The following is a 288,358-nucleotide window of genomic DNA, read 5'->3' on the forward strand; positions in this document are numbered from 1 at the left end:
AGCAAGACATAGTGGACTATGTACTTGGCCTCAGATCAAGGATGGCTGAGTACATGAAAAAGGCCAGTAAAAACCTTCAGGCCAGCCAAGAGCTCCAAAAGCAATGGCATGACCAGAAGGCTGTTTTGGTTCAGTACCAACCAGGGCAGAAAGTGTGGGTCTTGGAGCCTGTGGCCCCAAGAGCACTCCAAGATAAATGGAGTGGACCCCACACAATTGTTGAGAAAAAGGGGGAAGTCACCTACTTAGTTGACTTAGGCACTGCCAGGAGTCCCCTTAGGGTGCTCCATGTCAATCGCCTGAAACCCTACTATGACAGGGCTGATCTCACCCTGCTCATGGCAACAGATGAGGGACAGGAAGAAGAGAGTGACCCTCTCCCTGATCTCTTCTCTTCCACAGAACAAGATGCTCTGGTGGAAGGGGTTGTACTGGCAGATTGTCTTACTGCTGAGCAGAAAGACCACTGCATAAATCTCCTGGGTCAGTTTTCTGAACTCTTTTCTACTGTGCCAGGCACCACCTCTTGGTGTGAGCACACTATAGATACTGGAGACAGCTTGCCTGTCAAAAGTAAGATCTATAGGCAGCCTGACCATGTCAGAGACTGCATAAAACAAGAGGTGCAGAAAATGTTAGAGCTGGGAGTGGTTGAGCACTCTGAAAGTCCATGGGCCTCTCCTGTGGTACTTGTACCAAAACCTCATTCCAAAGATGGAAAGAAGGAAATGCGGTTTTGTGTAGACTATAGAGGTCTCAACCAAGTAACTAAAACTGATGCTCACCCTATACCCAGGGCAGATGAGCTCATAGATACACTGGCATCTGCCAAGTATCTAAGCACTTTTGACTTGACTGCAGGGTATTGGCAGATCAAATTATCAGAAGATACAAAAGCAAAAACTGCATTTTCAACCATTGGAGGCCATTACCAATTCACAGTAATGCCTTTTGGATTGAAAAATGCACCTGCCACTTTTCAAAGGTTGGTGAATACAGTCCTGCAAAGGCTGGAGGCTTTTAGTGCAGCATATCTGGACGATATAGCTGTCTTTAGCTCCAGTTGGGATGATCACCTGGTCCACCTATGGAAAGTTTTAGAGGCCCTGCAAAAGGCAGGCCTCACTATCAAGGCTTCAAGGTGCCAGATAGGGCAGGGGAAGGTGGTTTATCTGGGACACCTAGTAGGTGGAGAACAGATTGCATCACTTCAGGGGAAAATCCAAACTATTATAGATTGGGTTCCCCCTACTACTCAGACCCAGGTGAGAGCCTTCTTAGGCCTCACTGGGTATTACAGGAGGTTCATTAAGAACTATGGCTCCATTGCAGCCCCTCTTAATGACCTCACATCCAAGAAAATGCCTAAAAAGGTATTATGGACAGCTAGCTGTCAGAAAGCTTTTGAGGAGCTGAAGCAGGCCATGTGCTCTGCACCTGTCCTGAAAAGCCCCTGTTACTCCAAGAAATTCATTGTCCAAACTGATGCATCTGAATTAGGGGTAGGGGCAGTCCTTTCACAACTTAATTCTGAGGGCCAGGATCAACCTGTTGCTTTTATGAGCAGGAGGTTGACCCCTAGAGAAAAGCGTTGGTCTGCCATAGAGAGGGAGGCCTTTGCTGTGGTCTGGGCACTGAAGAAGTTGAGGCCATACCTGTTTGGCACTCACTTCATTGTTCAGACAGACCACAAACCTCTACTTTGGCTAAAACAAATGAAAGGTGAAAATCCTAAATTGTTGAGGTGGTCTATATCCCTACAGGGAATGGACTATACAGTGGAACATAGACCTGGGAGTACCCACTCCAATGCAGATGGACTCTCCAGATATTTCCACTTAGACAATGAAGACTCATCAGGTCATGGCTAGTCTTATTGTCCTTCGTTTGGGGGGGTTGTGTAGGAAAGTACCATCTTGCCTGGCATGTTACCCCCATATTTCACTGTATATATGTTGTTTTAGTTGTATGTGTCACTGGGACCCTGCCAGCCAGGGCCCCAGTGCTCATAAGTGTGCCCTATATGTGTTACCTGTGTTATGACTAACTGTCTCACTGAGGCTCTGCTAATCAGAACCTCAGTGGTTATGCTCTCTCATTTCTTTCAAATTGTCACTAACAGGCTAGTGACCAATTTTACCAATTTACATTGGCATACTGGAACACCCTTATAATTCCCTAGTATATGGTACTGAGGTACCCAGGGTATTGGGGTTCCAGGAGATCCCTATGGGCTGCAGCATTTATTTTGCCACCCATAGGGAGCTCTGACAATTCTTACACAGGCCTGCCACTGCAGCCTGAGTGAAATAACGTCCACGTTATTTCACAGCCATTTTACACTGCACTTAAGTAACTTATAAGTCACCTATATGTCTAACCTTTACCTGGTAAAGGTTGGGTGCTAAGTTACTTAGTGTGTGGGCACCCTGGCACTAGCCAAGGTGCCCCCACATTGTTCAGGGCCAATTCCCCAGACTTTGTGAGTGCGGGGACACCATTACACGCGTGCACTACATATAGGTCACTACCTATATGTAGCTTCACAATGGTAACTCCGAATATGGCCATGTAACATGTCTATGATCATGGAATTGCCCCCTCTATACCATCCTGGCATAGTTGGCACAATCCCATGATCCCACGGGTCTCTAGCACAGACCCTGGTACTGCCAAACTGCCTTTCCCGGGGTTTCACTGCAGCTGCTGCTGCTGCCAACCCCTCAGACAGGTTTCTGCTCTCCTGGGGTCCAGCCAGGCTTGGCCCAGGAAGGCAGAACAAAGGACTTCCTCAGAGAGAGGGTGTTACACCCTCTCCCTTTGGAAAATGGTGTTAGGGCTGGGGAGGAGTAGCCTCCCCCAGCCTCTGGAAATGCTTTCAAGGGCACACATGGTGCCCATTTCTGTATAAGCCAGTCTACACCGGTTCAGGGACCCCTCAGCCCTGCTCTGGCGCGAAACTGGACAAAGGAAAGGGGAATGACCACTCCCCTGACCTGCACCTCCCCTGGGAGGTGCCCAGAGCTCCTCCAGTGTGCTCCAGACCTCTGCCATCTTGGTAACAGAGGTGCTGCTGGCACACTGGACTGCTCTGAGTGGCCAGTGCCAGCAGGTGACGTCAGAGACTCCTTCTGATAGGCTCCTTCAGGTGTTGCTAGCCTATCCTCTCTCCTAGGTAGCCAAACCCTCTCTTCTGGCTTTTTAGGGTCTCTGCTTTGGGGAATTCCTTAGATAACGAATGCAAGAGCTCATCAGAGTTCCTCTGCATCTCTCTCTTCACCTTCTGCCAAGGAATCGACTGCTGACCGCGCTGGAAGCCTGCAAAACTGCAACAAAGTAGCGAAGACGACTACTGCAACTCTGTAACGCTGATCCTGCCGCCTTCTCAACTGTTTTCCTGGTGGTGCATGCTGTGGGGGTAGTCTGCCTCCTCTCTGCATTAGAAGCTCCGAAGAAATCTCCCGTGGGCCGACAGAATCGTCCCCCTGCAACCGCAGGCAGCAAAGAACTGCATCACCGGTACCCTGGGTCTCCTCTCAGCACGACGAGCGAGGTCCCTTGAATCCAGCAACTCTGTCCAAGTGACTCCCACAGTCCAGTGACTCTTCAGTCCAAGTTTGGTGGAGGTAAATCCTTGCCTCCCCACGCCAGACTGCATTGCTGGGAACCGCGACTTTTGCAGCTACTCCGGCCTCTGTGCACTTCCGGCGGAAATCCTTCGTGCACAGCCAAGCCTGGGTCCACGGCACTCTAACCTGCATTGCACGACTTTCTAAGTTGTCCTCCAGCGACGTGGGACTCCTTTGTGCGACTTCGGGTGAGCACCGTTTCACTCCTCTTCGTAGTGCCTGTTCCGGCACTTCTGCGGGTGCTGCCTGCTTCTGAGAGGGCTCCTTGTCTTGCTGGGCGCCCCCTCTGTCCCCTGGCACAATTGGCGACATCCTGGTCCCTCCTGGGCCACAGCAGCATCCAAAAACCCTAACCGCACGACTTGCAGCTAGCAAAGCTTGTTTGCGGTCTTTCTTCAGGAAAACACTTCTGCACGACTCTCCGCGGCGTGGGGCATCCATCCTCCAAAGGGGAAGTCTCTAGCCCTTGTCGTTCCCGCAGAATCTTCAGCTTCTACTGTCCAGTAGCAGCTTCTTTGCACCCACAGCTGGCATTTCCTGGGCATCTGCCCATCTCCGACTTGCTTGTGACTTTTGGACTTGGTCCCCTTGTTCCACAGGTACCCTCGTTTGGAAATCCATAGTTGTTTCATTGCTGATTTGTGTCTTTCCTGCAGAATTCCCCTATCACGACTTCTGTGCTCTTTGGGGAACTTTAGTGCACTTTGCACTCACTTTTCAGGGTCTTGGGGTGGGCTATTTTTCTAACCCTAACTGTTTTCTTACAGTCCCAGCGACCCTCTACAAGGTCACATAGGTTTGGGGTCCATTCGTGGTTCGCATTCCACTTTTGGAGTATATGGTTTGTGTTGCCCCTATCCCTATGTGTCCCCATTGCATCCTATTGTAACTATACATTGTTTGCACTGTTTTCTAATACTATACTGCATATTTTTGGTATTGTGTACATATATCTTGTGTATATTTGCTATCCTCATACTGAGGGTACTCACTGAGATACTTTTGGCATATTGTCATAAAAATAAAGTACCTTTATTTTTAGTATATCTGTGTATTGTGTTTTCTTATGATATGGTGCATATGACACTAGTGGTACTGTAGGAGCTTCACTTGTCTCCTAGTTCAGCCTAAGCTGCTCTGCTAAGCTACCATTATCTATCAGCCTAAGCTGCTAGACACCCTATACACTAATAAGGGATAACTGGGCCTGGTGCAAGGTGTAAGTACCCCTTGGTACTCACTACAAGCCAGTCCAGCCTCCTACAGTGGTGTTAACTGTGAAGACCTGAACCAACCTCCTGTTGACTGAGGGTATGAAGGCTTTCAATGCAAAGCAAATACCCTGCAATTCCAGTAGGTTGATGTGGAGGCAGGAATCTGCGAGAGACGAGAGCCCTCTAATATCCACCTTTCCAAAATTACCTTCAAACCGAGATGTGATGAATCTGTCAGTTCTGGGTAGGATGATAGGAGAGAAGTCTGCCACTGGTCCAATTATGGATGATCAGCCATCACTGCAGATATTTTTCAATCGCCTCTGCAATCCTGGACGGAACCCAGCAGATTCCTTGGTGTTGGGTCCACTGAGACTACTGATCTCACTGCAGAGCACGCATGTACCATCTGGCATGGTTGACAAGAGCATGCATGAGGCCCATAGACCAATAACACTCAGAGCCACCCTTATTGACACCCAGGAATGAAGATGAAACATCAGGGCTATATCCCTAGTATCCTCAACTTGCTGATCCAGAGGGAAGGCCTGTAGGGCATTGTATCCAAGATAGCTCCAATGAAAGGAAACCTGTACGAAGGAGTGTGGTTTGACTTTGGCATGTTGATCGTGAAGCCCAGTGATGCAAGGAGGACCACTGTCATCTATAGGTGATCCACAGCTAATTGTGGCAAGGCTCCATTCAACAGCCAGTCATCGAGGTATGCTATGACCACTGCCTTCACCTTTGTAAAAACTCAAGGGGCACTGGTGAGGTAGAAAGGGAGCCCAGCAAACTGAAAATGCTTGTGATCCACTTTGAACTGCAGGTAGCTCATATGGGCTTGCATGGCAGGAATATGGAAATGAGCACCCTGCATGCCTAACCTTACCATCCAGTCTCCTAGATTCAGGGCAGACAGAACTTAGGCCAGGACGAGCATATTAAATTTGTCCTTCTGCAGGAAGAAATTGAGAGGGTGAAGACCTTGTATTAGACAAAAGTCTCCGGCCTTCTTCGGCACTAGGAAGTAAAGGGAGTAACACCCAGTTCCGTTCTCCAAGACTGGGACTCTCTATTGCTCCTTTCTCCAAAAGAGAGTGAACTTCCTCCATCAAAAGCTACTCTAAGGTGGCTGAAAGAAGTGGTGGGGTGGAAAGGAACAACAGTGCATAGCCTTGTTGGACTACCTTCAGAACTCAACTGTCAGATGTTATGGTTTGCCACCTGTGGAAAAATTCTGATTCTGCTTTCCAAAGGGTGGTCATATGCTGCTAAGGACAAATAAACCTGGCTGGGAAGCTGATACTGGCGAGGTGGGGGACGGGGAGGTTTGCTGTCCCTGCGGTCTTAGATGCTGTCTACTGGATCCCCTAACCCCACCCCGAAAGGACTGGGGGGCCCGGTTTTGAGGTGGTGGGCATTAGCGAAACCCCTACCGATGCCTTGGAAGGGGCAGAATAATTGGAGATATTTGAGGGTGTGGAGACTACAGGAGAACACAGTGGATATATTTTCTCTGAAGAGCTGGTGGGAGAGTCAGCCTTTTTGCCGGAAAGATGAGACCTGTCAAAAGGCATAACCATGAGCAACACTTGAATGTCAGCTGAACAACCCCTTGATCTCATCCAGGCATGCTACCAGACAACCACACTAGTCCCCATGTGCCTAAACAGCCAGTCGTGTCTCTGCAACTCTTTCGCATAACGCATGGGAGTACCTACCTAGCAAACAACTGCCAATGACTGACATAAGGACGAGGCTAGCTGATGAAAATGACCTCTTTCCAAATGACTAATTTTTTTTGACTCTCTATCTTGGGGTGGGGGTGTAGGAAAAGACTGGAGTTAAATCTCTCAGTAAATGCCCCTCAACCAGGCTCTCGGAAGTGGGGTCTGCGTCAGGAAGGCATAGTCACCAACAGAAGGTCTGTGGTGCCATCTGTCTATTTACAGGCGGAAAGGAGCAGGGTTTAGCCCAAGTGCCCATGAGGGTGTCTTTCAGGGTTTCATTTAATGGCAGCAGAGGTTCAGAGGATGTCTGTCTGTATTGTATAACTTCTACAAGGACGTCAGTTTGGTTTTCACCTCAACAGAAGGCAACTGAAAATCTAGCTGCTGCTTGTCTGATGACTACAGTGAATAATTTGGATAATCCTATAAAAGGGGCAGCAGAGAACCCAGCCCCATATCATGAGGAAGTGCCCAAATCACAGGCCTCTTGTAGATACAAATAAACAATTTTAATCATCATACTGAGGTGAAAAATTAATCCTCGCTATCAAAATCATCAGCAAAAGCTTGTTGACTCTGGTCAAATTATGATCTGAAAAGTTGTTGGACCACTAGAAATTGGCTTTATTGGCAAAGGTATTAACTTGTCAGACTAAATATGTACTGGGAATGGGCACAATGGAACTCTGCAGAGGTGTGACTTTGGCTGTGGTCGAGACTGATTTGGTTCTAGTCAGACAGAACAATGGGATCAAAGTCCTCCGCCAGTGTTGGCAGGGCTGGAATAGACGAGGCAGGAAACTCATGAATCATGACTGCCAGGTATGAAGTCAGCTCCGGAGTCTGAGCTGAACCCAAATCAGATTCGGGAAGCACAGACAGCACTGTGGGTAGACCTACCGGCAATACCCACTTCTAGAAGGCTCCATTGAACCCTGGGGGCTGAAATATCCACCAGCAGCTTGCATGTCTGAAGAGAAGCTCCTTAGAAAAGAATGTAGACTTTGGAGCTTGCGAGATGTGGATCTACACAGTAAAAAACAAATTGGTCAGGTGGTACAAGACGTTGCATCAATGTGAGTAAGGGACTGGCAATCACCTTTGCTAGGATTTTCTTACTGGTATTAACAAGAGACAAAGACGTCTAAGAACAGCATTTTGAAGACTTATCTGGTTTACACACGACTACTAAAAGGGCTTTGCAGACAGTTGGAGGAAGCACACCCAATGTTATCATTCCCTCATACATTCCTAAGAGAAAAGGAACAAGTAAACCAGAAAACGTTGAATAGACGACAGATGTGGCCATCTGTGAATCACTTCTCTGATTTCAGCAACTGTACTTGGAGTTGAAAGCGATCTCTGGGTGGCATCTCCAGCTAAGTGATCCTCAGATTGTCAAGACAGACTGTATATTGGTCAAAGTGTCAAACTGCTGTGAGTTTGTTATAGCGATGGAAGAAAGTCCTGAAGATGTCACTGTGTTGAGGTGGTTTGTGCTACACTCAGCAGTAATACCAATGGATCCACCCTTCAACTCATGGGGGACACAGCTTTTGAGGACGGTTCTGCCAGGGCACTCTCCCTTTGTATTTCCTGTATATAATGAGGAAATCAAGCTGACAGGTTGCCATATCTCTAAACATTTGTCTCAATGATTTCCATGAGACTGCTCACGTGACTCGACTGTGAAGATGGTGCTTCTGTGATGAAGAGGTGCGATGCAAGCCAATCAATCCGACCACAGGTAGACCGGAGTATACCTGAATAATTAGCAATGCATATAGAATGGATGTATACTTTGAATGCCTCCTATAAGGCAATCATATTCAGGTCTGAACCAACATAAAGGTCATGGCTGAAGAAAAGAATAGTGCAATAAACAGCTTGGAAAAAATTTCATTATAGTCATACAAATGACTGCACCACTAGACATCATTCAGAGATGTTCCTGGCACATGGAGTCAAGGATTGCCACACTGAATGGGAATGAGTGTATCGCACAATGGCAAAGCCACTATATATTCACAAGGTATCCTGTGTGGGGACATTGCTGATCGTTAAGAAACAGGTATCAAGGTACCCATGGATAAAAATGGCAACTCCTCTCAAATGAGTTGTGTAAGAAGCAAAGTATTTGTGAGTGTCCCAGTTGTGTGCAAGAGGCATGTTGGAAGTAATGGATAAACACATTAGCGGTTCAAATGAGCCATAATCTCCTGGGCTTCATAAGTATTATTAAAACCACGCACTTTGCATGATACAGCAAATGTGTCCTCAGGGGACTTATCAGTCATTTCAAACTACATCAACAAATAAAAATTAAGATACTGAATATCAGTCACACACTGTGAACCGAAAAAAAACAATCATCTTCAACTGAGATGCGTACATGGTTCAAGAACTGTCCTTAAACCATGGAAACACCTACCTGTACTGAAATCCAAACTATAAGTGAATATCCCATACAAAACACAAACAATAACAGAACTCTGGTTCAGTGAGATATACAGAAGGGTCTGGAGGATAACCAGATTATATATTAGACAATGTGCGAGAATGGCCTTTCAGGTTTGTGCAAGTCAGGCTGAAAACCATGCAGATAGCACAGCTGTACACGGTCAAAGAAGGATGGGAGTCAAAATGGAAGAGCCAGATCCAAATCAAGATAGAACAACAATCATTGTTATCCAGTGCATCAGAGGGCAAGCAAAATGGTGTTCCTTGTCCATCTCTCCTAATTGTATTACGTTTCTAGAGAAAAGAGTACCACCGGTCAGTCAGAACATACATTTTTTCCTATTAGCCTCAACAAGAAATCAGACAAGGCAATGCATCAAATATTCAGTCTCAAATTGTAATTGTTTTCAAACAGATCTGATTGAGAAGCAGGTCTCCTAGACCACCTCAGTGAAATCTGGGCCTAAATGCAAAGCCAAACCCAAGTACTGAAGATCTGTTCCTGCTTCACTGATGCTGACAACGCTGGTGCCGGGTGGCTCGCAGCTTCACGGCGAGTAGAGGCGAGGCAAGTAGAGGCGAGGCAAGTAGAGGCGAGGCAAGTAGAGGCGAGGCGAGGCAAGTAGAGGCGAGGCGAGGCAAGTAGAGGCGAGGCGAGGCAAGTAGAGGCGAGGCGAGGCAAGTAGAGGCGAGGCGAGGCAAGTAGAGGCGAGGCGAGGCAAGTAGAGGCGAGGCGAGGCAAGTAGAGGCTAGGCGAGGCGAGTAGAGGCGAGGCGAGGCGAGGCAAGTAGAGGCGAGGCGAGGCAAGTAGAGGCAAGGCGAGGCAAGTAGAGGCGAGGCAAGTAGAGGCGGATCACGCGCGGATTCTGCCACTGATTGTGCCGCTTTTCCACTGGCAGTGTTGCTGGCATTTTTTGTTGGCCAGGACAGGTCGATCCCGTTGTTGGCCCCTGTGCTGGTCCCTGCTTTGTTGGCGGTACTAGCCTGGGACGGTGGGGCTCGACCACTCCTCAATGCCCCTTTGTTACTGGTCTAGCAGCAGTTTTCGTTCCGGCTGTCTGCTGCTGCCTGCTGTTACCGCCTGTAGGCAGCCTGACTGCCCGATTGCCATCTGGCCTGTGTGGTCCACGAGCCTTGTGTGGCGTAAGGCACTTCAGGGACATCTCCAGGGTACCCAGAGGAGGAGAGGAGACGCCAGACGGCAGGCAGTAGACGCAAGTGGGGTAAAGTAAACGCAAGTAAGCAACTTAATAAATTAACTATAGACATTTGAGTTGTGGAGACAGCGGCAGCGACAGCTGAGGGGAGAAAGACAGGAGATAGAAAAGGAGTGGGGAGGCGTTGACGCTAATGACGCCAAAGGAATAGTTATATCTCTGCATATCTCCGTAAAAACAAAACTGTTGAAACTGTTCTATACGGCAAGAGCCCAACAAAAAGTCATTTTCAAAGATCTTGCAAGGAACTAAGATGAAGTTACGTACTCCCAAGATGTTCGGAACGAGGGGAAAAACAAAGAGGGCTAAGGAGGCATTAGCCCGGCCCAACGAAATTCCAATGTTCAAAGCAGGATCCCGACTGTGCGCAAGATCACAGGCTAGATCAGGATCCCGGAACTACACAGCCAACCCAAGGGAAACAAGGAGAGGTCGCAGCTGGGGGTTTTCAATCCAGAAGCCTTGGCGATGAAAGTGAATCAGTAGAGAAGAAGGGTGGGGTGTACAACTTGGTACCTTTGCTGCCTGTCTGTGCTGGCCCCGATGATACGGAGGACAAGAGACCCAAGTGGGGGGGGCATGGGTGGACCTTGACCTGCAATACTGGGTGTGCAATATCGAACGTAGGAGAAACTGAGGGGGGCCCTGCAAGTCCCCCAAGTAGGAAACAACAGAACACATTGATGCATTTGGAATCAGCTGGGAATAAGGGGACAAGATAAGCTAAATCAAAAGCAAACACTATAACCAACTATTATAACTATCTTAACTCAAGCACTGACTGGCTGCAGATGCAAAGCTCCATGACTAGAGATCCCACAGTACAGTTACTGGGGGAAAAAGGTGACGCTAATGCGATGGGGGCTGAACTGGAGCAATCGGAGGCTTGGCAGCCAGACATACTTCTATCTCCGCTGCAATCATTCAGACCAATGAATGACTCCCCAAAGGGAGGTGAAGTGGAAATAAACAAGCCATCAAAGAGAGATCATTCCTCAGGGGGGCAAAGAACAAGTCATGAATTACATAGGAATTATTCCTGAGCCCTATTAGGATTACAAAACCTCGGGAATTCCTCACAAACAACCCCCGTAGAAAGCGTCCAAGTAGAGTCAATAGTGCATCAAAACATAAAGGGGCCTGAAACGGAACAACCATCAACAAAGCAGCCCCGTAAGCTCTCAGCGCCACAGTCCTATTTTGGAAGCCAAGTAGGAAAAACAATTCAACACTACGCAGATATGAAATTAGCTCCTTTAGTTTAGAGCTCTCCTCATCTGATAACTCTGTAATCGGTAACACAGAGCCCGAATTAGACAGCGTAACATCGGAGGACCTACATTTTCTGGATGGCAATCTAATAAAAGGCCTCAGGGGCAAGGATGACAAGATCTTGGAAGGCCAAACAATTAACAAGCAAAATGAGCAAAATTTGGAAAAGAGAGATGACTTTTCATTTGATCAACCAATTCTTAGCATCATGAAAATGATATGCACAACATTGGACTCAATTGCAACTACGATCATGGCCCAGTCCCTTAAAATTGATAATCAACTTGAGCTGACCAAACAATTTACAGCCTCAATAAAGACCATAGATTATAGGATGGCTCTGGAAGAGGGCGCCGTAAGGGAAAATCTGCGGCAACAGGCTGTGGCTGATAAGGTGGATAGGCAAGTCTGTGGACCACTGCTAGAAAAACTACTGGAAGTCCCAAAGGTAATTAAAAATATAATTGAAGATTATATGTGTGCAACAGTGAGCCCAGAGAAATAGAGTCAAGAACACCAGGAATGCCCACAGACAGAGTAGGCTCGCTAAGCTCAGGTCGAGAAGGCTGCCTTGACGTGAACATTTGCATAGATGAGATAGAGGGAAAGAACGGAAGCTTTGCACCAGGAACTGAAGCTTCAAGTATAGCAGGAAAGAGGACTCCGAACAAAAGGCTTCAACAAATAGGGAAATGGAAAAGCAAGTGGAAAAAAGTTAGAGGGACTAAAAAAGCTACAGTAAAAAAGGCACAAAATACAATGCGGCAGTCAAGCCCAGCGGGGCAAATTGAAAAAATTGTTGACAAGCCCACCCAACAGCAGTATATAGACCAAAATATCAAAACCGAGAGCCCTTGAAAAGTAATGGATAAAGATAGCAACTTCACAAATAAAAACTGAGGTTTGTTGTGTGACAAAAGCTGCACCTACCATTCCCACATAAATCGCATACCCACTGGACTTAGGGGAAGCCAAGCACTTAGCCATGGTACAGGGAACAAAAAGAGGTTGAAAACAGATCCAGCAGTAAATCCAGGGTTAAGTGAGGCAAGTGATGTCCTAGTCAATGGAACATACAAATGGAGCCCAGAGACATTAAAATTAAAGTTAAGCTCCAGTAAAGACAAGCATCCCGTAGTTACAAAAATAGAACATCTAGCCCAAGTACATCACCTGAACGTAGTGGGGAATCATAATGGAAATTGTCAGCAACTGTTAAACACCACCATCGAGGGGGCACCACAAGCAAATAGTAAAAGTGAAATCAGGAGGGTGAAGAGTTCTGAAAGTATAAGAATAACCACACGTATGGAAACTAATGACAATTCAATAGTTCCGGCTCCTGCACTTCTGACAAAAATAAAACATCGTTCTCAGGCCAGGCAAGAAAATTACAGTAGCCAGCTGGGGTGTGGCAACGCCTTGCCTGCTCTATCGCGGCCAGCACTTGACTGGGAAAATAAAGTAAAAATGGAATTCTGGCCCACAAAAAGTCAAATACATGAAGGATGCAGGAACACAGAGACACATTACAGAAGGATAAAAGATCAGGAAGAGCCAGCATCCACAGGACCTGTAGCTATAACCAATAGTAATGAAAAAGAAGAAAATCAATCCCAAGGACAATGGTCGCAGGAAGGCAGTGAGCATATTGAGATCCATACTGAAAGAAGCAAAGAGCATGAAGATACGATCATGTTTACCCCTGAGTATTCCTCAAAAGGGAGCCAAGATATTGTAAACCAGTGTAATATTTATATCTGGTTAACTCCCTGCCAGGCCTGCAGAACGTAACGACTAAAGATTGCTCTCAGTAAGAATCATACAAAGAAAAGGGTTAGAAAGTGGGGAATCATCAGAAACAGTCTAGGCTTCGCCATGGATAGTAAAACAGATCCTAAAATGGTCCAGTCTGATGAAGACAAGGAGAATATCCACTGTCATTCCGCAAAAGGATCTGTATCCACCAATATTTCTCAAAAAGGTCAAAAACAAAATGCGCCAAGCAGGTACGAGCCAAAAGAAAACTTTGGCTCAATACTGCAGGGAGCAATAAGCTCCAAACAACAATTACCTGAACTAACAAACGTGAGCAAACATGAGGTTCCGCTTGCTAGTCAATTCCCCAAGAAACATCATGGGTAACTCATCACTGCCACAGATATATGACGATCAGTCATACAGAAGCTTGTAGCAAAAAATGGACTGCCCGAGCAGAAAAGATAGAACTAGATCATCAATAAAAATCCTACGCTGGAATATCGCGGGCCTAAAAGCTAAAATCGAGAATAAGGACTGGGTAGAATTTATTAAGCAACAAGATATCAGGTGCTTCCAGGAAACTTGGTCTATCAATGCCATCGATCTAGATGGGTTTTCCACTTTCCATCTACCCACAACTAAACACAAAAAAGGAAGACCAACAGGAGGCTTGACCATCTGGGTTAGAACTTCACTGCTGGAAAATTCTGTAGTAACCCACGTTGTATTAATCCAGGATATTCATACCCTAGTAGTAAAACATGAGGTGTGGTCACTCGAAATAGTGAATCTGTACTTCCCACCTATTAGTTGGGTTCAAGTCAAGCCAGGTGTGCGGTTGCTCAAGGAACACATCTTAAAAAAAAGATCTAGAGGCTTGTGGAATCCTGTGATTGGTTATATGAACGACCGCCCCCCTCAGTTCTGTAAAAGCTTCTTACTAATATGTGGCGATTTTAACACCAAACCCCATTCTATCCTCAGGGACGAACAAGTAGTAGAGGAAGACCATGCATGGAATATTCCGATCCCCCCTACTGAACGTTGCCAAGACTCCAAGAAGGGAGAATTAATTTTTTAAGCTCTAATAGAAGGAGGGATTTGTATACTAAACGGAAGAACAAACTCAGATAGAGCTTTCAAATCCACCTTTCGAATTGGGAAAAGGCAAAGTATCATTGACTATATGGCAATAAACAGCGAAGCCTGGCACTACATTATAGACATGTAAATAAGGGACAGGATAGAGAGTGACCACGACCCGCTGCTAATAGAGTTGGCCCACCCAGACATGAGTTCTGGGAAATCTGTTCCCCTATATAAAGGAAATAGCCTAACAATAGCTCTGAGACCAAATAGGAAAAACAATGCGAGGACAGATGTGGTTGAACTTTTTATGGGTGCACCTAGTGAGACCTGGTTGTCATCACTCTCCATGTTCCTTAACCTACCAGGTAACGAGGCCTCTTCTTTTGAATAATTTTAATAATTTGCTATCACAAACATCAAAGGAAAGAATTAGGCATTTTAAAACCAACCCAAAAGTGACTGAAAGTTGGTTGATGGAGAGTGTTTAAAATTAAAAAAGGCGCTATCATTAGCATTAAAGAATCGGCATCTGAATAACTCTAATGGGCAACATTTTTTTCGAGTGCAGGCAACAATATAAGAAATTACTGCGATACAAGAAGAAGACTTTTCCACACAAGCTTTGGAAAGACCTCTTGCATGCAATCTCGGTTGGAAACTCTAAAAGGTTTTGGGAGATAATTAGGCGGGGATGCGAAGGCCCTCCAAAAACCCTAGAGCTGAACATCAACCCAAAACTCTGGGTAAAGCACTTCACTGCCCTGTATCAAGAAGAGGATAAGACAGTACCTGGGAGTATCAATAACTCAAAAAGCCTCAGTCAAGGGTCCGATGGCAGCAACCACAAATCAAGCAAGGCATTATCATTCCGAGAGACTTACATGGGAGCAACAAAGTGGCCCATTGTGTCAGAACACGAAACACAGGACGAATCAGTTCTCAACAACCCTCCCTGTGTAAACTCTATGCAAATAATCTATACTGTTCCGCGTGCCTTGGAGCTAGCGCTTGAATTCAGTGAGAAAGAAATTAAACAAGCTATCCTTCTCCAAAAGCCTTACAAGGCTGCAGGCCCAGATGGTATTTCCTCAGACGTCTATTGTAACCAATTATCTTTATGGCTACTAGCTCTAACTCGCCTATATAACAGTGTTTGGCATTTCGAGGTAATTCCGACTTCATGGAGAAAATCAATAATTGTTCCAATACACAAAAAGGGGCCACAGGATATGGTGTGTAATTACAGGCCAATCTCATTGCTCTACAGTGTTGGAAAATATTTCGCCAAACTGATCCAGTCGCGCCTAGACCAGTGGCTAGAGGATGGAGATCTGCTATTATTTTTACATCAAGCTGGTTTCAGGAGGGGTCAAAGTACAACAGATTAACTCTTTAACTGAACATGATTTGCGCTCAATATGTTTCCTTAAAGGACTCCCCACTATACCTGGTATTTGTGGATCTTCAAACAGCATTTGACAGCGTGAAACGCCAAATATTATGGCAGCTACTGTCGGAAATTGGAATACCAGGAACGATCTTAAGCCTGTTAATCTTACTACATACAGGAAGTAATGCTAGGGTCAGATACAGCATGAGAAATTACTATACAGCAGAGATTAAAATCCTGTGAGGTGTCAAACAAGGTTGTGTCTTGGCCCCAACTCTATTTAACTGTTATATAAAGGAAGTAGGCCAAAATCTGAGGAATTTAAATTTGGATGTGCCGAAATTAGCTAAGGAAAGCATACCTATTTTGCTCTTTGCAGATGACGCTGTACTATTGGCAAGAACGGAGATATCAATGCATCGTCTATTAAAGAGTTTTGAATCATTTTGTGCCTTGAGGAAGATGGCGATTAATGAGGGTAAATCAACGTTCATGATTCTCAATCAAAAACAGAAGATTCGGGTGACTTTTAAGGTAAATAAAAAGTCTCTGGACCAAGTGGCGACCTAGGACTACCTGGGCTGTAGGCTGGATGATAAACTGACATGGAATCCGCAAGTTTATAAAAGTAACATCTCCCTGGCCCAACAAGCTGGAGCTGTACTCAGATTTGCAAAAGCCACAGGCAATCACTCTGAGTTTTGCACTGCTTGCTTACAAAATGAAAGCAAGGGCTGCAGCACTATACGGTGTAGAGATCTGGGGATTCAAAAAGACTTTACCAATACAAGTAACTGAAAACAAATTCATACGCCGATTACTTTGTCTAGGCAATGGCACACCGATGAATGCGATAAGAATAGACTTAAAAATGAGGAAAATTGAGGACTATATTGCATTGGCTCCAATAAGATACTGGATTCGCATTTGGACAAAAGAGGAACTTAAAGCATATAAAGATGTAATGATTGACATCATGAATTTACAAAATCATCGGAAACTGCCTTGGTTTAAACATATCTCAACCACCCTGGCTGCAATAGGTTTGGAAGAACTCTGGCTTCATCCAGAAAAAAATCAGAGAGCCTAGTTTACCTTCCTTAAAAAAGGCATATTGGGACCATAAGACAAGAAACGTGTGTGAGACACTTAGGGGGTCATTCTGACCGCGGGGGTCGGCGGTCGCCGCCCGCCAAGCGGTTCCCGCCGAAAGACCGCTCCGCGGTCAAAAGACCGCGGCGGCCATTCCGGCTTTCCCGCTGGGCCGGCGGGCGACCGCCAGAAGACCGCCGGCCGGCCCAGCGGGAAAGCCCCTTCAACAATGAAGCCGGCTCGGAATGGAGCCGGCGGAGTTGCAGGGGTGCGACGGGTGCAGAGGCACCCGTCGCGATTTTCACTGTCTGCAAAGCAGACAGTGAAAATCTTTGTGGGGCCCTGTTAGGGGGCCCCTGCACTGCCCATGCCAGTGGCATGGGCAGTGCAGGGGCTCCCAGGGGCCCGACGGCACCCGTTCCCGCCATCCTGGTTCTGGCGGTGGACACCAATATTTATAAGGGGATTCCCTGAACATAATGCACGTAGCTCAGACAGGGAAATAACCAAAGTAGGTAAAAACTACTACAAAAGCTACTAAGATAGCCATGAAGATACCATCATCTTCACGTACCAATACTATGGTCTGAGATGATACTAACTATATGTGACTGACCAGTAGAGTATTTTTAATAGGCTACTCAGTTTAGGTACTCAAATAACAGAATCCTATTACATAATTGATACAAGCTTATTTTACAAATATAGATATTTTATTATTCCATAATGATACAATCATAAAAAGTATATACATTAAATCAAAAAAATAGAAAAAAATACATACAAAGCACCTAAGTCAAACATACCACATAGACATTAAATAATTCAAATAAGAAAACGTGTCTTATTTACAAGTGAACCAACATATTAAGGAACCAATGATACCATAGGGCCCACAGAAAAATGAAGTCAAATCTGAAATCTTAGGTTACTTTGACCTTAGTGGGCAGTCCTTGGGGTCCGCCTGTCGGCTGTGGGAGGTGCTTAAGATTGTAATTCTCAGGGCATATATGCCCACCGAATTCGACTGTTGTGCACACTGCAGGTGCAACTTAGTATCCTAGAAAATTAGCTCTGAACACGTGTTTTGCCTTAGAAGAAGAATGGATCTTGACGCAACTTAAACATAAACTGGCAGACTATAATGAGTCTGCCACTTCGGAAACCCACTTTCTCCATAGAGACTCCCTTGCTCATGGCTGACAGGACAGCAATTGCTAATATGGTGGTCCTGACCAAATTACTCCAGCTGTTTGTAAATATCCCGATCCCATTGACAACAACCTTTTTTACATGATTGAACCCCACATGATTGGCTTGGCCTGGGCGGGAAAGCAACCAACTTAGATATAATGGGAGGTGCTAACCCTGCCGTAGGATTTTGGAGGTCTGAGCGGCCAGACTTCATACTCTGCTTATTGAGCACAGGCCCAGTTCACGCCTCAATGGTTTCATCCAACGCCATACCAACCCCTTGTTGACGTCAAAGCAGACAACGCCTCCCCAGGGATGAGACGGATACTGTGGACTACAAGGGTTGGCCCATCAGTCAAAACTCGACGGTTTAGGACCTGAAGATGCCTTTCACAACCGATATGCAAATGCATCTTCAGATGACCCACATAAACTGGACTGTAGTGGGAGATTTTTATCCTGAGATGGCTTTACCACCCTTCAGGCAATATAAGACACTACTGAGTACACGACGCTCGAAGTGCTCCTTTATTATCGGCTATGTGCCACGTGCAGAAAGCTGCACAGCACGTTCCCGCAGCTGCCACCCCAACTGCATGCTCTAGATGTATTTTTATCATGTGATTCTTCCAGGAGACTGATCAACCGCCGTTAAACCACCATGCAAGATAAGGCAACAACCGTCAACTTGAGGGGAAAACTTCAATGTCAACAGCAGTCTACCATTTAATTCTCACACGAACAATCCCATTTTTGCTGCGCTCCGACAGCGGCCTTACGGCTAAACTGTAGGCTAAGTCTAATACATGTCAAATATCTTGCCAACATATAAAACCACTCCTGTAAAAATAACTTAATGAAACGGGATTGCAAAATAGCTCACGGTACTCACGCTGGGGACGAACTATGCAGACTTTTTGCATTTGGCCTGGTGATGGTCAGAGGTGGCCTAATTCTGTTCTGTGGTATATGATACTATTGCCAAAACAATGGGCAACATAGCCCAGCCCTGCCCCTTAGTGCCACTGCTAGGATAAGTTCAGGAAATCCCACCTGGGGTAGCAAAACTCACACATATGATCCGTCTTCAGAGCACTAGGGTCGTGGAACATTCCCAAATGTGAAGAGTTGGGTAAAAGATGCTGCATACTGACAGGAACAGCCTGATGAACACTGGTCTCTGGTGCCGATCAAATCTCGTCCAAGAGACATTTGGGAACCATTTACTTATATCTGGCTCAGCGTGCTGAGAGAGCTCAAGAGCGGGGTAGAGAGGAGAGAGATGAGACAGCCGACCCAGGTGCATCTTGATAACCCATGACACCAGATGACAACGGTAGAACGCACTATGCCCGGCCAAGTGAGACATTTAAACACCCACGAGCCATTGACGCCTGAACGTGGTGCGATGGAGGTCGGCTTTATGGCGCGGGGGAGAAGCTACTACCTCATTGTTGTAAACTGCTGAGAATATACCATTGGTCTTTGCAATGAATCTTTAGCTTACTATGTTTTTTTGTAGTATAGCTTTGTGGGCTTTACTTTCGATGTTGTGGTTGCTAAAAAGCTAAATAAACAAAAAAAAAAAACAGTAAAAAACAAAAACAAACCCGTGATCTGGGACCTTAGGCCGAAGGCAATAACACAAAGAAAATATTACTAGAGTGCAAAGGTCTGTAATTGGGATCCGCCTTTTGAACGTGGTGTAGCAGCAACTCACCGGAAGGAAAGTGCAGATGCACATCTTTCCAATTGAATTTTCGAGCTTCACTGGACAGGTGGTGTAGCTATCTTTTTACATTTCAATATGAATGCGTCAGTCACACCAAGACTAACAGAATGCGATTCCACTGGCAGCAAACATCTAAGAGGCCGACTCTGGCTTCCAGGGATAATCTTGCTTGAATTCCCGTGTCTCGCCTCAGAGTTGGCATTGTTCATCATTTCGGCTCCACTTGTTTCACCACCGGCAGCAATCGGGGGCTTGCCATTTCTGTGAATGCCAGAAACGTGCAGTCCCGCCTGCTTATAGAGTTCTTGACTGAGCAGTAAAACGAGGATTCCACCGAAACGAAGGATTCTGTAGAACACAAAAGCATATACGTTTTCAATCAGTCTCCCATGTGATCATAGAAAAGGAATTAAAGAGGTGGCCTCCGTAAAGACACATCAGTAACAATTGTTAAATCCAATCAAAACACTGTTGCTTACTTTTCTTAACCACTTGCGTTTCATTGCATTGTAAAATAGATGTATACTTAGGTATTTTCAGCGCAGGACTGGGCTAAACTAAAATTCCTAATCTTCCTGGCACGCAAACTTTGTGAACTTTCTTTTAATTATGTACTAAATGCATTTGTCCACGAACACAAATTAAAGGTGACGCATAATCTGAAACTGACACAAGAAATTGATTTAGAGGTGCACAATACTGATGAAATAAAAGGTGTTCGTCTTCAACATTAATGTTTTCCTTTATTAAAATGGAACCGATAAAAATAAATGGAAGTACAGAAGGTAAAAAGAATGTACAGAATTAAAGGTCCTTTGGGTAGTTATGATTTGTTAAACCCATGCAGTACACTTTTTTTCTCCATGACAATTCAGGGTTCTAGTTGTTGGCATAGGGGTGCTTTGCCCTCCCACCCTTCGCCCTTTTGGTTATATTCCACCAAGGGAATTCAGACAATTCAGTTTAAAGTGGCCAATGTACTCAGAGACTAATGACTACGAAACAGTGAAGTGTCAATTAGAATATCAAAGGAATACACAACACCAGAAGTACCACATCACTAGAGCTTTAGCTATATCGCTCATCATCTCTAAAAAGTCAAGTCTAAATAAAAACCAAGGCATTGCCAGAATCATCAGCTATTTAATAAACAGAAGGGGAGGGGTGGGTTGAAGCGCATCATCAGCCTAAATACGTCCATCACCAGTGAAACCATGGATTGCATTACCTTCTTTGACAGACATCAAATCGGGATACATCCAGTACCTGCGGTGTTTATGGTATTGAAATGTTCTAAACACAGTTGCTGCATTTTTTTAAACCAGAGCATCTGGTAATTTGACAAACCTTGCTGGTAGATTAAGGGGCTCACATACAGAGGCCCACAACCACTGCCAAGTCATCAGAGGCTAAGGTCTTCACTCCCCTGTGGGAGGATCACATGCCATATTTAGAGCTCACTATCAGGCAGACTGGGGCCCATTTTGAGTTTTCAATACCCTATCCCAGAACTACATACCTCGCATAGCGGGCCTATAAAGGGAAAACGAGGGGTAGATGCACCATCCTACATCCTAATAGGGTATGGCAATCACCAATGTGTGGGGTCGTAAAATTGACCTTTTCATATTGAAAATCCACTGTTTCCCTTATGAAATCTGATTTTTTCGCACACTACCTCTTACTTTCTCAGGTTTTGAGGATGATATGGCTGATCTTGACAACCTGTTCCAGCTAAAACATATTGGTCACGTAACAAAAAAAAACGTGCAGACATGTTTTTCTAAACCCTTGACGTTACTCAAATGCACTTCCACAGGGCCAGTAATGGGTCCCTCAAAACGAAGGGTGACGGTCTCTGAACAGGAAACCGCACAGAATCCGTGCTTGGGATGGTGCCCAGTTTCTGAGGCCCCGTACTCACTTTGACTCTTCCTAATTCTGAAATCCAGTATCTGTCACAGGTAAGAACTGCCTTTAGTCTATAAACACACTAGGATAGACGCTTAGCCCAAGACCTTACAGCAATAGCTTTAAAAGGAGCACAGGAATGCAGCGGATTAATTTTCCCCAAACAGGACATACTACAGTTTTACGGGTCAGCTTCTGCAAATGGGTGCCGCCTTGTTACTGCTAGGTAAAAGAAAGTTGTGAGGTATAAGGTATCCAAGTTAAACGAAGGAAAAATCAGTGAGCAAACAGCAACAATCTAAATTGCAGAGAAGAAAAACTCGGCTCAGCCTGCCGGCTTGGACGTTGTCCTTCCCCCGAATATATGTGGCAGACAGGGATAGATGATGAGACTCTGCTCACCTTACCACCTGAAAGGCAGGGAGGCCAGAGACTGAGACATTGTATCGGACTGCTTTTTGATGTAGGACTTGGATACAGTAGTCCTTCCTTATCAGAAATACCTGACAGGAGACCAAAGGAGAAAAATGGAGCAAAGCTAAAGAAATCGACTTCAACTCCCTCCAGTTCGAAGAGAGCTTGCTTTCCTGAGGAGACCACCGCCTCTGAATTGAGAGATCTTCCAAAGTTGCCCTCCCACCCCAACCTATTGGCGTTACCTCTCTAGGATGCTAAGCACAAGAGAAGCATGCTCTGATCAACATCCAATGATGGGAAAAACAAAAGACCTCAAATGTGGCACACCTGTATTGTGCACGGGGTGGAGGGGGTGCATCGGAGTAAGACTTGCACAAGTGTGTGGTATGGAGCACACTAAGTACCGCTGAAGAGCTATGGCAGCAGTTTCTGGGCCCAACACTAGGTAGTGCCAGTAACCATGGGATGAGAATCGGAAAGCCAGGACGAAAGAATAAATGCCAATACTAAAGCTTTCATTTTATGAGATTACATTTTTTATAACAAGAACAGTATACTTTGCATATCATGAAGAGTTATTGCAATCCAAGTGCACACTGAAAGAGTCTCGGGATTGAAAGAACTTATTCAGTTACTTACCGGTAATCATTACTCCGAATACCCTATTTATCAAACCAATACTTACTTGCATGAGGTGTTCCACCTCTACCCAGATGCCCTGGCCAGAACCAATCAAAAAGACTCAATGCTAAAACGCCCCCCACACCACTTCCTAATCTCCAATCACCTTCCGCCGACCTGGTGATAAAAAGGAATAGAGCCCAGAAAACCTCCTGTACGTCCCCTAGCTGAAGAACGAGAGGGGCAGGTTGTGATTCGAGAAGGAACTGGGAGGGCGGGTAGTAAGTATTGGTAAGAGAAATAGGATATTCAGAGTAATGAAGATTACCAGTAAGAAACGGAATCACTACCTCCTCAACCCCATTTCTCGTCCTAATACTTACCTACATGAGGATGTACCAAAGCAAAAACATAACAGCCAGAATCCCCCAAAGATAAATGCCACAAGCTCCTGGCCACTGCAGAAACAACTTCATTGCAAACCAGAAAGGGCATCAAACAGGAAACCAAGTCACTCATTCAGAAATAGCAGACAAGACACTAGACCCGAAGGCAAAGGAATCACTCACATGTATGCAGAACCTGTAAAGCACAAGTGCCGCCCAAGTGGCCGCCCGACAAGTGTCCAAAATGGAAACACCCTCAGCCTCTGCCCAGGAAGCTGCCATGCACTTGGTGGACCGCCCTGTCAGATATGCATGTTGTGATTCATAGGTTAGGATAATAAAGGATCAGATCCACCGACGCAAAGTGGATGTAGAAGCCTTGAACCCATGACGAAAAGCACAAAAGTTCCCCAACAAAATTTCACACTGACAAAAGTCCATGGTGCAAGACAAATATATCTTCACAGCCCGTAACACATCCAAACTGTGTAAGGCGTCTCCCTCAGGAGTAGAAGGCTCTAGAAAGAAAGAGGGCAAAGTTATCTCCTGATGCCGGTGAAAAGAGGAAACCACTTTGGGAAGAAGCCCAGGCCCCAACCGGAGGACAAGCCTGTCAGAGAACACCTGTAAATAAGGAGGGCTAATAGTCAGACCCCAGAAGGGATAGCAATCAGGAAAAACACCTTCAAGGAAAGGAACTTAAAACTCACACTTTCCAGGTGTTCAAAAGGAGGAGACTGTAAGGACCTAAGCACCAACACCAGATCCCAAGTAGGCACCTCTGACCTAGCATGAGGCTTGAGCAAAGAAAACCCCTTAGGAAGGTGTGAACCCAAGAAAGCAATTCAAGTACACGAAAAGAAGAGCAAATTGCCCTAATAGCAGCTGCACCCTCTAAGTAGAAACTGTCAATCCTTTCTAGAAGCCCTCCTGCAAAAACTGAAGGACCCTGGATAATGGACAAGTGGCCAGATCCAGAGACCTGTCCTTTCATCACCTGACAAAGGAGGACCAATGATAACCATAAGCTTTCCAAGTAGATTGTCAAGACCCAGTTCCTCGGGATCTGCGCGTTGCTAATCAAGGGGCCCTCCTCCAGGCAGCACCAACTCAGTTGCCACAATGGCGCTGAAGGTTGGAGAGGCCAGGCGGTGGGAAGGGAAGGAAGGGAACAGCCAGGAGGGAGATCTGAAAAAAATAGTTAAGCACAAAATATCACTACATTATCATATGCTCAAAAGTAATGACATATGAAAACAGAAAACAGAGGTCAGAAAGGAGATTTAAGGGTCTAATGATGGCACTCAGGCCAAAACCACAAGACTAAGCATGATCATCACACAATGATAAGAAATGTCTCTCTCAATGCACGATCAGCAATAATACTGCTTCTTAATAAACACGCAAACATTAGGAAAACAACGTAACAGTAACTCGCACGTATGATTATTATTATTCACATAGAGATAATATTAATCTGAAATGTGCCAAAAGGTAATTGTCTCTTCCCCCGAGCAAAATACGTTACCAAGGGAAAAATGCAGACTGAAAGAATCCAGTTGCTATGACAACCAGAGCTCCGCTAGTCTCCGAGAATCCAGGAGAAGCGTATACAAAGTACCAAGATTTCACAAAGCCGGCAGAGGAAGCCCCCCTCGGAACACTCTTACCAGTGCGAGTCCGTCCACCCGCTGAAAGAGAATCCTTTCTCCGGATGACAGGAGGGAGAGATGGAAAGCTCTTACCCAATGAGGTTCCAGAATAGCAAGCACTGGGACAGGGGTGGGGCTGGCTTATATAAGCCTGACCACACCCAAACCACACCCAAAGATGATTGCAATGTGGGACTGCTGGAAGTTGTAGTCCTAGGCTGGGGGGCAATGCAACCACCACTTAATATGGCCTCCAGGCAGATGGAACTTGCCACAAAGAGTGCGAACGGCGCGATCTGCAGCATAGAAGAGCTGGGCAGACGCGCCTCGCATCAGGGAGATCGTGGCAACCTTTAAGGGGTTTGTTGCTGAGACCGCGCAATTGTGCGAGAGCGCGCTGAACCCAAGTCCTGACAGGACAGAATAAAGACGTATGGAATACGGGGTGTATTTTCAATGTGGGAGGCAATTTCAGTTTATATGTCACTGGATTAACTTGGCAGAGGACTTCGTAAGGTCCAATGAACTTAGGGAAAAACATGTTTTTATCTTTGAACGTGAAGTGCTTTGTAGATAACCAGACCCAGTCCTTTTCTTTATATGAGGGGCCAGGTTGATGTCTTATCGTACTGCAGTTTGTACTTGGTCTTTGCCTGCCGCAGATTTTTTTTGCAACTGAGAGTGTATTTTGTGCATATGGGATAGTACATCTTGGACTGCAGGCATGGCTTGGTTTGCGATTGGTAAAGTAACCGGCAAGACATGTGGATGTCGACAGTACAAGCCATAAAAAAGAAGTTTGCTTTGTTGATGAGTGATAGGAATTACTGTATGCCAGTTCAGCGAGCCAGAGAAGATCAGACCATGTTGTTGGGGTGTCGGAGGCGTAACACCGTAGGTATTGCTTTAGTGTCTGGTTTAGTCTTTCGGTTTGACCGTCTGTTTGTGGGTGGTAACTGGTGGATAAGCCAGAGTCTATGTGTAGAGCTCGACACCATGTTTGCCAGAAGTGAGCAGAAAACTGTGTTCCTCTATCAGATAAAATGGTTCTCGGGAGTTCATGAAGACGGACGATATTATGAAGGATTAGAGTGGCCAAAGTACTAGATGTTGGGAGTCCTTTACAGGCTATGAAGTGAGCGTACTTTGTGAGGCTGTCTATAACTACCAGGATAGCATTCAAGCAATTTACTTCAGGGAGTCCGGTAATGAAATCCATAGTAATGTGTTCCCAAGGACTGGTGGGCGTTGGTAGAGGAATTAATAGCCCCTTTGGTTTGTTATGTTAACTTTTGCATCGAGCACAGGTTTCACATGATTGTACTAATCGTTTAATGTCCTTGGAGAAAGTGGGCCACCAGAAATACCTCTTCATTAGTTCTATGGTCTTTTGGGGACCTGGATGTCCTGCCATGGGGTGTGCGTGCAACCAATTAATGGCAGTTTGTCTTAGGTCTGTAGTTGGTAGATAGACTCGAGATTCGTAGAATGGTAAACCTTGCTGGATAGAATGTTTGGTGTCTTGTTTTAACCAGTTCTGCCATTCGGTGATGTGAAAGTGAGTACGGATGAGGTCAAGAAAATCGTCGGCTGCTATAAGACATAAGACCTTGGAGGGATCTATAATTGTCTGTGGTTTTATTTCTTCGTGTGAGAGGGAAGCATCTTGCCTAGTTAAAGCATCAGCTTAACTGCTTTCTGTGCAGGGGCTGAAAGTTACAACAAAGTCAAATTCAGCAAAGAAGAACATCCCCTTAGTTGTCTAGGAGTCAATACCCTAGCTGAACTCATTAACTGTAGGTTTCGGTGATCGGAATACACAGTGATCTTTTGCTCTGTTCCAGACAGGTAGTGCCTCCACTCCTTGAAAGCATCTCGAATAGCCAAAAGTTCTTTCTCTGCAATGGTGTAATTTTGTTCTGCAGCATTTAACTTTCTTGACGTATAGGCGACCGGATGTAGTTGTCCAGTATGAGGGTGACGTTGAGACAATATGGCTCCTAATGCTACATCCGATGCATCGGCTTCCACTATGAAAGGTTCTGTGACTCTTGGATGGGCTAAAACGGGTGCAGAAGTGGAAGCCTTTTTTAGCGAGGTGAAAGCCTTGTCAGCTTCTGCCCACCAACAGAAGGCAGTGTTCTTGCGCAATAGTCGGGTGATGGGTGCTACTTTCTGAGAAAACTGTTCGAAAAATCGGCGGTAGATATTCACGAAGCTAAAGAAACATTGTACATCACAAACAGATTTAGGTGTGGGCAACTCTATCACTGCTTGTATTTTTCGTTGGGTCATCTGCATTCCTTTCGGAGTCAAAGTGACACCTAGAAATTCCACTGTTCTAATGTGGAATTCTCATTTGCTCAGTTTACAGTATAAGTGATGTGTTCACAAAGTATGTAGTACTCTACCTACATGTTCTTCATGGAGTTCCTCTGAATTAGAGTAAATTAGAATATCATCGATGTAAACGATTACAAAGATGTCAAGATATTCCCTTAACACATCGTTGAGAAAATACTGGAAGGCCGCAGGGGCGTTGCATAGTCCAAAAGGCATTACCTGGTATTCATATAGCCCATAACGGGTCTTAAATGCTGTCTTCCATTCGTCCCCTTCACGGATACGTACCAAGTGATAGGCTCCACGCAGATCAAGTTTAGTATATATAACAGCATTTTTTACTTGGTCTAACAGTACTGGGATTAAGGGCAATGGGTACTTATTCTTCACCGTAATTTTGTTCATTGCTCTGTAGTCTATGCAAGGTCTTAACTCTCTGTTTGCTTTAGGTACGAAGAACAATGAAGAAGCAGCAGGAGAACGTGAGGGACGAATCAGATCGTTTGCTAGACATTGGTCAAGATACTTCCGTAAATGTAGATTCTCTTTTTCGGAGAGGGCATAAATTCTGCAGTTTGGTATGATGGCCCCTGGTAGCAGGTCTATCTGACAATCGTATGGTCTATGGGGGGATAAGGTACTTGCTGCTTGTTCACTAAGGACGTCAGCGTACTTTGCATACCTGTCCAGCAAGATAGCCGCTTTTTCTACTGCAGTAGCGATATGTTGACAAGGTTTTTACTTACCAAATTTCAAACAGTTCTCTTGACAAAATACAGAGGAGAAACATAGCGTTTGTTTTTGCCAGTCGATATGGGGATAATGCAGCATTAACCAGGGCATGCCGGGGGCCTGGCCAACATGGCGACCGGAGCGGCAGCATAAACTGCAGCTCCGATCCCTGGCCCTATAAACATCCTGTTTGCGGCGCCATCACCTCTTCCGAGGGTGTCGGACGTCGCACATCCAACTGCCTGGGACCCGCTCTGGCGGCCGCGCCCACACATCGGAGCTCGCGGCCGCCGTTTAAGTGTTGAGCGGCCCGCCGTGCTGCTGGCCCCTCGGCCGCGTCTGTGGCCCACGCGCTTGCCGCTCTGAGCGGTGAGAAGCCTCCGGGGGCTTGACGCCGGAGGACGGACCCGCACCTTAGCCGGAGGCCATGAAGCAGGGGCTCCGGCCCTACGCGCGGCGCTGGTGACGGGCGCTGTGCCCTTGGTTGCTCTGCGGGGGGGGGGGGGGGGGCACTGCTGCGGAGCGGACACGCCGCGGCGCTGCACCCCGCCCGTGGATGCCTGCTGGAGCAGGCTACATTCTTTAAAGATCCTTGCGCGAGGCGGGGGCTGCAGGACTTCGCACCCCGGCTCCCCTGCAGGAAGCTGTACATGATTGATCTTGCTGGGTCTGAGGATAACCGGCGCATTGGAAACCAGGGTATCCGTCTCAAGGAGAGTGGTGCTATTAACTCCTCTCTCTTTGTTCTCAGTAAAGTTGTTGATGCCCTAAATCAGAGGTTACCCAGGATTCCTTACAGGGACAGCAAGCTAACCAGACTTCTGCAGGACTCTCTTGGAGGCTCTGCCTACAGTGTTCACTGGGAGAGGGCGCGCTGGATGCCCTGCTGTGCCCCGAGGATTGGGGAAGTTGCTACCGGCCTGGCGGAGGCCCACCAGTGTAAAGGCCTCGGAGCAGCTGTGAAGCGGGCCCGCAGCCCAGCACCTGGGCCTAAATCTTCACCAAAGACTCTGCAAACTCGAAGTCCCACCTGGTACCAGCCTGTGCCTCACCACAAGAGTGGTGTAGCGACAGAAATGTCGACTGAAGACAGGGACGCGGAAGGGCGTTAAAGTGAAGGGAAATATGAGATGAGCCTTTCGTCGACACTTACCGAGTCGCAGTGTGCAAACACGTTGTACACCTCCCCCGCACCACATCATATGGAGTAGCTGCGAGGCCCTAACGAAGCACATGAGGCACCATCCCTGTCCCTTCAGGCCCTACACACAACCCTCCATCAGTGGAACTACCTCCAAACCGTGCAAGCAACGGCTAACATACTTGTCCATTACCTATCATCCATCATTGACTCTTCTTGCTCCTCTACTGCTCCGTCACCCCAGCGTGGATACGGGGCCTTGCCGCCGGTTTATGTGGTGATAAGTATACTACACACTTGACCCCTTCATTGTTTGGAACAGAGTGGCGCGGTAGGCATACGTCGAAGCGCTAAAGTATTCTACTAACCACTGGGTACTAGCCCGGTCGCAGTACAATTGTCCTGGTATTAGGGGTGACGTCTCCTAAACTCCGCTAAGTACTTCGCCGACTCTGGTATATTGATTCTGGTCTTCAACAGTTATCCACAACCCTCTGGAACTGAATTTGCACCACGTCGCGGCTTGCTTCTCTGCTCCCCCCGCCTGCACCGCATCCAACCGATCCTGCTCCGTCAGTGTCCACTTGGAACTTCACTTGTCAAATGGTCAAACCAAAAACCCCACGCGCTCCTCTGGGCAAAATGGATCCCGCCACCCCCCCCCCCTCCTCGGAGGCCCATGTTACCATGCAACTGGCTTTGTAGAAAATGGAACTTACCTTACAATCACACACGTCACAATTTGAAAAGATATTGCAAGCCATTCTCGACACCAAGTCCACCCTGGAATCCAAAATAGACTCGGTGACAGAAGACCTCAACATACTCCGCACGGATCAACACGCATTGGCCGACAGGGTGTTTGAACTAGAAAAAGACTCTGCAACCCTCCCTCGGACCGTGAAAGAAATTCAATCACAGTTGTCTCACTTAACAACTGAAGTGGATCTCTTAAAACGTAGAGCTGAAGATGCAGAGGGCAGATCTCGGCGTAACAACATTTGCTTGGTGGGGTTCCCTGAACGTGTCGAAGGCCCCAGCACAGAATTATTCATAGAACAATGGCTCACTGACACAATTCTTAAAGACAATATCCCAAAGTTCTTGTCTGTCGAACGTGCCCACAGGGTCCCTGGTAGACCCCCTCCACCTGGTGCACAGCCTCATCCAGTGATAGCAAGACTCCTTAACAACCGTGACAAAGACCTCATCCTACAGTTATTTCGCAAGTCTGGTCCGATAGGCTTAGAAAACGCAGTGATTACAGCTTATCCAGACTTTACAGCAGAAGTTCAGAAGAAGCGGAGTTCTTTATATCGCGTCAAAGAATGGCTTCGCAAACACAACATCAAGTACGCGCTGATGTTCCCAGCCAGACTCCGGGTGCAGGATGACGCACGGGTACTTTTCTTCACTACACCAGAAGACACCGGGACCTGGCTACATGCCAAAGGCCTCGCCGATCCGCTGGACACAGGCACTCCGGGTGAAAATTGGTCCTCTCCTAAGACAAGGCGAAGGCAACGCAAAAAACAAGGCACTAAACCCTCACCTGAACAGTCACAAACGGAACGCTCTCTTCTCCTGCAGGCCACATCTAGATTCGTCAACATGTCGCCAACAGCCCTGTCTACTCAAACTGACGTGGAACTAGACCACGACATAAACTCCGACTCGGCGGAGTCTACACGCGGACCTACCCTCACGCCGCGCACAGCAGACGATATCTGCTAGGACAATCAAGCACCACCTATTTCTGTTCCTTCTACACAATAATATGGCCTCCCCCCCCAAGCTGCTCAGAAATGGCCCGGCGACAGCACTGATCCTTTGCTGCAGCGAGCTGCCCGCCTGTGGTCTCGGGCGGTGAACCCCGTACCTTGAGTAATTAGGGCAGGCCAATTCCATTACTTTGATCTAATGTCCTTCGGCACCCCCCTGCTCCATAAGGATTGTTCTCCCATGCCGGCTATCGCTGGAATTTTTTTCGATTTTTCAATATTCCAGTTGATGTTATATGTTGTTTTTGGGTGTTTTTTTCTTTGCTGTTGGTTTTGTCACATGCTAATTAATCGTAAACACAGTGACAGATGTGCAGATCACATCTACCTTATCAATAGGCTTGCACTTAGCAACACTAAGGTTATTTACTGGCTAGCCTTGGAGGGTAACCGACACAATATTTCCGCAATGGGGATGGAGGGCACTCATCTCTCCGGTCTTGTTAAACCAAAATTATCTCATGGCCTCCCAAACACAACAAAGTATCTTGAAATATAAGATACTCACATGGAATATCAAAGGTATAGCAACACCTCGCAAGCGGCAAAAGGTTCATGCATTCCTTAAAAGACATCAGGTACACATAGCCCTACAACAAGAGACACACCTCTCTAAATCCACGCTGGAAAGCACACACTCAAAATGGAAAGGACAATTGCACGGTACCACTTCCTCGTCCTTTGCTCGAGGGGTGGCGATCTGGATTGCTCCCGGGGTCCCATTTAACACATCTTGTACACAATGCGACCCAAACGGTAGATATGTAATACTAGAAGGTGTCCTTGATGGGTCCCCCTTAGCGCTAGTAGCACTATACTCCCCAAATTCAAATCAACACGACTTCCTGAGTACGCTTAACACTGGTATCCTTAGTGACCCCACGTTAGAGTGCATATGGGGTGGCGACTTTAACAGCGTTCTAGATACTCACATAGACCGTTCATTTCCCCCACTTGCAGCGGCTTCATCCAATCGTGCCTCACAAGCACTAGCAAACTGGGCCTCCAATAACGGTCTGAGGGACATCTGGAGGGTCGGTCACCCCTCCCACCGCGAATATTCTTATTACTCCTCTGTGCATAAGTTACATACCAGAATAGACATGATTTTTGCATCCGCAGCCATAATCCAGAAAGTGTGCACAACCGAATACCTAGCACGCACCATATCAGATCATAACCCGCTCTGCACAATTATTACCTGGGGCCACATCCACACTCGCATACCAACATGGCGACTAAAGACGGAAGCTCTTTTAGACCCCCCCTTTCACGCAGAAATGTCTAAGCGTTTGGCTGATTACTTCTCACTAAATAAAAATACAACATCTCGCGCTATAGAGTGGGATGCCCACAAAGTGGTAATACGCAGACACTGCCTCGCGGCCACAGTCGGGGTAAGAATGACACTCGCCAAAGAACTACAAGCCCTTGAGGTTGAACTCCGTAAAACAGAGGTTGAGGTCTCCAGAAACGAGTCCACAATAGCAGCACTGAATTCGCTCAGAGCTGCCCATAAAGAAGTAGACACCAGACTATGTAAGCATGACTACAGACACTACATGACACGACAACACGCTGAGAGGGACAGATCGGGGAGACTGCTAGCATGGCTGACCCGCCAACCCTCGCAATCATCACCTATAGGCGCGATACGCTTGAACTCCGACGTCATACCCAACACCCAAGTAGGAATTAATGATGCCTTTTCTACATACTACCGTACCCTATATACGCCCCCTCCCCCCCCACCAGAGCAGCAATTAGCTGACATATTATCACTAGTCTCCCAAAACCATCATATTATCGACAATGCCACCGCTTTAGAGGGTCTTATTACTATAGAAGAATTGCGCTCAGCTCTGGCACAAATGACACGTAGCAAAACCCCTGGCTCAGATGGCCTTCCGGTAGAGTATTTGAACTCCCATGCTACCCACCTCCTACAACCACTCAGAGGTATTCAACGAAGCGTGCAATAAATTGCAATTATCGGATTCCATGCGTGAAGCCCTAATAGTTGTCCTTTCAAAAGCTGGCTGGGACCCTCTTGACGTCAAATCATACAGACCGCTTTCTCTCCTCAACACAGACTGCAAATTATTGGGGAAAATACTGGCAAACAGACTACTCCCTTACTTATCAAGCTTAATACACTCTGATCAATCTGGCTTTATTCCAGGGAGAAGCACCTTTTTAAATATTAGAAGATTGATCCACATAATAAACAACAACACAGAATCAGAAGCGGTAGCCCTCTCCCTAGACATTGAAAAAGCGTTCGATACGTTGAGCTGGGACTATCTTCTACGTACACTCAAAGCGTTTGGATTCGGCCCTGGGTTCATTAGTTGGATCAAAACGCTCTACTCCAAACCCACAGCTCGAGTTAAAAATGGTCGGGCTATCTCAGAAGCATTCCCTATAGGCAGAGGCACCAGACAGGGTTGTCCATTATCCCCTTTACTATTCCCTATAGCCATGGAACCATTAGCAATTCAGCTGCGTAGCTATGCACACATATGGGGCATCTCCGAATCTAGCACACATCATATTATATCCTTATACGCAGAGGATGCCCTGATATACCTGTGTAATCACTCCACCTCTATGGCAGGGGTGTTATTAATGCTTGACTCCTTTGCCCCTGCCTCTGGTCTACGTGTCAACTGGTCCAAGTCAAGTATTTTCCCCCTTAGCCCCATACCAACCGTCCTTCATACGGTATTACCGCAATATCAGCTGCCATGGTCACACACCACCTTTAAATATCTCAGGATACAAATTGATCACTCCATTGCCGATCTGAAAGAGGGCAATATCGACAGGGCACTTAGCACTACCTGCAACTCATTGTCGTTCTGGAGTTCACTTCCCCTATCCCCCATGGGTCGAGTAGCAATAGCCAAAATGATTATCCTCCCCAGATTCTTATATTATTTCACTACCCTTCCACTATGTTTACCACGTCCGTTCTTTCGTAAATTGCACTCCTTGTTAACTGACCTGCTCTGTGGCAAAGCCAGGCGTAGAGTGGCGTTAGTTATAACACAATACCCGCAAGAAGCGGGAGGACTGGGCATGCCTAACTTTGAATTATACTATGCACCTGCCCAGTTGCTGTGGTTAACCACATGGCTCAGGTAAACCCCTCCTCCTGAATGCATAATGCTGCAAGCATATATAGCCCTGCAAACTATATTATCCTCACTTTTATCCGGCTCTAACAGCCTATCGCCAAAACCCATATTGTTGGATGCAGTTCGTTTCTTCTGGCGTAGATACGTTCAAAGCAAGTCTCTTTCACCACCTTACTCTCCTCTGCTACCACTACTTCAATTGCCGGGCACCCAAATACTCTCATCACACCATGATACACGTGACATAGGCACACTGAATGTGGGCGATTGCTACTCTAGCTCCGCTGTGCGCACCTTTGTGGAACTAGTGGCCGCTGGGGTTATGCACACTGGAGCCTTTTTGACATATAGCGCCATTAAACGGCTACTTAGTAGCCTCTGGGGCTTTGGCAACAACGTACCACCGAGTCCCAATTACTTACCAATATCCATACTATAGGTAACACAAAAGGCATCATAACTAAACTATATAAAGTACTGTTAGATGGAATCTGCTCCCTCTTGCCACTTGCTAAAGCACGCTGGGACTCCGTCCTCCCTTCACCATTATCACCAAAAACTTGGATCGCGGCTCTCACAATGATTAAGTCAATATCCCGTAATCCCAGACTGCGTTATACCCAATTCAACTATATCTACCATTCATATCTATCCCCGGCCCGCATCCAAAGAATATACCCGAGCACAAACCCGACATGTCCCAGATGCGCCACTCCGGCAGCAGACTTTTACCACATGGTCTGGAGCTGCCACTCAATAAACTCGGCTTGGCACCGCGTCACGGACGTCACAGCAGATATTTCGTCCCATGCTCTGTTGCCCACTCCAGACTCTTGTTTACTTGGCATACGTCACCGAACCAAAAGCGATAAACATACACATAGATTCATTGATCTAGCATTCGTCGTCTTTAAACGCCTAATAGCTACGCACTGGAAGGCCCCACAAGTTCCATCCCATTCTGCTTGGCTTCGCGACTTACATAGTCGCTCACAAGCCGAAGATTAGACACTATGCTTACTACAACATAGAGGCCTTCTCCAAGACGGACCCGAAGTCTGGGATACTTTTGTGGTAGCCATGGAAGCTAGAGATGACACATACCCCCCCTTAACTAGCAACGGTATATGTATTACTGATTTTTTTTTTTCTCTCTCAATATTTATATCACGTTACTCCCAGTTGCCCCCCCATCACTCATTCTTGGTATTAACTTCCTCAGCCCTCTCATTAATGCAACAACGTAATATTTCAGGGTGCTTCTCCTACGAATATGCTCTTCTGTAATCCACGTCTAGCCTTGCTCATTATTCGAATGACTCCACGCCTCTCTCTGCCCCACAACTCATACCTCAATTATGACCCCATGGCCCCCCACACACAGTAGTTGTATCACCCTCTCTCCTCCCTGCCCTCTAACCGGTGTAGCCAGTACCAGCCGCGATACTAGTGTTGATTAGCTGTAACTTTTATTATTTGTCGCTCAGTTTCAAGTTGTATTTTTTACACTTCACTGCGCTATTGCGCTGTACAAGCTTATACATGTGTGTAAACAGATTGCAAAATTATCAATAGCAAAATGTTATGTGTGCAGAATAATTAATAAACAGATTTAAAAAAAACAAAAAAAACAGGGCATGCCTAATATGAAACCATACTGGGGTGCCTGGATGATATCAAAGGATAGTCTCGCCCGATGTTCAAAACCACCAACGTCTTGACACTTGATTTGTGTTTGAGAGGTACACGTGGTGACTGGGCCTCCTGATTACTCGCTACCATCCACTGCTTGAACAATTTCTGGTGACTTCTTTTTAATCCACGAGAGTTGTAAATGTTTGGCAGTTGGTGAATCTACAAAATTTCCAGTTGCACCTGAATCTATTAAAGCCTGAATCTTCTGCCATTTTCCAAAGACCTTCAGTTGCATTGGATGTCGAAGGTGCCTGCAGTGTGGACTTGGATTTAGATGTACTGAAGGGATCATTAAAGAACCCAAGAAATTCCCTTCCTTCATTCTTGGGCTGACTAGTTTTCCTCCGGGATCTCAAGCATAGCTACCTGTTTCTTAGAGGTGACAGTTGGTTCCGTTTTGTTTCTTGGTTTAGCTAAGCACTCCCTCACGAAATGTCCTTTCTTTCTGCAATATAAACATTGACCTTTACAACGTTGTAAATCCTTTTCCTCTTTGGTCACGGGTTGACCAAGAGTTCCTATTTCCATAGGCTCAGCCACGGTGTCTGAAGAAACAGAAGGAAGAGGATTGCAGTATCTATCTAGTCGCCAATTAGTGCGGTCTGGGCGTTTCCTGTCTCCTTTTCTTTCAGTGAGCCTATGGTCTAATCGCAGTGTGAGATTTATCAGATCTGTACAGGTTCTTGGTTGGGGGTCAATTTGCGCTAGAACGTCTTTTAGTTCTTCTTTGAGCCCCTGATAAAAGAGTGCAGATCTTTTTTCCTCTGGCCAAGATGTTTCTACAATCAATCGGTTAAAATGAGACAGATAGAAGATGAGGTCCTTATTGCCTTGCCTTAGCTCCAAGAGTTCTTTGTCTGAGGACATAGTGACAGCCTGTCGATCGAAGACTTTTTCGAACTCTTCAACGAGACGCCAGTTATACAACAACTGACTGTCCTGTCGCACCAGAGGGACTGCCCATGTAGCAGCATCACCAGACAGATATGAAATAAGGAAAGCAATCCGGGATTGTGGATCCGGAAAAGCAGCTGTACGACATGTGAAATACAATTCTATCTGAGTAAGGAAGATTTGCACCTTAGAGGGTTCTCCTGAAAACCTCTCCGGAGCTGCAAGAGGAATTTGAGTAGGTACCTGCACAGAAATGTTACTAGGAAGAGAGGGTAAACGAGGTGGTGAAGGAGTGGTGTCTATACCGTCTAGTTTTGCCTGTAGTTGTGTAACTTTAGTGACCAAAGCTGCCGTCGCATTTTTTGATTCCAACAATTCTTTTTGTAACTGCGTAAGAACTTGCATCACTGAGTCCAAGGTGGCCATCTTGACCAGCCCGCGCACAGACAGAGAGGAATATCATCTCGTGGGCTTGCTAATCTGTCAAGACCCAGTTCCTCTGGATCTGCGCGTTGCTAATCAAGGGGCCCTCCTCCAGGCAGCACCAACTCAGTTTCCACAATGGCGCTGAGAGTTGGAGAGGCCAGGCGGGGGGAAGGGAACAGCCAGGAGGGAGATCTGAAAGAGAAATTGTTAAGCACAAAATATCACTACATTATCATATGCTCAAAAGTAATGCCATATGAAAACAGAAAACAGAGGTCCGAAAGGAGATTCAAAGGTCTAATGATGGCACTCAGGCCAAAACCACAAAACTAAGCTACAATCACCAAAAGCCTATCAAGAGCATATGTCAGAAGCTCAAAAGGAACACTGCTAACTAAATAAGAAGTAAAAGCAGTTTTTTCAATCAGCAATTTCGATAAGCATGATCATCACACGATGATAAGAAATGTCTCTCTCAATGCACGATCAGCAATAATACTGCTTCTTAATAAACACGCAAACATTAGGAAAACAACATCACAGTAACTTGCATGTAAGATTATTATTATTCACATAGAGACAATATTCATCTGAACTGTGCCAAAAGGTAATTGTCTCTTCCCCTGAGCAAAACACGTTACCAAGGGAAATATGCTGACTGAAAGAATCCAGTCGCTATGACAACCAGAGCTCCGCTAGTCTGAGAATCCAGGAGAAGCGGGTACAAAGTAGCAAGATTTCACAAAGCCGGCAGGGGAAGCCCCCGTCGGAACACTCTTACCAGTGGGAGTCCGTCCACTCGATGAAAGAGAATCCTTTCTCTGGATGACAGGAGGGAGAGATGGAAAGCTCTTAACCAAGGAGGTTCCAGAATAGCAAGCACTGGAACAGGGGTGGGGCTGGCTTAAATAGCCTGACCACACCCAAACCACACCCAAAGATGATTGCAATGTGGGACTGCTGGGAATTGTAGTCCTAGGCTGGGGGGCAATGCAACCACCACTTAATATGGAATCCAGGCAGATGGAACTTGCCACAAAGAGAGTGCGAACAGCACGATCTACAGCATAGAAGAGCTGGGCAGACGCGCATCGCATCAGGGAGATCGTGGCAACCTTTAAGGGGTTCGTTGCTGAGACCGCGCCATGGTGCGAGAGCGTACTGAACCCAAGTCCTGACAAGATCCCCTCGAGTGTTGGATAGATATAGCCACTGGGGAGGACCGACCCTGCAACATCAAACCCCTCCTTTCAAGAGCCATACCGTCAGACACATCCACTGGCAAGTGACCGGAGGAAGAATGGGAGTCCAAAGGGAACAAGGGCTGAACGGGAGGATCCATTCTGGTGCTGCCGCCAACAGCCTGAAGACAGGAAACCAACCCATCTTGAGCCAAAAGGGGGTGATTAGAATGAGACACACCTCCTCCCCTCCTCCTGCCAAAGACCGGCCAAAAGTTTAGTAATAAGAGGAAACAGAGGAAAGGCATTCAGAAGAAAAGGGTGGGGGGGAGAGAAGGGCCAAGTTAGAGCATCAACCCCCCAACAACTTGGTTCTGGGGACCTGGGAAAAAAACCTGGGAAGCAGGGAATTCTCTGCTGAGGCAAACAGTTCGACCTGTGGAGTGCCAAAACGCTTGCACAGCTGGGAAAAAATACAAGGAGCCAAACAGAATTTCAGGGAAGGAAGAAAAACTCGGCTAAGCCTATCAGCTTGGACGTTGCCCTTCCCCCGAATATATGTGGCAGACAGGGATAGATGATGAGACTCTGCTCACCTTACCACCTGAAAGGCCAGGGAGGCCAGAGACTGAGACATTGTATCTGACTGCTTTTTGATGTAGGACTTGGATACAGTAGTCCTTCCTTATCAGAAATACCTGACAGGAGATCAAAGGAGAAAAATGGAGCAGAGCTAAAGAAATCAACTTCAACTCCCTCCAGTTTGAAGAGAGCCTGCTCTCCTGAGGAGACCACTGCCTCTGAATTGAGAGATCTTCCAAAGTTGCCCCCCACCCCAACCTGTTGGCATTAGTGGCTATAACCTGGGGGAGGTGGGAGGGCAAGAGGGACCACTTGGGCCAAATTCTCAAGACCTGCATCAAATGCCAGATGTTTGGAGAAATTGGAACCAGGAGTTCCAGCAGATGAATGCCCAGGTTCCAATGCTAAGGTAGATAGGTCCCAGATGAAGCCGCACCCAAGGACGACAAACATGCAGGCTGCCTGAAAGAAAAAAGGAAGATAAATAAGTGGCAACACCAGAAAGTAGCAAGAATCAGCAAAGAGCAATCCTAAATACATACCATGTGACCCTGAAGCCGCAACCCGTCCCAAGCGGTTGCCACATTACCTTGGCCCAGGGACAGCAAAAGATCCCACAACACCTGCGCCCTATCTGGAGGAAGACTGATTAACCCCATAGCCATCTGGAAACGTGTCCCGATGTACTGCAGAACCTGGGCGCGGGTAAGATTAGACTTCTCACAATTCACAAAAAGGCCAAAATCTTCCAGGGTCTGACACACAAGCACAATCTGGGACTGCAGAACAGACAACACCAAATTATGTAGAAGCCAGTCATCCAAGTAGGGATGAATCATCACCCCCAGACCATGAAGATAAGTCACCAGTGGAGCCATGACCTTGGTAAACACCCTGGGAGAGGATGCAAGACTGAAGGGAAGGGCCCTGAAGTGCCAGTGGATGCAACCCTCACAAATGCGAAGCAACCATTGATGATACTGATAAATGGGAATGTGTAGATAGGCATCCCTCAAGTCAGAGGAGGATAGCCATTCACCTGAGTGGATGAGAGAGATGATACATTCTAGAGTGTCCATCTTCAAATATGGCTTCTTCAGAAGACATTCAGACGCTTCAGATTGAAAATGAGTGAACTTCCCTGCAGGCTTCGGGCCCAGGAAGACTGGAGAGTAGAAACCCTTCTCGTTCCCTGCAGATGTGGTGGAACTGGCACATTACATCACATTTTTGGACGAGGGCTGCAATCTTCTGAGAAAGAACTGGAAGGTCTGAGGACGTCAAGAGAGACTCCACTGGGCCTGACTGGGGAGGATATCTGTAGAAATCAGGGGCGTAACCTTCCAATATGATCTGCAACAGCTAGGAATTTGAAACATGTTTTTGCAAAGTTGGAAGGAAAAAGGAAAGATTACCTCCCACCGGGAGGCCAGAATAGTCAAGAACGCTTCCCTCCTTTGGGTGCACTTGAAGGCTGAGGTTTAGAGAACAGGCGAACAGGAAGGAGGAAGACTGCTTGCCCTGAAAAACGTCGTGTAACATCCCAAGAGCGCCTTTTATGTGGGACTTTCCAGGAGGAGTGAGCTATTTAATGAAAACTAAAAAGCTGGGCATACTTCTGATTCTTGAATTTATCTTGTGGACCATAGCCTCTACATCATCCCCAAACAAGACACTCCCATAAAGGGCAAGAATGAATCTGATGAAAAAGACCTGAACTAGGACCTGCAACGTCATCCTCCAGAGGGATATTAAGATTGTCACCCAGATACCTGGAAAGGGCCAAACAACCTGGCTTCTGAAGGAATTAAGACCTGGGCATAGCCTCAGCAACACAAAAGGATGATGGACAAAGTGCTGAAACATTTCAAACACTCACCCCCCAGTCACAGATCCATCGATCTTTTGCTCAACATGCCACCTCATTTTGGACCCAGCCACATGCAAATCAGTCTTGACCCAGGTCCCCATGGGAACAGTCGAGCCCGAACTTTCAGGCCAGGCCGTCCCAGGCACGGAAACAAGCATCCTGGGACCTGTTTCAGGGTATCACCCTGGCTGAAATAACAGATGCCTCCACAGCATTAGAAAACCCTGAAACAGGCACATACATTTACAATTTGTATAAAAATGTCAATTTCCTTTTGGGTGTTGTGGGTTTTTTATTTAATAATTTTTGTTTAATGTAATACAAAGGAAAACAACAAGAACTCATGGGGGTGTTGTCCAACACCAAACCAATATGGAAAAAAAAAATCAGGACACGAGCCCACCACCACCCCCAGTGCAGCAGGAAAGGCTAAAACCAAAGTAGACCTTCTGCCACAAGGTGGTGCCAAAAAGTATGAAGCCCCAGCAGAGCAGGTGCAGCAACAGGAAGTGCCAATCCTCAGGAGCAGATAACCAAGCCATCAGGCACCGCACACATGAACCGACAAAAGCACAGTGTAAAAAAAAAAAATAACTAAAAACTAAATTCGGAGGAAAACAGAGCCCTAGGGCACCACACGCACACCCAGTGTCAAAAAGCTCAACCTGCCAAAAGTGGCCACCAGATCGAAAATAGAGGGCAATAGTGTCTAGGCAAAGCAGACATGCTGGGAAACGCACCACAAGTTTGATACCAGATGAACAGATAAGCCCAACCTGGGACTGCCGCACAGGATGGCATGTATCGAATGTAAATCATTCCCAATGCGCACAGCATTGTTGCCTAAAAAAATCTAGTAACTAGGGGGGCCCAGCCAACCCATATACTGGGGGAGACAAGTACGAACAGATCCCCAACCCCAGGCACAGGGCTCGGCACAGGGCTCAGCACAGCACCTATGACCAGGGAGACAACAAAAAAAGGGGGAACCAAGAACCCATCTGGTCAGTGTTTGCAGCTGCCTCCCTCATAGCTCCACCTGCTGTGACTGAGCCTCTCAAGAGCGTGCCGGCTCAGAGATCGAGGCCGGCCTCCACCTGCAGGAACCCGCCTGCCCCTCATCTGCTTCGGTTTGCTTTCTGTCTTACAGATTTATCTGTTTTTCCTCTCTTTTCTTTTTTTATTTTCTGCTTTCAGCTTTCTCTGGTTTTCTCTCTTTCTTTGTAGTTTTTCTACTGCTTTTCGCACCTCTCCCCTTTCCGCGCTACCCTCCCAGCCGTTGCTGCCCCATCCCAGCCACAAAGCGCTTTTCCCACCCTCCAGCTTCCCAGCTGTCCAGAGCATCCCACCTACCTCCCCTTCATAAGGGTGGCCGCTGCGATGCGAGGGGCGACTCCACTGACCTTTCTGGTCAGCGTTTGCCGCTCCCTCCCTCATAACTCCACCTGCTGTGACCAAGCCTCTCAAGAGCCTGCCGGCTCTGAAATTGAGGCCTGCCTCCACCTGAAGGCACCCACCTGCACCTCATCCCTGGTGGCCTAGTGGCCATCTGCATCGGTCTGCTTTCTTAGTTTTTCTCTCTTTTCTTTTTCTATTTTCTGCCTTCAGCTTTCTCTGGTTTTCTCTCATTGTTTGAGGTTTTTGTACCGCTTTTCACTTTTTTGCACCTCTCCCCTTCTCACGCTACCCTCCCCGCCTCTGCTACCCCTGTGGCCCTAGCCCCGCCTGCAATGCGTTTTTCCCGCCCTCCCTCCTGTCAGCTGTCCAGACCCTCCCACCTGCCTCCCCCTTCTTAAGGGTGGCAGCTGCCCGGCTGCGCGCAGCGAGCACATCAAAGGCGACCCATCCGCGCCTGGACCACACCCGGCACCATGGGCCCTTGTTTTCACTCAATCCGCCGGTTCAACTCCAACACATTATGCACCATCAACCCGGGAAGATCCTCAGCATGTCACCTAGCCGACCCGAGGAATACTCATGGACATTACTTGTGCAGTGCATGCGCCCGCATCCTCCACAACCACTACACAATCCCGAACCAAGCACGGACAACCACCTCAAGTGCATACTCCTCAACACACGCTCCCTCGTCAAGCATGCAGTAGAAGTCTGGGACCTCCTTGACTCGACCGCCCCAGACGTCGCCTTCCTCATGGAGACGTGGATCACCTACAAAATCATCCACATGGACAGAGCCAACCATCCAGGAAGAGGCATCAGCATAGTCTACAAGTGCACCCTCCGCCTGGCAACCACTAAAGAGTCACAGATCCAGCCAACCTATGAACACCTACACTTCCAGATCCAGCAAACACAGCAAACGCTAATTAATCTGCATGTAATCCACACCACTGGTTATCGGAATGCAATAAGAAGGACTCTTATTACTCTGAATCAACATTCAAAGCCTTGGAAAAGGTCTTGCCATTGTATACAGGACTACAGTACCTGGCAGTCCTGATGATACTAGCTAGTAGAGTGCTGCAATTCTGGATGCCGATTGAGACTGTCTATAATGAAGGTTACTTATGGGTGGAAGTAACTATAGGAGACGAAGTGAAGATTCTATGTGGGATGAAGTAAGGGTTCTGCTTTCGCAGATATCCAAACATCTTCATAATTATTTGAAATACATAAGTGTGTTTGGTACACAGCTGACCAAAGACGGATATGGAGGTATAACATGGGAATGCAGAGGGCCTTTCGGTGTAGACCAATTATATTTCTTTTGCTCCAAATGACTTTACATGACATAACTTTCTGGTAGGGACTGTCTGGAACTTGGCTAGCATGAGTGAATGATATAAAGCACCAACATACCTACAACAATGAGCAATCTCTTCTTCAATAGACTCATTTATAACGCTCACACAGCCCAGAGTGTTCTCAAAATGGTGATTGTGGGTGCCATATTTATGCCGGGCAACAACTACTGGATGGGGGTGACTCCAGGCTCCTCCCTAACCAATGGGGTAAAATCTCCCAGGGTCAACCAACTCTACCCATTTTGCATCTGTTTGGCCTTTGACAAACAATCCCACAGTGTACATTATTCCTAAAATCCAAGACGGGGAAGTCCATCTCCTTTTGTGCAGAGTTTGTGTGCCCACCCAGAGGTGTAGCCAGGGTAATGAACTGTCTCATCCTCTTTGGTTACTCAAAACTAGTTCTGAGTACAGCGTTCCCCACCTCCATTGGGTTGGCGCCAGCCTAAACATGGTTACAAGGGCTGGGACTTTCGAGGTGTCACCTGACATTTGCTGGGGATAGGGCAGGTCCCTTTGAAGTTAATTAAGTTTCTGGACCTACCCCAACTGGTCATCCTGCCAGGAGAAGACTCCCCACTTCCAGGCCATTGTCAAAGCCTTTGTCTTAGCTCTGGGAGAACTTTTCATACCTCATTAATGTTCAAGTACTTGTCTGACAGCTGTTGGAGAGCTGATGCAAAATAGCCTGCAGGTAGTTCACGTTGGGAAAAGGTAACTTTGTAAAAGCTACTTTTCTAGATATCCATTAAAAATCCAACTTCATCATTGAAACTATTTTTGCTTCTGGTCCCAAATGCAATAAGCAGAATTCATGTTTTAATTTGCACTCCTTTTTTCTCTATAAGACAGGCAAAGAATTCTGCATTGAAAATAGCTTTTGTAGGCTTGTTACTCCGGGGACATGTTAGCATCACATTTCTACATGCCCCATTTCTAAATATTACGCACCCTACACTGTGGGCAGCAGGGCCGATATAAAGGGGTGATGTAATATTAAGAAAAAAAGTTTATGCCCTGTCAAAATAGTTATTCAACAGATCCGGCTGCAGGTTTAAACTGCAGGAGTCAGGATATGCTGATAGGCCTGAAGCGATGTTTTCATGTCACACTAGTGGATGGTACAATAAAAGCTGCGTCCACTGGTGACACTTAACCTTCTATGTCAAAGGTGTATTTTCTGGACCATTTAGTATGACCTCATAAAACAATTAAATATGTCACTTTGGAGTTAGCCAATGTAACCATATTTTAGTGGTCAGACCACATGCACTGTGGCCTGGACAGCACTGTCCTAGTGCACAGAGACAAAACCCTAGCAGTATTACTGTAAATAAAATGAGGCTCACCATGCAAAGAGGGGCACCTTCTCACATGCAGGGCTCCCTGATTTTTGACACCACCAATTTTGATCGATATATTTCCCATTTTAGGCATTTGCACATGGTGATAAAAATGGGCTTTTGCATACAACAGCTGCATCTTTTTGATTTTCAGATTACTGCAAAACTTATGGTCTGGCATTTTGGGAAATTAGTCATCTGTAAATGTATTCCTATGCAGTTAAATCTGGGCTAAGGAATCCTGGAACGTTTTCATTCTCCATGCAAATGAGAGTACCACAAATATATTTGTAATGGCTTTTGAGTGTTCCCTTAGTTTCTGTTTCGCTGTCAAGGATGTATTTACTGAGTAAGGATTGGCTTTCACAAGAAAGATCTAGGGCCTGGGATCAAAGAAGCCAGACCGGTTAGGGCCAAAACAGTTTCAAATGACCTGTGCGAGAGGGCCCCCTGTGATATTAGTAAAGATAACTATTGGCTAACCTTAATTTGTTATTTACAGGCTGTATCTGTAGTTACAGAAATCTACTAACCTAAAGAAACTATTATTTGGTGCAGGGGGGAGCTAAGAGTTACTTTTTCAGTTAGGCTTGTTTGCACACATAATTGGATTATTTACTAACTCAACATTAAGTCACACTGTTAGACTCTAATGAAACAGAGCCATTACATTTTCTGAAGTGTGTCATTTGCTAAATGAATACATTGGCTTTATTCCAAAAGACCATTAAATCTGCCTCGAAATTCAGTTCAGAGTAGGCACTGTTTGGCGCATGGACTGTTTGAAGCATTCCACAATAAACTATAGATCCAGGAGATAATAGTGCTCAAGAATGGCCCCATCACTTTTTCACATGAACCAACCAGAACTAATTCACTCCGTTTAATGGCTGCAAAACAGTTACGTACTGCATTTAAACCTTCAGTATCTAAGTGTTGATTCCCATGTACAGGGAGTGCAGAATTATTAGGCAAGTTGTATTTTTGAGGATTAATTTTATTATTGAACAACAACCATGTTCTCAATGAACCCAAAAAACTCATTAATATCAAAGCTGAATATTTTTGGAAGTAGTTTTTAGTTTGTTTTTAGTTTTAGCTATGTTAGGGGGATATCTGTGTGTGCAGGTGACTATTACTGTGCATCATTATTAGGCAACTTAACAAAAAAAAATATATACCCATTTCAATTATTTATTATTACCAGTGAAACCAATATAACATCTCAACATTCACAAATATACATTTCTGACATTCAAAAACAAAACAAAAACAAATCAGTGACCAATATAGCCACCTTTCTTTGCAAGGACACTCAAAAGCCTGCCATCCATGGATTCTGTCAGTGTTTTGATCTGTTCACCATCAACATTGCGTGCAGCAGCAACCACAGCCTCCCAGACACTGTTCAGAGAGGTGTACTGTTTTCCCTCCTTGTAAATCTCACATTTGATGATGGACCACAGGTTCTCAATGGGGTTCAGATCAGGTGAACAAGGAGGCCATGTCATTAGATTTCCTTCTTTTATACCCTTTCTTGCCAGCCACGCTGTGGAGTACTTGGACGCGTGTGATGGAGCATTGTCCTGCATGAAAATCATGTTTTTCTTGAAGGATGCAGACTTCTTCCTGTACCACTGCTTGAAGAAGGTGTCTTCCAGGAACTGGCAGTAGGACTGGGAGTTGAGCTTGACTCCATCCTCAACCCGAAAAGGCCCCACAAGCTCATCTTTGATGATACCAGCCCAAACCAGTACTCCACCTCCACCTTGCTGGCGTCTGAGTCCGACTGGAGCTCTCTGCCCTTTACCAATCCAGCCACGGGCCCATCCATCTGGCCCATCAAGACTCACTCTCATTTCATCAGTCCATAAAACCTTAGAAAAATCAGTCTTGAGATATTTCTTGGCCCAGTCTTGACGTTTCAGCTTCTGTGTCTTGTTCAGTGGTGGTCGTCTTTCAGCCTTTCTTACCTTGGCCATGTCTCTGAGTATTGCACACCTTGTGCTTTTGGGCACTCCAGTGATGTTGCAGCTCTGAAATATGGCCAAACTGGTGGCAAGTGGCATCGTGGCAGCTGCACGCTTGACTTTTCTCAGTTCATGGGCAGCTTGGAGTAAGACAACATGCATAAAGAGGATGATGTGGTCAAAATACTCATTTGCCTAATAATTCTGCACTCCCTGTATGTCTGCATGTCAACAAAAGCACTAATTGTGCATGTCTTGCCACAAATTCCTTTAGGGACTGGAGACTGTTATCATCTATCATAAATTGTTTGCCCTCTAATCCAATGAACTAGGTTATTCTACTCGGGAAAGAGCCAAGCATCATAAGAAACTTTATAAAGAAAAAATAACACATGCAAACCTTTTTACTGTGTTTTGAAATGTTGCAAATTCAAAAAAGTAATGTATAATTTCTGACGCTTAGATTGTAGCATTATTGTTCTAATTTCTGAATAACAAGTTTAGTTTGTTTCAAAAATGATTCTTTAAAATTGAAAAATGCAAGACATTAGTTTTGATTTTCCAGCTTATTAGTAATAATGCAATCCTTCCATTTACGCTTCCACAGACTAAGAATACGTTTGAAGTGATGGTTTGCTAGGTTGAAAAATCCAACCAGTTTTTATTTTGAACCTTGACTAGAAAAATAACGTGAGCTTGGATGTACACTGGGAAAATCAGACATTTTTCATAAGATTTTTTAACATGGAATGTAACAGAATGGTTTCCTGTTTTTGCCTATAGATAAGACATTGATGTAGCTTTTATATGGATGGTATATGTCTAGCAAATATGTGAACATCCTGGACACCAGTTTGATTGTCTTGTTACCAAATGTCATTTTCATACTTGATTTAACCCCTTTGCTGCCAGGCCTTTTCCTCTCAGTTGCGGAGCCTTTTTTTTGGGCTATTTGGGGCAGTTCGCTCTTAGGCCCTCATAACTTTTTGTCCACATAAGCTACCCACGCCAAATTTGTGTCCTTTTTTTCCAACATCCTAGGGGTTCTAGAGATACCCAGAGTGTGTGGGTTCCCCTGGAGGAGTTCAAGAAATTAGCCAAAATACAGCTATTTTCTTGTTTTTTTTTTTTTTTTTTTTTTAAATGGGAAAAAAGGGCTGCAGAAGACAGCTTGTATTTTTCCCCCCTGAAAATGGCATCAACAAAGGGTTTGCGGTGCTAAAATTACCATCTTCCCAGCTTTCAGGAACAGGCAGACTTGAATCACAAAACCACTTTTTTCAACACAATTTTGGCATCTTACTGGGACATACCACATTTTTACTATTTTTTGTGATTTTAGCCTCCTTCCAGTTAGGGACAGAAATGGGTGTGAAACCAATGCTGGATCCCGGACAGCTAAACATTTCTGAAAAGTAGACATAATTCTGAATTCAGCAAGGGGTCATTTGTGTAGATCCTTCAAGGTTTTCCTACAGAAAGTAACAGCTAAAATAAAAACAAATATTGAAATTGAGGTGGAAAAAGAGCCAATTCTGTCTACCTTTTCTTCTATAACTTTTTCCAGCTATGGCAGATGTTTGAAAGCAATATACCGTAACGTCTGATGGACTCTTCTGGTTGCGGGATATATAGGGCTTGTAGGTTCATCAAGAACCCTAGGTACCCAGAGGCTGTATAGGAGCTGCACCTTGCAATGGGTTTTAATTGTATATCGGGTGTACAGCAATTCATTTGGTGAAATATAAAGAGTGAAAAATAGGTATGTTGGAAAATGGGTTATTGTAAGGGCAAGTAAGTACCTACACTTAGCAATAGGCCACTAACCTCCACTTAGGTCCAGTTAGGTCTCAATAAATTAAACCCAGCTCAACCCTTGAAAGCCTGGCAACGAGCAACAAGGCTTAACTTAGGAGACAATTGTGTAAAGCATTTACAAATCACAAAACAGTGAATATGTAAAACACAAAACAAATCCAACACCAATTTATAGAAATAGATTATATTTTCATCTTTAAAATGACACCAAAACAATTGAACTCGGATAAGGGGAACCGGTGATATGAATTTTTAAAGAATTAATGCTTTTTAGCGCTTAGAAACGAATAGCGCCAATCTGGTCATCTGGTCAAACCTCGACCGGGCAAAATCAAAGTTTGAGGCTGACCGCGATGGAGCCCTGCTCGGCTACAGCTCGCGGGAGGCCTCGGTCAAAAGTTTACCTTCGGGCTTAGTCGTTTTCTTGAAGATTTTCTTCAGCGGGACCAAATCGCCAGTCCAATCCGACCACCTGGAACTCTTCCTCGGATACGCGCCGGGGGAGCCCTCGGTGGAGATTTTTACCTTTTTGACCAAAGTCATTTTTTTTAGATGAAAATCCTTTGACCGGGTTAAATCTAAATCTTGATCAGATGTCCTTGGAGCCCTCTTCGGATAAACTGCCTGGGAGGTCCTGGTCAACTTTCTACGTACAGACTTAGTCACTTTTTCAGAGATTTTCTACACCAGGATGAACCTGCAAGTCAAGCCGGGTCACGGTTGAGGCAAGCCGGCTAGAGTTGCCGCGGTGGGTCGGTCCCTTTATCGAGCTTTTTTCCAAAAGTTCTCCAAACTTCTGGATCTTCTTCCAGATGTTCTCTTGAGATTCTTTTGAGGTCCACAGCTGACCCGAAGGTTCCAGAAGCTCTGAGATGTTCCTTGAGGGTGTGGACTACAACTCCCAGAATGCACCTAGCGCAAATTCTAAAACGGCCGCTGGACAGTGGTTAGCTGGTCAGTTTCTTCAGGAGTTGGTGCAGGGGACTCTGGTTAGCAATTTTTCACCTGGTTAGCAAACAGGGAGTCCCTCCTTGAACCAGTTGAAGCCAGGAAAAGTCCTTTGTGTGGTGGAACACAAGTGTGCAGCTGGTGCAGTGTCCAGGAGCAGGTCAGAAGTACAGCAGGGCAGTCCTTGTTATGTAGTTCTTCCTTGTTAGAATCTGGTAGGGATCTGAGGTGTAGGTGCAGGTCAGCCACTGTTATCCTTGCTCCTGGGTGAAAAACAGGGGGTCCTGGTTCTCCAATCGGGTGCACGGTCCTTCCCCCTGTGATGACCACTTCCTGGGAAGTGTGGCAAAAATCAATCCCAGGGAGCAACATTCCTCAAAAATCCATCATGGCTGAAAGTGATTTTTGGAGGTTACATCTGGCTGAGCCCACCCACTGGTGTGACTAAAAATCTTAAACACACCCTTCTCCGGCCCTCTCCTAATCTAATCAGGGGGGTACCTAATTGTCTGGGTTTGCAGAATGGGAGGGAGGTGCCGGGTTGCTCCAAATGTCCTTTCCTGCCTTCGAAGACCACTTTGGCAGCCCTCGCCCTTCCTGCCTTTCCATCTGCTGAGGGAAGATCTCCTCCGCCTGGCACATTTCTTTGTGTTTAGCCCAGGCTATTTCATGCCTCATCAAGGAAGCCTGGCCAGGCTGCCAGATGCTGGCCAATCAGAGCAAAGCACTACAGGGCTGAAGTTGGCAACTTTTTAGGTACAGTTTAAAACTCTTTACCTGAACAAGTTATACTAAACCCAACAATTGTAAATTGTGGGATTTATTATAACAACTAATTTGATACCAAACTTGAGGTATCTGCCACTTAAGGGGACCCTATGAATTAAAATAAAGTCCCCCAATTCTAGCCCATGGAGGCCATTCACTACAATGAGGGAAAACGGATTTGGCTGTTTTACCTCAGCAGGCCTTATAAAACTATTTTTATAAGGTCCCTCCTTATAGTTATATAGCATCCAGCCCTAGGGGCACATAGGGCACACCCTAGGGGTGAGTTATATGTAAAAATAAGGTAGTTTAAGACTTTGGAAATACTGTTAGTTCCAAAGTCGAATTTGCATGTAACTTTATTTTAAAAGCAGCCAGCCTTTAAAATGACACTAGCCACCTCAGCAGTGCACCTATGCTGGGGTCCCTAAACCTATATGCCCTACTATATACTAGGGACATATAGGTAGGTTAATAGTGCCTAATTTGCATACTGATTTTACACTGGGCACCATCAGAGTCAGGAAAACACCAGCAAAAAGTGAAAAATGGAGACAAAAAGTCAGGGGACCTCTGCAATCAGCCCTGTTTTCTCACAAGGCATCAAGGAAACCTTTGCATTTCCAGAATGGGCACAAGATAAGGTGTTGAGAAGCAGTGGTTATTTGCACATCTCTGAATTCTGGGGTCCCCATACTAGCATGTGAATTACAAGACATTTCTCAAATAGAGGTCTTTTTTACACAATGTCTTACGTTTGGAAGGAAAAAATGTACAGAAAGACAAGGGGCATTAACACTTTTATTCTGTGTTCCCTCAAGTTTCCCAATAAAAATGGTACCTCACTTGTGTGGGTAGGCTTATCGCCCGCGACAGGAAATGCAACATAGACACATCACATTTTTACATTGAAATCTGACATGATTTTTAGAAAGTGCCTTGCTGTGGATTTTGGCCTCTAGCTCAGCCAGCACCTAGGGAAACCTACTAAACCTGTGCATTTTTTAAAACTAGACACCTAGGGGAACCCAGGATGGGATAACTTGTGGCGCTCTCACCAGGTTCTGTTACCCAGAATCCTTTGCAAACCTCAAAATTTGGCCACAAAAAAACATGTTTTCCTAACATTTTGGTGATAGAAAGTTCTTGAATCTGAGAGAAGCCACAAGTTTCCTTCCACCCAGCATTCCCCCAAAGTCTCCCGATAAAAATGGTACCTCACTTGTGCTGGTAGGGCTACTGCCCGTGACAGGAAATGCCCCACAATGCAATATGGACACATCATACTTTTACATTGACAACTAATGTGTTTTTTGGAAAGTGCCTAGGTGTGGGATTTTGGTCTCTAGCTCAGCCAGCACCTAGGAAAACCTACCAAACCTGTGCATTTTTTAAAACTAGACACCTAGCGGAACTCAGGATGGGATAACTTGTGGCGCCCTCACCAGATTCTGTTACCCAGAATCCTTTGCGGACCTCAAAATTTGTCAAAAAACACTTTTTCCTCACATTTCGGTGATAGAAAGTTCTATAATTTGAGAGGAGCCACAAATTTCCTTCCACTCAGCATTCCCTCAAGTCTCCCGATAAAAATGGTACGTCACATGTGTGGGTAGGCCTAGTGCCCACGACAGGAAATGCCCCAAATGCCCAAAAACATAACATAGACATCATATTTTCCCAAAGAAAACTGACCTGTTTTTTTCAAAGTGCCTAGCTGTGGATTTTGGCCTCTAGCTCAGCCGGCACCTACGAAAACCTAGCAAACCTATACATTTTTAAAAATAGACACCTAGGGAAATTCAGAATTGGGTGACTTGTGTGGCTCTCACCAGGTTCTGCTACCGGGAATCCTTAGCACACCTCAAAATTTGGCAAAAAAACCCACTTTTTCCTCACATTTCAGTGCTGCAAAGTTCTGGAATATGAGGGGAGCCACAAACTTCCTTCTATCCAGCATTTCCCTACATCTCCCGATAAAAAATGGTGCCTCACTTGTGTGGGTAGGCCTAGTGCCCGCAACAGGAAATGCCCCAAAACAATACGTGGACACATCAAAATTATCAAATACAAAACTACCTGTTTTTGCGAGGGGGGTGGTGCGGGGCACCTGCGTTTTTGGTCCTGGGCTCATCAGCCATTTAGGGAAACCTAACAAACCCAGACATTTCTGAAAACTAGACACCCGAGGAAGTCCCAGGAGGTGTGACTTGCATGGATCCCCCAGTGGTTTCTTACCCAGAATCCTCAGCAAACCTCAAATTTAGCTAAAAAAAAAAAAAAAAACATTTTCCCCACATTTTTGTGTGGGATCACAACACAGGCACATTCTTCCTACCACCCAACGTTCCCCCCACTCTCCCAATAAAAATGATTCCTCATTTGTGTAGGTGGGCCAAGTGCCTGTGACTGTGCCAAACCCATGTCGAAATTGAGGAGGAACCAAAGCAGGCAGTTTGAAAACAAAAAAAATTTTAGGCTGACAAGTGGGGCAGAATTTTTATCGGTATAGATGCAACAATGCTGGGTGGTAGGAATTTTGTGGATTCCTGCAGATTGCATCACAAAAATGAGGGAAAAATGTGTGATTTCAGGCAAAGTTGGAGGTTTGCAGGGCATTGTGGGTAAGAAAATGGTGCGGGTGCATATGAAGCACACCACCCTGGACTCACCAAGATGTTTAGTTTTCAGATGTTTCTAGGTCTCATATATTTTTCTACATGGCAGTGTCCCAAAGTCCAAAAAGTGTAGCCCTCACCATGCCAAGAGGGACGATTTTGAGAGTTAGACAAGCTCTCATGGTCCAAATGTAAAGCCAAATAGTCAAATGTCTTCTTGCTTGCCATTAGGACAAGATATTTTGGTGTGCAGGGGGAGAGCTGAAAGACTGTTACCCCCTTCAGTTGGGGTGGGGGCATAACCATGCCCATACTGGTTGGTAGCCAACACCCCACTTTTTTTTTTAATTCCCTGGCATCTAGTAGGCTTTCTGCCCCTTTGGGGAGTGGACTGGGGGTAATTGCCCTATCTGCCCACCAGTGGGCAGAGCAACTTTGTCCCCATTTATTTGGGGTGGTGGTATGGCCATACCCCCACCATCTTTTTTTTTTTTTTTAAATCAATTCTTCCCTGTTGTCTGGTGGGCTTTCTGCCCCCCCTTGGGGGCAGATGGCCGTGGAAAAATAGGCCGATCTGCCCCCAAGGGGGGCAGAAATGGCCAACAGTAATGTGCCCCCAGAGGAAGCGATCCTTGCCCAAGAGGCTGCCCCCCCCCCATCAAAACACACACACAAATCCCTGGTGCCTAAGTAATTTCTGCCCCCTGGGGGCCATAAATTGCCTAAAATTAATTTTCCTACCCAGGGGAGTGACTCTTGCCTAAGGGGTCGCTACCCATCTGTAAAAAAAAAATAAACAAAAAAAAAATCCCTGGTGCCTGGTGGTTTCTGCCCCCCATGGGGGCAGATCAGCCTAATTGAAAGAGGGGGGGTGCAGAAAAGGACTAATAAAAAAAAATGTTCCCCAGAGGAGCGACCCTTACCCAAGGGGTCACTCCCCTACATTGTTAGTAAAAACAAACAAAAATTAAAAAACTTCCTGGTGTCTAGTGGGCATTTCTGTAGCCAGATCGCTTTACGATCGGGCTGCAGAAATGTGCATAAAGACATGAAAGGAAAGGAAAAGCCTTTCCTTTTCCTGTCTCTCTGCCCGCCCCCAAACCCTGTTCGGAAGAGAAATGCAGACATTTCTCTTCCGATCGTGCTGGAAGATGGGGGTGACCTCTGATGAGGTCAGCGCGCAGACATCACTGGGGGGTGGGGGGAAATCAGAGGTGGAAGGGGAAGCAATTTCCCTTCATCTCAGCCAAGAGGTGGGTGGCACGCCCACGGGGGAAGCGATTCCCCTTCATTCCTGCCCAGGGTCGGGGGTGGGCAGGGTACAGGATGAGCTGGTCTTGTCCTTGGCACACGGCAACCGTGGCTGATGGCGAGACCAGCTTGTTCAGGACACCCAAGCGGTTATGAGTCACATCAATAAAATTACTTCTGGCTAAACGATGGACTGTCGTTAAAACGCAAGCACACATACCTTTTCCAATAGATTGGCTTTGGCCAACATTTCAGAGAGGATATAATTATTGTTCTCTTTCAATTAAAGTCTCTCAAAACTACATGCCAGTCCATTTTGGAGATCTGTTTATCAGCATTCATCCCATTTACCTACGATTTTTTCCCTAGCATCCATTCTCACTGTGGTTATCCCCTTATATGTATTTAGAGGGCGGTAACTCTTGTGAGCAACAGTAACCGATCTCTTGTCTTTTATGCCTCATTCGCTATCCACTGCTCAGCTGCCTTTCGGCTGAGTTATAGCTGCATAAATACCACATTTATACATAAATACAGGGAGAGCAATCAGTAGACCAATAATCATATAGTATTGATTACGTCTGAAGCCAAGTTTCACCAGTCTGGAATGCCAGAAGGGAACACATCTTGCTAACGTGAGTCAGCTGAAAATGAGAAGACAGAGAAAAAGTATAAACGACCAGCAAGAATGAGAGACTGAGTCAAAGAACTCAGAATAAGACTAGAAACGGGGAAGAAATATAGGAATGCAAGATAGAAAAAAGATAAAGCAGGGAGGAATAATGGAAGAATGGAAAGAAGAAAATAATTTCAGCTTATGGTGGATGATGTCACTCGTAAGAGGATAATCAGGAGTGAAAGGCTGAAAAAGAGGTGGAAGTGAGTGGTAAGTAAATATCACGATTCACATGAATGTTGATGTTGTTTTATTTCTTCATAAGAACAAGTTCAATGCTACCTCAGAGATCTCAGACTAATACACGCCCAGCCAGCTCTCCAAATAATGAACATTTCACCAACATTCTAATGCATGCCTAGCAACAAAACTGTAAAATAGTAACATTCTGTAAAAGAACTTCTAATTCCTGGCCAAGACGTGCCATCATGACTTTTATGTTTAAGTACTATATTGAGTTTTCTTTTTTTTTCCAAACAAAAACAAACAACAGAGGTAAACCTTTTGATAACACTTTAAATACATCTAAAACACGACCTATCTATTCAATAAATTTCTACCTGGAGAATATTAAAATTTACTAGCATAAATAAATCACGTTCCAAAATCAATTGGTGTGACACACGAAAATGTAACCATAGGATATTTTTCACTAAATCTCTGCGGTACTTTACGTATTCTATTGCTCTTAACTATTGGCGTTTCCCGATGACTTGTTTCACTATGATCTGCAATTGCTTTCTTTCCTGAATCACAACCCCATGCTTGCTCTCTGTCCTGTTGCACTTTGGGTTCCAATTTAAGTTTTGCCACCTTGAACTTGTTCAACCACTTATTTCCATCTACCCTTATGACATTACCACATACCAATTCTACCTTAACATGATTTGAAATTTTTGGCTTCCTTTCTTAACAAACATTGGCAACTTGATAGATACCCAATGATATAGAGGACTCTTTTGCCCACCTCTTTTTGTCAAAATAAGCTTTTTGTTTAATCTGCTTTTTCTTTACATTAATCCTGACAGTGTAGGAATAATCTTTCCCATGTGGTTGTTTCAAAAGTTTAGACATTCACCCCGTCTAAACTGTGTACTTGTTTACCTCTCTTTAAGTGCCCTAAACTGGGACACAAGTGGTGTAATGAGGTGTGGTCGGTAGAACTGCAAAATAGTTTGAACCAACACACTCACCTCACATCTGTTTTTAATGTTCATCTTATGCATTCTCCCTACACTTGATTAAAACGTTCCACTTATCCATTCGTTTGAGGCTGATAAAGGGAACACTGTGTTTTATAAAACTTTCTTTCAGAAATAATTCAAATTCCTCAGAGACAAAATATACCCCGTTATCAGAGATAATCTCTTCTAGAAAACCCTTATTTATAAATCTATATCTTAGAAATGTTAAAACTGATTTTGAATTTGGTTCTTGTACAAATTTCACATAAGGCCATTTTGAGTAATAATCAATCAGAAGATATGCATAACTTAGATTGAAATTGAGAGAACGAAATGGCTCAACGAGATTAACACCTAATTTCCTCCATGGACCCGATGGACATTCTATAGGGTCAAGAGGTGGTGTCACTGTTTTAAGAGACTTGTCACAATTAGAGCAAATAGTACAGCTTACTACCTTGTCCATACGTGGCCACCAAAAACAATCTTGTATTCTTCTTTTGGTTAACGCGGCACCCAAATGACCCTCATGAGCTTTCTTTAGAATGGTATCCTTCAGTTCATCTGGTCGAGCAAGTTTATAATTTCTAAAGAGCACACTGTCCTCAATGGTAAGTTCATCTGAAATTTTGCAAAATGTCTGAAGATTGTCTACCACTGCCTTCTCATGAGGCCACCCCTTCTGACAAATTCTATGATTTCACATAAATCTTTGTAATTCTCCAATTTTACCTTCCATTCTCTTTCTGAACATACACACACCTGTTCCAACTCAACAGCAGCAATCAAGCAACTCTCATCGTCATAACCTTCATCATTACTGTTACTTGTCATATTCAGGAATCTGGATAAGTAGTCAGCTCTGTCATTTTTGCCTCCCAAAATGGGTATAGCGTCAAAATCGTATTGCATTAGTCTAGCCACAAACCTAGCAATTCTGGGAGTCCAAGTTTTGTTGTTGGTCCCACTAAGAATTGAGACCAGTGGCTTATAATCAGTCTTCAATATAAAATGTCTGCCCCACAAATAGCTTCTAAATTTTTCTATCGCCTACAAATAGGCCAGAAGCTCTTTCTCTATCACTTAGTAGTAAGTTTCAGGTTCTCTTAATGCTCTGGAGACAAAGCCAATGGTGTTTTCTAGACCACTTTTAGTTTGTATAAGTACCAACCCCACTATTTTACTGGCATTTACCCTTCAGACAGCACTGGAGAGGTTGATCATAAGGTTTTAATACTCTTACCTTAAACAGTTGTAGCTTAATTTCTTCAAACACACTTGCACACACTGAATCCCATTTGAAACAAGTTTTATCTTTCAACAGATTTGAAATTGGCATAACACTTGCTGCAAAGTCTGGAATGAATTGTGAATAAAATTCACACATTCATAAAAATGATTTGACTCCAGCTTTGTCTTTGGGTGCGGGTGCCTCTTTGATGGTATCAATTAATCACGGTTTCGGGTGAATTTCATCAGCAGAAATTACGTGACCTAAGTACTCTACAGAGGACTTCAGAAACTGGCACTTTTGGAATACTGAAGCCGCAGATGCCATTCCAAACAGCATACAACAATATTAGAACGTTCCCAATGGCAATACAAACGGTGTCAAATATCTGGATTCTGGTGCCAATTCCATCTGATGGTATGCAGTTGCCAAGTTCAATTTGGTGAAAATCTTGGCATCTTTTATGGTAGACAATATTTCACTTATCTTTGGCAAAGGATGTGATTCTACCCAAATCTCTCTATTCAGTGTCCTTAGAACTACACACACTCGCAGCTCACCTTTGTTTTCTTCGCCACAACCAAAGTTGTGAGCCATATCAAAGACTCTATAGGCTCAATGACACCTTTGATACCCAAATTCTCAAGTTCCTTCTCCAAATCATCCCTAAAACTAAATGGAACTCCTCTTAGTGTATACTTTTTCTTTGATTTTATGTATGAACCCCTGTATTTTGCCTCGTTCACCAGAGAACACTTTAGGGAACGTGTTTAACAGTTCTTCAATTTCACCAGTCTCTAATCATAGCTACTTGATCACTAGTGCCTGGCTGTAAAATCATCCTGAAGAAACCTTGGTGAAGAAAACCTAAAATGTTTAGGCCTTTTACCGCTTCATAGAATTTTCCATATATGCGTCTCCCACAGAATTTCAAAATCTCTTCGAAAAATCCTTGAAGTTCACTCCTTCTCCCTTCATAGAAGAAAGGAGCTCTGCCAGGTGGAGGAAGAGTATGTCTATCCCAATTTCGATGAAATAACGTTTGTTTGATCAAAGTGATCCTAGCACGCAAGTCCACTAACAGGCGTAATAGTTTGTCACCCACTTGTACAAATACATAAGGATCCACACAAATGTTCAGGATCCCCACTTTTTACTGTGCCTTCATCAACCACCAGCACCATGTCTTGCACCTCATCAATCAGACTCTCGACCAAGCCATCACTCTCTTCAACCACCGATGTTACATTATTGCTCATGGGTTTCCCACTTTGGCACACTTAGGCAAAGTGACTGCATTTGCTGCAACTTCTACATTGAACATTTAAGGCTGGGCAAGATTTCACCCCTTTTTGATGTAAAATATTACCACACCTAAAACACACATTCTTTTGTTTAAAGAATGCACTTGGGTTACAATACTTATTGTTCATAGAACTCTGTGAGAGATTTTGTACAGATATCTTGTTCGTTTTTCTTTTCCCATCTTTGCCACTAACTACACTGACTACTCTCTACTGTCTTTTCAAGGTCATTTGTCGATTTTATGGAGGATTCAATGCTTTTTGCAATCCTAACAGTCTCTGTCAATGTTGGATTGTCTAATTAGCGTCTGTTTGACAGATTTATCTTGACATTGACAAATAAACTGGTCTCGAATCAGTTGATCACCCAAAGTTCCGAACTGACACTCAGCCGCCAATATTCTGGGAGTAGAAATGTAAGTATCCACATCTTCACCAGTTCTCTGATCTCTTTAAAAAAAAAAAAAAACTTGTGCCTAGCAACAACTAAGCTGGGTGGAGCATCAAAGCTATTGCTCACGTTCTTTACAGCCAGTTCAGATTCGTCCAGTTCTTCTTCTTCCAAATTTTGAATATCAGGTAGATCTTTAAATATACTCTTCCTTCAAACCCAATAGAATTAAGGAGAAGATATTTTTTTTCGTTTGGATCTAAATCATGCTGCCAAATTGCTCCCAAACAAGTTTTGAAAGCATCATACCATACCACTGTCTCAAAGGAAAGTGTGGTTCCCCAGGGCTTTCCATAAATGGTGGTGGTGAACTGATAGACTGCATATTTCAATTTACTTGGTGGATTACTCACTTGTCCATATAGTTTTTTTAATTGTTTGCAATCTCGTCCTGTGACAAGGAGCAGTGTGATATTCTAACTAAAGCAAATAAATGTTTTTCTTTGTTCCTCTTTAATTTAAACCATTGTGCCTGTATATATTTTTCTCACCATTCCTTCCTTCTCTGTATGTCCATAGTTACATTTTGATCCAGTGTGCAGTTTTGTTTGTTTTAAAAGTTTCTACAAATGCCTGTCAGCACCACTTTCTAAAATTAAACATGCTTCTAATTGTCAATGTACGAGTACCAACTCTTGCCTGCCAATGTGTTTATGGTTGATTGCTCTTGTTTTAGTTTTTGTAGTCATGAGTACAAGATGGCCTCTTTTTATGTTTATTTTCTACAGTGAGTAGAGGGTGTGCAGTTTGTGCGTGCTGATACTCACCGGTTGTCGGTGCCCTGTTATTGTGCATACGCAGATCACCAAACGCACTTTGTGTCTAGCAACAAAACTACTAACATTCTGTAACATAACTCCTAATCCCTGGCCAGGATGTGCTAAGCTAAACTAAGGAGCAATGCACAAACAATGCAGTCATTACTCTTATTCTTAAGCACTACAAAGTGGTATTATGTAGACTGGGGTGAAAAATAAAAATAAAAACTGAAAAGGTGAGAATCTTCAAGTGGCAAGTTACTGCCCATAATGGTATTTTCTAATTTTCAATGTTCACTATTAAGAATAGAGACAGTGTTTGTGATGTTAAACACTTTTTATGGAGACATGCTTTTTTATACATAAGTACATAATGAAAGATGAAAAACCACAACCATTTTGAAAGTCAGATATAATTCAACCCTGGCCAATATCGTATTTACCAGAGTTCTACCATCTGCCGTAAATTTCTACGTCTTTGCCATAGTGTCCTTGAGGCAATTGTGTTTGCCACTCTACATGCTACAGTTTTGCATATCAAATCAGATTCATAACAAACATCAAAAAATCATGAAATGTGAAACTTCAGAGACCTACCTTTCCATTTCGAGTAAAATGCCTGGAAAATCATCTTTTATGCTTATGAACTTTTTACCAAAAGGCATGTCAGAAATAATGATGTCCACACTTTCTGAAAGCAGTGGCAAATCTGAAAAAATAATAAAAAGCACTCTAAATGTTTTGCAGGAAAATAACTTTTACTAAAAAGCATGATAGGTTGTTGAGTAATCAAAGCAAGGTGTGCACAGTAAGGTTTCTTGAGACTAGCACCAAAAATAGATACTAATTGCAAGTGACCGGGGCCAAAAATGAATAGGGCTTGAGCAACAATTTATAAAACAAAAGGACATGTCGTTCTTAGGTTAAAACTAATGGAGTTTCGAATATGTCTTTAGTTAATCCTAATCAGAAATGCACACCTTGCACCATTTCCATAACACTCCTTCAGATATTCCATTCTATTTGAACTTGTTCCGCAATAAGCCTGACATACTTTGTCCTGAAGGTATCTACTTTTTCTTTTGAATAATGAATGGCTTACTTACCTTTGGTAACTCCTTCTCTGGTAGACACGATCAAACCGCAGATTCCTCAACTTGTGTATATCCCCAGACTGGATTCTGAAGGACTTTTCAATAATAATTCTCTAGTGCATCAGTAGGAGGTGTTGTGTGGCTCTGCATCGGATCAATCCCTCCTGAGATGAGATGTCAAGGCCACGATATTTGCACAACCTTTTTGCGCTGACGTCAGTTTCGTTCTGATCTCTGCCCATGCCGTTTGACGAAGATTCTTGAGAAATCAGAATTTGCCGTTTGTGAATCCCTAGAGTGGTATCTTATAAATGACTGTATATGTCCATTCCACTGAACATGGGGAGGGTGGGTCAGTGAGGAATCTGTGGTTAGACAATCTACCAGAAAAGGAGTTACTGAAAGCAAGTAATCTGTTGTTCTGATAGAAAGTTCTAACAGCAGATTCCTCACCTTGTGAATAGATACCTGAGCAGTACCTTCCCAGGTTGTTTGTCTGTGGAACGGCTGAGCCCAGGTACGCCTACAGGACAGATTGGGCAAAGAACCCACTATGCCGGACTGGGGAATGCAGGCAGTAGGGCTTCGTGTGGAGATATGCCCATGTCGCAGCTGTCCAGATCTGGCACAAATTATGCCAGCGCAGTTTTAGCAGCCTTTGCTCTGGTAAAATGAACCTGCAAGCCTTTGGGAGGCTGTTTTGGGGTAGCCCATAACATATCTTAAAGTATAAAATAATCCATTTGGAAAGGTTCTCGTTTGCACTACGTTCCTTTTTTTTTTGCTCCGGAAAATCCCACCAAAACATAATAGGTGAATTACTTTTAAATGAAGGACCACTGCAGCATAACAAAAGGTATTGAGGGGAACATTTGGAACAGCCCCGTAAAGAAATGCATCACAACTAGTGGTTTGAACAGGGATGGGTGATCTGGAAAACTTAAGAAGGATGAAATGACCGAAAGATAACATTTACCCGTTACTACAGGAAAATCTTGCTGGGCTACAGAAAGATTAAAAAAATTAGGCTATTGGATAGCTCGGCTTGTAAGGGTTGTTGGTCACAAGAGGAACACAACACAATAAACTTCTACACGTGCCCCACACATAGTTTAGGTGGGAGGAAGCCTGTCTTCCAGGATGACACCAACCACTTGAGGAGGAAGATCGAAAACAATTAACTGTTGGTGTTCAATCTCCACACGTGAAAGTGTAGGCCGTGCAGGCTTGGGTGCAAAACTTGTTCCTACTGTTGAGGCAGATATTACTCCCAAAGGGGCAGCCAAATTGAAAGACGTGCTCATGGGCAGAAGTTCCGGGTACCTCCCGATCCTCACCCAGTCTAGGGTCACGAGGATGACTTGGGCCCGGTCATTCTGGATTTATTTTTTAAGTACTCTGAGTCAGTAGAGGGAAGGTGTACAGCAGTTCCAAACCCCAATGCAAGCAGTGGGAGAACTTGCTTGGGAACTCCAACCCGCTAAAGCTTGGACACTCTGAGCTCTCTGTGGTGGTGAATAAATTGAGTCAGCTTTCTTCCCATTGCTGAAAGATGCCCTGTTTCTCCCCTGAGTGTATTTGTCATTCAAAATCTGCTAGGAAAGGCAGCTGAGTTTGCCCGCCATTGTGTAGGCACAAATTCAGTTGTATTCTCGCTTGGAGGACTGGAGCATCCAGAGTGTGCCCCATCGGCATGTACTGGAGCAGCAGCAGCTGGTTCGGGTGAGTTCATTGTATGTGGCCCTGTGGGCTGCTTTCGACAATCCCAGAGGTCCTCACATACGGTTTTACACCCGCAGCGACCATAGGCTCCTTGCAGCCCCTTCTTTCAGGTTTTCTTTGGTCTGTCCAACTGTGTGTGTATGTGGGATGGGGGAAACTGCGAAGTTATGCATGCGTTCCAGTGCAGGTGTGCAGGCTTTCTTCACTCCTCTGGCAACATTCCAGGTCAGGTCACACTTCTTGATGGCCCTGGTGACCCCCTCTGGTATAAAGGATCACTGTATCTCCACTGTGCATGAGCACCGACCCATAAGCACAACAGATGATTGAAAGGAAGCCCGTCCTGGCATATGGGGTTGCAGGCTTCCACTGTGCAAGGACTACGGCCCACTCCACACAGTAATCTGTCCACGGTGGTCCCTGCTGGCATACAGGGGTCATCGATACTTCATTGTAGAAGGCTCTGTCCCAATCAACACAGTGGTATCCATGGCTCATTTCAAGGTGGCCCTCACCTGACATACAGGCTTTCTGACTTTGCCCTGGAAACGGGAAATTACCAGAGTGATGCAGCAGGCGTGTCCTCACATCTCACTCTGATATTACACTTGCTAGGTTTCTCAACTGGACCTCGGTCCCTTCAATGCTCTACTCTTCTTCAAAGGACACGCTGGGCTTGGAAGCAGGCATGCGCTCCAGGCAGGTAGTCTTCGAGTCCCTGGGTGATGTCCCCCTAACTAGAAGGGAGACTAGCAGGCCTTGGCCCCCAGTCCTGATTACAGTCAGAAGTCTTGCAGAGCGTCCCCTCCTCGCACAGCCCAACTGGTTGCTTGACATTTGACAATTTTTGGGGTCTTCTTATAGTCCATTTCCAGACACCAAATGTGAATAAGGGCCAGAGACTTTGAAGTTTATGTTGGGGTCTGTTTCTTTTGAAGTGCCCACTCCTCTGCCCTCTCTTCCTCTTGAAAGTAGACTGTCACAACATGAGAGACTCCAAAGATGGTATAAAAGATTTTATAAGCAATAAGAAGTCAAAACAATTTCAGTCAACCACAAACAAGCCTTCGCAAAGCCAATGAACTGGTCACAAACTTTTTCAAGGAAAACTTACTTAAGGTTGGTTGGTGGGGTGACCAGCAAGGTCCTCAAGAACAGCTACCACCACGGAAGTAGTTCCACGCCCTTTATACACATTGCAATGGATTCCTATGGAGTGGATCTGATGCAGGATGCTGAGGATGCTCAAAGGGTGTTGTGGATGCGACACAGTTAACTGAGGTCTTCCGCAATTGATGTTTCTTGGTCCACAATGATGATGAGGGGTCCTGGTTTCAGAGTCGACATCTTGCAAAGTCCTCTCCAGTCTTGCTGGAGTCCAGTCACCACTGGCCTACCAGCCACCTGCTGTTGCAGTCACAGCTCAATCCTTCCTGGGTGGACAGCGTGCCTTCCGAGGCTCCCATTAACTCTCTGACAGCATTTCCAATCTCAGTGAACTCTGGTGCAATTCTGTGCATAGGGTCTTCGTCTTCAGAGCGGCCTAGGAGTGGTGGTAGCAACTTTAAGACTTTGGGCTACCAATTAGCCAAAGTAGGCTTCTTCAGCTGTTGTGTACCAGTGGCATAAACAGGAGGCCAGTCAGACAGTTCTTGGAGTTCTCTTGACTTGATTGGGCTCTGGAGATAACTTCTCCTTGAGCAGGACACAGCAGGCACAGACCCTCTCTTCGCTACCCGCCAAGTGCTGCATGTGCACTCTGCGATGGTGTGGTCTCTTGTTGCTGGACTCTCGGTGCAGCAAAGCAGTCCTTCGGTCCTTCTCCGCAGTTGAGATCTGAGGTCTGGGTGCCAGGGGTGCCCACTTTATGCTCAGAAAATGCCCTCATGTTAGACATGGTCGGTAGCCAATGGCCTACCAGGTCCCCTCCACCTGGTGACCACTTCATGTGGAATGTGGCATCTGGCTATCCCAGGATGCACCATTCTGTCCAATCCCAAGATGGCAAGACCCCTCTCTGTGTTCGGACCTCACTAGCCCACCCCGGGTGTGGCCACATCAGGGCAACAAGCCCCTGGGTGAAACCTGTTTGTAAACCGGTTTCCCCTCTCTGATCCCTGTGCCAGCCTGTCTACCTACACAATGGGGTGACCCTCCCATCTGGTGCTACACATCTGCCCTTCAAAGGCGATGACTCCTTTGACGTCTATCTTTTTGGGGCTAACACCCAAATTGCTCCCTGCAAAAGTGAGGTGGGCATCTCCCTGGCCTGCAATCCCTTATTGTTCTCCTTCCTGAGAGTCATTGGCACGTCTCTTCAGGAGGGCAGAAAGCTGTCTTGTGGAACAAGCTCCATGTTTGCTCGGGAAGGCACCAGTTTTAAAGGTAATAAAGTAGCAGCTTTGATGAAGCCGCACATTGCAACAAGATACATTAATTTCAACATGAGATACGAGTTGGGATAATGTAACTAGTTATTGAAATATGACTCAGTGCTTCAAACTTGGCGACCAGTACAAAATGCCCTACACATAACATGACTCAATTGTTCATGTTTCAATGTAATAACACAAATATCCTAGATTCAATTTCTGTTCACATTTTTATGTAACTTCTCACAGAATTATTTTGATTATATTCATAGCTAACGCATTGCGTCACCCTTGGAACTTCTTCAGGGCTACAAGAATATATGTAAAAATTATTTACAGTTTGTTCACATACATTTTAAAACACTATATACAATATTAAAAGAAAAAAATAACAATGACAGTTATAGCAACAACTGCTAAAATCTAATCCAATCCAATGGCGCTGCAAGGAATAATGTTCACAAAAAATGGAAAATCCCAATATATTCATGAATGAAGACTTGCTCCTGTACAAATTTCATATAATACATAAGCACTATTGTAAACGTTTTCTCCTAAGTTATACATATTGCATGTTGAACCGACACCAAAACAACCCAATTTTGTCACTCTGATATTCAATATTCTATTTAATTTGTATTGTGTGTATTGCACACAGAATTCATGTCATTTAACATTCAAATCACTAATATCAGTAAGAAACAAATTCACATCCTGCCAACTTTTACAATGTGTCCATAAGTCGCTGTCATGTGGGATGAAATCAGTGTTATTATTTTCATAGCCTTACATAACTGGTAGAAAATGAAAATCAAATTTGTTGATGTCAAAACAATAGTTCTTATCCTCCAGTGAGGTAAAGTAAAGGTCGGGTATGGTCCTAAAGGTATAACAAAACAAAAACTATGGGACACCTTATTGCATACAATGTCTGAAGCACTAAGGGCAAGATGTAGCAAGCAGTTTTGCCCATTCTGTGTCTATGGGAAAATGTGTTCGTACATATGGCCCTAAATGTCTTACGACAGGAAAAAAACTTAAATTACTCCAAAGAGCATCATAACACTCTTTGTGCCAGACGAGAACCAACCTATTACATTTTCCAAATACTTCAGCATGGCATCAATTATAATCACCATGGTATAAGAAAAAGAACTTGTAGGTAAAAGAGCATTACCCTACAATCCATGACATGAAATGCCACATTTCTAACTGCCAATAATATACAAATATATTATTGCCCCGAGGGGGTGTGGCCCGACCACAGAAGATAGTGGTCACTTTCTGAGGCGCGCCAGCTGCTCAACACCAAATCAGACATTATCTAGGGGAAACACGCTGCTGTGGTTGTGCGGCGGGCTACCCGTCACTGCCCACGACACAGCTTCTGCCCAATTTTAAGTCAAGCTGGGCCTGCGGCACTGCGGCAGAGAAGGCGGCCTTTGCATCTTGTGAGCACTCTTGTAGTCAGTCCAATTGCTGCAGGGCCACAGTCGGCTGCAGAGGCCTCTGGTCTAGGGTAGCAGGGTAGCGGGGCAGCTACCCTCGTGAGCGGCACATCGGAGTGGTTCTCCCCCTTCCACAGGATTTCTGCCGCCAGCGCTGTGATGTCACCTAGATTAGGGGCGGCCTAGCGGCATACATTTGCTGCAGGGCCCTATAGCTATGCGGGGTCTCCGCCAGAAGCTCAGTGGTCACACTGGGCCATGTTGGAGGTGAGGAGGCGTAGTTATCCGCAGCCGGATTGGGCCGCAAAAGTGAGCCCTCCTCCTCCACCGTGGATACAGCAAGTTGGCCAAGGCGACTCCCTGACGCTGCAGAACCTGCTGAGAACCTCCCACCCCTTTCTCCGAGCAGATCCTCATCTTCTTGGCCGGAGGACAAGCGGCTTGAACAGGCTGTGGGTCGCTCACCTGCTGGGAGAATGGCACTGTTGTGACCCAGCCCCATTCGATGGTCGGTGGTCAAGTCGGACTACGGGGTGGGTGCAGGATCAGCCGTGGATCACCAGCCTTGCCTTAGAAGCAGACAGTGACAGCCCCCGCCCCCAAAGTTATGGGAGAGTACTGTGAACCCCCCCTTGATTCCAACCATTTGGCACCCTGGTGGGTCTCAATGCAGTGGCATTACTCAGTGGCTGTTTCGGGACGTGATGCCTGGGTCAGTTTTCACTGATGTCACGCTTTGGACGTTATGATTGTTTGCGATGTCCAGGGGTCACCGGGTGCTTGCCTTGTGCTGCTGTATGGTATCTGAGACTTCCACAGCCTTGCTCCCCGTGACTGGAGTGGTATAGCAAGTGACGACATGCTGGAGATGTGCTGCACTGGGCCTTCTTGATCAGCGAGGTGTGTTCCATCAGGCCCTGTGACTGTCTCTTGCCACCTCCGGATGTGAGGTTGCCCTCCTGCAGGCTGGACCACAAGGCGAAAGGATAAGTTGCCCCGCCGTACAATCCAGGGGAGGGTAGACAGATACACCCAACCCCCCTTTTCCTGTGCGGAGCTCCCACCTGGACCTGTAGGGGCGCAGGAGACTGTTCCTCTGGCGACTCCCCCATCCTGCAAGATATCCGTGACCTGCGAGTGTTCGTTGAGGGTAAGATTGGGAAGCCGCGTAGTGACCTTTCACTCATCTGTTTTATCTGCGCAACAGTCGATAAAGTCGCAGATCACGAGACCAGAGTGTCTGGTGCGGAAGGCTCACTGAAAATCTGCCTGTCTGAGGTGACAACCCTGTGAGGCACTGTAGCCAGGCTGGTGGCTCAGGGGTCGCTCCTGAAGCAATAACATCTGCATGGTCGGCATACCAGAGGGAGAAGAAGGCTCAGATGCAACTGCCTTAATCACTACCTGGTTGGGTCCTGACTACCGCCTGCCTCTACACCCCTGTGCTTCAAAGTGGAGTGAGCTCATAGATCCTTGCTGCTAGACCCCTGCTAGGGGCTCCAAGAAGGCCCATTATCACACGCCTGCTACACTATGTTGACTGAGACACCATCTTGCAAGTCATTTGCGACCGAGACTGGTTACACTGCGATTCTGCCAAAGTAATGTTTTTTCCGGGTTACGCTCTCCGCATTCAACAGCAGCACTGTTCCTTCAAGGAGGTCAAACAGAAACTCAGAGCCCCGTACTGAGGCAGCATAGGAGTGGGCAGAAGAGAGACCTCGCATGGGCGGCGGGGCAGGGCCAAAAGCCTTGAACCCGGGAGCCTTGTTGGAGAAATGTCAGCTGGGGCCCTGCCACCAGAACATTTGATACTGAGGTGGCTCCTGACAATTTGAGACAGTAAAGGACCACGGCTGGCGGACAACTGTTGGGGGTGTGGACCCCTCCTGCCCGTTGCAGTCATGGACCCTACTCTGACCTCTCCTGTTACAGAAGCGATCTCTCCAGATAACATGTTCCTTTGATGATACGTTTCAGATACCCTGCTGACATTTTGCCTTGTACCGATGCTGTTGACCACTGCCTGTGCAATGTTTTCCTCTTTGATCTGTTTGTTGTGCGTGTCTGTGTGGGGGATTTGCACCGGGCCACCAATGGGCTGCCTGCCTCTGCTCCCCAGTTCATGGGTGGGGATCCTGTGAGGTGAGTTTTTTTGTGATAGTCAGGAAAAGATTCTCCTTCGGATACGCCCGATTGGCAGTACCATGATGTTCACACCACAATAAGTAATTCATATTCCCGAAGTATAGGAAGGGGGTTTGGGGTAGGCGAGTTTTAGTTAAGTCCTTGTTGGTTTTTATTTGCACCACACTGCAAACATATACAGGACACTATTTGCTCCGCTGCTCTGCTATCTTCCTGTGCACACATCGGCTTGGTCATTCTCCTATATGACAATTCTCTGGGGTGCATAAGTCCTTCTCCCATCTTGATTATTTCCTCTATCCTAAAGCCCAGGGTTCCGCGATTGTACAGACACTCACCAGGCGTGCAGACTGTCAGAATCACGCCAGTTGAGTTGACAATAACCTTGGAGGAAAGGGAGGGTCCACCTCGACAGCGATCGAGTAACTGGACCCTTGTAGACAATTAGTTTAAACTGCCACTGCATTAACCCACTCACGATTACCTTTACCATAATGTGGGCTCAGTTACCTCCCCGGAGCTATTATTCGAAGTTTGGAAGGCTAAGATGCAGGGCTTCATTAATAGTTACTGTGCAGCCAACCAAGGCCACACTAATGCTGAGGTGGAGGAGTTGGAGACAAGCCTTCTAGAACTAGAGGTGCAATATCTGTCTTCTCCGTACCCGGTGATCCTTAGGAACTCGCTACATACTGAAACTGTTTTACACCAAACCCTGATGGATGAGGCACACTTAGCCTGGACGACAACTCAAAGTTGTATTTACTAGTGGAGAGGCAAATCCAGTAAAACCCTCCATTGGCTTTGTACTGCCACATGCTCGCGAGACCCCCAACCCCTACGTTTTCAATGCCCAAGGGAAGCGTATGGCTGGTGAGAGGCTGACTGGAAGGTCCTTTGCAGACTTCTATTGTGAGGCGATCATTATGTGGAGAACCCCTCAAACGTAGATTTGTTTGTCTGTGACCTCCCTACTCAAGCCCTTTTGAGACAAGATAGGGAATCCATGGAACTGGGCTGGCCTTGATGCAGTACAAACCGGGAAAGCCACCAGAGCTGGACGGTCTATTGGCAGAATTTTACAAAGCCACTTGGGCACTGATGGGCCCCCACTTGCTGGGAATATTCCAGGAGGCCCTGGAGGGCGAACTGCTACACTTGTCTCTTAGGACTGCCAAAATCATAGCATTCCAAAGCCATCCCAGCCACTGGAACAATGTAGGTCTTACCACCCTATTTTGCTTTTAAATGTGTGGGCCAAAGCTCTGGCCAATAGGCTGATTAAGGTTATCCCTACTTTGGTTCACCGAGATCAGGTAGGCTTTATGCATGGCTGGTCTACAAAGCACAACATATGGCGTGTGTGAAACGCTATTGCTGTTTCGGAGAGTCAACGCGTTGAGGGCGTGCTCCTGCAGGTAGACTTCTGTAAAGCCTCAACTTGGTCATCTGGCCCTTTCTGTTTTCCCTGTTGACCGAATTAAACTTTGGGCCTCGATTTATCACTTATGTGAGTTTCCTTTGTATAGAGCTTTTCCCTTGGGTATGGGTGGGTGCTGCTACTTCTTCCCCCTTCCGGTGGAGAGGGATACATAGCAGGAATGCCCCTCTCCCCGCTCATATGTGCTTTGACTATTGAATTGCTGGTGTATTGGGCCCGTATTTATGCACTGCTGTGGGGATTCGAACCAGGACCCGGGGCGGAGGAGAGGATTGCCATATATGCCAATGACGTTCTCATCTTCTTGATGGATCTCCAGAACTTGGGACCTCGGTCCTTCAGAAACTCAACATCTTCGGGACCTTTTCGGGCTCCGCATTCATCCCAGCAAGTCTTCTGTGTATCTGGTGAATTGCAACCCCATAGGACTGTTTTGGGCATTGGGCCTCCGGATCGTTGAGCAAGGGTTGCAGTACCTGGGAGTATACATTACTGCAGATGAGGCACGTGCATGGGCCCAGAATATACAGCTGCAGTTAGACAAACTGATGGCAGAGCTCAAGCACTGGGAAGCACTGCCCCTTTCACTCCTTGGCAAGTTGCCCATCTTTAAGATAGTGGCCCTTCCCCGGCTTTGGAATCAGCTCCAAAACTTTCCCTACCTCCTTCCAGCATCATTCTTCTTGCGTGTAGACTCACTTTTATGGGGGTTCTTTTGGAATCATGGTCTCCCTAGAATTGCCTTTGCCAAATGCTACAAATCCACATACGATGGTGTAAACCTATTATAAAGCTACACAGTTGGCCGACCTGAATGACTGGTGGTTCGGGGGCTTCAATGACCCCACCTATATGACCGACGTTTAAGCAATGGGTTCCCTGACCTTTTCACACTTATTATGTGAAGGCATCATTCCTTGAGGCCTTCCCCCGGTGATTAGGGTGGTCCTTATGACCTGGAGGTTGACTGAAAAATCCATGGGGTGGGACGTGTAATTACTCAGGAGACTCCATTGTGGGAGGGCACAGTTTTGCACCAGGGGTTTGAATGTTGGGATTTAATTGCAATCCCCAGTTTGGAGGGTATCCTCACTGGCAATGTGATCAGACCCTTTACCCCTCTTCAAGACGAGTTCCAACTCCATCAGACCCAATTTCAAAGGCATCAGCAACGCGCCATGTGATCAATCCACCTGTCACCACTTGGACATTCTCCATGAAGTTAGCCTTTTGGGGGCCAAAATACTACTGACTAACATTCCACACCATAAGATTTCAGTCATATACTGCAATGCCCCGGATACATTCATGGCCCTTTGGGAGGCTTGGAACCATGATCTGGGCCCCTTGGAGATGACTTTAGAGAGACATTGGCCTCTCCTAAGGAAGCAGACAGATCTTCCCAGTGCTGCCATATCCAGGTGGGCCATTTTCACAGAACTTACTACACTACAGAGTGACTGTGGAAAAGGGGACTTATAGGCTCTGCCAGTTGTCTGCATTGTCACACTGAGATAGGAGACTGTTGAATACAGTTTGGAGATGTGTAGCTGTAGCCCCCTTCTGGAGTGGGGCCTATGACTGTCTAGAGAAGTGTTGGACCTGACCCTGCAGCGTACTCTTTGATGTGCATTATTGTACATTTTGGATGGAGTTGATGGTAATAGATACTGGCGGGCCCTACTGTGTTGTTGGGCCTCACTATAATTAAGCAAGACATTAGAGGGCATGGAAGGCTGCCTAGGTTCCTTCATTAGAGGCCTGGAAGGAGGGGTTTGGACCGCTGTCTAGACCTGGAATGGCCTATCTATGTTTCTAGGGGTTGCCCTTAGAAATACTACACAATTTGGAAGTACTGGGCAAACTACTGTGGGGTATGGTTGGGATCATGCCCTATGCAAAGGGAGTCCTTGGAGGCTAAAGTCAGAGCGTTTGTGCACTAGTGGCTGTTCAGAGGAGAGGGGGAGTACAAGGGGTGGTTTGGGTTGTGCGGGGCAGTTTGCTTCCTTTTTTCTTCTTCTTTGTCTGTGATTTCATATTGAAAGCAACACCACCTATGGATGTCTTGCAGATGTTACTGTTCTGGTGCATTTTGTTTTTCTTTTATGTTTAAATACAGGCAGACAATACTGGACACGATGCTCATCAGGTAGGCCTTACTGTTATGGTCATTTTACTATTATATACATGGCTGCTGTACATTTCTTGTTCCTTTTCCACCCTTGGTTGTGAAAACTCAATAAAAAGTATTGATTAAAAAAATATGTATATTCTTACCCTGAATGTGGTCCATTTACAAATGGAATCCTATGCCACATGTGCATAGCATATAGCCAAAATACCCTATTGATGCCTGTTTGTCACCATGGTGATAACTAATGTCTTGCGTAAATCTTTGGAAAATGTAATAATAGGTTGATTCTCTTCTGACACAAAAAGTGTTAAATCGTTCATGGTGCAATTTAAGTTTTTTTTTCTATCATATGATATTTAGTGTTTGACATTTTGTGCAATACGAGGTTTCATAATTTATGATTTGTTATACCTTTAGGACCGTACCTGACCATTGTTTTACCTAACTGGAGGATAAGAACTATAGATTTCACATCAACAAGTGTAACTGGAAGGAGGTACAAGTTTCATTTTTTGCCAGTTATGTAAGTAATAATAACGGATTTCATGCCACAAGACAGCGACTTATAGACACATTGTAAACGTTGGTAGTATATGTTGACCCATCACCAAAATAACCCACTTTTATCACTAAGGAGAAAACATTTGCAATAAAGCTTAGGAGCTTTAAGAAATTTTGCAAATGCGCAAGTCTAGATCTATATATATAATAGTATATATATATATCTATCTATATATATATATATATATATATATATCTATCTATATATATATATATATATATATATATCTATCTATCTATCTATCTATCTATCTATCTATATATATATATATATATATATATATATATATATATATATATATGAGAGACTGACTGTGTTTCCTCAACATTATTCCATGTGGTGCCATTAGAAATGGATTCGATTTTGGCAATGGTTGCCAGAATTGTGAATTTGTTTTTTTTAATATTGTACTAAGGGTTTTTAAATATATATGAACAAATTATAAATAATTTTTACATATATTTTTGTAGCCCTCAAGAAGTCCCAAGGGAGATGTGTTGGCTATGGCTACAATGAAAATAATTCTATGAGAAGACATTAAATAAAGTATCTAACAGAAATTAAATCCAGGATATTGTGTTATTACATAGAAACGTGGACATTTTGCACTGCTGACTGGGTTTGGAGTGCTAAGTAATAATTCAATAATTTTAGAAGCAAGGTGATTGCCTAACAAAGAGTTGATGATAGCTGGTCCCTCAATCGTGCACCCGATTTTTCTTTGCTTTTCTTTGTAGAATTAAATAAGATAAGAAATGGTGCTAGGCGACACGCAGGAGCTCTATGCATGTGATGAGCACAATTCCTTTGTAAAGAGACCAAAGATACATAGAGAACAAAATCATCCAATATTCACTATTCATGGTATGCGGCTTTAGTAGGGTACATGCAGTATAGATGTGCACAACACAGGATAGTTAAAGGTGGTGTGACACCAAGACTTCATTGGGCATCAATTCTTTAGAGTGCACAGGCTGAACAGGAATAGTTCTTAGTGGTTCTAGGCTACAAATCATTCACCAAGCATAATTCTTGGAGATAAAGGGACACCAATCACCAATGGATCACTGATTCCTTATGTGAGTAAGTTTTGCAAACATTCACTAGGCACATTTTTAAGCGGTGAGGGATACAAAACATACAGAGGACAACTCTTAGCATTGCTTACACCACAGGTTCGGTTGGAGTGGTGGAGTGTTCACGACCAGAGACAAAACTATAGTATGACTGACTAGTAGCCACCAAGATGAGAGAATGTGCCAGAGCTGGGAGCACTGGGCTGGCGAAGACTGTAGTGTGAAGTGCCAAGGCTACATCAGGAAGGGCTTGAGCTACATTGGCAAGATTTCTAGGTTTTTCTTGCTCGGAAGGCGTGGTGTGAAGAAAATAGTCTCACAGTGAAGATCTCCTGCCTTAGGGAGCCCTGTCTGACCATAGCAATTAGCCTTGCTCAGCTGTAACATTTGGAGAACCAAATAAGTGACTAAACTTGAAGGGAAATTTTGGAACAGGGGTGAGATGGCACATTACCCCAAAAACAAAGTAACCTTAACTGCTAGGAAATACAGCCTTGTCCTAACAGAGTTTTGAGTGCTAAAACTGAAGGCTTCAGCAGGAGCTCAGGCGCATCATTTCAAATTTCAAGGGACTCTAACCAGCTTTGGAATCCTAGCTGGTCTCCTTGGACGACAGGGAGAAGCTAAAATAAAATGTCAAACTCCCAAAGTGAAGTATTAAACTAGCAAGCCTACATATCATAGCCTATCATACATCCTTGGGGAAATCTACTGATTGTACCATGGCTGCCAGGACTTGAGAAGAGTTTTCTTAGTTAACTGTATTCTAACCAAACAAGAACTTAGTTTTTCCAAGGTGGTTAAGAACGCTACCTCCCTAAGTTAATAAACCACCTTCTCGTACATTGCATTAACAAATGGGCAAATGTATATTTTATTAGAAAACGTTTTTAAAAATAATGTTTTATTTGGGTCAAACATTTATTTTCACTGGATTGCTGTGTGTATGTATGTATGTATATATATATATATATATATATATATAATATATTGCAATAGCTATACATATATAAAGATAGACAGATTGAGACCATCAGATCCATCTCTTTGCCCCTGTTACTTGAACAACCCCATAGGTGCGACTGTGTATGAAGCTCTGGCTTTACACTTATAGTAGATTCATGTTATGGCCAAAAATAACTTTACAGATTTTGCGATCATTTAAGGCTTTGCCAGTTCATAAACCTACCTAGAGCTCTTAACCGATGAAGACCAGAAATACAGTGATATTTAGAGGTGCTGCAAACTGGAAGCCTAACCAATGAAGACTAGAAATGTTGTGATATTTAGAGAGAGGGCAACATGGAGGCCTAAAATAGTACTGGGTAGAAGTCAAGGGGAGATAGACGAGGCCCTGGACCTCTTTATACGTAAAACGTAAAACGCTGCCCTGCGCAAATTAAAAACCTGTGTGCACACAGCTTAAATTAAGAGGATAGCCTCTTATAAAACTTTATGAAATAGGCAAATTAAAATACACTACCTCTATCGCCATTTAGTTTATTCTGTATTATTACTGGAAAGTGGAGCCATCAATACTTTCTATTTACATGCCAACAACTCGCAACTGCTAAAGGGCAATGACTGCAAAAAACGAGTAGTGGTCGGTCTGTGGGGACTCCAACCTATTTGTATTTTTCACAGATTTTTTTTAACTAAACACTAGTTGACTGGCTCCAGTCCTTTAGCACAGACACTGAAGTACAGTCTTACAAAGCAGTTAAGACTAGAATGCTAAAAAATGAAACAGCCCCTCGCCATTATTGTAGTAGCAGTAAGATGTTAGGTCAGGTTGACGTCTAATAAGAAACCATTCAAAAAGAGGTTAGAACTGTACAGTAAAAACAGATCATATACTTAATGCACTGAACGAAAGTAATTGATAAAAATAACTTTGAATCAGAATTACTGTAACAAAGGCCTTGAAACATTACCAAATTATAAACAGTGATTTAGTCTACAGTTCCTGCACAAATTACAAGCAACCTTATTTTGATTCTCATTTAGAGGCCTCAGAGAAAGGGAAATATTTGAGATTTAGATTAGTATTGTTTCCAACCTGGAATAGGCACTGTTGAGCAGTGCTTCCACTTACGCCTCCTGGCAGGGAAATACGCTATGGTCAGGAAAGGGGCACTGCACTTAACCTTCATGGATCTCTATAATGTGTATGTGATTTGGTAGATCGTTCTACACTTTGGGCACTAATGAAGAACATGGGAGTTACAATTACTTTCCTTAATAAGACACATGCACTAGGGAACCACTGTAAAGGTTAGGTACGGATCCGGGTTGCATCTTGGCTCCCTTCTTGTTCTCGTTATATACAAATGGTGTGAACCGATATTAATCATCTAAGGGTAAAGGATATATCCAAGATGGGAAATCGTTCTATCGCAATTCTGTTGTACACAAACGATTCTTTACTCCTTGCAAGAACAGCAAATGGGTTACAAACTCTCCTTCACTCAGTTTTAACTTTTAAGGAGGTTTTTGCCCTACGGATACATTTCTCAAAGTATTTTGCCATGACCTATGGCTTTTCTAACACTATGTCGAAGTCCTACTGTTTTGGGGTTTTTTGGCGGAAAGGGGGGAGTCCAAATTGAGAAGGTTAAGACCTTCAATTATCTGGGAATACATTTAATTCGGTATTAAAATGGTCTCCCCTCTTAACTTTAAGATCACAACAGTGTATTAGTGTTAATGAAACATTTATTTGACTTGCACATAGGCTTTGCAAAAAACTGGTAAGAAAAATTATAACAATCAATAAGTGTAAGTGCATTCCAGTAGGAACTTATGTGGCAGAAGTGTGGGTGTGCCGTAATGTGGATAATCTTCAGCGTGACGAAATAGGTTCATTTTTAGATTACTGTCAGTCTCCCCAAACACAGCAAGCTTAATTTGCCATGCTAAACTGGCTTTAGGCTATTTAGAAGATGCTATTGATTTAGCACTCCTGTTTCTATAGATAAATAGCTGGAGTATAATGGAGGCAGGTCTGGTCAAGATCTTTCTCAGAGATTGCCTCGCTATGGAGAGGCTTGCCTGGCTCACATATGTGAGGAACACCTTCCAGCTAATGAGTATCCCAGATCTATTTTCGAATTCCCCAATGTATAGTTCCTAGCTGTAAAATAATTGTTTAAACAATCATACTTTCAAATGAGGTAAAGCAAGAAAAGTTTTAATCTACGGAATCAGTCGTCAAGTATCTTGACGTATCTACTACATTGGGGATAGAACCATACTTAGTTTTAATTGCTAACTGTAATCAACGATTTTACTTGACTGTTTACGACTGACCACTCTGAATACTCCGGGTGCGTGATTCTCGGACTTGCCGAAATGTCCATAAGATAACGTTTCCGCCTAGTGCACGACTCACTTCATGCTGTTTGCACGTTACATTCTGCTCCGAGGGCCGCTTATTTGTCCCCAATTTTACGAGTAGCTAATGTCAAGACATTTTGAATCTGGGTTATTCTTTTTAGAACAACTAGGGTAGTTAGATACTTGCAAAGCAATTAATAATTTTATGACATGGGTAATTTACATCAGAAGGCGCTATGAAGAACAATTTAATTATTATATGACGATTTTTGGGCAGGATATTTTAAATTACATTTTAACTTTATGAATATTTGTTTCTAAAACTAGCTCGGAGTTGTTGAAGGATTAATTCTCATCAGGAGTATTTGTATTTAGATTTATAAAATGTATTTATAGGACATAGTATGTCGTGTGGCTATTGTATTACAAATGTGGTTATTGTTTTAAAAATGTGGTATATCATTGTGAACATTTATGGCTTTTTAGCTGAATAAAGATAATTATTAAAGAAATATATAGATTACATTCCTCTGGCTCAGTTTGAATCCTCCTAACGACGGGTCGTAGTGCATATGTAACTATAAACTTGAAACTATACAACATATTATCTATCTCTGTCCTAGATTGTTAAACCTGCGGGAACGATATCTTCGGAAATATTTTAACGAGTCAAATATGAGATTCACCAAAGAAGCAAATTAATTCCGTTTTACTAATCAAACGTATTTTAGTACCTCGTTAATATGATTTTTAGATTTCGCTTACAGCCTTTGAAGGATCGAAATAGCCAATGCTTTTTTAACCCGTTTAATTGTTGGTTGCTTGTGTAGTGTTTTACTTCATTGTTTTCTGCTTAGTATTTTTACACTATATTTATTGTAATTATTTTATTATTAATATAATTAATCTGACTTCTACCACTACTCACTGCACTGATGAATACTCCACCTGTAGCCAGTGACCAGTGCATGAATCGTTAGTTGAATGTGTTGCTAATACAGATTCTAGGTCATACATAAAAATCTCAAACATAAATCAGTAGCCGTGTCAACCCTAATTAAAGTACACTCCTATACGCGGCTACATTTTTGCCCATTGATATGACATTATATAATGTGTTGAATACCGCAAATAAACTAATAAACAAGGTTAAAAAAAAGTACACAGCTATATGCCAGACAGACTAACCGACTGACTGCCTCTAAGCCCCACACACAGCACCCAGCCACTCACTCACTACCTGTACACTGATGATTTCCCACCGTACCTAAACCTATAACGAGTATTTTCCACATCTAGCACTTTTGTAAACACTTTAGCACAACAAACTGCCACTTTCACACCCAGCATTGCACTTTCCAATTTACAGCCAATTTAATCGAGCACACAGTTATTTTAATACCTACCAGGTATGTGCAAGTCAAATAAATGTTTCATTGACTATAATACACTGTTGTGATCTTAAGGTTAAGAGGGGAGACCGTTTTAATACCGAATGAAATGTATTCCCAGATAATTGAAGGTCTTAACCTTCTCAATTTGGACTCCCCCTTTCCGCCAAAAAAACCAAAACAGTAGGACTTCCACGTAGTAGGGTTTGTAGGAGTGAGCCAAAACTGCTCTGGAGATCAAAGTAGAGGAGTATGATGCAACAATCGTATGCCCATCCGCAGGTTTGAAAAATTCTTTAAACCAACTTTGTTTTCCAAATGTATTTGAGGTACGTCACAGATTTCTACTTAGCCTAGGTTACAAACATCTCTGGGAAACAAGGTATCTTTTACTCCTTGAGCTTGTGTGTCTGCATACAGCTTGATAGACTAACACTGAACTTTACATTATAAAGCTGGAGATTTGTAATAGCAGATTTATGTAATACACTTACTTTTTGCAGACGCATGGAGTAGCCCGATATGATCCTCTAGGCCTGCAGTTCTCACATTATCATATGCGGCTCGCAGCGGAGACTCGTTTATGTCAACACCGAAGTAATAAGCCTTCTGTCGAAAATAAGTTCAAACTTTAGAACACAGAACGTGTGAGACTAAAAGACCACTTGAGGAAAGGATTGTGCGGTGATGTACAGGCTAATGACACATTTACACACGCTTAATTTAGTTCAAGGTCTGGCTTCCTGCCCAAGTGAAGTCCCTGAAGTGGTGGAATAAAAGTGACTGTAGCGCAATTTAGCCAACGAAAAGGGATAAATGCCAGGAGCTTGTGGTGACCAGAAGAGTACACTCTAAGCCTTCAGTGAAGCCAGTGAAGTACTCCCTTTACAAAACTGCCCAGGACTTTATTTCATGAATGCAGGATAGAGTACAACATATTACGTGACATAAAAAGGAATGCCACAGGTAACTATGGAAACTGCAAAGGACCCTCTTTCATAGGGATCTGCATTATAGACTCCTATATTAGTTTCTAATCCAAAGTATAAGGTCCTTCAAAATCCTGTTTAGAATACATTCCCTCCAATTAGGCCCAATCTCGGCATCTCCCTAGTGTAAAAAAAACACAACAAAAAAACCTTGACTCATTCTGAAAAATTGCTTTAGAATTTCGAGACAAACTGCATTTTCTCCCATCCTATAACTTTGTAATAAAATGATACTGCAGCTGAAAAATATGTCCTACCCTACAATCACTAATAAATGTTACCTTTCTCTGAGCTCTGATTTTGTTCATCTAAGTTTGCTTGTCCAGTCATTGATGATAATTTTGCTATTTGTGAATTCAATATAATCGGTTTTCATCCCAAAATGATTTAACCAACAAGAGATAATATCACTATTTTCATGGTTCTTATCCTCCCAGTCTCCATCTTTCCTGTCTTCTATCTTGGAAGAGCAGAACACAGGCTAAATACCAGTAGAGGCCTTACTAATGAAGCAAATGATACTTACAGGCCACTCCTTTGCAGCTTCCAGGAGTATTGTTCCAAACCCACACATGGGGTCTACAACGTGCGCCCCCACCTACAAGCAAAATAAGATTGCAGCTTCTTAAAAACATGAAGGCGTTTAAACGAAATTACAGATAACTCATGCTACGTTTATTGCAACAATGAAAGTACTATTTTTTAAGCAGGGTATGGTAAAGTAGGCTAGGGTTAACGATTGCCTGTTTGCGAGTACCATAATTCACAGTGGCTGCAACTATCCTTTCCATTGACATCCACATGATCGTAATCTTGACCACTTGTTGGAGATGCCGGAAACATACCAAAGGTTAGAAAACTTTATTCTTCGGTTAGGTTTCAGTAATTACAGGCAGCTGTCAGCAGCCACCAACGGCTCCGTAGCGCTCCAACTGTCATCGGCCGTTACCCCCGCGGCCTTCATGGAACTCTGACATCAAAATTCCATGAAGGCACTGATGCCACGAGCTAATACAATACAGAACTGTCATGAGCCTGCGCGGCCTAGCATGTTAGGATATAACACACCTCCCCCTTTTCCACCCCAACATAACAAATACCATAAACATATGAGTAAACTAAAAATATACATAAAAAAGCAAAATAAAACATAACATTTTAGGAAATAGGTAATAACGACGAAAGGCCCTAGAAGGATTGATATTGTATGCAATAAAGATAATGAAAAAGTTTCACATACGACCTTGAAAAGAAAAACAGTCCAAGTTCGAGAGAGAGAATGAAATCTTTGAATAGTTCATTATTTTTCAAATACTTCTTCCTGAGGAAACAAATTAATTTGCTTGCTCATGTGATCCTCGTGAGGCTCAGCGTGTGCATTTTCAGGCCCTCTCACTTTCACCAACTGTGCACCATTCCACCATTGCTCATTCCACAATTTCACTGCACACCCATCTCTGCCCACTTCCTCCACCTGACAAAGTGAGGCAAACCTTACTCTTCCTTTTGCACACCTTGATCCAGGTAGTTTTACACGCACATAATCACCTTTTTCAATAGATACACATTTGGTTCCTTTAATGACGACATATCTCTCTCTTGTTTTTCCTCTGACTTTTCCAAATTTTGTTTCCGATTTCTCCAATGTCATGATTTAATCCACCACTAGACTTGACCTATGATAGATTGTTTAACCACGCTGGTCTCACTAGATCCTGTATGAGCCACCCCTCAAAGACACAAATGGAGGAATTCCCATCACACTGTGAGGCATGTTGGGATATGACCATAACATAGCACACACAACACCCACCACATCAACACCACCAATGACTGTCACTCTGACACAATCACTGAGCATTCTGTTAGGCTTCTCAATCTGACCACTGCCATGGCCATGAAATAGACTACACCGCTGGTGTTTGATACCCGCTCCGTTCAAGAACTTGCCCATCTCTGATGAAACAAATTGCACACCTTTATCGGACAGTAACTTAGAAGGAAAGCCTTCTCTAGCAAACCCATTCGTCAGGAATGTGATCACAGTTCCGCTGTTCAGCTCCCAAATTAATTTGACCTCAAGCCACTTTGACAAATAATCAATTACAATAACGCAAAACGTTGAGTATAAGGTAAAACATAAAAAGGTCCCAGGAAATCTATACTGACCTTTTTCCCCATACTCTCTGTGGATACTCAAGGATGACCACAGACGGGTTTGCATATTTCAACCCTTTGTCACTGCTCCCAAAATTCACACACTTACCAACCCAATCCTCTACATCCCTGTCCATACCTGGCCACCAGAACATTTCTCTTAATCTTTTTTTGTGATGGTCATGCCTAAATGACCATCATGACTTATATTCAGAAATCTGCCTCTAATTTTTTCTTGGAGACCAAAATGTCATCCTGAAAGACACACACACCCCTTCAGTCCTTTCACTATCTCGCACAACACCCGTTGAAACACCGCAGCAGCAAATGCAAGTCCAAATGGCATCCTACAAAATTGGTAATTACCACGTGATGTGACGAAAGCAGTGAGGTGTCTCAATCCTTTCGCCACCCTCACTTGATGATACGCAGAGCAAAAGTCAAGTTTTGAAAATACATTCACTCCTGCCAGCGTACATATAATCTCTTCAAATTTAGGTAGAGGATACCCATCCACCCAAATGGCTTGATTACTTCTGAGGTCGATGCACATCCTAAGCTCATTGTTCTTTTTGCAGGCCACAACAATTGATGACAACCACATGGAGGATTCCATAGGTGTCGATCACCCCATCTTTGCATAAATTATTCAAAAATTCATCCAGACCTTGTTTCACACTTAACAGCGCCCCTCCTTTACTTGTGCTTCACAGGAATGCTCCCTTCCTTCAATTTGATAACATATTAAAAAAAAATGAATATTCCTAATTTATCTAAAAAAAAACTCTGTTTTTTGCCAAACAAAACTGTATATTATCGCATCTCACTTCAGATTAACAATCTGCTACAGGTAAAACTTCACATATGCGCCTTGGCTTAATCATAATTCCTAAATTCCATTCTAATTTAGAATTTTCCTACAGGATCATCAGATTTGGGTAACATGTTCAAACATTGGATGTTTCTGGTCACACCCATCACACTTGAATTCTTCCACACAAGTTTTGGATTTGGACATATTCTTTTGTATTGGGACTTATAACAGTAGACTGTTCAGCTCATCAGTTAATCTCTGGTCACTTTCCTTACTCACCAGATTCACACTGCCTTTCTTAGCATGCATACGGCAGACCCTGCAAAATTACCGCACACTTATTACTTTCTTTGCCAACTGCAGGACATTGTTTGGAAGAAGGTATGTGAAACGTTGATCCACATCAATAGCAATTTTTGCCAGAGTGGAAGGTTCTTCTTCTATCTCCTGGTTTGTTCCAACTGGTTTTTTTCCCTTAACAAACAAAACTGCATCATCCATCCTGTTAGGTTCTCTGGCAGATTCTTTTGAATCCTGAATACTGTTAGCCATTCCTAGTGCTTCATCCAGTGCTGGGTTGTTTTTGCAAGTAAGAAGTCCTTCTTGTACCTTCTTATTGTGACACTGAGTTTCTACTTGGTCTCTTATTAACTGATCTTTAAAGTTTCCAAATTAACATTTGGCTGCAAGAACACGCAATGATACTACACACATGTCGACTGACTGAAGTCAACTGTTCCCTTCAAAAACAAAACTATGCCTCCTCGCAACCAAATTTAGAGGCTTCGAAAAAATGATTTTCCAACCTTTTACCCCCCTCCTCCTACTCATCCAGTTCATCATCTTCCTTCGGTGCATACACAGGAAGATAAGCTAAAATGTCCTGACCTTCAAGACCCAGGGAGTGTTCAAGTAACCATTTTTTCCTATCAGGTTTGAATTTGAACCAGTCAATGGCTCCAAGGAAAGCATTAAAAGTTGTAAACCATTTTTTCCAGACAATAGTTGGCTCCCCAGGAGACTGTAAAAAATGGTAGAGGAGGGTTAATAGCTTGCATGTTAACCGTTTAGGCCAACACAATAAAGACACAAAGTGCAGTAAGAGCCGATAGTCACTTCTTCCAAAAGCCAATATGAATACATATATATCTAACTCATCTAGCTTTAAAAGACAGAGAAAAAACATTTTTTTTTTAAATAAAAATTTGTCTAAGGACACATCAGGCAATGTAAGATGGCCACCACTCTTTGATCATTAAATGTTGACCTTATTTGGGACACAGCAGGCAAGGTAAGATGACCACTGTTATTCAATCAACAAATGCCTGAGCTTGTTTTGGGACAAATCAGGCAATGTAAGATGGCTGCCGTTATTCAATCAACAAAATCCTTATCCTGTTTTGGGGCATGAAAGCAATGTAATTTGGCCGCCATATGCAAACACAGAATGCCTGACCTCGTTTCTGATGATATGGCTGCTGTACTCCAATCGGGAAGAGTTCTTGCGGACCTGCGCACCAGATGCACCACACTCAGATCAGTCAACACAGCGCTCACAGCCACCGTAGCACACTGCCATAACACATCTGTCACCAGCAGACACCGCACCTACAGCTGCCTGCAACTAAATGGAAACTGCGACCTGAAAAGGTCCCGCACCGCAACTTGACCGGCACAGTCAAGAGGACTCTTTAAAGGTTAAATAGCTTCTCCGCCTTGCTAGTGTTACATTGAGATGCCAGAAACATAGCAAAGGTTATAAAATATTATTCTTCGGTTAAGTCGCAGTAATTGCAGGCAACTGTCAGCAGACACCAATGACCAGTACAGCTCATACCGCCATCTGCCCTTTAACCTTTTGTCTTCATGGAACATTGACATCAACATTCCATGAATGCACTGATGCCACGAGCCAACAATACAGAGCCATCACAACCCTGCTCAGTCTAACATGTTAGGATACAACAGACAGTCACAACAGCTAGTGAGTGTTGATCTGTCTAATTCTAACAAACAACTAAATGAAAAGGAAACAGGGTCACTGTAATAGTACAACCAGGTAAAAAAAAAATCCAGTGATTTGAGATAATTATGCTCGGTAACTTTTTTCCCTTGCTATCTGGCAAGTCTTAAAGGGTGATGAGATTGTCAGATAACTAAGATTAGACTTGCAAACTATAAAAAAAAATGCCACCCTCCCTTGCCGCCAACACCAATTTCTAAATAAATTTTGACCACAAAAAATCCATGAAACTTCAAATCCACAAATGAGACTGTGCACACCCATTACAACGTTCTTCAGCATCAATTTAAAAGCCATCCTAACCTATTCTGATGTCTCGTGTGGTTATTGTATCAGCACGTCTCATTTTCAGGCCCTTGATCATTTTCAACAGAATGCTTCAAACAATACAACACAATGTGACCAGATCGATGTTGGGCTACAAGCTATGTCAAATCTTCTTTTAAACGCCTGCACTAGCTCCCTATTAATGCAAAAAACAATTTAAAATGCTTGTCTTGTTCACCATCATAACCAGAGATCATCCAATTTCCCCATAATGGCTGTGCAGGACTCATGTTCAACAACTTGAGGATCAATGCGTCAAAGGTCATCCCGAACCAGCCACTTTAAGCAACTTCTAGCAGACCGTGAAGAAAGGAAGAAATCTACAGAAGTTTTGCCTATAAACAAAAGACCGCTGTCCCCATACTCAACCACTGCTTGGTGCATGTCTTGCCTTCTTCACTTGCTCTCTCCCACCTCACTTTTCAATTAGGCTACTGCCTTTGTGCCTTTCCACGCTTTGAATCTGGGGTCTGGCGGTATGGTATGTAGCCTATAGCCCCAGTAATGTTTCTTTTGAATATTTCGGGGTTGAGGTTAATCGGCTTAACTTCAAGGATGAACCTAGCAATGAGATCACAATACCTCTTTGTCATACATACAGCATTGAAAGAGATGAAGTGGTCTTCAGCATCGTAAGTACATGCTGCTGGGCTGTGTCCTTCTAACTACCCAACTGATTATTTCTTCACACTCCACCAGCAGATCACAAATTGCTCAAATCTAAAAAAAAGCACTAACCAAAATATTACATACATTTGCATAAATTGCTAATATTTATGGATTCTACAATGGCCTACTTAATACACATCTGTTGATCTCTGTGGAAAAGTATGATGAAGCTAACTAGAACCAGGAGAAATCTTAGAAAGGAGTAACAAATACGTTAGTGCCTGAAATAGTTATGCATTGCCTTATCTATGGAGCTAAAATTACTGAGCAAATTAACACTCTTCCAAGCTACATCAAGATTTGCAACCATAGTTTAGTCACCAATACTGAACCATCCGAAAGCCTAAAAAAAAAGTGGGTCAAACCAGCGGCGTATAGCTAAATGCATAAAGATCTAGACAGATTTAACTCCACCTGCACTTCAATGTCACAATAATACAAGAATTTCACTCAAAGACCCCGCTCTATACTTTTCAATGATTAAATACGCCAGGGCGGAACGTCTTGCACTAGAAATGCTTCATCTTATATCAATCATGTGCATGCATTGTTTTCAAGGGAGGGATGGAGGGGCGGAACCAAGGCAAGGAGGACAAAGGATGGTTTACTGTACTGAATGTCAGTGTTTCATGTCAAGAAGTCTACATACCTTTGATCGGAAACTATATTGGTTTGTTGCAAATAGTGCAAGTTAGACAATATGGTTTCTTCTGTACTTTAACTTTATCACCATCCTTTCCTTGTAGTCAATGAGCTTTGTCACCCTTGAGGAAATGGAATGAACACCCCCTAAAGCACCATAAACAAGCAAGGAACCCCTAGAGGCTACGTGGGTTCTCTCTCTCCTATGCCCTGTCCTGCTTTTCCACGCTCAGGTAATTTGGAATGGTGAGAGAGGAACATGAAGAAAAAGAGGTCAGCAAATGGATGAAAAGTGCAGAAATTACTATGTAAGTTACTTGCACTTACGCATACATCTGCATCCCACTACCAGCCAAATCTGTGAAAAGGTAATAGCATGATTAAATTCAGTGAGGTGACAGAAGCCTTCGCTTGTAATAGTCTAGTGTAAAGTGTTTATAAGCAAGGTTTGGTCGAAGAGATCAATGACGTTTTGATGGCATCCAACACTTAGGCACAGTTTACAAGTGGCACAGTAGATTCCAATTCCTTTTTGTGCAGAGATCCCAATTTCTAGTGATGCACACCCCCAAATTGTTCCACAGGCAATCAATATTTGCTGCAGAAACCACACATTCCCAATGTAATTTCTCATTTCTGAGGAAAACTTGAAATAGTAGGTATTTACACCACTGAGCAAATAGTGCACCCACAGTGTCAGTATTACTATAAATAAATACCTCACCATTTGGCAGCCCACTTATAATACGGGCCATAGCGTTAACAGGAACGATGTAGAATAGCCCACATATGTTCCATACACAAAACCTGCAGTAATTTACACACGTAAATGCTTGTACTGCGAGTGGAAGATGGAAGTCTAAGAAGACACTTGCCTAAGGTTAAGCTGACTATGGATAACAAACCATCTATTCAAAAAGCAAAGTCAATTTGTACACATCATTTGAAATTTGATGCCAAGCCAAATTGCTAAGCATCCTATGAAGCTCCCAAAAAGATCAGGAGAGACATCTTGATATACATATTAGTTATAACAAGTGTTCTAACACGTGTAAAATCCCAGGTTTTGTTTCCATATAGACCACTGTTTTTGGACCTCTGCTGTGAGTAGATTTCCTTAAGGGAGCGTCCCTCACTGTAAGCCCTAAGTGGTAATGGACGTTAGCTTTAGCTTCCTATTTCCACCTTTTAAAATAAGGTCGACTGCTGTGCAGCTCAGGGTAAAGGCTCTGTGCTGGTTACAACTGAACACGCAGTTCACACAGATCTGCACAAATGAGCAAGATGAACTAGAAAGACCCAGCCTGGCATCTGCAGACACGTAGCTCTGTGACTCGCTGAAGGCCTTGGTGGTTGGGGTGGGCAGACAGAGTTGTCTACTACCTCCAAAAAGTAACCAGGTAAATAGACAATTATGGTCTTACAGGAGAGGAGGTTTAGGGTGCATATAGCAAAAAGGAAAACGCAGTAGTGCCAGAGGCTGTGAAAATGGAGCCACTACATGCCAAGGAAAGTGTAGGAGGTCACGGGAATCCTTGAAATCACGCCACTAGGAGCCCAACGACCCAGCTAACATTATTCGATCCAATAGTACGGGAGATATACTAGAAAATATCCACTTCTCATGTGCAGTTATTTCAGCAGTGCAATCAGGAACACTAGTCACTTTCAACAAATCCCAAACCAGGATTATTGCTTTTCATTGGGCAGCCCACTCAGTTCACCACTACTGCTCACTCAGTAAACAGTGAACCACAGGGAAGCGATAGATATTGTACCTTCCCTGTCCAGCTACCAGCATCAGATTGATCTTCCTTTACTGTGCACCACATGTAGTTTGTGAGGCTCATTCAGGGATGTTCCAGTTGGTTCTTCCACATGACATTTTGTGCACATATGTAATTTTGTGCACAGTTTGTTTTTGCACAACAAGTACTATTCCATTTTAGTGGAATAAACACTGATTTGACATCGATTTACTAAGTGTTATATTACAAGTTATCGCGTCCTGAGTCTCTAGGGCACTACACATCACTAAGTCAGTCAAGCACTGCTCTGCTTCATTACTCTAAGAGCCAAAAGCTGAAAGTGGTACTTGGTCCATGTGAGGGCCCACAATGCATTTGCACCAGAACACCAGACGCATAAGACTACAATTGATTCAATTTGAACCCAGTAACGTTTGTTTGACTTGATACCTACCAACCCAATGGAGATCTCCATGGACAGCTTCTCTGACAATTGTGGACCAACTTTGTTGTGGTGTCTCTTGGAAAATTATGTTGCATCCTGAATCCATAATAAGATTTTTTCAAGGTACGAAGACTAAGAATAAGCCAAGTTAAATCATAAAGAGCATACATGAAGGTGCTGGTCCACTGTAGGTGCTTGAAGCTGGCCTTAGTTGCAAATCACTCGTCATCATTACTTGAGATAAAACTAACACTACCTAAGCCTCTTTTTCCTCTTCTATTGAAACTTTTTCTTTATCCTATGTCTTGGATTTCCTTCCCTCTAAACGAAGGGACTGGGAGCGAAAATAAATAGTTTGTGTTCTCCAATCCAAACAAAGACTCTGCTCCATTTCACCGTATAGAGATTCTCTCATAAGAACCGCTTTGCAATTACAAAGATAACTAAAGTAAAGTAGGTATGCGTGTGAAAGAGGTCAGAATCTGGAAGTGAAGTGGTAAAATGCTTGTAGCAAGACCAAGTCTGTATCAACATAGAAAGAGAGAGCAGGGCCCATGCAGAGTTACCGGCGTTGATTAAGCATGTATCTGTCTAGGGATGCGGGTTGTTCTAGTTCAGACAACATTTTTCTGCTCACATGCTACAAAAGTAAGATAGTAGTTTGTCTGAAGTTCGATCTTACTGAATTAGGAACTTGTGTAAGGCCAAAAGCTCACCCAACGCCGACTTTACAATAAGATGATTTTGAATGTTATTAAGCAGCAACCTAGGTTGGCCCTGGCCTACTGACACAAGTGATTTGCGCTGATATAGGACTTTACAACAAATATTATTCCAAGATGGCTGCCCATGTGTCAGCACACAATAAAATTATAATACAAACCCTGAGAAGATGGTCATCCACGTGTCCACAGACTTGCTCATGGGAGGCCACCTTTAAATGTTTTTTGAGTTACTTTAATGAGAAACATGCAAAGCATGCAAGCATTGTCAAAGTCATAGAGCAGCAGCCAAGACAGGTCAGCTTGCTTTGCCAATGCTTGTTGCTTTTATGTAAATAGTAGTTGAGATTGTCTTCTTGCTGTGATGTAATACTGCTACAAGGAGCTTTTACTCACACTGATTTCCGCCAGAGAAGCCATCGCCCAGGCTACAGTAGAACGCAATCCTGAATTCCTTATATACACTCTGTTTGCCAAGGGGACTCTGAAAAATAGAGGATGCAAGAGATAAAGCCTAGAGATTACTTTTCGTGTTACGCCTCAATTTTTCACAAGAATACCATAAGAATTGTTGCAACAGAACATGATTGTGTTATACCCATTACTTCTAAGTGGGACGAACTTCAAACTGCAAGGGTGAGGAAGGACACAGGCAAAAACGAACACATTAAAACATTTTAGATTAAACTGACGTATATTTGAAATAAATAGCCTCAAAATGCATAGCTAGGCAAATGAGTTGAGGAAAGAGTCACAAAAAATATGGATTTAAATGCACTAGTTGCGATGTAATGCACGTGCGTTTCTGAAATAATCATAAGCTGAAAATTACTCTTCCAAGTAAGGTTTATCTTATCAAAAACTCTATGAAAGCCACCATTTTGCTGTTTCTGATGCGCCAGCTGCAGGGGAAGCCCTTCTCAAATGGAGACAGGCACGAGACAGAACGATAACGTTCAACTTCACCAGCTTTGTGAAGTTATTTTATAAGATATAGTTTAAACAATTTAGTGAAAAATCATGCAAACCCTAAGTTTTCTGGAAAAGTCTCCTGCAGAGACTGTTTATTTTTGGAAGTTTTGTGAAAGGAGACATGCAGTTTTCACCTTTGTGCAAAAAACTGTGCCTGTGGGATTTGAATGTTTGAAACATTTTCTTGAAATAGCCTCTCAAAAGGATTTCTTTAATTTCAGAACAAATGTATTACATTTTCACGAGAGAATACAACAAAAATAATTGTCTGGTGTAGCGGGGTTAGATCTCAAAGTCGAGGTGTACACATGGGTAGTACATGTATAGGCAAGACCACAGGTGATAAAAATACGGAATACAATGTTGAAGACCCACAGTAATATGGCTTACATCCATAACGAAAAAGGATGAGCATAAAATTAAAAAATGCAAAAGAGGGGCATAGAGAGAAGAGAACAGGGACGGCGACTCGGTGGAAGGTAAACGACAGAAAAATGGGGAGAGGAAAATAAGGGTGATGAGGTCAAGGGGGGGAAGAGGAAAGGGGTGGAACTCTAGAGAAGATAAGTGCATAACTTCGTAGATCATGTTATTGGAAGGATGTGTAGACAGGGATAGAAATTAAGAAATAAATAGGGCTGAACAAAAACGTCAAAAGAAGCATACACCACAGCGTCGTCCTGAAAGACAGGCAATTCCTTTACCTCTTTGATCAAATAGAACAAAGTACGCTAATGTCAACCCAAATGCCATGCAAGAGTAATGAAAAGTATCAATGGGTAACATAAAGGCAGTAACATGGTAACATGACTGAATCCCAGACCCAGGTCTATCTGGTGCTGTGCTGCAGCTAAACCAATTATTCTGAAACTACTCTGCCCACTTGACTGGCCCTAAAAGCTTATTTTAAACAGAGGATTAGAATCAATCCAAAGTTCCCCATTCTGACTTTTATTCAGTGTTTAGATTCTTTAACCTAGCTGAATAGAAAAAATGAAGATATGCCCTACAAAGTCATCTACCAGACATTAAGGGGGTCATTATGACCCTGGCGGAAGGCGGAGAAGCGGCGGTAAGACCGCCAACAGGCTGGCGGTCTTTTCTTTAGGAATTATGACCATGGCGGTTACCGCCATGGTCATCTGCCGGTTCTCCGTTCCGCCCGCCGGGCTGGAGACCTGGGTCTCCAGCCCGGCGGCCTCACTATACCACCGGCGGTATTTGGACCCGGCTGACCGCCATGAAATCCATGGCAGTAAGCACTATCAGTGCCAGGGAATTCCTTCCCTGGCACTGATAGGGGTCTCCCCCACCCCGACTCCCTCCCCTACACCCCCACCACCCCTGCCACTCCCCAAAGGTGGCAGGGCCCCTCTCCCCACTCCGACCCCCAACATCACATTACTCACTCACACACGACACGCACGCAGGCACCAGCAACACACATACACGCACACACACCGACATACATGCCAACATCCACACACACAGTCAGACACACAGACCCACATTCAAACATACACGCACACATCCATCCAGACATACCCACAGACATACACACACTCATTCCCAAACATACAACACCCCCGCAAGCATACACGCACTCACACACACCCTCTACATACGCACACGCTCGCCCCCACGCACACAACACCCCCCTCCCCTAACGGACGATCGACTTACCTGGTCCGTCGATCCTCCTGGAGGGGACGGGAGCCATGGGGGCTGCATCGCTGACACCACACCGTCAACAGAACACCGCCACACCGAATCACAGGATGTGATTCGGTGGGCGGTGTTCAGTTGACGTGGCGGTGGAGGTGGAGCAACCTCCACTTCCCCGCCGTCCACCAGTATGGCTGTTGGCGGCTCTCCGTCCGAAAAAGGACGGAGAACTGCCAACAGTCATAATACGCCGAGCGGAAAACCGCCACCACTGACGGTCTTCTGCACGGCAGTCCCTCAGCGGTCTTTAAAAAAGACCGCCGAGGTCAAAATGACCCCCTAAGTCCTTAGCAAGAAGGCATGCCCCTCGACTCCAGACATAAGCCCCATATAATACAAGCCTTGGTAAAGCACCCTAGAATGTTATCTCCTTTCTTTGCAACATAAACCTTGCCCTGAATGCTTCTCCCTTTGAATTATAGGATCTCTTTCCAGGACTTCTATCCTACATATAAAATAGATGTACGGTCAGGGGGTTGTAACTCCCACCCACACCATGCTCTTTCAATTATTTTTTCAGTAAATATGGCGCACCAAAATCGACTAAAAGATTTAAGAACTTGCCCCCTACCATTTCATTGATATATGGATCAACACACCGAGATCCCCTCTTCGACATAATTGTCTAGAACAACTAACACCAATTCTTGTAAGACAATCCATAATGTAGCTCTTGGAGCTTCCATTTCTTCTTCTTGAATACCTGCGAATACTTTGTGACTACTGGTGCTTTGATCAACTTTACCTATGTAAACCATCTTTGATTACAGACACTCAATTATTTTAACAGAGCACTGGCTTTCTCCATTTTAGATGTGCAGGGAAGACTGCGTTTAAAAAATAAAAAAAAAACTGCTTCTCATTTAATTTGGCCTCTTTGTGTTGCCTGTCATTTCCACTTTGCACAACATACACCCCATCTGTGAGATGATCATTTAGCAGCTTCAAGGATGAATATTCTTATCCAAATAACGACTAATGAACTGATCAATTCACAAATAACTGGTATATAAAGTTTTTGAAAGGACACTAAGCAAACAATTGCCTCAAGGCTGTCATGTGTCCACGTTTTCTCCCCATCACTGGCTTCTCTTGAAAAACGTGTGCCTCAACACCATTATGGGGGTTATTACGACCGTGGCAGGCAGTGCTTTAGTGGAGGTATTACCACCAACAGGCTGGTGGTACCTACCTCCACTATTATGATATTGGCATTTTGGCCAAAGCCAAACCGCCAAGTTAACACACCGACTGCCACGGTGGTAACGACTGCCGGGCTGGAGACTTCTGTTTCCAGCCCAGCAGCCGTCACTAGGCCGCCCATGGTATTTTGACCCCGCCCACCGCCATGGTTTCCGTGGTTTCTGTACTGCCACGGAAACCATGGTGGTAGGCACTATGGGTGCCAGGGAATTCTTTCCCTGGCACCGATAGGGGTCTCCCTCGCTCCCCACCCTCTCCCACAAGCACTCCCCTACCCTCCCCTTCCTCCCCCCCACATATACATGCACATACATACACACCCATACACACACGCATACACACGTCACTGTCGGGCAATTTTTGAAGTAAGTGGCCCTTAAAGACAATTGGAGAAGTGTGGGGTGACCTGAGAAAGGAACCTGACACTGAGAGGGAGTTCTAGAAAGCACAGGATTACTAATATCTATAGGGCATCGGGACAGAGTCCACGGTGGCCCGGCCTGAGACATAGTTGGGGTCAGGACTTACATTCTGTCCTCAAAGATACAAACTGGTGTCAGGTTCTATGCTGCATTTGACAGATTGAGTAATGTGAAACTGAAACTATTACAGTTTAAATATGTTCACAGTACATATCCGACACCATTGCCTCTGCACAGAATATTCAGCAATGTACCACATAAATGGCACCACTGTGGTTCAGACCATGCAGACTTTTACCACATGCCATGGCAGTGCACAGCCCTACACCCTGTCTGAACTGACATCTGCAACTACATTACATAAGCAAAGGATAAACACCACTTCAATACCCCAAAAACGTGCTTGCTAGGCCTAATGCCCCGTCCTACAACAGACAAGACTAGGAATACATTTATAGACTTGCCACTTGCTCTTGCATGATGAGCAATGTCAATAAACTGGAAATCGGCCTGGCGTCAGCCTGGAAGCTTGAGCTTCACGGCTTGGCACGACTAAGGACCAAGTCACGTAGCTGCTCGTAACTGGGCCAGACATGGTATACAGATCATAGGCTGGGATGTCATACTGCAAGCACAGGAGCCTTCCTCACACCTGTGACCGCTGTGACTGGCAGTTGCTTAATCTTGCACCTTAGACCCCCCCCCCCCCCCCCTCCCCAAGGTGGACCAAGCATATCGGTGCCAGCTGAGAGAGGCTGGAAGGTTCAACACTGCTGACACTTCTCTGGCTGGGAACAGCACTGGCCTACCCTAACCTCCCTTAAATTCCAATACGTGCAGCACCCACCACAAACTCACAACAAAATAAAACAACTGGTGGTGGTCGCCTTACCCTTTTCCAGGGAGTTGTTACACATACGTTCACTGGATTATAAACCAGTTACACCCTGCATAATATATTGTGTTCTTGCTGTAATACTCTATAAAACGTTATCTTTTCCTCCTAGCACGTACATGCCTACTGTGTCTTGGTATGCAAAAACTTCAACAACGAGCAAAAAAAAAAACGGACTTCTTTCAAAATGCCCGGCAATCATAAGCACTTTAACATCCTACCTCAAAAGAGAGAATCCAACCACAGATTGATCATCATTCAGATGTACAAATATCTAAAAGAAAAGAAGTACAAAAAAAGTATACAAAACGTTTTTGTCTTATTAGGGCTACATAGTTTACAAATCAACAAGAGACAAAAGTCTAAATGAGTTGATATGAGCGTTAGATAACAAAAAAAACACAATACTGGCAAAAAAACTTTGGCGATCATTCTAGTCTTACTGTAGATGAAAACTACATTGTTTATGGTAAGCATGTGAAAATGCCAATTTTAGTAAATGATCGTAAAATACTCATTTTGAGGTTTCTTGTTGCTTTTCAGGTATGTTCCTTCAGGTCAGGTAGTGGTTTGTGATCGACTGAATATTAATTGTCCATGTGGGTTTTGACAAGGAGTTGTAGTTCAGAAAGCCAGCCAGTAGTTGGCAGGACTTTCTACTGTGGAATTTACACTTTTAGTTTAACTGGCAAAGCCAGTGGCACTGGATTTACTACGGTAATTAGTGCAAATGCACCACTATTTGCAAAGGTTAGCAAACCAAAATCAGACTGTATTTGTTGTTTCTCTAAAGTACTATGTTTCTAAAGAACCAAAAGGGCAGAAGAAGGACTACAGTGGTGGGCATGCAATGGCATTCGTGGATGGACCTAAAGCATGGATACAATAGCATATAAGGATGACAAAGGAATAGTGAACCGGTGACACAGGAGCACAGTGGCACGCACAAGCAACACTGAAAGAGGACCACAATGGCACATATAATCACAACTACGTACACGCTGGATAATATTTGTCAGGTGGTAAATTTAAATAAGACAATCTTTTGTTAAGTAGCATTTTCTCCCAGAACAAAAAAAACGATTTTCTTTTTCAAAATAACAACTCATAATACAGAGAATTTACATAGTTATTTATTAGAACATACTTCGAGTCATTGTCTACTTATCATGCAGAACACGCTGCTTCTAAAGGGGAAATCTTTCTTTTTATGATAGCTTATGATTTCATTAGCTCATCCATGGCATATGCTGACAATAATGCAACTCGAGCACTGGAGTAGAGCTACTCACTAGGAGGTGGAATGATATGCCAAACAAGCATTAACATGGGGTGGGAGATTGTTACTCCTCAGAAGCCCACAGTACGTATAAGTTTCAGAACAATAGTGACAAAAGTTCAGGCAGACATCCATTCAGAGAAGAAAGAGTTCGGATTACCTCAACCTCTGCCATGCTATATAGGGCAAGAAGGAGCTTTAACTTGTGAAAAAAAATCACTGTTGCCTAGATCTGTGATGCATCTCTGTGGTGTCAGGGCAACTGTAACAAACAAGGTGTAGAAACTACAAATTTACAAAGCCAGAAACCTGAGGAGTGATTTGAGAAGAGCCCAGCCAAATGGTTATGTAGCTGAAGATGCCGGCTTCTCATCTTTTGTGAGTTTTTTTCTTGAACTACAACGATTACACAAACGAAGAATAGTAGGAACTAGCTTAGAGACTGTTAAGTGTGGTTATATGGGGTAGATATATTGTTCTTATGATTAGTTCCTTTCCCTTCCTCCTTATATGTCTCTTATTATCCGAAGGGACTGAGACCTATATCTGTATAAACCTTATATTGAGAAGTTGGATTTCCTTTTACAAACTCTGATTTTTTTCTGCAGAGCAATGATTCTATGAACTGTGCAAATGTAATAAAAATGTTTTTAAAACTGCAGCTGGAGATATATTAAACAATAAAACAAACAGTTTCTACATTTAATATAATCTTCACAACTACTACTAAACACAAAAAGCAATATTGTAATAAAAATGCCTAGTTATAAAAATGTCAGTAAGGCAGTGGAAAAAAGCAATCTCACATTATTGTTGATCTCAGCAGCAATAGAAAGATTATGAAAAAACCAGCACATTACCATGACACTACATGTACAAAACACAAGTTTGGGATTCACATCTCACGCGTCATGTCGATTTTTGTCAAGGGCAAGAAAGCTTAATATCTAATTTGCCTGATGTAAAACTAGACCTTTAAGTATTGAAAACAGGGTAAGTGTGACATTCTACAGCTCATAGCCAGTCACAAACGCTGAAAGAAATTCTATTAACTTGTTCTCTTAAGTCTGGAGGACCCTGATAGGCTAGAAGCTTATAACTGGACTCTAGTCTGTGACTGGCTGAGAGAATCTTGAGCCCATCCTCAAGAAAAATATTTCTTCCCCCAGAAGCCAAAAATCTGGAGTATGGCTCTCTAGGGCTTTTGGCTGCTGGAGGCAGTGTTCAGCCTGTGTTTTCCTTCCCACAAGGCAGACACAAACTGGACTCAAAGCAACCCACAGGACTAAGTTGGAAGAAAGAGAGGACTAGCCAGTCTGTACAGCAAAACAACCAAATGCTCTGGTAAGATCCTGGAGGGCGGGGACTGAAGAGGGCTCTCCCATTTCATCTCCTCATGCCAATGGCCTCAGCTCCCTAGACCTTATACTTCTGTTGCTCTTTGCTCCACCTTTTGCTGGCTTTACCACCCATGATGCCCCGCTCTAAGGTGTTTTCTCTGCAAGGGCCTTGCATGCCTTTTCCTTGTGCCTCTGACTTTTGTCCTTGGTACTTCAATGTACCCAAACTGACCCTTGTGCCTATGACCAGCTCAGAGGTATTCGATTGTCAAGGCCTTTACATTTGTATGCCCCCTCATCCCTTCATCTGGGAGATTTTAAATAATCCGAGCCTTGAGTGTACCCAATCATTTATTTAAATTGGTGTACTACAGTGAACTGCCTGGAATGGTCTCACTGTGGCCTCAGTATGTTTATATTGTCATTGAGGGGGAGTAGTTGCAGCTTAGAAAAATCAACAGAACTTAATGTGTTCTTTGCCCTTGAGAATTAACAAGAAGGAAGGGAAATACTTCAAAAAAGGAAAGATTGCAAAACAGCGCAAGACCAGACCAAAGTCTTTAAGGTAGCTTGCTGGGTTAATGCCCAGTCTGTCCCTGAGCAAAACAAAGCGGGGAAATGTACTGCTTAAACTGTGCCCCAATAAAACTGTGCCCTCTGCTCTTTGGCTCCGTCACTTCACCTGTGTAAACTGATGCTCCAAATAGTTTACTGCATTTGTCACTGCTAATGTGAAAAAGAGGCTGTGCAGAATGGATTGCTGGGGTCTGGAAGATACCATTCAGAAACAGCTCAGAGCTGAACAGAAGCAGGACTCAACACTACGGAGAACGTCCTGGACTCCACCTGTCTCATACAGATTTGCAGAATTACAAAACTCACATCTTCGACTATCTCAACTGGCTACGGCTTTCAAGCATGGTATGCAAATAAATGCTTACACCGTGATGGCTGAAAAAGCTTGTTGGTCTCCAGTGGAGTATTTCCCTGAACCAGATAGATACAGTCTGGTGAGGCATTAACGACCATACAATGCAGATGCCTGGAAAAAAAGGTCTGTACCAAAGGCGCTATAGAGGGCGCTGGAGTGCTATCTGCTTGGGCCAGACTACGCTAGCCTCGCCCACCATTGACAGCAGTGATCAATGACTCTTACTTGTCAGTAAGAAAATGATATCTACCTTGAAACTGAAGTCAATATAAACACCTTTAAGCAGCTCAGAGAGAGGTGTTGTCCCTGGGATAACTACGTACCACACTTTCACTGAAATAACACAACACTTAAATGGACATTGGAATTAATCACAGTGCAACCCACATAGTCAGTGGCTATACAGAATGAATGGTATGGATCTGGCCTTCCTAGATCTACGAAGAGCACCTTGGTCCATAGTGCCAAGAAAATCTTTAGAAACCTCCTTCTGCAAGCTGTTTATTAGACAAATTTCTTGTCTTATATTTGAGGGGGGTGTAGGAAGCTGGCTCTTTAAAAAGTGGACAAAAATGAGGTACACTGTGCAAAGAGTAAGAGCAAACCCCAGAAGTATTAGAGAGGCACAAATGACATCCCAAATTCACTCTTTCTGGCTAGTGTGGTCGAGCAGTTAGGCATATCAGAGGATAGTGCTAATAATGTAAGGCACACACTCCCACTGTAAGTGAGACACACACTCAAAGAAATACAATGGGCCCTGGGGTAGCAGGGCTGGAATCTTCCTCTGAGGAAGGCCAAATCTGCATACGAAAGGCAGTGGACTTCTTTGAAGCTCTTTGCCTTGAAATGCAGGTCATCCTGTGGTAAGGGGTGTTCCACACCCCAGCCCGGACAGGCTTTTGTCTCTGACTTCAGATAGTGAAGGCTCTCACCCAGGAGCATCAGATTCTCGTATGTTGGTGGAGGCGTGGCCAGAACTTGTCAGTGAGCTTACCAGCGGTTGATATGTTTTCCGGGGCCACCTCTAAGGTGCTCTCTGGGTGCATGTATTAATAAATCCATCACTGGAATCAGTGATGGGTTTATTAATACAAAATGGTTGATCCCAAACATCCCTAGTTTCAGTGAAGACATCATGTAGATGGGGAACTCACGTTGACCAGTGTCGAGCACAGGTATTTAAAATGGCTTCACTGCACACTTACTATGTCTAAGAATCGACAAAGACATAGCAGGGACATATCTGCTCTTGCAGATATGCCTACACATGTAACATATTGCACCCTGCCTTGCGGCTGTAAGTCCTTCTGCAAGGGTGACTTACAATTATTACACGCAGTGTTTTAGGGGACATGGCACACATAGTGTGTGCCATGTTGTGTTTTTTTTATTTTTTGAGAGCGTCTTGTCACGCAGCCCCCAGTCTCTATAAGGTTGGTGCTGGGTGGCACAAGTTGTGCTGCAGTTCTTAGGGGCCCTCTTCAGTATCCATGCCCTAATGTACCATTTACTAGGGACTTACAGAGGTGCTAAAAGGCCTGGTTACATGTGGATCAAGTGACCAGGTGTCTTGCGTTGGGAAAGAAACACTGGCACTGGGGACCTGGTTAGCAGGAACCCAGTGCACTTCAGTCAAAGCTGCATCAAAAAAGCAGGCAAAAAGTGGAGGAGGGTACTGCAACTAGAACCCAGCTCCCTACAGGTGGTTCCTGTGAAAACAGCTTCCATGCCTTTTTGCCTCTGACGTTCGCATAACTATGTCTGACACAGGAGTTACTGATGTAGTCAGTACAAGTTAGGCTCTGCATGATGTATGACTGGCATACCCTATGCTGTGGATGATGGGCCTATGCTTGTCTGATCAGTCTCACAATGTTTCAGCTAAGCCATCCTTGACGGCTCCCGATTAGGACAGCTTGAGCAACTGAACAGGAGAGGGCTGTCATAGCTCTAGTGGCCATGGTGAGATTTTTCTCCACAACACTGCTCCATAAACAAGAGATGTGCAGAAGTGCCCATGTCTGAGAACATAATTTGTTTACATGAATAATTGAAGGGAGTAGCTGCAGCAGTGGTGTACTAGACAACACCACTTTAAAAAAGGCTTTCACCTTTAAACATGCTTATTATCAGAAATGTAAACAGCAGCAGTGTAGCAACCCATCACGAACAGAAGGCAAGTGTTCACCCAGCAGGGGCTTGCTCCAAAGACTTAAATGCAGCTGGGTGTATCCAGTCAGTCACACCTAGCAGACAGGGACTGGGAGAAAAGAGAGGGACTGGGTGGAAGAAAGACTAGGTGTGACCCATACCCTCTTTCCCTTATCTTCATCCATACTCACTCAGTCCAGTCCACGGTCATATTAGCAGTTCACGCATCTGCGTCCTGTCATTCCATGATCAAGGCAATAGCCTCTAACATTAGGTAGCACCATTCCTGGAAGGATGCGGCACTGAGCATAAAACGGAATGCTAAACATACTGATAAAACACTGGCATGCATCCTGCACTATCTGAGGAACACTCAAACAGGGGTGACGAATTCCTATAGCTGGATGCCCAGGACGTATTGTTTGGGATCAAGGACAAGGTTTGATGTTTATTTTGTCCCTGAGACAAGTAGGCCCAACCCCTTGCAGCATAAACCCTTTGGCGGCCAGTTTAAAGGGAAGAGAACTGCCTGCAGTTGAAGTACTATTTGTGTCCATATGTTAATGTTGTTTGAACTTGTATTTATGGTCATTAATGAAAAGACTTTGTTATAAGTGTGAACGCTCTAAATAAACATTGTAAGGTCACACTGCAAGACTGACAGTGGTTAAAGTAAAAAAAAAAAAGTGTACATACATATTTGAAAAGTTTAATAATATGAGGCTATGTATAATGCTCTCTGATTAGATGAAAATGTTTTCAGAAGCTTGTAAGATTGAGGATTCTTTGCTTTCAAAATAAAATATTCAGAAAGAAAATGCTAAATTACTGTGAAATTTTAGGTACCATTTCTTTGAAGCATCATTTAGCAAAATGCGTTGATACATGGTGGTATTTCCAAAACATATTCAAAATGGAAAATCAGTGTAACTATTTTCAACAAGATTGTGGGCATCATGAATATAAACAAGCACTGGCAAAGCCAAACGATCTATCATTGTTTGTCCGATTTTTGGTTTTTTCAATGCGTGTCTTGTTTTGACATGGCTCTTGTAACCATTTCTTATTGTGGGAGCTGCCAGGCCCTTATCATTGTTAAAAAATAAAATACCTTTTTTTTGTTTTTTAAAAACATTGGCAAAAAGCACAAAAAGTTTTTGGGTCCCAAAAAAGCACACAATGCCACCGTAGTTCCTGGCACTGAACAAACTACTTTGTGTGTCAATATGCTTGCTAAGGAAGAGCAGAATACTATCACTCAGAGCCAGCCTATAGAGAAGTAGATTTTAATAAAAACAAAATGTCTTAGTTAACACCAGACCTAATTAGAGGCCCACTTTTTAAAGTCACAATTGGGCACCTATGGTATATGTCTTTGAATTAGTGGCTTTCATGAATTCTCAAGAAGTTACAGAAGTAGCCCAGGAACTCGTAATCCTAGAAAATATTTGGGACCTGTATTTTGGCACAAGCAAATATGCACATGTAGATTTGCTCATGCGAAAATCTATTGAGAGTTTACAAGTTCACTTTCCCTCCAACCACATTTTTACCAAACCTGGAACAAATTTCTAATTCTGCCATTGTCAGGGGTAAATTTCCAACCTTTCTCAGTATGGGAAAAGATTAGAGAAGAGGTAGTGAAAATCCCTAAAACATGCAAGTTAGTAGGTTTGCAGAGACTCAAAGGCATTCCAATACTGGAACTATTGCTTACTGCTTCCCCCAACCCCAGTATATAGCTCTGCTTAAAGGTGGCAAAATAAGAAAAATGCTATAGCAGGGCTTGAAATTGTTAGTATTTAAGCCCTAATATAGCATTAGCGCTGGCATAATTAGGGACGCTTTTATCAGAGCTCTTACATAATAACATTGCTGCACTACATGGCACCAAAGGGACAAGTAGTTTATTTTTACTAGACAAGTATTTTTAAGAAGCAACTTGTCCCATTGACAAGTAGATATTTTATTAATTTCCATACCCCTGTTCAAATATACCTGAAGCATATGGTAATATGCACCACAGCTCTTAAATTACATAGAACTTATATATGTATATATATTTTTTACCCTGATATGGATGGTAGATTTGAATGCCTTTTTGTACTCTTTTAGTATTCCCAAGCCAGAGTCCTTGATTTTAGTGTTACTGTTTTTTTTAATTCCAAGTCTAGCGTTCAGCCTGTCCATCAACAGACTTCACTGCGTGCACAACATAGCATTAAGCAGACTCACTCTAGAACAATGGTTTTCAAATTGTAGGGTGGGGCGCCACCCCACTCCACCCCACCCCAAAAGGTGTTGTGACTTGATCTCCATGAGGGCGCCATCCCATCAGACATTTGTGGATCACTCTGCTGTGGGTGGGGGCAGTGTATTCAAACAGCTTGAGCGCACAAACGTCTTTTGTGCATATACATGTTGTCTTTATGCAAAAAGGCAATGGAGAGGACTAGAGGAAAGGTGCTGGGGAAAGCCTACTATCAGATAGGCAACAGAGCTCATATATAGAGCCACCCAGTACACTAATTCCAGGGGGCCTCGGAGTCCAAAGCCCACGGAAAAGAAGTAAGATGCAGGGTCTAATTCTTTACTTAAAGCCTCAGCGGGGACAGAAAGATGGTGGCCTTTGAGCTAACGCCTATGGGAGGGAGGTGAGATTCAGGGTTCAGACACATGCAGCAGCAGCCATACTTTCCCATCTCCATGCATGAGTAATTCATCCAGTCCATTTTTTTTTAATACAAACAACTCTTATTGGTTTTATATAAAGAAAGGGAATTAAAAGAGAGAGAGATAGAAATGCACAGGTAGGTTCTGGCGTTGCCAGCATAAAATCAACATCATAAAGACAGCATAAATTGACAGTATGACGTCTCAACATTACCATTGTACAGTGTAGAGCACACAACCTTAAGTGTTCATGGGAGAAGACCCAGCCATTTCCCCCATACCTTTATGTGTTTATGGGGACAACCCAGCGCCTCATAGATTGATTTTTCTTGGCTTGCATACCAATCAACTCTGTGCCTCCATTTCCGTGAGGACGGGCCAGTGGTGGAGTTCCAAGTGGTTGCAATATCTCTTTTTGCCACCAATAGGGTGGTTCCCACGAACGTGCAGTCTGCCCTCAAGCCCTCCAGGTCCTCCATTGCACCCAACAGAACCAGTTTTGGGGACATCTGTTGCTCCTTCCCCATTACTGCGTTCAGTTCACGAAATATCTTACCCAGGTATACCTCTATGTGTGGGCATTTCCAGACCATATGAAAGAAGTCCACCGCTTCTTCTGAGCACAGACGACAGTGAGCAGAGGGACGGAGGCCAATTCGGTGCAGCCGCTCGGGAGAAAGGTATGACCCGTACAAAAAAAACATTTGCACCAACAGCAACCTTGCTGACACTGCCATTAGTCTAGGTGCCATCAGCGCATCCATCCAGTCTGCCTCCTCAATAGGTCCCAGCCATCCCTCCCATTTATCTCTGAGATGGTTTACATTGCCCGGGGCATGGTTAATTAACATCTTGTAAATTTGGGACACCCCTTTTTTCCCCAGTGCCCCCATTAGTAATTGGCCTCCAGTGGACTATATTCAGGTAGTGTGTCAGTGTGAAATAAATGCATGCTCAGGGCATGGTGGAGCTGTAGGTACCTAAAGAACTATGTGCAGGAGAGTTTAACGTCGGTTTGCAAATCCTTAAAGGGTCGTATTGAGTCCCCCCTCCACACATCGCCCAGCTGTGAAATGCTCACCAAGTCCCATCTCTCAAACCCACTCAGTGCAGCCGATTTGTTTAGTCATTTACCGTGCCACAAGGGGGTCTGCTGGGTAATGACATTAATCAGTCTAGTGGGACGCAGGGACGCACGCCATGCAAGAAATACTGCTCTAGTCACTGGGTCCATCTTGCGGGAAGTGGTGATCCATTGAGGAGATCTAGAATATGCGGAAGGCTAAGTGTAGCTAATTTCAGCTGATAAGCTGGATCGGCCCACCCCCATTAAACCAGTTATGCACAACCAGGAGCTGCATCGCTAGGTAGTACAAATGAAGGTTAGCCATGCCCATCCCCCCATCGTATACCCTCCTCTGGCAGTGCTGCAGGGCAATCCGGTGTCTCGAGCCATACCAGAGGAAAGAAGTTGCAGTTATATCTAATGTATGGAACCAGGAGCGTGGAATCGGGAACGGGACGTTCTGGAGCACATATAAAATATGCAGTAATATCATTATCTTATAAAAGGCCACATGGCCCAGAACGTTTAATGGCAGCATTTGCAATCTCTGCAGGTCTCCCTTGGTTCGAGACAGCAACGGTGCCAGGTTTGAGGATCATGTTAGCTCTGGGAAGAGGCCACCCATATGCCTAAATATTTGAAGCTCAACCAGCGAATAGGCACTACCCCCTGCCAATCGTAGCAGTCCCGCGATGATACCAGGGGCGCCAGCACCTATTTGACATGGTTCATTTTGAGCCCCGATGCCTCCTCATAACAGTGCAGAAGGTGAAAGCTCCTTGGGCCAGACTCACTGGATTCTATCATGCATGCAAAGATATCATCGGCAAACAGAGCCACAAGATCTTCAGATGCGTTTCCCGAGTTCCAACCGTGATACAGCGGGTCAATTCTAAGCAGTTGTGCTAAAGGCTCAATGGCCAGGGCAAAAAGAAGAGGGGACAGGGGACAGCCCTGACGCGTTCCCCGGCAGATAATGAAAGTGGAGGATAGGATACCATTGACCTGCACTTGGGCCATGGGGTTTGCGTATAAGGGTAGGACCAGTCGACAGAATCTAGGCCCCAAGCCAGCACGCCGCAACACTAGGAAGAGAAACCCCCAGTCCACGGAATCGAAGGCCTTCTCGAAATGAACAAATAAAAGGGCCAGGTCCTGGGGTAACTGGTGGCACCCTGCTAAGGCCATGTGTAGACGATGTACACAATTTCGTATGCTTCGATTAGCCATGAATCCACATTGGTTCAAGTGAATCAGCAATGGCAGGGCCCTCTTAAGTCGTGAGGCAAGAATCATGGCAGAAATCTTCACCTCACTGTTAATAAGGGAGATTGTCTGTAGTCAGCACACAGCTGTGACGGTGGCTGAGTTTTGGGATCACCACAATAGTGCCCATGTCTAATCCCTACAGATAGGATTGTAGGTCAACCTCCTCATGAGGCTTTAAGATGTGGCGTTAGGTCATCTCAAAACACTTTATAGTATTCCAATGGAAACCCATCAGGTCCGGGAGTCTTTCCCGCTCCCAGTGAGGAGACTGCATCATTGATTTCCTCATTCGTTATGGGGTCATACAGGATTGATGCTTCCATAGGGGGCAATTCATGAAGGGGAATGTCTGTTAAGAATTGGCAAGTATGATCCGAGTCAATCGCTGAAGAGGCCCTGTACAGTACCTCATAATAGGAGGTGAATGTATCTGCCACTTCTTGTAGCTTAGTGACAGGTTCTCCGTGCGTGTTAAAAATTTCAGGGATAATTTTAGATGACTGATGGTGTGAAGCCAACCAGTAGAGCAGCTTCAAATTTTTGTTCCCCAATCCATATACTCTGGCATTAACCGCATGCCAAAGGTGCTCAGCCACCTCTGGAGAGTGAACACGGATCTCTTCCCGTATCAGCAGGAGTTGCCTGGCCACCCCTTCATGGACTTCCACTTTCCTGGTCTGGACCACAAATCATCCTTGTGGATCTCTCTGCACCTGGGTAATTAACATAGTGGAGCAGTATTGCTACCACCCTCGATCCACAAACCCGCATGTACACCCTGTCAAAGCCTTTACAGGCTAAGAACGGACAGCAGTGCAATTCTGATGCCCAGACTAACAATGTGGACACCTGAGATTTAAGGGCAGTCATTTCGTCTTCCACCGTGGATATTCTAGATTCCTCCTCTGTGATCCTTGGAGTTGCGTTGCAGAGATCTTGGCGCACTAGTGCTACATCAACCTTGACCTTCCCAATTTTCATCTCCACTGCTGTTTGGGAGGTCTGGATAGCTTGAAGAATGGTCGCTAGGTCTCCGGCGGGCAACAATTTCCCACCAGGGCCTCCCGATGCCAGGTCTCCGGTGTGAGTCGAGTCTGGGCCTGTGGTAAATTCACCCATGCGTGTTTGCGCTGAGGAAGACCAAGCCGGTTTGTCCTTGCCCATTGTAGCTCTCCCAGTGTGCATTCACCTAAGTAGCAGGTGTGAACTCGCTTGGATCCTTGGAGCGTCCTCCGCTAGTTGCAATGGTCGTGTTGCGCAAGAACGCAGACATCCCCGCCTAAGGTGTAGGCTGATTACATTTGCTACAGCGTCATCTGGATTGTGGCAACCTGTTAGCGGGGTATGTCTACAGCCCACGTGGCCACGCCCCCACGACAATATAGGCAACGCACAGCCCGGGAGAGAGCAATCAAGGAAGGCTACTGAGGCAGCTGCAGATCCGGCCCAGGTTAAAGATGCCTTCTCAGGAGACACGGTTTACTGGCCTAGGCCCATGCCGGGACACACATCCCTCTTATTAGAGTCAATTGGGTTCCTCTACTATGGGACCCTAGGTCTCACGGGACACCCAGGATGTGGTCAAAGTCCCACTCCACAACACAGCCTTTGGCAAAGTGTGTACTGACTACTAAGTCCCAGTGCCAGATGGGTCTTCTCGCTTTGAGGTAGTGGCACACAAAACAAGAGTGGAGCGCACACACCTTACGTATACCTCTGTCCGGCTTGAGGTGGTCACCCTGGTGCAGTGTTGTCATCAAATCAACACCACTCCAGTCTCCGGCGTCTGAGAACAGCGTTTTTCCCAGGACACGCACCTCAGTACTCCAATGGGCATGCTCACCCAACTCTTCCAGCAGAACCCATAGGGACCCCAGCCTTCTCACTGGTCGGCTGCGCCCGGATGCACCTGGCCGCCATGTTGTGGCATGACCCGCTCCACAACACCAGCCAGTTCTCCTTTCAGCCTCCACGCAGACCCTCAGTATGTCTGCGCCTCAGACGTCCGCCAGCAAGGGGCAGGGGCACCAACCCAGAGCAAAATTCGACCCTAGCCCCGGGGGCCTATGCAGGACACACCTCCCGGACACGTACCTTCTCAGGCCTGTGTCATGGTGCAGCCTCGTCACCTTGCTGTGCCTGCAGCAGTCGGCCGTGGAGGCCCCTATACCGGCCCAGCCTCACGCCACTGGGTACCTGCGCCGCCGCCCCAGTGGCACTCCTCCTCAGCCCGGTCCTCTCCTCTGCCGAGCCGCCCTGGCACAGTCCCGGAGACAAGCAGGCAGGCCCCCTGTCTCACATCATTGATGGGACCCTCCGTGGCCCTAGTGCAGCTACCAGCCGAGTGCTTCTTCGACGGCACCCGGCCACTATTTTAGGGCATGAACCACCTCACGTCACCTGGCGCCCCACAAGCTTCCCAAGGCACCGCTAACCTGGGTCAGATGCTGCCCCGGCTGCCAAGGTGTCCCCTGCACCCCACGGATGACGGAGGGGTCCGGAGCACTACTAAAGTGCGACCGCCATCTTGATGCCTCAGCCATACACCCCCATCAATGTTTTTATTTTCTACAGTCAAGCATGTTTTGTCCTGTTTATTACATTGTAAAGTCACAACTACATGTCCCAGAATGCAAAGAGAAATACCTCTACTAGATGAGCTGCTCAGGTATGTGACTGGGGCACTCGAGAGCTCTCTTGGGGCATCAGGGTCATAGCTCAGGGGAAAGAATAAAGGCTTGGTACTTGAATTTTTTTTCAATTTAAAGTCCCAGAGGGCTGATTTCTGTGGGCAGATGTGCTACAGCCCAGAGGAGGGGGCAAGGTGCTTGGCTAATTGTTCTCTAGTTAAAGCCCTGGAAGGCGAAGACTGCTGGGGCTGCACCATCATGTCTCCAAGGTCCATGTGATTATAGCTTATCGAGTCCAGATTTGTTTTCCTCTTTCTTTGTCAAACTTGATTTCCTGTTTAGTGCATTAATAAATCAGGGCTAAAAGCCCTACAATCCAACAAAAAAAACAAAAAAAACACCTGGACTGGATGCATGCATCTGTGAATCTGTATGCATGTATCTAAGAAACTTGAAAGCTCTTTAGATGGCCCAGGAACTCTCCAGCCTAGGAGACGGTACCGCAGGGCTCATTCTTTTAACTTTAAGGCCTGGTGGGGCAGACTGTGAGGTAGCACTTTCAAGTTTCCTAGGTCCAGTTTATTTTTTCTTTACATTCTGCAAATTACAGTTATGTTTATTACATTATCAAATCATGACTACAAGTCCCCAGAACACAAAGAAAGAAGCAAGGAGTAGGTGAGCTACTCATACGTGTACATGGAAAACGTGAACATGCTTTTGGCAGCCTCACAGCCATATTCCGGGTATTTTAACACAAATACTGCTTATTTAACAAATTCCACTTACTCTTGCCACTAAGTTACTCCCTCTTCAAGACCCTAAACTATTTGAGGGAGGCCCTAATTTAAATTATTTTGCTCAAGGAGGGTTTACCATAAAAATGTATGAAGACCTCCGCTCTATACCATTTTATCACCTGAGTCATCTATTTAAGCCAGCTGCCTCGCTACCTCGTTTTGCAACAGTTTGGAAAGCAGGACTGCATAAAGCTTGTAGTGCAGTTCAATACTTCACCTTAAATCTTATCTATCTGTAGTCTCTTCTGTAAAAAGATTGTTAGCATAAATAGCTAAAGATGTCTCAGCAGTGTACACAGAACTGAGATGAGCATTCTTTTAGTGTCAGATTGGATTGTGTTTTTCCTGTTCATAGGCAAATAAGCCTCAGCAAAATATTTTCAAATGTACCAGCCTACATACTTCTAACATAACCAAGGACCAGAAATATAATGTTGAAAATTAGTCTTTCAGTTTCATTGAATAGAATCCTGGCCATGGCTAGCCCTAAAGGAAAGCCAGGAAGGGAACGTGTAGGAGGCTGGCCTGGCTTGTAGTGGGTACCAGAGGTACTTACACCTTGTGCCAGGTCCAGTTATCCCTTATTAATGTAGAAGAGGTGTTTTTAGCAGCTTAGACTGATAGAAGGTAGCTATGGCAAAGCAGCTTAGGCTGAACTAGGAGACATGCAAAGCTCCTACTATACCACTTATATCATATAGCACTATATCATAAGAAAACACAATACAGAGAGTTACTAAAAATAAAGGTACTTTATTTTTATGACAACATGCCAAAAGTATCTCAGTGAGTATCCTCAGTAAGAAGATAAGTTATATACACAAGTTATATGTACACCAACCAAAATTAGGTAAGTAAGAGAAAGAAAAGTAATGCAAACAGTGTAGAATTACAATAGGTTGCAATAGGAGCACATAGGTATGGGGCAACACAAACCATATACTCCAGAAGTGGAATGCGAACCACGAATGGACCCCAGACCTATGTGAGCTTGTAGAGGGTCGCTGGGACTGTAAGAAAACAGTGAGGGTTAGAAAAATACCCCACCCCAAGACCCTGAAAAGTAGGAGTAAAGTACACCTACTACCCACAGAGAGCACAGACGTCGTGATAGGGGGATTCTGCAGGAAGAACAAACACCAGCAATGCACTGACAATGGATTTCCGGACCTGAGCACCTGTAAGACAAGGGGACCAAGTCCAATAGTCGCGACAATGTCGAGAGGGGGCAGGAGCCCAGGAAATGCCAGCTGAAGGTGCAAGGAAGCTGCCACCGGTTGGAAGAAGCTTGGAGTTCTGCAAGAAAGAAAAGGATTAGGAACTTCTCCTTTAGAAGACGGATGTCCCACGTCGCGATGAAGCTTGCAGAGGTGTTCCCATGCAGAAAGACTGTAAACAAGCCTTGCTAGCTGTAAGGGTCGCGGTAGAGGTTTTTGGGTGTTGCTGTGGCCCAGGAGGGACCAGGATGCCACCTTTTGGAGGAGGAGACAGAGGGGGCGCTCAGCAACTCAGAGAGCCCTCACAGAAGCAGGCAGCACCCGCAGAAGTATCCAACAGGCACTGAGAAGAAAAAGTGAAACGGAGTCCACGCAAAGTCACAAAAGGGAGTCCCACGACGCCGGAGGACAACTCAGAAGGTTGTGCACTGCACGTCGGAGTGCTGGGGACCCAGGCTTGGCTGTGCACGAAGGAAATCCTGGAAGAGTGCACAGGACCCAGAGCAGCTGCAAATCACGAGATACACAGCTTTGCAGTCTAGCGTGGGGAGGCAAGGACTTACCTCCACCAAACTTGGACTGAAGAGTCACTGGACTGTGGGAGTCACTTGGACAGAGTTGCTGTGTTCCAAGGACCACGCTCGTCAGGATGAGAGGGGACCCAGAGGACCAGTGTTGCAGTCTTTTGGTGCCTGCGTTAGCAGGGGGCAGATTCCGTCGACCCACTGGAGATTTCTTCGGAGCTTCTGGTGCAGGGTGAAGGCAGGCTACCCCCAGAGCATGCACCACCTGGAAACAGTCGAGAAAGCCGGCAGGATTAGGCGCTACAATGTTGCTGGGAGTCGTCTTGCTACTTTGTTGCGGTTTTGCAGGCGTCCTGGAGCAGTCAGCGGTCGATCCTTTGGTAGAAGGTGAAGAGGGACATGCCGAGGAACTCTGGTGAGCTCTTGCATTCGTTATCTGAAGAATTCCCCAAAGCAGAGACCCTAAATAGCCAGAATGGAGGTTTGGCTACAAGGTTAAGAGGATTGGCTACCAAGAGAGGTAAGAGCCTATCAGAAGGAGCCTCTGACGTCACCTGCTGGCACTGGCCACTCAGAGCAGTCCAGTGTACCCCCAACACCTCTGTTTCCAAGATGGCAGAGGTCTGGGACACACTGGAGGAGCTCTGGGCACCTCCCCTGGGAGGTACTGGTCAGGGGAGTGGTCACTCCCCTTTCCTATGTCCAGTTTCGCGCCTGAGCAGGGCTGGGGGATCCCTGAACCGGTGTAGACTGGCTTATGCAGAGATGGGCACCATCTGTGCCCATCAAAGCATTTCCAGAGGCTGGCGGAGGCTACTCCTCCTCAGCCCTTCACACCTATTTCCAAAGGGAGAGGGTGTAACACCCTCTCTCAGAGGAAATCCTTTGTTCTGCCTTCCTGGGCCAGGGCTGCCTGGACCCTAGGAGGGCAGAAACCTGTCTGAGAGGTTGGCAGCAGCTGCAGTGGAGACCCCGGAAAGGCAGTCTGGCAATACCCGGGTTCTGTGCTAGAGACCCGGGGGATCATGGAATTGTCCCCCCAATACCAGAATGGTATTGGGGTGACAATTCTACGATCTTAGACATGTTACATGGCCATGTTCGGGGTTACCATTATGATGCTATACATAGGTAGTGACCTATGTATAGTGCACGTGTGTAATGGTGTCCCCGCACTCAAAGTCCGGGGAATTTGCCCTGAACAATGTGGGGACACCTTGGCTAGTGCCACGGTGCCCACAGACTAAGTAACTTGGCACCCAACCTTTACCAGGTGGAGGTTAGACATATAGGTGACTTATAAGTTACTTATGTGCAGTGGTAAATGGCTGTGAAATAACGTCGACGTTATTTCACGCAGGCTGCAGTGGCAGGCCTGTGTAAGAATTGTCAGAGCTCCCTATGGGTGGCAAAAGAAATGCTGCAGCCCATAGGGATCTCCTGGAACCCCAATACCCTGGGTACCTCAGTACCATATACAAGGGAATTATATGGGTGTACAAGTATGCCAATGTAAATTGGTAAATTTAGTCACTAGCCTGTTAGTGACAAATTTGGAAAGCAGAGAGAGCATAACCACTGAGGTTCTGGTTAGCAGAGCCTCAGTGAGACAGTTAGGCATCACACAGGGAACACATACAGGGCACATACGTATGAGCACTGGGGCCCTGCCTGGCAGGGTCCCAGTGACACACAGACTAAAACAACATATATACAGTGAAATATGGGGGTAACATGCCAGGCAAGATGGTACTTTCCTACAGAAAGGATCAAAGAAGTAAAGCATTATTTGCTACAAATATCCTACTGTAGCAGACAGCCATTTAGATGCAGGTAGTAATCAATGCATCGTAAAATGGATGTGAAGTGCTGCACACTGAACCAATCCAGAACATATAAAAACTAGTAAAGCATATATGACAGTAGTTACATTGCACCACCAGGGAATCTGTAAAAAAAAGAAGAAGAAAACAACAACAAAAATGCACACCTTGCAATCTCTGATTCTTGTAGCAAATACCTCAAATTCACCTCCGCCTACAGAGCCCTACAAAGGGATGTAGAGCTGGCAGGAGTGCATATAAGAGAAAATTATACAGAGTGCAAATAGTATGAGAGCACAAAAGATGTGAGGCAGATATATTTCTGCAGGACACCAAGAAACTAGTTTCAAATTCTTCCTTTGTCTGCATGGTCGCTCACACAAGCATAGATTGTGCTGTATTTGAACAGGAAATTTTGTGAGTAAGAGTAATGCAAAGAGGGAAACTACACAGTATATGCCCATCTTGTTCTGCTCAAACATGCATAAGCTGGAGGCGCCCTGGAGGGTATAGTAAAAGGATTCAAATAATTATCTATCTTTGGATTTAGTAGGTTTAAAGTCTGCAGAGCAATCAGGTTCAACACTAAAAATTGTAAATTTTGATTGAGCTACTGTTAAGGAGGGGTTTGGGGCAGGAGTTGCAGCATTTCCAAAAGAAGTCATTCTATTTATTTTGCCATTCCCCTCTGAAGTTCGCAAACTTCAGTTAGGGATTCTAGAAGCTGCTAAATCTTCTCCCTCAATTAGTCAGATTAAAGAAAATTTTACATATTTCAATTTTTTTATGGTATAGTCCTAAAAGAAGACACACCAAAGAAATATCGTAAACAGATAAAAGCTCTGCCCATTTTAGTGATATTAAAGAGGTTACTTGGGTATGAGGCAATTACCAAGGCACTGTCTGGCATCTATGCAACAAAACATGCTGACAGTGGTTCTGTACCTGGGACAGGGTGCAGCTGGAAATGACGATTCTGCAGCTAAGACAAACAAAGAGAAACACGTACCCTTCTACAATAACTAGCTTTAAATCTATAAAAAGCCTTTACAGCTCGAGAGTTGTTTTGAAACCAGTGCCTCGTGTTTCCATATTCTTTCAGTTTGATGAGCTGCTATTGCTGTGTATTCAGTCAGCTGTCAGAGGTGTGCACCAACACTAGTAGGCCTTAAAGGCAAGGTGGGTGTCCAGATGCAGCTGTGAAAAAAAGGGCATCATCGAAACGAACAAGCACATTTGGAAACATTTCTACTGATGGTTGGAAGATAAAGTTATTAGGAACCTGCCCACAAAGAACAACACAGAGTGAAATAGGAGTAATTGACGTGATTAGGTTGACTGATGATAAATTTGCTAATTTTAATTTAATGCCAGTTCAAAGATTTTAGGCATCTGATTACGCATTGTGGCCAGAAAGTAAATCAGAATTCTATAAACAGGCTTTCTGACATTAAGGAAATTGTATGACATTTTGAGGTACCTTTCACCACAGAAAAGCCTGGCAACTTTAATGGAGGTTTGTGGAACACAAATCCATGTGAAAAGCTTTCAGACCAAAAGCATTCCGGTACAGCCTGCATCCGCCTAGCAATAAATCCTCTCACGTTGACTAATATCTTTAAAGCTCCTGAAGATGATGTTCACATTCACTGTATCTACTGCAGTAGTCAAATGTGTGGTTTCTGCAATTAATTGTATCATAGGGCCTGCTAAGAATCCTGTTAATTTAAGGGCTTCTCCAAGACCTAAAGGTGTGTAAATCCCTCCAATGATACTGATATGACCTTCTTGTCAAGAACACTCACAGCTGGATGCCATTGACTGGGAGGTCATATGAGAGCATTTGGTGCTGGAGCAGCAGCTGTTGTGCTCTGCTCTGTATCCCTCAATAACATTCTCCTGGGTCAGAGGGGGACACTCTCCTGCTCCAGTCAAGGGGGTGTGATGGCCTACAACTGACGTGTCACAAATGGATGACATCAATTGCAGTACCGACTTGCAGGAAATGGTTTCCTGGCGAGCGCAGGGAGAAGGGATGATTTAACACTCATAAACAGCTGTGGCAAAAGTGACGTATTGCTCAAAAAGTGAGACACAGCTTTCCGGCGATACCTTTCCTAGCCTACAACGCACCAGATGATTGCAATGGAAATGACAAATGAGGCTTAACTTTGCACCCACCAATAACAAAATTAAACACAGTTGAAGTCACACCTTTCATCCAGAAATCAAAAGAATGCATTGCCTTCTTTGAGTTTCTCAAAGAGAAGTTGGTATCTTTTCACCTGTCTGCAAAATGCAGTTTCAGGCAGTGTTACAGTGGCCCTCATTACGACCCTGGCAGTCGGTGATAAAGTGGCGGTAATACCGCCAACAGGCCGGCGGTAACTACCACCAAATTATGACCAGGGGGGAAAGATCTCCGAAAGACAGCCAATGGACCACAACGACCGCGAGGGCGGAAACAACACGCACCACAGCGCCTACAGCCAGGCGGAAGGCAAAGTTCCGCCCACCATATTATGACCAGACAATCCGCCATCTTTTCCAGGGTGGTACCAACAACATCAAAAGCCTTGCGGAAACACTGCACAGAAGTGAGAGGACTCACCATTGGAGATACAGGTAAGAACCAGGCTGCCAAGAAACCAGAACTGCAAGTATTTCCAATGATATTCTACGTTCGGCTCCACCACGAACAACAAAGCCGACGAAGACGACGACGACGACGGTGAGTACAGCCAACTAGCACACAAGGGAGGGAGGGGAGGAAAACAAGTATGACACACACACATGCACGACACACACAACACACACACACCATACACACAACCAGATGAACAAGAAAACAATTTAACCCAATTATATCAGCTGAATAATGCAAGAACAACCGGAATGTACCAAAGGGATTGTAATAAGATCAACACAGTATACATAATAATCTAGCCAATGCTACATATATTGCCAAATGTACAGAAAAAGGGACACTGCCCAGTCCTCAGTTTGCATGGCCACATGGCCACAGGGCAAAGTCCAAGGCCCCACTTGTCACCTACATCAATACGGAGAGAACACTGCAGGGGCATTAGCTGGCAAATAGGCAGGCACCTCAGGGGGAGGACTGGGCACCTCAGCTAAAAGCGGAAACAAGACCACTGGTTCCGGAGGGGGGGGCAACGTGCCCTGTGCTTGGTCCTGAGGAGTGAAAGGCCACAGTTTCTTGAGTGGGTGTCTTCCCCACTGGTTCTGGAGGGGACAGGCCGCACAGCAGCCCCTGGAGGTTGGATCACATTGCGTCCGTCGGCGGTGACGGCTGCACTGTGGTGGCGCTGGTGGTGATGGTGGAAAGGCTCCTGCACAGCCCCTGCACCCTCGGATGGCTGCACTGTGGTGGTGCTGGTGGACAGCCCCTGAACCCTCGGATGGCTGTACTGTGGTGGTGCTGACGGTGGTGGTGAGAGGCTCCTGCACAGCCCATGCACCCTGCAATGGCTTTACAACCACGGTTAGTGGTGGGGGTTCCATGACAGCTGCCGGTGCAGGCTCCTTCACCTTCTTGCCTGCTATTGCAGGCTCCAAAAATTGTTCAATTTAGATTTTTTCTCCCTCTAGCCATTTTAACAGCTTTTTTCACCAATCCCCACATTATTGCATTCACCCACCGGCAAACATCTAGGGGCCCGTTGTGCATTGCAGTGCCGGCCCGATGAGGAGCAATGCCCGATGATAAAGCATGTCACCAGTTGGTGAGTGAGGGCTCTTGTTCCAAAATATTGGATATTTTCAGGGACCTGTCTTTCTTTTTCTTCTTGCTGTCCCCAAATTGGGTCGAGTGTATTCCAACTCTTTTGTTTGGAACTGTGCATCTTGATGTTTTGTGACGCATATGGGAGTACTATGCACGGGACCATTCTTTGTTGTTCTTTATAAATCTTCCACTTTTCTAGCCCTCTTTTTTTGTTGATTTTGTACAGCAGTTTTGCTGTAGGGCTTATTTTTGAAATTACACAGGACTATTACTACCTGTGACAATTATGTCAGACCTACAAGGTTTAAGTTTGGATGAGAACACTGTCCAAGCAATATTACAGACCCTGTCCATTTTGGGAGAGGATAACAACGGTCCATCAGGATGTTCAAAGGAAGATTGAGACCAATTATCATCTTTGAAAAAAGAATTAAAGCTGTTCTACATGGCACAATTATGACAGAATATTTGAGGGCCAACATTTCTCCCAAAGGTTTAATTGTTACTAATGTACCCCGTATTTTTTTGCAAGGCTTACAATTTCGCAATGAGTGGGCACAGATATCTTGGAAATGTACTTGAGATTGGTTGGTTCTGATCATCAATACATCACAACGATTGGCAGACCCCATCACTATTCAAATCTCTATAATGGAAACGTCTATTAAGACTACTATACAACTGACCCAGTTCAAGTCTCGATTAGAGGAGGTGAACTCAGAACTTAATGAGATTAAAGAACATCTCACCTGCCAGAAGATCAAGTCAAGAAACTGCAAAAAGTTATTAAGAAATTCAGTAGAGAGAAGATTTATCCTTATACTAAAGAGGATTATCACTAAGAGGGCGGTTCAGAATCTTCAGACGATACCAACAACGTTCCACGAAAACCTTGAGCTCACTACTACAGCTCCAGCTCTGATGGTTGGAGTAGTGAAGAGGAATGGAAAAAAGATCAAGGTCGCCAGTTCTCACAAATGAATATGGCCCCTCCATTTCCTTATTCACAATTTTCTATGTGGCAACAACCTCTATATCCCTTTTTTCAACCACGATTACAATCACCCTACAATTCTTTTTTAGGAAGAGGCAGGGTCAGAGGCAGAGGCAGAAACAGAGGAAGAGGAAAGAGGAAAGAGGAAAGAATGTCCAATGGGCACAAGAAGAACCTCAAATGCTAACTGTTGGACTTTTGCTTATGCAGGGTCATCCCCAGACTTTTTTGCCTCCTGCCTCCTATTTTTTTCTGACATGTTGCTGTTGGCTTTTCAACTCTGAGCACTTTACCACTGCTAACCAGTGCTAAAGTGCATATGCTCTCCTGTTTAAATTGTATGTAAGTGGTTTATCCATGATTGGCATATTTGAATTACTAGTAAGTCCCTAGTAAAGTGCACTAGAGGTGCCAGGGCCTGTAAATCAAATGCTACTAGTGGGCCTGCAGCACTGGTTGTGCCACCCACATAAGTAGCTCTGTAATCATGTCTCAGACCTGCCACTGCAGTGTCTGTGTGTGTATTTTTACACTGTAAATTCGACTTGGCAAGTGTACCCACTTGCCAGGCCTAAACCTTCCCTTTCCTTACATGTAAGGCACCCCTAAGGTAGGCCCTAGGTAGCCCCAAGGGCAGGGTGCAGTGTATGGATAAGGTAGGACATATAGTAATGTGGTTTATATGTCCTAACAGTGAAATACTACCAATTTCGTTTTCACTGTTGCAAGGTCTGTCTCTCTCATAGGATAATATGGGGGCTACCTTTAAATATGATTAAAGTGTAGATTCCCCTAGAGAGTAGATGGACAGGTGGAGTTTGGGATCCCTGAACTCACAATTTAAAAATGCATCTTTTAGTAAAGTTGATTTTGAGATTGTGCGTTTGAAAATGCCACTTTTAGAAAGTGAGCATTTTCTTGCTTAAACCATTCTGTGACTCTGCCTTGTTTGTGGATTCCCTGTCTGGGTCAGTTTGACAGTTGGGTTGTTTTTCACCTCACACCAGACAGTGACACAAAGGGAGCTGGGGTGTAATCTGCATTCCTGATTAGCCATCTCTGCTAGGAGGGAGGGGTGGAGTGGTCACTCTCATCTGAAAGGACTGTGCCTGCCTCTGACAATGCTGTCTCCAACCCCCTGGTGTGTGTCTGAAGCCTTGCCTGGGCAAGGCAGGATTTCACAAGAAGGTGTGAGTCCCCTTTGAAGGAAGGTGACTTCAAAGACTAAAATGGGTATAAGAAGGGCACCCAAACTTACAAACTTTAGAAACACTTCTGGAATCAAGGGGAACCTCTGCCTGGAGAAGAGCTGATCGCTGAGGAACAAGTGCTGCCCTGCCTGTGACTGTGCTTTGTGGAGCTTTCCTGCAGTGCTGCTTCTGCCAGAGTAAGAGGGCAAAGACTGGACTTTGTGTGCCTTCCATCTTGAAGAAGAAATCTCCAAGGGCTTGATGTAGAGCTTGCCTCCTGTTATTGAAGTCTCAGGGATAGCAAAGACTTCTTCCTGCCAGCACCTGGAGTCTCTGGAGAGACCCCTACTCTGCTCTGTGGTGCCCTTCCAGTTCCTGGGACCCTGAAAGGAGAGGCTGGCAGCCTAAGGACAAAAATACACGCACCGAGCGCCGTGCGGAGAAAAGATCGACGCGAATCCGATCGCGGCTGAGAAAACGACGCGACGCCGGCTCCGCAGCTGAGAAACGACGCCGCAGGAAACGCGACCGGAGAATCGACGCCCGGAGCAGGAGAAACGACGCGCAGCATCGCTGACGAAGGCTGAGAGATCGCAACCTGCGCCGCGGGACTTTCGGACCGTCGCGTGGCTGGCTGTTTCGACGCGCATCGCCGTGCCGAGTTGTTTTCGACGCATATAACCGTGCAGGGTTATTTTCGACGCGCACAGCCCGTGCGGGGTTATTTTTGACGCAAACCAGGTACATTTACACGCTAGCAGCGCTAGTGTGTTGTTACAACTACCTAAAGACTCTTTTTATTTTAAACCTTTAAAAAATCATAACTTGACTTGTGTATGTTGGATTTTTGTCGTTTTGGTCTTGTTTTGTCTAGATAAATATTTCCTATTTTTCTAAACTGGTGTTGTGTCATTTTGTAGTGTTTTCATTAAGTTACTGTGTGTGTTGGTACAAATACTTTGCGCCCAGCACTCTGAGGTTAAGCCTACTGCTCTGCCAAGCTACCAAGGGGGTAAGCAGGGGTTAGCTGAGGGTGATTCTCTTTTATCCTAACTAGAGTGAGGGTCCTTGCTTGAACAGGGGGTAACCTGACTGTCAACCAAAGACCCCATTTCTAACACTAACCAGGAGCCGCAGCGGTGCATTGACCAAGAAGCCTTAGTTGTCAATCTTCGGGCAAGTTACTAACTCCTACTGAATTAGCAGTTTTGAACAAAGGTTTGGGTTTTGTTCCCACACCCAAAGAGGACTCTTTTTGTCTTAACTGTGAAATGACTGCTTTATTTCAAAAGATTCGCCTACATTTCTTTTTCAAAGAACGTCCAGCAATGACCTTGCTAGTAGATACCAATTTGAGGAATCCATCTTCTTTTATGCCTCCTATCACTGCGGTACCCATTGAGGTCCTCACCTTTGAAAAAGCAGTACGACATGAGATTGAACAATTGCAGCCTTCATCAGTCTTCCAGAATTTATCTAAACTTGAACGAGCAGCTATTCGCTCCCTGTCCCAGAATCCAGACATTACTATAAAACCCGCAGATAAGGGGGGAGCCTTAGTAATTCTAGACACTATATCTTATAGACAAGAATGCCTAAGATTACTCAGTGACACAACATATTATGATTGCATCTCTACTGACCCTACCCAATGTTTACAACATACCATCCGAGGGATGATAATGGAAGCTGAGAGTGCAGGCTGGCTTTATCATCAAGAAGCAGACTTTCCTGACACTTAAAACCCGAGAACCCAATATTTTTATTGCCTTCCAAAGATACATAATGGTACCCCTCCTTCAGGTCGCCCAATCGTCTCAGGGATAGGGTCTGTCTTAGAACCTCTGTCCAAATTCTGTGACTTCTTTCTACAACCCTTAGTTCAACAGACCCGACCTTTTAAAGGACACTAAAGACACTCTGGTCTTATTAGACCATATTAATGCCAGTAGCACTACGGATATGTTGAGCTGCTTAGATGTGGAGGCTCTATATACCAATATACCCCAGGATGCCACTTTAGAGGCAGTTGAGGAATTTCTCGTCTCAATGACTTGGACTCATAAGACTCCAATAAGTTTTGTTTTACAATGTGCCAGTCTGGCTTTAAAAGAAAACTTCTTTCAGTTTGAAGATCACCTCTTTCACCAGATACAGGGGACGTCAATGGGAATTATATTTGCTCCTAGTCTTGCCTGTCTCTATATGTACACTTTTGAGAAACACCATATTCTGACACCTTCACAACCTTTCTTTCCTAATATACAATTGTGGCGTCGGTATATAGACAACATACTGGTAATTTGGAAAGGGGATTCAGTCCAAGCTAATAGTTTCATTAATTGGATCAATACTTTGGACCAACATTTACATTTCAGTACTACCATTTCCAATAAGGAAGTGTTTTAGATTTACGGATCGTATTGATAGATGGGTTTTTACATTCTTCCATCTTCCACAAGGAGACCGATAGGAACAGTTTACTACAATTTGATAGCCACCATCCGAGGTCTTTAAGGACCAATTTACCTTTTGGTCAATTCTTAAGACTGAGACGCAACTGTACTGATAGTGCTGACTTCTATGCACAGGCGGGCATTCTAAGCCAAAAATTGAGTAACCGCCAATATCCCAAGCGGATTATTGCTCAGGCAATGAAGAGAGCCCGCAATCTACCTATATCTATTGACTGACTCTAGATGTAATCCACAAACCCGACTAACATGTGTCACCACCATTACACCTTTAAGTAATAGGGTCAAAAAGATCATCAATAGATGTTGGCCCATACTTAATAGCGCTGGCGAATCTCTGGAACGCCCTCTTTTTGCATTTAAGAGGACACAGAATATTAGAGACCTTCTAGTACATACTAGACCCAGACGATCAAAGATTGTTCCTTTAAAACCCTGGCTTGGGGTTACGGGTCATCAACCTTGTGGGGGATGCAATATTTGTCCATTATTTATGAACACCTCAGAGATTGATTTGGGTGAGACTAGAAAATGGTAATTAATGAAACACACCAAATGTCGTACAAAAAAATGCATTTACATGATTATATGTCCCTGTGACTTGCGTTACATTGGCATGACTACGAGAATGGTCAAAACACGGATTAATGAGCACCGTAGCACCATTAGATGTCGAAGATCCTCCACAAAATTGACAAATCATTTTATTGAGTTACATCACACCCCTGATGATATGAAATTGATCATTTTGGAATGTGTTATGGAGAATAGGGAGTGCATCAAGAGATTATTTGAGAAAGAACAACGTTGGGTGTATAGATTAGGCACACATTTGAAGGGACTAAATGAAGACATCCCCTGGACGGAATTTATATAATATGCATACTGTTGAGGAATTAGTTCTCACCGCGCTGTTGGGATTCCCCTAGTTCTTAACTTTACATTGATACAATTTAGCCATATTGTAGGGCATTCTCTAGGCCTTTGGTCAAGGTGTTTTTCTTTTTCTCTTTCTTTTTCATTTTCTTTAACTTCAAAATTCACATGGCAGTGAAAATAATTCCTTTTGTCCAGGATTTTAACGTTTTTTCTGGGTAGTGATATCTATCATAAGTAGATTTTGCCATTCTAAGATGGCTGCCACCGTTTATTTATACTTTATATTTCATTGTAGTCCTTCCTTTGTGTTTGAGATTTATTGCTTAAAACCCAGCCCGCCCTTGGAGTTCCTTGTTTCAGGGTATGCGGAGACTGGGTGGGTGTATAACACTGTTTCTTCAACAAAGAAGTAAGTGCCTTTCCATTTTCTACATACTGTTTTTGTGGCATTTCACCGGCAAATGTTTATTGACGGTTACTGCAGAATGTCATGCCTTTGGCTACAGTCATTATTACGGGGCTTCGTTCTTGATTAAGACGCTATCGGAACGTTTCCTCCGTATTCTGTGTGTCTCAGCGTCCACTCTTACATCTTGGTGGGAGCTGTCATTTTACTTTGGAGGCATTGACCTCCTGTTTTTCGATATATTTTCATCTTTCTTAACATCTTATCTATGAAATTAAAGCGTGTTACGAGCTGGCCTGATATTATTCATTTAATGATTGTTCTGTCATCCTTGGTGGGAGGTGTCATATTTTTCGAATACCAACATATGTTTGATTAGTGTGACGATATTCACCTTTTTGGGATATATTATGTCCATACGACCGCATTGTATGGTGGTCGCTATTTCCCTAAAATAACAAAGGCACTCTCCCCGTGTATAAGATTGACGATTTATTTATAAGATTATGAGATATGTCAATGTGCTGCGAGACATACACATTAGGAAATAGCTTTGTGTGTTGTATGGTCTTTAATCTTTACTTATGACATGTATTTTATTGGTTTATCAGTGCCTATACACTGTGATTATTCATCATAAAACTCCTTTTATCTCTTCCATGACATCCATATCCATACAGGATGGCCGTTAATGACGGGTCTTTTTGAAGTCCTGCGATATCCCTATGGGGCCCATCCTTCATTGTGAGGAAATTAAGGGTGTGTGTGTTTTTTCATCTATTATGAGATGTGAACAGTTGTTTTCACAAGGTGTTGATCACCACACCAGGGGTCGTTTCACCAATGTGTTCTGTCTATTTTGTGTTCACTAGTGCACGTGGCTTTAGTTTTTAGACTTTGTTTCATGTCTTTCCTTATTTCTTTACAGGTTCCTGTTCACATAATTAATTTATTCTATCAGAGGAGAGAGGATTAGGGAGGTGATTTGAGGTCCTGACGAATCTCACTAGACCTTTCATGACTACTTGAGCGAGAAACATGTTGACCTATTTCAGGGCTGTATGGGGTCGACCGATTCTGCCCCACCACATTCTCTGAAAACAGGGTTTTGTAGGTACTTGATATTACATTTAATAGGGTGGAGTGGACATTATTGTATTTTCCCCTAAATCATTGTTTTTAATCATGACAGAGGGTTTTGTTTTTTGCTAATAAATGTCGATTTTTTCTCCCTCTAGCCATTTTTAAACAGCTTTTTTCACCAATCCCCACATTATTGCATTCACCCACCGGCAAACATCTTTAACAAAAGATCTCCAGCAAAGAGACCCCTTGAGGGGCCCGTCGGGCATTGCAGCGCTGGCCCGACGAGGAGCAAAGCCCAATGATGGAGCTTGTCAGCAGATGGTGTGTGAGGGCTTTTGTTCCAAAATATTGGATATTTTCAGGGACCTGTCTTTCTTTTTCTTTTTGCTGTCCCCAAATTGGGCCGAGTGTATTCCAATTCTTTTGTTTGGAACTGTGCATCTTGATGTTTTGTGTCCTTCCCCTTCTTGCCTGCTGTTGCAGGCTCCTTGCCCTTCTTGCCTGCTGGTGCAGGCTCCTTCTCCTTTCGGGTGGCAGGTGCAGGCTCCTTCCCCTTTCGGCTGGCTAGTGCAGGATCCTTCCCCTTCAGTATATGTGGCCTGGAATCCATTCCACGAGTAGGTGCGGATGAAACTGGGCCCGTGGACTGTGTGGCTGAGGTGCGTGGCTGGGTTCATGATAACCTGGCCATATGTGGATGATGGGGGAGGGGAGGTGGAGGGAAGAGGTCAATGGTGGAAATGAACATTGGGGTGGGAAGAGGGAGAAGTAATTGGAGTAGAGGATGAGGGAGTGATTGTTGGAGGTATCTTCATCGATTTGGGTGCAGGTGCACGGGCTGTATGCTGTTGTGAGGTGGATGGCTGTTGGGTGTCTGAGAGCCTGCATTTGTGTACTTTAGGATGGGGGGACAGACCCAGTGGGAGAGGACACAGGGGACGTGTGCATAGCTGTTGTGGAGGTGTCTGCCAGTGAGGTGTGTGTTCTGCTTGGTGTTGTGATGATGCAGGTAGTGGATGATGATGTAGTGCATGCAGGTGTGAGTGTAGATGTAACTGGGTGGGAGGTGGAGGTGAAGGAGGAGGAGGAGGGGGAGACAATGGAAAAAGTGCATGTTGTTGTGTCTGCAACTGGATGGTGTATGTGAGTGCCTGTGGGATGAAGTGTGGTGCTTGTGTTTCTCTGTGACACTCTTGAGTGTTGTACTGTGTGCATGCTCGTATGGCTTTGTGCTTGGGATGGGTTGGGGTTGAGGGGAACGGGACTGAGAAGTGGTAGTTGGGGGGGGGGGGGGGAATGGTAGAAACAGGGAGAATGGCTGCCATCAGAGATGAGGCCAGGGCCTGGATCGATCTCTGTTGGGCGCCAATCCAGTGTGAATGCCCTCCAGGAATGCATTGGATTGTTGCATCTGGGCTGACAGCCCCTGGATGGCATTCACAATGGTTGACTGCCCTACAGAGATGGATCTCAGGAGGTCAATAGCCTACTCACTCAGGGCAGCAGGGGTCACTGGGCAGGGCCTGAGGTGACTGGGGCGAAGGAGATGTCCACCCTCCTGGGTGAGCGGGCACAGGCAACTCGCTGAGGGGCTGCTGGGAGGGCAGTGGTGGTACGGGGGTGGCGGCTGTACCTGTAGCTGGGGTGGTCACAGAAGTGTCTGCCACCACCAGGGAGCTTCCATCGGAGGAGGTAGGAACTCGGGAGGAAAGTTTATTTTGGAACTTTTTTTAAAGTCCTTTGCTATTGCATTGCAACTGGTCGTTTCTTTTTTGTAGGTTGTGTTGTTTTTTGAATAGGTGAAACTGTTTGGTTTTGATACATTTTACTTGGTTTTATTGCTTCTTTTATTTTGCATCATGGACTAAAACAGATACATGGGTGTGGCTGACCAGCACAGCCGGATTCTTCAGCCCTACAATTCTGCACATAACTTTAGTGTGGTGTTAATCCTCTGCTAGCCCTATTGGGATATGTCAAACCCCTTCAACACTGTTCCCAGCACTTCACTGCCACTGTGCTGCTGTTGGCTAAATGCCAAATATCTCCTTATAGGGGTAGCAGCCACTGCACCACTAAAGAAGAAAGGCTTGAGGACATGATATACTGTGACACCACCAGAAAATTGAATTCTACGCTCCAGCTTCCCACATCCAGATGCAAGGACATTTGGCAACTACTGTGCGATTATTTATTAACACCAGACACAGATACCTCAAATGGCAACACCTGATGAGGCCCACATCTATAATTCATGGCCGTAAATCTAAAGGACTAAATTTGACCAGCAGTGACTAGACATCCCACACCACCCCTCCCACGCCTCTCCACATTCATCCTATGATATACCCTCATCCCTCTCCACGTACTCATTATGTTACTGCTGTGTTTTCCTATTACATATGCCTCATAAATGCTATTTCTAGTCTCAGTTGATAAAAAAAATTACAAACGTATCGTTGATTTATTCTGTTTGTTATTTTGAAAAGCGAAAAATAAAGTATTAAAAGAAATTACCTTGGTTAGAGAGAAAGGGAGAAGTTGGAGAGAAAACAGAGCAAAATTCCAAGTTACCGGTGCAATACTTTTTACTTTTCTTTTGTTGACTAATATCGTTGCCACTGTATTGTTTATATTTATAGTACCCACTATACACATTTGGTGTACTAGGACAGATTTCTGACTTTAATAAAATCACAAAAGTAAAAAAAATAAAAAATAAAGACTTTAGTCTGGTGTAAGAAGCTGGCTGTGCAGCTAATGTAAATACCAATGCTCAATGCATAAGTTATGTATTGCTATTCAGCTCCTGGCCACAAGATATGCTTTCTTGACTTTGAAAAGGATGTTACTTTCAAACTTGTTTCAGCTCAAGCTTGATATCTTCCAACTGAGCTAAAGTGGATTTCAAGGTTGGCGGGCTGATACTTTCCCACATTTATTCGTTCAAAGGAGGGGAAACATTACCCTCACTGGAGATGTCACATTTGTGGCACAAAGGGCATCAAATGAGAGACCAGAAACTACTGTCTCCAGGGTCCCCACATATCCTGCCTATGCCACCCCAAATGTTTTATTTTGTATCTCACAAAGAAGAAGATTTGGGGGACTCCTTGAAAAAGCACATTTCAGGCATTGATTCTTTACTGACTCTAGCTTATAAAAAACATTGGGCTTTCTTCTTGACTGCTAGCTATGTTCATCCTCCATCAGAACTTGGTTGACATTCCAGCCACTCTATGCCATGTGCATTACAGTCAAAGCATTGCACATAACAGTGGACGAGGCATATGTCATGTTGTCCTACAGCATCCTGTGCTCCAAATCCTAAAGCCATTAGTAGCTTTGGAAGTTATTAAAGTCTACCCGAGTAGGTTTATCTTAGCTTCAAAGGTTGATATGCTCGCACAGTCTGAGGAATTTTGACTACAAGGGATACTCGGGCACCCACCGACACATAAATCCTGGAAGGAGTTGGATTAGCTCAGCAATTGCTGTAAAGGCATATGAAAGATGCTTTTCTGAGCCTCAGGTGGCATCTACTGGAAGTGTTACCAAGGGTTAATTTGGCTCGCATACTGTAGTAATGAAGATTTTCAGGGAGACAAGCTGTAAAAGCTTAGACTAGGTTTCTTTTCATTCGGATATTATAAACTTTGTTGAGGCACCAACCCACTTCATGGCTAGCAGTAAATGTTGAGAGGTGTCAAACTTGGCTGATTAGTTTTAGGATGCGGCAACCAGACGTGTCCATGGGTCTTTGCTGATTCTTCGGGCAGGGCCACGACACCCACCTTCCTCACCTACCTTCCAATCATTATTTTCTAAGGGTCTCTCCACCAGGACAATTATCATCTACTGTTCTGCAACTGGAGCACACTTCCCTTGATTCAATTCTATCTCACTGGGTAAAGATCCTCTATTATGCTGCCTCATTAAAGGAATACACTTCAAGATGCCTTGCCTTCCTTGCTTATTATCCACCTGGGACATCTCTGTTATCCTATTTATACTTTCTGGCAAGACATCTACTTTTTACTTTCTCTCTCGAAGATTCCTTAAGCTCACTTCATTACCAGGTTTAATTTTCTATAAAACAGTTTCAGACAGAAGAGCCCTTACTACCTCTGGGCTACACTATTCCAGTAATAAAGCAATGTTCTACATTTCAGCTCACACTAAGATTATTTTCTAATTCGACATCTATCAAAATTTCCCTGCCTCTCCTCTTCTTTGGATTGTCAGCTGCTTTCTAAAACGATTACCCTCCGCTCCACTCTTTCTGACAACCTCCATTCCCTCCTTTTGGGCTCCTTGTAATCTAGGTCTAGTACAAAACTCTGTTGTTCTTGGTCAGGAAAAGTAATCAGGGAGTTAAGGTCTATTCTTCCTCCTTTGGAGCTCACTCTACGTGTGGAGCAGTAACATCCAAGATTCTGGCTCTAGGAAGAAGAGCATTTTTAGATCTGCAGACTGGTGTTGTGCAGAAGCTTTGAACCTGCATAATGTCCTCCCTCATTGTTCTGTCACAAAATAGAGAATTTCCTTGGCTCAGTGAACAGGAAAGCTAAGACTTTATTAAGGAAAATGGGGCCAATACAGTATCCCTCCCACCACTATCGTTAGGTACCGTTTCTTTCCTGAGCTGCCACCCCATGGTGCAATCCTGTCAGAATTATTCTCTTCAATAAACTGTGATCTCACGATACACTCATGGATCTTAACTCACATACTCTCTGCCTGGCCTCCATCATCATGATGACCAGAGGTTTTAGTTGACGGCTCTACAGGTATCCTTTTGCCTTGGATAACTGGTTTCCTAAGAACAGATAGAAAAGTTTGAGAACGTAGATGTAGTTGAAATGAGTTCCAAATTTGGTTGCTGCAGAGAAGGATCTTCCTCTAATGAGTACTTTGCAAGTAACAGGAACGTGGAGAATAAATGTACCTGCTGCTCTGAAAGAGTGAAGAGATGATACCAGCTTAATTTAAAAGCTAAGATGAGGAAGAAGAAGAATGCAGTGCAAATGAACAATGTTTAAAGATTGCAGAATATGTTTCCAAATTGGGAGCCAGTGAGATTGATGTAAGATAGGGGAAAATAGATTTCCACTTGTTGCAGCCACTAATGTCTGTCACCTGTGCTTTGGGTGAGCTGGAGACGATTTGCTCACGCAAGTCAAGTTAGTTTTTATTCCCATAATCCTGCATAGATTGCACAAAGGTATTGCTGATTTTGATATAGAACTAAGGGCCAGATGTAGGTAGCCTTTTGCGCCTCGCAAACAGCGAAAAACGCCGTTTGCGAGGCGCAAAAGGCCTCACGCGATGCAGAAACACATTTTGCGAGTCGGAACCGACTCGCAAAATGTGTTTCCGACTCGCAAATAGGAAGGGGTGTTCCCTTCCTATTTGCGATTCGCACCGCGATGTAGAGTTGATTTGTGACCGCGAAAGCGGTCGCAAATCAACTCGCAGTTAAGTGGATGGTAACTCATTCGCAAACGGGAAGAGGTCCCCTTTGTGAATGCAAACAAAAATATTTTATTCTTAGTCTGTAGGCTTTTTTTAATTATTTCCAGCACTCAATCCAATGTTATATTTCAAGTGCCATATAGCTCAACACTGTGTCTGATGGTTCATTCCAAATGGCAACACATATTTTGCATAGTGCTTTAGCATGGTATGATTCATGCAGTGGATTTAACTAAAATAAGTCAATTATGTTTCGTGAATTCCCATTCCATTCATAGTTTTGGATTCTGATGATCAAAAAATAAAAAGGAGAAGTCAGGAAGTGTAAACATTACTAAAAATCAAATTTAGAACTTGGGCATAGTTCATATGGTTTAACCAATGATGAATCAATGACAGATTATTATATCAATATGCAGTATAGGATCTCTAGCTAGGACAGTGACACCTTCCAGTGCATGTAATGCACATTTACATGAGATTTTACCAATTACACATAAAGAATGTCACCTTTATATCCCTTCCTCATTGTATTGATACATATATACACACACACACGTCCCTTTGTGCCTTACTTCTCTTTAGTGGTACCCCTGGCTACTTTCTTATTTCATGGGTGTCACTTTTCATTGTGTACAGTACTTAGCATAGTGTCCCAGTTTAGTCCATTTGGTTTTTATCATTTTTATAGCATGCGATATAAGACACTATTGGTAACCTGTTTTTAGAAAATAGTCCAACACAGATTAGAATTTATACCTGACCAAAACATGATTCTTAGAAGAATGCCGTCCCGTCTCAGATGAGTTAGTACGCCCTGGTTTAAATAAGTACCAGGTTGATAGAACAGGAAAGATAGGGAATGTAGCTGCAGTGACAACTAGGCAAGATTTGACCCTTAAAGAAGAAAACGTGGGCTGGGAGTCAGATGTGGATGCCCTGACTCTACCCTATTAGAATCAGATGTATAGACTTTAGTTTTTTTATTTTTATAATGTCCTTCCCAATTACTCATTATCCAATCTGATAGAGAAGTCAGGAACTCTCTGCCTTAAAAAGAAAATCTGATCTTGCTAGATGACTTTAAACAATGAACATAAAAATCTGTAGGTCCGGCCAAAACAAAAACCCCAAAAAAACAAGAGGGGGTGAACTAGCATTTTCTACAAAGTTTCCCATTATTTCACATATATTCTGACCTGACAAAATAAGAGGAACACATGAATGTGGAACAGGAATTCTATTGACAGGTTTTACGCTTTCCTGGTGCTGACGCTGAACAACTGCGGAGGACAACAGTGCTGGACTGTTGCCAGGACATAGCATGAAGTTTGCCAAAGCCGCCCAGTGCCTGGTGTTGCCAGGAAAAACTGGGGGAAGCTGCTGCCGGGTTGCCGAAGACGCGGAGAGCCGACTGTGGCTGGGAGAAGCTGCTGCCGAGTGCCGCTGCGGAGCTGCCACTGGGTGACCGGGAGACAGCCGGGAGGCTGCTATTGCCGTTGCTGGTGAAACGTGGTTGGACCAGGTGGTGCCACAAAAGGTTGTTGACTCGTCGAGCCGATGAGCAACGGCACCGCCAGCCCCCGGCTGCCCATCCCTGCCCCATCCTGTTGCACGTCGCAGATCACTCACCGCTGCTCAGCGCCTCCCCATGCTCACCCAGGCAGTAGGGAGCAGGCCGGTGGTCAGGTCATGGGGCATCAGTCCAAACGTGACTAAGTGAGCAGGCAAGCAGCAAAGGGGCCTCAGTGCAGATGCAGAGAGCACAGTGGCGAGAGAGACGACTACACCAGAAGCATTGACTCTGGCAACTTGCCCATTGTCGCTGCTGTGGCCCACCTGCATTTTAGGTCAGACATCGCGTGGCTCACTTTTAAGCAACTCAAAGCTAGCACTTAAGTTAGCACTCAATACCAAGCACTAAGTCGCAAAGTCCAAGCACTTAAGATTTTATAACTTCAACAGCTTAACTGCGTGCTTGTGCCCCTCCTCTGCAACCCACTTTGTGAACTGTGACAGAGTCCGGGAGACAAGGAGGCCCAGTGGCCGGCTGTTCTTTTGCTGAGGCCAGGCGGATGGTTAATACAGCAGGAGCCCCCTGGATTCAAGTTGAAGTAAAGAACATGGACACTGATACCTTATCCTTGAAACCCTGGCAAGGGTTTCAGTGAAGAGAGGCAAGGAACAAAGAAAAGGGGGGCAAAAGTGCAAACCAAGTAGGTCTCTAAGTGGTCTGAGGATGCTACGAGTGCATTAGGCTGCAGGCCTCTATTGATGTACGGTAGCGGTCGGCGTTAGGCTGGTGCGGCTTGTACATAGGAGGGTGACTGCATTCGCATGGCAGCATGGACAGATCTCCCCGTTAATAGGGCAACTCCGCAAGCACTTCACAAACTGAAGTGGAAACAACAAAAATGAGAATAAAAGTGCGCAGTAACAACTTTAGTGACTGCCTCACCCGTTCAAAAAGGCTCAAAAGGATCAGAGGCTTACTGGTCAGAAACACAGCTTCAAGGAAGAAGAACGGCACTTAATCCTGGGTAGGGTAGGGTAGGGTGGAGGTCATGCTCAGGGGATGCTCGTGCCTGCCCGCCAAAAGTCGAGTTCCCACTCGTAAGGAGTCTGAATTGGTGCTAATCGATGCCATTAGGGTGAGGTGGAAGTTTTAACAGCATTAACCCGGCCGCACAGAAGTCTAAGACGGTGCAGATATCAGCGAGTTGTGGTATTACAGCGGCAATCAACACTGAGACTTGCTTAGCACTGACTTCTACCAATATACAGTTGACTGACAGGGATAATTTGTTCATGTCTTATAAGCACTGACTCATTGAATCAAAGTAGTAACAATGTGCTCTGGTAAAGTAAGGATGACACCAGCTCGGGGAGGAAAAAGGCAATAAAGAGACTGAGGCGCTCTCTCTCCTTAGAGGAGGGCCCAGCTGCACGTCAGGGTGAAACAGCAGGCTGGAAAACTTAAACAAGGTCTTTAAATTGTCAAGCCAATTACTTACTGGTCCTGTTGGAAAAACTACATAGCTCAATGATAGAAGACAATAGTATCAACATCTGTTTCACTCATGGCCTGGAGAATCTACTATTAGATGTGGAGGTGAAGGAGTTTCCCCAGAACTACGGCATCATCATGATGCAAGGAACTTGGTGCATAGAGCCAATTCAAATTACAGGCTACATTGGGTATCATGTTCCAGCAACAAAGTCCCTGAAATTTGTGGTCTCCCAACGTTTCTCAACGACTCTAAAGGTGGTCTCTCAACGGTTTATTCCACCAAATACAACTGGGTCATTGAACAAATCGACCTTGGTGTTAACTGAATGCTTTGAATAAAGCTGGTACCCAAGAAAACATATTTACCCTATGCATCATTGCTGCTATCAATGTAAATGTCCATCCCAACAAAGCACATAAAAGTGAAAACATGGAAACGCTGTTTAAAATTGTTAAAATTCTACAGAACGGTACAAGCTTACAACATTTATTATCTCTGGAGACTTTAATGCAGACCTAGGAAAGGCCAGCACAAAAGCAGGCTCAAAACTAAGAAGAATGAATCCGGGCAAGAGGTTGGAACATACTGGACTGAGGCATCTGACTACCCACCTAAAGGAGGCTTCATCTCCCTCAATTACCTTTTTAAGTGGCAATTAAAGTTCAACAATTGACTTCACATTATTCAATGAAGCAGCTTTGCCTCAAATGACCTCCTACCAAATACTTGACTGCTCAGAGAGTGATCATTTTCCACAGTCCTTTTGGATTCAGTGCAAATTCCAGCCTTTGTGTCCATCAAATACCATAATCTCTGCCCAAGTATCCTATAATACAAAAAAAATAAAATGGAAAGGCCCCGGGATTGAGAAAGTACTAGATGAGGTCTATCGATGTGCGGGATCTGTTGAAGTTGCCAAGAGCAACTTTGAAAGGCAGGAGAGTCTTGTAACTGAACCAGGCAAAAGGAAAATGGCATGGTTGCACCTAAGCAAATCCCTACTGACAAAACTTCCTGCAAACAAACCACTTTTAACAACACTAAATGGGGCAAACAAAAACAGAGGTCAAGCAAGATAACCATGGCACAACAGAGAGCTGGCTTACATAAAAGCTCTAGTCACTCGAGAAACAAGATGCATGGTAATGGAGTAACTAGGTAAGAAGCCAAATAAATCCAGGCTACTTAATTTGAAATTGCAATATAAGAAAAATTGCTGTTTAGAAAAACGGCTCTACCAAGAGGACTTATGGACTAAGCTCCTCATGTCCAGTAAATTGCAGCACAATAAAACATTTTGGCAGCTAGTAAACAGGCTATCATCAGGAAATTCTAGACAACTTAATGCTGAGATTGATGTTGTCACTTCAAAAGCGCATGTGCTTATGGTGTACCGAGCTCCAGCTCAAGAGGATATGGGTGAGGACCTGTTGTCCATGTTGAAAAGCACGACAAGCCTGGACAAAGTCATCTTCAGCTTTGAAGTAAAATCAAAAATCTGCACTCCTCCACACAATCACGAGCATGCCCATAAGGTCGTGTATTTATACCAGCTGAAGGGAATCAAAAAGAAACTAAAAAACTGGAAGGGGATGCTGGTCCAAATGGAATTCTGAACACCCTATTTAGAGGAGACAAAACATACTCGGCTTATTGCTTAGCACAACTTTTTAACAATCTTTACCACATTCAGTGCTTGTCAAACTCAAGGAAAAGAAACATCTTTCATCCAATTTTTAAGAGTGGCAATCCTGCCTGTCCTCATAATTACAGTCTTATAGCTCTAACCGATGTTGAAGCAAAAATCTATGCATCCTGTCTACTCCATTTCTTACAGCTTGGGTAAATGATAAGCAGCTCATACCACAATGTCAGACAGGATTCAGAGCTGGAATGGGGACTCTAACAAACTTAACCACATTATGCCTTCTAACCGAGAAGGCCAAACGCAGGAAGTGTGGACTGTTCACATGCTTCATTGATCCCAAATCGGCCTCTGTTCGAGTTCCTCAAACTTGTTTGTGGTGAAAGCTGGAAGATTGGGGTCTACCCAGTGGCCTATTGAGGCCAATCAATGAATTACACTCAGGAACCTGGACGCAAGTCAAAATCGGTGAGAGCGGGCAAGTTACGAACAAAGTTAAGATAGCGAACGGCCTTAAACAAGGATGTGTTTTAGCTCCAACGCTTTTTAATTTATATCTTGCAGACTTAGTCAGAGCTCTTCCACCTGAAAATAACCACCCTCCCTTTCTGGCTGCCAAAGCAATAGCTTGTCTACAATATGCGGATAACATTGTCTTACTGAGTCAAACTCCAATCGGCTTGCAGAGCAGTATCAACGCTCTAACCAGTTTTATGGACGAGCAAGATTTCAAACTAAACATGAATAAAACCAAGGTGGTTCGGGTGGATGATTTGAAACATAAGTCATATGCATGGTTTATTAAAGGAAAACAAGTGGAGGTAGTCCCTTCATACAAATACTTGGGATTCATAGTGGACCAGCAAATGACCTTTCAACCTCATCTTGCAGCTTCTCAGGCAAAGGCTCAGTCACTTACCTATGGGTTTATATTACTAAAACAGAAATTGAGTTGGCCACCATTTAACCATTTTCTCTTGGTAATGTCTGCTTACCTCATGCCAACAGTTGCCCATGGGTCAGAAATCATGTGGGGCAAGGAAATAGCCTCTTTTAACCAAATTCAAAAGAAGGTCTACAAATCAGTGTTTATGATCCCAAAATCAGCTTCACCAGTGCAGGTACGTATAGAATTTGGGTTGAAAAAAACAAACATTTCAGTGCAAGTATGCCTACATCAAACTATGTTGGAGGCTTCATGCCTCCAACAGTGGCGCCATCAGTAACCTATGCGGAGTAAAATTGAGGAGCAACAGCCTAGTAACTTAAAAGGTTCGGGGGGGAGGGGGTTTGTGTCATGATTTAAATTTGGCAATCAAGGATCTCGGCCTCCAAGACACATGGGCTATGTGCTTGGGGGAAAAAAACGGCATTGAACTGCATAGTTAATGCCTCAACTCGGTCATTTTCTATTTTAACATATAAAAACGCGTTCGCACAAGGGCGGCATGCTTGGACAGTAATATATTCATTTAAAACTTTAAGAGCCCAGGAAACCTGTCAATCCACTTTTCTCAAGTTCTGAAGCACCAGTACTTGCTATATTGCCTTGGTATGATGAAACTAAAGACGCTGTTCCTTCCTGAAAACTCCAGCCACAAACTCAAACTTCTTGTCTTTGTGGGTACAAGCAAGAGTCACTAAGAACATGTTTTTTGTGCGTGTAAAGTGCCAGCGGCACAAAGGAAAAGGTACTTGAAACTAATTTTTATGACACTGAACATTCATTTGTGTAAACAAGAAATAATCACCTGTGTAAGTGGCGTCTCAATTCCTCTGGCATGTAGGGGTAAACATTTTTAATGTCGCTTTTTAAAGAAATGTCTGTTAAGCCCGAGTAAAGCCAATAAAAGATCCCCTAGTTTAAACTATCCTCTCAAACTATTTCTGTATAAAGGAAGTTCCGGTGCCCTACAAGCTGCAAAAAAAAAAAAAAGCCCTTTTTAGAACTTAGTACATATGTACTGTTTTACTTTATGGCATGTTCCTAGGTCAATATTTTATCGTACTGTACTGCTTCCATACTTTTTTTAGGCTACATATGAAGAATGTCTTGCGTATTTACATTGTATGCATGTGAACCAATTTTATATTTGGCACTGGTTTTAATTAACTATGAAAATAAACTTGACTTTGACACGGTGTAAAGGAAAAAATCGTTCTTGGGGAAAATACATGTCAAGGAAGTGCCATGAGACTCCATTTAAAAATGGATATTTATTCTTTAAAAAAAGAGTCCAAAATATAAGTAACATCTGTGAGAACTCTGAAAACATTTTAAGTTTGTACCTCCAGATCCGGAGCCCTTAGTTCTGTTTTCCAGCCAAACTTCTTTATGAGAGCTATTCCAATTAGTCGACCCAGTTCCTGAAAAATAAGCAGTGAATTTGTAGAAATAATTAAGTCGTCCAAAACATTATTAATATGGTTATTTAGTGAACAGTCAAAATAATTTAAAAAGCCACAAAAAAACACTGGGATGTCAAAATGAGTGTCATAAAGATGTCCCACCAATAGGACGGTTCCTATCCAGCTCCCTGAAGCATTCTGACGCTGCTATACCTGTTGCAGGTTGTGTTTGGTCTGTGTGGGTATCACATTGAAATTACAGAATTAGGAGGCCGGAGTCACAAACAGTCTGATAGGTGCAAAATGGGCTAGATATGTGCAACATGGTCGAATGACGACTGCACAAGCAGAATTCAATTACTTTTCTCTGGCAGAGGCTTTATCAAAGAAATGGTGCAACAGACTACGCATACCACATGTGTGAACCAGTGCAGCGTTGTTACACTGAGTGCAGCACTGTTACATTGAGAAGCCAGCCAGCCATTCATAAAGCGAGGTATATTGCAAAGAGGTATTAGCAACCGCTGACAGATTAAGCCCAACATACTAACAGTCTAACTCACCACACAGAGCGACAAAAACAAACATGCCCAGTAAAGATGGTGCTTATATTTTAAGCTTCAAGTTAATTGCCCTTGTTTTCTCAATCATACACTTCAGTGTGAAGCTAAAGGCTATTAAGCAAGACATATGAAGTACGCTACCTAGCAGAATCCTCAGACAATGTTAGGACCACCGATGCTAACTAATCAAGCCAGTTGTCAAGTGAACATGAACCAAGATGATGGACTCAAAACACTCAGATCCTTTAAAATTCAATTTACTCTATGTTGAATACATTTGAGCACACAGAACCAAAAAAGGTGTTTGAAAATTCATGCCTCCCGCTGGGCCATAAAGGAATAAAGCGTGCTGGCTGCTGTGTCTACATTGTTAAAAGAGACAATATAGTTTTAAAAAAAAGAGAGGATTTTAACAATGGGATCCATTTACAAGACATAAACTTAAATACTGTTTGTAGGGATTATTGCAGTAGCCTCTCCATCAGTGAATTGATAATGTTAAGAACGCCTTCTGCACTTCCCAGACCGTACAAGGCTACTAGGTGTGTTGACACTTATTTTAGTGCTAGAGTGTAACAATTTTTTTTTTTTGTCTCTCTATACTTTGTATTGGTAACAATCAGGTATTTTCAGGGATTAGTGCGTTTTCTATGAGTGTGCTGCAAGCGTCCTGTTTTTTTGCAATACAGCAAAATACTTAACCAACAGCTTTACCTCAACGCCGCCTTAAATACACCATTATGTTACGTTTTCAAACTGTATTTATTAAAGATGCATAATATTTGCAATATATACTGTAGAACACAAAAGTATTAATAGAAATGCATTACATGAATACTACCGCAGTAATATTTCCCTTACTAAAAAAATGCATTTCAAAATGCTGGATTTCAATATCCTCAATATGGCACCCTCTGTGAGAGACTATTGTTACAAATTCCTCGAAATTATGACAAATTTTTCAACAGTATTGACTAGTAGATAATACTCATGACTGCATATTCCTTACATTTTTACGGTACGTTTTGAAAGTTGTGGTGGGTTACTGCACTTCCAATTAGCAGTTGTTCGGGATCACGCCACTACCATGTACATAATGTGCCTCTACCCTGGACGTTGACTAACGCCAAGAAAGTTGTTTTGAGGAAAACAAAATTCAATTCCAAAACAAATTCAATTTCATAGCTAACAAACTGAAAGACAGATCTCCAATATATTTCCAAATTGCAGACTCAAAACATTTGGGCCAGACCCAAACATGATCAACCAGAGTAATTTGATTAAATGTAAGTATTATATCTACTCAGTGCGGCCGAAGTGTAATTTACCATTACCAAGGTGTAAACCTGTAGGTGTTTTACACTGCTGTACAGACGCACCGAAGGGCCAAGGAGCAGGTATCAACTTCCTCTGAAGACTTCAATATAACCCCGGTAAGAAAAACTAAGTTCTGAAAACAATGTTAAACACCCCAAGAAAGTCCCCTTTGCTCCCTCTGTCGAATGCTTCCTGAGGTGTCCCTGCGACTTCTTGCTTGTTGGCACTCATCTGGTAAGAATAAAGAGTACTCTTGAGGTTTTAACACGTGCTATTTCATTCTTTTTCGTTATGAAACGCGAAATCATAAGTTTAATCTTTAAGGCAATATCAGGGCTTCTTTTAAGATAAGAGCAACATGTAATTTGCTCCACCAGTCTTTAATTTTTTTATGATTAAAAACATGATGGTGCAGTAGTCATCGATGACATTACAAGACCTGCAGCAAGTGCCATCCACATCCCATTTTTTAAACACGTTTAACTGGCATTTCGATACAGCAATATGTAACATTTTTCAGTGTGCATACAGGCAATTCAGCCTATTATTGTACTACAAATATATATTGGCGGCCTTAGTCTGACATCTACTTTAGCCTACCCAATCAGTTCTGCACTTCCGCAAGCTTTTCCATCGTATACTGCCTGTTAACCTTGCCACTGCTTTTACAGGGATGAATCCAATGTCCCATTTCAGAGCAGGCGAATAACATCTATCCAAATATAACCCTTCGAGATAGCAACGTTTCTATAAAACTAAGCAGGTCATGAGACAATGGTGAGTACATAGTGCTGAAATATATAGTTATGTGTCGGTGAGGGCTTTTAGTCAGAGGAGGGTCAGCAGAGCAGAAATCACCAAGTGCCATCCTGTGAAATGGTTTGGAGGAGACCCAAGCAGCAACCTGTATCTGCCCATGAGTCCGTTCAGTTCATGGAGGTTTCACTCAGCCAGCCATTTGGCAATCCACTGAAATTGAGCAAATATACAGTAAAGCTCCAAGTCAGGGCAACCACTGCTCTGCGTCCGGACTGTAGCTTCAGGGTCCCCAACATGATTTTATGGAGTTTCCCATTCTCAAAGAAGTCTAACAAATGGTCATGGTCTTGAAAAAAAAAATCTGACAATGACTAAGGTTAAGTTTGCAAAATAGTACAATCAGTGTGGTAGCATTGTCACTGTACTTAGGGCTATTCTTCATTTGACTGTATTTGATGGAGTCCTCCAAAAGGTTACCTGAGGCATTAAGGGCCAGATGGCTAGCCCTCTTTTGCCTTTCAGGTGGCCTGTTTATGCACAGTATTTCTCTAGCCCAGGGTATTTAACTGTGGTGTTATCCCCTCTATTGCCTATTTGAAAACAGGACTTACTCTAATTTACTCTCAATCCAGATCACCACCCTAGGCTGTCTAAGGGTTCTGGGAAGGCCTGAGGTCAGTACCTAAATCCTGAATGTAATACAGGAGGTCATTTGCACAGCAGGCGAAAAAGTTAATTGTCTATCCATCTGGAATCCTCCATCCCCTCCACCTATCCTGAGCAGTACAGCAAAGGATTCTATTGCCAGCGAAAAGAAGAGAGGGTTTGGGGGAAGGGGGAGAGGGGAGAGAGAGGGATGGAGCAACCCTATCTCATTCCATGTCTGATATGATCTTGCACTAATGTTACCTCCCCTGTCACACTCTATCTACAGGAGAACTGTTCAGGACTGGTATAAATTTGCAGAAGCCATACCCCAACCCGAACTTCCCAGGCACTATGTAAGAACTCTCTACTCAAAGAGTCGACTGCTTTCCCATGTCAAATTTAAATACTGCAGTTCCAGGCCATTTTACAGAAACCACCTCCATTAGTTTGAAGTGGTCTATTTTTCTGCCTTATGTTCTGCGACATGCTGTGACTTTTTAAAGCCATTTTGGTTGTCACTGTGGGGAAACTGGGCAGATTGCAGAAGCCCCCTCACTTTTTGCCCCCAGTTTTAGCTGATACTGGTGTTTTCTGACTCGGACTGTGCCCTGGACACTACCAACCAGTCCCCGGGCCAGTGCTCTGTTTAAAACGGTATATGCAAATTGGACCTACTTATAATTGGATCTCCCATCCTACCTGTAAGTCCTAAGCATATGGTTAGAAATGGGGTCTTCGGTTGGCAGTCAGGTAACTCCCTGTCCAAGCAAGGACCCTCACTCTAGTCAGGGCAAAGGAGAAACATACCTGGTTAGCCCCCCGCTCACCCCCTTGGTAGCTTGGTACAAGCAGAAAGGCTTAACTCAGAAGCAATGTGTAAAGTATTTGTACCAACACACACAATAATACAGTGAAAACATTAAAAAATGGACACCACACCAGTTTAGAAAAATAGATAATATTTATCTAAATCTAAAAGACCAAAACGACAAAAATCCAACATACACAAGTCAAGATATGAATTTTCAAAAGAAAAAGAGTCTTACTCCATAGAAATGAATGGAAACGTTGATTTTACACAAAGTACCTGGTTTGCTTCAAAAATAAAGCCGAACACTCAAGCGCGTGACGAAAAAAATCAGCGATGCGTCGATTCCTTACTTGCAAGTGAGGCCAGGCCGTGAGTCGTTCCCTCTCCGGTCAGGTCGGCGAGGTGTCGCTTTTCTCCCTCGCAAGAGAGCAATGAGTCGATTTCCAAACTGGGCACCTCAGATCCGTGCAGCTTCATGAGGACTGATGCCCAGGGATGATGCATGAGAAATCTGGTTGCAGTGTTAGAAAACCACGCTGCATGGGGTTTGCATCGTTATCAGCAGCCGCAAGCAGGTGTTGCGTGGTTTCTCCAGCCGCGATGCGTGGAACTCCCTGCCGCGATGCAGGGGGAGCGTTGCTTTCAGCTGCGAAGTGGGTGGCGCGTCATTTATCAGCCGCGTTACAGATGGTGCATCGAACATTTCCCTGCATGATATTCTGTGCGGGGATTTCAGCTCTTGTTCTGCCAACTTCACCATTCAAGGGCCCAGGGACTGGATAGGGCACCACTTGGCAGGGCAGGAGTCTCAGCAGAGAGTCCAGGTGCTGGCAGAGGAATTCTTTGATGGCCCTGAAACTTCAAAACAGGAGGAAAGCTCAGTTCAAGCCCTTGGAGATTCTACTCAAACAGGACTGCACAACAAAGTCGAGTCTTTGTCCCATTTCACAAGCAGAAGCAGCAACTGCAGGAGAGCCCAACAAAGCACAGTCATGGGCAGGGGCAACACGTCTCCTAAGCTCTCTCCATGACAGAGGTTCCTCTTGGTTCCAGAAGTGATCTTGAAGAAATCTAATATGGTAATATGCTAAAAAGAGGGTACTTTCCTACAAGGATGCTGGAGGGCCACACAGGTGAGGAGGCTGGGGCGAGGACATGCAGAGTATTCATGATGGTGTGATGGGCAACCCTGTTCTGCCTGGGGGGGGTGGGGGGAAGGCCTCTAGGGCAGGCAGTAGTGTTTTCTTCAGAGGTCTGACTCCTGCATAGCTGAAGGACAGACAAGCAAAGAGGGTGCACTAATTTGAATCAGAGAAAACGTAAAATGGAGATGGAAGAGAGAACATTGGCCATAAAGGAGAAAAATATGATTTTGGCTCATGAGTTAAGTTTGAGGGAGCTGGACCAACTGAGCCAGTCCAGCAGAGATGGTGGCAGCAGTACCTCACCAGCATCTGAAAGGAGGGTACACATTCCAACAGACGTAGTAAAGGATTGTTAGAGGGAGGATGACATCTATCTGTGGTTTAAGGGGTAGGAGTCAGCTCTCCACATGAAGATGGTCCCTGAAGCATATTGGGGGGTGGGTCTGTGGAAGCACTTTGAGGTAGCAGGAGGGACACTCTGACATCCTATGGGGATCCTCAGGGACTCACTTACTCTAGCATGAAGGACGTCCTAATCACCAGATATGGTCTTACTCCTGAGCAGTACAAAGACAAGTTTAGATCATAATAGAAAAAGGAATCCCAAACTTGGTTGGAATGTGTAGATTATTTCTGCAGGTCACTGGATGGTTGGGTGAGGGGCAGTAAGGTGACAACTTATGAGGGGCTGTACAATTAGATTGATTGAGAACACTTGTATAGTCTCTATTTTACAGAGCTGCGTCAGCAGCTAACTGACAGCAAGCTGACTGACCCCAGGAAGAGGACCTGTGGGAGAGCACTAGGGTCCAAAAGAGGTTTGCGAGAGACTCCACCAAGGGTAGGCAGGGTCCCCATCAGAAGAAGTGGGGGTAACGGTAAACAAGGGCAGTTCTCTAAAAGACTCCTACCTAGTTCCCGGGGGGTTGGGAATCCCCCACCAATGAGAAGAAAGCATGGGTCTCTACAGGGAAACCTGCAGAGAGGGGTCCCCGCAAGTGTTATGCGTGTGATAAGATGTCACTTGCGGGAGGATACCAAATGTCCCAAGGGGACACAGACACCCACTGGTGCTCAGTCACAGGCTTTGGCCAGTGTAGCCTTGGGGAGGAGTTGGTTCCGGGATAAGGGTGGGAGCCAGCTGAGATTACCCTTGTCTCGCTAGGGGACAGTGAGCTGTTCCAGAGGACCCTCGTGCCTGAGAACACTAAGTACAAGTAGTGGGTGACCATGAATAGACAGAGTTTGGAGGCTATGAGAGACACAGGAGCCAGTGTGACTAGTGCGAGAAGTCACCTCGTGTCTGAAGAGCAGGTAGTCCCCTATGCACTTAAGCATGTAGTTGAAGTAGACAACTCTGAGCTCCTGTGCAAAGTGGTGCAGGTTCCCTCTGAGTTGGGGGGGGGGGGTATCAGTTTCCTTGAGAGTTGCTGTGAGTCCAACCATACCTGTTGACTGTCTGCTAGGCAATGACCTGGAGGATTCCCCTTGCAGTGAGGCGGCACAAAGGTCACACTTGGAGAGGTTGGGTCTGCCTGGGTGGGCATGTGTGACCACCCGGTCAATGGCAGCAGGTCAGGGTAATCAGGAGGCCCAGGTGCCTGCCAGAAAGAGAAAGGGCAGGGGGTGCTGGAAACCCACCCCAGAAGTTCCCACGGTCCGGGAGGAGGCTGAACCCGAGGGGGTGGCTCCAGAGCCTCCAGGGGAACAAGTGCTCGAGCTGACCGATTGGCAGCAGGAAGGGGGCCCTACCAGGGAGGAATTCTGTGAGGCAAAGAAGACGTGCCCTATTCTTGAGAGTCTGCGGCAGCAGGCTGCAAACTAGGCATCTAACAAGGAGTCTGGATCACATTGGATCTATTGGGAGGATGGCCTCGTGTACAGTGAGCCTAAGGTTGCTGAGCCTGGGGCAGGCCATGTCGCTGACGGTACTCCTGTGCTTCAGAGTCTACCTACTGAGTTTGGCTCATGATGTGCCTTTGGCAGAACATTTTGGACAGGACAAGACTTTTGAAAGGATTGTCACCAACTTTTACTGGCCCCAAATGCGCAGGCACTCAGATGCATATTGCACGTCTTGCTAAACTTGTCAAGCAAGTGGCAAGAGTGGGGTGAAATGTAAGGCTCCCCTCCAACCTTTTCCTGCAGAGGGTGGGAATAAACATTGCGGGCCTCTGGATCCCAAGACAGCCATGGGCAACAGGTTTATCCTGGTCTTGGTGGGTCATGCCACCTGGTACCCGGAAGCTATCCCCCTGAGATAAATCACAGCCCATGTGGTGGGGCGGGCATTAATGATGGTTTTTACTCACATGGGGTTCCCTAAGAAGGTGGTATATGTCAGGGGTACCAACTTAAAAACTACGTATCTGAAGTCTCTGTGGAAGGATGTGGGGTATCCTACAAGTTCACTGCACCTTACCACCCCCAAGGAAATGGGTTGCTAAATGGCCTTTCAGAGCCCCCGAGGCCTAAGTGGGACGTCCTCTTGCCATACGTTCTGCTTACAGGGAGGTACCACAGAAAGGATGTGGTTTTAGTTCATTTGAACTGTTGTATGGCCACCCTCTAAGGGGACCTCCGACTCCGATAAAGGAGGACTTGGAAAGGTCTCCAGTAAGCCCCCCCCCCCACAGGATGTTTTCAGTTTCATGCTGGCCTTTAGAAACCAGACAGCCTACTTCAGGAAACTCAGGGAGTGGCCAGATGGCACCCCACCACCAGAGATTGACACCATTCTGGCTTGGGAGCCTCCCAAGACCCAGAATGAGGTGAGGGCCTTTCTAGGTCTCATAGGATACTACAGGAGGTTTGTCAAGGGGTATGGCACTATTGTTGTCCCCTTGAATGAGTTAATCTCTAAGAAACAGCCCAAATAGGTGATCTGGACTGAGGCTTGCCAGACTGCTTTTGATGCGCTGAAGGCACCTGAGTTCTCCAAGGCGTTTGTCATGCAGACTGATGCTTTAGAGCATGGTGTGGGAGCAGTACTTGCACAGCCAAATGAAAGGGGCCTAGACCAGCCTGTGGCCTTCATTAGTAAGAAGTTACTTCCCCTGGTATGGAGGTTGAATGCAATTTAGCAAGAAGCTTTTGCTCTGGTCTGGGCGCCGAGGAAGATAAGACCCTACTTGTTTGAGACTCACTTCCGGGTTCAGACAGACCACAGGCCCTTTAGATGGTTAAAGCAGATGAGGGGGGGGAACCCAAAAATGTTGAGGTGGTCTATCTCCCTACAGGGAATAGATTTTACAGTGAAACACCACCCTGGAACAAAACATGCCAATGCTGATGGTCTGTCCAGAATGTTTTGCCGTAATGAAGAGAACTCCCATGAGGGTGGGTAGCCCTCCCCACTTTCAGCTGTAGGGGGGACCGGTTAGACCTGGCATCTTTGGTGGGGTCTCCCCTGTCTTTTTTGCCTCTGCTTCCCATGTTTTGACTCTATGCTGAACTTTGTTTTTGCTGGTTTTGGTACTCTGGGCACTTTACTACTACTGACCAGTGCTAAGGTACAAGTGCTCCCTGTGTCAGGCAGGGAACAAATAACTGTTTAAAAGTTACTTCCCTTAAGCCCAACTTAACCATCCAATCAGATTTTAATTACTTAAAAAGAGTGGTTTAATTATTTTCCAGCTAGTTCCATTGCAAGAGATACAGTTTTAGGATTTCTAATATGTACTTGGTTTTCTACGTAGGACAGATAGGCCTGTCACTGTGAAAAATGGATTTTTGGGGCACTAGCTATGGTAACAATATGCTAACATTTAATGTCTACATGTCCTACTTTTAAATACCAGGCACACTGCAAAAATATAGGGCCCAGCAAAAAGGTGAAAAATACAGAGAAAAGGCGGATTTCCTACAAACAGCACACAAGGCTTAGGGCCTGATTCTAACCTTGGCGGTCGGCGGAGAGGCGGCGTTTGGACCGCGAACAGACCGGCGGTCCAAAAAATGGCATTCTGACCGCGGCGGTCACCGCCGCGATCGACCGCCACGGCGGTCATGACCGACGGGCTGGAGTTTGCACACTCCGGCCCGGCGGTCAACCCAAGACCGCCAACCGTATCATGACCCTGCTTACCGCCGCGGTTTTTGGCGGTCGGGAACCGCCATGCGAACCATGGCGGTAGGCACTATCGGGGCCAGGGAATTCCTTCCCTGGCACTGATAGGGGTCTCCCCCACCCCCCACTGCCCCCCACGAGTCCTCCCCCCACACCCTCCACCCCCCTGCCACCCCCCAGAGGTGGTACGAACCCCCTGCCCCCCCCACCCCGACATGCACATACACGCACCCCGACATGCACGCACCCCCAACATGCACATATGCACACCCCCTACACACACACATACACAACGGGGGCACATACCCGCACACATACATGCCGACATGCGCACCCGCCGAACTACACACATTGCCCAAAGGCACAGCAGCACCCCCCGCCCGCATGCACGCACTCACACACCCCCTCTACACACCCCCATGCACGCACACATCACACAACACCCCCCCACCCCCTCCCCTCACGGACGATCAACTTACCTTGTGCGTTGGTCCTCCGGGAGGCGACGGGAGCCATAGGGACATGACCGCCAACAGAAGACCGCCACACAGAAATGTGGGTCGTAATTCTGGGGGCGGTGTTCTGCTGGCGTGGCGGTGGAGGTTGACCAGTCTCCACTTTCCCGCCGACCGCCAGTGTGGCTGCTGGCGGTATTCCGGCGGAACGCTCCCAGCGGTCGGAATACGCGCAGCGGCATACCGCCGCGGTCGGCGGTCTTTGCCGCGGCGGTAACTCGGCGGTCTTGCGAAAAGACCGCCAAGGTCAGAATGACCCCCTTAGTGTCTTCTCTTGAGTCAATTAACAGGAATAAAAAAATTTTAAAAACACAATTACATAAGGTTTGCAGAAACTTCCAAAAAGGCCTTGGATGCCTGTGAATGGCATCACATATAACAACTGATATATCTGCAGAAATCTACAAACCTCTCTTTCACAAGCACTGTATGGCTCATACCACTTCTCATATTGATAACATCAGAGAACATAGCAATACCTGTGAAGTCAATATTACAATTAACAAACCTATTTCTGCCTGGCCAGTTAAAACAGCAGTAGTTATGAGCTGGAACATCAATGCTAATACTTCAGGGATAAACCCAGGGAAGGGACTTGTAGTGATAATAAAAATAATTATAACTTTCTTTTAGATAGATCTTCATGCAGAACTTCTGCTGTTTCGAAGTCCTGTAAATAAAAGGTGCTACTGACATGCAATTTAAGGGCATTCAATTTACCAACCCTAGAATAACGAAATCAGTTTACCGACCTTAGGAGAATGAAAGGCTGAGCTTTGATGAGATTCTATTTTGGGATTTGAAGATTAATACATATACTGATGGCGAGAATTTAACTCTCTGAACCAGCTTGTCGATTGCAATGTGTCTTCAATGCGGTGCAAGAATCCAAAAGGGAAGCATGACGAGTTTCCACATAGGAATAGAGTTGGTTGACTGGTAAAGTGCAGGCAGATTCGGTAATGCTCAAAAACATATTACTGATTTTCAAGATATTTGTTACAGATGCAGGTGAAACTTAAACTAGATGTTATCACACCGGATACAAATAAAAACAAAATCCATTGCCAAACACAAACAAAGGCCCCCATAGTAAACCACCTAGTACAATCATTAGGTGGCAATGCTAAACGTGGAACTCATGATGATTGACTTGGCGAGTGAAAACTGCACAAAAACACATACTGACAAATACAGAATGCACATTAGTGTGTTTGCAGTTATTGCCGGACAAGGCTGTAAAAATAATTGTCTGAAAATATAGACAGTTTCACACATATATATATATATATATATACACACACACACACACACACACGTAAGATGTTTATGATAAGATAATTGTGTGCCTTTTTATGAAGAATATGGTTATACAAATAAAGGCCCTCATTACAACCCTGGCGGTAAATCCCCATTACCGCCGTGCCGACGGCCGCCAACATACCGTGACCACAGCGGAAATCCGATACGGGTATTATGACCCACACTGAGAAATCCGCCACTATACAGACACCCACACAAGTCCGCCACACCAAAGGTCAGTGATAAACTGGCGATAGCAAAACCCACACCGTCACGCCAACAGGAATACGGCCACAGAATCACGACCCAAGAATCAACGCGGCGGTCTTTCAACCGAGGGAAACCATTGGGGGTACACACCGCCGCGCTCAAAATACACACAAACTTACAAAACACAACTACATTGAACAATTCAAAATGCACACACCTGACACACATACACACACACCCACACCACTATAAAACACACACCCACATTACCCACAACCCCTTACAACAAAATTTTTTGAAGAAGCAGAGAGAGAGAAAAGCAAACACCACACCATCATCCAGAGGCACAGAACACCATCACACATACACCATCCACGCACCTCACACCACACACCCCAACACATCACCCAACACATCACCTCACACCACATCATGACACCTCAAAGACACCCCAGATTTTCTGTGGAGGAGCTCAGGGTCATGCTGGAGGAAATCATCCGGGTAGAGCCACAGCTATTCAGATCACAGGTGCAGTAGACTTCCATTGCAAGGAAGATGGAGCTATGGCAGAGAATTGTGGACAGGGTCAACGCAGTGGGACAGCATCCAAGAACAAGGGATGACATCAGGAAGAGGTGGAACGACCTACGAGGGAAGGTATGTTCCGTGGTATCAAGAAACCAGGTAGCCGTACAGAGGACTGGCGGTGGACCCCCACCTCCTCCCCCACAACTAACAACATGGGAGGTGCAAGTCTTGGCGATCATGCATCCTGAGGGCCTCGCAGGAGTAGCAGGAGGACTGGACTCTGGTAATGCAAATCTTTACTACTATATCCCCCCCACCCTACCTGCATGCCATCACATACTCCCACCCTCACCCTCACGACTCCACCACCTCACACACACCCCACCATCACAACCCATCACTCCCACAACCAAGCCCTGCATGCAACAACAATGCATGGACACCCATCACTGACATGCATGGACACCCATCACCAAAGCATGTCCAATAGAGAGACTCACCCAGGCCACAAAATCGCCACTCACACAAGGGCCAAGGCGATAGTGCAAGCACATTAATACAGGGAAACACACCCATTGCACAAGATGGCACACACAGATACAATAACAATGCATTTACCCTCCCAACAGGACCCCTACCCAACGTCACCAGACAGGAGGTGCCAGCCATATCCAGTCCCCCCACAGAAGAGGCCCACAGTGATGACAGCAGCTCTGCATGCCTGGATGACGATGACGAGCCTGGCCCAACAGGGACCTCTGGACAGTCGGTTCCCCTGCCACAGTCCCAAACCACCACAGAACCTCCCCCCTCAGGAAACACCACCACAGCACCTACCCAGGGGGCCCATGCCACTGTCCCCAGGAAAAGTCAATCAGCAGTGTGTCCACCACTACAGGGACCCCCAGGCAACCCCACTAACCCAGGACGATCAGGGACCTGAGGTCAGTGGGCACACGGTTCAGGGGACAGAGGCACAGGACAACAGGGAAGCTGGGAGGACTCTTGTGCGACAGGGGGAGGTCAGGCCCAGGGAACTGACCCTCCACGAGGCACTCTCCAACATCATGGGAGCATACCACCATTCCCAGGAGACCATGGGCACGGAACTGGCCAAGTTTCAGGAGACCCAGCGGCTGCAGGATCAGGGAGGACCGCACCAACATATACACCATCCTGGTCACCATAGCAGGGGTGCTGGCTGACATAGGCAAGACCATGAGGGAGGCAGTGGCACAACAAAGGGCCCCTGACAATAGCCAAATCGAGGAACAGCCCTCCACCTCCGCCGGTGCTAGTGGACAGGAGGCCCCGCCACAGGACCAACAGGCCACCAGCAGCCCACCCCCTGCAGAAGGAGAACAACCCCGCAAACGGTCCCTGCAATCCAGGAAGAGGACAGAGAACATGGCCAAGACCCCGCCAGGATATAAGACTCTCCTGATTGTCACCCTTCTGTCCCACTATGCCATCCTGTCCAAACTGAACTGCCATAACTCCCCTTCCTATGCCCCATTGGACAATGCACCTGTGATACCAAGAGACTGGACTCTATCCTGGACACTTCTCTACCATCACCCCAGCCCCTTGCACATACCCCAATACTCATTAGCCCCCAAATAAACACCCTTTAAGCACAAACCAATCTGGAGTCAGTTTGATCTTTCACAAATGTACAATAACAACATTAGTAACAAATAGCAATGTAAATGTTCATTTACTCATACCAATGTATGGCAGCTGTTGGGTAGCAGTACATATAGCAGAAGGCAGAATGGGGTACCCAGATCAGAAAAATGGAAATCCAAAGTGAACTGTCAGTGTCCATAGACAGAGGTTAAGAGGCTGACTTATACGATGTCCTACAGTATTCTGAAATGTGAGGAGGAGTTACAGTGTCTTACCTGTGTGTCACTGGAAGTACTGCATGATGATGTTCGTTCGGTTGTCAATATCTTCTTCCTCTGACTCCTCTTCCTCACTGTCCACAGGCTCCACCGCTGCCACAAGACCATCACCAGGCTCATCCTCCTGCAGAAAAAGAACCTGGTGTCGCAATGCCAGGTTGTGCAACATGCAGCATGCCATGATTATCTGGCACACCTTCTTCGGTGAGTAGTATAGGGAGCCACCTGTTAGGTGAAGGCACCGGAATCTGGCCTTCAGGAGGCCGAACGTCTTCTCAATAATACGCCTAGTTCGCCCATGTGCCTCATTGTAGCGGTCCTCTGAGCTTGTCCTGGCATTCCTCACTGGGGTCAGTAGCCATGAGAGGTTGGGGTAACCAGAGTCACTTGCAAATGTCGAAGGATACCTGTTAGCCAGACACTCACTCTTAAGGACAACCCCATACCCAGACACCTACTCATACTCTGTGGGTACCTTGGCTAACCTAATAGCCACACCCTGTGCCTCTGGAGTTGGGATACTGCTACTGCTCAAAATGTAGGCATCATGCACAGAGCCAGGTACTGTAGTGAATCCTAGTTCGTTTTAATGGGATAACAGGAGTTAGCTTAGCCTCTGGCTTGTAGACTCGTGCCCCGTCACCTAGTGACTTTTAACCTACTTAGCTTGCTCTGTCTTAGCCCATTTAATTATTTATTTCCTCTAAGATGGCTGCCTTGTTTATAGTTAAGCCACCTGTTATGAGTTACATTATCAGTGTCACCGCGCCAAGGCGTCAAAATCAAGCACCAAGGACAAACAAACAGTAGGTGCTCACACTTAAAGGATTTTCCCTCTCTATACTTTCGAGGGATTGTTGATATTAATTGCGTCCCAAGCATGCCTGTTATCTATTGTTTAGGAATACACCTACGTCAGGGGACATTGTGGATCTGTATAAATACATCACACTTTAGACAGATAATCAGAGGGATTCCGACCAGAGGGCATCGCCACCATCGCTGATACAGATGCTGCAGTCGTCTTGACACTGACCCAGTCTTCGTGTCCCTGCAGAGTCGGAGATAGCGACCTCATTCCAAGGTAACGAGGGTTGGGGGCTCCTCTCATGGACATGACATTGGCAGATTAGGTTTAACAAACCCAGCTCTCCTTTAGGTAGGAGGTTAGGCCTTTTAACATTAGGGTATTAGGGCATCTTACATCTCATATATCTTTTCTATGTATTGCAAAATGGTGGGGGTCTTCGTAACAATGACTCTCGTCTTCACAATACTGTTACTTGCTTTATTCATTATCCTAATCATTGCAGTCCATGCAACTTATCGCAAATTGCAGTTATGTTAAATAAAAAGCTATTATAACTTTACGGCATCTGTGTCATTGCCTATGTTTGTATGAGACATAATATATCTGTGAGAAAAGGGTAATCTCTGTTTAACCACGACAGAGTCCATGCGTAAATGGCTGCCATAAATCACCTTTTACTATTATGTTTCTGGTGAGGTGCTGCTAGTGAGCCGGTAAGGTTGGGACAACAGTTGCGACTTGTTGTAGGACAGACGCAGTCGCTTACAAACAAAAGTACTGTCATCCTTAATCCAGCAGTCTTGCTCAGAGCAAGAGTCCAAACTACGACAGTACTTGGCATTCACATGGGAGATGTACTGGTCCGCCAAACACACCATCTGCACATTAATCGAATGGTAGCTTTTTCAATTTCTGTACACTTGTTTATTTCTGCAGGGGGGAGGGGGGAAAATTCCACATGTGTACCATCAATGGCACCAATGATGTTGGGGATATGTCCCAGGGCATACATAAAAGTTAGCCTTCACTGTGGGCAAATCCTCCACCTGGGGAAATACGATGTAGCTGCGCATGTGTTTCATCAGGGCAGACAACACTCTGGTCAACACGTTAGAAAACATTGGCTGAGACATCCCTGATGCCATGGCCACTGTTGTTTGAAAGGAGCCACTTGCCAGGAAATGGAGCACTGACATGACCTGCACTAGAGGGGGGGATGCCTGGGCACACAGGTCTTGGATTGTGGCACGATCAAGTCTGTAGGTGATTATGATGTGTCTGTCTTTCATTGTCGACAGGTCCACCAGGAGTCTGTATACTGGAGGATGCCGCCATCTCATCATCTGCCCCAGCGGTTGTGGCCTATGGAGGAGAACGGTGAGCAGAGGGTCATGTACCAGACAGGTTGCACAAGTGTGTCTGCAGTAATGTTCGTAAATCCGTGTGTGACGTAGTTAGTCCGTATCTGTGCCAAAATGTGCTGTGACGCAGTTAGGTGCCATGGCATGTGCCCCCCTGAAATGCCCCCCTGAAATGGCGGCTGCCTGACTTGTGAGGAGGGACAAGGGGAAATGAGGTATCTGCACTGGCTTTGTGCTGCGTCGCGGTAGTCGGTCGAAGACCGCCGCGTAATTCAGCATTGGTTATCATTGGGCCCTATGGGTTCCAGGAGCCAATGGCGATGTATGCCGGTGGTGACGGTACACACCGCTGCAGACGTGAACGCCATTTTGTATCTTATCCTTCAACAGGAGAGGACCTACACTGCAAGTGCTGTTGTGACCTGTGTCTGGAAGCGACAATGGCTTGAGTGTCTGGGGAAAGGGCCCCAGCCTTCACCGCGGAGGAGTTGGACAAACTGGTGGATGGGTCCCTCCCCAGTACATGCTACTCTACGGTCCTCTAGACAAACAGGTGAGTACACTGTGAGCATGAAGCATGTGCAATGCCTGTTTGGAGTGGTGTGGATGGAAAATACATGTTGGGGGGGCTGAAGGCTGCATGTCAGGATGGTCAGTGTATGTTCGTCAGGGCATGGTTGGGAACTGGTGGGCAATGAGTGAGACGTTCTGGACGGGTGAGTAATGTCCTTTCCCCCTGTACCTTTCCTCTAGGTCAGTGCCCACCAGAAGAAGGGTATTTGAGTGCCATCGCCAAGGAAGTGCGGACCCTGGGGGTCTATCACAGACTGAGCACCCACTGCCGCAAGAAATGGGAGGACCTGCACCGCTGGAGCAAGAAGATGGCGGAGGCCCAGCTGGGGCTGGCCTCCCAACGTGGAAGGGGTGCCCGTCGCACCATGACCCCCCTGATGTTCCGCATCCTGGCGGTGGCCTATCCGGAGTTCAATGGGCGTTTGAAGGCATTACAGCAGCCACAAGGGGGTGAGTACAGTGTCATAAAGCTGACTCTGCGCGGTTTAGGAAGTATCTGGGTGGGGGATATGGGGTGTGGGTGCCCCTAGGCCAGGGAGAACATGGCAGTGTAGGTCCCTTATTGGGCAGGCTCTGAGGCACTCCAACCCCAATAGTGTTAGTGGGCATCTACTACTGGGCAGGCTCCTGTGGGTTTCAGGTGTGCAGCTAATGGCATTAGGCATTGTACCCCATGGGCTGGTGATTTTCCTACTAACTGGTAGTGCATGGCCTAGTGCATAGGGCTGCTCCCTGTGTGTTGTGTCCGCCAACGGTAGTGGTGTTGCTGGCACTGAACATGTGTGTTCTCTGTCTTTCCCCTCCTTCTTGTTTTGTCACCCTGTCCTTGTGTGCATTAGCATCATCTGGCAGAGGAGCAGAGGCACCGGCGACAGAGGGAGCTGCATCCCACATGGCCCAGGAGGATGAATCCACAGAGGGTGAAGGCAACAGTGGGATGGAGGGCGAGGGGAGCTCCCTGACGGGGACAGGAGGGGATAGCAGAGACAGTGGCTCCTCCTCTGATGGAAGTTCCCTGGTGGTGGCGGACACCTCTGTGCCCAAACCAACAACAGGTACAGCCGGCACCCCCCCTACCAGCACCGTCCTCCCAGAAGCCCCTCAGCGAGTTTCCTGTGCCCGCTCACCCAGGAGGGTGGCCATCTCCTTCACCCCAGGCACCTCAGGCCCTGCCCCAGTCAGCCCTGCTGCCCTCAGTGAGGAGGTTATTGACCTCCTGAGCTCCCTTACTGTTGGGCAGTCAATCATTCTGAATGCCATCCAGGGTGTCGAGAGGCATTTGCAACAGACAAATGCATACCTGGAGGGCATTCGTTCTGGTGTGGCGGCCCAACAGAGAGCATTTCAGGCTCTGGCCTCAGCACTGAGGGCAGCCATTGACCCTGTGTCCAGCCTCCCCCCTCCAACTTCCACTACCCAGACCCAATCCCCTCTACCTCAGCCTATCCCAAGCACACCATCAGACCAGCATGCACACACATCAACACACAAAAGTGGCCAAGGAAAACATAAGCACCACACATCCCACAGGCACCCACACAAGCACCATACCCATGCACACATACCAACATCCACTTATTCCACTGTGTCCCCAACCTCCACGTCGTCCACCTCCCTCCCTGTCTCGTCTCCACACACCCGCATGCACTACGTCATCAGCCACTGCATCCATCACCAGCACGCCACTCACAACACACCGCTCACGTGCAACCACCACCCCCACTACCATTCATACGTCCCCTGTGTCCTCTCCCAGTGTGTCTGTGAGCCCTCCTCCCAAAGTACACAAACACAGGCACACACACACTCAACAGTCATCCACCTCACAGCAGCCTCCAGCCTTTGCACCTTCACCCAAACTCAGCAGACGTACACCTCCTACAACCACTACTTCTTCCTCCACTCCCACACCCCCTCCATCTTCCCGTCCCAGTGTGTCTAAAAAAAACTTTTCCTAGCCAACATTAACCTCTTACCTACATCACCCCCTGTCCTTCCCCTAGGGTCAGGATGTCTAGATCCCAGCCCAGCACCTCAGCCACCAAATCTGCATTCGCTGTGGTCCCTGTTAGTCTGGTACGGACGAAGGGGGAACCCGTCAGAGGTGCCAGTGTGCCACCGACAGATATGAAGGAGCACCCTATTCCGCCACCTGCAAAGGTCAAAAAGGGGCCGGCTTCCAGCAGGGGAAAGTCACACCACCCACCCAGCAAGGCCTCGCCCAAACACAGAGAGGACAGTGCAAAGGTCCCTGCAGCGACTGCCAAGGTGGGGAAGGGCCACAAGCCAAAGGACAAGTCACCTCAGGGCACAATGTCTCCTGGTGAGGGGCTGGTGACCACCATATCATCAGGGATGGCAGCCACCTGCACCACAGTCACCACCGCTGCTGCTCCGACCGCCACCTGCACCGACACTGCCACAACATCAGGCTGCAGCATCTTCCCCAAGGATCAGCCATCCGAGGCTGCCAGAGACGGTATGGTGTCTCCATCCACCACAACAGACACTTGCACCACGGCCAGCACTGGCAGCATCTCTGCTGCAGCCACCGCCACCTGCACCACCATCAGCACCGCCACGTGGACAGCTGATATCACTCTGTCGGACGTCAGAACCATCCCCAGTGGGCAGCCGTCCGAGTCTGCAGGTGACGTCCTGGACACGCCACTTGAGACACCACCTCCAGCACTGACAGGAACCAGCAATTGGCAGCCTAAGTCGCCGCAGGATGGAGTGTGGCTCTGCCTCCATGGAGTATCATGATACCTGTTCCAGGTACATCGCGTGGGTAAGACATCCAGGTGAGAGGATGTCCACTGCCACACCCCACGTGCAGCCTCACTGGGCACAAAGCCCCATCCAGAACCAGTGGAGAAATGCATCCACTCCCCAAATCCTTGGCAGGATGAAGCACTCTGGGCACAAAGCCCCCTCCAGAACCAGTGGAGAAATGCATCCATTCACCCAATCCTTGGCAGGATGAAGCACTCTGGGCACAAAGCCCCCTCCAGAACCAGTGGAGAAATGCATCTACTCCCCCAATCCTTGGCAGGATGAAGCACTCTCTGCACAAAGCACCCTCCAGAGCATGTGGGCAAACCACCCACTTGAGAGACTGTGGCTTTGCACTCCCCAGGACCAGGCAGTGGGCAAAGTACCCACTTGAGAGACTGTGGCTTTGCACTCCCCAGGACCAGGCAGTGGGCAAAGCACCCATTTGAGAGACTTGACAGACTGTGGCTTTGCACTCCCCAGGACCAAGCAGTGGGCATGGAGCCCCCTTGAGGAGCAGTGGTGTTGTACCATCATCCAGCTGAGATGCACCCCCTCCCCTTTCCCCTGAGGTACCTGTTTTTTATCCGACCTGATGCCCCTGCAGTGTTCTCTCTGTTTTGATGCAGGTGTCATGTGTGGGCTTCGCCCATGCTTTTTGGGACCACTGGTCCACGGACATTTACATGGAACAGTGTACGGACTTGTGATGTAAATAATTGTGTATACTGATTATTTGCTTTTCTCTTGATCTATCTCATTGTTCCAATATAACACTGGTTAAACTCATTTTGTCCTTGCTTTCTTCCAGGGGGTGACGGGGTGTATCTCTGATGTTGCTGGATATGTGTGTATGTAGATGTGGGTGGGTGGTGGGGGTGTTGCGTGCCGCGTGTGTGTATCACTCTCTTTTCCCTCCTCCCCTCCCCTGTGTGCTAGGTGCAGTACTCACCGTCATCACCTTCTTTCTACTTCGTGGTGTATTAGTAGATACACCAACATGGGTAGGATCTGCAATTCGGGCTGCATGGCGTCCTGGTTCTTCGTGGAATGTCGGGGGTGAGTGGTTCCACTTCGTTGTTCAGTTTCCGCCATGCTTTTGATGGCATTGGTACCGTCCCAGAAAAGCTAGCGGATTGGTGCCTTGTAATAGTCTGGGCGGTAGATTGTATTCCGCCTGTCTGTTGTCGCTTACCGCTGCGGTGTTTGTTGCTACCACCATGGCAGTCGGAGTGTTAAAGTGGCTGTCTGTGTTGGCGGTTTCCGCCATGGTCGTGATCCCACTTTTTTTTGTTTACCGCCGGCCTGTTGGCGGTATTCCCGCCACTTTAACACTGACCGCCAGGGTTGTAATGAGGGCCAAAATCTTGACTTATAAAAAAAATTGAAAAAATAAAAATCCACCTATATGTGAATTATTTTTCAGAACTTTTTGAATTACATATCACAGCCATTTTAGACAGTCAAAAACTTTTGAGTCAGTGCACCTAAGTGCGTGTTACTCCTGCTTGCTTGATTTTTGGCAAATATGTTAGGATGGAAGCAATGGGTCTAGATTGATAGCAGATATCGCACAAAGGAGCAGAGCAACATAAATAGGATGTGGAAAGAGATGGTGCCAGGTTTCAAGGGTCAATTTCCAATCATGGGATCAGGGAAGAAAATTTCCCAGTAGTCTAGAACTCGTAAGAAAAAAGACACAAAACAATTATATCAGAAGCTATTTTGCAAGGAGATATTACCACACACGTATAATATTCTGGTACTTTCAAAGTCAACAGTGGCCTCAGAAACCCATTTGTAATCCAATGCATGCTCTATGACTTTGAGCATTTTTAACTATTTTCCTCACAAGCAATTATGAAAATAACATACCTCAGAAGCATATCTTTTCGCAACTGCACCACTACACCGGCAAGAAACTCTGAAACCAAAGTCCTGATGACCATTACATGGGGCGAGGTTCTCTTCACTTGATTGAACAGGGACTGTAACAGACAGTTTATTTTCTCCAGTGGGGTTATGATGACTGGATTTATTCGGATATATCTGTAATTGTTTGCAAACATTCTCCGTGGCCAATGAATGTTCTTCCTTGAACATCTTCAACACATTCGGTTCATGATCAGTATCAGATTTCCGCTTTGGGACCTTTGAGGCGCTCTGATTTTCAGTCTCATGCTTGGCTGTTAGTTGAAGATTTTGCCAAAGGGAAAGAGCAGCCAACCAACAGTGCGGTTCACCAATTATAAATTTATTTATTTCGTTAAATCCTTTTCCTATAAAAAAAAAAAAAGAAAAGGACACACGGAATTACAAACATATCTGAAATTAATAGTTTACCTAATAACATCTGTGTATGAGAACTGTACATGCTTGGCTATGGCTCCCGCACCAGTGCTGGGACTGTTCTAATAATACACATGCTGTGCTAAATATACCATGTCTATTTATCAGTGAGGGTGAAAAAATTGGTTAATAGTAGGAAGATGGAAAACTAGTATACACTAACAAAAGAAGCCCTCTGAAATTTGTAAGATATGGAGTAGATGGCAAGAACAAGTATGATACAATGGGATGCATAAATAGTCCAACAGACTGATGTAGGATAAATATAAAACACTTCTGTGTGTTGAGACAGACCCTTGACCAGGCACTAGGACAACTCAATGATGGAATGGTATGGAACAAGGTTTGTCAGCTCATAGTGAGAACAGAGAAGATAGCCTTGGCTCAGTCTATGTTGTACTTTACCACTAAGGTGTTTAATTAAACTGTGGCAGAGCATGAACAGATAGCAAGGCTACACAAAATAGTCAGAAATCTCGTATGTAAATAATCTTGATAAGTCAACAGATGTCAACACTGATAATGTAAAGGAAAAAAAGAAAATAATATTAAAATTTGGTTTCCATTCCATCTGGTCTGGTGGAAAAGACTGGAAAGAGGACACTATAAACAGATGATCTCTCCAAATTGAGGGTACCCTGTTGGGATGCTATGTTCTCCAGAAAAAAATCTATTGAGCGACAGACAATTAAAAAGGAGTTTTCCTGTGGAATAGTGAAAAGAGTAAGCGGGTCCTCATTCTCACCTTAAAAAACCTACCACAAAGTGTTCACAAACAGGGGGGAGGGGGTGTGTGGCTAGGTGACAATAGAGTAGGGCACGAATTGCGTGGTTCCCAGCCGAACTCCGTCATCCAGCAACATCGACAACGCAAAAAGCTCACACCAGCGCTCACAAGTGCAGCACATTCCTTTGTGACACTGGGTCACCCTACTGTTGGGAAGAGGAGGCAAGCAGTGACAGAGAACCGGACCATGCAGCAGCCTTACAAAATGGTAACACAGTGCACCAGTGAGACATGGGAGAGACTGCCAGACCCACTATCCTGCTGCTAAAATAGGCTTGTGGGGTCCTCTGACATCAGCTGTGGGAGCGGAGCGACCCCAACCCGACAGCGAGTGTGGAGAGAACAGCCTCTGCAGTGGAGCGAGAACGCAGTGTAGTAGGAGGGCGGGCGGACCCGGAACTGAGAGTACAGAGAGAGATGTGGCTGGTCATGAGCAAGGGCAGAGGCCGATGAGGAGGATGCAGATATCACAAACACTAACAAAACAGAGGTGAGGTGGGGGGGCATCATAGGGAATCACAACAAGAACATATGCCACAACCCACCCTCCTTCCTCCTCCTCCCCCCACTTGCCATCCCAGTCGTGCAGAGAGAGGCATGGACATTAAAGGCTTGCGATACCTGTGAGGCAGTGGGCAGGCATGCCTGGACTGGAGGGAGCAGATAGCAGTGCAACCTGCAGTGAGCAGGAATGGAGACCAGTGGGGGGTGAGCAGCAGACACATCTGCCGGCGTGTAAGGGATGAGGAAGGTGGGGGCTCAGCCCCGGTTGTGAGAAGGGCCAAGATATTAAGGGACTAGGATGCCTGCCATGTATCCTGTGAATGGTGTTAAAATCCTGCACAGAGGTGTAGAATAAGTCCCTGGCTGCATAGGGGAACCAGCTGTAGACATTAGAGGCCTGGCCTGGTGGTACCTCGGCGACCCACGGAGAGAGCCCACTTGTAGGGAGAAGTACCTGAGAGTGCCAAAACAGAAACTCTGACCAATATAGCTCAGTAAGGTGTGCAGAACCTAAAGCATTAACACTAGCCCCATTTGGAGGGCTTACTATGACTTAACACAGGGTATCCCATGAGGGGCTAGAAGTGAAAATTGATACTATTGCAGCAAACATTGGTCTGCTAAGAGACGGCCACTGGCACTTGTTTGAGCGAGTTACAACAACTGAGAGGTCCCTAGACACGATTGCCCCAGAGATGACAACTGTGAAGGACCGGCTGTCCCAAAAGTCCAGGTCGAGGAACTAGATAGGAGGGCTGATGACTCGGAAAGTAGGGTCAACATACAACTTGTAGGACTACCTGAAAGAATCAAAGGCTCAAGCAGAGACATGGGGGGTCATTCAGACCTTGGCGGACGGCGGAGGCTGTCCGCCAAGGTACCGCCGACAAATGACCGCACCGCGGTCAATAGACCGCGGCGGCCATTCAAACATTTCCGCTGGCCCGGCGGGCGCTCTCCAAAAGAGCGCCCGCCGGCCCAGCGGAGATGCCCCTGCAACGTGGACGCCGGCTCAGAATTGAGCCGGCGTAGTTGCAGGGGTGCGACGGGTGCAGTTGCACCCGTCGCGTATTTCAGTGTCTGCAAAGCAGACACTGAAATACTTTGTGGGGCCCTCTTACGGGGGCCCCTGCAGTGCCCATGCCATTGGCATGGGCACTGCAGGGGCCCCCAGGGGCCCCGCGGCACCCCCTACCGCCATCCTGTTCCATGAACAGGATGGCGGTAGGGGGTGTCTGAATCCCCATGGCGGCGGAGCGCGCTCCGCCGCCATGGAGGATTCAATGGGGCAGCGGTAAACCGGCGGGAGACCGCCGGTTTACCCTTTCTGACCGCGGCTGAACCGCCGCGGTCAGAATGCCCTTGGGAGCACCGCCAGCCTGTTGGCGGTGCTCCCGTAGTCGGTGACCCTGGCGGTCACCGGCCACCAGGGTCAGAATGACCCCCATGGTGATCTACCTAGAGAAATGGCTTCATGAAGAGGTAGCACCCGAAGGTCTGCCTTCCTGTTACATCCTCAAACACGCCCTCCAAGTACCAATGTGCCTGTCATTGTCTGGAGCAGCCCCTCGACCTGTGGTAGCCAAACTATAACACTACTGTGACTGAGACCAAATTCTGACCCAACCCCGGCTCAAGGGAGACATCACTTTAGAAAACAAAGGAGTTGTGAGTTTTCCTGACTTCTCCAGGAAGTCCAACTGAAATGGGCCCCCTTCCTGGCAGCTACAAAGCGCCTTTGCTCCATGAACCTACAATATGCAATGCTGTTCCCTGCCAAACTGCGCCTGACCTATGCAAAAGATGTTACCACACCTTGCAGAACTCATCATCTCGGGCTCAGTTTTAAACCTTTTGTCCTGATGATGATCAATGTCTTGATTTTGGGAACAAAACATTGACTCTAACCATGGACCCATGCCACACTGATTGTGATAAATGAATGGGACATGTTGATCATTAGTGTCACTTGTGTGTACCACCAATGAGAGAGCACTTTTTACACTCAAACTGCACCATCATTTATATTTGTGCATACTGTTTCAAAGTGTCTTATTCATTATTTTTGGTATGCATAAAATGTGTTGTTTTGTTACATCACATATGTCTGGGACCACCATTATATGATGTAACCATATATTGAAGCAATTGTCTTGTGAAAATAGATAACACTGAGGTGATTGACTACTCGCTAGGATCCTCTTGCAAATTAGAAGTTTGAAATTATGACAAAAACTACCAAATATTTAAATCTGACAGATTCAGCCGAAGCACCCTTGCTCACTTTGAAGAGATCTCTGAATATCAGTAAGTTGTGTGCTTTCGGCCTATCAGGATCTAGAATCTCAGGAGTTTATGTAAAGTTTGACAAATGGATTGCTTGAAAAATGCATTTTTTTTTACATTTTACAGCAAACCTAAATGATCCAGTTTTTTCTCACAAATCCACTTTTACTTCAAATCAGTTTTGCTTTGACTCCAGGAGAATATATTATTCTTGACATAAACTGCACAAGTTGCCCCTGGGTATTGGGCCCTCACTATTTACAAATCTCTCCGGGGGGCTTTCTTTTGAGCATTTATGCCTTGAATATCTGATGCAGAGAAAAGGGTCAAAGAGTCCTATGAATTACCTATATCAGCGACAATGAGAAACTGGATTGGTACGGATCGCAACAAAGCAAGGTAGAACTGGGACCTCAATCATAATATTTAAGTACAAGAATGTCACACCTTATTAAAGACTATCTGTACTTGTCCTTATCGGTCCTTCTAAATTATTCTTTGCATCTCTCCTTAATATTAGTGCCTCAGTATGCCATTTACAAAACAAGATGAACTTTTACTACAGGCAACAATACAAAAAAATATATATATACTTAAAGCATGTTTTCAAAAACATAAAATACAACAGAAGTAGGTCCATATGTTGCATAGCTACAATATCCATCAAAAATTGCATCTGCACAAAGACTAGGGTGACTTCTACCCTCTTTTAAGAACCTAAATGAATAATGATCTATCAAATCAGAGGAATGCAAGGGATACAAAAACCAGCAGCAGACTTGGTGAAAAGCAAAATAAGATGGTAAGGCATCTAATTTCTGTTAACTCAACTGCAGTGGTTGCGAATACCAAACAGACGTTTATGGACTACACAACCACAGACAATAAAGACAACTGTAATTAATGATAATATTCTGTATTATGACTTCACCTGCAAAATCAGATCCATCCCACAGAAATCCTCATTGGGCTCAACTTTCAAATTAAGCTGCATTGGAATGGAGGCACTTCTGTAATTGCCATAACACTCTTTTTACGTAACAGTGACTTTTAAAAATGTGTGTCCATGTTTAAAATCAATCTTCTTTCCAGGTTTATGAGCATTTTCAAGCCATTGGAAATATTTTGTTCTTAAAAGACTTTTGGCATAACATTTAATGTGTGTCCTGCAATGAAGCTCTTTTTACCTCTTATACTGGGCCAAAACAGAGACCATGTTAATGTGAAAGAGGACATGGGCAGGTTGGGTGAGGGGCATACAGATGCAGAATTTATGATTACTGGAGTACTTTACAGCCAGATGCTTTCCACTTTCCAGTTCTGAATTCGAAATGACAACTCAAAGCCCATGTTCCGCTTTAGTTGGCAATGGTACAAAATGCTAACATCCTTATTGATTATTTGGTTATCCACAATTCTACATTTCAAGAAGAGCATTTCCTAAGACTGTTTCTGCAATCTACTTCTCCAACGTCAACATTTTTCTAGTGCCTTCACAAGACAGTTTCAGTAAATTTGATAATCATGCAAAACAAAATTCAGTATATTATGAATGTTATAGCGTAGAAACAATAATGCATAAGTCCTAATTATGGTTACATTTTGTTAATAATCTGACTTACATAGGCAGGGAGCCAAGTCATTCTGACATTACCTTTAATTTGTCAGTCAAAATTAAAAGGTATCACAACCAAAAGCATACAGGATTCTTTTCAAGAACTCCCTTTTACCTCTATTTATAGAAAGAGTAAGCGGAGGCTCTTTTTTCAGAAGTAGAAATAACCGTTCACCGGATTTAATCTTCTTCAGTTTTCTCACAACAGGCTCAGCAGTGAAGAAGACCTTTCCCAAGAAGCACTCCACCTGTGTACAACCACATAAACATGTAGTAAGTTGCAAGGAGCAAAAAATAAGTTCATGCAAACAACCATATTCAGCAAAAAAGTAGACCAGATTCGAAAAAATCCATCACAACCAATTTATGGCGGGATGGATTCTATCTGTCCTACTGGTGTGATCTCCGCCATGTCAGGATCAAGAACAGAAAGAGTTTCTGGAAAGCTTGACAAATGTATTGCTGGAATAATGCATTTTTTTTTTTTTTTTACATTTTCCAGTAAACCTAAGTGATCCAGTTTTTTTTCACAAATCCAGTTTTACTTTAAATTAGTTTGCTTTGACTCTGGGAGAATATATTATTCTTGCCATTAATTGCACATGGAGCCCTCTAGGTATTGGGCACTAAATATTTACAAATCGCTCCAGGGGCTTTCTTTGAACATTTATGCCTAGAATATCTGATGCAGAGGAAAGGGTCAAAGAGCCCTATGAATGACTTATATCAGCAACTAATTAATTGTGTTTAATATAGAAAAACGCATGCTTGTAGTAGGAAAAAAGTTAGAATTCTAGGGATAATCTGGATATGACTGTTGTTCGATTCCTCTATTGATATGGTTGTAAGCACAAATTCACAGTTTTCAGTTAATGTTAGCCAGAAACCTGAGCTGAACATAATAGCAATGGTTCCATACACATAAAATAGAAAGCAAGCAACACAAACCACAAACTTATAGCGAAGACCTGAACCTCTGCCTAATAGAACTACTAAAAAAGCTTTAAGAAATCTCTCCAATGAACAGTATGTTGAGAAAACATAACACTTCTCTCAAAGCAATTTTTATGGAAAAGAGCCTGGATAGTTAAATTGATGGGTGTTTTTCCAAATGTATCATACCATTATTTTTTATCCTCTGTTTTTATATTGAAGTACGGAGTACCTGTGAGCGTGTACTTCTGCAGGCTTGCGGGCTCTGGGGGCTGCTTTTCTTTCATTAACAACGCGGTCGGCATTTTCTTTCACCGTGTTGCTTCCTGCCTCTTGGTGAATTCCCCGCAGGGTGTGTGTGGGCCTGTTAGAGCCCTCCCCCTAATTCTTGTGGGACTCGCCATCTTGGGGGTTTACAGGTTAGCAGTCTAGCTGCTAATCTTAGGCCAGAGGGGACCCGAATTGGCTCTTATTTATTCAGCCGAGATGCGGCCGCGCAGCGGGTGCGCCAAAGGCGCTCCAAAAGGCAAGCCCCTCTGCGCCCGTCCATGTCTGTTCGGGCCCAGGGGCCGGAGGCTATGCCTTTTACCAGCTTCAGAAGAATCTTATTTCCTATTCTTCTCACACACTTCTTGCATTGGAAGGTAAGCAGAAGTGTAAACATAGGACTAAGATTTTCCCCACTGAGTTAGAAGGTTGGAGATGCGTACATTGTCAATGGCCTTTTAGGCCAGTTTCTGATTTTACCTCCACTCCTCCTTCTTTTTGTCCATCTCAAGTGACACAAGAGTATTATAAAGACAGAAAGCCTTCTGACACTAATACCATGACATATGTTCTGATTAACGCGCGTTCGTTGATTAAACACAACACTGAAATACTTGATTCAATCGACCACGAAAATTTGGATTGTCTGTCACGGAAACTTGGGCTAGGGCAGGTTCACGCCCCGATTTTATTGCATCAATCCCCCCCAGATACTCTTTTTTAAGATTGGATAGAACTACGGGGAGGGGGTGGACTGGCTTTGATTTTTAGATCCACTCTTAGCTGCTGTTGGGAACCTCTTAAGGTGCCATCAGTAATTTGTGAGGGTGCCCGCATTAAAATTTGACTGAGAAATATTAAACTTTTTGAAGGGTTTTTGATTTATAGACCACTGGGGCCCTATTCTACTTTTTTACAACATTGGCCAACTATCATTGAACCACTACCTATGAATCCCAGATCTATAGTTCTGGGGGATTTTAACATTCATTTTGACGATAGCCAGGACTCCCATGTTACTTATTTTCTTGATCTTATGGGAGACTTTGACTGGAATCTCAAAGTTACGTCAGCCACTCATAGGGCTGGTCACATACTTGATGGAATATTTGTCCATAACAACGACTTTGTTATTACAGATAATAGGGCTTTAGATTGGACTGATCACCATCTTCTTAGTTTTAGACCGACTAATCCTTCTGTCTCTCAAACAGTTAACTCTCTTTCCTTGAAGCCAGTGAGGCACTGGAACAGCATTAAAGTGTCCCAACTAAGGCCAGCTTTGGTCTCAGGCTGGAAAGCTGCGGAGGACCGCCCCCTACCGGCCTCCTCAGAGAGATTCAATCAGGGAATTAGAGTAGCCATAGACCAGCTGGTCCCCTGTAAACCATCCCTGCTCTCAGGGAGGAAAAAGGCCAACTGCCCGTGGTTTACGAATGATCTTAAAAACTGGCAGAGAAAATACAGTCAACAAGAACGGAAATGGAGGTTAGACTCTACTCCCACGGAAAAGGCCAAACTTAGAACTACTCTTAGTTTGTATAAAAATGTTATTAATATTGCTAAATCTGATTATTATTCAAGCGGACTTGAGGAAGCTATTAACACTCCTAGAGAACTTTTCAGAATAGTACGATCTCTGTCCAATTCTGACGTGCCCACAGATTTTGAGAATTCTCAAGATTTCTGTAATAAGGTGGCAGCGTATTTTGAAAATAAAATTTTACACATCCAGGTAGATTTTCCAAAACCTGTGGACATATGTGAGTTACATGAACCCCCGAAAAAGTCTACAAGAGAAGATAGCCTTACATTGACAAACTTCCAGCCTCTTGGCTTGGAGAAGATTAAAAAGCTTATCACAATCATTAAATCGGGGTTCTGTGGTGACCCTTGTCCTCCTCACATTTTACAGCTTGTCCCGGATTTAGTCTCTACTGTCCTTGTCCCCATATTTCAGGAGGTTCTGACCTCGGGGGTGTTTCCTTCCGCTTGGAAGGAAGTGACGGTGAGTCCCTTGAAAAAGAAAGCAGATAGCAAATCTAATGACTTCAAGAATTTAAGGCCCATCGGTTTATTGCCTAAGATCTTCAAAAAACACATTAATTAAGAATTAGCCAAGTTTCTTCAAAACTCAGGTAGTCTAGAACTCACACAACATGGTTTCAGAAATAACCATAGCACTGAATCAGCCCTCATTACCACTTCAGATACGATCCGGAAATTAGTTGATGAGAAAGTTGGCACTATTTAAGTGCTCCTAGATTTGTCAGCAAAATTTGATACCATCTCCCCTCAAATTATGACGTATCGCTTACATCAGGCAGGCATTAGGGGCACAGCTCTAGACACTCTGAAGACTGTTCTCGAGGACAGATCTACTATAGTAACCTGCGGGGACTTTAAAGCTCCTGCATATCAGCAGCCATGCGGTGTACCTCAGGGCTCTTTACTCAGTCCCACCCTGTTTAATCTGTATATGGCTCCATTAGCCAGACTGATTCACTCTTTGGTTTTCTGACCACCTCCTATGCGGATGATACCGAATTTATCATGGGGGCCAGAGTCAAGGCTCACAAGGAGGGCAACAACAAAAGTAGTGATTACATTCAAGTGCTTCAGGGAGGCTGATGCTTCATTAATTCTGAAAAAAAGTGTATTCAATTGATACCAGCTGAAGTGGAAACATAAACCAACAAGATGGTGTGCAATTTTTTGGGACAGTAGCAGAGTGTGCCAATGTATATGGAAGAGTTATAAGAGATGAGATGTTGGCATTGTAGGAGAGGAACCTGGGTTTATCAAGAGCTGTGCCTGCTACCTCTGCCCAGCTGTGCAGCTTTAAAACTGCACATTCGACTTGACAAAATAAACCTTCTGCAAGGCCCAAGCCTCTCACTTGAATACTTATAAGCCACCTTTAAAACATTCCGTAAATCCTCATAGGGCAGGCGCATGGTATTTAAAAAGTAGAATGTGGACTTAAGTTGTACATGTTCTTGATCCAAAGACGTTTTTCACTGTGCCAAGGCTAACTCTCCCTTGGAGAAGCTCTAGATTAAATTAGAACACTTCATGATATATAACTCCAGTTTGAGAATAGTTGGAAGCATGACTCAAGGACTGAACATAATAGGAATTTAAAATCTAATGTGGTTGTAAAGTCAGACTTTAAAATTCTATTTTGAAGATGTCACTTTTAGAAAGTTGGCATTATCCTGCCTAAAGCCTCAAAGTCTGCCCCTGCTCAAATAGCCTGAGTGGTGGTGCCGGGGAGGTGGGAGGGGATTTACTCAGTTACATAGAAACACCTCGTGGGTGTCCCCAGAGCTCTGACCATGGGAATAAAGATTCTGCTATGTTTGATTTTGGCAGAGCAGTGCGCTGTTGGATTGTTCATGACCGATCGCCCAGAAGTGATGGCATAGTGGGTATAGCTGCTCCTGGGAACTTTTTACCCCAATTGGTTAAACAAATCACATCCAGCTACAAGCTAGTGACAGTCATAAGAGTGTCACCCCTGGATACCTTCTTCAGAACACTGCTGGACAGGTGGAAGAGAGGAGGAGGAGGAGGAGGAGGAGGAGGAGGACTGCATCTGCTGAACACTGGTATTAGAAACACAACTGCACTTACTGCAATCTGTGGAGAGCAGGGGTGTGGAATTCCTAAGGCCTGATGCCCAAAACATATTGTTTGGGGTCAAGTGCAACAAGTTTTCACATTTATTTTGTCCCTGGGACAGTAGGCCCAACCCTCTACAGCACAAACCCTTTGGCTTCCAGTTTACAATAACACATTGGACATTGGCTGCAGTTAAGGTAAAATTTGTGTGCATATGTTAATGCTGTTCAAACTTGTATTGAAGGTTCATTAATGCAAAGTCTTTATTATTAGGGTGAGCACTCTAAAGACTGTGCTTTAGCTCAGACTGCACTGCTGACAGTGGTTTCAGTATAAAAATGTGTACACACATTGCAAAGTTTAACAAAATTAGGCTACGTATAATGCTCCCAATATGCTCTCTGGTTTGATGCAAAAAAAGTTGCAGGAGCTTCAAAGAAAGATAGGTGATTCTTTACATTCAGAATAAAAAGTTTACAAAAAAATGCAAGTTGGGTAAAACTGTTTTGCTAAACTACTGGGAAATCTAGGTACCGTTCTTTAAAGCATTATTTAGTAAAATTGTTGATGGATGCTATTATTTCCCAAATAAATTCATAATGACAAAAACAGTGTAACCAGTTCCAACAAGAGTATTGGAAACATGAGGATAAACAAGCTTTGGCAAAGCCAATTGGTCTGACATTGATGGTCATCGGTTTGGATGTGTCAATGTGTTTCTTGTTTTGACATAGTTTTTATAAACCTTTATTGTTGTGGGGGCTGCTGGACTCTGACCATTATAACAAACAGTGGCAAAAAGCAAACATATTTTTGGCCTCAAAAAGCACACCTTGCCACTGTTGCTCAGGGCACTGAACAAAACTACTTTATGTGCCAATATGCTCCTTGTGAAAGAGTAGAATGCTATCACTCATAGTGAAGCCAACTGATAGAGAGAGATATAATTTTAATACAAACAATCGATTATGGTCCCAATTCTTAAAGAAAATCACAAACATTATATGTGCTTGTATTTGTGCAGATTTACAGCTTTCATGAATTCACGCTGATTAACAGAAGGAGGCAGAGAAATTGTACTCCTAGAAAATATCTGTGAACCGTATTTAAGCACGAGCAAATATGCATGTGTAGATTTGCTCATGCGGAAATCTGTTGAGCATTTACAAGTTCACTTCCCCTCCAACCTCTTTTTCCTAACCCTGCCGGAATTTTAACTTCTGCCCTTTTCAGGAGTAAATTTCTAACCTTTCTCTGTATGGAAAAAGATTAGAGAAAAGCTGGTGTAAATCCCTAAAACAGGCAAATAGGTTTGAACTGACTCATAAGGGCATTCCCTAGAACTATTGCTTTCCCCCATCTCCAGCCTAAGGATGTAGATCTGCTGAATGGTGCCAAAATAAGGAAATTGCTAGTATGCAAGCCCTGCTGCAATATGAACCCTGGCATGATCAGAGAGTCTATTATCAGAGCTCTTATATAATGAGGTCACTGCCATAATGTGTCGCTGCACTACATGGCACCAAAGGGACAAGTGGATTTTTACAGGACAAGTAGATTTATGAAGCAACCTGTGTCGGGGTGCGTTGGTGATGAGTCGGGCTGAGGTGTTTTGGATGCGTTGGAGTCGTTGGAGGTGTTTTGCTGGGATTCCTGCATAGAGTGCGTTGCCGTAGTCCAATCTGCTGCTGACGAGGGCATGGGTCACTGTCTTCCTGGTGTCGGTCGGGATCCACTTGTAGATCCTGCGGAGGGTGCGGAGGGTGTTGTAGCAGGAGGAGGCGACGGCGCTGACTTGGGGCGCGATGACAGAGTCGGCTTTGTTGAAGATGTGGTGGGGGCAGGGGTCATACGGTGATCCGGAGTGGATGGTGTTCATGATTTTGCGTGTTGCGTCGTCGTCGACGACGTTGGACCAGGCGGTGATGGGGTTGCCGATGCCTGGGTTCAAGGTGGTGACGGTGGTGGGCGTGGTGGGGGTGTTGAAACTGCTGTGGATGTCGGCGATCTTGCTGTGCCCTTTTTGGATCTATAAACATCCAAAACTGTGAAAAATCATATGTCTGGTTCCCTACATATGATTTTTGTTATTTTAGTTTCTATTTAAAAAAATTGCAATGTTTAATATTTTTTATGAATTACAGCCTGTCTACTCTGTGCTACAGCTACCAAGAGTTGAGCTAAATTATTGAGACCTAAGTGGACCTCGTCAGGAATAGTGCCATTATTACTTGAGGAGAATAATCATCCATTTCAACTAATAATCCACAAGGCAGAACACTACTTGCACTCTTGTGTAGTCAAAAAGTGAACATGTGAGTAGGTCTGCAAGGAAAGTAGGTGGCAGGTTGGTGCAGCTGGATGAGCATGTGCTATGAGAGGAGGAAAAAGGCTGATAAGGGAACAAAACATGTTAAAAAGTAATAACAAATAAGGGAAGGGATAGGTGTGAGAGGAGGAGAAGAGTGTTATTGTAGGAAAGTGAATAATTAGCTGGGAACAAAGTGAGCCTTTCACGAATAATAAGTCACCAAATCTCCGCCTACTGGGAACCAAGGAATTTGTTCCACTTGACTCAGAGTAGTAAGGCAGAGAAGTTAAGATCTACTCCACGGTGGTGGTGTGGGCTAGTACCTCAGTCCGCATGCATGCAACAAACAACAAATAATTGCCCAGTCAGTGCTTTTCCCTAAAAAATGGAAAAGTACTTGATTAATGTTACAGGCACACTGTCAATACTACATATTAATTTGCAAATATGTATAGGTCAAGTAGAAGGCGTTAGCCGAAAACTCGTTGACATTCCAGTTTTGCTTGGGAGCAGCACTGTATTTGCACTTTATTTGGAAAAAAACAGATTAACATCAACAAATGGAAATATTGTCTTTTTTACGTGGTGGCAGCTGCAAAAGCATATTCTGGTGCAGCCATATGATGAGTGTAGTCTCATTTTCTTGGAAGATATATATATATATATATATATATATATATATATATATATATATATATATAAATAAAAAAACATAGGGAGGTGGAAATCAATATGGTGACATCTTTCTAACATTTCACATTCCTAGCGAATCCTGAACCCTAAAGACACAATATCCCCCAAATACATATAGCAGACAAAATATACAATGGGATGAAGTATTTCAAAGGCAAGGCTATTGATCCTGTCAGAGAATCACCACATCAATAAAAGCAAGTCTCTCATAGCCAAACAGTGCACCACCATTACAACCACTGTGCCCATCTTACCATAACAATTGCAACACCTTTGATAATACATTGTTCACTTTATCACTGTTAATACCAAATTTCTATTTTCAATAAACTGTGTCCATAAGTTCTCCTGCACAACACTATCAGACATTTAAAGAACGCAACTTGCAGTGGCCTGCTGAAAGACCTCTCTAACAGCCTAAAACCATACTCCTAGCTATAATCACTGCCTTGACCCTTTCCTTCGAAACTTCAAAGTGGTGCACTCCTCTTATGGCTCTGGAGGTCTGGTATTCCCCCCCTTTTTCTGGGCGAGCACAAATTTCTCTGTCTATTCTGTAATCTCTCTTTGGGCTTCAAACCACGCCCATGCCATGTCAGTCACTTACATTGGTTCCTGGGCTTGCCTTTTAAAATCCGCTTGCTTTCATTTGTGAAAGGCATTCATACGTCATGCCTTTTCCGGTGTTTAGCCCACCTACACAGCACTGGTAAAGTACCAAAAACATACAAGGCTCGATATTTTCAGCCGGGAGTTCAGACTACTTTATCTGTTTATTTTCCACGCAGCGCAATCGCGCTGCATTTTACATAGTGCGATCGTGCTGTATTTTTTTTGTTGCTTTACAACGCTAATAGCTGTAACTCGAACAAATGCGAGACCCGTTGCATTGAAAATGCTTTTTTCTCCTTGGGATAACTCTTCCCATCTGGCACTTGTTGTACAGTAAAAAGTGATTAGCAGATGCAAACCCAATGCCCCACCTTTTCGTCTACCAGGAAGAGGTCCAACTATTGGCAAAATGCCCTATTGTGTGTAGAGGCCCTTAATCAACTAACTGGCCAGCAGACTAATTAACTGGGCCAAGCCAGGAGATGAAAGAAAGGAATCTAATTAGTAGCTGAATCATAGAAATATGATTAATCTTCATGTAGCACAAGAACTGCAAATATGCCAAAACTGAAATTAAATCTGAACGAGGATAAGGGATCCATGTTTATCATATGATTAGTGTGTCACCATAGTGTGTAGGAATTACTATGACGAAACTGTACCCTGGTGCAGATTTTGTCTTTAATGTACTAAATAGTACTACCCCATCTGTTTGAGTGAAGCACTACAAACTTACACTGTGAATGCCTCCTCATTTTATGAGGCCGACATCGGGTCATCACCAGTCCCTAAAGGGTCCGTTCCGGAGCAGACCACCTGTGCGCAGGTACTGGGCTGGGCGGTAGTCCCACTGGCTCAGCTCACAGACGTGTGAACATGTGCATGTGTTCACATGCACCCAACCCAGGGCCTCCTACCCCAACTGCACAGCAGTATACATGTTTGAAAAGGTGGACCCTAGAGGCTAGCACTCCCAATCCTCTTTAAAAGAGTTTACAGTGAGTATCAGTAACATTCACTCACATTAAATGTAAAACAAACTGGCAGTCAAAAACACAAATTCAGAGGGTTAAATGGGCTGGAAACCATTCTCCTACAGTTAACTTTCTGGAAAGGAAGAGAAAATGTGCATTTGTTATTTTCCAGAAACGTTAAAAGTAGTGAAGATTATGAGAGCTGCAGTGAACATGGTAAAGTGTGTAATCTCAATGAGGTATCTAGAGCTGAAAAAGGTGGTGTCAATAAAGGGGAGATGAAGGTGGTGAGAGAAAAAAGTATCAGAAGGAAGGGTCAGATTGGTGGAATGGTGTGAATGACACCAAGTTATCTCAAGAATTTTGGTGCTTGTGAGATGAGGAAGCTTTGGGGTCTTTTTAGCTAAGATAAGGTGGTAGTTGAGATTTGGTTGTGTGTATGCTTTGCTGGGAGCTTGGGTTTTGGTAAAGAATGATGTGATGAGGCTTTGTTTTGCATGAAGATTGTAATGTGGAATAATATCACATAATGTCTTGATGCTCTGGAGAGTAAGTTGATTCCAAGAACTGCTGGTGTGCAAACAGTTCTCAGCCACTTCAGAATAATTTTTTTTTGCTGTAAGTTAAAACACTGTGTCTGCTCCAGTTTGTGGGGAAAAAATCATTATTTCACAGAGAAAACTCAAGATATCAGAAGGGCCGTCCTCAATTGGTACAAGCTGGTTGCACAGACCAATCAGGATTGAAATGCTAACCCAGTCAATACTGTATTAGCTAAGTGGTGCTAGTCCTTTCTTCATGGGGAACGAAATGAATTAGCCCAGCAAAAGAGGTCTGGCATGCAACACAAATTATGTAATTATCTATGCATTTGGTTAGTAATTTACACGTCCCTGTTATTTATGGATCAAATCTGTTTATTATTATTTTAAACACTAAGACATGCAAACACAAATTATAAAATATAAGCACGGTACAACGCAGTACGATACATAGTATACATCTCCGCTGTAGACGCTCTATATCCACTAACAGAAGTCTTCTAGGCAAGGTTCTAGTTCTAGCTCGAAAGAGTCTCGCTACAAATCTCTTCTTGACAATAGACTCAACAAGCGGAGCCCAACAGGAGAACCTTCAGGCTGTGAGTCCCGTTTATAAAACCAAACAAACATACAATTAAATAAAACACTTTAACAATACTCCCCTTCAGCATCCGTGTCAACCTACCATCTCCCCTCCACTCCAACTCTCCTCCCGCCACATCACAGCCCATTGCAATCTCTCAATCAACATTCTAGTCAAAGTTCAAGTCAGCCTCAAGACTCTCAAGTACGCTGGGCATGTCAACTCCGTAAACTCTGCAGAAAGAATCTGCAGAAATGGCTTCCATAGTTCACTCAGTTCACTCATTCGCTGCTGCGAAGCCAATGTGAGTTTCTCCATGGCAAGTATAAACCAAAGCTTCTGGAGCCATGCATTGTGTGTCGGGACCCTATTCGTACCCCACATGGTCAGGATCAGCTGTAAGGCTGCGTTAAGTGCCAGAGCCATCTGTCTCCCCCTCAACGACCTCAAGGGAAAAGTAAGGGGATTAGGCAGCCCCAGCAAGATGTAAGATGGAAATCTGGGGATCTTTGTGTGGAACGCCATGTCAATCTCATCTATTATAGCCTCCCAATAGCGATGAAGTTTGGGACAGCGCCACAGCAGGTGCACAAGTGTACCCGTGCCACCGCACCCCCTCCAGCATAAGTCAGATTTACCAGGGTCCCATGTGTGAATATGCGCCAGAGTGTAGTACCAATAGGAGGCCACCTTATATGATGTTTCCGTCCCCGCTGCGTTATAGGCTGTGTGATGTACAGGGAGTGCAGAATTATTAGGCAAATGAGTATTTTGACCACATCATCCTCTTTATGCATGTTGTCTTACTCCAAGCTGTATAGGCTTGAAAGCCTACTACCAATTAAGCATATTAGGTGATGTGCATCTCTGTAATGAGAAGGGGTGTGGTCTAATGACATCAACACCCTATATCAGGTGTGCATAATTATTAGGCAACTTCCTTTCCTTTGGCAAAATGGGTCAAAAGAAGGACTTGACAGGCTCAGAAAAGTCAAAAATAGTGAGATATCTTGCAGAGGGATTCAGCACTCTTAAAATTGCAAAGCTTCTGAAGCGTGATCATCGAACAATCAAGCGTTTCATTCAAAATAGTCAACAGGGTCGCAAGAAGCGTGTGGAAAAACCAAGGCGCAAAATAACTGCCCATGAACTGAGAAAAGTCAAGCGTGCAGCTGCCACGATGCCACTTGCCACCAGTTTGGCCATATTTCAGAGCTGCAACATCACTGGAGTGCCCAAAAGCACAAGGTGTGCAATACTCAGAGACATGGCCAAGGTAAGAAAGGCTGAAAGACGACCACCACTGAACAAGACACACAAGCTGAAACGTCAAGACTGGGCCAAGAAATATCTCAAGACTGATTTTCTAAGGTTTTATGGACTGATGAAATGAGAGTGAGTCTTGATGGGCCAGATGGATGGGCCCGTGGCTGGATTGGTAAAGGGCAGAGAGCTCCAGTCCGACTCAGACGCCAGCAAGGTGGAGGTGGAGTACTGGTTTGGGCTGGTATCATCAAAGATGAGCTTGTGGGGCCTTTTCGGGTTGAGGATGGAGTCAAGCTCAACTCCCAGTCCTACTGCCAGTTCCTGGTAGACACCTTCTTCAAGCAGTGGTACAGGAAGAAGTCTGCATCCTTCAAGAAAAACATGATTTTCATGCAGGACAATGCTCCATCACACGCGTCCAAGTACTCCACAGCGTGGCTGGCAAGAAAGGGTATAAAAGAAGGAAATCCAATGACATGGCCTCCTTGTTCACCTGATCTGAACCCCATTGAGAACCTGTGGTCCATCATCAAATGTGAGATTTACAAGGAGGGAAAACAGTACACCTCTCTGAACAGTGTCTGGGAGGCTGTGGTTGCTGCTGCACGCAATGTTGATGGTGAACAGATCAAAACACTGACAGAATCCATGGATGGCAGGCTTTTGAGTGTCCTTGCAAAGAAAGGTGGCTATACTGGTCACTGATTTGTTTTTGTTTTGTTTTTGAATGTCAGAAATGTATATTTGTGAATGTTGAGATGTTATATTGGTTTCACTGGTAATAATAAATAATTGAAATGGGTATATATTTGTTTTTTGTTAAGTTGCCTAATATTTATGCACAGTAATAGTCACCTGCACACACAGATATCCCCCTAACATAGCTAAAACTAAACACAAACTAAAAACTACTTCCAAAAATATTCAGCTTTGATATTAATGAGTTTTTTGGGTTCATTGAGAACATGGTTGTTGTTCAATAATAAAATTAATCCTCAAAAATACAACTTGCCTAATAATTCTGCACTCCCTGTATTCTGTAAAAAATACTGTCCCATTCCTCGTCTGAAAACTCCCTTTCCAACTCCCTCTCCCAACGCATCTGTCCTCTGGTCCTAGGTGGGCGCTGTTCCCCCTGCAAAAGCCGATAAAGTCCTGAGATGACTTCTCTATCATCCTTCTTTAACAGGAGCCATTTCTCGAATGGTGTGAGAGGCCTATCTATTAACGCTCTATTCGCCGGCTGCATCGCCCAGTGCCGAATCTGATAATACATCAGTCTATCTGCCTCCGTTAAGCCGTACGCTTCCCTCATCTGTTCAAAGGACAGGACCCCTTGTTCGTAAAAGAGACCTCCCACCCTTTTGCAGCCCCCCTCGTACCAACGTCTCAAACCCTCCAGTCGGAGTCCAGGCTCAAAGTCAGGGTTTGCTCCTATGGGGGTCATGGTCATTGGGGATGGAAAGGATGTCAATCCAGACCGAACAGCCACTGTATCCCATGTGCGCATCGTAACCCCTGTGACTGGGGAGGAATAAAGTCCGGCCGACCTATGCCGGCGTCGGAGCCAAGGCTCCATCCATATATGCGAGCCCGCTACTGCCTGTTCCATGAAGCACCAGTGTTTCTCAGTGAGCGGGTGATTCCACTCCAGTAGAAAGCACAGCTGGGTCGCCTGAAAATATCACTGAAGGCAAGGGATCGCCAAACCTCCCCCACTCTTAGATCAATACAAAACCCGTCGCAACAGCCGCGCCGGTCGCCCCTCCCATATAAACTTCAAAATCGCCGTCTAAAGAGTAACTATCATTCTAGGGGTGGATTCAGCGGAAGCACTTGAAACACGTAAAGGATGCGCAGCAAGATTGTCATCTTCACCGCCGCCACTCTACCCAGCCAAGATAGTTTATGCCTCCCCCATGAAACAAGTCCCGCTGGACCTCACGGACCAGCGTCGCGTAATTTAAGCTTGCTGTCTTACCGGCCGAGGTCGCCAGCTCAACTCCTAAATAGGGGAGACTCGAGGACGACCAGATAAAGGGATAGCTAGCTCTCAGGTCTGCCTCATGATCCGGTCTAACCGACAAACCGAGAACCTGAGACTTCTGCATATTAACCCGAAATCCCGAGACCCGACCGAACTCAGCTATTATCTCCATAAGCGCTGGCAGTGAGGTTGCGGGCTCCGCCAAAGTTAGAATCACATCATCTGCGTAGAGGGTGATAAGATGGTGATCTCCACCGAACCACATACCAGAAACCAAGGGGCTGTCTCGCAACCTTTGCGCGAAGGGCTCCATATATAGCGCAAATAGAAGGGGAGAAAGCGGGCAACCCTGTCTGGTCCCCCGTCCCACCGGAAAGGGCAGGGAGAGCACCCCATTAACTCGAACCGCCACTCTGGGAGACCGATATACGCAACTGATCCAGGACCTGAAAACGGGGCCCAGACCAAATCGCTCCAACACCTTAAAGAGATAGGGCCAATGAACCCTATCAAATGCTTTTTCAGTATCGATAGAGAGAAAAAGCACCTCTCTGCGGGAGCAATCTGTTTTATCCAATAGGTGCAGGAGCCGCTTCGTATTATCACTGCATTGTCTATTTGGTATAAAACCTGATTGGTCCGGATCAATAAGGCCCGGCATATAGAAATTAAGACGGGTAGCAAGAATACCAGTGAATAACTTGGCATCTATACTCAGGAGCGAGATCGGCCTATATGAGGCACACTCCTCTGGGTCCTTACCGGGTTTATGTATAACTACAATAGTAGCGTCCAGCACAGTCGGTGTCAGAGCTCCTGTCGTCCGAAAGGAGTTGAAAAGGCGCACCAAAAGCGGAGCGAGTTCCCCGCAGAAAGTCTTATAGAATAAGGCCGTGAACCCATCAGGGCCAGGGGACTTCCCCGCTTTTAGTCGAGAAATTGCTGATATAACCTCTTCCAACCTTATCGGCTGGTCCAACAGAAACGCCTCATTCTCACCGAGTGGCATAATTGCTATACCCTCTAAGAATAAATCCAATCCCGCGGCATCTCCCTCAACACCCACGTATAAGTCCCGATAGAACTCCACAAAAGCCTCTGCAATCTGATCGATTGTACCCGCCTCTATTCCAGAAGGGGAATGGATCAGTTTTATCGCAGACGCTGTATGCTGTGCTCGCAACCGGTGTGCCAATAGCTTCCCGCACCTATTGCTCCCAACATAAAATTTGTGCTTAAGTCTCGCTATCGCATATTCCGCTCTATCCCAGTCCAGCCTCTTCAGCTGTTGCCTCACCTTCTCTAATTCCCACCAGGTTCGAGGTGCGCCAGTAGCCTTGTGGGAGCGCTCCAGTGTAGCCACCCTCTGCTCCAGCTCCTCCCTTATCTCTCTCCTTGCCTTATTATCTTTCGCGGACAGTGCCATCACCTCTCCCCGCACAACTGCCTTCATAGCTCCCATACTATCTCGGTTGAGGAGCTACCATCATCATTAAAGCTAAAGTAGTCCGTGATTGTGCGTCAAAGTGACTCTACCATTGTCTCACTCTGGAGCAGGGAATCCCTAAGACGCCAGCTCGGGGTACTCACTCGGCCCACCCACACAGCAATATTCACGGTAATTGGGGTATGATCAGCTAGGGCTCTGGGCTCAATCGTGGCCTCTCTAACCCGGGAGACAAATTCCTGCGATGCCAAGAAAAGATCTAGCCGAGCGTACATCTTGGTTGCAGCCGAGTAAAAGGAATAAGCTCGAAGCGTAGGATGCAACTTTCTCCAGACATCCTCCAACCCACAATCAGCCATCCACTGCCTGCCCAAAGCGTTGGCCAGAGCGGTCAAGCTCGTTATTCATTACCAAGTTAAAATCTCCTCCTACCAAAATAGCACTATCTGGTGAGCTAATCATTGGAGAGATCGCCTGTCTCACAAATGCCTCCTGCTGGACATAAAGAGAAGCGATATTCTGATGGCCAGGAACCTACCCTGTACTTCATGTACCCTCCCCATTATCTCCCCGGAAAAGGTCCTGGAAAGCAATATCGCCACCCCTGCATGCTTTGTAGTTGCTGAAGACCAAATCTGCCTAGGAAACCACCTTGAGCGCATACGATATGTGTCCTTATGTAATAAATGTGTCTCCTGCAATAAACATATTTGACACCCAGATTTCTCCAGGCCTGACAGAATCGCTAATCGCTTAGTCGGATTATTCAACCCACGGACATTTAAACTAAGACACCTAACCGTCATACCGTATAGGGAGACAGTTGCTCAGGTAGGGAAGAGCTCCACGGAGGGGGCAGGCTCCAGAGCAGCAGCGCAATCGCTCCGGCTCGCATAGACGAACCGACGAAATCATCCGTGACCAGGCGCAAAGGGGAGCATTCAAACAGATAACCAAAATGCACAACAGGTGCTCATACCAAAAAAGTCCTCTCTCACACATCCTAAGAGGTAATAGTCTCAACTGGGCTGTAGAACCACACGTACTCCTCCTCCAAGTCCGCCCACCCCGCCTCCCAGACCCCCCTCCGCTGCAACCGGACTGCGGCAAGCAGCCCCCAGCCAATCAGCGGGCCCTCAACACTCTTTGTTTAGGCACTTGTCCCAGCTGCCACACTGCTCACTGCCAACTGGCGCTCCTAGATCTGCTCTAACACCGTTGGGCATTGCTGTTTCTTTCTTCTTTCTTTCCTTCCTTCGCCTGCGCGGGCGGTCGTTGCCGACTGAACCCAACTTCGAATCCGAATCAGGGGCAGCCTCCTCTAAGCCCAGGATCCGGTTAGCCTTCGATAATGATTTCACCTGACAAAGCTGATCCTCCCAACGGAAAACAAGGTGGAACGGGTGGCCCCGGGAGTAGGACACCGCCCGCTCCCGTAGGTGCTCGGTGATGGGCTTAAACTCACGCCGCCTTTGCAGGGTCCGAACCGAGAGGTCCTGGTATAATTGAAGCTGATATCCTCTAAAAAGGACCCGTAGAAGGTTGCGCGTCTTTTGCAGTATATTTTCTTTCAGCCCAAAGCTATGGACACATGCCAGAATATCTGGCGGGCGGTCCCCGGCTCCCCCGGGCCGACCCACGCGGTGGACTCTATCAAGGGCGATCTCCTTGGATTCTTCAAGTTCTAAATCGAGCAAAACAACGCCATCACGAAACCTCCAATGTCGTCCTTCTCAGCCCCAGACGGCACTCCTCTGATGCGGATGTTGTGCCTGCGCGAACGATTCTCCAGGTCCTCCACTGTCATCTGTAGGAGGTCCTGTTGCTCCTGCAGGCGTATAACCTCCTGCTGCAGATCTGCCACCTCCTCACCGCGGGCAATTTCACCATCCTCGACCTGCGTCACGCGGTCACCCAGGGATGAAAGCTCAACTCTCAGCTCCTCCACCTCATGAGACATGTCTTTACGGAGTGCCTGGAGGTCACTCCTGAGTGATTCAAATAAGGAGATAAGAAAGCCCTTAGTAACTGGAGCTGCCTCATCCTCCTTCACCTCCCTTACTGCCTCTGGAGTCCTCACGGTCGGTGGCTCCTCCCACGCCCCTCCTGGCCCCTGGCGCACTCCTGTCAGCATATCTCGCACCGTCCTGTCCCGCTTAGGCTTGGAGGTCGCCATCCTCTCTGCCTACCACCTGCAGGTACTTAGATATCTCAATCTGGGCTCCTCGCAGGCTCACCAAAGGTCACGACTTCCAGGCCTCAGGCCTCGCCAGGGACATCAACCTTCCACCACAGGCTTGACCATGGGCCTCCTTCTGACAGCGCTCACCTCTGCTCCAGAAATGACCCCTGCGTGCCGCTCTCGCCACTAAACTGCAGCAATGGTCCACCAAGCCGCTCAAGGGCCTCAGCCTCAGCTCCAACTGGCTACTAGGCCCAACAGTCCAGCCACTCTCCTCTCTGGGGTCCCCCGGGACGGGCCCAGCACGAATGCCCCCACCGCCACCAGGGCCCCTGCTACAAATTTCTATAGGGCCTCCAGACCGGGCCTCACCTCACTGCAGGGACATGGCTCTTCTAGGGCGCCATCACACCCTCGGCGCTCCTCCAGCTAGCTGTCGGGCCCAGGCCCTCAACACGAAGAGCCCGCAGCCCTCCGCACCCCCACGTCACAGGCGCCGGCCCAGAGCCCCCGGGCCCGCGCACCCGGCTGCCGCAGCCTCCAGGCCAGGCCTCACCTCACCGCAGGGACCCGGCTCTTCTAGGGCGCCATCACACCCTTGGCGCTCCTCCAGCTGTCTGTCGGGCCCGGGCTCTCAACACAAACGAGCCCGCGGCCTCCGCACCCCCACGTCACAGGCGACGGCCCGGAGCCCCCGGGCCCGCGCACTCGGCTGCCGCAGCCTCTGCCTCTCGATCGTCAGGCTCCAAGAGAGCCGCCGATGCCGCCCCGGATCCTGGGCATCTCAACGGGGCACGCCGGCCGGCCGCTACCGCATCCACATATCAATTAAGGGCCCGGGCGGCGGAGCACGGACAAACGCATCCGCTCACGCCGCCATCTTGGCCACGCCCCCAGTCCCTGTTATTTATACACAACGCACGTCCTAAGTAATCTAAATTTAGATTTTGAGCAACAGTTGGCCAGAGGACTTTAGCATAAGTTCATACACCAAGAATGAGGACGATTGTAAGGGACTACAAAATGAAGGATCACAGTGGGGGACAGGGGGTGCATACATGTCAACATTGGGAAAACATAAAGAGGGATTAAAAAAAACAGATGTGTATTGATTTTCCCGATTGACTTGCACTGAAGTGGGGGCAATTATAGGCTCGAGGAAGCTACAATAAAGTCATTTTTTACTTCAAAAATCATGCGCCTCCCATCTGAATCTGTTCTGCTGGCATGCAAGGGGGTGGTAAACTAGGATGTGGTTTGTTCAAAAGAGAGGTCTCCACAACAGAGTTGGGTGAGCCACTGAAAGCTCGAGCTAGGCTAGACCCTGCAGTCTGGCTCTGGTTCAGCTCACGGTCCTGATGGAACCTTGAGCCCATAAAGAGCAGAGCTTTCATGTGGCTTTTGCCTGCTCCCTCCCTCTCTCTAACGAGGATGTGACAATAGGGTCAGGTTGCCGACTATAGAACTGAGGAACCACGTTTGAGTCTCAGTGTCTGCACAAAAATCATTTGATTCTGGGCAAATCGCTTAATCTCCCCATGCCTGCAAGCAACGAATGTGATAATGTGTAATGTTACTGGTGTTCATGTAAAGTGCTTCAATTTGGCCTGTCGGTCTAGTTCATGCTATATAATAAAAAAGCACAGAGGTAAAAATAACTCCTAAACATAAGGAAAGACAAAAAGAAAGTTGTTTCCTGGCTGATTTGTAAAAAGTTAAATCAGAACACCTGGATAAATTGTGGTTTCACCGCTTAAATTATATGATATTGGCAAATATTTAATCTCCAACTCTTTTTTCTTCATTATTGTGTATGAAAGCGCTTTCAAATACGCGAGTTCAGAATATCAGTTCTATAAAAACATGTTGTGCTTGATTTAATAAACTATAATGTTGCTCCATAATATTCTAGGTAGCCACAAGTGATTACTTGGTAATTGTCTTGTCTGCCAGTACACTAAACGTTTATGTTTACAAACTATTACTTTTATTAGGTACTTCATAGTGCAGCAGTTCTATAATGTCAAAGGTTCAGTTGTTATGGATATATATGTTTTAATTTTGAAGCGACTTTATCATATTTAGCAGGCAAACCGTCTTTAGGAACAGATCTTGATGTTTATTTTGAAGACAAGTTATAGGTGATGGTGTAAAGTCAAGCAGTAGCTATCCTACCACTCTGTCTTCTTAATGAGATAGAACAAAAAGTTTTCAATACTTAGAAAGAAAAAGGCGCGCCACTAGGATGGGGCTTCTGAAAGCAAACGGTTCGCGCATGAAGACTGACTGCTGAACAAAGGCTAGGTGTCTCCCTCCAGGTGCGGTGACTCAATAACATCCTGAAGGGTTTTGGTCTTTCTTACCTGCTCGGCCTCAAGCTTCTCCTTGACTTCTCTGACTACAAAGCGTTCCATGCCGCGGCCTGCAGTGCAAAAGAAACGAGCAGTGCGGTCTGTCAGCGCCAGGTGGCAGCAGGCAGTAGGCGCTGCCGTGTTGGGTTCTAGCTGCAGTTCCATGATGTGATCCTTCATAGGCACACTTTCACTGCATGTTTCAAACACACACCGAAGAAAACCCTAACATGCTAAGCTGCTTCCTGTGTCCTTGACGTCATCATCCTGCCTTCGCGCAGGCGCGTTGTTTTCACACTGCTCCCCAGCAGTCATCACGGTCCATTTCGAGCCTACCGATGGGTGTACGTCAGCAATTACAATGATATATTAATTACATAGAACAAGGTCGGTCATATTTTACAATTCTATTATTTGTACATTTCTCAAAACCTAAAGAACTATGTCCAGAAATATATTTTTGAGGGACCAACACACTATATCTACGTTAGCTTAAAACGTTATTTTATATTATTTTAACGCATGGCAAACATAACGAAAGATCATGCATTTAACAAGGCCAGGGAGGTTTGCGTGCCTCTATTAAACATCTCGCGCTACCGGTAATCACTCCAAGGCTGATGGACTAGAGTGGTGCTGATTAGAAAACGTTTGTTTATTCATAATAACGCGCTTTATTCAACAATGAAGTCATAAAAGCACATAAAAGCGATAAGCACAAATACATCAATAATGCAACATGTAAGATAAATATTGCAGTACGAGAGCCGCTGTTGCAGCATACAGGAAAATGAATACGTACAAGAAAGACATAAAAACAACAATAACAAGAGTATATAACTTGATAAACACATGAAAAACACAGCCGAACCATACGGTCGCTCTCTCTGAGAATGTCCTGAAGTGGCGATAGGGAATCCAGCTGTTGAACTCTTTCAGATTGATTACTAAACAAGATCCTCCCTCTCATTTTGTTTATCTTAAAGATGTTGCTGCAAAACCCCAAGGGATCTGGCTGGACTGGGGCAATTGCGTCTTTGAACAATAACTGTTGCATTTCCTGTTGGATAAAAGCCTGATCTAATTGGGAAAAATGGATTGGCTTTGGTAGTGTTATCTGCCGAGGATCCCCAAAAAATTCCAAATGGAAGCCTGCCACTGTTTCTAGTACCCATGGAGCTGATGTCAGTAATGCCTAATTGGGCAGGAAAAATCTGGTTCATCCCCCCCCAAGTTTACAATGGAAGGGGAAATCAAACTTACCTTGCAGATCAGGGCTAGTATTGTAGTTATTCCTGTAGCCGCCTCTGTTGCTGCAGGCGTGACTTGCCCATTGCTTGGCAGGGTAGAAAGTGTCTATGGATTGAGACTGAAATCCTCTGACTGCAGGGGTGTTTCCTGGGTGAGAGCTGCGAGGGGTGGAGCAGCTGGACAGACACACTCTACTTCTGCCGGCCCTCGCAAAAAGATGATTTTGGAACACTCCCTGGCCCATCAGGGACCACTGGTCAGTCTGCTACCCCATCCCACAGCCAGTCCACCACAGAGCCCCCCCTCCTCAGAAACTTAACACCACAGCAGCCAGCCAACGCCCCCAGACCTCTGTCCCCTGGACACGTCAATCAGTAGTATGCCCACCTATACATGGACCTGAGTCCCCACTACACAGGCAAGACAATGAGGGTCCTGGTGTCAGTGGGAGTGGGCACACCGTTCAGGGGACACAGGCACAGGGGTCCAGGGGCAGTTAGAGGACAGCTGTGCGCCAGGGGGAGGGCAGGCCCAGGGAACCCACTGCCCAGGAGGAATTCACAAATGTCCTGAGGCATACCAACAATCCCAGGACAGGATGGGTCAGGTGATCAACATCATGCAGGAGAGCCAGCGGCTGCAGGGGGTACACCACCAGGAGGTAATGCAGCCGTTGCAGGGCCTAAATGCCAATATGGCCTCCAATTTAGGGGTGCTGGGTGGCATGGCCAACACCATGCAGGAGAACAGAGCACACCAGCGGGCTACTAGCCACTCCACCCTTCAGCCATCAACATCTGCTACAGCTAGTGGACAAGAGGCCCTGCCACAGGTCCCACAGGCCACCAGCACCACTCCCCCTGCAGAAGGTGAACCACCACGCAAACGTTCCCTGTGACCCCCTTCAGAATGTCCCCCTTGTGTTCCACTGTGTCACCATGTCCACTTTGAACTGTCATTGCTCCCCTTCCTATGGACCTTGGGCACTGGACCTGTGCAACAAACAGACTGGCTCACTACACTGGACTTTTCCCAACCATCACCCCACTCTATTGCACTTTCCATTGCATACCTGATTCAATAATAAACACCGTTGGACACAACTTGAGTAATAGTGCTTTATCTGAAGGAAATGGACAATTTATTGAACTGTATTGAACTCCAAAATCCTGTGCAAATGTCCTGTAAAATGTTGATCAATCCTACATATGTGTCTCGGCATTCTGTACATATCACAGCATTACACTATTGTAACCACACTAACATCTGCAATAAGGGAAGGCATAGGTGACAGTCATTTGGTAAGCAAAGGTAGTGACTGTCATTATGCTACAGTCACACAGCACTACACTTAAATGGAGAAATGTATTGTTCAACAGTCTTACCTGAATGTCATTGGAAGTACTGCTGTATTATATGTGTCCTGTTGTCCACATCCTCCTCCCCTTCTTCCTCCTCACCGTCCCCACTGCCCACTTCTGCCACAGGTGCATTGTCACCCCCTCTCCTGCAGATAGGGCACATGGCGTCTGGGGGCCAAAATTGTGCAACATGCATCACACAACAATCTTGCAGATCTTCTCAGCAGTAGCATAGGGATCCACCTGTCAGATGGAGGCACCTGAACCTGGCCTTCTGGAGACCGAAGGTCCTTTCAACAATCCTCCTTGTACTCCCATGTGCATCATTGTACCTAATCTCAGCCCCTATTCTCGGATTCCTAACAGGGGTCAAGAGCCAGGAAAAGTTTGGGTAGCCGGAGTCACCTGGAAGAAGTGAGGGACACACATTAGCCTTGCACAGTGGCATGGGGTATGATTCCTGAAGGCATACACTGACATACATTGGGTGGGGACTCAGGCTCACCTATAAGCCACACTCTGTGCGTCTGTGGTCATGCCATCAGCTGCGGGACGCTGCTATTCCTCAGACAAAGGCATCATCCACCGGCCAAGGATACTTGGCAGGACATGGGAGATGTACAGGTCACCAAAGCACACTATCTGGACATTGAGTGAGTGAAAACTCTTCCTATTCCTGTACACCGGGTCATTGGCCCTGGGGGGGACTAAGGCAATATGGGTCACGTCAGTGGCCCACTCACATGTGGTATGTGTCCCATTGCATGGAATCCAGCCTTCACAGTAAGCAAATCATCTACTTGGGGAAATGCGATGTAGCTGCACATGTGTTTGAGCAAGGCAGACAAAACCCTTGCAAGCACAATAAAGAACATTGGCTGTGACATTCCTGCAGCCAAGCCCACTGTCACCTGGAAAGAGCCTGTTGCCAGGAAATGGAGCACTGATAGTACCTGCACAAGAGTTGATATTACTGTGGTGCAATGGATATCAGGTAGCAGATCAGGCTCCAATTGTGCACACAGCTCTGTGATTGTGGCCCTGTCCAGCCGATAGGTGAGTATGATGTGCCGGTCCTCCAGTGTAGCCAAGTCCACAAGGGGTCTGTACACAGGTGCTTGTCTCCTCCTTCTGTCCCTCCACAGTGGTTGATACCTAAGTGACCCAAAAGTAAGAAGGGAGTGACAAAAGGAACTATAGACACACAACACTAATGTACACAGAGCATGTTTGTATATTGGACACTGGAATTGTCTAGGTGTGTACAGTCGACACCAATGACGCACTGTTAAATCAACACATGTATACTAGCATTAGAAAATGTCAACCACGTGTCCTGTGTGCAGGGACAGGTGGAAGTGACCTCACCCTGCCGGCCTTAGGCGTCAGGGCAGGAGGCGGTCTGCACCGCCGTGCAATTCCTCATTTGGCTAACATGGGACTCTATGGAATACAGGAACCAAGGATGATCAATGCCAGCGGTGACGGTGTTCACCGCTGCGGATGGGACCGCCGTTTTCTTCCAACTACTTCACTTGATTCCTGACTTTCCACAGAACGACATCTCCACTGTGTGTGCTGCTGTGACCTGTGGCTGGTACCTGCCATGACCTGTGCTACAGGAGAAAGGGCCCCAGCCTTCACCTTGGAGGAATTGGAGAGGCTCGTGGATGGGGTCCTACCCATGTATGGGCAGTTGTATAGGCCTCCAGACCAACAAGTGAGTACATCATGGGTACGTTGCATGCGACATGGCTGCATGTAGATGTGTGTGTGTGTGTGCTGGCACTGTGTCATTTGAGAGGGGTATGGCTGGTGGCAGTGTTAATGCAGAGGTACGGATCATGTGTGTGCTAATGAGGGGCAAATGCAGTATGTAGACCATATGTGTGACAGACTGGATTGTCTGGTTCATGGTGTCCCTCTGTCTGTGTTTCCTCTGCAGGTCAGCGCCCATCAGAAGAAGGGGTTATGGCGTGCCATCGCCAAGTATGTGCGGACCCTGGGGGTCCATAGCCGGCGGAGCACCCACTGTAGGAAACGGTGGGAGGACCTGAGATGCTGGCCTGGAAGACCGCGGAGGCCCAGCTGGGGACGGCCTCCCAATGAGGGGGGGTCCCATTGGAACCCTGACCCCCCCCTAATGGCCTGCATACTAGCGGTGGCCTACCCGGAGCTCGATGGGTGCTTGAGGGCATCACAGCAGTCACAAGGGGGTGACTAGAGTGTATGTGACAACCATCAATTGTTGCCTGGCATGGGATTTAGGTGCAGGGTTCTAGTCAGTGGATGCCCCAATATGCCAGTTTAGACATTGCTGCGTGGTCCAGCTTAGGTACTTTGGGTGTAATGCATATTTTTAATAGCTAGGTAGCTGGCTTTCCATGTCAGACAGGGCTTAGTTGGTCCCAGTTGGTATGCAGATGGTAGTGTTTGGCTCCTACATGCTGTAGTACCTAGCCAATGGTATGCCAGTGTGGTCCATACTGTCCATTCTTACTCTCAGTGAGTGATAGTGATGTGTATGTCATCTGTGCTGATGGTGCTGTGATTGACCCTGTGCTCCCATTCTTTCTCCCCCTCTCTCCTTTTATCATCCTGTCCATGTGTGCATTAGCATCATCTGGCGAAGGAGCAGGGGCACCGGGGAGTGAGGGAGATGCAGCCCACGGGACCCAGGAAGCCGAGTCCACCATCGCCGAGTGAACCAGTGGGACAGAAGGCGAGGGGAGCACCACAGGGGTACAGGAGCTGGTACAACTGACTCTGATTCCTCCTCCGATGGGAGCTCCTTGGTGGTGGCGTACCAGCACTGCCCTCCCAGTAGCCCCCCACTGAGTTTCCCGTACCTGCTCACCCAGGAGGGTGGGCGTCTCCTTCACTCCAGGCACCTCAGGCCCTGCCCCGGTCAGCCCTGCTGCCCTCAGTGAGGAAGCTATTGACCTCCTGAGATCCATCTCTGTAGGGCAGTCAACCATAATGAATGCCATCCAGGGGCTGGTTTCCCAGATGCAGCAATGCAACGCCTTCCTGGAGGGCATTCAATGTGGCTTGGCGGCCCTACAGAGATCGTTTCAGGCTCTGGCCTCCTCTCTGATGGCAGCCAGTGTCCCTGTTTCTTCCACACCCCCTCCAACTACCACTTCCCAGTCCCAGTCTCCTCCCCAAATCCATCCCACGCACACATTCTGACAAGCATGCACCCAAAACAACAGACAGCACTCACACAGACAAACACAGGCAGCACAGTTCAGTCCACAAGCACTCACACAGCCAACAGACAGATACACACACATCATCCACTGTCCCCCCTCACAGTCACAGTCACACCTGCATGCCCAGCATCAACAGTCCTAGAACCTGCCACCTGCACAGCCCTGCCAGCAGCCACCACAACAGTAGAACCATAGACATGCACCCCACACAACACATGTGTAGTCACCATCATCATCATCACCTCATGCAGGACACCCACCTCACTTGCAGACACCACCACAACATCCATCAGGATGTCCTGTTTGCCCTCCCCCACCCTGTCTGCCCCCTTCCAAAGATACACAAACGCTCGCACTCAGACCCCCAACAGCCATCTACCTCACACACGCACACTGTCCATGTACCTGCGGCCAAGTCCAGCACACCACCTCCTCCTACAACCACTCCCTCTACCTCCACTCCCATACCTCCTCCCACAGCCCACTCCACTGGTCCTAAGAAGCTTTTCCTTTCCCGCCTTGACCTCTTCCCTACCCCTCCTCCCCATCCTGCCAGTAGGAGAAAAGTCCCACCCCCCAGCCCAGTACTTCCAACACAAACTCTATCCCTTTTCTGCCCCCTAAGACTTCAGCTGCCACTAAGGGACTCATGAGTGACACTCCGGCCCCCACCCCAAGCCCACTCCTCCGCCTCCAAAACGGAAGGGTAAAGAGCCACCCCTTCCCAAACCTGAGGACCCCCATCCCAAAGAGAAGCCCTTCCCAACCCCCTACCACCGAGGTGCCTGCTTATTTCCAACATGATGCCCCTGCACAGTGGAGTCCTCATGGTGTCAGGAGTCAAGTTAGACCTTGGGGTTTGCCCTGTGGGCGTATTCAGATTTTGGGCTGGCCAGAGGCCTTACAAGTAAATATGCATTTATGTATATTTTTGGATTTGGGCTCTTCATCCTACTGGATTACAGTGGTGGGAACAGAGGTATGAATCCTGGCTTTCTTAGCTTGTGGGTCCTGTACCGTCGATTTACTCTGCAGATGGCCCTGGGTGTGTGGTGTGTGTGTATGGTGTGTGCTGTGCGTGTGTGTGTGTCACTCTCCTCTCCCTCCGTCCCTTGTGTGCTAGGCGGCTGTACTCACCGTTGTCGTCTTTGTCGGCGTTGGTGCTCTAGGACAGCCATGGTGTGGTACAGCATCGGCAAGACTTCAAGTTCTGGTCTCATGGCGGCCGTGGACTCCTCTGTGTCCCTGGAGGTGAGTGTCTCCTTTTGTATGATGTTTTCCCACCAGGCTTTTGGTGGCGTTGCTGCCGCCCGGAAATCCTGGCGGTGTGCTATGTCATGATATGGTAGGCAAATCCTTGTCTTCTGCCTGCCTGTAGGTGGTTACCGCCGTGTTCAGTGGTCGTACCCCCCTGGCACTTGGGGTGGTACATTGGCTGTCTATGGGAGGGATCTCTGCCATGGTCATTATTTGGTGGTCATTACGGCCGGCCTGGCAGCGGTACTACCACCATCTCGGCATGACGGTCACCTGACCGCCAATGTCATATGGCCACCAATATATCCTCATTTTAGATTTTTATAGCACTAACCATATTCTCTATGGAAATAAGACCCTCTTGTTTTTATAATTTCTAAAGCAAATGCTTTAGGTACTACAGTTTTGATTACATCAAGATTACATCAGACGTGCCACACTTTTGTAATAAATACAGAATGTTAGCAATCTAGCTGTTCACTAGAATACTGTGGGGAGGCAGAGGTCAGGGTCACAGACTCGGATGATTGAGGACAGGGAAGGAGGGTGCAGGGGCTCCATGTTGACCACGATGAGCAGGTGGGAGTGGCAGTGGCACGACAATGGAGGGTAGGGAAAAGGACAACAGGGGCAACAAACCAACCATGCAGGATATGCAGAGGCTGTGGCCATATAACACACCATTGAGGGCAGAAGGAAGAGGCAGTGGCAGTACAGCCATACATGCCACCAGACCTGATTCAGGCAGGAGACTTCCAATGTTTTTAACTCCAAAAGGGCTTTATTTTATCTGTCTCCTGTCTAAAATGTCCTCTTTGTCAATGTAAGTCAATGGGGAAAATCAGTTCCCAGAATGTTGGCAAGTATGGTACATTGGATCACGGAGGGCAGGAGAAATGGAGAAGGGACATGGACTTGGATAACAGAGGTGTTTTTCTTTCACTAATGACCAAGCTGACAAAAATCTCTGGAATGCACTTCTTAGTTTAAAGAAGACATTTATTATTACTTCACCACGAGGTTCCTGAGAGAGGAGATTAGTAGGTTGGAGGCACACGTTTAAAAATAGTCACAGCAATGAAAGGAAAATATATCAAAGTGATTCTCAACTGTAATGTACACAGAAAATATTTGTGATTATTTTATATCATAACTGCCAAGCAAAGAATAAAGTCAAAATTCATCACCGTAGGGCCTATCACTTCTCTTCATCTTTCTCCTGCCAGCAAGTTGATGACCTCTGTTCAACTGCGAGAAAGAGTTTTTCCACCCTCACGGGAGGTCAGGCAGTTGACATCTACTCCTGACTGAAGTCTCGGAAAATTCCCCCTCACTGCTGCCCAGGGGCACCTTTTATAGATTAAATAATCATGAGAAAAAGCCTTCTAAAAGGCCTTCCCTCTCAGATGTGAATATTCAAAACATGCTGGCTTGTTTAGGTAAACCTCAACAGAAATGTGTCGAAAGCTGGCCACCGTTTCAAGACACTCCCCTCAAGGTCAGACTGTTTTCTGCACTAAAGAAAAACACAAAATATGCGCTTCCTTATCATGCTATCGTGTTCGGCGAGAGAAAATACGAAAAACACAAGCTTAGTTTACCATGTGTTAAAACACAGCTTATCTGTAATGTCTCAACTGCAGTGTCTAACACCACGATAAAGCAGCTAAACTGAATACAAAATGTAATCTGCAACTGGTGAACATTGAACAAGTAATATGCACAGTGGTGAAACACAAAGTCAGTGGTCAAACATAGTTATTTTCACTACACAGATGGTAGGAGGAAAATGGGCAGGGGCACCAAACTAGCCTTACAGGGTAGGTGTCAGGGGTTGCAGCAGCACAGTACATCACACAGGGTAAGTGGGGCGGCAGTGCAGTACAGCAGACCATGGTAAGCAACAGAGATGGGACAGGGCCATGCACATGGACATAAGAGAGCAGAGGTGAAAGAGGCATGCAGCAGCAAGCTGACCCTACCAGACAGACAGGAGGGACAGTTGCAACATAATGATCCTTGAAGGCAGGAGGGAGAAACAGGGGCACGACAATGGACCATGCAAGGCAGGAGGGACGGGATAAGGGCCTGCACATATAAAACGGAGGACAAGGGGCATGCGTGATGGCACTGTAAGCACAATACACTCTGGAGGGCAACAGTGAGACTATAATTGCATACAGGCAGACAATGGAGAGAAGGTGGGAGGGGGTCGTGGGCAGCAAGCTGACCACACAGGGCAGGTGGGAGGGGCTGTGGCAGCACAGAAAACAATGCATGGCAAGCGGGAGGGCTATAGGCAGCACAGCTGCCATGGTGGGCAAGGGGGAGCAGGCAGGGACATGCACAAAAAACCATGGAGGACAGAAGGGAGGGGTAGGGGCTAGACACATACAAGAGAGGGCAGAGGAAGGGGCTTCACAACAGACTACGGAGAGCAGGCAGGAGGAGCAGTTGCAGCACAACAGAGCAAAGAGGGCAGAAGGGAGTGGCAGCAAAATGGACCATGGAGGCAAGGATGGAGGGGCTAGGGGCATAGAACTCGGACAGGCCGGGTAGAGGTGCAGAGACAGGCTGCAGCCATATGACCAGGCTAGGCAGGTAGGAGGCAAAGTGGCAGCTCAATAGAACACTCAGATTAGATAGAAGGAACAGTGGCAGGTCTGTGGAGCATGGTGGGCAAAAAAGAGGGAGTAAGGGCTTGCACACAGACTTTGGAGGGCAGGGGAAGGAGGGTGGGGCAGCAAGCTAAGCAGGAGAGCAATGATGGAGCATAGAATTGGCCTACAAAGGGCAGGAGGAGTGGGCAGGGACATCAACCTAAATGGAGGGCAGTAGCAGCACATCAGACCAGGCAGGGCAGGAGGGAGGGGGGCTGTTGCGTATACTCAGACACCAGAGGGCATGGAGGATGTGGATGGGGCAGTACGCTAACTGTTCAGGGAAGGTGGAAAGGGCAGTGATAGAACAACAGCCACATACGGCTGTAATAAAGGAGCAGGGTTGTGAACTTAGACAGCAGATGGTAAGGAGGAGTGGGGGCAGGAGCAGAAAGCATGGGTGGGGGCAGCACAATGACAGGCCCTGCGTCCACACATCCCCCTTCTGCATTGTGATGGTCATCTTAATGTTTTAAAAAACCCTATAAATTCATTGAAAAAAACAAAGGTTATAGTTAGGAAAACAAATTAAAAAACCTTACAAATTCACTAAAAAACAAAGGTTACCAGGATGTTATAGTTAGGTTCAGATTTCACATGCACAAAACCATTGAAATTCAGTTGTTGTAGTTAGAGTAATTTGTTCCTTAAGGTAGCTTTTACTTGTGCCTTCACCATGCACTACTAATAACCCTAGGTATGACATCCCTTGTGACATCTTCTATGACATCGTTGATAATATCACTGTAACATTTGCAGTAAAGTTTTTGATGAGAAGATTGTGCATGACGCGGGTGCGAGTTATAGTTACCTTAGGGCATGATTTATAGTTACTTGAAAAAACTGTTTAGCAGTGCCAACAGCAATTGTTGTCCAACCTGAACATGACTACTGCATTACTACAGGATCTGGGGTATGTCAAAAGAAAAGAGGAATCAAACCTTTACCTGAACCAGACAATGTTGCTCCTGTGGTTCATCAAAGACTTGGTGAAGGCTAACCTCAGACTTCCGGAGAAGATGGTGGAGTGTAATTCTAATGCACAGGGCATTCCTCAAACAACTAGCCATAATAGTAGGGCTACTGTCATTATCAATTTAGACTCACTTCCCAAGTCCTCTGCACTACAGAGCTCTTCAGAGACCAAAGGTGGGCCACCTCAGGAGAGTTGTTAAGTGCTCAGCGCTCATACAACTTTCCAAAAAGGCAATACTAGGGATCTAGTAGTGGCTGTATCATATGAAAGCATGGAATAGGAGGGCAATCTTTTGAATTTCTCCTGATGTGTTCATAAAGTAGAACACTAGCTGATGGGGCTAGGGTGGCAGATGTACAGACATCTCCATGGGGGGAGATGGACAGAAGGTAAATTAAAATTCGACCTAAACCGCCTGGAGTTTGTTTACTCCTTTGACTGAATGGCCAGCCAATCTATTGATGTGTGAGAATCCTTGTATTTTGGAAGCGGCATTGTGAGAATGCGAATATTAGATATCTTCTCTATATTTATGTTGAACAGAACACCAGATGCGGTAATGCCGGTTCATACAACTGATTAGTGTTTAGATGGATTTGTGAGCAATCATGTACCCTGGAAATATCATTTTGAAAATAGCAAACCATGGACCCACATGGAAATATAGAGTTTTGATGTATACAATTAAGAGTGAAGTTTTATTCAGATAACGTGAAATCTGAGGGCCTTCCAGAAGGTATTTCCTTGAAATTTAACAAATCCCACAAAAGCCCGGAAGAAGCATCCCTTCATGAAACGTGTCAGTTGGCTGTGGGTTATTAACCAATATATTCTGGTGTCTATAGAAGCATGGCTGTTAGAAATAGACAAGTCGAAAGGAACTTTGTAAAATAGATGTACAAATTATAGTGTATATATTTTGTTATGAGTGTTTTCTGATAAAAATGAATTATGATATTTTTACAAATTGATTTATATCAGAGGTCTTCAAATGTTTTTGCTCCGATCCCCATAAGCAAAATGTTTTGTAGTTGGGCCTCCCTCAAAAACTTTATGGGAAGGATTTGGGGAGTGGGAACGGGAGGGCTTATCGCAGGGGGTGGGGATTATGAGATCATTTCAGGAGTGCTTTTCTATAACTTGTAATACACAGTAAAATATGAGATGTATAAAAGAGCAATGGCATCAAACATAAACAGTTGAGCAAAAACACTGCTCCACCTAATTGAGGTGCTGGGGGCCACAAAGCAACTCCATCTGGTGCACTGATGACATCAGTAGTCCTGAGAAAAAGTCTATCTCCTCTTCTAATTTCACTCTTACCTCACCATGCCTGACAATCACTTTAATTTTGAAACAAGCATTGTCCCTTGCTGAAAAAAATGAGCTCCTGCATGTTACCCCCCTTTTAGCAATAAGACAAAACACTTGTCCCTTCGGGGGTAGTGTAAGCCTCAACTTCCTTGATGTAATCTAAACAAAAAACATCAGTTGATTGGTTTTATAAGGACTCAAAACCAATTCATTTGTTATAGACACATCTCAAAGAAAATATGAATATATACGAGTATAATTGAATGTATATGAATGCGTTGCATTCCAACAGACATTATATCACAAAGAGGTGCTCCAATGAAAACAGTACAGTGAAAGTGAGTGAGTGAGCTAAAGTGCCCAGGTGCTATGTACAATGTATATGTACAAAGCTTGGGGATGATATGAATACAAAATTGGACAACACAATTCTGAATCAGAGTATGATATACCACATGATAGTTAAAATCAGTCCTCTAGCTTATGTTGCTCCTTTTTGTGGCAAGGGTGCCATTTGCCTTAATGCTATCAAGGAAAATGAGCCCCCATGCCTGCTTTTTAAAGCATGACTTTCAAATTTGTGACAAAGTGGGAACCTTCTGGGTTGCAGTGCACTAGCACCTGCTTCATTAATGATAGTTGCCACCTTGCGCAAGTGGGCTGTTTCCTCTGCCCTTCGTTAACTACCTAGGCTTCCAATTTTCCCTCTATTCCCCTCCTTCTCATCTCTCTGATGCCCAAACCAAGGTGTGTCCTTCATTTTTCCCTGCCTAAGGCCATTGCTCTGAAGCCCAAAGCAACACTAACACAGCAGGCATGCCCTGGGGCTCAAATGCAAGCAAGGAAAGACTCAAAAGCAGCCATAATTATGCAGCTCAGCACCGATGATACCTGCAGCTCTGTGAAGCAGGCTGTCTACTCTCTCCACTCCACAGAGCTATCACTTCTAAGCAGACTTTCTGATGCTTTGTGTGAAAATACAACAACAAAAAACACATCCAACCCCTCTCCTACCTCTGAGTTCCCCCATCCTCATTCCCTCTGTTGCTCGGGCTCTGTTCTGTGCGCCGCAATGGTGACCAGGGCTATAATGCTAGCAAAGAAAATGCACACCCCATCCCCATAAATAGGGTCCAGTAACCATCACTGAGGGCAGGGCGGAAGGGCTCCTTCTCACCACTGTGCCTGCTACCTGATAAAGTGTAAAAGTATGAGATTGGTTTATCACCAATTGAAAAGACTGCTGGAGCCAGCATAGGCTTTAATTTATGGAATCACTTGAAGAATTGATTCATTTTGAGAGATAGTATATGTGTCATTAAAAGTTCACTCTTTAAATGAACACAAATAGAAATATTAGCACTAGATATATCCTGATTGCTTAGGGCTAAATTGTATATTTTTAAAGCATGTTTTATCTTAAACATTATTTTGTACAACCTGTTTTATACTGTACAATACAAATTTTAAAATAATGACATTCACAATGTTTCTGTCATAGGCTCGGACCTCGTAACTCTATCAATAAACAAGTCACTATTCCTCACTTCACCAGTCAGGGTTAATTATGTGACCTCACACACATCTGCAGTGATTGCTCTGTTAGTCAACAGAGGTTTCATAATGTAAATTAGTTTAACTTGCATTTAATTTTAATTTGAGGTGTGTGGTGTTATTTTATATGTAGTTACCTAAAGGTGATAAAAAACAATAAAAAGTGGAATATTTTGTATTTTTCCAGCGCAGCTTTGACCCTGTTTCCACACTCACTGACCCTACTCCATGGTGCTCTGTAGTACTGTTCCCACATTCTTTTATGCACTTTAACTGCCGTAGGTAAATGAAGACAGCCAGGCACGGCTCTTTCAGACTATCTTCATTTACAAGTACTTGCAGAGGCATTTGTGCGCCCCTGTGAACACATCCACTGACCCACATTGGTATGAAAAATATTTCTAAGTAAGACTCTTGCTAGTACTGCCTGGAGCTTCATGTTCCTTGATGATAAAATCCCTCACAAAAGGCAAGATATCTTGCTACGTACTTCTGAAAATGGACAGTGTGTCGGCCCTAAAATATATATACCAGTTGAGAGTTAGAAGGTCTAGGTACCTCACAGGTCTAGAGAAGGATTTCTAGCATTTTTACCTGGTGAGACAAATATGGGTGACACTAGAATACCTGCTAGGGATGCAAAATAAAGTGACAGATTGGAGCTCCAGGTGTAGTTGGGATTTCAGTGATTAAAAACTGATACATGAAGTATTCAAGCCATTGATAATGAAAGGGTGTTTGAAGTATTCAAGCCATTGATAATGAAAGGGTGTTTGAAGTATTCAAGACATTGACAATGAAAGGATGTTTGAAGTATTCAAGACATTGACAATGGAATGGTGTCCCTGCAGAATAGCTCTTTTTTCCTTCCAGGATCAACAACTGACATCTGGATTACTTTAGCTGGAAGCAGGTGTTTTGGTACGAAAGTGGTGGGCACCTTCCTACAAGTCAGGAACTCAGAATTATGCCTTTTAAAAAAAAAACAGATTTTATTGAATTTTGTAATATCAAATCAGCAACAGTTACAGTGGTAAAGATCAGTATATTATGCATTCCTCAATGTTGCTTCAAACCCGTTCCCTATTCCCGTCCCTCCCTCTACCCCATACTGCAATCCCAATGTGTGTTGCTATGAATCTGCTGTGTTGCGATGTTGTATTCTAGTGCGCTTCAAAGCTTATCAAGTAGGTACTTGGTGTTGGTGTCACAACAAACGCCAGTCTCATGTAAGTGGCAAGCCACTTGTGTTAGTAGATTGGGGCAATTGGTGAGGCCTCAGGGGAGTTCTCTGGAGATGGTTGGCCGTGTCCTTCAGGCAATCCACCCGATGTTCCCAGGTCCAGCCAAATTCTGCAATCCCCTGCTCCTTCCAGCCTCTAGCATCAGCATTTCACTTTCGTATCCGCTCCATTTCCTTTCTCCAGCAACGGATCTTGGACCCCACCAGGTCTTCCAATTTCTAGTTATTTCCCTCTTAACTAGTATATAAGCCAGATCCTGGAATCTGCTTGTGGCTCTATTCTTAGGGGTATGGGGGTACCAGTTGAGGAGACAGTGCCCGTGGTTGCAAGCGACATCCCGATAGGTGACATCGGCCATTAATGCAATCACCTCTTCACAGTAGGTAGTTAAAATTGGGCAGGATCAAAGCATATGTAAGAACTCAGCTGACTCTTCTCATCTTTGTGACTGTTTTGCCTCAGCTATTTGAAAGTGTTTGCAAAAGGCATCCTGTGGTGAGATAAGCCCTGTGTAGCATGTGAAAATTAATTAACTTGAATCAGGCATTTCTAGTTACTTTTGGTGTTCTCTCCAGTATTAACTCCCAGTCGGGTCACAGTGTGTCAATCCGTGTTGCCCTATATAAGGAGGTTACTGCCTTAAATGTACCTGCCGATAGTACTACATATTGGCAAGTAGCGTGAGGGTGCAGCTCCAGCCGTCCGACTCACCAGTGTTTCTAAACTGAGAGGGTTACAGCAAGATGCAGGAGAAAGTGTCCTTGCAGGAGATCAAATTCCTGTGAATCTCCTCAGAGGGGAGTAGCTCCCTGTCCCTGTATAGGTTTCCCAGTCTCGTTGCACCTGTGCAGGCCCAGGTCATTATGCCTCCCAAGTCCCCTTGATGAGGTAGCAATAGCAACATTGTCATTGGATGTCAAGGAAGTAGGATATAATCGTATGTTTTTTTGAAGGCATCTATTCCGATATTTTTGTATGACCTTAAACTCTGGGGTGTCTGTGGTAACAGGTCATGTAAATTTTAGTAGGCTTCCTGCTAATTGGGGAAGGGCTGGGAACAAATGGGCTAGTGTCGCAAGTCTGTGTCGTTCATCATGCTATCCGTTGGGTAAACCACTGCAGCTAGGCCGCCAGGTCATATGATTCATCCAGTCCTCCCTCTGCGCTCGGTCTTTACATAGTGGCGAGTGCCACCCCGAGCCCCATAAAAATGTAGTAATTAGTGTGCCCAGTTCTCAAAAGGCTGTGGCGGGGATCCAGAGCGGTACAACCGCAAAGTAGTACAATGATCTAAGAAGGGCTGCTATCTTGAGTAATGCTACTCTCCCTGCCACTGACAGTGGGAGCGTCCCCCAGAAATCTAGTTTAGTTTTCAGCGCCCTAATTGCATGGCCTATATTTCCCTCCTGAAGGTGAGCCCTAGAGTGGTAAATCTAACTCCCAGGTAAGGTATACATCTATGCTCCCAGGGAATGTGGCCCATGTCTGCAGGCGGTTCCTGATCTGCTGTTATCGGGTATAATTACGATTTTTGCCAATTTACCTGCAGGCCCGAGATGGAGCGAAATCTCTCCGGGAGTGTCCTGGATCGGATGCAGTGTTCTGGAGGAACATCAGCAAGTCAACTGCATAGAGTGCTATGCGGTGGAACTTATCCTCACGCATTAGTCCTTGATACCAGTGAGCTGTCCGAGCTTGTCTGGCCACTGATTCCATAGCCAGTTCGAACAGCAAAGTTGAGAGGGGGCACCCTTGCTGTGTACCTCTCCTTACTCCGTAAATGTCGGAGATCAGGCATCCACTTCGCACTCGGGCCCTGGGGTCAGTGTAGAGAAGTTGTGTCCATTCGAAAAAGCCACTGTCTAGCCCTAGGTGTTCCAGCACTCTACAGAGATAGTTCCACTCCAAGCTATCAAAAGCCTTCTCGATATCTGCGGCGAACACGGCAGCCGTTTCTTTGCCTGGAATGTCAGCGTGAAGGAGATTAAAGAGGCGCTGTATATTTTGGACTGTTTTCTTTTTTGGTATGAATGCTACATTATCAGGATGGACCATATGGGTCATGAAAGGCATTCGTTTTGTTGCCAGGATTTGACTAAGGATTTTATAATCAGTATTAAGACAGTAGTTGTATGCCTTACTGTCGTGTGCCGGTCTGCCGGGCTTCCGTAGTAGAGCTATCAGCTCTTCGCAGGTTTTTTCAGGCAGGTACCCTCGGTCTTTGGCCGCTGAGTACAGTTCCACAAGTTTGGGAGCCGGGTCGTCCAAATATGTAGCATAAAATTCAATTGAGAGCCCATCGGTGCCTGGTGTTTTCCCTCTCACCGGGCCCCTGATGTCCGCTGTTATGTCGGGGAGTTTAGTGTCCCCACCCAATGTTTCCCTTCATTATCAGCATTAGTGATCTCTCACAGCAGTGTCCTCTGGACCCCCCAGACTCAGCTATGCATCTACCACGGATCACCATTTTGGACACGCCCCATATAATCTGGTTGTAGGAGTCTGTGCCCTCATTCACTGTGAAGTGTTGCCCAATTTGTCCCCCTATTGCTTTGCGGTAGATTGGGTGTTCAAGTGATTCAGGTTTCAATCACCAAGTAGGTGTGCAGGGTCTGGCTCATTCCCAATGTAAATCTAGGAGAATTGGGTTGTGATCAGAGACTGTCCTTGCTTGATATTCCATATCACTTATCTAGCCATGTACCTCTGGGGTGCAAGGGAATGTGTCTAGTCAGACATGTAGGTTGTGCAAGTAAGAAAAAAAGGAACAGTCACGTGTATGCGGGTAAAGGTGACGCCAATTGTCTATGAGTCTCCATTGGGTCTGCCAGTTCCTGAGTGCCCGGGCGGTGTGATGGACAGGGAATTCCCTAAGAGGAGGATGTGAACTATCAATGTCAGGGTCTGCAACACAGTTAAAGTCACCTCCCATCAACACTGAATGGAGTAGATAAGCAGTAAATGTTCCCGATAGGTTCACTAGGAGCATTCCCTGATCACTATTTGGTGCATAGATGCTAATATAAGGGCTATGTCAAGACCCTCCAGTCGGCATGTTACCGCTATGAAGCGGCCCTCGGGGTCTACGGTTACACCAGTTTTCTGGAACGGGAATTCTGCCCTGATCCAAATGAGGGTACCCCGAGCATAATCAGAGCGGAAAGTATAATAAGCCTGGCCTCTCCATCTTTTCTCTAAAGCTGCTCCCTCTCTGGCTGTCATGTGTGTTTCTTGCAACATTGCTATATGGGTCCCCCTTCGTTGTAGGTAGGAGAACACTTGGTAGTGTTTTGACAGTGTATGAATACCCCTAATATTACATGATATGATTTTATAATTCAAAGAAGTCTCCATCAGTCCTGTCTGCGACTTTCCTCATGCAGCCCACACCATACTCCACCCTCGCATGTAGCCCACTTTGTCCAGGCACACCACAGTTGTACTACTCTTCGGGGGGATGCAGCAGAGTAATCCTAACTTAACAATAAAACAACATTAATACCAGTACCCACTCCCCAGGACACGTGGGCAAGGACCCCCGTCAAACTGTCAGTGTAACGAAGGAGGTTTGTGTTTGTGTACAGTCCTCCCACCCAGACCCTCCCACCCGGCCAAATTTGAGATAGAATAATAGTCCCCCATTTACAGTGCTTGGTACCTACAGCTTTCTCTGCCTGTGAATAGTGGTGAATTTCAAATTATATCATCTGAGGTCCCCAGCGTCACTGCCGGCATCTCAATGCTGGGAGTCATCTGAGCTGGATTTGCCATCAGATTCTGCGTCTTGCTCAACTTCGCCATTTTCAGTGGACATGGGACTGGTTCCGCCTTTGCTTAAGGATGCCACAACTGCCATGGCTCTCTGTCTCTCCCATTGTGCCTCCTCAGCTGACGGCATGGCAACACTGCGCCAGGGGGCTTTTTCGATTTTAGTCTGTGACGCTGGGGATGGTTGCTTCGCTGTTTCCGTTCCGGGTCTACTTGTGATTGCCGATCTAGCCATTCCCATACTTTTTGAGGGATCTGAAAGAAAAGCTTACCCTCCTTCGCTGCCACCCACAGCTTGGCTGGGAACAGCATGGCGTAAGAGATGCCCATGGTTTTCAGATTTTTCTCTTCTTCCAGGAAGGTAGCCCATTGTCTTTGTACTTCTCTTGAGAAGTCAGGGAAGATTCGGACTTTGCTATTCTCCACCGTCAATACTCCTTTCCTCCTGGATTGTCCAAGGATGTGGTCCATGTCCTTATGAGATAGCAACATGGCCACGGCTGGCCTCGGAGTAGCTCCCGGTAGTAGTGTTTTAACAGGTACTCTGTGCACCCTCTAAAAGGCACAGCAAGGGGAGAGCACTTCGGGCACCACCTCAGTGCAGATCCAGTTCTCAAGGAAGGAAGGCATATTGTTATATTAAACTTTTTCTGTAAGGCCTATGATTCATATATTATTGACGTGGGCTCTGTTTTCTGCGTCTTCTGCACAAGTTTCTAGTGTCCGCACCTTTTGCTCCAATGTGGATAGGCGATCATCAGCGGAAGAGAGTGCCAGTGGTATCACTCCTAAGTTTCTTTCTGCTGATGTGACTAATTCTGCTTCTGATCTTTGGTCAGTATGCCTATGTCCGTTGCCAAGGTGTCGATTTTGGTCTCAAGCACCTCGCTAGAGGCCGTGGAGAATGTCCTGGCGAGTTGGGCACGCTTGTGGTCCTCCAGTAGATACTATGTCCCCAAGTTCCAGAGCAATGTCCCCTCTATCGCCCACTTGGTATATATTGCCTGTGCCTGGGTCTTTCTTTCTGCTGGATTTCCCCATTGTGGCAGGTGGCTAAGGATTCTAGGGGTCGTCTAGGTGCGGCATGTGCCAGGAGGTGGCAATGGTGGCAGTAGTTCACAGCGGAACGCTGTCTGTGCGTCTTGTGCTCGACTTTGGAGCCAACGTAGGTTTACTCCAGTACTCTGCACCCCTGGAGTGATAGCTACAGTGCTATCAGAAGGAGATGCAGAGCAAGGGGCAGGATTGGTCGCTGCACAGCGGTGACGGGGGGAGGTTAAGGTGCTGCTCAATGCAGCCTATAATGTCAGGTGGTGCGGTTCCTTTGGTTTTGTTGCAGGCCCTAGGTTGCAGCTTTGCAGCTCCTCAATACTCGCAACTGTGTCGCTCGGCACCAGAGGATCATCCTTGTCACCTCGCTGTGGTTGTTTTATGGGCCGTCCCCCACCTCCAACAGCCACCAGCATTTCTCAGGAGGATATGCATGGCCTCCCCCGCCAGGTTGAAGGCACGCGTTCCAGCTTGACAGGTGCCCTGGAAGGGCCCTCAGTGCTCCTCTAGGCCCAATACAACAGTCTCTGAAATGCAGGGGAGCTTGCCGCCGGGTAGTCACTCACTGCTCAACCTGATAGTGGCATGCAGGTTCAGTCAGCAGGAAGACGGGGCAGGATCCTCCTCTAGGGGTGCTGTGCGCTGGAGGCCTCGCCCGGGCCACACTTGGCTCCCTTCGCAGGTCCAGTGCGCACTGCCGCTCAGAGTACAGCATTCAATGGCACAAAGTAGTGGTAAGTAGGTCCGATGGGTTGGGGATACAGACCACAGCAGCCTCTAGATCCGGTGGTCTCGTCGCCGCAGGGCCCGGGCTAGTGATTCAGCGCAGTAGGGCTGCGACCTGGGGCAGGGCCGCACCTGCCATTTTGTTCTTCTCGCTGCACAGTCCCTCAATGCGGTAGGGATGCTCCGGGTGACTCCAGCGGTGCCCAGCACCCCCTCACCGGGCAGCACCTCTCTCCTCCACGTCAGGCAATAATTGCCCATTGGCCCCGTGGGGTATTACTGCAGGATGAGGCCGGATGGGGCACTCCGAAGCGGGAGTTCTTCTCTCTTGCTCCCTACGCTATTGACTCAAAGCCATACCCCCACTCAGAATTACCCCTTCCCACCTTTTGCCATGATTGCCAGGGTCTCAGCCCATAGTGAGACTATAGACTGTAGATGTGATATTAATGACCCCCATTTTGGACATTCTGTCGGACTGCAGAGGTCAATTACACGCTCTGGATCTAGAAGGCACTATTAGATTCAAATTGATCACATGAATAATTTGGGGGGATATTGGACCGACCAGGAAATTTTGTAGGACAATGCAGACTTCATGCAAAGAGCCGGGACAAGAACACAGTAAAATGATACTGCTCTGCCTGGAGGAAAGGGTTGGTTGGTGTACGGATAAACACCTTGATTCTCTAGTGGCAGAAGTTGTCCATATCCTAAATATTTTATTGGATAAAGTGGCAACAGGATTGCATATAGAGCGATGAATATCTTCAGCTTGGCGATCTCTACTGGACACTGTTGAGTAAATTAGACCCTGGTCTAAACCAGAAAGGAGTCATCATCAAACCTGGCTATGCTTCTATGCTTAGTGTCTTTTCATAGGGTTTCTGATGTCAGAGTGCTCAACATCTCAGGATGTATGGCCATTTGCGATGGCAACATATTCACCAGTTCCAAAAGGACCACAACTAAACCAGATTCTCATCATACTGGCTTTTGACGATAAGCTGATAGTGGATGTGGCTCATTGTGTGAAAGCCTACGAAAACATGTTGGTGGAAGTAAGACTACAGTGGGAGATACAGCTCCTGATTACATTAAAGAAACCATTCAAGGTGATTTCCTTTCCATCGATTTCCATATGAGTAAGGTGGATCATGCAGGAGGCAGGTATATATACGTGTCTCGTTTTGGAGCACATTCATTGACAGGGGAATAGGAGGGTGACTGAAAGACATTATGAATGCTGTGGACAGGTCATCAGAATCGAATTTTAAGAAATTCGACTTTAAGCCCTTTTTCAACGTGATGTCCTTGGTGGTAAGGAAGCTTTGAACATGCAAAATGCTCACTTCCAGAGCTGACATTCAATATAACATTTTCTAGCTATTGAGAAGGAAATTTTTAATTATAATAACGGACACAGAGGCGAGGATTATCCTACCGTGGAATCCTACAGAAAAGATTCTTCCCTCTCTCCATTCAGTGTAAGTAATTTTCTTGCAATGTATTAATGAGATTATTGTGGTGTATTGTTTTGCCCATTAATAAAATACTGTTAATAATTATATTAAATGTTGTTGTTAAATTAAATTATTTTAGTAAACAGTGTTGGTTGCTTGATACATGAGGTATTATATTGGATACAAGTTCTATGAAAGAACTGGTTTATGACTTTTGCATTGCTTTTTTAGGTTTGAACCACAAGGATGACCAGTGAGCTGAAAGGAGGTTAGGAATTCCTCGCAATGAGAAAGAGGAAGAGATGACATGGATAGAGGAGTATATTATGGCCTGGTTATCCTGATTAGTGGAACACATCATTACTTTGATGATTACTATTTCCCTATGTGTTTTGGGAAGTGTAGTTGTGTCAAAATACGAAGAATGTACTTGGTAAAAACGACTGGATAGCATAAAGTGAAGAAAGTCATGCATATTCATTTATTGAGCCACCATCTTATGCAATTTTTATATAGTGTGAATTTGATGCAAGGGCATTAGAGCACTTTACATAAGCTCCAGATTACACAAGGTCAGTTTTTTTTTCCCTGGCACACAGAGTTTAAGTGATTTGCCCAGAACCACAGAATGTTGAGCTGACGCCAGACTCAAACCTGGATTACCAGTTCCAAAGTTGGCAGCTCTGGTAATTAAACTACATCTCCTCCCCTTGGTCACAGCCAGCCTATGGCATTTGTGCTAACAAGCTCATCACACCTAGGCGTTGGGTGGCACACTACATTCCTTTCCACCTTCAGAGCTGTGAACATCAGGGTCAAAGGTAATCCACAATGTGTCACATCTGTCTTACAACATATAGGCCCTCATTACAACCCTGGCGGTTGGTGTTAAAGCTGCGGTAAAACCGCCAACAGGCTGGTGGAAAAAAAATGGAATCACAACCCTGGCGGAAACCGCCAACAAAGACAGCCACTTTAACACTCCATCCGCCACGGCGGTACAAACAAACACCGGGGCGGTAACCGCCAACAGACAGGCGGAAGACAATGTACCGCCCACAGTATTACAACAGGCCAATCCGCCACCTTTTCCGGGGCGGTTTCACAGCGAACAAAAACACGGCGGAAACAGGACTTGGAAGGGAAAACGCTCACCTCTACACACCCCACGAGGAACCAGGACGCCATGGAGCTGGAACTCCATATTCTCCCTGCCTTTGTCTTCCTGCTCCTCTACCAGGATCACGAACGCCAGCGGCAAAGACCACGGTGAGTACTGCACCTACAACACAGGGGAGAGGGGAGGGGGGAGGGAAAAGAGAGTGACACACACATGCAACACGCAACATCCCCACCCTCACCCACTACAACACACACACTAATACATGTTGATACATTATAGTTAAACCCCCCCAACACCCCCGGAAGAATGCAAAGACAAAAGGAAATGATTTGAACGATTGTAATCTATTAAAATCCAGTATTCAAAAATATATATACGCTATAAACAAATATATACACCAATAATACAAGTCCAGGTATTGCACCATTAAAGTCCGTGGACCACTGGGCACAAAATGCATGGGCGAGGCCTACACTCGATACCCGATCAAAACAGAGAGAGCACCTCAGCGGGAAGGGAAGGGGGGGCACCTCACCCAGATGAGTGCACAACGCCAGATCCACGAGGGGGCTCCATGCCCACTGCTGTATCCTGGGGAGTGCAAAGCCACAGTCTCTCAAGTCTCTCAAGTGGGTGCTTTGCCCACTGCTTTATCCTGGGGAGTGCAAAGCCACAGTCTCTCAAGTGGGTGGTATGCCCACTGCTTTATCCTGGGGAGTGCAAAGCCACAGTCTCTCAAGTCTCTCCAGTGGGTGGTTTGCCCACTGCTTTATCCTGGGGAGTGCAAAGCCACAGTCTCTCAAGTCTCTCCAGTGGGTGGTTTGCCCCCTGCTTTATCCTGGGGAGTGCAAAGCCACAGTCTTTCAAGTGGATAATAGTCTCCACTGGTTCTGGAGGGGGCTTTGTGCCCAGAGTGCTTTATGCTGTCAAGGACAGAGGTAGTGGATGCCTTTCTCCACTGGTTCTGGAGGGGGCTTTGTGCCCAGAGTGCTTCATGCTGCCAGGGACAGAGGTAGTGGATGCCTTTCTCCACTGGTTCTGGAGGGGGCTTTGTGCCCAGAGTGCTTCATCCTGCCAAGGACTGAGGTAGTGGATAACAGTCTCCACTGGTTCTGGAGGGGGCTTTGTGACCAGAGTGCTTCATCCTGCTCGTGGCGGCCTCAGTAGCGGCGGTGCTTGCGGTGCTCATTGGCCTGCGGTGCTGGTGGGTGGCTCAGTGAGCATGCTGCTGGCGGCGGTCTCCTTGGCAGCAGTGCTGGTGGCAGAGGTGTCCTTGGCAGAGGTGCTGGTGGCGGCGGTGTCCTTTGCAGCGGTGGTGGTGGCGGCGGTGTCCTGAGCAGCAGTGCTGGTAGCGGTCTTGTCCACTGTGCAGGTTGGCGGCGACTTCCCTTTCTTTCTGTGCCCCTTCCCCACCTTGGATGTTGGCGCAGCTTTCTTCCCACTCCCAACTGTAGTCCTGGGAGGGCCCTTGATGGCATGTGTTTTACCCTTCTCCCTCCGGGCAGTGGCCAACTTCTTATGCTTCTGAGGTAGGGGACTGTCCATGGTCTGGGTCTTTGGCACACTGGCTGCCCTGCTGCTTGGCCCACTCCAGAAGCCGGTTACTGCTGGCACCACTGTTCCCACTGATGTGGTGGCTGAGGTGCTGGTTGGGACCTGGAAAGGCAGGCCCTAGGGGACGGAAGGGGTGGGGGAGGTGAGGGGAAGAGGCCAAGGTTGGACAGGAACAGTTTTTTAGACACATTGGGACGGGTAGATGGAGGGGGTTTGGGAGTGAAGGAAGAGCTAGTGGTTGTAGGAGGTGTACGTTTGCTGACTTTGGGTGAAGGTGCATGGGCTGGAGGCTGTCGTGAGGTGGATGGCTGTGTACCTTGGCAGGTGGGCTCACAGACACACTGGGAGAGGACACAGGGGATGTGTCAGTGGTAGTGGGGGTGGTGACTGCACGTGAGCGGTGTGTGGTGATGGGTGTGCTGGTGATGGAGGTAGTGGCTGAAGATGTAGTACATGCAGGTGTAAGTGGAGACGTGACAGGGAGGGAGGAGGGAGACGAGGAGGATCGGGACACAGTGGAGGCAGTGGCTGTTGGTATGTCTGCATGGGTATGATGCTTGTGTAAGTGCCTGTGGGATGTGTGGTGCTCATGTTTGCCAGAGCTTCCCTTGTGTATTGAGGTGTGTGCATGCTGCTCTGATGGTGTGCTTGGGATAGGCTGAGGTACAGGGGTTTGGGTCTGGGTGGAGGAAGTTGGAGTGGTTAGGCTGGACACAGGGACAATGGCTGCCATCAGTGCTGAGGCCAGAGTCTGAAAAGCTCGCTGTTGGGCTGCCTGACCAGAATGAATGCCCTCCAGGTATGCATTGGTCTGTTGCAACTGCCTCTCTACACCCTGGATGGCATTCAGAATGGTAGACTGCCCAACAGTGAGGGATCTGAGGTCAATGGCCTCCTCACTGAGGGCAGCAGGGCTGACAGGGGCAGGGTGCCTGGGGAGAACGAGATGCCCACCCTCCTGGGTGAGCGGCCACGGGGCACATGCAGAGTGGCTGCTGGGAGGGCGGTGCTGGTAGGGGGGTGGCGGCTGTACCTGTAGATACGGGGGGCACAGAGGGGCCCGCCACCGCAAGGGAGCTCCCATCAGAGGAGGAGTCCGTGTCGCTGGTCTCAGCTCCTGTCCCCGCCGTGGAGCTCCCCTCGCCCTCCGTCCCACTGGTGTCTTCAGACTCCGTTGTCTCGCCCTCCAGGGCCATGTGGGATACATCTCCCTCCTACTCTGGTGCCACTGCTCCTCCGCCTGATGATGCTATTGCACACAAGAACAGGGAGACCAAAAAAGGGGGGGGAGACAGAAGAAAGACATGTTGAGTGCATGCAATACCGCTACCATTGGCGGACACTACAGACACAGAAGACCTCTACACTACTCCGTGCACTTAGAGTTCCCTAATTAATCACAGGGACATGGGTTACAAGGCCTATGCCTGATTGATGCACACATGGAAGTCACACGAGCTTGACTAGGTGTAATTGCCTCTGAACACTGGTGGGGTGGGGTGCCACATGGCCTGCCTTACGAAGGGACCTTGCCAACTAAACTTGCCCTGGCCTAGGGGAACCCACAGCCCACCTACCCCACCCAGACACCTCGTAATGCACGCTGAATCAGCTGAATGAGAGTGTACTCACCCCCTTTGGACATGGACTTGTGGCTGTTGTGATGCTCTTAAGCTCCCATCCAGCTCCGGGTATACCACCGCCAGGATCCGGAACATCAGGGGGGTCATGGTGCGACGGGCACCCCTCCCACATTGGGAGGCCATCTCCAGTTGGGCCTCCACCGTCTTCTTGCTCCAGCGGCGAATGTCTTCCCATCTTTTTCAGTAGTGGGTGCTCCATCTGTGGTGGACCCCCAGGGTCCGGACTTCCTTGGCGATGGCATGCCAAATATCCTTCTTCTGGTGGGCACTGACGTAGAGGAATGGTACAGGGGAAAAGGAGAAGATATAACCGTCCGGACCGTCACAGTCATTGGCCCGCGTTCCCACCCTTGCCATGACGCACATACACTCAACGTCCGCACATGCAGGCCTCAGTCCCCCCCCTATCTTCCATCCACACCACTCCACACAGACATTGCCCATACAGCATGCTCACAGTATACTTACCTGTTTGTCTGGAGGACCGTAGAGTAGCGTGTACTGGGGAAGGACCCCATCCACTAGTGCTCCAACTCCTCCGTGGTGAAGGCAGGGGCCCTTTCCCCAGACACATGAGCCATTGTCTCTTCCAGACCGAGGTCACAGCAGAACTTGCAGTGTAGGCCCTCTCCTGTCGAAGATCAGTTATCAAGTGAGTGAACAGATAGAAAATGGCGGTCACGTCCACTGCAGTGCGTACCGTCACTGCCGGCTTACATCGTCATTGGCTCCTGGGACCCATAGGGTCCAATGTTAACCAATGCAGAATTGCGCCGCGGTCTTCGACCGCCTACCGCGACAGTGTACAGTGCCAGCGCATTTACCTCATATCCCCTTGTCCCACATTACAGGTCAGGCAGCCGCCATTTCAGGGGGCCACATGGCATTAATTTTAAATGCATCACACATAGCTAGGCCTTGCATACACATTACGACAGGGACATAGTGTTTTCGTACCTCAGTGTTGTCTGACCCTCTGATCGCTGTTCTCCTCCGTAGAGCACGTCCGCTGGGGCAGGTGAGGAGATGGTGGCATCCTCCGGTGTACAGACCTCTGGTGGACCTGTCGACAATGGAAGAGCGCAATGTAATTGTCACTTACAGACTGGACGGTGCCACAATCCTGGAACTGTGTGCCCAGTTGGAGCCGGACCTGATGTCAGCTATCCGCCATCCCACAGGTATCCCCCCTCTAGTACAGGTGCTGTCAGTACTCCATTTCCTGGCACGGGGGTCTTTTCAGACGACAGTGGCCATAGCATCAGGGATGTCCCAGCCTATGTTTTCCAATGTGTTACATTCTGAGGAATAGCAGCATCCCTTATGTGATGGGGCAACTCCAGAGGCACCATGTGTGGCTATTAGGTGAGGACATGAACCCTATACAGTGTGAATAGTTATCTGGGTCTGGTGTTGTCCCTAAGGGTTAGTGTGTGTCTAACAGTTGTCCCTCGACATTTGCAGGTGTCTCTGGCTACCCCAACCTGTCATGACTACTGACCCCTGTGAGAAATCCCAGGACAAGGGCAGAGGAACGCTATAATGACGCACATGGGTGAACTAGGAGGGTTAAAGGGAGGACCTTCGGCCTCCTGAAGGCCAGGTTCAGGTGCCTCCATATGATAGATGGTTCCCTATTCTACTCACCAAAGAAGGTGTGCCAGATCTTCGTGGCCTGCTGTATGCCTCACAACTTGGCTTTGCGACGACAGGTGCCTTTTCTGCAGGAGGATGGTCCAGATGGAGGTCTTGTGACAGCTGTGGAGCCTGTGGACAGTGAAGACAAGGAAGCAGAAGAAGAGGATATCGACAACAAAAACACGGTGATTCATCAATACTTCCAGTGAGACACAGGTAAGAAGACATCACTGCCTGCTATATCTGTTACACTTGTTCTACCTCTCTTCTGTCTGTCACTTTCACCCAGTGTATGGTGCCTGAGTTGTCACTTTCCCTTTCGATTTCACAGATGTGGGTCCCACTGTGTGACATCTGTTTTGTTTCCTCATGGACTAGAGCTGTGTGACATAGGTATGTTGACAAGACAATGGATATATCATTTTTGCTCAGTTATTGCAAATACACATTTTCGAAAGCGCAGACTGACTCCAGATAGTTTTGTGATTTAAGGGTGTTTATTTAAGTGCTAAATAGTGGAGGGGGTTGTAAAATGGTCAGGGGTGATGGTGGAGAAATGTCCATGGCAGAGTCTAGTCTATTAGTCTCACAGGTGCATTGTCCAAAGGTGCATAGGAAGTGGAGCTGGGGCAGTTTAAGGATGGACAGGGTGACAAAGTGGGACAAAAGGATGGCAATCAGGGTGGTCTCATTTCTTGGCGGGGGTCTTGGCATTGTTCTCTGTCTTTGTCCTGGATCTCAGGGACCGCTTGCGGGGTGGTTCTCCATCTGCAGGGGGTGGGGTGCTGGTGTGGTGGTCCTGTGGCGGTGCCTCTTCTTGTGCCACAGTGTCCCTCCTGGTGTTCACGAGTTCCTTCAGCACCCCTACAATGGGGCCCAGGAAGGAATTGATGGCTTTGAGTTCCTCCCTGAACCCCAAATACTGTTCCTCCTGCAGCTGCTGGGTCTCCTGAAACTTGGCCAGTACCGTTGCCATCGTCTCCTGGGAATGGTGGTAGGTTCCCATGATGTTGGAGAGGGCCTTGTGGAGAGTGGGTTTTCTGGGCCTGTCCTCCCCCTGTCGCCCAGCAGCCCTCCCAGTTCCCCTGTGTTCCTGGGCCTCTGTCCCCTGATCCGTGTGCCCACTGCCACTGCCCTCAGGTCCCTGCTGTTGTTGGGTTGGTGGGTTAGCCTGGGTTACCTGTAGTGGTGGACACACTGCTGGTTGACGTGTCCTGGGGACAGAGGTATGGGCCTGCTGGGTGGGTGCTGTGCTGGTGTTTCCAGAGGGTTGAAGCTCTGTTGTGGCTTGTGCCAGTGTGAGGGGATCCGACTGTCCCGATGTCGCAGATGGGCCGCGCTGGTCATCTAGATCCAGTTGGACAGAGCTGCTGTCATCACTGTGGGACTAATCTGTGGGTGGAGTGGACATGTCTGGACCCTTCTGTCCGGTGACATTGGGTAGGGGTCCTGCAGGGGTGTAAAGGCATGATTATTGCATCTGTGTGTGCCATGGTGTGCAATGGGTGGGTGACCCTGTACCCCAGTGCTTGCATTCTTGTGTAGGACCTTGTGTGATAATTGTTTAGGGGTGTGTGTGGGTATGTGCAGTGGCCATGCATTGGTGATGGGTGTCCATGCTTTGTTGTTGCATGCAGGGCTTGGTGTTGGGATGGGTGGGTTGTGATAGAGGGACATATGTGAGGAGTTGGAGTGAAGGGGGTGAGGGCGTGGGTGGGGGTATGTGATAGCATGCAGGTAGGGTGGGGGATGAAGTAGTGAAAGATTTGACTTACCAAAGTCCATTCCACTTGCTACTCCTGCGAGGCCCTCATGATGCAGTATAGCCAAGACCTGCTCCTCCCAGGTTGTTAGTTGGGGAGGAGGAGGTGGGGGTCCGCGATGTGGTGTCTTGAGACCATGGAACGCACCTTCCCCCGTAGGTCGTTCCACCTCTTCCTGATGTCATCCCTAGTTCTTGGGTGCTGTCCCACTGCGTTGACCCTGTCCACAATTCTGCGCCATAGCTCCATCTTCCTAGCTATGGTGGTGTGCTGCACCTGTGATCCAAATAGCTGTTGCTCTACCCGGATGATTTCCTCCACCATGACCCTGAGCTCCTCCTCAGAAACCTGGGGTGTCTTTGCGGTGCCATGGGGTGGTGTGGGTGATGTGTGAGGTGGTGTGTGTTGTGATGTGTGGGGTGATGTTTAGGGGTGTGTGGTGTTTTGTGGGTGGATGTGTATGTGTGATGGTGTTGTGTGCCTCTGTATGGTGGGGTTGTCTTTGCTGTGCTGCTCTCTGGCCTTCGTCTAAATTTCTGGTTGTAAGGGTTTGTGGGTGATGTGAGTGTGTGTTTTATGTTGTATTGAGTGTGTGGTAGTGGTGTGTGTATGTGTATCAGGTGTGTGTATTTGGAATTGTCCAATGTGGTTGTGTTTTGTAAATGTGTGTGTATTTTGAGCGCGGCAGTGTGTACCGACAATGGAATATCACGGTTGAAAGACCGCCACGTGGATTCGTGGGTCGTGATAGTGTGGGCATATTCCTGTTGGCTTGACGGTGGAGGTTTTGTTATCGCCAGTTTATCACTGATTTGGTGTGGTGGAGTTGTGTGGGTGTCTGGATTTTGGCAGATTCCGAGCTGTGGGTCGTAATAGCTGTGACGGAATTCCGCTGCCGCGGCGGTGTGTTGTCGGTCTTCTGCACGGCGGTAAGCGGCATTTACCACCAATGTTGTAATGACCCCATAGAGCCTTATTAGGACCCTGGACTGCTAGGCCATGGTGGCGGTCAGACCACCTCCAATGTGGTGGTCCGTAGTGGATGCGCAACAGTTGGACCGCCTGCACCACCAGTTTTCCTTCACAGGAGGGGTTGGCAGTGCTGCCAGTCCTAATCCGCCAGGGAAGAGCTGCAAGCAGCGCTGCCCTGGGCATTAAGAGTCCCTTCCATGCCGGTGATTACATGGCAGTAGCCCTGCCATTTAAAGGCTAGCAGAGACAGGGTGCAGGGGACCCCAGGCCAGCCCTTTTGCGATGGTCACCGCAACAGGTGCCGGTGCACCCTATGCACTACAGCATTTCCGACGGTGCTATTATAAGCTGGAGACAATGCTGTAGGGCTTTTCCCGCTGTGCCAGTGGGAGGCAACATGATTTCTGCCCGCTGACCCAGTGGGAAACTCCTAATGGGGCCTGTAGGAAGGCGGCCACACTGGCGGCAACCTGCCCGTTGGGACTCCGGCTGAGTGCTTTTCCGTCCACCGAAGTCGTAATGACCACCATAGTCTCACAGAGTCTGCAAAGTTTGTGGGCATAGATTAGTTACACCTTTGGCAATTACTAAGTGAAGGAATTTCAGACTGTGTTCAGTGAGTTGTCCTCACTGTATAGTGCTGAACCTCATCCAATGATGACTCTACTCCTCTGTGTGACTTGGACTTCCAGTCTTGATGGGACACTCCTGGTTGCACCCTTACTCCCTCTTCACTATTTTGGCTTCCCAACCTCTCAAATATTAAAAGATTACAAGTCATCCTTTCTTGCCCTCATGCTTATGTCACCTTTGTTCCCTTAATTTCCATCAGTATTCACAGGCCACTTTAAAATGTTGTCCTGAGCTTCCCAACCTGGTGTCTGTTGTGATCTTTGTCTCTAGCTGACTCAGTGGTTAATTTTCTCTACTAGTTTGGCTTTTTTGCATCTCCTTTGTGGCAGCTGGCCACTGAGAGACTGTTGGAATGGTGTCTGATTGATCGGCTAAACAGGAGGGTTGCCTGGACACATTGCATCTTGCAGTGAGAGATGTTTTGATACATTTCCGAAAAATTGTGTGTAGTCCATTCAGTAATTTTTGCTGGTTCTTTACCAAGTCTTATTCCTTTAATTGGTGTCCTGAAGAACCTTTCTACTTTCCTGATAATCCCGCCCTGATAAACCTCCATAAAAATTGTTGTCCAGAGATTTTCATTTTTGATTTGTGTTTTTAGATCATTAAAGAAGTAATTTAACTTGGGTAGACATTGCTAATCCCGGCCGATTTTTCTGGATGTCTTTTTTGAATATGGTGGATGTGTTCTAGTTATCATATAATATTGCAGTAACCATGAGAACTAAATGCTTCATTTTGGTGTCAAAACATCATTTTGGGGTCAAGTAATCTTATAGAGACAGAAAATAACTCCTCAGAGCAAGCCTTCTGCCATTTTCCAAAATGGCGGCTATAATTGAGGAAGAAGAGACATATATACAAATGAAACAAATAACAGTAGTTTTTAGTCCTTTTATGTATACACCAAACAATGTTTATGATCTGAAAATGAAAAAAATAATGTTTAGCACATTAGACACATTTTCATGGTTCACTTTATTTTTTTCGGCAATCACTTGTGATATATTTGCAGAATGCTGAACATATGAGAAGAGGATATCAACAGGGACATCTTTTTGTAGCACAGGTGTTGCAAGTACATGTATGTGTAAGTTCTGTAGGTAGAGGGTTTAGAAATGTTATAGGTTTTAGCACCCCATCAACATCTTCCCAACCAAATTTACACAGCTCTTTCTCTACATATGCATGATCCAAAACATTTACACATCTTCTGATCAAGCAGCACAGAATATGACCTCAGTGGAAGGTCACTTAGCAGGACTGATCACTTGAACTCACTGTACCGAAGATCGTCAAATGTATGACATTCAGAACTCATATTTCACACATGCACAAGGTATTTTTCTAAGCTTTTAAAGTCACATTATTTTTTCTGTCTCAGAAAATGCTTTTAGAAACTTCACAGGTTCAGAAATTAAAACTTTAAGCTTTGTTCCAGTTTTGCTCATAGTGTCATCACCCGTAAGAACATGTGCCTTGAGACAAACACTGAGCATCTCTGGGTCAAGTTTCTTGTAGAGAATATGAAGCGGGATTAAGGCCCTCATTATGACATTGGCGGTAAATCCCGCTTACCGCCGCAGTGACAGCCGCAAAGATACCGTCGCGGAGGCGAACATCTGTCCGCCATATTATGACACACACACGCACCAAACTGACAGAATACTGCCACAAACACAAATCCGCCATACCAAAGGTTAGTGTTAAACTATCAGTACGAACACCCATACCGTTAAGCCAACAAAACAATGCTCTCCATATTATGACCCACGAGTCAGCACAGCGGACATTCAACGGCGGTAAACCATTGGTGGTACATGCCAGCACGGTCATAATGGACAGCCAAATACAAAACAACGTAACATTGGCCAATACCAAAAACACACACCTGACACTAATACACACACCACACCTACCCACCAACAGCACTATAAAACACACCCACATTACTCACAACCCTTTGCTAACACGAAAGACTGCAATAGCCAGCCACGCAAATCACAGAGACAACTAAACACACACCACAACCACCCATTCATCTGTCATGCACCCCACACCTCACTACATTACTCAACACCCTCTGCACAACACACACCACACAACACCCATGTACCCACAAAGGCACCCCCGTTTCACTGACGAGGAGTTGTGGGTCATGGTGGAGGAAATAGTCAGGGTAGAGCCACAGCTGTTTGGAGCACAGATCTAGCAGATATCCATTGCCAGAAGATGGAGCTATGGCGGAGAATCGTGGACTGGGTGAACGCAGTGGAACAGCATCCATGAACAAGGGACTACATCAGGAAGAGGTAGAACGACCTACGGGGGAAGTTATGTTCCATAGCAGCAAGGCACCAGCTCGATAGCCAGAGAACTGGTGGTGGACCCCCTCCCCCACAGCTGACAGCAAGGGAGGAGCAAGTCTTGGCAATCCTGCATCCTGAGGGACTCACTGGAGTTACCGGAGGACTTGGCACTGGTGAGTCAATATTCAATATTTTCTACCTACCCCCCCCATACCTGTATGCCACCACCACCCCTCACCCTGACACCCATCACTCCACTCCATCTCACACAGTGCACCACCACAATTAACTAATCTAAATGCCAAGCCCTGCATGCCATACCCACTGCATGCACTTCCCTCCCAGCCCTGCATATACACCCACCACCAATGCATGCACAGCATTGAGAACTAACAAACCCACAATCCACCACCATACACAAACGAAGGTGGCAGGGCAACAGCAATAGTATAGGAGAAGCTAGGGATGCAGAATATGTCACAGACATGTAGCATAATGCACCACTTACATCCCCACAGGTGCCCCAGCCAATCTCAGCAGTGAGGAGGTGCCACGGCTACCCAGTCCCCCACCAGAAGATGCCCCAGGGGTGACAGCAACTCTGGACTTCTGGATCTGGATGAACTCCCTGTCCCATCAGGGACCACTGGTCAGTCGGATACCCCAGCCCACACCCAGTCTACCACAGAGCCTCCCCCTCAGTATCCAACACCACAGCAGCCACCCAACGTCCCCAGACCTCTGTCCCCAGGACACGTCAATCAGCAGTGTGCCCACCTGTACAGGGACCCCAGTTCACACCTCACAGGCAAGACAATCAGGGTCCTGGGGTCAGTGACAGTGGGCACACCGTGCAGGGGACACAAGCACAGGGGGCCAGGGACACTCAAAGAACACCTGTGTGCCAGGGGAAGGACAGGCCCAGGGAACCGACTGGCCAGGAGGCACTCACTAATGTCCTGGAGGCTTAACAACAATCCCAGAACAAGATGGGTCAAGCAAAAGACATCATGGAGGAGAACCAGCGGCTGCAGGTGGAACACCACCAGGAGATCAAGAAAGAATTGCAGGCCCTCAGTACCACCATGGTCTCATAGCAGGGGTGCTGGGTGATAAGGCCAACATCATGAGGGACTACACATCACACCAGCGGGCCCCTTCCACTAGCCAGTCAACTGAACAGCCCTCCACATCTGCTGCAGCTTGTGGACAGGAGGCCCTGCCACAGGACCCACAGGCCACCAGCACCCCTCCCCCTGCAGAAGGTGAACCACCCCACAAACATTCCCTGCGACCCGGCCAGACACCAGAGACAGTTGCCAAGACCACTGCCAGGAAATGAGCCCCTCAGAAATGTCTCCCTTGTGTTCCACTGTGTCACCTTGTCCACTTTGAACTGCCATTGCTCCCCTTCCTATGGCTCCTTGGACACTGGACCTGTACTACAAATAGACTGTACCACTACACTGGACTTTCCTCTACCATCACCCCATTCCATTGCACCATTCCTTCATAATTGTCACTTCACTAAACACCCTTGAACACAACTGGAGTAATAGTGCTTTATCTGACAGAAATGTGCAATATATTGAACTGCATCATCCTTTGTAATTGTCCAGAACTTTGTGATTCCATCCACCAAATGGCCTGTAGCAGTTTGTAGCCATCACATCAGTACACAGTTATAACCACCCCAACATCTTCAAAATGGGAAGGCATATGTGACAGTCAGTTGGGATGCTAAGGAAGTGACTGCCATTATGCTACAGCCACACAGAAAAATAATTTATTAGAGGAATGGTCAGTTCTATTGTCTTACCTGTGTGTCATTGGAAATACTGCCATATAACAGATGTCCTGTTGTCCACATCCTCATCCTCTTCCTCCTCATCCTCACTGTCCTCAGGGTCCACTGCTGCCACTGGAGCATTTTCACCCCCCCTCCTGCAGACAGGGCACATGTCATCTGATGCCCAGGTTGTGCAACATGCAGCATACAACTATCTGGCCAATCGTCTCAGGGGAGTAGCAGAGGGATCCACCTGTCAGCTGAAGGCACCTGAACCTGGCCTTCAGGAGACAGAAGGTACTTTTGTGGGCATTATCAGTTCACTGTTATGCCCTTTGGACTCACAAATGCACCAGCCACCTTCCAGAGATTGGTGAACCAAGTCCTTGCTGGGCCGCCTGTGAGTGGTACTTGACCTGAGATGATTTTGGCAGCATTTCCAGCAACCCCAGTTGAAGTTTCTTTGTTCTCTACTCTCTACTGTTATAGATATACAGCAATGTCTGCACCAACTTTGGCAATGTCAAAGAGATCCAGAGTTTCTTGGGGTTCGCTAATTTTTATTGCAGATTCATATCCAATTTTTCTCAAACAGTTACACCCATTACTCGATTGTTGAAGAAAGGAGTGAAGTTTGAGTGGACAAAAGAAGCTGAAAATGCTTTAAATTTTTTGAAGAATTCCTTCGTCTCAGCTCCAATCTTGCTCCACCCCAATCCAGATGAGCCATATTATGTGGAGGCAGATGCTTCAGATGTTGCCATAGGAGGTATCCTTTCCCAGCGTCATAAAGATACAGGTCAATTACATCCAGTGGCCTATTTCTCTCGAAAATTAACACCAGTAGAGATAAATTATTCAATTGCGGATAAGGAGCTATTGGCAGTCAAATAAACTTTTCGTGAGTGGAGGCATTACATTTTGGGACCTAAGCATAAAGTGACCGTTTACACGGACCACCGAAATTTACAGTTTTAAAAATCAGCTCGAACTCTAACAGCTAGACAACTGCGTTGGTCCCTATATTTTGCAGACTTTGATTTTGTTATCACTTTCAGACCAGGAAAAGTAAATGGGAAGGCAGATGCTCTATCTCGAATTGATACCGGTGCAGTTAAAGAGCCTCCAGAAAAATAATTGATTATTCCACAAGAGAAGTTCATATCTGCCATATTGTATGAAAATTTAACCAAAGAAATTCAAGAAAACTTAACATTCGAAGGAATGCTGAAGTGGTCCAAAGAAGGCCAAGGAAGAGAAATCAAAAAAGGTTTGCCATACTTTAAAGGTGCACTGTATGTTCCGACTGTGGAGCTGCAAGAAAAAATTCTTCAGGCTTATCATGACGATCAATTGGCTGGACACAAAGGAATTCAAAAGACTCAAAATCTAATACAACGTGAATTTTGGTGGCCAAAAATGAAAACTCAGATAAGACAATATGTGTCAACTTGTGACAAATGTCAAGGAGGGAAATCAAATAGAACAGCTTCACAAGGTCTGTTAAGACCTTTGCCCACTGCACCCCATGCCTGGCATACTGTTACTGTGGATCTTATAGTGGACCTCCCTAGTAGCCAAGGTTTTAACACTATCCTAGTTTTTGTAGACACTTTCACTAAAATGGCGCATTTCATTCCTTTGAAAGAAATCCCTCGAGCCCCACAGGTTGCACAGTTGTTTACACCTCACATAGTACGCGCCCATGGTATCCCAAAAATTCTAGTTTCAGACAGGGGGTCCCAATTTGTTTCTCGCTTTTGGAAGGCCTTTAGTAAAAGATTAGGAATTGATTCTCATTACTCTACCAGTTACCATCCTGAAACCGATGGGCAAACAGAGAGAGCGAATCAAGAGTTAGAACAGTATTTAAGACTCAATTTATTCGATAAAGAGAAGGAATGGCCCGAGTTGATGTGGGCAGCTGAATTTGCTTACAATAATGCTGTTCATTACCCCACTGGGTTCACCCCCTTTTATCTGAACCATGGTAGACATCCTAATGTAATGTTGGGTAAAGAAGATGATTCAGTGCCTGCAGTAGAAGAGATGGGGAAGGATTTGCAGACCACGTTAGTTAGAGCTAGAAAAAACATCATTCAAGCAAAAGACTCATATAAGACTCAGGCTGATAGAAAAAGAAGAGAGAGATCCATTTATTCGAAAGGAGACAAAGGGGGTCATTCTGACCTCGGCGGTAAAAGCCGCTTACCGCCGGTCAGAAGACCGCCACAATACCGCCGCGGCCGCGGTCAGCCGCCACGGTCATTCTGACCCACAACTGCCAAACCTCCAAAAATCCGACCTCCATTGCAGTCCGCCACATCAGCGGCCCGCGATAAACTGGAGATGACCAAACCTCCACCGCCACGCCAACAGAAATACGCCCATGCCATTACGATCCACAAATCCACGCGGCGGTCTTTCAAACGCGGTAGTCTATTGGCGGTACACACCGCCACGGTCAAAATACCCACACCTTTACAAAACACTACCACATTGGACAATTTGAAATACACACACCTGATACACATACAAACAACACTCCCACACATCCAATACAATATAAAACACACACCCACATCACCCACAAACCCCTACTACCAAAAATCAGAGACGAAGGAGAGAGAGACACATCAGAGAATAGAGAGCCAGACACACAGAGGCACACTACAACATCACACACACCACATAGTAGCACAAAGCACCACACACCAACACACTCATCACCACATACACCACCCCACACCTCATCCACACCACCCCATGGCACCACAAAGACACCCACGCTTTACGGATCAAGAACTCAGGGTGATGGTGGAGGAAATCCTAAGAGTGGAACCCCAGCTCTTCGGCTCACAGGTGCAGCACACCACCATAGCAAGGAAGGCGGAGCTATGGCAGCGGATCGTGGACAGGGTCAACGCGGTGGGACAGCATCCCAGAAATAGGGACGACATCCGCAAACGATGGAACGACCTACGGGGGAAGGTGCGCTCGATGGTGTCGCGACACAACATCGCGGTGCAGAAGACTGGCGGAGGACCCCCACCCACCCCACCAGAATTCACAGCATGGGAGCAAGAAGTATTAAACATCCTGCATCCTGAGGGCCTCGCTGGAGTACCCGTAGGAATGGACTCTGGTAAGTCCTATCTCATATACTTCATCCCCCCCACCCCACCAGCATGCCAACCCACACCCCCACCCACACCCCCAACCCACCATCACACATCATCCCTGAGAATGTATCCCTAGCACAACCCACCCAACCCCTCACCAACCCTTGCATGCCACCACAAACATTGGACACCCATTACCTAAGCATGACCACTGCACATACCCATCCCCCCCACAAACCACCCTCACAACACCACCCACAAGGGAATGCCTGCACTGGGGGACAAGGGCACCCATAATTCGCACGCTTTTTCACACACAGAAACAATAACCATACTCTCTCATCCCATGCAGGACCCGAACGCCAACACACCGGTCAGGAGGGTCCTCAAATGTCCATCCCACCCCCGGAACAGGCTCCCAGTGAGGACAGCAGCTCTGGCGACCTGGAACCTGATGACCAGCCCGGACCATCGGGGACCTCTGGGCAGTGGGTTCCCCAAACACAGACACAGGCCACAGCAGACCCAAACCCCCCTGGGAACAACAGCACAGCTCCCACCCAGCGGGCCCATGCCTCTGTCTCTAGGACAGGTCAAGCAGCGGTGTGTCTGCCACTACAGGGCACCCAGGCTAACCCAACACCCCAACAACAAAGAGGGACCTGGGGGCAGTGGTAGTGGGCACACCGTCCAGGGGACAGAGGCCCAGGCAAACAGGGCAACTCGGAGGGCTGCCGTGCGACAGGGGGGGAGGAGAGGCCCAGGGAACCCACTCTCCAAGAGGCCCTCACTACCATCATGGGAGCATACCACCACTCCCAAGAGACGATGGCGACGGTACTGGCCAGGTTCACCGAGATACAGGCACAGCAGGAAGAACGCTACATGGGGTTCAGCAACCAACTCACCACCATCGCTACCGCCATGGGGAGCATGGTCCAGGCCCTCAACAGGATAGAAGACACGTTGCGGGACCATGTGGCACCACACAGGGCCACTGTCACTAGCCAGGAACAGCCTACCACCTCCGCCGGCGCTAGTGGACAGGAGGCCCACACACAACGACAGGCCACAAGAACCCCACCTCCTGCTGAAGAACAACCACCCCGCAAGAGGAGACTAAGACCCCAAAAAAACCAGAGTAGCATGCCAAGACCACCGCCAGCATAAGATACCCCCAGAAGTCATCCCACTGTCCCACATTGCCACCCTGTCCAAACTCAAACAGCCCCTGCTCCATCCTTCCACAGGCATATGGACAATAGACCTGTCAGACTGAGAACTGGACTCTGCCATGGACATCACTCCACCCCCACCCATCACCGTCATCATATAATGTACCATTATCTAAGCACACAAAATAAAACAATTATTGCACAGAAAACCGTTTGGAGTCATGCTGTATTCTCAAAAAATCGTACAACACATAACAGTTCACAATATGTGATGTCAGTTAGTGATGACAACATACCAATGTCAATACGCTGTAGTACATGGCCAAACCAAGCAGAAGTCGGGCTATGAGTCATTAAGCACTGAGAAGGGAAGGGAAAAAGAATATGTTATTTAAAAGAGCTGGGGGGAAATACATAAAGTTGAGATGCATGAGGCTCTAAGTAACTGGGAAATGGCGTGGCTGAATCTTACCTGTGTGCTACTGAAAATACTGTTGTATGACAGCTTCCCTGTTGTCTGTTTCCTCACCGTCGTCTTCCTCCTCTTCACTCTCCACAGGCTCCACGGCTTCTACGACACCACCATCTGGACCATCCTCCTGCAGGAAAGGCACCTGGCGTCGCAAAGCCAGGTTGTGAAGCATACAGCAGGCCACGATGATGTGGCACACCTTCTTTGGTGAGTACATTAGGGATCCACCTGTCATATGCAGGCACCTAAACCTGGCCTTCAGGAGGCCGAAGGTCCTTTCAATGACCCTCCTAGTACGCCCATGGGCCTCATTGTACCGTTCCTCTGCCCTGGTCCTGGGATTCCTCACTGGGGTCAATAGCCACGGCAGGTTGGGGTAACCAGAGGCACCGATTAGCCACACACGCTGTCTCTGTAGCTGTTCCATCACATAGGGGACTCTGCTATTACGCATAACATACGCGTCATGCACTGACCCAGGGAACTTGGCATTTACATGGGAGATGTACTGGTCTGCCAAACAGACAACCTGCACATTCATAGAATGGTAATTCTTCCTATTTCTGTACACCTGTTCATCGTCATTTGGGGGTACTAATGCCACATGGGTCCCATCAATGGCACCAATGATGTTGGGGATATGTCCAAGGGCATAGAAATCACCCTTCACTGTGGCCAAATCACCCTCTTCTGGGAATATGATGTAGCTCCTCATGAGTTTCATCAGGGCAGACAACACTCTGGACAGAATCTTTGAAAACATAGGCTGAGACATTCCAGATGACATGGCCACTGTTGTCTGGAATGAGCCACTTGCAAAGAAATGGAGGACTGATAGAACCTGCACTAGAGGGGGAATTCCTGTGGGTTGGCGGATGGGTGACATCAGGTCTGGCTCCAGCTGGGCACACAGTTCATGTATAGTGGCTCAGTCAAGTCGGTATCGGAGTATTATATGGCGTTCTTCCATTGTCGACAGTTCAACCAGCGGCCGGTACACGGGAGGATTCCTCCTTCTCCTCGCAAGTCCCTGCGGACGGTGCCTAGGAAGGACAACATGGAGCACTGAGTCAATCAACTCACAGGTACGTACAACACAGCTTGCACAGTACACGAAAATGTTTTGACTGCTATGTTTGTATGTGTGCAAATGCAAGGCCTAGGCCTGTGTGACGCAGTAGAATTTAAGCCATGTGGGCCCTTGAAATGGCGGCTGCCTGACCTCTAAACTGGGACAATGGGATGTGAGGTCAATGCGCTGGCGTGGCACACCGTGGCGGTAGGCGTTCGAAGACCGCTGTACGAAGTCGCATTGGTTAACATTGAACCCTATGGGATTCAGGAGCCAATGACGATGTGCGCGGTACGCACCGCCGCGTGACCGCCATTTTCTATCTGCTTAATCACTCGAGACCTGATCATCCACAGGAGAGGACCTATACTGCAAGTGCTGCTGTGAACTCGGTCTGGAAGTGACAATGGCTGCTGCGACTGGGGAAAGGGCCCCTGCCTTCACGTCTGAAGAGTTGGAGAAACTCGTGGACGGGGTCCTCCCCCAGTATGCGCTACTCTACGGTCCTCCAGACCAACAGGTGAGTACACTGAGTGCACATTGAATGGGTAATGCCTGTGTGGAGTGGGGTGGCTGTCAGTTGGTGGGGTGGGGAGAAAATGAGGAATGCAACGCACGATTGATGAGAGTATGGGCCACATGGCAAGGGTGGAGAGGGGGGGCATGTACTCCAAACATGCAGAAATGTGACGTTTTCTCTTTCCCACCCTGTACATGTCAAACAGGTGAGCGCCCATCAGAAAATCGATATTTGGCGTGCCATCGCCAAGGAAGTCTGGGCCCTGGGGGTCTACACCAGACGGGGCACCCACTGTCGGAAGAGGTGGGAGGACATCCGCCGCGGAACCCGAAAGACCGCCGAGTCACTGCTGGGGATGGCCTCCCGACCTAGGAGGGGTGCCAGTCGTACCCTGACCCCCCTGATGTCCCGGATCCTGGCGGTGGCCTACCCTGATTTGGATGGGCGCTTGAGGACATCACAGCAGACACAAGGGGGTGAGTATCAGCACATTCTCCTATCTATACGCGCAGTGGAGGCGTCTGGGTGGGGGAGGAGGGCTGTGGGTGACAGTAGGCCAGGGCGCTTTCTGTAGTGTAGTCCCCTCCCTTAGACATGGCCCTGTGCCCCCACCCACCACCTCTGTAGGGTGCCAAGTGCAGCTATCCATGGTCCAACATCACCCATGAGCGCGTCTGTTGTCCCTCGACCTGTTGGCCTAGTCAGAAGTACAGAGTAGTGTACCCCAAGTTCGCGGCTTAGTGCATGAGGCACCTGTGTCTGTCCTCTCCGCCAAGGCTATTGACAAGGCATGCACTCAACTTTGTTTTCTTTCTCCCCCCACCCTTATTCTTTGTTTCTTCTGCATTAGCATCATCAGGCGGAGGAGAATTGGCGTCGGAGCACGAGGGAGCTGCAGGTCACCAGGCCCCGGTGGGCACTGACACAGACACCGAGGGCACCAGTGATCCGGAGGGCGAGGGGAGCACCACAACGGGGGCCGGTGGAGACACCAGCGACACGGACACGTCCTCGTTTGGAAGCTCCCTAGCGGGGGCGGCAACATCTGTGCCCCCAGCAATAACAGGTACAGCCGGCACCCAGCGCACCAGCACCGCCCTCTCAGCAGCCCCTCAGTCTTCGCTCCGTGCCCGTTCGCCCAGGAAGGCGCGCGTCTCCTTCGCCCCAGGCACCTCAGCCCCTGCCTCTGTTACCCCTGCTGCCCTCAGTGCGGAGCTCATTGACCTCGTGAGGACGCTCATTGTTGGGCAGACTACCCTTTTGAATGCCATCCAGGGGGTGCAAAGGGAGGTGCAACAGAGCAATGCCTACCTGGAGGGCATTCATTCGGGTCAGGCTGCCCATCAACGAGCTTTCACTTCTCTGGCCTCAGCACTGACAGCAGCCATTGTCCCTGTCTCCAGTCTCCCTCTTCTAACTGCCTCCAGCCTTTCTCTGTCTCCTGTTCCTCAGCCTATCCCATCCACACCATCTGACCAGCCTGCACACACCTCAACACCCAAGGCCAGCTCATCCAAACATAAGCACCACAGAACACACAAGCATTCACCCAAGCAACACCCAGTTGCAGACATACCAACAGTCCCTACCACCTCTGTGTCCCCCTCCTCCTCGTCTCCCTCCTCCCTCCCTGTGATGTCTACACTCACACCTGCATGCACACCAACATCAGCCAGTTCTTCCATCACCAGCACACCCTCCACAACAGTCCTCACACGTGCAGTCACCACCCCCACTGCCATGTACACGTCCCCTGTGTGCTCTCCCACTGTGTCTGTCACCCCCTCTTCCAAGACACATAAACGCAGGCAGACACCCAAACAACAGCCAACCACCTCACGACAGCCTACGTCTCAGTCACCTGCACCCAAGGACAGCACACCTGACTCTCCTACAACCACATCCTCTTCCTCCACTTCTATCTCCACTACTCCTACCCTTTACCCTGGTCCAAAGAAATATTACCTCACAAATGTTGACCTCTTTCCCTCCCCTGACCCGCCCCCTCCATCTGGGAAAAGTCCCAAAGGCACCTCAGCCACCACCAGCCCAGCTTCCAAGGTACAAGTGGTGCATGGAATATGGAGTCCACCCTTTGGCGGCAGTGACACTTCACTGAGCAGCAAGGGGACTGGCAGCCCCCCCCAGGCAAGAGGACCCGGAAAGTGAAGGGCCGCCGTGAGCGGACTGAGACGGCTGCCCCCAAGGAGGTGACTCAGGCCACTTCACCTGCCACAACAGCCAGGGAAGGCAAGGGCCCGAGAGCCCCATCTAAGGAGCGGAAGGGCAGCAGGGCGGAGAGGCCAGCCAGCAGGAGCGCGGAGCAGGAGGGGCCCACACGCCCCATCACGGCTGCAAGGGACGACACCAAAGGGCCCAGGACTCCGTCTCCGAAGGGGCCTGACACTGCACGTTCGGAGGGCGAGTGAGCAGGTTGTCCAGGCCAGGTCTGACTCCCTACACTGACTGGAAGAGCACCGCTGAAGAGGGCCCCGCCGTGAAGACAAGCACCGCTGAACAGGACCCCGCCCTGCAGAAGAGCACCGCTGAAGAGGGCCCCGCCGTGAAGACAAGCACCGCTGAACAGGGCCCGCCGTGCAGAAGAGCACCGCTGAAAAGGGCCCCGCCGTGAAGACAAGCACCGCTGAACAGGGCCCCGCCGTCTCAAGCACCGCTCCGCTGGGCCCTTCCTGTCAAGCACCGCTCCGCTGGGCCCCGCCGTCTCAAGCACCGCTCCGCTGGGCCCTTCCTGTCAAGCACCGCTCCGCTGGGCCCCGCCGTCTCAAGCACCGCTCCGCTGGGCCCTTCCTGTCAAGCACCGCTCCGCTGGGCCCCGCCGTCTCAAGCACCGCTCCGCTGGGCCCCGCCGTCTCAAGCACTGCTCCGCTGGGCCCTTCATCTCAAGCACCGCTCCGCTGGGCCCCGCCGTCTCAAGCACCGCTCCGCTGGGCCCTTCCTGTCAAGCACCGCTCCGCTGGGCCCTTCCTGTCAAGCACCGCTCCGCTGGGCCCCGCCGTCTCAAGCACCGCTCCGCTGGGCCCTTCCTGTCAAGCACCGCTCCACTGGGCCCCGCCGTCTCAAGCACCGCTCCGCTGGGCCCTTCCTGTCAAGCACCGCTCCACTGGGCCCCGCCGTCTCAAGCACCGCTCCGCTGGGCCCTTCCTGTCAAGCACCGCTCCGCTGGGCCCCGCCGTCTCAAGCACCGCTCCGCTGGGCCCTTCCTGTCAAGCACCGCTCCGCTGGGCCCCGCCGTCTCAAGCACCGCTCCGCTGGGCCCCGCCGTCTCAAGCACCTCTCCGCTGGGCCCTTCATCTCAAGCACCGCTCCGCTGGGCCCCGCCGTCTCATGCACCGCTCCGCTGGGCCCTTCCTGTCAAGCACCGCTCCGCTGGGCCCCGCCGGGCCCCGCCGTCTCAAGCACCGCTCCGCTGGGCCCTTCCTGTCAAGCACCGCTCCGCTGGGCCCCGCCGTCTCAAGCACCGCTCCGCTGGGCTCTTCCTGTCAAGCACCGCTCCGCTGGGCCCCGCCGTCTCAAGCACCGCTCCGCTGGGCCCTTCCTGTCAAGCACCGCTCCGCTGGCCCCGCCGTCTCAAGCACCGCTCCGCTGGGCCCTTCCTGTCAAGCACCGCTCCGCTGGGCCCCGCCGTCTCAAGCACCGCTCCGCTGTGCCCTTCCTGTCAAGCACCACTCCGCTGGGCCCTTCCTGTCAAGCACCGCTCCGCTGGGCCCCGCCGTCTCAAGCACCGCTCCGCTGGGCCCTTCCTGTCAAGCACCGCTCCGCTGGGCCCCGCCGTCTCAAGCACCGCTCCGCTGGGCCCCGCCGTCTCAAGCAACGTTCCGCTGGGCCCTTCATCTCAAGCACCGCTCCGCTGGGCCCCGCCGTCTCAAGCACCGCTCCGCTGGGCCCTTCCTGTCAAGCACCGCTCCGCTGGGCCCCGCCGTCTCAAGCACCGCTCCGCTGGGCCCTTCCTGTCAAGCACCGCTCCGCTGGGCCCTTCCTGTCAAGCACCGCTCCGCTGGGCCCCGCCGTCTCAAGCACCGCTCCGCTGGGCCCTTCCTGTCAAGCACCGCTCCGCTGGGCCCTTCATCTCAAGCACCGCTCCGCTGGGCCCCACCGTCTCAAGCACCGCTCCGCTGGGCCCTTCCTGTCAGGCACTGTTCAGGGTTCACTGTGCCCACCATGCATCCTCCTTGTCCAGTGGGGACATTTATTCACCTGATGGACTGTGGCTTTGCACACCCCAGGATGGCACAGTGGGCAAGCCGCCCACTGTAGAGACTTGAGAGACTGTGGCTTTGCACTCCCCAGGATGGCACAGTGGGCAACCCACCCACTGTAGAGACTTGAGAGACTGTGGCTTTGCACTCCCCAGGATGGCACAGTGGGCATGGTGGGCCCATCGTGGATCTGGCGTCGTGGACTCATGTGGCTGTGGTGCCCCCCCCTTCCCTTCCCCCTGAGGTGCCTGTAGTTTTGTCACCAGATGCCCCTGCAGTGTTCTCTCCAAAGGACTCAGGTCTCCTGTGTGGGCTTTGCCCTTGTTTCGCTACACTTTGGCCCACGGACATGATGGATTCGTAAGATGTGCAGGACTACTTGCTTCAGTTATCCACTGCTGTGTAAATAATTTGTTTATCAGAAGAAAGTTTTGATGGTTGATAATACTTTTCTGAGACTATTTTGTTCATAAATATTTATTCTCAATTTGGTTATGTGATTGTATTTTTTTACGGGTGTTTGGGTGGTGTCACTGCGACTTGTTGCTCTGCATTGGTGTGTACATCTTGGGGGGGGGGGCGGGGGTCGCATATGTGTGTGCCCGTAACCTTTCCTCCTCCCCCCCCTCCCGTGTGTCGTAGGTGCAGTACTCACCGTTGACGTCTGCGGCGGAGTTCGTACTCGTGGTAGATGAGCAGGTAGACGAGAGCAGGTATGATGTTCAATTCGGGTTCCATGCTGTCCTCCGTCCTCGTGGAGTGCGTAGAGGTGAGCGTTTTCCCGTTCGTAGTCTGTTTCCGCCGTGTTTTTATCGGCGGTGCTCCCGCCCCGGAAAAGGTGGCGGATTGGTGAGTTGTGATAGGGTGGGCGGTACATTGTCTGCCGCCTGCCTGTTGGCGGTGACCGCCGCGCTGTTTGTTTGTCCTGCTGTGGCGGTCGGAGTGTTAAGTTGGCGGTCTCTGTTGCACTTCAACTGAGGTCTGACAGGAATCAGCTGTGTGGAGAGAGAGCGCGCTTCAGAACAGAAACTCCTGTGAGGTAAAATTACATTTGAAGATTATATTACAGAAAACAGATAAATATTGTCAAGGTTTATTCGAAGAGTTTGATAGTAGACCGTTCCCGTGGAAGTTGGCAAGGCTACAGAGTTAATGCATGAATTAACCTTATGTTTACAAGGTTCTTGTTTAAGATTTTAAAGTCAAAGAAAAAACAAACTTTAAAAGAGCAAGTATCTACAAATGTCAAGGTTATAAACAACGGCCAAGTTTAAAGGAGAAACGAACTGTTAACAAATAAGCATTTACAAATTCAATGGTAATAAACCAAAATAGAGTTTAAAAGAGAAACGAACTTGAATAAACAAGCATTTACAACTACAAGTTATCGACAGATGTCGAAGTAAGGAAGGAGAAACTAACTGTAATAAACAAGCATTTACAAATACAAGTTATCAACAAATGTCGAAGTAAGAAAGGAGAAACGAACTTTAATAAACAAGCATTTACAAATACAAGTATTGACAGAAGTCACAATAAGACAGGAGAAATTAAATAACATCAGCTGATTTGAAGAACGCATTATCACCATATATATATATATAGCAACATAAAACCAATCTCTAACAAAGGTTGAGAAGTTCTTCCAGAATCAGTAAGAAGCATTTTTTAAGAAGAGCTATCATTTATAGAGAGAAGCAAGGCTACAGAGAACTCAGGGTGAGTGAAGAAATAATAGAATTAAAGAGAATTAAGTGTTGAGAGTAGAAAGTGAAAAACTGATGTTGTATGTCCCTAGTAATTGCGACTGTGACTCTTGCAGGTGCTGTATCCAATCTTAGATGTGAAGAGGCAGACTGAGTACTGGCGTTCTTCATCTCTGTGGCAGTCTCTCTACCATCCCATTCCCCTTTCCCCCACCGGGGTACTCAGCACGAAGGATTAATATTTGTTGTGAGTGGCTCGGGTCGGGACTGAGGAGTTATCTTCTGCTTCTGAGGAAATCGAATTGAAGTATCCTGACAGCTGGAATGTGAGGCAGTGTGCTCCCGATCCCCCTTCCTGTTTAAAATGTTCCTTGGGCCAGTGAGCTGACGAGCTTTGGAGATGCACCTGAGTGCCTGTGAGTGGTACTTGACCTGAGAAGATTTTGGCAGCATTTCCAGCAACCCCCGATGAATTTTCTTTGTTCTCTACTCTCTACTGATAGAGATATACAGCAATGTCTACACCAACTTTGGTGAACAAATACAGATAATTTTCAAGTAAGCGCTAACTATGAACTGCATTTACCAGGATGCAAAGGGGCAAACTGTGCTGGGATGTGAGGCAGTGTGCTCCCAACTCCCCTTCCTGTTTAAAAGGTTCCCATGAGCCAGTGAGCTGATGAGCTTTGGAGATGCACCTGTGTGCCTGTGAGTGGTACTTGACCTGAGAGGATTTTGGCAGCATTTCCAGCAACCCCAGATGAAGTTTCTTTTTTCTCTAGTCTCTACTGATAGAGATATACAGCAATTTCTGCATCAACTTTGGTGAAAAACTACAGATAATGTTCAAGTAAGCGCTAATTGTGAACTGCATTTACCAGGATGCAAAGGGGCGCACTGTGCTGGGATGTGAGGCAGTGTGCCCCAACCCACTTCACAGACCTGGGACTGCCCATGCCATTGCAGATGTCCTCTCCAGGTTCTTCCACTTAGAAGATGAAGACTCACTAGGGAAAGGGTAGTCTCATCCTCTTTCATTTGGGGGGGGGGGGGTAGCGTGAGAGGAGGCCTCTTTTTGATTGGTTAGCCCCCACTTTTTGCCTGATGTTGCTGTGTTCTAGAAGTTGGTAGTGCCCAGGGCCCCTGCTAAACAGGTTCCCTGGGCCAGATCTCTTTCCCTAAAACTGTTGTGATGCTTGGCACAATTGGTTATGCTCTTAAATACCCCTGTAAGTCCCTAGTAAATGGGTACCCCTGTACTCAGTGCAAGAGATACTAAGAGTAGGCCCCTGGGGGTAGCAGCACTGTTTGTGCCACCCCTAAGGGCCCTGCACCCAGATGCACCCAGCATTGCCATTGCAGGCTGAGTGTACAGGGGCAACCCTAAAAGAATAAATTCGACATGGCACACTCTCTGTGTGCACTGTCCACCATACATTGCACATATTATGGGTAAGGCACCCCTCTAGCAGGCCTTTCAGCCCAAAGGCAGGGTGCACCATACTATATGTGAGGGCATAGCTGCATGAGCAATATGCAACCACTGTGTCCTTGCTAAACCTAGGACATAGTGAGTGAACAGAGCATCCATGTTAATGTATGTACTGGGCACTGGTCAAACCCGAGTTCTCCAGCTACATAATGGCCTCTCTGCACCCTTGGTTGTTTGGTATCAAACAGCTCAGAATATTAAATCCAAACTGATACCAGTATTGGATTCAACCTTAAATGTACCCAGGAGCCACCTTAGGCGTGCCCCCTGCAAAAGCTAACCCTAACTGGCAGAGTTGCTGGCTGGTTCTATCCAGCTGCCACTCCAAACAGCCAATATACAAACCTGGGGGAAAGCCCTGGCTCTCTGGTTTGTAAGACAATGCCCTTCCTGGGTGGAGGAGCTAACTCCCACTCCCTCAGGAATGTGAGCTTCAAAGGGCTACAGCCCCTGAAACTTGAGCCTCCAGGCCTGCTGCTAGCAGCAGAAGGCTTCCCCCTTTGCAAACCCAAACCTTTGGTGAGAGCAAAGGCGGGAAACCAGACAGGGTAGGAGGAGTGGCCTCACTGAGCATGCACCACCCCTAAGGGCTTGCATGCAAAGTGGACCCTCTGATTCAGTTTTCTCCATCTTGGAATGGAGATAAACAGCCAATGAGGTATAGGGAAGTGACCCTTTCCGCAGGAAGTGGTCACTATAGTGGGTGTAGCCACCCAAGGTGAAGTGTCCCATTGGACACTACCAGGTTCCCCCTAAAATGCCCATTAAATTCAGTATTTGGTGCCCCCCCAGACCAATATTTTAAGATTTGAAAAAGATTCAAAAAGGATTCCAAGAAGACAAGAAGACCAGCACCAGAGAAACCGCCAGGGCGAGAACCGAGGACCTGCTGCACCAGAAGAGGTGCCAAGAACCCTGCTTGCTGCACCAGAGTCCTGACAATCCCGACAGCGGAGGAGCTGAACACTTGGCTGATCCCAAGAAACCCAGGGGACCTCCAGGCTTCAAGGATCACCCCAGATCTCCCTCCTAAGTGAAGGCATCCCTCAACAAAAGCAAGTAAACTGCAAAAGACCTAGAAACCAGTGAAGGACACTTCACTGAATCGCTTATATTTCTGTGACCGGATGTCACAGCTGGACCCAACGACACACAGATGACAGTCTGGAAGTGCCCCCCAATTGTGCCAGGCTTGGTGGCGCTACAACCCACAGTGGCTGAGATAGAGCAGATACCCTGGGTCCTGGTCAGCTGACATCGGACCAGGAGAAAACCAGCTCCCCCAGATCTAACAAAGGATCAGTCGGAAGCCCCAGTCGAGGGACTTCAGGAATACCCCGGACCTCCAACCGGAGTGCCCCCGTTGTCCTGTAAGCGACCCACAAAGAGACTTACCTCCAGCTCCAGTAGACTTCGTTGTGCACAGCATCCAAGACCTCCAAAACGCCCTGCATCTGGCCACCCTGGGCCTTGCATTGCGGTTTCTGCTGTGTGGCCCAGGTCCCAACCCCTTATGACCTTGACAGCCAAAGCCACCACTTTGAATTTGCAAACCAACTCCTTTTCCCAGTGGCCCATCCAGGTGGCCCTGTGCCAAGAACTTTACCATCACTGCTCCCGCTGGAACCAGGAGCTGCCCGAAGCTCTCCAGCTGGCACAAGGCGCCCACAGACCCCTGCGACCATCCTCTAAAAGAAGAGACTGTTAACTCAACCGTATGATTTTTTATGCATTTTTAAAAGTGACTGCCTATTGATTCCAATGAACTTTGCTAAAACTTTAAAAAGTTATAACAAGAAAAGTACTCAACCTATTTCTAAAGATTTTGTTCTTAAAAATTATATAAAAGTCTGAAGTATTTTTATATATTCTGGTCTTGAGGTATTTATTGAGTGTGTGTGGTGCATGATTGGATTTGTGAGTACAGCAAATACTTAGCACATCTCCTGGATTAGCCTAACTGCTCAACCAGCTAGCTCAATTAGGTCTGATTTTTACCCCTGAAAACTAACATGTGGTTGTTCGGACCCTCTGAATAGTGTACTTGGTTTTTGTACACTACATAGAGGGCTAGCCTGCAACAGTATCAGAGTCTGCATTGTCCCCTCCAGTCTCCGCTGTGGTGCTCTCCTCGCCCTCCGTCCCACTGGTGCCCTCAGCGTCGGTGGACTCCGCCTCTAGGGCCCTCTGTCGCTGGTGCCTCTGCTCCTCCGCTAGATGATGCTAATGCACATAAGGACAGGATGACAAAACAAGAAAGGGGGGAGAGAGACAAAGGATAGATTGGGTCAATGACTGCACCTACACCACCGTTGGCGTACACAGCACCCTCACAGGGAACAGGCCTACGCACTGTACATGGCACTACCAGTGAAAATGGCTACTCAACAAGGAATGAGAAGGGGTATGCACCGCCAACTGCAGCGCACCTGCGACCCACGCAGCCCTGACCAGTAGTGAATACTAACAAGCTACGTAAGCAGTATTTCACAATCAAACCCTTAGCCACCAGAGGACCTACGCTGCTATGTCTGGCCTGGCCTAGAGGCACCCACTGACACACAACCACCACCCGGATACCACCCCTCCAGCCATGAGTTTCAATTATAGCCACTGTACTCACCCCCTTGTGGCTGCTGTGATGCCCTCAAGCGCCCATCCAGCTCAGGGTAGGCCACCGCCAGTATGCGGGCCATCAGGGGGGGTCAGGTTCCGATGTGCACCCCTTTCTTGTTGGGAGGCCATCCCCAGCGGGGCTTCCATGGTCTTTCGTGCCCAGCGTCTCAGGTCCTCCCACCGTTTTCAACAGTGGGTGCTCCGCTTACCATAGACCCCCAGGGTCTGCACATCCTTGGCGATGGCACGCCATATTCCCTTCTATTGATGGGCGCTGACCTGCAGAGGCAATACAGATAGGAGAACACCGTTAGACAAACAATCCAGCCAGTCACACAAATGGCCCACCATACCCGTTTCCATCACCATTGGCACATACATAGCTCAGCACACAACGGGAACACAGCCAAGAGGACATCCACCCACCCCCCTTACACCAGGCCCTTCACACACAACTCCAGGCATTCATGCCACATGCATCGTGCCCACAGTGTACTCACCTGTTGGTCTGGAGGCCCATACAGCAGTCCGTACTGGGGTAGGACCCCAACCACCAGTTGCTCCAACTCCTCAGAAGTGAAGGCTGGGGCCCTTTCCCCGGTCACACGGGCCATGGTAGGTTCCAGACACAAGTCACAGCAGCACATGCAACGTAGGTCCTCTCCTATGGAAGGTCAGGAAACAAGTGAGGAATCTGATAGGAAATGGCGGTCACGTCCGCGGCTGTGCATACTGTCACCGCCGGCATGGATCACCAGTGGCCACCGTACCCCATAAGGCCCAATTATAACCAATATGTAATTGCACCGCGGTTCACAACTGCCTACCGCCACAGCGCACAACGTCAGTGGCATTACCTCACAGAACAAGGAACTCCATTTTGGAGGGGGTGAACAGGCCTATGGATTAATGCTGCGTCACAGGATAAATTGCCACAGACTTCACTAATTACAATGTCCCATAACATGTTTGCATATTGCGGACTGCTGTTGTGGCTCCATTGTTCCGTTTGTGACAGCCTACTCACTTTTTTGTCCCTTAGATACCTACCGCTGTGGATGAATAGGAGATGGAGACATACCCCCGTGTACAGACCCCTGGGTGACTTGGCTACACTTGAGGACAGGCACATAATACTCACCTCTAGACTTGACAGGGCAACAATCACAGAGCTGTGTGCCCAATTGGAGCCTGACCTGATATCTGCTATCCCACTGGGATCCCCCTCTTGTGCAAGTGCTATCAGTTCTCCATTTCCTGGCAACTGGTTCTTTCCAAGTAACAGTGGGCTTGGCAGCAGGGATGTCACAGCCAATGTTCTCAAATGTGCTAACAAGAGTGTTGTCTTCTCCGATAAAACACATGTGCAACTACATTGCATTCCCCCACGTTGAGGATTTGGCCACTGTAAAGGCCGAATTCTATGCAATGGGACATATCCCCAATATAATTGGTGCAATTGACAGAACACATATAACATTTGTGCCCCCACGCCTGAATTAACAGGTGTTCAGGAATCGTAAGAGTTTCCACTCCATGAATGTGCAGGTGCTGTGCTTGGCGGACCAGTACATCTTCCATGTCAATGCTAAGTATCCAGGGTCGGTGCATGATGCCTTTGTCCTGAGGAATAGCAGCATCCCAAATGTGATGTCACAAATAAAGAGGCACAGGGTATGGCTAATAGGTGAGCCTTGGTTCCCACCCAGTATATGTTGGTGTATGCCTATGGTGTGGGCCATATAGGATAGTGTGTGGCTAAATGTTGTCCCTCAATATGTGCAGGTGACTCTGGTTACTCAAACCTATCATGGCTGCTGACCCCTGTGAGGAATGCCAGGACAAGGGCAGAAGAACGTTATAATGCGGCAAATGGGCGAACCAGAAGGATCATTGAAAGGACCTTTGGCCTCCTGAAGGCCAGGTTCCGGTGCCTCCATCTAACAGGTGGATCCCTGTGCTACTCACCCAAGAAGGTCTGCCAGATAGTAGTGGCATGCTGCATGTTGCACAACCTGGCCCTCAGACAACATGTGCCTTTTCTGCAGGAGGAGACTGGAGATGCCCCTGTGGCAGCAGAGGACCCTGAGGACAGTAAGGATGAGGAGCCAGGGGATGATGATGTAGACAACAGAACATCTGTGATACGTCAGTACTTCCAAAGACACACATGTGAGACAGTGCAACTTTACATTTCTATGACTTTGGTTGTTTTCTGTCTGGCATTGGCATGCTGGAATTTCCCACTTCTTTGCCCACTTACTGCTACCTCTAGATATTAATTTTGCAGATGTTGGTGATTTGACAAAATCTCCTGGTGTGATCACAACAGCCAGGTACAGGTCATTAATTCTATGCTTATTCTATGTACAGTTCATTTGCAAAGGTTGTAGCTGTTTCAATCAATACATATGTGAAATATATGAAATACTCATAGTCGATTTTTATCCAAGGGTGTTTACTGTAGTGCTAATATATAGAGGGGAAAGTGCAATGGGATGGGGGTGATGATGGAGGAAAGTCAAGGGTATTGTTCCAGTCTGTTTGTAGCACAGGTGCATTGTCCATGGGGACATAGGAAGGGGAGCAATGGCAGTTCAAGGTGGACAAGGGGACTGAGTGGGACACAAGGGGGACAATCAGGAGAGTCTCATTTCCTGGCAGTGGTCTTGGCAAGTGTCTCTAGCTTCTGTCTGGTTGGCAGGGAAAGTTTGTGGGGTGGTTCACCTTCTGCAGGGGAGGGGTGCTGGTGGCCTGTTGGTCCTGTGTTGGGGCCTCCTGGCCACTAGCGGCAGCAGAAGTGGAGGGCTGTTCAGATGACTGGTTAGTGGCAGGGGCCTGCTGGTGTGACACTGTGTAGGAGGCTGGCCTGGTTTGTAGTGGGTACCTTGTGTACTTACACCTTATACCAGGTCCAGTTATCCCTTATTAGTGAGATGTAGTAGTGTTCTAGCAGCTTAGGCTGATAGAGGTAGCTGTAGCAGAGCAGCTTAGGCTTATCTAGGAGACATGCAAAGCTCCTGCAATACCACTATAGTTACACAGTACTTATACACAACAAAACACAATACTCAGTGTTAGTTTATTTTAGCGACACAAGGCCAGAAATATCCTAGAGGCAATACTCCTCCTGGAGGTAAGTATTATACACAATATATACACTAGACACCACAATAAGATAAGTAATTAGTCATAGGATAGTGCAAACAATAGAAAATACCATAGAATGCAATAGGAAGAAATAGGTCTAGGGGCAACACAAACCATATACTAAGAAAGTGGAATGCGAATCACGAATCTCCCCCAGACAAGTGTAGTGTGTAGAGAATTGTTCGGTGAGTAAGAAAACCACAAAGGTGAGTAAAATACCCCACCCCAGAGCCCAGGGAAGTAGGAGTAAAGTACTGCAAGTTTCCTTAGGACACACTACAAAGCGTGATTAGAGTTATTGCAAGAACCAAGCAAGACTGCAAGCAACAAATGGTGGATCCCTGGACCTGAAGACCTGTGAAGAGAGGAGACCAAGTCTAGAAGTTGCAGAAGATTCCAGGAAGGACAGGAGCCCCTGCCAACCTAGAAGATGGTGCAAAAGAGGATTCTCTGGTTAGAAGAAGTCTGCAGAAGAGCACCAAAGAAGATGACTGCGGTTTCCTGCGTGATGCAAAGGATGGCCCATTTGGAGATGTTGGATGCAGGTGAGCTGCAGCACTGGATTCGTCCAACAAGCCTTGGTCCAAGCAATGTCGCGGATTGCGTCAAAATGGCGCTGCCTGGACCCAGGAGGGACCTGGGGGCCACAACTAAGACTGAGGAGGCAAAGGGTGCTCCCAACACTGGAGAGAACCCAGAGATGACCAGGCAGCACCTACAGAGGTCCCAGACACCGGGTCAAAGAAAGTGCAAACTGCGGTTGCTGCAGCACTACAAAAGAAGGTACCATGCTGACGTAGAACAACTCAGCGAGTTGAGCCTCACAGGATAGAGTGCTGGAGACCTGAGCCAGGCTGTGCACAAAGGATTCTTGCAACTAGTGCACAGAGGCCTCAGGAATTGAAGATGATACGGTGCACAGGGGTACTGTCGCAAACAGGGAAGGTAAGCTATCACCTCCTCCAAATTTGGACAGCTTGACCTTAGAGACAGTCTGTGTTGAAGGGGTCCACCACTTGTGTTCCAAGGAGCACGCTCGTTGCCAGGAAAGGAGTCCAGGAGAACCGGTCGTCGTCTTAGAAGGTGCCTGCTGGAGCAGGGAAGTGACCCCCTCACTCCACAGGAGATTTATTTGGTCCTTCTGCTGAAGGGTGAAGAAAGGGAGTCCCCAGAGCTTGCACACCGTGGAAACTGTTGCAGTTGCTGGCTGGAGCTGAAGTTGCAGAGTCGAAGTAGCCCTTCTGGATACTTTGTTGCAGTTACAATGGTTCCTGGAGCAGTCTGCGGTTGATCCAAGGTCAGAGGATGAAGCAGGAGTTGCAGAGGATTCCTGATGGAAACTTGCAAGCTGAATCTGAAGAGAAACCCACAGGCGAGACCCTAAATAGCCCTGAGAGGGGGATTGGCTACCTAACTAGGTATGCACCTATCAGGAGGGGTCTGTGACGTCACCTGCTGGCACTGGCCTCTCAGAGGTCTCCAGAGTGTCCCCACACCTTGGAAAACAAGATGGCTGAAATCTGGGACACACTGGAGGAGCTCAGGGCACCACCCCTGGGGTGGTAATGGACAGGGGAGTGGTCACCCCCCTTTCCTTTGTCCAGTTTCGCGCCAGAGCAGGGACTGGGGGTCCCTGAACCAGTGTAGACTGGCTTATGCAAGGAGGGCACCATCTGTACTTCAAAGCATTTCCAGAGGCTCTGGGAGGCTACCCCTTCCAAGCCTGTAACACCTATTTCCAAAGGGAGAGGGTGTAACACCCTCCTCCCAAAGGAAATGCTTTGTTCTGCCTTCCTGGGACTGACCTGCTCAGACCCCAAGAGGGCAGAACCCTGTCTGTGAGGTGGCAGCAGCTGTAGCTGCATTGCAAGCCTCAGTGAGCTGGTTTGGCATACTGGGGGTCCATGGTGGAGCCCCCAGGATGCATGGAATAGGCTCCCCAATACCAGATTTGGAATGGGGGGACAATTCCATGATCTTAGACTCCTTACATGTCCATATTCGGAGTTACCATTGTGAAGCTACATATAGGTATTGACCTATATGTAGTGCACACATATAATGGCGTTCCCGCACTCACGAGGTGCGGGGATTTGGCCGTGGACAGCGTGGAGGAACCTTTGTTAGTGCAAGGGTGCCTTCACACTTAGTAACTTTGCACCTAGCCTTCAGTAAATGAAGGTTAGACATATAGGTGACCTATAAGTTACTTAAGTGCAGTGAAAATGGCTGTGAAATAGTGTGTGTACTATTTATCGCAGGCTGCAGTGGCAGTCCTGTGAAATGGTTCGTCTGAACTCCTTATGGGTAGCAAAAGAAATGCTGCAGCTCATACGGATCTCCTGGAACCCCAATGCCCTGGGTACCTAGGTACCTGTGAGAAAACAGGGCTGATTGCAGAGACTTTTTGCCCCCATTTTTCACTTTTTGCCGGTGTTCTCCTGACTCTAATGGTACTCTGGGTACTGCTAACCAATCCCGGGGCCTGTGCTCTGTGTAAAATCAGTATGCAAATTAGGATAATTATAATTCAACCTACCTATAAGTCCCTAGTATATGGTAGGGCATGTAGGTTTAGGGACCCCAGCATAGGTGGTGCCCCCATAGGTGCACTGCTGGGGTGCCCAGTGCCATTTTAAAGGCAGGCCTGCCTTGCTGGCTGCTTTTAAATTAAAGTTACATGCAAATTCGACTTTGGAATTAAAAGTATTTCCAAAGTCTTAAACTACCTTTTTTTACAAATAAGTCACCCCTAAGGTGTGCCCTATGTGCCCCTAGTGCTGGGTGCCATGTAACTATAAGCAGGGACCTTATAAAAATAGTTTTTTAAGTCTTGGTGAGGTAAAACAGCCAAATTTGTTTTTCCCTCTTTGTAGTGAATGGCCTCCATAGGCTAAAATGGGGGGACTTTATTTTAATTTAAAAGTCCACTTAAGTAACAGATACCACACGTTTGGTATCAAATTAATTGTTATAATAAATCCCACAACTTCCAGTTGTTGGATTGAATATAATTTTTTCAGGTAAAGAGTTTTAAACTTTACCTGAAAAGTTGCCAATTTCAGCCCTGCAGTGTTTTTGCTGCTTTGCTCCGATTGGCCAGCCTCTGGCAGCCAGGCCAGGCTGCCTGGATGAGGTGTGAAGTGGCCTGGCTCAACACAAAGAGATGTGCCTGTGGGAGGAGATCTCCCCTCAGCAGAGGAGGAAGCAGGAAGGTGGAGGGCTGGCAAACTGGTCTTCAAAGGCAGGGAAGGACATTTGGAGCAAACCAGCAAAACCCTAACATCCTGCAAACCCAGACAATTAGGTGCCCCCATGATTAGATTAGGAGAGGGCAGATGAGGGATGTGTTTAGGATTTTTAGCCACACCAGTGGGTGGGCTCAGCCAGCCAGATGAAACCTCCAAAAATCACTTTCAGCCATGATGGATTTTTTAGGAATGTTGCTCCCTGGGATTGATTTTCACCACACTTCCCAGGAAGAACCACAGAAGAAGAAGGACTGCCCTGCTAGACCCCTGACCCCCACCTGCACCTGGACACTGCACTCCGGAGGACTGCACCAGCTGCACACTTGGGCTTCACCACAAAAAGGACTTTGCCTGGCTTCAACTGGTTCAAGGAGGAACTCCCTGTTTGCTACAGGTGAAAACTTGCTAACCAGAGTCCCCTGCACCAACTCCTGAAGAAATCAACCAGCTGACCACTGCCCAGTGGCCAAAAAGGAGTTTGCGCAAGGTGCATTCTGGGAGTTGTAGTCCACACCCTCAAGGAGCATCTCGGAGCTTCTGGAACCTTGGAGTGAGCTGTGGACCTCAAAAGACCCGTAAAGGAACATCTAGAAGAATATCCAGAAGTTTGGGAAACTTTTGGAAAAAAGCTCCATAAAGGGACCGACCTGCCGCGGCAACTTTAGCCGGCTTGCCTCAACCGCGACCCGGCCTCACTTGCAGGTTCATCGCAGTGAAGAAAATCTCAGAAAAAGTGACTAAGTCTGCACGTAGGAAGTTGACCGGGACCTCCCAGGCAGTGTATCCAAAGAGGGCTCCACGGACGTCGGCTCAAGATTCAAGTTTGCCCCGGTCAAAGGATTTTCACCTCGAAAAAAACAACTAAGTCTGAAGGTAAAAATCTCCACCAAGAGCTCCCGCGACGCGTATCCGAGGAAGAGTTCCAGGAGGTCGGATTGGATTTGGTCTCGCTGAAGAAAATGTCCAGAAAAACAACTAAGCCCCAAGGTAAACTTTTGACCGAGGCCTCCCGCAGGATGTAGCCGAGCCAGGCTCCATCGCGGTTGGCCTTAAACTTTGACTTTGCCCCAGTCGAGGTGCGACCCGATGACCAGATTGGCGCTTTTTGTTTCTATGCGCTAGAAAGCATTAATTCTTTACAAATTCATATCTCCGGTTCCCCTATCCGATTTTATTGGTTTTGGTGTCATTGTAAAGATAAACATATAATTATTGTTATAAATTGGTCATTAAATTTTACTGTGTTTTACTTATTTAGGCCCTCATTCTGACCCTGGCGGTCTTTGACCGCCAGGGCGGAGGACCGCGGGAGCACCGCCGACAGGCCGGCGGTGCTCCAATGGGGATTCCGACCGCGGCGGTAAAGCCGCGGTCGGACCGGCACCACTGGCGGGGTCTCGCCAGTGTACCGCGGCCCCATTGAATCCTCCGCGGCGGCGCAGCTTGCTGCACCGCCGCGGGGATTCCGACCCCCACTACCGCCATCCAGATCCCGGCGGTCGGACCGCCGAGATCCGGATGGCGGTAGGGGGGGTCGCGGGGCCCCTGGGGGCCCCTGCAGTGCCCATGCCACTGGCATGGGCATTGCAGGGGCCCCCGTAAGAGGGCCCCTACATGTATTTCACTGTCTGCTGCGCAGACAGTGAAATACGCGACGGGTGCAACTGCACCCGTCGCACAGCTTCCACTCCGCCGGCTCGATTCCGAGCCGGCTTCATCGTGGAAGCCTCTTTCCCGCTGGGCTGGCTGGCGGTCTGAAGGCGACCGCCCGCCAGCCCAGCGGGAATGTCAGAATTACCGCCGCGGTCTTTCGACCGCGGAGCGGTAACCTGACGGCAGGACTTTGGCGGGCGGCCTCCGCCGCCCGCCAAGGTCAGAATGAGGGCCTTACTGTTTAGTGATTTTTAAATGCTTTACACATATGTCTCCTAAGTTAAGCCTTGTCGCTCGTTGTCACGCTACCAAGGGTTGAGCTGGGTTTAATCTATTGAGACCTAACTGGACCTAAGTGGAGGTTAGTGGCCTATTGCTAAGTGTAGGTACTTACCTACCCTTACCAATAACCCATTTTCAAACAGTACCATATACTAGATACTTATAAGGGGGTTCCAGTGTGCCAATTGGAATTGGTAAATGAAGTCACTAGCCTATAGTGACAAATTTAGAAGCAGAGAGAGCATAAGCACTAAGGTTCTGGTTAGCAGAGCCTCAGTGACACAGTAAAGCACTACTGACAACACACACATTAGGCCACAAACTATGAGCACTGGGGTCCTGACCAGCAGAATCCCAGTGAGACAGGCAAAAACATACTGACATACAGATACAAATGGGGGTACCATGCAAAGACAAATGGTACTTTCCTACACACTGCCTCCCTCATAATGTTGGCCATGTCTGCCAGCACCCCTGCGATGAAGATCAGGGTGTTGTTGATGGCCTGCAAGTCCTCCCTGATCCCCTGATACTGCAGCCTCCTGTTCTCCTGCACGTTGTCTAGGATCTGGCACATCGTGTCTTGGGAATGTTGGTAGGCTCCCAGGATCTCGGAGAGTGCCTCCTCGAAAGTAGGTTCCCTGGTCCTGTCACCCCCCTGGCGCACAGCAGTCCTCCTAGTGTCCCTGTTGGCCTATGCCTCTGTCCCCTGAACAGTGTGCCCACTGCCACTGACCCCAGGTCCCTGATTGTCTTGTGTGCGAGGTGTGGCCTGGGGTCCCAGTACAGGTGGGCACACTGCTGATTGAAGTGTCCTGGGGACAGAGGTTTGGGGACGCTGATGGGTGCTGTGGTGTTGGATCCTGATGGGGGAGGCTCTGTAGTGGTCTGTGACTGGGCTTGGGTGATCGACTGTCCAGTGGTGCCTTATCGGCCATGTAGATCCTCCAGATCCTGAAGTCCAGAGTCACTGTCATCACTGTGGGCCTCTTGTGTTGGGAGACTGGATAGTGATGGCACCTCCTCTCCAGTGACATTGGCTGGGGTCCTGTGGGGATGTAAATGATGTATTATGCCATGTGTATGACATTTGTACATCCCTGGCTTCCCCACTATGGTTGGTGTTGCCCTGCAAGCTTTTGCTTGTGTATGTTGGTGTATTGTGGGATTGTTATTTTCTCTTTGCTGTGCATACTTTAGTGATGGGTGCCCATGCATGGCTGGGAGGGGTGTCCATGCATTGGTACAGCATGCAGGGCCTGGCATTGGGATTAGTGAGATGTGATGGTGGAGTGTGTGGGATGTGGTGGAGAGATGGGAATGAGGGTGAGGGTGTGTGATGGCATGCAGGTATGGGGGTGATAATTATTTAAAGTTGACTTACTAGTGTCCAGTTCTTCGTTAACTCGGGCGAGTCCCTCAGGATGCAATATTGCCAGTACCTGCTCTTCCCATGCTGTGAGTTGTGGGGGAGGAGGTGGGGGTCCACCGCCAGTCCTCTGTATAGCGAGCTGGTGTCTTGCTGCTATGTAATGTACCTTCCCCCGTTGGTCGTTCCACCTCTTCCTGATGTCGTCCCTTGTTCTTGGGTGCTGTCCCACGGCGTTGACGGTGTCCACGATCCTCGCCATAGCTCCATCTTCCTTGCTATTGATATCTGCTGCACCTGTGTTCCAAACAGCTGTGGCTCTACCCTGACGATTTCCTCCACCATGACCCTTAACTCCTCCTCACTGAAATGGGGGTGCCTTTGTGGTGCCATGGTTGTTGTGTGATGTGGGTTGGTGAGGGTGTGTTGGGTAATGTGGTTGGGTGTGTGATGTGGAGTGCATGAGGGGTGTATGGGTGCCAGTGGTGTGTGTGTGTCTAGTTGTCTCTGTACTCTTCTCAGTCTTGTGATGGCAATAGTTGTTGGTAAAGGGTTGTGGGTAATGTGGGTGTGTGTTTTATAGTGGTGTGGTGTGTGTATGAGTGTCAGGTGTGTGTTTTTCGTATTGGCCAATGTAGTGCTGCTTTGTCTGTGGGTGTCTATTCTGAGCGGGCGGTATATACCACCAATGGTTTACTACTGTTGAATGTCCGCCGTGGTGATTCGTGGGTCATAATGTGATGGGTGTTGTTCTGTTGGCATAACGGTGTGGGTTTTAGGACCGCCACTTTATCTCTGGTCTGACTGATTTGTGTATGTGGCTGTATTCTGTCAGATTGGTGTGTGTGTGTCATAATTTGGTAACAGATATTCGCCAGCGCAGTGGTAAATTTGTGCCCATCAGCACGGCGGTAAGCGGCATTTTCTGCCAATATCATAAAGAGGGCCTATGTCTGGACCCAACAGTGGTCAAACCATCATGCAGTAACCATGCTAAAAAAATAAACAAAGTAAGAACAAAAGAGGGAGTAAGCGATCTCAAAATATCAATTATTGCCAAATCATCTGAATGTAATCAAACAACAAAATTACTTGTTATAAAAACAATAAAACTCCATGCAATCATTCAACCCTTTCGGATATACAATGTGCAATTTTGTAATCCAAAATAGTTCCCCTCTGAGCAAGTTGTTGTTATTGTCCACATCTTCTTTCATCGGGACAATTTCTAACACCAAAAACCTCAGTTGGATAACATTATGGACAAATTTGTTAAAATGAACAGCCACACAAGACTTTTCATTTCTGTATCTGATGTTACTTTTGTGTTCAATTAGTCTAGTCTTAATTTTACCTTCTATTTTCTCCACATAAGCAAAACCACACAGACATTTCAGCAAGTAAATAACGTTCTTCGAGTTGCATGTAGCTGTGGCAGGGTTCCTTAACGTGGTAACCCTGATAATATTGAGTTATGAAGATATAGCAAAAAAGCGGATCAAGAAGATTTTTTGGTTTTGAAACAGATGATCTATTGTTATACTTTTTGGTAGCTCAATACAGTTCTTTTGAGAGTAAACCACAGATAAGACATTGTAGATCCTCTGCTTTCTGATCAGTTGTTGGAGGTAGAAGAGGGTTAGCCATCGATCTTCCAAGTGGATGGGTTTGGGTTTAGGTTTGTTTGTTATCGCTTTCTCAGAAGACTCAGATTCTTGTTGCGATTCACTGGTTTCTGCTATTTCTTGACAATTTTTTTTTGTCTTTTTTCTGTGGTATACAACTTGTAGCATCGTTGTTACAATGATAAAATATTTGATCCTCTTAACCCATCAGTTTCAACCTTTTGTGAACTTCATCTTGCCTTACTTCTGCAGCATCTCGAACTCTCTCTTTTGTCCAGCCGCAGTTACTTCTGCAGCATCTAGAACTCTCTCTTTTGTCCAGCCGCAGTTGATGTTAGCTTTTCTTTTGGATTAGTTTGACATATGACACATTTTTCTTTGCTGAAGGAGTCCTCAGATTTTGTAGTTAGCAACACTCTGTCAGTTGGTAAAGAGCCTAATAAAACCAGTTTTAGATACACATTTGATAGAAACCAAACACAAAAGCATAGTCAATTTGGCAGATAAATGTTTGAGGAATAAGACATCTTTGTCCGGCCGTGAGATAAATAATCAAAGTACCAAGTTAGCATCCTACATAACATATTTGGGAACAGGACGTTTAGCAAAACATACTTCCTTTAACAGGCGACAAACCAGCGGGTGCTCACCGATAGGTCTTCCATCCACTCTGGCATGTTCTGCAGAAATTGTGGATCTCTAAGTATTAATGGTACTATAGGCTTTCCCTTGGGATGCTACGGAAGCTAGAACATTTACTACTGAGATTACATTTGCTGAAAGGGGATCTGAATCCCAGTCCAACACCAGCTACCTAACACCAATAAGGCTGTTTATATACCCTTGCTGTACTTGGAGCCCAGGATTGCTGTATAAACTGGGCAGCCTCCTCCGAAAATCCTGGGGTTCTCCAGGCAGTCCTGAAATCCTCCATGCAATGAGGTATAGGGAGCTCTCTAAAATGAGATTGGTGCGAAGTACCTGAGGGTTGAGGAGCAAATCGGGAAATGGTGGAATCAACACTGGGAAGTCCGAGGCCAGTTCTAACAATGTCAGGAACCAAGGTTGGGATTGCCAGAATGGGGTGATCAGAACAAGGAATAATTGCTGTCTGCGGTTTTGAGCAAGTTTTCTGGCAATATAGAGGAATGGAGGGAAGGCATACAGGAGGGACCGAGGCCATGACTGAAGAAAAGCTTCTGTGGCTTTAGCCAGAGGATCTGGTCTCCAAATGAGAAAAGAGGGAAGATGGATATTGATATGGGAAGCAAAGAGGTCTACTGACATGGTCCTGAAGACCAAAGAAAGATGATTGAATTCTGAAGGAATCTGATACAAGTCCATGCAGTAACCCTGAACAGTCTGAATCATCTAAGAAACTGATGTTAGAGACAACCAAACATTTATACAATTCCCCAATCTGCCTCCTATGGGAGGAGGGCCAAAACTGGAAGTTCTTACCTGAGAACTGGTCTTCTTTGACTCTATAGCCCCTGTTCCTGAATCCACGAGTGTGACGGGGATAGAATTGGGGCTTGTACCCCTGATAGAAATCCTGCTGGAACCCGTGGTTATAGGAGTCTCTGCTGAAGGATTGTACTCTTGATGAATGACGGGCAGCAAATCGACCCTTACCTTTGCCGGTCCTGAGAAAATCTTTTTCATTGAAAGCTGGGCATTGTCGATAGTCGCAAACGTAGACATATACCTGCTCATCTCCTTAATAAAGGAGCCCCCAAAGAGAAGGCCATCATCTTTATCTGCCAGGCTGCTTAACTTTGGATCAATTTTTAGAAGAAGGCTTTTTCCCCTTTCTTGAGAAATGTAGGCGTTAGCATTGTCCAAAATACAAATCGCACACTGTGCCCAGTTGGAAAGAGCATCAGGGTCAACTTGTTCCCCCTTCATTCTTGCCTTTTCGGCCAAGTCAAAGATCCTAGTTAATGACCCGACCAGGTCCAGAAGCCTGTCCTGGCAATTAGACCAGGCTCTATCGACTCCCTTCTTGGGATCTTTCCCAAATTTAGTTAAAATTATCAACATGTTGAGATCAAAAGCTACCTTAAAGAAAAGAAGGGAACAAGGACATTCTGATTGTAACTTTTTTCTAGAAGATTTGTCTAGGGCATGCCTTAAATAAAAGTAAACATAATCAGACACATGGTCAGAGGGAAACCATTCAGAGGAATTTGGATGGTGTATTGACACAGGGTCAAACATGGGATCCCCTAAATTATCTACGAGATCATAGGAGACTGGTTGGGGTGAATCATCCAAAGGAGAAATGTTCAGCTTTTCTCCAGAGGCCCAATATCAGAGATGTCACCCTTGAAATTAAAATTAGGCCCAACATTATTCAAAACAATATTAAGGGGAGAGGAAGGAAGCCCCGAAGATTCAGCCTCTCGAGTGGGAGGACCAAATTTAACAGAAACGCCTTTTGAAGGCACATTCTGTGGAACCGCACGTTGCTTTCCTTTTTTAGAAGGAATATATTTAGGGCATTGTAGCATATTGGAAAGAGAGGCTTCCACATTTTTTGACACATCTAACATGGATACTGATACTGCATGTTGCCTAGAATCTTTGATGAAAGATTCCAAATAATCCTTTATGGTCTGAGATTGTTCACCTTCAGACATTGTAACGAATGAATTAATAAATAAATATACCAAATACAATATTTTAAATAATTCAAAATCTAACAAAGGTTGAGATATCTTAAAAAACAAAACCCCTAAAGTTTTAAACTGCAAGGATTGGAAAAACAAAGGGTTAGATTGCTGGAGACCTGTGGGGAGGGCTAACCCTGAAGAGAGATGTGTAGAGGAAGAGTTAAACAGTTGGGAGTCTGAGGGGAGGGCCTAACAAAGCAGGCCGGAAAGAAGGTGATTTGGGGGATAAGAGAGAAACGGCCTGGGAGGAAAAGCTCAAGGATGATGTGAGGCTGATGCATCCAGAAATACCAAGGCTTAACAGGGCGGCGTGCAAGAATAACTGCACGCAGAATGGAATCCCCCAGGGAACCGGAGCGGGCTCTCACGAAGTCAGCGAGCATGCAAATGCCTCAGGGGATTACAAACGAACGTTGATGAACATTATGAAAGAGCGCTTCGAGCGCAATGATGAAGTATGCAGAAAACATAAATACCATATGAAAACGTAATACAATATAAGAAAGTATTAAATATTAAACATGCATATACCAAAAAGAATATAAAAAACGCAAGCAGAGTACTTATCATGACTGCGAGCAGCAAGAAAAGAGGGCTTGTTGCTCTCAGTCAAAATTACGGTTTTACTCAACGTATGTTTGATCATTCTAGTGTGATGTAATGTTGTAGTTTTTCTCCCAGGGTTTCTTAGCTGCTATATTTATAAAGGAAGAAAAGTAAGCATGATATGAGTCTCAGGTCTTGTAATAAAATTGGCTTTCAGTAACCAACATATAGTTTTTTTTTTTTACATTGTCACATGTTCCAAGATTTCTCCCTAATCAGTCAAGCAATTAAGCAAAAAACGGTTCTCCCCCTCCAGAAAATTAAATTACATAGTGGATATAACTCTATTGCCAAAAAACATCATTTTAACACTCATGATCCATAAACTTCTGTGTGACGAGAGCCTACGGGCCAGATGTACTAAAGAAGCATTTTGCGAGTTGCAAATAGCGAGTCTTAGCGACTCGCTATTTGCAACTCGCAAAATGTCATGCAGAACGGTGTCTCAGACACCGTCTGCGAGTCGGTATGGGGTCGCAATGACCCACCTCATTAATATTAATGAGGTGGGTCGCAAATTGCGGCCCCATACCGACTTTGGGCACTCGCAAACATGGAGGCCTGCTGTAGTCAGCAGACCTCCGTGTTCGTGACTGCTTTAAATAAAGCAGTTTTTTTTTTTTAAGTGTAGCCCGTTTTCCTTAAAGGAAAACGAGCTGCACTTAAAAAAAAAAAACGAAACCTTTAGTTTCGGTATTTTTTCAGGGCAGGGAGTGGTCCCTTGGACCACTCCCTGCCCTGAAAAAATGTTTTTGGGTCCAGTCACAAACTGGAAGGGGTCCCATGGGGACCCCTTCCAATTTGCGAGTGGGTTACCATCCACTTGAAGTGGATGGTAACTGCAACACCATTTGCGACCACATATGCGGTCGCAAATGGTATTGCATACCACTAGGAATCGCAAATAGGAAGGGAACACCCCTTCCCATTTGCGATTCTGAAATGCATTTTGCGAGTCGGTCCGACTCGCAGAATGCATTTCTGCATAGGAAAATGCGATTTGCAACTCGCAAACGGCAGTTTTTGCCGTTTGCGAGTTGCAAATCCTTTCCTACATCTGGCCCTACATCTTGTATAAATTGGTGCCATATTGAAACATATTGATTTCCATCCGTTCCAATTTCAAACTCACGAGACAAATTTTGACTTTTATTGTGATAAGTCAATGTAAATCAGCCTGCAACTCCAATCTCTGTTCGACCATTAAACTCCATACACGTACATTCATTACACCAGCATCAAATCCGCCATTACCCACATCTCACCTTATATACACATCACATCCATGACACGGTTTACGATTTTATTCATTAAAGTGCATAATAGATAATGAAAACCTTTACACTATTGGTACTAAGATAAAATTCACAATATACATTTCATAAATACCATAACTTCACATAAAAGAGTTTATCAATATAATACCAAATTCTAAGTAAAATCCTTAAAAAAATGTAGAAGTTTTTCAGTTCAAGATCATTTCAGCAGTTAAAACGTAGTTTCCCGGGCTGAGCCTGTTCACATGAAACTTAACCTCTAATGTTTATTTGTAAGCAGTAACAAGACCAATAACTATGATTTGGGACTGAATATTATAGGGGAGCATCTGCCAAGCCGCTACCACCTTATTGTATTTTGTCCGTGTGAATTTATAGAATATCAATGAATCTGCCAAAAGACCACAACCTTGTACCGTATCCTCACTTAATTTTTATCTTACATTAAGCATCCATTTTTTTGCAACCTGGCTTAAAAATGTTGTTAGTCTTGTATTTAAAATAATGTCAGATGATTTAAAACTAGCAATTACCGCTTGCCTACATGTGCTTATATTCCTCTGGTTAAAAGCCTCCTTAAGATATCCTCTGCGATCTTGCTTTAGAGCATGGCATGTACAGATCCAATGTATAAGGTTCCCCATTCCACTCCCGCATAAGATACAGGTGGAATTGCAGCTAGAACGTTCCCAGAGGGAAATAGCGGAGCCTCCTGGGAAAAGCCCAAATCGATACTTAATGATTAGATCTTTTTCTTTCTTTGACCATCCTGACACCAGATAGAGCTGGTATTTCATAATAATATAACCCAGGAGTGCGATCTGTCAGCCAGAAGACCCTTATCCATAGCCAAAGACTTTTTCTTCATAATACGGTTAATAACCTTTTTAAAGGTGTTGAGAGCTAAGTTCTCATCCCACAGAGACTTCCCCGCCAATTCGTCTACGGCTCGGTCTAGTGTATCCTGGATGGGGAGTTAGAGTTTGATCTCAACTCCTTCCAGAGTGCCTGACTTAACCCACTTCCCCTTTCTTGCTGAACCTGATTCCATACTTTAATATAGGCTCCCTGTCTTGCAATTAATTGGTTCATATGCCCAATTTGCAACCTGATTTGGGCCTCAGATGCAATTACTGGAAGATGAAAAAGAGCTCTAAAAACCTTACCAGTTATCCCATCCACGGTAACCACATCTCTACTCCTCAAAGCTTCACTACCGTAGGTGACACCAGGAACTAGTTTAGCGGCTATCACTTGAAGCAAAGGGTGATAGCTAGGACCATCTAGTGAACTTTGCAGGGTGCGAAATGCAATCAACAGTGCATTCCCTTTTCGCCTTAAGTCATTTTTCTGGGGAATAAAAGACCCCTTCTCATCAAATATTACCCCCAAGTATCTGTAGTGTTTGACTTGTTCGAGTTCCTGGCCTTGAAGATACCACTTAAGGGTTTTATGTATTTTTTCATTTATTTCCATAATCTTTGTTTTCTTTTTGTTTATAACCATTCCACTTTGTTCAGCAAAATCTGCTAGTTTCGCTATCAATCGCTGTAATCCTACTTTGGCGTGATTTAGAAGGATTACATCCTCCGCCTATAACAAATTAGAAATAGAGAGCTCCGCAATCTTTAGTGGGTGCGCATTAACTTCGTTTAACATAATGGATAAATCGGATATAGATTAAAAAGATAGGGCCCGACCACACAACCCTGTTTGAGACTGCGTTTGGTCTTAATTTTTCTTGATAAAAACAAGCCATCCCTACTTTAACCCTAATCCAAGTGTCATTTAAAATCCACAAAGCTTACATACAATGACCGTTTTTTTTCACTACCTTTATCTATAATCGTGGTAAGACATAAAGGGGGTCATTACGACCCTGGCAGACGGTGTTAAAGGTGCGGTAATACCGCAAACAGGCCGGCGGACAAAAAAAGGGAATTATGACCCTGGCGGAAACCGCCAACAAAGACAGCCACTTTAACACTCCGACCGCCACGGCGGTACAGACAAGCAGCACGGCGGTCACCGCCAACAGACAGGCGGAAGACAATGTACCGCCCACACTATTACAACCCCCCAATCCGCCACCTTTTCCGGGGCGGATTCACTGCGGATAAAAACACGGCGGAAACAGCTTTTGCTATGGCAAAACGCTCACCTGAACACATCCCACGAGGAAGGAGGACACCATGGAACCCGAACTCCAAATACTCCCTGCGCTTGTTTTTCTGCTCCTTTACGAACAACAGCTACGTAGGCGCAGAAGATACCGGTGAGTACTGCACCTACGACACAGGGGAGGGGGGAGGCAAAAGTTAGGGGGACACCCACCAAACAACCCCACCCCCACCCTCGCATATCACAACATACACACCAATGCATTATCAAGAATCACAGTAACAACCCACAATCCCCCCGGAAGAATGAAAACACAAAGCCAAATTCGGGCAAACATTGTAATGTGCCAATATACATGTCATAAAAAAATATACAGCTAAATATATCTCAAAATTACTCTTATTTACACATACAATCCGAGAAGTAGTGCAGATATGTACACAACAATGTCCGTGCACCAACAGTCCAAAAATGCATGGGCGAGGCCCACAAGAAATACCTGACCAAAATCGGAGAGAACACTGCCGGGGCATCAGATGGAAATAAAACAGGCACCTCAGGGGGAAGGGAAGGGGGGGCACCTCAGCCAGATGAATGCGAAGCCAGATCCACGACGGGGCTCCATGCCCATTGATGTATCCTGGGGAGTGCAAAGCCACAGTCTCTCAAGTCTCTACAGTGGGTGGTTTGCCCACTGTGCCATCCTGGGGAGTGCAAAGCCACAGTCTCTCAAGTCTCTACAGTGGGTGGTTTGCCCACTGTGCCATCCTGGGGAGTGCAAAGCCACAGTCTCTCAAGTCTCACAAGTGGGTGGTTTGCCCACTGTGCCATCCTGGGGAGTGCAAAGCCACAGTCTCTCAAGTACATGCAGGTCTCCACTGGTTCTGGAGGGGGACCGGTGCCCAAACTGGATGAGTCTCCACGTGAAAGTACCTGTCCTGTCCCTGTCCCAGCTGCACATGGGATAAGGATGCCTGATGTGGCAGACTTTTCATTCCTACACGGTGTTTGCCCTGTTCAGCGGTGCTTTGCCATGGCGGTCTTTGCCCTGTTCAGCGGTGCTTTGCCATGGCGGTCTTTGCCATGGCGGTTCTGGACAGTTCAGCTGTGCTTTGCCATGGCGGTCTTTGCCCTGTTCCGCGGTGCTTCACTTTGCTGTCTTTGCCCTGGTCAGCGGTGCTTTGCCATGGCGGTCTTTGCCCTGTTCAGCGGTGCTTTGCCATGGCGGTTCTGGACAGTTCAGCGGTGCTTTGCCATGGCGGTCTTTGCCCTGTTCAGCGGTGCTTCACTTTGCTGTCTTTGCCCTGTTCAGCGGTGCTTTGCCATGGCGGTTCTGATACGGACATTGGTGTGTGGCATGATGATCTCCACACTGGACACTGGTGTGTGGCATGACGTTCCATCATTGCCCAGCGGGGCTGTGGCAACCTGGCCCCTCCTGGGCTGTGACTCTGGCGGTGGTCTCTGGACCAGTGACGATACTTGGGCCCTCCTGGGCTGTGACTCTGGCGGTGGTCTCCTGACCAGTGACGATACTTGGGCCCTCCTGGGCTGTGACTCTGGCAGTGGTCTCCGGACCAGTGACGATACTTGGGCCCTCCTGGGCTGTGACTCCAGCGGTGGTCTCCGGACCAGTGACGATACTTGGGCCCTCCTGGGCTGTGACTCCGGCGGTGGTCTACGGACCAGTGACGATACTTGGGCCCTCCTGGGCTGTGACTCCGGCGGTGGTCTCTGGACCAGTGACGATACTTGGGCCCTCCTGGGCTGTGACTCCGGCGGTGGTCTCTGGACCAGTGACGATACTTGGGCCCTCTTGGGCGGTGACTCCGGCGGTGGTCTCTGGACCAGTGACGATACTTGGGCCCTCCTGGGCTGTGACTCCGTCGGTGGTCTCTTGACCAGTGACGATACTTGGGCCCTCCTGGGCTGTGACTCTGGCGGTGGTCTCTGGACCAGTGACGATACTTGGGCCCTCCTGGGCTGTGACTCTGGCAGTGGTCTGTGGACCAGTGACGATACTTGGGCCCTCCTGGGCTGTGACTCCGGCGGTGGTCTCTTGACCAGTGACGATGGTGCTGGCAGTTGTGTCTCGACCGCCGGACATGATGGCGCACTTCTCCGCCGTGACACTCACAACAGGCTGGGCAGACTTCCTATGGACCTTCCCCACCTTTGGTGGAGTTACAGATGACTCACTAATCCCCTTCGATCCCATGTCACTTGTTGTCCCACCAGGGGTCTTAAGACGGTCCCGTCGTCCACTCTCCATTTTAAGAGCCTTTACAGGGGGTGGGCTGCCAGTGCCTTGGCTCCGGGGCCTACTGCCTGCCCTGGTGGACGGTGCACTCCAAAAGCCTGGAACACGCAGCACTGGTACTGGAGGTTTTTTGGATGAGGCGCTACGACGGGACTGATGAATTGGAGGGGGGGTGGGGGCAAAAAGGTCAATTTGACAGAGGGACAGTTTCTTACGAACACTGGGATGGGTAGCTGGAGGGGGTCTGGGAGTGGAGGAAGAGGAGGTGGTTGTAGGAGGTGTCACTTTAGCTGTTTTGGGTGCAGGTGCAGGTACTGGAGGCTGTTGTGAGGTAGATGGATGTTGGGTGAGTGATTGCCGGCTTTGTGTACTTTGGGAGGGGGCGTCACAGACACACTGGGAGAGGACACAGGGGACGTGTAAATGGTAGTGGAGGTGGTGAGTGCAGGTGAGCGGCTTGTGGTGCTGGGTGTCCTGGTGCGAGTCCTAGTGCCTTTAGATGTGGTGCATGCAGGTGTGTGTGTAGACGACACTGGGAGGGAGGAGGGAGTAGAGGAGGAGGGGGACACACAGGAGGCAGTGGATGTTGCTGTGTCTGTATGTGGGTGAGGCTTGTGTGAGTGCCTGTGGTGTGTGTGGTGCCTATGTTTGCCTGAGCTACTTGTGTGTGTTGACTTGTGTGCATGCTGGTCAGTAGGTGTGCTTGGGATGGGCTGGGGTACAGGAGATTGGGTCTGGGTGGAGGAAGTTGGAGGGGGGAGGCTAGAGACAGGGACAATGGCTGCCATCAGTGCTGAGGCCAGAGATTGCAGGGTTTGCTGAAGCACAGCCTGACCAGAATGAATGCCCTCCAGGAATGCATTACCGTGTTGCAACTCTCGTTCTACACCCTGGATGGCATTCACAATGGTAGACTGCCCAACAGTGAGTGACCTGAGGAGGTCAATGGCCTCCTCACTGAGGGCAGCATGGGTGACTGGGGCAGGGCCTGAGGTGCCTGGGGCGAAGGTGATGCCCACCCTCCTGGGTGAGCGCCCACGGGGCGAACGCTGAGGGGCTGCTGGGAGGGCGGTGCTGGTAGGAGGGGAGGCGGCTGTACCTGTGGAAGTTGGGCGCACAGATGGTGCCGCCACCACAGGGGAGCTCCCATCGGCGGACAAGTCCGTGTTGCTGGTTGTTGATCCGGTGGCCGACGTGAAACTCCCCTCGCCCTCCGTCCCACTGGTGCATTCAGAGTCTGTGGTGTGGCCCTCCATGGCCATGTGGGATGCAGCTCCCTCGTGCTCCGGTGCCACTGATGATGCTGATGTACAAATGGACAGGGAGAGCAGGAAAAGGTGGGGAGACAGAAGAGAGTTTTAATGCATGGCATTCCGCTACCGTTGGTGGACAAGACAGACGCAGCAGCCCCCTGCATTACGCCTTGCTCCTGACCTCTGCACATGCAATTTCTGGGACATGGCCTACATGGCAATGGTGGAAATCTGCGCACATGGATGCCACAGGGGCAACTATACCTCAATTTGGCACTCTGCTGAGGTGGGGTTGAGTGCCACATGGCCTACATTACGGAGGGGCCTTGCCTACCTAACTCGCCCTGGCCTAGGTACACCCACAGGCCTCCTCCCCCACCCAGACCCCTCTAATGTGCGCAAAGTCCGCAGAATGAGGTTGTACTCACCCCCTTGTGTCTGCTGTGATGTCCTCAAGCGCCCATCCAACTCCGGGTAGGCCACCGCCAGGATCCGGAAGATCAGGGCGGTCATGGTGCGACGGGCACCCCTCCCACGTTGGGAGGCCATCCCCAGCTGAGCCTCCGTCGTCTTCTTGCTGCAGCGGCGAATGTCCTCCCATCTCTTCCGGCAGTGGGTGCCCGGTCTCTGGTGGGCCCCCATGGTACGGACTTCCTTGGCGATGGCATGCCAAATGTCCCTCTTCTGGTGGACGCTGACCTACATGACATGCACAAGGAAAGAGGAACAGTCATTACCAACTGCACCGTCAATGTGAGTGGCCCCCTCCCTACTCTGGCCATGTGGCCCATTCATTCCCATGCATTAATGTTCTATGAACTCTGGCCCCTTCCCTCTTCCACCCAGCCCTCTCCACCCAGGCCTAGCCCATACAACGTGCTCCCTGTGTACTAACCTGTTGGTCTGGAGGACTGTAGAGTAGCGTGTACTGGGGGAGGACCCCATCCACAGGTTTCTCCAACTCCTGTGCAGTGAAGGCAGGGGCCCTTTCCCCAGAAGCAGCAGCCATTGTCGCTTTCAGACCGAGGTCACAGCAGCACTAGCAGTGTAGGTCCTCTCCTGTCGAAGGTCAGGTATCTAGTGATTGAACAGATAGAAAATGGCGGTGACGTCCGCGGCGATGACGTCCGCGGCGGGGCGCATCATCACTGCCAGCGCACCTGTTCATTGGCTCCTGGGACCCATAGGGTCCAATGTTAACCAATGCAGCATTGAGCTGCGGTCTACGACCGCTTACCGCGACGGTGTGCAATGCCAGCGCAGTTACCCCACAATCCCATTGTCCCAGTTTAGAGGTCAGGCAGCCGCCATTTCAGGGGCCCACATGGCTTCATTTACTACTGCGTCACACATAGCTAGGCCTATACTCAACACACATACAGGAAGGGGTTTTGTCTGGTGTAGTCTTGTGTGTAACTGTGGGTACATACCTGGAGGAATAGTGACAGGTTCTTCGCTGTTGTCCTTCGTAGGCACCGTCAGCTGGGACATATGAGAAGATGGCGGAATCCTCCGGTGTACCGACCGCTGGTGGACCTGTTGACAATGGAAGAGAGACATGTCATCGGCACCTACCGGTTTGACTGTGCCACAATCCAGGAACTATGTACCCAGTTGGAGCCAGACCTGATGTCACCGATCCGCCATCCGACTGGAATCCCCCCTGACGTGCAGGTGCTGTCAGTGCTCCATTTCCTTGCAAGTGGGTCTTTTCAGACAACTGTGGCCATGGCATCAGGGATGTCCCAGCCTATGTTTTCCAACGTGTTGTCCAGAGTGTTGTCTGCCCTGCTGAAACACGTAAGGAAATACATCATTTTCCCTGAGGTGAGGGATTTGCCAACAGTGAAAGGTGACTTCTATGCCCTTGGACATATCCCGAACGTCATAGGTGCTATTGATGGGACCCATGTAGCTCTGGTCCCCCCCCACAGGAGTGAACAGGTGTACAGGAACCGGAAGAATTATCATTCGATGAATGTCCAGATGGTATGTTTGGCAGACCATTACATCTCGCAGGTAAATGCAATGTTCTCTGGCTCAGTGCCTTCATCCTGCGGAATAGCAGCATCCCTGATATGATGGGTCAAATCCAGAGGCACCGTGTATGGCTATTGGGGGACTCTGGTTACCCCAACCTTTCCTGGCTATTGACCCCAGTGAGGAATCCCAGGGCAGAGGAACGTTACAATGAGGCCCATGGGCGGACTAGGAGGGTTATCGAACGCACCTTCGGCCTTCTTAAGGCCAGGTTCAGGTGCCTCCATATGACAGGTGGATCCCTATTCTACTCACCGAAGAAGCTGTGCGACATCATCATCGCCTGCTCCATGCTCCATAATTTAGCATTGCGACGCCAGGTGCCTTTTCTGCAGGAGGATGATCCAAATGACAGTGTTGTGGAAGCTGTGGAGCCTGTGGAGCGAGTGGACAGTGATGAGGATGAAGCTGAGGATGAAGAAAACAACAACAGGGAGTCAGTCATACAGCAATATTTCCAGTGACACACAGGTGAGAACACTTTCTGGTTTAACATTACATTCTTTCACACGTCTACCTCTATCCTGTACCTCCATTTCACTCACTATTTGTTAATTGAGTTGTACCCTTCCATTTCAGTTTCACAGGTGTGGTTACCTACGTGTCAACTGCTTGCATCCTTCAAGGGCTTGTGATGTGTGACATTGGTATGTTAGCCTTACAATGGGTAACCCATTATGACACTGTAATTGATAATACAATGTTCCAAATCATAGACTGACTCCAGATTTCTTTGGCTTTCAAGGGTGTTTATTTAAGTGATAAAAAAATCAAGGAAGGTTGTAAACTGGGGATGGGTGATGGTGGAGGAATGTCCATGGCAGAGTCCAGTCTATTAGTCTCACAGGTGCACTGCCCATCTGGGCATTGGAAGTGGAGCTGGGGCAGTTCAAATCTGGACAGGGTGACAAAGTGGGACAGTGGGGGGACAATCAGGGTGGTCTTATTTCCTGGCGGGGGTCTTGCCATCTTGCTCTGTCCTGTTCCTGGATCTCAGGGCCCGCTTGCATGGTGGTTGTCCGTCTGCAGGGGATGGGGTGCTGGTGTGGTGGTCCTGTGGCGGGGCGTCCTGTCCACTAGCGCCGGCGGAGGTGGTGGGCAGCTTGTCGTCCTGGCTAGTGTCAGGGGCCCCTTGGAGTGCAACGGTGTCCCTCAAGGTCTTTTGAATGTCCGTCAGCACCCCTACGATGGTGCCCAGGGCGGAGCTGATGGTCCTGAGCTCCTCCCTGAACCCCAAATACAGTTCGTCCTGCAGACGCAGGGTCTCCTGCAACTTGTCCAGGACCGTGGCCATCGTCTCCTGTGAGTGGTGGTATGCTCCCATGATGGAGGAGAGGGCCTCGTGGAGAGTTGGTTCCCTTGGCCTGTCCTCCCTCTGTCGCACAGCAGCCCTCCCAGTTCCCCAGTGTTCCTGTGCCTCCGTCCCCTGGACCGTGTGCCCACTACCACTGCCCCCAGGTCCCTGTTGTTGTTGGGGTGGTGGGTTAGCCTGGGTGCCCTGTAGTGGTGGACACACCGCTGATTGACCTGTCCTGGGTAGGGAGGTTTGGGCCCGCTGGGTGGGTGCTGTGCTGGTGTTACCAGAGGGTGGCAGCTCGGTGTTGGGCTGTGGCTGGGCAAGGGGAACCGACTGTCCTGAGGCCCACGATGGTCCGGGCTGGTCATCAGGATCCAGTAGGGCAGAGCTGCTGTTGTCACTGTGGGCCTCTTCTGGGGGTGGAGTGGTGTTGTCTGGACCCTCTGGTGTGGTGACGGTCCTTCGGGTTCCTGCGGGGGTATAGGAACATGATTATTGCATGTGTGTGTGTGTCATGGTGTGCAATGGGTGGGTGTTTGTGTACCCCGGTGCTAGCATTCCAGTGTGGGGGCATGTGTGATGATGGTTGGGGGGGTGTTCTGGGTATGTGCAGTGAGCATGCTTTAGTGAGGGGTGCCTATGCTTAGTTGTGTCATGCAGGGCTTGGTGTTGGGATGGGTGGTTGGTGTCATGGGTAGATTAGTGAGGATTTGGGGTGATAGGGGAGGTTGTGAGGGTGGGGGTGTGTGATAGCATGCAGGTAGGGTGGGGGATGAGATAGTTAAGTTTTGACTTACCAGTGTCCGTTCCTCCACCGACTCCTCCGAGGCCCTCAGGATGCAAGATGGTCAGGACTTGCTCCTCCCATGTTGTTAGTTGTGGGGGAGAAGGTGGGGGTCCGCCGCCAGTCCGCTGCACTGCGATGTTGTGCCTGGAGACCATGGAACGCACCTTCCCCCGTAGGTCGTTCCACCTCTTCCTCCCTATTTCTTGGGTGCTGCCCCACTGCGTTGACCCTGTCGACTATTCTTCGCCATAGCTCCATCTTCCTGGCTATTGATGTGTGGTGTACCTGTGAGCCAAATAGCTGTGGCTCTACCCGTACGATTTCCTCCACCATGACCCTGAGCTCCTCCTCAGAGAAGCGGGGGTGTCTTTGGCGTGACATGGGGTGGTGTGTGTGAGGTGTGGGGTGATGTATGTGGTGATGAGTGTGGTGAGTGTAGTGGTATGTGGTGTTTTGTGCGTGGATGTTGTGTGGGTGATGGTGTTGTGTGCCTCTGTGTGATGGGGTTGTCAATAGCTGTGCTGTCTCTCTGGCCTTCTCTCAGAAATTCTGGTCTTAGGGGTTTGTGGGTGATGTGGGTGTGTGTTTTATATTGTGTTGGGTGTGTGGGAGTGTTGTTTGTATGTGTCTCAGGTGTGTGTATTTCGAAATGTCCAATGTGGCGGAGTTTTGTAGATGTGTGTGTATTTTGAGCGCGGCGGTGTGTACCGCCAATGGAATACCGCGGTTGAAAGACCGCCGCGTGGATTCGTGGGTCGTAATAGCCTGGGCGTGTTTCTGTTGGCGTGGAGGTGGAGGATGTGTTTCCGCCAGTTTATCGCTGACCTTTGGTGTGGCGGTATTGTGTGGGTGTCTGAATTTCGGCGGATTCCGTGATGTGTGTCATAATAGCTGTGGCGGTCTACCGAGGCCACAACGGTGAATTGGCAGTCTTCTGCACGGCGGTAAGCGCCTTATACGCCAATGTTGTAATGACCCCCAAAATATTTACAGCCGTTCCTGGCCCTTTAATGAAGCCTGTTTGCCCAGTTCTCGAGTTCCTCCAAAAAGGCAGCCAGCGTAGTATTTGGATTCAGAGTCGGTTAGAGTGATTAACTGGTAGTTCTCTGGGTTAGCTTGCATTCCACCTTTAAACATTGGGGAAATGATGGCACCCTTCCAAGATATTGGGATAGCCTGTAGTTGCAATGCATTATTAAGAACCGCAGCCAACTTCTCTGCCCAAACATCTGGGTTTGTTTTATATAAGATGCTGGGGATCTCATTTGGGCCCGGAGCACCAGCCTGCCTACTCTTATTAATAAGTCTAGTGATTTGGGAAGCAGTAAACAATTGATAATTTCGCTCATTGAGCTTCGGGCGGGTTAAATTGTCTTTGATGCCCCGATCGTAAAACCCTATAATCCCCCCTTGGCTTTGCAAGGCTTCTTTACTGATATTTGCTTGGTTAAAATATTGAGTTAGAAAATTGAACCAAGACGATTCAGAAATATCCAAGCTACTCAGGATCGAGGGGGGTTTGTTTAACTCGTGTACCATTTTCTAAAATGCCTGGGAGTTCTTTTTTTTAACTTAGAAATAGGGCCTTTGCCCACAAGTCCAACCTTTTTCTTGTTTTTACCTCCCACATCTGTTTCCTATATAAGCTATTTGTATCCTTTAGATCTTTTTGAATATAAGGATCGGTTGGGTTCTTCTTAGCAAGGCTTAGTACCCTGTTCCCGTGTTTCCTCAGAAAGGCTATAACAGCTGTTATCTCTATTTTATCTCTATTTCTTGCTTCTTTCATTGCGTTATACTGATGGAGCTTGTGATGGCTTTCAGAAATAAAGACAGTTGCAAATTTTTCCAGGAAAGCAGACCATTGAAAGGTAAGATCATCAGTTGGGACACCAGCCGGTTCACAAATAAGTTTGGTTAACAGCAACTCTGAATTGGTACCAGTGACTTTAATCGAATCACCACACCATTGAAGCTTCTTATAGTTGCTCGTAGTGATATTTCTGGAATGAGTAACTGCAAATTTATGCATTGGATAACTATAATTAATTTCCATGCTTTGCAGCCCGTGATCACTTAAACCTGTCCTGACAATATGATAGGTGCCAACTAGATTTAAGAGTGACAGGGTGACCACTACATAATAAATTAGGGATTCATTCCCGAAGGCACAGCGGGTTGGTGCTGGGGTAATATCCTGTTGGAACCTTCCATTCAGGATTCTGAGGCCTAGTGCCTCCAAGTTCTTAACAAACTACACCCCCTCAGCATCCATGAAGCCTGTACCATTGTTCCCTAAGAATTGTTGAGGGACTGACCACATAAGGTCCTGGTGCAAGATCTGTTCCTGTCTTTCAATGGGTTGCAATAATTTCATGTTGAAATCCCCTGTTATTAAGAGCTCCGGTGCATCTGATTCTTGCAAACCTGTTAGAATTTCTTCTACTACTTTCGAGGTCATACGTTTCTTAGAGTGGTGATCAGGGTCAATATAAACATTAAGGCCCGTATTTTTACTCCGTTTGCGCCGAATTAGCGTCGTTTTTTCCGATGCAAATTCGGCGCAAAACTAACGCCATATTTATACTTTGGCGTTAGACGCGTCTAGCGCCAAAGTATGGGCAAATAGCGTCATATTTTTGCGTGAACGCCTTCCTTGCGTTAATGAGATGCAAGGAAGGCGTTCCCGTCTAAAAAAATGACGGCGACGCAAATGCGTCGTATTTATACTCCCGGGCAAAAATCACGCCCGGGAGTTGGCGGGTCAAAAGACCCAGCATTTGCGCCACTATTTAACGCCTGGGTCAGGGTAGGCGTTAAGGGGCCTGTGGGCTCAAAATGAGCCCACAGGTGCCCTCCCCTGCCCCCAGGGACCCCCCCTGCCACCCCTGCCCACCCCAGGAGGACACCCAAGGATGGAGGGACCCACCCCAGGGACATTCAGGTAAGTTCAGGTAAGTATAATTTTTTATATTTTTAATTTTTTTTGGTGGCATAGGGGGGCCTTATTTGTGCCCCCCTACATGCCACTATGCCCAATGACCATGCCCAGGGGACATAGGTCCCCTGGGCATGGCCATTGGGCAAGGGGGCATGACTCCTGTCTTTACTAAGACAGGAGTCATTTAAATGGCGTCTGGACGTCGAAAAAAATGGCGCAAATCGGGTTGAGGCGATTTTTTTGCCTCAACCTGACTTGCCCCATTTTAAGACGCCCTAACGCCATTTTCCCCCTACGCCGGCGCTGCCTGGTCTACGTGGTTTTTTTCCACGCACACCAGGCAGCGCCGGTCTGCCAGCGCCGGCTAACGCCATTCCATAAATACGGCGCCCGCATGGCGCTTCAGAATGGCGTTAGACGGCGCTAAATTTTTTGACGCTAAACTGCGTTAGCGCAGTTTAGCGTCAAAAAGTATAAATATGGGCCTAATTATCAAGAGGGGTCTCCTTATCTTTTTTTATGCATGTTAAATAGTTTTACAATTAAACGGTCTGCATTTTCCTTTTGTAGTTGCATGCATAATGCTTTTAGCCCTGCTGCAATGAAGGTCGCCAAGCCACCCTTCGGTCAGCCGAACTTTTTCACCTTATATGCTGGAGAAAAAAAGCCTATGTAGCCATTAATAGAGAACGGTTTAGTCACCCAGGTCTCCTGTAATAGCACAATCTGAAAATCTTTTAATAGAGTTAGGTCTTTTAATTGATTATTAGTACTGATCCCGTTTATACTGTATTCGGGGGCATATTTTTAGGGATTTTCGGCTATCTATAGGTATCTTTGTGATGAGGGATAAGCCTGTCAGGGTCTACTACTACTTTTATGAAGGGCGGCTGAGAGCCATCCTAAACTAAGCTGCACAGATTCCTGTCCATTATTCAGAGAATAGCTTTCCTGTGATAAATAGCTGGAGTAGAATTCCCTTTTGCAGTTTTAAGAATTGAATAGGGTTTTTGAATGCCACTGTTTCGTGAGATTTGAGATGACCTATTTTCAATTTCAAGAGGTTCTGGATAACCAATCTGCTCTGGGATTCTAAGGTCAATTCCTCATTTTAGAAAAACACGTTTCTCTTCCAAGACCCTATTACCAAGCTGGGTTGCCCCTCAGGTCACCATGGTGGATTCTTGGGTGGGACTACTTCCTACCTCTGCCCTTGTCATCATCAGACCCAGCCCAAATCCCACATGCCGTTTAAACGCCATCTTGAAATGGTTCTGCAAACCTATTTATTAAACCAGCCATACAGACAATATATCGATTGATCATCATAGTAACCCCCATGACCATAACCACCTAGATTTAAATATTCTACATGTACCATAACAACTCATAACTCAAATGAAGGGGAAATTCGACCACCTTCACAATAAATGTAGTCAAAATAGTTTTTGATATATGTGTTTATTTTTGTAGGTCCTGATGAACAAGTTCAAGATCAATAAAAAAGTTGCCGATTTCCTAAACACAAATATAGTTTTGTATTTGATTAGAATGACTTCTGATCATCTGTATTTGAATGACAAATGAACTTTGGTTGAATTACTGGACAGTATCTTAAGTATTGAGATTGCCATCCCACTTCCTATTTGTTTATACTATTTGTTTAAATGTTTGATGGCAGAAGAATATCGGAAGTGGCAACTCTGATTGATAAGTGGAGACCAACCTGTGCAGTGTGTGGATGCCACAGCTGCCTTGTGTTTTATTTATGGTTAAAATAATCAATATTCAGTAAATACATAAAGAGGGATAGTTAGTGAAAAGGAAATTACTCATTTTCTAGCAAACGTTATATTATAAAAAATAAAGCTAAAGGTTGAAACCAGGGCTTCTCAATGCTGACTGTCTCTCACTAAATTGAGGAGTAAATGGTGACGATTGTAGAGTATGAGGAAATGTTCAATGTTAACCCATGCAATAGAGTCATAGCCCTGTTTATACCTCTGCCCAGCATCCTATGGCACTATTGGTACCTTGTGTTTCTGTGGAATATTGAAAAATAGTTTACAGGTGGATCAGTGATTCCAATGCATTTAAGTTTATTTTGTTGTATGTTTCATTTAATAATCATTTTTACCAGAGCAAATCAGATTGAATGAAAGGACGCTTTATTTTTCTGGATGAACTAAGGACCCAAAAGTGTAACAGGGCAGCTAGAAGGGGCTGTTCTTTATGCCACATTGTGGCTCAAACTTCAGAAGCAGAAGCTAGCATGCTAACGTGTAACATCTAGTGATGGAGATGGGCAATTCTGAATATTGAGCGTATTGCACTTAAAACATTATCAAACACTTCCTTCACATTCACATTGGCCCCTGCACTCACACCATCACTGCTACTTGCACTAATATCTGCACCAACACCTGCAATCTCACCTACAACTGGCAAGTGCCTCAGTCCTGCACATACAAACACCTCTGCTGATACTTGCTCCAGCAACTTTGTTTACATCACAGCTTCAGTTACCACTAACATCACTCACATCTACACTCACACCTACACTGCCACTTGCAGCAGTAGTATCAGTTGCACCTGTACTCACACTGGTACTTGCACCACTAACTGGATCAATTGTAAAATGTTACACCAGTAAACACACACACACCTGAAATCACACCTGCTTTGGCTCTTGCACTCACACCTGGAAAGATGCTCACAATTGTACTGCCTCCTGCTGTCATCCAAGCGCTAGCACTTGCACCAGTGAAATCCCTCATGCTTTCACCTGCATCCACAACACCACAGGCACTTGCATCAGTAACTTAATTCAGATCTGAACTTACACCTCTACTGCCACATGCACCAGTAACCTCACTTACTCCTGCACTTACACATGTATGAAATATTGTTAACAAATTGGGTCTTTGGTCGGCAGTCAGGTTGCCTCCTGTCCAAGCAAGGACCCTCACTCTAGTCAGGGAAAAGGAGAAACAGTCCTGGTTAACCCCTGCTTACCACCTTGGTAGCTTGGCACAGACTGAAAGGCTTAACCTAGAGACAATGTGTAAAGTATTTGTACCGACACACAGAGTAATACAGTGAAAACATTACAAAATGTTTCAACACTGGGTCAGAAACATAGCCAATATTTAACTAAACAAAACAAGACCAAAACAACAAAAATCCAACATACACAAGTTAAGTTATGATTTTTTCAAGATTAAACACAAAAATAGTGATTAGAAACACAAATGCTTCGATTAGGTGATATCTCAGCGTCGTGACAGTCATTTCCAACAACCCGATCCTAATGGCGCCGGTCACGGAGTCACTCAGCCCCCCCAGATACAGTACCATGTGAAAATGAGGAAACAAGCCAGTACACGGAGTCGGGGATTGTGGTGTCGCTGGATCCGAGGCAGAGTTGGTTCCGGTGATTTGGCCCGAAGGATCGGAGGCGTCACAAAGAGGTGTCAGGTCCTTGCTGCGGGGTGGTTGAGGTGAGGCGGCGTCAATGTGAAGAGTTGGATCCATGCACTTCCAGCGGAGTTGGTATCTGGCGGTCCTGATGTGGTGCGGCAACTTCCAGAGAGTCGCGGACTTCAGCGAGTCCGCAGCGGCATCGGCTTGCGGGGTCGTCACACTCCAGCAAGGACCATGGCTTTTGATGCAGGCAGCGTCATGGGATTCGGCTTCAGCGTCAGTCTGTCGTCGTTTGAAGTCGGTTTCCTTGGATCTTCTTGTTTTTCCACCTGCTTCTCCTTTCAAGTGCCCAGGGACTGGATTAGGCACCACTTGGTAGGGCAGGATTCTCAGCAGAGAGTCCAGGAGCTGACAGAGGAAGTCTTTGATGGCCCTGAGACTTCAGAACAGGGGGCAAGCTCAGTTCAAGCGCTTGGAAATTCTTCTCAAGCAGGAATATACCACAAGCCCAGTCTTTGTCCCCTTTCACAGGCAGAAGCAGCAACTGCAGGATAGCCCAACAAAGCACAGCCACAGGCAGTGGCAGCACTTCTCCTCAGTTCTTCAGCTCTTCTCCTTGGCTGGCTTCCTCTTAGTTCCAGAAGGGAATCTTGAAGAAATCTAAAGTCTGGGGTTTTGGGTCCAATACTTATACCCCTTTCTGTCTTTCAAGTTGCCCAAGAGCCTTCCCCAGGCCAGGCCCCAGACACACAACAGGGGTTTGGAGATTGCATTGTGTGAGGGCAGGCACAGCCTATTCAAGTGTAAGTGATCACTCCTCCTTCCACTCTAGCCCAGATGGTTCATCAGGATATGCAGGAAACACTCCAGCTCCCTTTGAGTCACTGTCTCGAGGAGATTCACAAACAGCCCATCTGTCAGTCTGACCCAGACAGGGAATACGCAAGCAGGCAAAGTCACATAATGGTTTAAGTAAGAAAATGCCCACATTCTAAAAGTGGCATTTTCAAATAGACAATTTAAAAACCAACTTTATCAAAAGATGTATTTTTAAATTGTGAGTTCAGAGACCCTAAACTCCACATTTCCATCTGCTCTCAAGGGGAAACTGCACTTTAAGGTTATGTAAAGGCAGCTCATATGTTATCCTATGAGAGAGATGGGCCTTGCAACAGTGAAAATTGAATTTGGCAGTATTTCACTGTTAAAACATGTATAATACATCAGTACATGTCACACCTTTAACATACACTGCACCCTGCCCCTGGGGCTACCTAAGGCCTACCTTACGGGTGCCTTACATGTTTAAGGTTTAGGCCTGGCAAGTTGGTACACTTGCCACTTTGTATTGGCAGTTTAAAACTGCACACACAGATACTGCAGTGGCAGGTCTGAGCCATGTTTACAGGGCTACTCATGTCAGTGGCACAATCAGTGCTGCAGGCCCACTAGTAGCATTTGATTTACAGGCCATAGACACATCTAGTGCACTGTTCTAAGGACCTACTAGTAAACCAGATATGCCAATTGTGAAAAAGCCAATTACACATACAATCTAACATAGGGAACACTTTTACTTTAGCATTGGTCAGCAGTGTTAAAGTGCCCAGAGTAACAAAAACAGCAAAGACAGAGTCCAGCACATAGCAACAACCTGGGAAGTAGAGGCAAAAAGTTAGGGGAGCCCATGCCAAGGATGCCAGGTCTAAGAAATATGCACTAATAACCTCACATACACCTCAATCACTCAGGCGCTAGCACCGATAACTTCACTTGCACATGTATTCATCCCTTCACTAGCATTTGCACCCAGCATGTCACTTGTACTCACAGTTGCACTGGCACTCACAACATAAATCACACCTGCACTGGTGCTTACACCCTTAACTTTACTGCATTCACACGTGTGCTGGCGCTAGTGCTCACACCAGCAGTGATATGCATCTCTCACGTCTTTCATATGTTCAGTTATACTTTTAGACCTGGTCATCTCTGCAGAGCCATTCCAGAATTTTTTCTTCCTTTGCTGACCCCGTTTTTGTTGGCTATTAGGACTGTCAGTTTTTCCTTGCTCATCAGTGGTAGAGTGCTGGTGCCTTCTTTAACAAGGTAAAATTATTCTACACCTTATTTATACATTTAATTTACTTGTAAGTCCCTAGTATATATCGTACTGCGTATATCCAGGGCCTATAAAATACATTTTACTCGTGGGCTGCAGCACTCATTGTGCCACCCAGTAAAGTAGCTTTTAAAATATGTCTCAGGCCTGCCACTGCAGCCTGTAGTGCAGTTTTTAAACAGCCATCTCAGCCTGTAAAATAAACCTTTTTCTAAGCCGAAACCTTCCTTTTTATTACTTTGTCACCACTATAATGGGTTGTAAAGGCTCATCAGGCAGAGCGCGTTGTATTTGAAAAGTAGGGCAAGTGTGTTTAAGTTTTATATGTTCTGGCAATGAAAAGCTTTTAGATTTATTTTTCACTGTTGTAATGCTATTTCTTCAGTACACTAGCACTGGAGTACTTTATTACACTTAAAAAGTGCTAACTTCAATTTGAGACCAGATAACAAAATTCTGTTTCCACTCAAATTAATTATAACTTAAGATCCTGATAAAGTCAGATTTGTAACTTACAATCTTGAAAATGGCACTTTTGGAAAGTTTACATTTTTCTGCCCAACCCAACCATTTTTGCCCCAGTCCTGAGTCACATGACTGTGAATGGCTCATCTGTTGTGGGTTATGTATTGCTTCCAGACATTGAGACAAAAGTGGCCAAAGGGTGAAGGGAGAGGGTCTTCCTGACAAGCTGACTGGAGAGGGGTTGTGCCCTTCCGTAATTACACTTCAAAGGGCTTTGCCTGTAGCACACACAAAGGAACCTGACACCATGCCTGCCCCTGCCTTTGTCACCCTAGACAGTTTGGAGCCAAGGGAAGGGCAAGGACTGACCAGAACCAGTTTTGGGACCAGGCTCGGGAACCACTCCACAAAAAGGCTGGCACCAGGTGTAAAAAAGGGAACTTCAGAACTTCTCCTGCAAACACTTCTGAACCTGTGGAAGATTCAGGACTACCTTGCTGAGTAAGAGGGACGGGCAGTTGATGATAACTGAAAATTGGATCTTCTTACCTTGAACCCATTCTCCACCGAGTGATTCTGACAACTGAAGATTGGATCTTCTTACCTTGAACCCATTCTCCACCGAGTGATTCCATGGGTTAGCTGGGCGAGCCTCCAGTTTGAGCTACAAGGACACAAAAAGCGTCCAGAGACCTTCTTGCAACTGACCAGCTGACCAGCACCAACTAGACATGCCTAGACCTGCTGGGGCCCTGTGGCTTGTCTCTGCTAGAGTGAGTCCTGATCCTCAAGAAATGTCCCCCAGGTTCTGGAGTTTGGCTGCAATCAGTGTGAACACCTCCTGAAGAAAAGGGGAAGATCCCTCAGTTTTGGGCCCTTTCATGAATGGCAGCATGACCTCTTTGCGCTGACTTCCTGTGACAACCGGCAGCGTAAAGTTCCAGCGGGGCCTGCTCTTTTTGCTGACAATGAGTGTCCAGAAGAACCAGCAATGCAGGACCTGCACTTTGTACCAGTGGTGACTGCCCTATGTGATTGCCAATGCGAAGCTCCAACAATGATCAGCTGTTTGCCCTACAGCAACAACTGTCTACAAACTTGACCTTCTCCACACACTGTCAGTGATCCCCTTGAACCCCTGACCAACGCGAACGGAACTCTTTGTGCGGACTATTACAAGGTAACTGTTCAGCAGGACTAACCTGGTCCCTGCATCCGAACCGTACTCCACCACGATCGACCTGAACTTGTGATTTTCCCCTAGTCCAGCGCGACCATATAACTGTGAGTGGCGCTATGTGCTTTTTATTGCTATTTTCACCTACCGCTTCAAAAACACAAATCTCCAGTTCAGCCTATTTGGAATTTGTTGTTTTGGTGCCATTTTATTAAAATCCACTCCATAGTAGACCTCACATCCTTTTTGTGATCTTCCCCCAAACTTTATCCCTTCACCTTTCCTGTTTTCTGAGATCAATTTAATTGATTTATGGACTTTGTGCACTTTACCACTGCTAACCAGTGGTAAAGTGCTTGTGCTCTCACCCTAAAACACAGTAAAGTAGGCCTACACCTGATTGGCACATTTAATTTACTGGTAAGTCCCTAGAATATGGTACTATATAGTACGCAGGGACTGTAAATTAAGTGCCACTCATTGTGCCATCTGCTAAAGTAGTACTTTAGAACATGTCCCAGACCTGCCATTGCAGACTATAGTGCTGTGTTAAAGTACCAATTCGACCTGGCAAAATAATCCTTTTGCCATCCCTACTACTTCCTTTTTTATACATATTTCACCCCCAAGTTAGGCCCTAAACAGCTCATAGGGCAGAGTGCATTGTATTTAAAAAGTAAGACGTATGTTTTTAAGTTTTATATGTCCTAGTAGTAAAAAACACCTAAATTACCTTTTTCACCACTTTAAGTCCTACCTCTCCCATAGGATAACATTGTGTTACCTTATTACATTCAATAAATGCTAATGATTGAATGGGAGCAGGTAGAAATGTCCTGATTTGACTTAAGCAAATTGTAATTTTAAATCTTCTTTAATGTTAAAGTTAGATTTTAAGTCACAATTCTGAAAATGCCACTTTTAGAAAGTTGGAATTTTCTTGTCCTAATCGTTAGGTGCCCGCCATCAGTGTCCTGGGTCACATAACAGTGAATGGCTTAGCTGTTGGGCTTTGTGTGTTCTTTCCAGATAGTGAGACAAATGGGACTAGGCTTTGGCATGATTGGCCTTTCTGCTTTGATTGCCGGAGGCTGCGCTATCTCTTTCCCTACTTACATTTCAAATGTCTGCCTCCAACACATACACAAACGAACCTGACATTAGTCTTTCGTCACCCTAGACATCTTGGAACCTTGACAGGGGAAAGGAAGAACTTTCCAGAACTAGATGCGGGAGTAGCCTAGAAGATTCCCCTTCTTCAAAGGCTGGCACCACCTACGCCCGCTGTTGGTCCCTGGAACTAAGTTCCGGCGTAGGTGGTCCAGAGTTGTCGGATCCACAAGGAAACCACAGTGGATTTTTCAAGCCTGATGTTTTCCCCGATGAGGCCCTACCTTTAATATTTGGAGGGTTCTGATCTCCCTATTATGGGACTCCTAATTGTCTAAAGGATTAGGTACGTGCTAAGGTCCTGACGAATCGCATAAGATCATTTATTGACTAAAAATCAGTGAGAAACATGTTGACCTATGATACAGAGTAACACAGGGGATCCTGTGTTTACTTTTCTCTTTACTATTCTCCATTGCGAGATTTAGTAGCTGTATTTAAAAAAAAATCTTTCATATGGGGAGTGTAGACATTATTTTACCATATCCCTATTTATTGTTTTTAATCATGTCAGAGGTATCAGCATTAGATTAAATATATAAACTATTTTTTACCTCTAGTCATTTTTAACTATTCTTATACCAATCCTTAATCATTTTTTGACCGGTTGTGCATTATCCTCAAACGATCTCCGGCAAAGGGCCCCGTGTGGGGCCCGTCAGGCATTGCAGCGCCGGCCTGACGAGGAGCATAGCCCTATGATGAAGCATGTCACCGGAGGGTGAGTGAGGGCTCTTGCTTCGAATACTTTTGTTTTCCATTGTATGCAGAACCACTAAGTTTGAAAGAAACCCTCTTTGTATTTTGGAACTGTGTGTACATTATTTGATTTATTGATCACCCAAGGATTCCCCAGAATCCCTTGCAAACATCACACTTTATCTAAGACAACACATTGTCCTCCCATTTCTGTGATGGAAATTTCTGGAATCTGCATAGAGCCACAAACATCCTCCCACCCAGCATTCCCTCAAGTCTTTAGATAAAAATGGTGCCTTTCTTATATGGGTAGGCCCAGTGCTCGCAACAGGAAAGGGCCCAAAACACAACATGGACACATCTCTTTTTTCCACTCAAAACTGACCTTTTTTTAGGAATGTGGTTAGCTGTGCATTTTGGGCCCTAGCTCAACCGGCACCTAGGGAAACCTAGAAAATGTGCACATTTTTAAATTGTAAGATACCTGGAGAAATCTAAGGTGGGTGACTCGCATGGCTGTCCCAAGGTTTCCTTACCCAGAATCCTTTGCAAACCTCAAACTTTGACTCAAAACACATTTCCTCACAATTCTGTGATCAAATGTTCTGAAAACTGCAGGGGCCACAAACGTCCTTCCACCTAGCATTCTCCCAAATTTTGAGATAAAAATGGGGCCTCACTTGTATAGGTAGGAAAGGGACCAAAACACAACATGGACACATCACATTTTTCTCCTCAAAACTGACCCTTTTTTGGAATGTGGGTAACTGTGTATTTTGGGCCCTAGCTCTGCTGGCACTTCAGGAAACCTAGAAAACCTGCACATTTTTTAAAACTAAGACACTTGGAGGAAACTAGGGGGGGGTGACTGGTGTGGCTTTCCCAACGTTACCTTACCTATAATCTCCTGCAAACCTCAATCTTTGACTCACATTTCTGTGATTAAAGTTCTGGAATCTGTGGGAGGTCACAAACCTATTTACACAGAGCATTTCCCCAAGTCTCTCAATAACAATGGTACCTCACTTGTGTGTGTAGGCCTAGTGCACTTTCACAGGAAAGGGCCCAAAATGCAACATGGACACACTACATTTTCCCACTCAAAGCTGGGTAGCTGTGTATTTGAGCCCTACCTGAGCCAGCACCCAGAGAACCCTAGAAAAACTGCACATTTTCTTAAATGCGACACCTGGAAGATTCTAGAGTGGGGTGACTTGCATTACTCCCAAGATTTTTCTATTCAGAATCCCTTGCAAACCTCAATCTGTGACTGAAACACATTTCCTCATATTTCTGCAAGGGAAAGTTCTAGAAACAATAGGGAACCACAAATGTGTTTCCATCCAGCATTTCCTCAGGCCTCACAATAAAAATGGCACCTCACTTCTGTGGGTCGTCATAGTGCCCACCACTGGAAAGGGCCAAAAAGGCAATGTGGCTATTTCACATTTATCCACTGAAAACTGACTCTTTTTTTGCTAAGTGGGTAGCTGTGTGTTTTGGTCCCTAGCTCACCCAGCACCTAGGGAAATCTAGCAAACCTGCAAATTTTTTAAAACTAGGCACTTGGGTGAATCCAGAGTGGGTGACTTGCATGGCTCCCACTAGGTTTTTTACCCAGAATCCCTTGCAAGCCTCAAACTTTGACTAAAATAACACATTTTCCTCAAAGTTTTGTGATGGAAAGTTCTAGAATCTACAGGGAGACATAAACTTCCTTCCGCCCAGCACTCCCCCAAGTCTCCTGATAAAAATAGTACCTCACGTGTGGGTAGGCCTAGTGCCTGCAATATGAAAGGGCCCAAAAAGCGACATGAACACCTCACATTTTTCCACTGAAAACTGACTCTTTTCTTGGAAAGTGGGTAGCTGTGGTTTTTGGGCCTTAGGCCAGCGGGTACCTAGGGAAATCTGGCAACTCTTCACAGTTTTCAAAAGCTAGACACTTGGGGAAAACCTCTGGCTTTCACTAGGTGTTGTTTTACCCAGAATCCCTTGCAAAACTCACACTGGGCCTAAAACACACTTTCCTCACATTTCTGTGATGGGAAGTTACATATTCTTTGGGGAGCGACAAAACTCCTTCTACCTTAACAAAAATGGTACCACACATGTATGGGTAGGCCTAGTAGCTGTGACAGGAAAGGGCCTAAAGCACAACATGGATACATCATAGTTTTGCATTGAAAACAGCCCCTCTTTTTACAAAGTGAGTAGCTGTGGGTTTTGGGCCCTACCTAAGCAAGCATCTAGAAAAACTAAGCAAACCTTCAATTTTTTTAAAATTACACAACTAGGGGAGTCTAGGGGTGTTTGATTTGCATTGCCCTCTCAAGGCAATTTTACCCAGAAGCCCTTGCAAACCTAAAACTTTGGTCAACAAAAATACATTTTTGTGACTGAAAGTTCTGTAATAAGCACAGAGACTAGGTAATTTTACCCAGAAGCCCATAAACACCTCATACTTTGGGAAAAAAACATTTTCCCAACATTTCTGTGATGGAAAGTTCTGTAATAAACATGGAGCCACACATTTCTTACCACTGTGAGTTCCCACATGTCCCCTATAAGAAGGGTACCACGGTAGTTTTTTGGTCTTTAAAACTAGTCATTTCTTTAGTGCCGTGTAATGAAAGAAAGTAAGAAAGCAGCTTTTTTACTTTCTTTTATTACGCAGGATGTTCAAATACGACTTATAATTGCTGTGCCCACCAGCTATCCTATATGATATTTCAGGATTTGGCAACTCTAAATCCAATACATTAGCTCCTTTTCGATGCTATGAACCTCGCATCACTTCTGGGACATTAGACTGTACTTATACTTGTGCCTTGAGAAAGTCTTGTTGACGAAACACGTGTTGGCTGTTGTTTCGTTGGATTTGTGATGCATTTGATGAATAAAACTTCCACTGTATACCTACATGAATTTTGAACTTTGATTGATACAGCATACTAAGGAATGGACTTTAAGGACTACTGTGGTGTGCCTTGGTTTAACATTATTGAATCCTTACGTGTTGTTTGATTCTTCAGTCGACACAACTGCACCCAAAGTGGTTGGGTGCTACACGAGTTTGGCACCCTCGGTAGGTCTTTCTGTGACAGGTGGACATTGTTTTTCCCAATTTACTATATCCACATATAGGAGGTGCGCACCTGAAGCATAGCCACTTTGTTTTCTATTTCATATATATAGCAGGGTCAGTTAGACTTATTAAAAAAGGAGTATTTTTTTTTTTTACTCAGCCATCCTCCATCAAGTCAATTCCTAGGCAACAGATGTTTTGATATCAGTAATGGAATATTTTAGTAATGTTCTGTGATGATTAGCCATGTTCAGTTGTCTATCAACTTTCTCCTTATATTTGGTTCTATCCATTGCAACAATTCCTCCACTTTTATCCGTAGGTTTGATAACAATGGCCCTCATTAAGAGTGGCGGTAATTTCCGCCGACCGCCGTGCTGGCAGTTGGCAAAAGACCGCCGTGGATGCGATAAACTTACCGCCGTATTACGATTCTAAAATTAAAAACTGCCAAAAAACTGCCAGGTATCTGACGACCCAGGCCGAACAACGGCAGCAAACAGGCGGCCCGGAAACCACAACTGCCACGACAGGATAAAACGTTCCTCCAATTACGACTCACAAATCAGCACAGCGGTCGGTCAACGGTGCTCCGCCATTGGCAGTACGGACCGCTGCAGCCACAAAATGGACGCACCAACAGCAACACCCCACATTGGACATTTTGAAAAACCCACACCTGATACACATACACACACTTCACACACCCACATACACCACTATAAAACACACACCCACAATACCGTCCTTAACTATATCTTTCTGCTGCCACACAACTCCCGGTCACCAGAAACACAGAGATACCACAAATCCAGGATACACTCTTGCACACCCCACACCCCTCATACAATTCACTAACACACAAACATGCATCCCATGACATTACCATAAAACACCTCCATCCCTATTACTAACTCACTCACACATTCAACCAACCCAAACAACACCACCACATCACAGCACTCATATCCCCACATAACCCACTATAGCACCCCCATTTCACTGACAGAGAGTTGCGGACCATGGTGGGTGAAATAATCAGGGTAGAGCCTCAGCTGTTCAGTGCACAGGTCCAGCAGACATCCATACCTAGGAAAATGGAGCTATGGCAGAGGATCATCAACAAGGTGAATGCAGTGGGAAGCCATCCACACACATGGGACAACATCATTAAGAGGTGGAATGACCTGCGGGGAAGGTACATACCATGGCATCCAAACACCAGCTTGCCATCCAGAGGGCTGGCGGTGGGCCCCCACCACCTCACCCCGAGTTCACCAAGTGGAAGGAGAAGGTCTTGGTTGTCCTACATCCAGAAGGCCTCACTGGAGTCACTGGAGTACTGGACTCTGGTAAGTCACTGACACACCCTTCCCACCACCTACAACAGTAATGCATGTTTCCCCCTCCCCTTGTAACTACCCCAAAACACCCTATCTCATATCCATACCACCTCATCAACCACCCACACCCTTATCACCTGCATGCCCACGCCACCCTATAACACCTACACACACAATGTGCACACAACCACCAGTCCCTGCATGTAACTCTTGAAATACTACAAGTCTCACAATGCATCACCCATCCCACAAATAACTATGCACTGAACCCATGCCAAAGGGAGTCCTGCATGCAGATGAATGGGGATGTAAGCAAAGGAAACATATGGCAGATGCTGACAGGGATATTGAAATGACAGGATAGAGGACATTAACAGAATGAAACACATGCCACTACTAATGTGTGAAATCAAGACACCTATGCAATGTCCACCATAGACAACTAATTGACTGTCAATGCCACATCCTCTGAAGCATGTGACTGCCACCCCACTGACACACAGTCAAACACCCTGCAGGACACACAATAAAATGTATTTCCACTTCACAAGTACTACTGCTCATGCCAGCCACCAGGAGGTGCCAGGAAGTTCCAGTCCCCCAGAAGAAGGTCCCAGTGATGACCGTCCAGTGGGATCTCTGAATCTGGATGACCACCTTGGCCCATCAGGAACCTCAGGTCAGGTACCCTCCAGAAGCCCCACCCAGCCCACCAGACAGACCCCCACTACTCAGCCACCACCTACATCTGTGGCCCAATGCCTTAAAACCAGTGTCTCCAGGTCAGCTACTGTGTTGCCACCTTTACAGGGAACGAATTCATCACCCATCACCAGGCAAGTCAATGAAGGTCCTGGTGCAAGTGGGAGTGGGCATACTGTGCTGGGGTCACAGGAACTGGGGACCCGGCCCAGTGGGAGGGCATCTGTGGGCCAAGGGGGGGAGCAAACCAGTGAAGCGACTGGCCAGGGGGCTGCATCCCAAGTCCTGGCAGCATACCACCACTCCCAGGACAGGATGGGCCAGATACTGCCCACTTTGCAACAGATTCGGAGGCTGCAGAGGAACACCATCAGGAGGCCATGGAGCAATGGCAGGCCCACTGGCAGGCCCACAATCCCACCATGGCCTCCATCAAAGGGGTGCTGCAGAACATGACAGCAGTCCTGCGTGAGACTTCCACCTGCCTGCAGGCCCCTTCCAGTAGCCACAATACACCCGAGCCCTCCACATCTGCTGCTGGTAGTGAACTGGTGGCCCTGCCAGAGGACTCACAGGCCACCAGCTCCCCTTCCTCTGTAGCCCACGAACCCCCTCACAAACATGGCCGGTGAGCCAGACATCCCTCAGAGACTGCAGCCAACGCCAAACCTGCAGCCAGGAAGTGACCCTCTTCTGAACTGTCTCCCTTGTGTGCCACTGACACACCTTGTTGACCTTCTACTGTCATTGCTCCATTTTCAAAATGCCCCATGGACTCTGAACCTGTGCTACCAACAACTACGGACACTAAACTGACTATTTCGTCTAGCATCTGCCCACTCCTTGCCATTTTTCCATCCCTTATCCATTAAAAATCTAGAAACAGTACTTTGAATTGGCTAGCCTGATAGTATGCAGGTATGTGTCATTCCAAATCTGAAGAAATGGGTTTCAAACACTTGCACCAGGAATGTCCAAATCCTCCATGAACAAGGCGAGGCAAAGGAATTCCACCATAGGAAGACCTGTGAGTAACAGAAATGTAGCACACATTTAGGTACAGTTAGTTTCATTACCCATGAACCTGCTTTGTGTCCAAAGTATTACATCACTGGCAGGGTATGCTCACTGTTAGACCTGACAGCCTTAGGGTGGTCACCCCTAACTTTTTGCCTGCCTCCCTCCACTTTTTGGATACTGTTTTTGCTGGCTTTAGGACTGCACACTTTACCATTGCTAACCAGTGCTAAAGTACATATGCTCTCTCACTTTAAATATGATGACATTGGATCATACCCAATTGGATTATTTAATGTACTTATAAGTCCCTAGTAAAGTGCACTATATGTGCCCAGGGCCTGTAGATTAAATGCTACTAGTGGGCTTGCAGCACTGATTGTGCCACCCACTTAAGTAGCTCCTTAACCATGTCTCAGGCCTGCCATTGCAAGGCCTGTGTGTGCAGTTTCAATGCCAATTTGACTTGGCATTTAAAATTACTTGCCAAGCCTAAAACTCCCCTTTTCTACATATAAGTGTAGGAAAGGACTATCTTTCTTGGCATGTTACCTGTATGTCAGTATGTTTTTGCCTGTCTCACTGGGATCCTGCTGGGCAGGACCCCAGTGATCATATTTTATGGCCTAATGTGTGTGTGTGTATAGTGCTTAACTGTGTCACTGGGGCTCTGCTAATCAGAACCTCAGTTCTTATGCTCTCTCTGCTTTTAAATTTGTCACTATAGGCCAGTGATTTCATTTACCAATTTCAATTGGCACACTGGACTCCACTTATAAGTCCCTAGTATATGGTACCTAGGTACCCAGGGCATTGGGGTTCCAGGAGATCCTTATGGGCTGCAGCATTTCTTTTGCCACCCATAAGGAGCTCAGACAAACCCTTTCACAAGACTGCCACTGCAGCCTGCGTGAAATAGTGCACACATTATATCACAGCCATTTTCACTGCACTTAAGTAACTTATAAGTCAGCTGTATGTCTAACCTTCATTTAATGAAGGCTAGGTGCAACGTTACTAAGTGTGAGGGCACACTTGCACTAGCAAAGGTGCCCCCACATGGTTCAGGGCCAATTCCCGGGACTTTGTAAGTGCGGGGATGCAATTCCAAATCTGGTATTGGGGAGCCAATTCCATGCATCCTGGGTGCTCCACCATGGACCCCCAGTACTGCCAAACCAGCTCTCTGAGGCTTGCAATGCAGCTGCTGCCACCTCACAGACAGGGTTCTGCCCTCCTGGGATCTGAGCAGCTCAGCACCACGCAGCACCAGAAGGACCGAAGAAATCTCCCGTAAAGTGACAGAGTCACTCACCAGCTCAAGCAGGCGCCTTCTAAGTCGACGACCGGTTCTCTTGGACTCCTCTCCTGGTGACAAGCATGCTTCTTGGTACACAGAGGGTAGACCACTTCGACACAGACTGTTGTGAGGTCCTGCTGTCCCAATTTGGAGGAGGTAAGACCTTACCTTCCCGAGAACAACAGTACCCCTATGCACTGCGTCTTCTTCACCTCTTGAGGCCTCTGTGCACTATTTAAAAAATTCTTCATGCACAGCCTGGCCCAGGTCCCTAGCACTCTATCCTGCGACGCTCAACTCGCTGAGTTGACCTCCGGCGGCATGGGACCCTCCTTTGAAATGCTGCACCAACCGCATTTTGCACCTCCTTTGTCCCCGTATCTGGTAACTCCCATGGGTGCTGTCTGATCTTCTGAGGGCTCTCTGAAGTGCTGAGGGCCCCCTCTTCCTCCTCACACAGATTTGAGGCCCCAGGTCCCTCCTGGGTCCAGACAACGCCTCATTGACTCAAAACGTGACTTTGCCAGAACCAAGGCTTGTTGGAGGAATCCAGCACCAAAACTTGCCTGCATCCAACTTCCCTCTGTGGGACATCCAGTGCATCATGCAGGGACCCGCTGACATCTTCCTTGGGTGCATTTCTGCAGTCTTCGTCCAACCGGGGACTCTTGTTTTGCACCCTCTTCGAGATTGGCAGGGGATCCTCTCCTTCCTGGAACTTCTTTTGACTTCTGGACTTGGTCTCCTTCCTTTGCAAGTCTTCAGGTCCAGGAATCCACCATTTGTTATTTGCAGTCTTGCTTGGTTGTTGCAGTAACTCTAATTACGACTTGTAGTGTGTCCTAAGGAAACTTTCAGTACTTTACTCCTACTTTCCTAGGCTCTGGGGTCAGGTATTGTCCTTACCTTTGCTGTATTCTTACTCTCCCAGCGATTCTCTTCACTCTACACTTGTCTATGGGGGAATTTTTTGATTCGAATTCCGCTTTCTTAGTATATGGTTTATTTTGCCCCTAGACCTAATTTCTCCCTTTGCATTCTATAGCATTTCATATTGTTTGCACTATCCTATGTCTAATTACTTACCTTATTTTGGTGTCTAGTGTATATATTGTGTATAATACTTACCCCCAGAAGGACTATTGCCTCTAAGATACTTTTGGCCTTTTGTCACCCAAATAAAGTACCTTTATTTTTGGTAACACTGATTATTGTCTTTACTTGTGTATAAGTACTGTGTAACTATAAGTGGTATTGCAGGAGCTTTGCATGTCTCCTAGTTCAGCCTAAGCTGCTCTACTATAGCTACCTCAGTCAGCCTAAGCTGCTAGATCACTACTACATTTCACTAATAAGGGGTAACTGGACCTGGTGTAAGGTGTAAGTACCCAAGGTACCCACTACAAACCAGGCCTGCTTCCTACAATAAGTCACCCCTAAGGTCTGCCCTAGGTAACCCATAGGGCTGGGTGCTGTGTAGGCAAAAGGCAGGACATGCACCTGTGTAGTTTACATGTCCTGGTAGTGTAAAACTCCTAAATTAGTTTTTACACTGCTGTGAGGCCTGCTCCTTTCATAGGCTAACATTGGGGCTACCCTCATATACTGTTTGAGTGGTAGATGCTGATCTGAAAGGAGTAGGAAGGCCATATTTAGTATGGCCAGAATGGTGATACAGAATCCTGCTGACTGGTGAAGTTGGATTTAATATTACTATTTTAGAAATGTCACTTTTAGAAAGTGAGCTTTTCTCTTCACTTAAATCCTTCTGTGCCTTATAATCCACGTCTAGCTGGGTTCAGTTGACAGCTCTCTTGTGCATTCACTCAGACACACCCCAAACACAGAATACTCAGCCTCACTTGCATACATCTGCATTTTGGGCTGGGGGGTGGAGGGCCTGACACTTACATGTCAAAGGACTGTAGCCTGCCCTCACACAAAGGACTGCCACACCCCCTACTGGGACCCTGGCAGACAGGATTGAACTTCAAAGCCACTCTTTGGAGTCTCCCCCACTTCAAAGGCACATTAGGGTATTTAAACAGGGCCTCTGCCCCTACCAACTCAGACAGTTCCTGGAGAAGAGAATCTGAACTAGAATCTGCTACCTGCCCAGAAGAACTGCCTTGCTGTCCAAAGGACTCACCTGACTGCTTTCTGTGAAGAACTGCTGCCTTGCTTTTGCCCTGCTGCCTTGCTGCTCTCTGGCTGTGCTGAGAAGGGATTGGATAGAGCTTGCCTCCTGTTCCCTGAATTCTCAGGACCAAAAAGACTTCATCTCTACAAGAAGGTCTCCTTGTGCGGCAAAAATCAACGCACAGCCTGCCAGAAACGACGTACAACCTCGTACAACCTGCATTGCGGTGAAAAATTCACCGCACAGTGAACTGGAACGATGCAGCCCGACTTCACAACGAGAAGAACGATGCAGCACCAGCGTGGCGATGGGAAATTCTATGCACGGCCCGCTGGATCGATGCACAGCTGAGCCGGAATGACGCAGCCTGACTTACAGAGAGGAATAGACGCAAAGCCTGCCGTGCGGTATAAATTTCCACGCGATGCCCACCTATCGACGCAGCCCCTGTGACTTCGTCCTGTCAGCGGCAGAAATTTACGCATTGTCCCCGGGGTGTCCGAGAACCCCGCAACCCGATGAGGAACCAAGACCGAGAAATCAACGCACACCTCCCTGTTTTCCACGCATCTCCTCCTCTGCGGTTCTTTGCAGAGATTTTGAACGCAAACCAGGTACTTTGTGCTTGAAAGAGACATTTATTGCTTTTAAGAAACTAAAGAAACTTTATATCGTTTTTACAGTGATATTTCAACATATACTTATTGCATTTTAATCGTTTTGACCTGCATCTTATCAGATAAATATTATGTATTTTTCTAATCACTGTGTGGTGTATGTTTGTGGTGTTCTACTGTGTTATTACATGATTTATTGCACAAATACTTTACACATTGCCTTCCAAGTTAAGCCTGACTGCTCAGTGCCAAGCTACCAGAGGGGGGTGGGGGGCACAGGATAATTTGGGTTGTGTGTGACTTACCCTGACTAGAGTGAGGGTCCTTGGTTGGACAGGGGGTAACCTGACTGCCAACCAAAGACCCCATTTCTAACACTCACTTCTTTACTGACAAGTATTACCATGTGTCAGCTGCACTGCACACCGGTAAGTAACTATAAAATGTAGCTTTTCACATATGTACAACTTCAGAGGCCATCTACATCAGCTGAGGTTTCCTCCACCCATATTGTGAGGGACTCCAGGTGGATGAGCACCTGGATTTGTTGAGTGTCAAATACTGACAGCAAAACTGGGCCACAATCTCTATCCACACAGAATGTCCTAAAAGTCCATAAATTTGAAGGTAGGTAAAAACATTACTTCTATGTGTAAACTTTCTTTAGCAGTTCTCAAACACACGAAGCAGTAAGGACAATGTGACAGTACACACATTGTACCACACACACACTGCGGTGTCTACAGCACTGGTTGTAAAGTCTGTCAGTTGTACACAAAACTACATAGGTAATGTTGTGGGATACAGAAGATAAAATGTAACTTCAACTCATTGGAAGTACAGCTGAATGAGCTGAGTTCTGGAGTTCACATCCTCCTCCTCCCCTTCTTCATCGCTGTCCTCTGCCCCCTCAGCTTCCACTGGTGGATCTGGTAATTCCTCCTCTTCCAGTAAAGGTACATGCTTTCTCAGTGCCAAATTGTGCAGCATACAGCAGGTCACAATGATCTGGCAAACCTTGTTTGGAGAGTAGCACAGGGATCTGCATGACATATGCAAGCACCGGACTCTTGCCTTCAGTAGGCCGAAGGTCCTCTTGATGACTCTTCTTGTCCTGCCATGTGCCTCATTGTAGCGATTGTCACCCCCTGTCCTGGGATACCTCACTGGTGTCAACAGCCGGGACAGGTTAGGATAGCCAGAATCACCTGGGAAGAGTGGGTACACATAGCACATATCACCATTGTGTGGAGGGTAAAGAGCAGGAAAGTCAGGTTGCTAGTTACTGCACTCTCACATCTCACTCACCTACAAGCCAGGCTCTCTCTCTTTGTAGTTGTGCCATCCTGTGCGAAACACTGCTGTTCCTCAAAATATAGGAGTCATGCACAGATCCAGGGAATTTTGAAATCACCTGGGAGATGTACTGGTCTGCAAGACACACCACCTTTACATTAATGGAGTGATAACTCTTTCTATTCCCATACACTTGTTCATTTAACCTGGAAGAAATGAAGAGAATATGTCTGTCATCTATGGCCCCAATCACGTGAGGAATGTATGTAATGGCATTGAAATTATATTTCACAGTGGGCAATTCAGCAGTTTGGGGATGTAGCTGTGAAGGTGTTTCAGCAAGACAGTCAGGACATCCCTTAAGCTGAATATTGACTGTGACACACCTGCTGCCAAGCCCACTGTCGTCTGAAATGACCCACTGGCCAAAAACTGTAGCACAAATAGTATCTGCACAGGAGGAGAATTGCATAGGGATTACGTAGAGCTGCCTGTAGATCTGGCTCCAATTGGGCACACAGTTCACGAATAGTCAACCGGTTCAGATGGTAGGTCAGTAAAATGTGTTGTTCCTCCATGGCTGCCAGGTCAATTAGGAGCTGGTACACTGGTGCATTCCTCAGTCTCCACATATCTAGGGAGGGCCAACACACAAATGTCACCATCACAACACATTACCAATGATGTCTATGCACACACAACTGCACCAACGTAGCCTTCCAATCGTGGAAGGGTTGTTTACAGCTTACATTGTGACAATCGACAAGTGATTACAGTGGTATTCAACCTTCATATGCATCCAACTAGTGCAAACCATCACATATGGCATGTATAGCTGTGTATGACTGATGTATCAAAATATACAATCTAATATGAAAGCATGGATGGCATGTAAAGCTTGTACTATAACACATTTTGCACTTCAAATAGTAGTCACCTGTCCTACATGCAGAGGACAAATGGAATTGACATGAGTCCGCTGGTGTTAGTCATCATGCCGTTAGGCGGTCTGTACTGCCATGCCATTCCTCATTCGTTAACATTGGTCTCCTAGGGGAACAGTAGCCAATCATGATCGCCCGGCGGCGGTGACGGAGTGAACAGCTGCGGTCGTCACCACCATTTTGATTTCCCCTTGCCACGTGACTCCTGCATGTCAACTCAACCACAACTCCACTGCGTGTGCTGCTGTGTCCTGCATCTGGTTGCAAAGATGGCACATGCAACAGGGGTTAGGGCCCCGGCCTTCACCCAGGAGGAGTTGACCAAGCTTGTGGACGGTGTCCTACCCCTATATGCGAAGTTGTATGGGCAACCAGAAGAGCAGGTGAGTGGATTAACAGTGTCCTAGCAGTGAGTGCGATTGCTGTGGGAGCATGTGTGTTTGTATGTTGGTTTACCAAGCGTATAGGAGTAGTGGAATAAGCCATAAATGTGAACCCTTTTGGAAGATGATGGAATGTATGGTGGACTACTGTCAGTAAGATCGTGCCCTATGTGAGCATACATGTGGTAAGTCTACATAAATGTGTTTTCTTATGTGTCTCCTATGCAGGACAGCACCCATTAGAAGAAGGGGTTATGGCGAGTCATCGCCAAGGAAGTGTGGACCCTCTGGGTCTATAGCCGGTGGAGCACCCACTGCAGGAAACAATGGGAGGAACTGAGACGCTGGGCCTGGAAAATGAGATGCTGGGCCCGGAAGACCGCGGAGGCCCAGCTGGGGACGTCCTCCCAACGAGAGAGGGGTGCACTTCAGACCCTGACCCCCTTAAATGCCCCCATACTGGCAGTGGCTACCCAACGTTGGATGGGCGCTTGAAAGCACCACAGCAGCCACAAGGGGGTGAGTACTCACACTGTCCTTCATGCCAAATATAGTCGGGGATGGTAGGTAATGTGGAGAAAGGATGCTGTTACAGTGATTCATAGACGTCAGGGTATGCAGGTGTTCAGCTTCTTGTCTGGGTTTCGTTACTCCGCTGTGTAGGTGGCATGTGTACCCAGGTAAGGTGGGAATTGGGTAGAACAGTCAGTCAGGTAGTTTTCCTGTTGTCTTTCAAAGTGACATAGTGGTACTCAAAACATCTGAGCATTCAATGGATTACTCCATTGGATATGCAGGACATGTACAGTAAATCTGTAGGGCACCATGGTCAGTGTAGTGAACTCCAAAGAGGCAGGTGTAATCCCTATAAATGGCTCATTCCTGTAGTGCAAAGGCTATGGTAATGTGATTAGACTGAAGTGTACTGCATGTGTGCCTTCCTGCATAATAGGTGAGTTATTCACAGACTGCATGCCTTCCTTTGTCTCCCCCCTCCCTCTCTGTTTTCTTGTGTCCTTGTGTGCATCAGCATCATCAGGCAAAGGAACAGAGGCACCGGTGAGTGGGGATGCTGCAGCCCACAGGACCAAGGAGGCACAGTCCGCCGATGCCGAGGGAAGCAGTGGGTTGGAGGGCAACATCTTCGTTCGCCACCCCTCCTACCAGCACAGCCCTCCCAGTAGCTTGCCACTGAGTTATTCGTGCCCACTCACCCGGAAGGGTGGGCGTGTCCTTTGCCGCGGGCACCTCTGCTCATGCCCCAGTCAGCCCTGCTGACCTCAATGAGGAGGCTATTGACCTCCTGAGAACCATCACTGTGGGACAGACAACCATCATGAATGCCATCCAGGGGCTGGCAACCCAGATGCAGCAAACCAATGCCTACCTGGAAGGCATTCCCAGTGCCTTGTCTGGCCTCCAGAGATTGTTTCAGGCTCTGGCCTCCTCTTTGACAGCAGCCAGTGTCGCTAGTACTTCCATCTCCCCTCCAACCACCAGTGCCCCATCCAGCACCTCTTACCCATCCCTAGCACACAAGCCAAACAGCGTGCACACAGAACAAAACACAAGGCACACAAGAACACACACAGGCACCACAAATCACACCACACCCATGCTCATTCTCAACAGACAGATGCAAACACGACAACAGGCATGTCCTCCACTGTATCCCCACCCCCTCCTCTCTTACAGTGACCTCACCACACACACCGCAAGCACTGCATGCTCGCTCCCAGGTCCTGCCCCCATTGACACAATTACCACAACAGCAGTCACCCAGTACCTGCACTCACCACAACAACCATAACAGACACCTGAAGCACACACACCAGATACCACCACAAAACACATACATGCCCCCACTCAGGCACCCAACATTCATCTACCACACACAAGCAGACTAAGCACCCACCTACATCCAGATCCAGCATGCCTACATGTCCTATGACCACTCCCTCTACCTCCACTCCCACGCCTGTTTCCACAGCCCATCTACATGCTCCTAAAAAACTTTTCTTTTCCCACATTGACCTGTTCGAACCTTCTGGCCCACCCCGTCTTGTCCCTACACGTTTCCTTGGTGTCCCCAAACCCAGTCCCTCCACTTCACAATCCTCCCAATACCTTCCTTTTGGTTCCCATGTCCCTTTCCCCACCTAGAAAAAACTTGGCGTGATCCCACTCCCACCCACTGGTCTAAACCCACTCCCCCTCCATCCAAAGCTAAGGCCAAGCCCCCACCACCTCCCAAGCCGAAGCCCATGCCCCCCACTTCCTAACCTGAGTCCCCACCACCATCATCTCCCCCTGCACCCTGAAGTGCCTGCCCTATTGATGCCCCAGTCCTGTGGAGTCCATGGTCGTGTTAGGAGTCAGGTTGGGGCCTTGTTGGCATTATTGTGCTCCAACTCCGAGGAGGCATTGTTTCAGTAACTCCAAACACCAGCCCAGTGTTCACTTGCCCAAAGACCCCTGGTTGTGAACTCTCAATTGAAGTGTACTCCCCCTGGGAGGATACCATTTGTTTAGTGTGTGTAGAGAGTGATCTGACTGCAAAGCACAATAGACCCTGTTCCAGTAACTCCAAACACCAGCACGGTGGTCAGTTGTCCAAAAACGCTAGTTTGTGAACTCTCAATTAATGTGTACTCAGCTAGGAGAGGATAACATTTGCCAAGTGTGTATAGTAGGGGGAGTGACCAGGCTTCAAATCCTTGGAGGCACTGTTTCAGTAACTTCAAATAGCAACTAGTGGTTACTTGTCCAACTACCCCTGTTTGTGAACTCTCAATTGAAGTGTACTCACCTGGAAAGGATACCATTTGCCAAGTGTGTGTTGTAGAGGGAGTGACCTGACTGCAACTCCTAGGATGCTCTGTTTCAGTAACAAGAGTGATCTGACTTCAAGGCACAATAGGCCTGGTTCCAGTAACTCCAAACACCAGCCAGCCCAGTGGTCACTTGTCCAAATGCACTCGTACTTCCCCAGCACCATACCCCAGCTGATATCAAAACTGCAACAAGAGAAGGCCTGACTGGTTGCTAAGTCACATCTGTATTGATTGTGTGTGAGCAATGTCAGGTGCTACAATCATGAAGTGAGTGACTCATTGTTGCACTTATGTCCCATACCTTAACAGGAGACTTAGCATATCCAAATCGTCCTTGGTTATTGATGCCGAATGAGCCTGCATTTGGTAGGCCACACGTCCATACATGCACAGGAAAGACACTTTCCGTACCCACAAAACCAGCCCTTTCATTGTCACTCAAGTGTAGGGGTGAAGTCTGTACTATGGTAGTTGCCTGTAGAGACTGTATGCATTGAGCCAATTTTGCAGAGTGTCAATACGTTTGTCAGGTCAGGCCTAAGGAGTTTACACCTCACATCAAAGTACATGTTGCTGGAGCATGGGCTAACTGATGTCAGTATGCCTGCTTAATCATTGTAGTCCTTGAGCAGGGTAGTGGGTTAGTGTTCAGATGAATCCACAAGTCTCTAGTAATGTCCCTGTACTTATTGGCATGTGTGCTTCACACTTGTGGTGTGTTGACAAATTGCCCATTTTATGCTTGGTGTTTCTAACATGTGTGTGACACAACCATTTAGGCAAAAACTTGTGTTTGTAATCGCTTGATTTATCTCTTCTATCCATACAGGTAAACACCCATCAGTAGAAGGAAATTGAGAGCCATCACCCAGAAGGTGCAGACCGTGGGGGTCCATAGCGGGCGGAGAGCCCACTGTTGCAAGAGGTGGGAGGACCTGAGACGCTGGGCCCGGAAGATCGCGAAGGTCCAGCCTGGGCTACTGTGGACGGGGCGCACTTTGGAGCATGACCCCCCCTAGGGGCCTGCATTCTGACAGTGGTGTACCCAGACCTTGATGGGCGTTTGAGGGGAGCACAACAGCCACAGGGGGTGAGTAGAGGGCGTATTCCTGCCTGTCACATAGCCAAGTTGATGTGTTAAGTTCTGACATCTCCTGCTGATGACTGAGGATGGGCCATGTATGACACACAAGATGAGTATCTGTTTGTGTAGATATGTAATTTGGTGCATACTGATGTGCCTTGCCTATTAGCCCAGGGACCTGGGACACAAACACAACTGAGTACAATCCACAAAACAATTGCTCTCCAGGGACAACACAAGGCTGTGTACAGTGATCAATCAAGTAAGGTCTGTTGTTATAGTGGGTCTAAATTATATGCAACAGACCACTGCTCCTCAGTGTAACAGCCCAAAGAAAAAGAAGTGGTGAATCACTGTCCTCAGTCATGTGCTTGGCCAAGTGAGTAAATTAGCGTCTGCTCCCCAGAGACCACTTGTTTTCAGTGTGTGATGAGTGCTGGTGCCTCACTACTGTCTGTCATGTGACGGTGGCAATCATACATGTGACAGAGCATACATTGTTCTTTGGGTGTAGCTACAGATTAAAACTTTCCTTTGGTAAGTAGGGAATGTCCACTGACATGTTTTATGGCCTATCACTGTTGCCAAAATTCCCTGTGTGAACATGTTAGCATGTGTCCCGTTC

At 46.5% G+C, this 288,358-nt stretch overlaps 1 protein-coding gene across 1 annotated transcript; it reads right to left on the reverse strand.

The window, feature by feature from the left end:
• Positions 1–18,558: 18,558 nt before the first annotated feature.
• On the reverse strand, positions 18,559–181,959 carry THUMPD2 (THUMP domain containing 2). The gene is made up of 10 exons (XM_069235050.1): positions 181,700–181,959; positions 162,031–162,163; positions 156,250–156,653; positions 135,021–135,098; positions 94,339–94,391; positions 89,297–89,384; positions 79,880–79,951; positions 78,859–78,973; positions 60,238–60,349; positions 18,559–20,131 (listed from the first exon to the last, which is right to left on the reverse strand). Exons 1-10 carry the CDS (start codon positions 181,865–181,867, stop codon positions 19,819–19,821), a joined length of 1,536 nt encoding a protein of 511 aa, XP_069091151.1. The 5' UTR covers positions 181,868–181,959; the 3' UTR covers positions 18,559–19,818.
• Between the last annotated feature and the right edge of the window lie 106,399 nt (positions 181,960–288,358).

This window comes from Pleurodeles waltl, chromosome 5 (assembly GCF_031143425.1).
Source record: "Pleurodeles waltl isolate 20211129_DDA chromosome 5, aPleWal1.hap1.20221129, whole genome shotgun sequence".
In the NCBI taxonomy this organism is placed as follows: domain Eukaryota; kingdom Metazoa; phylum Chordata; class Amphibia; order Caudata; family Salamandridae; genus Pleurodeles; species Pleurodeles waltl.

What these genes read in the sequence shown, in the direction of transcription:
- THUMPD2 (XM_069235050.1), bottom strand. Translation starts at nt 181,867, where the DNA reads ATGAAGGATCACATCATGGAACTGCAGCTAGAACCCAACACGGCAGCG. An exon ending in AGAAGCTTGAGGCCGAGCAG is followed by an intron (nt 162,164 to 181,699) that starts GTAAGAAAGACC and finishes GGTTGTACACAG; the next exon opens with GTGGAGTGCTTCTTGGGAAA. An exon ending in AAGCTGCAAAGGAGTGGCCT is followed by an intron (nt 78,974 to 79,879) that starts GTAAGTATCATT and finishes TATTTTCGACAG; the next exon opens with AAGGCTTATTACTTCGGTGT.